Genomic DNA, 270,387 nt, shown 5'->3' with positions numbered 1-270,387 from the left:
GTCCTCCAATGACACTAACCATGTTCAAATCCCTGATTTATGAAAAAAAAAAAAAAAACCCTACTTAACTTGTTCTTGATAAAGTGGATTCATATAAAAGACACACACAATGACAAAATTTAAATTAATAAATGAAAAGAAAAAAACTCAAATATGTCATCTGTACTTTGGCATCCAACTCCTTCATACCTCACAGCAAGGAGACAAAACAAGCATATGTAGGAGAGCTCCCACAGTTTTACATATTCATAGTACCCTATGAAGCAGGTTGCCAAACAAATGTTCCTAATGTCCTATAAAACCAGCCAGTTCCCATAGATATGCTTTGCCTTATGTGTAACTCAAGGGGCCAAATGTAATTTCCACATATATGTTTTTCAATAAGCAATCTTCCTGGCAAAATTTGTCAAAAATATGAATTCTACTTTCCCAAATTCAACTCCCAGTTGCACCAACGTCTTTGTACCCAAAGAATTATTGTTGAAAAGAATCTTATATTTTTTTTATATATTCTAGTATTTGATATTATTATTATTATTATTATTACTTTTATAAATAATTTACTATCAAATTAGCTATAAGAATATTCTTAAGAATATTATAATTTTATTTTAAAAATTATTACATTTATTTCTAATAAAATTAAAATATATATTAGTTATATTTATTATAAGTATAATGTAGATAGTTGTATACTGAATTATTTAATAAATGACTTTATTATTAGAAATGAGTATTGTATTAATATTAAATTATAGAAATTTAAAGATATAATCTGTAAACTAAATTACAGGATAATTTTTTTATCACGAAAAATTAGAGTTCTTTAAATATAAAAATATTAAATAATTTTTTTATATTTTTCTCTAGATATTGATGTAAAAAAGAGTTAAAAGGGTTATTATTATTATTATTATTAAAGAAAAGAACAAACGGCATAAGATTTGATTTCTTACATGTGTTTTTTATGAACCATAAGAATTCATTAAAGCCAGCTCACAAGAGAGCTAAAGGAGTGCATTTTTGCCCCTAATATTTGTAGGTACGGCTTAGCAGGGCAGAAGCCGTATAGGACTCCTAATTATAAAGGTCTTGTTACTATAAAGACTCCATAATACATTATAATTTAGAAAAAGAAATATAATTAGATCAGTTATGGTAATGTCAATGCGATAGTACAGGCAACGATGGTGGTTGTTTTAATTTCTGCCTATTGTTATTGAAGTTGTTGAAATCCATTTCTCCTAGCTATAGTAGAAGGAGAGTAATCATTAATTGTCGTTCTTTTTATTAATGGAAAGGTTAACAGGTCATAGATTATACAATAAACGGTGGTTATTGTTTTATATTTATTATAAAGACGAAAGCTCATTTAGTATATGACAAATGACTCGAACTCGAAACTTTTCACTTTTAAAATCAAACGCTTTTACCTTTTGAGTTGAATTTCAAATATAATGACCAATTGTTATTAGATGTTAAAAAAAATTATATATTTGTATCCAAATAATGGGATCATGACGCAGAAGATGATTAGGAAGGGGATGCATTTTTTTTTTTAAATAATAAATGAGGTTAGGGTTTGAAGTTTGGAAAGAAAGAAAGAAAGAGATGTGTTGGCGAAGGTGAAAAAAAAAATTTGAATTAGAAAAGGACTTTCCTATTAAGAATTCAACTTGGGCACTAAATTGGAAAACTGACATCACTTCTGAAACAATGGCAATTCTTAAGGGGCTAAAGATTCCAGTTGAAAAATTAGCAAACAGTAAGTCTGACTCCCAAAATGGCATCAGTTGGGTTTAGTGGTGAAATAGAAAAAGTTTTATGGAAGCATTGGGACATTTTGTGCATTGGGACATTTAATTAGTAAAATTGTGCTTCCATTGATTTAGTGAGGTCATAGAAAGATGCAAATGGATTTGTTGTTTAACGAAGATGCATGTGATTGCCAGTATTTCTAACATTTTCCTTTTCATTTCTCATAAATTCATTGCACCAAACTGCCATTTTCTACTTATCAGGTGTGTCCTTTTCCACATTCAATTATTTATGGATGTCTATTAGGGAATTATTTATATTATTCTCTCAGAAGGATGTTACCTAAACTGCCTTCAATTAAACAAATATTATTAATATCATTATATCCAATAATATTATCTAATAATAATACATGAGATCCAGATTTCATATATGTATATATATTAAAATAAATGATGTTTTATAATAAGTCAAAAGATAAGACTTTTGGCCACGTACACAAAATAATATTAACATCAAAAATTCAAATTTTAAACTTTTCTATTTTCTAGACTTTAAATGTTTATCACATAATTTTTTTACTAATATAAATTTTTTAAACAGTTAAATAATAATTTAAAATTAAATTTCATATATCAATTGAAATTATAAATCAACTTGAAGCTATCCTATAGGATAATGTATGAAGATTGACAGTCTACCAAAGTCTTCAAACCAACATCAAATTCAAAAGATTGGAATTTCATTTTTTTTTTCTTTTTGATTTATAAGGTATTAGAAGGAATATTTGTCTCATTGATGGAAAGATAATTAATCTATATAAAAGCATGATCTTATCTCCACGTCGCAGTGCACATTTGACTATATTATATGACATCATAATTGAATGATACATGTAAACATGAGAACATAATTAATGTCCCACACCCTATTTTCAAATTTTCATAGATCTGAACGTTCAGTTTTGTCCATTTCTTTTTCTCTCATTACTGCACTAATTCACCCTTCTGCTCGAGTAATTTATCATCTGCAAGTGAATTAACGGGTAGTTGAAAGCTGGTGCTGCTGATAGTTGATAGTTGGTAGTCATTAATTAATACGATTTGAATTAGATATGAAGTGTTCAGCTATTTATCATATTAATTGTGAATCAATCATATAATTTAACTATTAAATAAAATGGAAATGAATAAAATTTTTAATAGATTTCTTTATAATTTTATTATAAATAAATGAATTATAAATTACATTTTATTGCATTATAATATTATCAATATATAGTAGTGAAATAACAATTGATTATATTTTATATATTATGTTATAATTAGATTTTTATTTTATTATCTATTTCATTATATTACATTTTATTTCATTATTTCAATAGGTTGAAAAAACAGTATAGTAATTTTAGTTACTTAATGACACTAGTATGGTCCATTCCGTTAAAAAATATTACCAATCTACTATCTATATATTTGGCATAAAAATCATTATCTTTATGTTTGTTCTTATAATTGACAATATTCTGGAAAATATTCTTAGTTAGTTGCATTGGTCGGCATAATTTATAGCCTTTTTTTTTTTTTTTTTTTTATGAAAGCAATAAGCCGAGGAATTTTAAAATTTATGAATTTAATTGAAATTCATAAATTTAAAATTATAAATTTTTAAAACTTTATTGTTTGGATTAAATATAAAAATGATAGGTTTTTGTATCAAATCAAGAATAATTTTGAGATAAAATAAATATTTTAGGAACAATATTAGAATAAAAAAAATATTATAACAATCCATCATTTTTTAAAAATGGTAGATTTTGGATTTTCCGACTTTTCAGGTGGAAAATTAAAACCCTTAAAAATGAGAGGTTACAGAACGATAGATTTTTCAAAATCTATAGATTTAGATCAATTTTATACTTGTCAAACGATAGATTTAAGCTAAATTCATTACAAAATCCCTCAAATAAAATTCTTCAATCCAAATGACTCCTAAATAATTAACTTTTATGTATACATAAATTTGAATTACTAAAATAAAATAAATAATTTTAACCAAAAAAATATTATTTTTGTTAAAAATTAAGATTAAATTATACCAGAAGGGAAAATTTAAATAAAAAAATTTAGACCAACTTGATAACTAATAATAAATTCAATGATTAAATTATACATAGGCCTACCCTCATGAGGCAAATAGAAATTAACCCAAAATGTGAGGATGTTATCACACTGCTGTGTGCAAAATAAAGGGTTGAACGTCATTTACTTCCATAGAAGTCTTGATCATGAAAAATGGACAACCAAATTATTATAATCCATAACATGTAGCAGACCAGTACAGTTTGAAAGACAGCAACTCACTTAAATCATATATTCTATTACATAATTGTCTAAAGTTTAACCTAAAAATAAAATAACAAAAAAGGAAAAAGCATATGCAATATGGATAGACATCACTTGCATCATTCCTCAATGGAATCTTGTCTTTAATCCCACTTTTCCCAACATGAATCTTCTTTTTAATTATGTTGTTAATGATGTCAAAATCAATCCATGTAATGCACTCCTCGTCTGAATCATTTCTAGTTTTCCAGATTAAATTATAATCAGGATCATAATATAGAAATATACAATAGCGTTTCATTCTGCAAATCAATAATAAAAAACACGCGCCAAGTGGATATAAACTATGAGACGTCTTGATAGAAAAGAAATTGCATGCGCCAAGTGGATTAGAGAGGGTAGAATTTCTCTGCAAGAATTGAAATTGATTATTGTTCATGTACGATTGGAACTATTTGTGGGGTAAAACTTGGAGATTAAAGTCAGTGCAGCAACTATCAGTATGCAGACTGTTGAGGGGCATATGTGCAGATGAAAGAGACCATTCTCAACTATTTGTAGTAAGCAAAGAGGTAAAATGTATACTGTAGAGAACATAACATCAAACCAAAGACATGATTAATAATAACTGGAAATGCAATTCAGACATTCAGAAATTTGTCATTGCAGCACTCAAGCAAGATGCTGAAAAATCATCTCAACGACAGAGACAAGGATCATCTTGAACTACAGGTGAAAAATGCAATATGTGCAGCATGATCCTACTCGATCTTCGACTTTCTCATAATAGTTTCTTCCTCATCAAGTGACAGTGATTTTGTCTACATGAGAAAATTTCTCAAACTCCTGAATCATTATACAATCTGAATTGCATATTCAGCAGCAGAACAGACAACTTTTTCAATCATGTACTGCAGAATACAGACACTAATCTACCAAGGTATTTCCTCTATTTCATATAACATGTACCTGAAGTCATTCCAACTTCAATGATTTTCTAGTTGCTTAGTCCCCACCAAATCACACAAAAACATAATACTCATTTACTTTCCAAGTCTCTTCATAGACATGATACTTGAAGCTATGACCTTCACTAGGAACATGCTCACGGTTCTATCAGGTTGAGATATGCTTTCAAGATTTAGGATAATGGGGACATCACTTCAAAGTTTAATTATTCTTCCAATCTAACTTAGCAAGCTATGTTTTGTCCCTGCAGATTCTTGCCAGTATATCAGTAGGACACATCACATGTTGGCTTGATCTCAGAGCAAAAGATTCAATTATTAACAGGAGCATAATTCACCTCAGGTTGAATTAGGATATCCTTCCAAGTTCCTCGGCTATTTGTGGCGATTCATGATTTCACAAACCAACTATTGGCTTACTGCTCTGTTCGTGTAGACCTTACAGCAAGTTTTACAACTTGCAGATGTATACATGCGTCTCTTCTAATCTATCTATCTATATACACACGTGCGCACACATGTACGCACATGTATCTGTCATGATTAGTCCTCCAAATCTAGAGAAAGGATGGGGAACACTATAAAAGGTAAGTTAAGGTACCAACCTAAAAATGTACCTAGAGTAAATCTTGATATGATGTTCTAAACTACAGCGAGAACTAGAATTCTTTTACTTTACCATAAAAGAGAGAAAAAGCCCAGAAAACCGATTTTAAATAGACTGATAAACATAAAGCAACTGGCAGAAAACTATATTCGTTTTCACTTCTGCCTGGTTCTCTCAATTATCAACCGCTACAGAACAAAACGTTTAATATTCTACATTTAGTAATGAATACTATGTCCATAAATATTACTGATGGTGGGTAACCTTGATGTCCAGGATCTATTATCACCAGGACTCATAAATGAACTTTTCAGAATCCAAAAGGAATGGCTCTGATTCATGCAGTCCACCAAATCCATTCTTCAATACAATTTCTTCAGTTTCTCACCACATAAGCATCCTACTAGTGTAACCCACAACATTATGGAGAACTAGTAATAAAAGAACTGCAATCTTTACTTCTGCTTGTGCCTCAAAAATATATTTGGTAAGGGTTAACAGCTAATAAAAGTAAAATACTGAAAGCACATTTTCAACTGTGCATAGAGAAAATTCGACAAAATTTTCGTTACCAAGAATTGTATTGAAACATTCGTCTGCCAAAAAAGACACTTGTATATAGTTTGTGTTTACAAGAGAAGCCTTGATCTACAATTTCTACATCTCCTATGTTACATTCTAGCAAAGGTATAAAGAACAATGGTTTATCCAATTAAACAACAATAATTACAGTATGCTTGAAAAACTTACTATTGATTTATTTAGACAGAATACTTTCCCAAGGTTATTCAGCAAACTCCGCCTTGCTGCTAGTCAGTAACTCTGTCTAGCTTCTTCTCAGCTAGAGAATTTTTGAAGAATAGAATGGACAACTGTGAATTCCTCATATTCTGAATCAGTTGCATAAGAGGCCCCAAATTCTGAGAGTTGAGAAGCAACTGGACATGTATATCAACTATCATGTGATGTAGGAAAGTTCATTCCATCTTTTAGATGGCCTACTGCTGTGGGACATAACCATTTAAGCATGTTTGAACCCAATACCTGATCAGAGGTTCAAAAGAAAAATCATTTGAACGGACTAAAACGAAAAACAGAAATAAGATACTATGTTAACAGAGTAAAAGTAACAGAACACAAGGCTTGCATGTAATGGCACATGTTTATGCATGATGAGAGAGAGAGAGAGAGAGAGAGAGAGAGAGAGAGAGAGAAAGAGAGAGAGAGAGACCGAGATGATATTTTTATAAACAGTAAGGTCGAATTGATGTCGATAACTCTGCCCACATTTCCTAGCCAGCCATGCAGCACGTATTCCTTCATAATACTGGAAAGCACAAAATAATTATTAATCAATAAAACAGAAAGTCATCTATGTCAGCATAATTATAATATTTTATCTTGAACTTTATACATTTTAGCAACATGGTTCTCAAACAGCAATTCCAGCAATCAATTGACTGAACAGTAATTTCTGTTGTTATTTGTACTTTATGATCAGCTAAGCTCAAGTCTGTTGCTAAACCAAAGTTAAGATGAAATTATGACATCTGCTTGTGTGCTCAAATCTTAAAAACTGTCTAATGCAAAGTTGGTGTGGCATGTAAATTCATGACTAATTGTAGTCTTAAAAAAGGAGGGTAAGTAAAATGGACCAGTTATTTTCTTGTTTGAGCAGAGAAGGTAAAACAAGAGAGGGGGGGCAAGGAATACATTCAGTTATTTCCTCAAGAACCCATTTTCTTTGAATTTGAGTTCCTACATTCCTAATTTATTTTCTTTCCTTCCATTATTTTCCCTTTGTCAAATATAGTATTAAGAAAGATTTCTTTTATTTTTTTTCCCCTAAACCCACTAATTGGAAAGTGGACGCACTGTATACATTGAAGGAGTCCTCGATGGTGGACACATGTGACATGTCAGCATATATATGAATTATCGCAGATTGAAGTATTCAACTACCTGATCATCTGAATTATCTTTCAGATATCACATTGCAAAAGTGCATCAGCTTCAGTTAAAAATCTAGATATATCCAATCTATGTTAATCAAGTTCTGAAATCCAATAACCCACCTCTATGGTTGTCAGATTATGAGCAATAAGGTAGATATGCCAAGCCAAGAAAGTCCCAAGTGTTGCGCTCAGGGCTGTCATCATTGCTCCAAAAACAATCTAAGATAATACCAGTATCAGTAAATCTTTTACAATCTAAAAAATATAAAACCGGCACGCTTGCTTGCACATACAAATAGTAGAAATTAAGTGAAAAGGTATGCTGTGAATCTAAATCAACCCATAGAGCACTTGAATATAATGTATGCATATTGCATGACCATATAACATGAAATATACAAACTAAATTAAAATATCAGCAAATATGTGCTATGGATTAAGGTTATAAGCTTTTCTTTGGTATTAGTCATTGCTAGAATAAACTCTAAACTACACCTAAAAATCTAAGCTACATCAACATGATCATTACCCCTATGTCTTTCACCAGATTTTATCACTGCTTCTGAAACAGAAAGAAGATAATAACCTTAGTTGAATTCTTTTTAAGAGTTTAGTTGCCAGGTTGAAGGAAAGTCGGTTAATCAAAAGTCACAAGGATTGTGCTATTGGACTCTATCTATTAGTGAATTTTTAACTATAAATTATGTGAAATGCCAATAACATTTTCGAGAAAAATTTAGCTTCAAATTATAGATCTTGATCTATGTTTGACACTACACAGATCAAAAGGAAGGTAAAAAGAGAAAGAAAGGATGGGAATTCATCTTTCCTTTTGTTGTGATTAACACAGAGAGGAAAGGAATTAAAAAAAAAAAAAAAGGTTGTATACCGCCCAGTATTGGGCAGCCCTCCATTGCTCTTACATAAATATATTACTTGCCACTTGCCAGAAGGAGAACAGTATAATGGCAAAAAAACATTTGATGAAACCACTTCAACAATGATCTCATGTTCATTGATTGGATATGTACTTACATAAAAAGTCTTGAGGGGAGTCCTCCCGCCAAAATCCCAGTTTCTTTGAAACACGCTGCTTATAATCATGACCTAAGCATGGCAAGCACTTATATCAAAACCATAAGCTTTGAGTAATTTTAGAAAAGGGAGGAGGAGGGTCCAGAGAAGGCCTACCATAGAATAGATACTTGCTGCAGTTGCATAGAGAAGTAATATGAGAAAAGCCTTATAATTCCAATAACCAACACAATTGTTTATCCATAAACAATGATGATCCTGCATCCAGTTTTTGGAAGACATTAATTAACAAATCTGTTCAAATTCAACATGAATCAAATAATGACAGCAACAGGAATGTAACCTAACCTACCATCTTCAGAACACACCTTCTGCAGATCCGGCAATGATGAGCCCTGGGAGGCTTGTATGTGCAACACTTTTCACATTGCTTCATTTGTGATTCCTATCGCAAGTTAAAGCATTGATTAGTCTAAAGAGGATCACAAGGAAACATAGGTTATTCTGCTATATAATAATCTCAACCTGCAGTAAGATTATCAGTAATTTGAGTTCATGGTGCTCCAGGAATAAGTCCTCATCCTTATAGAAAGATGCACCATTTGTGTCTATTGACAGTTGACACAAGGAAGAATTCTCAACCTTGTTAGTTGAGTATATTCTGGCTATGGACGTAGATGTTTACCATACTTTCTTTTTATACAATTGAACTACTTGATAAGCTCTTCTAGCAAAGAATAGCTTGCAAGGCCACATCTAACATTTAAGTTACAATTCTGAAGCATCATAAAATGGATCTCATGCAGGTTTTCTTAATCGTTAATCAATCAGATCATTAAGGAAACTCTATATTCAAACAACCAGATGACTTGGCTCCCAAAAGAAGCAGATCACTCATAACAATTGTTGAATTCTACATAGTGAACAATAATCGCCATTACTATAATGTGAGCTCACTTTCATTTCTCTCAGCATTTGAATCGATATTCTCTTATCCAGTGCTCTCCCTTTATTACAATTATATCGTCACAACTACTTCATCTTGACATATTTAATGCTTGAGTTATTAAACAAGACTCCTGGCCACAATCCATAGCCCTCTAGTCTCTACCACAGCACAGACAATCTTCATGAGCTCTGCACCAAATCAGAAGCTAACTAGTGGAGATTATTAACATTCTCCAAAATGAATTCATGACCTTGGGTTACTATCTGAAATGACTGTTTTCATGACTCAAAAGTGTGTTATATAAAACATTAATCTGTTGCAACATTCTATGGCATTGTAGGCAAGCAGAAAGGAACGAGACATAATTATGTTATACTATACTTGGACTGTAAACAAATATTAGATCTAATGCCACAATCTAAATCTCTAGATTAATATATATGTTATTCAAATACTAAGTATAAATCGATGCCAGAATCCTTTCTCGTCTTTGATACCACAGAAACATACAATTCGAGTAAGCCGAGTCCAAAAAACACTCCCTAAAGTCGTGCCAGCTTTTATGCTATTACAAATTAGAAAAGAAAATTGCAAAACAACCAAAAAAGTTTAGTCTACCTAAGTATAGCATTCTGTCAGTAAAATATAAAACTAAGCTTTAAGAAAAAGAAAAAAAGAAAGCATCCAAATCATTCTTCAAAACCACCATTTAACTGAATAATTCATGAAGAATCACTTCCTAGTAGCAATTCAGTAATTTCAATCAGAGAACCTACAACAACACATAAATCAAGGAAATTAACATCTCAACAGACATTCTTTCATTAGTTTCTAATTGAATACCAAACCCAAAAAAAAGATTCTCACAGAAACACAAGAAGAAGCATCAATAGAGGAACGTGATAGTAACTTACATTATCTTGAACATGATTCCCTTCAACATCAGGGACGTAAGAAGAAGGGACATGACCAGGGTCAGTAAGAACACAAACAGAGAAAGAGAAAACACATAAAGAAGCCATCAAAGTAAAGATCAAAGCATTTAAAGTCCCAGCTGAGCTCTGTAAACCAACCCAATTCTCTACAACAATGAAGAGTGTAACATAATAAATAAAACCCATTAAAACAAATACACTGAAGACTGGGATAGATATGAATTTTTGGCACTTCATCGTAGATTTATGGATTTATTTGATGTGTTTTTCTGTTTGCTGGAGACAAGCTCTTGAAAAGGAATAACATTAAGAACTGCTATATAGGTTGCTTAAAAATTGGGCTTAGTAAGAGTTGGGCTCATGAAAAAACTTTATAATAGGCTCTAATTAAGTTTAAACTTGGGCTTCTAAATTAGCGGAAATGGGTTCTAAAATCTCTAATTGCTGTTTGTTTGCCCTTTATTGAATGATCAACAGTCTCTCTGTCTAAAAAAATAAAATTTGCTGACTTTTATACCACCAGATATAAAAATTTATAAGAATATGCTTATAACTAAAATAATTTACTTTTGTACAATCCATAAAAAACACACCTGCTCAAAACTCCAAAACAACGGATCCAAAAAGTTAAAAAATTGCAACAACTTAATCTAACAAAATTACAACACCAAATTTCTAGAAATCAATCAGAAATCTCGATAATCATTTATGATACACAACATAAACGGGAGAACAGAAAGCTTCTTCAACATACATTCATCAAATTCGAATATAAAAACAGGTAAACCAATCTCATCCATCTATCTCTTTGATTCTTGTTGTTTTGAAAAAAATACATTAAAATTCTTCAAAACAAATACATTATATCATTTACTTAAATACTTAAATGTAGAATAAGATTATTAAAAAATTTAAGTTCTCAAATTTAAAAATAAGTAATTAAAATTATTCTGCAAAAAACCCAAAAAATTGTACATAACGAGTACATAGAGGTATACTACAAGTATATCTTTTGAAATTTTATAAAAATAGATTCAAACTTGTGTGTTATTAATATATATTCTATAAAATATTTGTATATTGACTATTATATTGACATAAATAATAAAGATAAAAAATAAATCAATAATAAATTGTAAAAGGAAGTTTAAAAAAAATATAAAACAAGTTTTAAAAGTTATAGTAAGAGTATACAATAAGTATATATTAGGAAAAAAATAATATATAGTAAAAAATATACCATAAGTATATAGAGGCATACAACAAGTATCTATTATGAAATTGTAAAAAATTAATATTTAAATCATGTCTGATTAATATATATGTTGTACAAAATTTATATATTAAGGATTAATGAGTAAAAGTAAATAAAATATATATAATAAATAATAAAATATATTTAAAAGTAAATAGTAAAAGGTATATAATGAGTATATAATTAGTATATTTCAAATATATTATACTGTGATTGTTATTAATTTTGAAATAATCTTTAATATTTTTTTTCATATACAAACATGGCAACAATATCTATTTTTCTTCACCACAACGGACATTGGAAAGAAAACATCATATACAATAGCAATAATGAAGGAGATGATTCAAAATCCTTATAGTTACTGTTTATAATACTATGCAAAAGAAATGATGCTCACTATATATTAGTCAACAGTATATCCCATTGGAAATAAAAAAAACACATGAATATATCATATGATTTCAAATAAAGAAAAGTATTTGTACTAAAAGGCAAAGTCAAATCAAATCAGGAAGACCAAAGAAAAGAAGAGCAAAGTCAATATCAAAAAATAAGAACCAAATCAAATGCGGGAGACATGGACAAGTGGAGCACAATAGAAAGACATGCATAAATTAACCATGTGTAAAAATTACAGAATAGTATAATATTTTTAGAGATTGTTAAAAAAACTTCTTTAAACATAATACAAAGACCATTTTAAAGATATTAGATTTCTTTTATTTCTTGATAGTAAATAGTATACTTTGAGTATATGAAGAGTATATAACGCGTATCAATTACTATTTCTGCATCAAATAAAATAAATATATTTGATAAACTAATATATATTAAAGTAATAAATATTTATATTTTATGACTAAAATATAATTAATAAGTGAAAAATAATTAGTATAGAAATACAACTCATATATGTATACAAAATATAGAATAAACGTATAAAGGGAATGTAACAGTAATATGTATACTGTGAGTATATTATGATTATACAACGAGTATATACTATTATTTCTCTTTTTTGAAATAATTACTTACTACTAATTCAGGAGATGTAGACAAGTGGGACACAATAGAAATACATCGAGGAATAAAAATTACATAATAGTATAATGTTTTTAGAGATTGTTAAAAATACTTCTTTAAATACTAAAGACCATTTTAAATCAATAGTCCATATATATATATATATATCAAAAAATAAAAGATTATTTTAAAAATTTGAATTGAGAAAAAACAATGAGAATCATAGTATCATACACCTGAAATAAACTCGTTATATACTTAGTATATACTTTTTACTGTATACTTAAAAAATTATTTATGTTTTTTAGAAAAATAATTTTTTTCTATGTGATATACAATTAATTTATTTTTTTTACATATCTATATCATATAATAATTAGTATATAAAAATTTTATAAGTCATATATCAAGCACATATAATATAAATATAAATTTACTAAATTTTAAAAATATATACTTATGATATACCTATATAAACTCGATATATAATACTTTTGAATTTTCTACAAAATATATCTAAGTACTTAGTTTTCTATAGATATGAATTTTAAAATTCAATATTCATCTTCTATAAATTTGAAATATTTAATAAATCATATAATGTGATAATTTTTGAAGAATTTTAATAAATTAAAATTAAACTGACATAGAATCAATTAAATGTATGTTTGAAATTGGACTTAGCTCTTACAAAATTGAAGAACGGATGAATTCATATCTTTAAGAAGTTTTTAATCCTTAGTTTTTATGTTTGATGTGTGTGTATTTGTGAATTATTAATGAGATTGTTGTTAGATTTATTGTAATTTTTAGAGTTTGGATCAATTTTTATTTTAGAAAGAAATATGTGATTTTTTTGTTGTTGTTAGATGCCTCCACTATTCATGGCAAACAATCAACCAGAGAAAAAAAAAAAAACCATATTGCACGAACAACAAAACCACTGGTTTCAAGAAATAGTAGAAAGTTTAAAAAAAATAAGAAAAAATAAAGACCGAGAAAAATCGGAATTAGAGAAATAAAGAAAGAAAATCATAATCAAATAGAAGATTTAGTGTAAAAAATCGCTATAAAGAAAAAAAAAAACTAAATAGGGTTAAAAACAAAGAAACGAAAAACATAAAAGTAAAAACAGAAAATAGAACGTATAAAAGGAAAAGGCAAACAAAATAATGTATGATGTGTAATTTCCTCTAATATGTATGCTATAGGCAAAAAAATAGTCATCTCCAATTGTCGGAAATAAGAATAAAAATAATGACTCAATTTTGCATCCATCATAAAATTTTAGTTTATTTCTTTTTCAATTATTCAATTTTAACTATATTTAATTACATATCTTTATTGCATTTAAGAAAGAGTTTTTCACAGGTGGCGAAGAGCCGACATCGAGGTGTCAAATTATTATAGTTAACTGATAGTATTTATATACCGATCACTATTATAATACACTTAATAATTAATGACACATTCGAATATTATTAGACTAACATGGAGTTGATTTAAAGAATTTTTCCTCGTGATATAAAAACAAAGTGATTATGGATAAATTATCAAAAGCATCGTTAGCGAATTAGGCATTGCATAATCTTTTTCTTGTTATTATTATTATTATTATTCTCTAAAGACCAAGTCAATGAATTTCTAGGGCAATGGCTTCTCTCCTGAATGAAGAAAAATTCGAAATCGAATACCAGAAATCAATGAAAAGTGTAGCCATTGAGAATGTTGGATAGCCTTGGGGGTAGGTGACTAAGCACAAGTGTATGCATGTAGACATAGATGTCAAATAATTGTATGGAGTATGCCTTAAAGACATGGTAGGAGTTTTATTCTGCCAGCTTTTTACACTATCCCACGGCCACTAGGGTTTCTAAGCCCTCACACGTACAAAACCCATTTGATCATTTAAAGGTATTTGCATTCACCTCCAAACTTTTGTGGGTCTTCTTCTTATTCTCTCTTCATTGCCATATACTTTTAAAAGTTGTCTTCCACCATACCCACCAAATAATTTATATATATATATATATATATATATATATATATATATATATATATATATATATATATATATATATATATATATATATATATATATGTATATGTTCTATATCATAAATGTGATATTTTCTTTTCAGGGTACAATCAAATTAACACCGTTTCCATACGTTGAGGCTACACATATATATGACATAGCCTCAGGAATATTTATAAATAATGAAAAAAAAATGAAAGAGAGATGTCTATGAAGGAGGGAGGTATTCTTGTGGACTGAAATTACACGTACAAAGTTAGATGGTTAGGGTCATTCAATTTGTATCGCCATTATCTATATGTATATATATATATATAGAGGGAGAGAGAGAGTGAGAGGTTGCAGTGGGGACTGATCACTTGTGTCCCCAACTTGTGATTTTTAGAAAATAATGGATGGTTATAAATATAGACCAGAAAAGATATATGAACAGGTTTACAACAGATCATATGAACAATCCTCCTGTACATGATAAACATACTTAAAATTCTGTGAACAATATAAGCATTAATTAATACATATAGAGGATAATAGTAAGCTGTATTAGGTACTAAAACTTCATTTCGTACACACATCATGATATTTCTTTTTATCTGTCAGATTTCTTCAATGTCGATTCTTCATATATATATATATATAACATGCAATTTTATTTTTAAAAATCTTTATCAGACAAAATGTAATACAAAAATAAACTAATTTGATATAATTCAATTAAATTACATTGTTATCGCTCATAAGGACTTCATTGTTATACTATTGATAATAGTTTACCTCTAAATTCTTAAGAATAGCATGTTTTTCTTTTAACTATTAATTTATAAATAGTAATATTGGTGAAATTCAATATTTCTTCTTGAACTCTTTGACTTTATATCTTGTTTTATTTTTAAAGTAAAACCAAGAAAATATAATAGCTAATTACACAAAGGAAAATGTAGAGTAAATAAATAAATCTACTTTCTTTGAAAGAAGGTACGTAGTTTCCATGCCCTAGTTTTGAACCTGCCGACTGATTTTGGTACGCCACTCGCATTTTGTAAATTAAACCATTAACCACTTATTGCAGGTAAAAATAACGATAATTTAGATTCTTTTAAGCTGCAGTTGAAATATGTAAGTAATCACAAACAAATTGTTTGGATTGAACTTAAATTAAATATAACCGACTTAAAAAATTACATAACTCGAGCTTATAATTAAGTAAATTAAATGGGTGGAGCTTACTTCAAATTTTTTTTATTTCATTCTTAAAATAATAAATTATCATTATGAGCTTATAAAATGTATTTTATGTACATGGCAATATTTATTTTCATTTTCATAAATACACAAAAATGAATTTTATTATATGAATCATATAAAACAAATATGAAATTGAGTCGCTACTTTTCTTTTTCTTTTTTTTTGTGTTGGAGGTTCAATGAGCTCCGAAATTTATATAACAGAAGTATTAATTCTTTTATTATTATTATATATGATGACTCATAATTATTAATTATTAATATTGATAAATCATAGATATCCCATTTTTAGTTTATAAATACAAAAATTTAATTAAGTCACTCTATAACCGACATTTGAATATTCTTTCGTCATTGTGGACATGTGATCTTTCATTCTTATAATTATTATTCATGTCTCCTATATAAATTATTGTCGCCACCCACCATAGGTACGTAAAAGGTGCAAACAATAAGCAAAGAAGCTAGTGACATGCGTACGAAATTTTTAGATAGTGGTCGGATGTTCAAAAAGTAAATTTAAATTTTTTTTATTTAATATATTAATTCTTTTTATTTTTTATAAATTATTTTTCTCGTGCATACTTTCAAAAAAATATATATTCACTTACTTTTTGTAAAAATAATTTTTAAAATTTAAAAACTCATTCAAAATAAAAATTTAATTTTGAAAAAGCACTTTTCCAAACTCAATGTCAAACTCACCCTTCATACACTTGTATGAAGTGATTATTTGTTATTGTTGTGTTTAGTTTAAAGTTTTAATAATGAGTTCATGGATTGATTTTTCTAAAATTTATCTACTTAATAATCGAATTCTATCTCAAAAATATAATTAGACTCTTCACGCTTCGTCCGCCCTATCTATCCGAGCGTCACCTCTTATTGGACAGATCATATATAAAGATCTCAACTGAAGTAAAAAAAAAAAAATTAAAAATTAAAAATACATAATCCTATTCGATTTATTTTTGAAATACTATTAAAATAATCTCATCCAGTAGGAATTTAGTGAATTGAAAAAAATAAAAAAACAATTGTAAGCATGCATGTTGAAATGTCAAAGTCTATTTACTGTCCCAACATAGTCGCATTCACATTGATAGAAGAAAGCTCATTTCGATGTTCCATACCCACCTGCTTTTATGCCTTTGAAAATTCTTGTAGCTCTTTGGCTCATCCTTGTATATATCTTATTTTGATTCAAGAAAATTCTATTAAGTTGGTTTTTTGTTTAATGTATAAATTTCTTAATTGAGGTAAAATAATTTAGATTATAAATTGGTGATACGCATATCTTATGATCATTAGTATTTCTTACATTATGTAATCTAATATAAAGAATAAAAAGCATTCTTGTTACCATTACCTTAATCCAAGAGTTGATCTTTACTTAAACAATAAAAGAAAAGCACTTCAATTACATCGATTAGGGTTTTATATGCAATTAATTAGAGGGTTTTTTTGCTAATATTTTTAATTATGAAATTTTAAGAAATTTTCGAATTTAAATTTTTTCATTAATTATCTACTAATATTGATGAAGTTTCTTATCAGCTTTTATGGTGAGAGATATATATAATGAAGTGATTGTTTCTATGAAATAACCGCGACTCACGACCATTCAGCCTCCAATAAATAAATATAAAAAAATAGGGTTTCATAACCATTAAAAATCAGCTTAAATATCAAAATTCAAACCTTTTTTTTTTCTTTTAAGCAATTAATCAATTCTCATGCAATGAGATTATGGGGGACCATTATATAGAGTCTGACAATAGCAAGATTTTGGCATAAGTGGTATGAAATTAAGATTTAAAAAGAAGTGAATGTATATATTTAAGGTGTTGAGATGCATATGTCAACATCAAAATTAGAGAAATTGTACCATACTATTGTATCCAATCAATAAATGCTACTATTTATTTATTTCCTTTCATCCGAAAAATCAATTTACATGTCAGCTTTAGGAGGATGAAGAGGAAGCTACATGGCACACTGAATTTTATTTTTATTTTCATTATATTCTTTGTGAAGAACATTCTTTGATTGGCTCAAAATTAAAATAATTCCTTTTTTTTTTTAGGTTAGTTTTATATTGAACCCCTACTTTATTTTTAGTATGAAAATCCGATTTATTGTATTATTTCTTATAAAATTCAGATTCAGTTATTATTTTATTAGTATAATCTTTACTCGAATAGAAGAATCTTAACATTATTAAAATTTAAATTTTAATCTTCACTTTTAAAATAATCTCACCTCCTTAGATTTATAGGACTGTTCTGTCAATTTAATTGTACAAAATTTATGACATCCATTGCTATTTCTGTAAAATTATTGGTACCTAAATACACACCCAAATGGAATTGTACCAGGAGCTGCATCGATGGGTCTCTTACTTACTATGCAGCAATGGTCCCATTCGCTTATTCAAGGTGCACCTGTATTTATTTGATGAAAAAGAGGATGTGTAAAATATATGGTACAGTACATACTTTAGAACGTTTTCAATTAAACAAAGAATCATTGCCCATATCACTTCCTTTACTAATTTTATTATGATAATTCTGATATATAATATACCATACTTATATTATTAATTTGCTTATAACTTTTAAATTGATAGTAAGAATGAGATACATGCAGAAATCAAAACCCTGATCCTTATGACTATACAAATGTACCGAAAATGTTTCTATCTCAATTATTCATATGGATTTTTCTTATATACAACAAATATTAATAGCCAAAATAACTCTGCATCTGTAATGTATCATATAATAAAAAAAAAAATTTATATCTATGAATATTTGTGTTTAACTTTTTTTCTTGAATTGTTATTATTTTTACTGTGGGTCTCAACTTTTTTTTTCTTTCTTTATTTGATCTCTCTCATTGTAGTTCTCTTTATTATATAAAATAAATATTTAATTTTCTTAAACTTTTATTTTTTATAAATAGTTCGGCTTTTAAGACTTTATATATATATATATATATATATATATATATATATATAGAGAGAGAGAGAGAGAGAGAGAGAGAGAGAGAGAGAGAGAGAGAGAGACTTCTAGTTTTGGACTATATTTATAATTCCACTAAGAGTTTTTATGCCAAATTATGCTTTTTTATTTGTCTTAAGTCTTTATGTAATTAAATGATTTTGTTGATGTCTGGTTGATGTTTGGTTGAATTTCAAATATATGAAAAAGTGTCTTTAATTTCTTTCCTTGAACTGTTATTTACGTGTTAAAGACAATCTAGAATATTAAAAATTAGTTTTTTTGTTGAAAAAATAGTTTTAAGTTCATCGTGTTATTTACATATTGAAGAATATCTAAGATATTAGAAATTAGTTTTTTCCTTGAAAAATTATTTTTTAGTATTTAAATTTACCTTATTTTGTGTTTGATCATATGGTTATTTCTTATTTGTTTTATTGATGCGAAAAATAATTAAAAAAATCATAAAATCAAAATCACGACTACAATTAAGAAGTGATTTGTACAGATTTTTATGCTATTAGATAAAAAAATAAAACAATAATTATAGAGAAGTTATCAATAATATAGTTAATTCTATAATTAATTGAAAAAAGAATGTCAAGAAGAAAAGTAACAAAAATATACCGATATATCAATTTTTATTTTAAGATATTTATTACTACAAGATATTTTATTTTTAGAAAAATACAAAAATCTCGAAAATAATTTGTGATAATTGTAATTATGTAATTTTTATTTAATTAAATTATGAAGGTAAATGAGTGTAAAATAATTTAAAATTAAAATGTAATAAATAATTAAATTTATAAACGAAAAAGAAATTATTAGTTATTTCACATGCTATTATATTCTTTGGAAATCCAAAACTATGCGTCATAATTGCTTCAAATATAATGTTTTAATTTAAAAAAAATATCTATTTAAAATTTTAATTTAATAAATATGTAAGTTATAGAAAGCACTCCAAAGTAACTAATAATTAAAACATGATTTTAGAGTTTCAAGATATCAAGGTACTTTTTAGTCAACTAAAAATCTCAGCTAACTAAAAAATATAATTATTGATAATATAGGTTTAGAAAAAAGTATGAGAAAAAAATGAAATTTAAAAAGATTGCCTTCTCTAGTACAATACATATGGCACTAACAAAAACATTTGAAATAGAAATGTTAGTATTGAGAAAAACACGTGAAATTGAGTTAGAAATTAAGAACGTGTTTTTTCAACAAAAAAAAAAAATCAACTTAAAAGGGAATTTTTGTAAGTATTTTCTTTATGAGGTAAAAATGTTACTAAAAAAGAGAATTTGTATAAACTATCTCTTATTCTCTAATGATGTGGAATCTCTAACACTATTTCTCAAGTGCTAGTGAGATTTGACTTTGATACTCAGTTGTCATTTAAAATTATAATTTTCTCTTTGAAACTTAAAATTAAATTGAAAGACAACAACATCGGACCGAGCCACTGGAATTGGATATCCAGATATAAAGTTGGAAATTAAAAAACCGAACTAGACCTACTAATAAATAAAAATATGCAGAGCCCAATTAATAAAATTGGATTTGAGTTTAATTAATACCAAAATGACTAGAACTAGCCACTTAGTTGGTTGGATCTTAATTTTTATAATTGCTTGTAATTTTTAATTTTTTTAGTGATTTAGGATCTCTAACACCCTTTCTTAAGTACAACTAGAATTTGATTTTGACGCCCATTTTTCTTATGAAATTTGAGATTGAATTCAAAGACAATGATAATACCGGATCATACCGTTGGAATTGGACATCTGAAGAAAAGCTGTAAAATTAAAAAACTGAGTTAGACCTACTTTGATACCATATTATGTAATTGAATTGATAATTAAAATGAGAGTTAAATCGTTAAAAAGTTATAGAGCTCAACAAATAAAATTAAATTTGAATTCAACTAATATCAAAATAACTAAAACTACCCACTTTGGTTGGATTTTAACTGTTAAAAGTTGTTTATTGGTTGCAATTTTTTTTTAATAAACCAACATTTGCTGTAAGTGTTGTTGTAATATAAAATTCTACAACTTCTTTTACGGCACTTATGTCAAACATTACGATAGTTCTACATTTTTTTTTTCCTTGATTGACAATAAACTTTGATGTTTATCTTATTAAATGAGAAGATATAGAATTTAAAAACGACTATCTGAAGCTAAAAGACTAACTCTCATGCATCCTAAAATAAACTACCAAACCTAACAATTCCATGTAAAAACACTTACAGATATATCATAGTTCGACTTATTGTGATATTTCAATGTGATATTCTTAGAAATGCTATTAATGAAAATAGTAAAAATTATAATAAATTTATATATGCTAAAGTGTGATTTAAAATAATAAAATTTTGATTTTAAAGTTGGGTTACAAGTAAAATTTGAACTCATGGCATAGTGAGAAAATTGGGAAAGAAGAGGAAAATGGGTTATAGGGCCCACAAAATTATTTATAGTGGACCACCTGCTTACCTCACCACCTCACTCTCTTCTCTTTATCTAACAAGACCTTATATAGAACCTAAAATACTATTTATATGGACGTTCTTTAACAATAAATGTATGACTTATTTTTAATTTTTTTTTTAATTTTTATCATAATATTTAATAGTAAGTTACCCTATAAATTTTTGTAAATTTTCTTTTTTATTTCATGAGATTAAATTAGTAAATTTGAATTTGAATAGGTATATTTTAAAGGTTAGAATATAACTAAAAAGAATAATTAATTTTTAGAATAAATGAGAAATCAAACATAAAGTAGTTGATGATGTGTCATTCTATCTCATCGAGGTTTAAGCCAGATTGGCAAGCCACGGCATTTATAGCATGCTTGGAATAAGTTTAATTGTCAAAAACATTTATGTATTTCATATTTATTATTAAATCTAATATATAGTCTTCAATTTTTTAATTTTAATATATTTTAATTCTAATGTAATGAAATTATCAATCATTTTTGTTAATGTGATGTGAGTTTTAATTTTAATGACAATAAGAAAAGGAAGGACTGAATCAACATTTCTATCACTAAATTTTTACTGTTTAAGCATATAAAATAATAAAATTTTACAGTTAATAAATAAAAGATAATTTTATGGGGTTAAATTATAATTTTTTTTATTAGAAAATCAATAATTTTAATATTGAATTAATTTTATTTGTTAGTCTGATAAGTTTATTGAAAGCTAAATTTAAAATTAATATTAAAATATGATATTAAATTTGAAGATGCAAAAATCATGCTAAATTAAATAATAAATATCGAATACATAATTTCTTTTAGCAATTAAGCTGCTCTGAATAAGGTCTGAATAGATTGTAAAGCAAATAGATTTATAATGAATCAAATTGATACATTTTCAAAAGCTAAATTAATTTTGAAAAAGTTGGTAAATTCTTGTAGGGTATTCTCTACAATATATACATGGACCTATAAAGAGATTTTAAGTTTGATTCAAGGTAGAGCTAGTGAAGATATAGTTGGAAAATTATTTGGAAAAAATAAATAAGATATAATAAAGAGCAATTGAAGGTTGACGTTTTAAGAACTTGAAGCTCAGAAGTGAAGGTTTGAAAATGGAAGACTCTAATGAAACAAATATTACCTTTTTTATTAAATTTTGAATCGTAGTGGAAATTGTTGAGATATGCCTCAAAGTTATGAGAAATTATTAGTGGGAATTGGAAAAAAATGGTTTCCTAAATAAGTAAAATAAATTTATGTTGTATTTGATTAATAAAATTTATAAAATTTATTTGTAAATTTAAAATTTATGTGCTTTGAATGAAGTAAAAGTTAATTTAGAAATTTACATAATTAAATTTATATAGAATTAATTATAGCTAAACTAAATTCTGACAAAATAAGTAGAACTTCTGGATAAATTCCACATTAGTAAGTTCATATATTTCATAACACTTAAATGCCTTTTTCAATTTTGTCATTTTTATTTTACTTTATCTTTCGTGTCTTTTTCTCAAATGAAATGAATTTCTTAGTAGATTTCAATCAAATTTAACATAAGAAATCTTTTCCAACTTTATCATTTTTATATTGCTTTCTCTTTCACATATTTTTTTTAATTAAAATAAAATTTTTAATAGATTTCAATCAAATTTAACATAAAAATTATTTTGTGTATTATATGTAAGTCCTTTTACAATATATTTTTTTACAGTCTAAAATCTCTTTATTATATATTGGAACTAAACCAAATTTATTACCGGAAAAGATTACAACTTATGTAGTTATAAATCTTCACTTAATTATCTTCATTGTAAGTGCTATAAAAGGGCAAATATCTATACTTTAAAATAATCAATTAACAAAACATGTTAAAATCAAAATACATACACTGAAAAAAAGTGGTTAGGAATAATTTTAAAATGTTATATTTATCTATATAGCATTAGAAATAAGAGAATAACTATTTTATTTGCTATTATTTGTATAGTAATCATATGGTTATTAATGTAGTATATAGTTTTTCCATAATAATACTCATTTTATTAATTTAATTTTTTAATGAGGGAAAAATATGATATTAGGATGTTGAACTATCCAAAGTCATTAGGCCTCCCTCATCATAATATCATGTGAGAGAACCCTTAAGCTTAGTGTAATTAATGGGTCAACGCATAAGAGTATGAACTTCATTAATATATTTAAAAATTGATAATGGGCGATCATAAATATAGCGCTAATTTGAGTATGAACTACAAAAAAATATTTTGATTATTTGCTTATTCTTCATGTGTCACAAGTACAAAGAGTTTTAGTATAATAAATTGTGTAGATAAAATGTTAAAAAAAATTTTTAGCTTAATTATTATATTGAATTTTAATATTTAAATATGTAATTGTGTTAAAATTCTTGAGATAGTGTTTTACTATCTAGAAAAGTCATTTCCAATATGCTCTAAATTAGGTAGACTAATTTTGAATATTAAATTAATTTGTTTCAATTCTAATCATTTCATACCACTATAGATTTCTATCGTATGTCTTTCCTTTATTATTTTTTTTTATTTTTTTAAAGTTGTTAGCATAACTAATTAATTAATTCTGCAATATGCAGTTTTGGGGACAACTTGAATGAAAATTGTTAAAAGAGGCAGTATTTAAAGTGTTTGTTAGTAATAATGTATAAAAGATAAACAGATGTTAAAATTAAAATCGATAGTAAATAATACAGAAGTTAACAGGACAGTGAGATAATAATACAAAGATAATATAGTAATAGAAAAAGGATATCGATATAAGAAAAATATGATGTTAGTGATTAGAGAACTCCTGAATTTAATGAGACATTAAAGCATAAGTTTCAGCACATCGTCATAACTAAATTAAGGCACCATTGAAGAAAATTAGGACAAAAAGAATCAGAAACTCGAGATTTGTAAATCATACAATATTTTTAAAATATATTCTGTTGATATTTGAAGAAAATATGACATCTATTTTTCTAATATATAATATATCAACACAGTTAATGAACACTACAACAACTAGATCAACGAATTTGAAATATGCTTAAGCTCTATTATTTGAAGACAAAGAAAAAAAAAAAGAAAAAAAACTTTTTCATCTCTCAAATGAAAGAAAAATAGTTGATATATAGAGAATGACTAATATAGAGAATGACATTTGATATTTTTAATATATAATTAATCTATGACTTTTGATATATCATATGATTAATTCATTAATCCATGATCTTCTACATATCATATGATTTTCCCATATCAACATATATCGGATATTAATTTTCTATTTATTCATAATTCATTTTCAAGGGCTCCTTAAAATGACTTATCATATGTCATATATTGCCACTTTTCCTACAGAATTCCTTTCTGAGAAATAAAAACTAGAAAATCCAGAGGGATCCACAGTAAAAGGGTTGTGGAGTACCATTTATCAGAAGGAAGAAAGCTAAATAATAGCCCAATAATATAAAACTATATCAAGAGTAATTAGTGGAATCTTATTCTCTAATCTGTTTATATCCATACGCTTAGCACCAAAGAAAATTTATAGTATAAAAGACTATAATTTAATAGAAATTTGAGTATTAAATTTTTTATTTTGACTTAATATTTAATTTGTTAGTAAGATGATAGCAACCGGAGATAAAATACGTCAATAAATTATCATATTATATGATGAAATAAAATAATAATATAATATAAAAAGACATAGCATAATATATTTTTTAAAATTATATACAAAAAATATTATATAAAAAATATTTTCTTTAAATAAAATTTAAAAAATTTATAACTTATTACAAGTTTATTTCAATTCACAATTGGCTCAAATTGTAACTGAATATTTTTATAATTACGAATATTATTTTTATATAAAATATTACTATGGAAGAATTTTACTGCAATCATCTATTTTATATCTAATAACTATCATTATATATATATTTTTTCTTCCATTACTCTCAAATGCTCCCATGCAACGTCTTTATTGTAGATTATTTCACTAATTAGAGGGGAATTCTTGCGTTAAGCCTTAATTCGTCATCAGTGAAACCTACAGTGGCGTACCTTTTGGTACTTAAAACTCTTTTCTAAAATAAAAAATTAATCAAAATTTGACCTCTTAGTCTCCACACATTCGGAAAAATCTCTCTTTTAATATGCTTCATTTGAATGAATTCCTTTCGAGAAGTTCATACAATATATATTGTACCAGTAAGTTGCTCTATAATTGAAGATTGATTTTTCTGTTACCTTCTTCTTTATTTTATGTGTGGGCAAATGTTATTCATGATCCCAAAAGGGAAAAAAAAAAAAAAAAGGAGATTTCCATAGTTATTTTCTTACTTCATTTCACTCTAAACTGTTGATATCAATCTCCCTCCATATGATTCAAAAATTTCAAATAAATTACTTGGATAATAAATTATGTATAAAATAATCAAATTTAAGAGCTATAGGGAAATATGTTAAACAATGAGCTAAGAGATAGAGAAGACTAACCATATAAACCTGAGCATAGATTTCTGTGAATATCAGTGTGATTTTTATTGATTAAAATTATAAAACCATATGTCAGACTAATGTGAGACCAAACTGAAATCATAAGATATAAATTGTGAGTTGAAAATATAAAACATTAGGTTTTCATAGTGAAGTTGGAAGCCTGACACCTAATCTTTAAAGTGGTCTTACCTTATCACTAGACTAAATCACCCGGTGTATATTAAAAGCTCGAAATGTAGAAATACTTTTGAGGATAAAAAATTTTGTTAGGAGAAGAAGAAGAAGAAGAAATTTATCTAAAGAGAAAAACAATTACCTTCAGCTATGTGGCTGTTGAATTGCCAATTGGTTATCTATGAAAAAGAAGAAGAAGAAAAGAAATTAGAACTATCTAACAGTATCCTTGTCTAGCAGGTTAGCACAACTAATTATCAGGTGATAAATTAATGAATTCCTAATAATGAGAAAAAAAAAGGAAAAATAAATCTAGTTATATATAAGAGAATGACATTCTGAAAAATATAATCGATCATAATATATAAATATAAATGCTTAATGATTTATAAATATATATCAGGAAAAGAACTAATTATTGGATAATTGTCAAAATCATAATCCAAAACAAACAAGAATGGATGTAGTTCATCATAATACTGAATCTAAGATCATTTTATGAACTTGATTCCCAGAAAAAGTAAAGTAACTAGAGTGCATTATATATAAAAACTCATTCCAGCTTAAGGTTTAAGATTTGACAAGAAATGATTGAGAAAAGAACTGAAGGTAGAAGATATAGGCATCAATCAAAAGAAGTGAAGTATCATCTCACCATACAAATCCAAAATTGCATTATTTGCATATGCAAACAAGAAAATTTTTCAAAGCAAAACTGATTTCCAAAGATTCACATGGTACACATTAAAGTTGTTTTTATTTTCCCCTTTACTCTCTATGTACTTGTGGACCTTGAGAAGAAAGAATGATTTGTTGTTCTTGCCAATTTACACCTGTCAATTTTGACATAACAGCTTTTGTCACTAATTGCATAACCCCACATCATGACTTGGCTTTTAGATTCTTCTTTGAGATCCACATCACTGGGTATAAAGAGAAAAAAAACTGTACATTGGAACATATCACTGAGTTTCTTTTAATTTCCTCTGAAGAAACTACCCAAGCTTCCAAGAAACCAGATATTAAGTAGATTTACCTACTCATATATGGCCCATAATATAAAAGGGGAAAATTGTAGTAAAAAGAGCTCATTAACATTCATGATGCAATTCCAAGATGATGATTCTCTTCAACCTATAGTTCTAAACATAAATTTAACCCTTTGACTATCCATACTATCTAATATAAGGGGTATTTAGTTTATGAGAAGATTAGGTAAAAATCAGAATACAAATGAAGGATTTCGATTATTAGTGTTTGGTTCGACAAGAAATTACTCTAAAAGGAATCATCCCTCCCTCTCCCTCTCCCTCTTAGAAAATGAATCTCTCATTCCCATTAAAATTAAATCGGATCAATCAATATTATACTTTAAAAAATTATTTTAAAATAAATAATTAAAATCTTTAATCCACTCTAATCGATTCTGATTCTTGAGCACTAATTGTTTTTTTATTATTAATTAAAATGCCTATAAAACCTATTCAATTACCCTAGTTTGCATCAAATGACTATTACTTTTGCCTGGCTTACAAGTAGTAAAAAGTTATGGAGTAGTAATATGAATATGTGGAGTGCAAACATCCCAACCCACGTATTAAGAAGTTTAAAAGTGGCATTAGCTCTTATCTGCTTTATTTACAAACTCTTCATCCAATAAATTACGCTGAGCCCATGCATAATCATGTGGTGTTGGAAAATAATCTTAGTCACATAGAATCATAATGATCTTTAATTATGCTGAGTTACAGCTAATTAAAGCTTTACATTGATATTAATATTTTAATTACAATAGTCTTATTTTTCTTTTTATAATAAGATTATTGTTTTTGCATGTGGGACATTATGCCAGAATGTAAACAATAAGAATAATAATAGAATGGTGTTGTATATATTCTTTGTTATTCTTCATGCACATTGAAACTCAACATTTTCTCATAGATTCCTTTGGAAGGACTCTAGCTAAAAGATGAAGAGGGCTCAAAATCTTTATAAGTACATTATTTAATAATTTATCATAGCCCCAATCAGAACATATGAAACATTAATGTAGATTTGGATAAGTTAAAGGAAACAACAAGAAGAGATCACATTTCACATATATATATATAATCTCAAACTCCAGTAGAGACATGCAACCACTTGATGAGAAAATTTCAAAATTGAAATGGGATTTATGATTATAATACTTTCTTCACCATATCCTAATTTTTTCTTTTAAATATGATATCAATCAATAAATTTGTTATGAATGAATTTCCTAGCATTCTTTCTCCTATAAGTACATAAGAAGCTGTATATATGGGAGCCAAAAATAATTAAAAGCAACCCAATCATGTTCTTTTAGTGTAAAATAAGTAATCTTCAATACCTTTTAAGTGTTAAATTTGTTGTTATGAAGGAAACTAAAAACCCTAGCTAGACTTGGAAAAGAGTATGTGGTATTTTATATGTATATAAAAATTCAGAAACCTGAAGAATAAAATAAGAGAAGTGAGTTTCTCTGACCTGGTCACTTTCCACCTTTATCCTATCTATCTCAATGATCTTTGTACCTGTACCCTCACTGTAGCAACTTTCATTCTTCCCTGCAAGAGTGAGCAAAACAAAGAGAGGAATCCACAAAACAATCATGTCAAGGAGAGTTAATTAGCTGGCTAGCTAGCTCTAGCACTAGATACATAAATATCCAGTGAATAATATCATTGGCACAATCTATTATAGGGATGCCTATCAAGAAGTAATCATTTTGAGTAAAACTAATTTATAAAGATTGGACAAGCTTTCAATTACCTTGGGTATAATTAGATGCAGAAAAGAAGTCTTGGATCCAGATAAAAAAGTTCTTCAGATATAGCCATATATGGCTGATGCAGCATCATCAAGATTCTCACCTTCAAAGATAAACTTGGGCAGAAGGTATTTAAAGAAAAGAAAAGAAAAGAAACCACATGCTTGTTGCTAGCTGCCCCTGCTTATATTTTGCATGTGAATCTTGGTGATGCTGCACCTGCAAACAATGGCTGGTTTTTGGAACAGTAATCCATGCATTAGACCTGAAAGAAAAGAAGTATTTATATATATGTATATGAAAGTTTTGGGTTTTAGCAACAAGAATCAGAATTTAGAGAATCGCAAGGATTAAGGCTCAAACAAGAAAGAGAGAGAGAGAGAGACAGAGAGAGAGAGAGCGGACAGAAGCACATCGTAGATCTACTGATGTTATGTGTGTTTTAGTGATTACAAGTGGCATTTAACGAATGGTTAAATATACAATAATTTTGTGTATATATATTTATACATATACCACATTGACCTATAAAGTCATTAAAAAATAACACCCAAAAATCATGAAAAAGAAAGATGAGAAGAAAGAGTCTAATTCTTTTCAGGAGAAAGAAAAGAAGTTTCAGATGAAAAAGAGAGAACACAAACACACAAAATCAACAGCTCCAACTACTAGTGGTTTTAGGCAATTCATGACTTTGGGATTTGTGGGTCAGATTTCTTTTCTCCTTTTCTTCTCTTGGTTACAGCTTCAGAGATAGAGAGAGAGAGAGAGAGATTAACACCATCAAAATGGAGCCTGCAGATTGCAGTGAAGATGTAAAGAAAAAGGAAATCAGATAAAAGAAAGACTGAGAGAACACAGAAGTTATTAAAGATTAAGCAATCAGCCCAAAAACCATAACAAACATATCCAAGATAAAGCATTTTGAAGATGAAGAAGTGATTTTAAAAAACAAAAAAGAAAAAGAAAAGAGAAATAGAGAGTTGCGGTCAAGATCTGGTAACGATAATGCTCAAGAAACAACTAAATGGGGAGAGAGAGAAGAAGAAGAAGAAGAAGAAGAGTAGTTGTGAGGATTTGTTAGAGGTTTGAGGTTCTTATATACACACGACTTCATTACCATAAATCCTTCCCTCACTCATGGGTGCACCGATTTTGTGTGTTTTTTTTCCTTTCCTTTTTTCTTTTCTTAAAATAAAAAGAAAGAAATTCTTACTAATAAAAGTAGAAGTAAGTTATTGTCCTTGAATAAAATACATGGTTTCTTCTTCTGTTTAATGAGTTTCATTGTATTTGCTCAAAACAAAAAAAGGCTTTTGTCCTTAAAATTTTTTATTTTTATTTTTTAGAAAATATAAATAATAATCTCGAGTTGCTAAAATTCTCATATTTAATTTACCTCATTCGGGTTAAATTTGAGTGTAAATAATTTAAATCTAGCTCAAATATTATATAGTTTGAGAGTTTATTCGAGTGCAATAAAAAATAATTAATAAATAAATAAATTATTATTTTATATCAAATGTGTATAAAATTAAATTTAAAATAAAATTAAGAAATTCTTATTAATTTAGTAAAATTTACAATTAATTATGTATTGATAATTGAATTTAACCGAGTCGAGTTCAGTTACTTAAATAGATTGACCTTAAAAATAAAACTAAAAATAAAGTCTTGACCAAGTCAACTGATATTTCAAGGCTTAAAGTTTTTAATTTAGTTTGATATTATTATTGATTCAAATCATTTCAATATTTTCTTATATATACAGCTTTTAACTAATATCTTAATACTAAAAAATTATATGTTATAAATTTAGAGTTTAATGTTCACTCCTAAAATATCTTACATTTATCATTAAATTAATCTATGCGTTTGTTAACTCATTGGGCATAAAATTATCATAGTTCTGAATTTTATTGTGAATTTATATATTATATATTATGAGTTTAAAGTTTAGTGTCCACTCCTATCTATTTTTTAACTGAACTTAAATTAAGCTATAAAAAGTTGTAATATATTATTATTATTATTATTATTATTATTATTATTATTATAATAGGCTCTTTTGTATATTATATCATACTTTAAATAAGCATTTAGTTTTCTCTTTTTATTCCTTTCATCTCCCTCAAATCTAAAAACTATTGGTGATTTTATACTCTATATGAAACTTACATCTGGCAAAATCTTCCTACTGAGAGAATAAACATTTATCGTTGAGTGCCTAATTATAATTGTTAAATGGGTGTTAGAAAATAATTTTAATTACATTAAAATTTCTTTATAGTGATATTTTATATAAAATAACTTCTATATAATAACAAAAATTTATTATCACAATTTGAATATGTTATAAATAAAAACAATTTTTTATTATAATAAATTACAAATTTTAAAATTTCATCTTAAAAAGATTTCTGCTATATAATAATATTTATATATATAATTTTAAAAAATATTTGTTATGCTATGTTTTGTCTTACTGTAATATTATTTTATCTCATCAATTTTATTTGTATAATATGATAAGATATTAATATATTTTATTTCTAATTTATATAATTTTACTTACAAAATTAAGTATTATATCTAAAAAAAATTTATATTTAAGGCTCTATAAAACCATAACCTTTTTATAGTCATAAATTTATTTAGTTTTAAATGTATAATTATAGAGAGATTTTATAGTAATTGTCTAATACTTTTTCTTTTGAAAAGAACTATTGAATCTAGCCAATTAATATGCACCTGAAATTCATATAAATTTCTTGTAAATTTTTCGTTAGGGATCAATTGATAGTTCTTACTCATAATTAAGAGCTGTTGATTTCGATGAGTCACATAGTCGTTGGCTGCGGGTGTAATTAGTAGTACCTTTTTTTCCTTTTCTAGTTTCCTTTTTTTTTTTTTTTTTTTGTGGTGCATATTCTTCCTTTTTTCTTCTCAGAAAAAAAGGAAAAAGAAAAGTAAATATGAAGAAAGAAATATTCAGCAATAATTGCAAGTTTATGGGCCCACTTTTCCTTTTTGCCTTCTTTTTTGCCGTCTTCGTTTTAGAAAAAAGAACTAAATACTATAAATTATATATAAATTTAAAATACCACACACAGAAACAAAAAGAAAAAGAAAAAAGAAAGTTATTCACCTACTTCCTCTCTTATACGAATCAAAAGAATGGCCTGAAATTAGGTTAACCAGGCATAAAGATATGCCCATGAAGCAAGCTCATGGAAAAACTGAAAGGGCTAATGACCAAGGACAAAGGAAGCCATATTATTGAGCTCGAAAATCTAAAGAAATGAGTTCTGTAAAAAAACCTATAAAACTATAGACTCAAAAAAAAATACTTGAGGTCCGGCTTAAGTGATAAGAGCGATTGTTTTTGGGAGGTGGAGGTCTTGAGTTTAAGCTCCCACCTCTACACTAGATGAGATTTCGCCTTTATAACGAGTGTAAGAGGATAGCTACATCTTGTCGCAAATTATAACATGGACCTCGGTCCATGCGGTGCCGTTTTAATTGTTATCACATGTATGGAGTTTTAATTGTTTGCCCCACAATTGAAGCTTTAATTCCTTGCTATTCGTATTTCTATAACATAAAATCTCTATTTGCAGCTCCCTTATTTATATTTCTTTCTTCTCTTTACAGTTTGTTGTCTTTTCTTTTTTTCTTTCTTCTCGCTTTCTTCTTGATTCGTCCTTCTCATTTTCTTCTTTTTTTCTCCTTCGTTGAAATCATCTCTTTCTTTTGGACAACTTTTTATTTGCAAATTTCTTTTTTGCTATAATTGTTTATTAAAGCTTGAAAACGTATTTCTTTATTTTTTTATTGTTAGATTGAAGAAGCTTTTAGAGAATGGAGAACAATTTACAAATGAGTAATATACAAATAATATCAATAGATGAATCACCAGTTGAAAATATTGATTCATATAGAAAGTTAGGTAAAATTATTTTGCTATTTGGCAGTTTTTTAAAGATAAATATTCATTATATGCTACGTAAATGCTTATTATTCAGGTTACAATATTCATATACTACTGTTATAATGTTCATTATTTTTGTTTGCAGTTGACTGTGAACCTAATTCTTCTGGTGATGAATTATTGGGAATTTCTGTGAAGTCTGCTGATAAAGCTTATTGTTTATATAATGATTATGCATTTAAAAATGGTTTTGGTATGAGAAAAAGTAAGCAAAGGTATAGAGCATATGGCAAATAATTAACAATGAAAAGATTTGTTTGTTCAAAGGCTGGTATAAAGAAAAAGGTAGGCAAGGAAAATAAATATTTCTCAAAACTTGATATCCATACTGGTTGTTAAGCTTTCATAGAGTTCTATATTGATGAAGGAGTTTAGACTGTAAGCAAATATCAAAAAGGGCATAATCATGATCTATGTCCTTCTAGTAAAATCCACCTTATCCGTTCTCATAGATAAATTGTAAGAAATCAGCTTGATTATCTTAATAATTAAAAAAAAAAAGTGGAGTTGGAGTGACTGATGTGATTAAATTATTGAAAAACTAATAAGAAGGATCACTATTGGTTGAATTTACAGCAAGGGATGCTTATAATCATTTGGTATTGCAAAATATGAACAAATTGGATGTAGAGATTCAAATATTTTGATTGAAATTTTTAGAAAAAAACAATCCAATGAAAAAGATTTTTTTTATTTGATTTTCAGGTTGATAGTGAAGCAAGATTATGCAGCTTCTTTTGGAGACATGGGCAAATGAAATAAGATTATGAATTTTTTGGAGATCTCTTAGTGCATGATACTAGATATCATACTAACATATATGATATGATTTGTGGTCCTTTTGTAAGTATTAACCAGTATTACTTAATTAATTTTATTTCATATTATATTTATTCTATTCTCTTATAATATTCATGACTAATATCTCTAATATTCATATATTAAATATATCTTATTGATATTTAATATTCATTTTGATTGTTGTAGTCATCATGAACATATGATATTATTATAGTAAAATATATAATATTATTTTTTTATAGCTAAGAATCATCATTATATGAATATTATATTTGGATATGGTATTTTATTGAATGAGAGAATCGAGTCTTTTATTTGGCTTTTCATGCTTTTTAAAGATCTATGGAAGAAAAATATCTACAAATAATAATGATAGACTAATCTTCTACTATGGCTACTGCAATTGCTCAAGTATTTCCTAACTCATGCCATAAGCTTTCTATATGACATATAGGAGAGAATTTAAAGAAAAATATTAAATCCCTAAGAAGTCAGAAAGAGTTTGTAGATTTGTTCAACTTTTTGTTGAAATATACTAATACGGAGGCTGAGTTTAAGTTCTATTGGACCAAATACGTAATTTTTCTTTATGTACATTCATATGCACTAAAATGTTTATTTTAAAGATATATAATGTTCATTTAATTAAATATCGTATATTAAATATTTTTTCTGCCTTAAATATTCATTATTTATAAGATTAATATTCATTTCGATAAGTTTTCATGCTAATTTTATTTATATTATTTTTCATCAGTGTTTATTTTAATATTCATTATCTAGTACTGAAATGTACATTGTTTCTATTTAATAAATTCATTAATATTTTCGCATGCAGATTGGTTACAGAATTTTGTTATCACAATAACCCTTGGATAGAAAAGTTATACAAGTTTAGAGATAAATGGTGCCCTGCTTTTAGTAAAGACTATTTTTCAGGTGGTATTTTATCATTGCAAAAGAGTGAGACAATAAATAATTTTATGTATTGAAGACTTTTTAGGACTACTGGTCTTTGTGACTTTTATAATTCATTTGTTGATGTAGTCTCAGAATGAAGAAGTAAAGAGAATGGGGAAGATCATGTTGCATAGTAGGTCAACCGGCTATGGTAATGAATCATGTGAAGCTTCTTTCACATGCTAGGGAGATATACACAATAGAAATTTATTTTTTATTTGAAGAGCAATTTATAAAAAGAGCTACATGCCATTAGTAGTGTGTGATGTTAAATGTTAGTAACATTAAATATCATGTTTGGTGGCTATATGTTGATGTGATTCGACATGAAGTTGATTGTAATCAACATGATTTGAGTATATATTGCACTTGCAAGATGATTTCAAAGGTGGGGATTCTTTGTTGCTATTGTTGCATATATAGAATGTACATTGTATTGAAGCTATCTCAGATAAATATATAATTAGGAGATGGAGTAAAGAAGTTATTGAAAGTAGAGATAGAGATGATCTTATAACTTTATGTCCGTCAAATGAATCTGGTGTAGCTGTTTCACTTAGGAGAATTCAAATGGCTAGAAAATTACAAAGATTGATTTTAATTAGTGAACATTATGTTAAAGCTCGAAAACAGTGTGAGTTAGCTTTTGATAATGCAAAAAGGAACATTGTGAGTGATGTTGGTTTTGTTCTTTTGCAAGACTATGATGAAAATTCAGTTGAGAAAATTTAAAATCCTCCTATTCGTAAAGTAAAAGGTCAACGTAATCAAAGGGTGAAAAGTCTTATAGAGAAAAAATGTAATCAAGCAAAGAGCGTAAAAAAAATGCTCAAATGGTTGTAATGCAAACAAAAATGGCAGTTAATAATTTAATTCAGGTACTTTATTTATTGAATTTTTTTAATATATATATGTTATATTTATTTTAGCTTATATATTGATTTTTTAGGAAACTCTTCATCAAATAGTTGGAGAGGGATATCTTGCACACCCAAATTGTAGAAGCTCAGAATTGGTAAACATTATACCAGATTTGAATTCAAGAAGTTATACTTCAATTGTTCATTCACTGAAGTTTTTATACCTCAAATGGTTGATAAGAATAGATTTTTTTTATAATTTTATTTACTTTATATGTGATTTCTAATATAATGAGAACATATTATGTACATTTAATATTTTACTTCATATATTTTCATGAATATTTAATACTATTACTGTGAACATTTATTTAAAGAAAAATGAATAAAACATTTTATGGAGATGTTAATAGACATTTATGGAGCTGTTAAGAACATTCAAATATTCAAACATTATAAATATAAATATCATCACAACACACAGCAAAAGATAAGCTAATGAACAATATCGTTTAAACTATTGAATATTTTAACTTTTGAGAATGAATAATATTAAAACAATGATCTTTACCAGTAAGAAAGTGACAAGTCCACAAAAGAAAGATGTTGGGTTCTTAGTCTAATCTTCTACAAAATGCACGAGGATGTTGATGGTGTAACGACACCAATTCATCTATTTTATTTTCTGTACTTTAATGAGAGAGTACAAGATCTTGAAGTTGCATTGCCTATTCTAGAACCCCTTTATCATAGAAGAGACAATGAAAACAATGAAATCTCATTTGAATTCATCTCCATAATCTCCTCTGTTTAACATTTCTTTTGGCATTTTACTTGTGACAGGACCTTCGGTTGTCACATTCCATCTTAATCTCCAATTTTCTAGCAGTTGATTGTAACTTTCATTTTTTACCCTCTTGCTTGCTTCAAAAACTGTTTTATTTCCATAAGGAAGATTCATTGTAGACACAACATCTTTTTCGTTCAATGCAGGATCACCTCTTTGTAATTTTATTGCACATCGTGATGGTTGAAATTTTTGATGAGAAATTTAGTTAATTTCGTATCACATTCTGATAGTCTCATGTCTAGCAAACTTCCAAACCCAATCTGTTGAACAGCTTTTTTGTTTGTGGACAGTGTCTTAATCAATTTTATCAAACCTGCTGGTGACATTCTCATAATAAAATTTAGTTTGGTATACTCTTTTTTCTTTCTTTTTTTTTTTTTTTGCTTTTCACCAACAACAACATCATCCATACTTCTATTTTTATTTGAAAAATTACTCTCTTGTTGTTCATGTTGTTCTTCTCTTTGTGGAGTTGTAGGATTACGTTTACTCATATATTTTGAAAGCAGTTCATTCCATGTGGCACTAGTTTCAATTGGAGCAGCTTTCTTTTACTTTTTTGCAGATGATGTACTCTCTTCTTCTTTAACTTTCCTTTTCTTTTGTTTAGGAGTATGCTTTGCTAGCATTTTTTGTCATTATCTACATTAAAATAAAAATCAATATGCTAAACTGTAATCATTTAGAATAAAAATCAAGTAGAAAAACGTTCATTCAATGTATAATAATCATTATATGCTATATTGTAATATTCATTATGCATAATATAAATGTTCATTTTACATTTTGCAGTACGATGAATGTGTATTACATAAATATACAATGTTCATACAACAATAATAATAATGTTCATTTAAAATCCATAAAGTGTCTGAAAAAATTAGTACAAACTTGTTCATTTCAAGAGTTAATAATGCAAACAACATAAATGATTACATTCATATATGAATGAACATTAGTGATACAGTAATGTTCATAATAAATAACAGTAATGTTTATTATAAATGCATAAAATGTTCAATGAAAATAATATAAATTTTTATACAGATATAGTTTTTCTCCTAATTATTTTTAAATTCATTATGAGAGACCCTAATTCAAAGTTTCATCTTTATAATACCTCATATCATTTCAGGAGATGATTACCCAAACAACATGAATGAATATAAAAATATAAAATAATCATGTAATCATTAGTTTTCTAAATCATATAATGAAGACCCAAACAATATATTCAAATAAACATAAGTGATTTAGAAGAAGTATTTTTCATTGCAACATAAAACTTTTAAAATATGAAACTTACCTCTTATCTGTTACTTAATAGACTCCTCTAAGTGTTGAATTTTGATGAACATAAGAACTCTTGATCTGAGAGAGGATTATATAGTGTTATCTGAGTTAGAAATTTGAGTCAATTATCGTTAGTAGAGAGGGAAGTGGATTTATACACCGATGAAATAGAGAATGATGTTAAAGGAGATCGTGATTTCAGTTACAAAGATATGTTCATTTATTTTTAAAAAATTTAAAGTTAAATCTTTACATTTTAGGATGATAAAAACTCATTGATATAGAACACATGAGATATGCTAGGTTTATTTGGCTAAAAGTGTGGATTTTCTATTTCAAAACGCAACATTTTGTTGCATTTTCAATTAAATGAAATGCGCATTTTTAAACTCTTTCTCCCACACGTGTTTAAGGACCCTGGATCTATAAAGCTATATGGACCAGGTCCATAAAATTACATGGACCATGGTCCATGTTATAACAATTGACCTCCTGTTGTGTAGTTCACAATCCATTGGGTCTTATATGAATATAAAAAAATTCCTATAGCTATGCTATTAAAGTGTGCCAGAATCATCAAAGTTATATAAAAATCCAGCCTTATAGGGGCTTTCTATGAAATTTATTCCTTTTTTGTTAATTCTGAAATATATATATTGAAAGGTGAAAAGAAGAAGAAGTGACTATATAAAATTCGGTAAGATGGTAAACAAATAACAGAAAAAGGAAAAGATCAAGGAGCTATAATTCTAGATATATACACATAAATTAAGACAATTGATACAATAATTAGCTGGGTAAATAAAAAGATTTTATAAAATTAAATATATAATTTATAAATATATAATTTATAAATATCAAAGTTTGTATAAGGGATAAATAACAAAGTAAAAAAGACGATTAATATTTTAATTATGATCTATTTGATTTGGCTAATCAATACAGCTAATAGCTGGTGATTGCTAGCTGATAGCTGATAAATTAAATCGTTTAGTAAAATTTTATTAGCGATTGTTGTTATTATGTTAAATGACTATTGAAGGTATAATTTACCTTTCGATATATCTTATTTTATTCTATTGTTTTCAATGATACAAATTAATAAAAATAATTTATTATAATTAAAAGTGTTTTAGTTAATTTTATTTAGCTCAATTGTATTTATTATTAGAAATATTTATGAAAGTTATTTTAAAGTAGGAATTAATATTTAAATTTCACTAATAAAAAATTATAATCTCAAATGCCATATTATAAATATTATAATTATTTAACTATTAAGTATAATTTTAGAATAATAATTATTTATTATGTAATGATATGAGATCAATTTAAAGTAAATCATTGTTAACAAGCTCTAATAAGAATGATTTTATTTAAATAAATAAAAAATCAAATCACCTATCACCTGATAAGAAAAAAATTCTAAAATAGAGCTGATACAACTAAATTAGCAAATAACTGCTAATTCTTAAATCTTTACCAAATGCTTTAATATAGTTGTTCAGTAAGACACAACTATCGGCTGCGCAAAACTTTTGAATCAAACGCCATCATACAATCCTAGATGCGTATAGCACCGATGGACCCATCAATAATCGTTGGCGTCCGATTGATAATCCATGATGATAATAAGCTTGTATCAATAAGTAAATCACATATTACATATCTGATGTCTTATTCTCTATTCAAGTCACCATCACTCAAAAAAATCCAAACAATCCTAGCCAATGAATTTTCAACGATATATGATTGTTGCAAAACTTGTTGATGGATAGTATATAAAGAGGGCAACTATTAGTATGGTTGGATGGTTCATAGCATGTTGCAGTCGGTCATAAATCCACAATAATAGAATTGTGCTTAATTTTCTCCCTTTGGTTTCTCTATGTGAACTCTACAAAAATCAGAGAGATTGATTGTTGGAAGAAGCTCAAGGCAACCAACTTTCATTTAAGGCTATAACGGAAGCCTGCCATAGCTAGAAATGCAATGAACGACAAGAGAAGGAGCTGTAGTTTCTCTCATCTTTTCCCTCCCGTTGTCTGTCGTTCATTATCACCATTGCCCATGATTTCGCCATCTTTTATTCTCCGTCTCTCCTAAATTCTCAGTCAAACTAATTATTTTCCAATTTCTCTTTTTTTTCTTCTAAGTAAATTACATTGGTAGTTACTTAATTTTACACTTTATAACATTTTGATACCTAAATTTTAATTTGTAATTGTTTGCATATTAAATTTTATTTTACAATATTGAGTTGTTTTTATGATCTAGCTAGATGATATGGAGCTCTATCATCCACGTTATTAAAAGTTAAAAGGAGTCTCAATGATATTGTTGCTTGTAATAAAAATTGAAATTCGAGTATTAAAAAAATATTTATATCAATTGAAAATATATTCAAAATTTTAGTAAACAAACAAGTTACCTCATAACTGATCTCAATAAATGTTTAACTTGGTAAGGTTCATGTAGTTTCTATTTTAAAATGAATTTTATTAGATTAGAAGCTCTAAAAGAATCTCTCACCATCTGAGCTGGGAATCGACCCAAAAATTAGAGGGGCCTTATATCCAATACTCTGGGCCACCAACCAGATATAACATATGCGTCAGAACTCTCACACACGCTTTTGTTTCATAAAATTTATATTTATTAAATTAGAACTAATTATTCATTAATTTTTATTCATTAAACATGCACTAGATGTTCATTGTTTATTAACTTTATTTTATTGAAAAGATATTTATACCACAATATAAATATTTCTAAGATAAATTTAGCTTAATGTTATTTTTGTTACTAATTATAAAGATGTTTTATATTATGTCTATTTAAATAAATTAATAGATATTGTGTTCATTAATAATGAACATCGATTAACAAATTAATAAATTTAATGCTGATAAATGGTGAATGCTTCTATCAATCATAAAAAGGTTTTAATATGTATCACAAAAACAATGAATATAACATTCGTAAAGAATCAACATCATTTTCATTTGAAAATAAATATTTTATAGTGATTTGAAGAATATATATAAAGTTATAACTACTGAATTGATAAGAAAAGATTAATGAACTTGTCGATCATAAATTATGAACATCCTTCATTAAAATAATGAGCATTTAAAAATTGACAGAATACAAAATGAACATCGTTACAATAAATAATGAATATTATCTTATGAATGATGAATATTGATGTCCATTATAACACATAAAACTTTTGGTTATGGAATTATCAATCACGCATTGATAAAAAATTTAAATTGCCAAATGTGTAAAAAATTAGTTGCATTCAATAATAATTATAAAATTATTGTTTATGAAGAGCTCCTAAAATTTATATTATATTAGTTTTAATAGATAATTTATTTTATCATTTATCAAAAATATATCAATTTTTAATTTTTCTATAGTATGACTAATTGTAAAAATAAAAAATGTGTTACTAATTATGTTAATTTTATATATATATATATATAAAGTTTTGACATATAATATTTTTGACATTTATATTTTGACACATTTTAAAAATTATACTTATTTCTAATACATAAATTTAAATTTATATATAAGAAAATAAAAAGATATTAAAATATTTAATCTATTATTAGTTTTAACAATATTAAGAATAATTATAAAATATTAAAAATTATATTTTATTTTATTTATAAACTCAATTTATATTATTATTTAAAATTAAAATAATTATAAAAATTATAGAATGCGTAGATAAAAATATTTATTTTATAATTTATTTTATTATAATTTTAAATTAAAAAAATTAAAGGAGCGAGATGACAATTATGGCCTCACTTTCGGACCACACTGTAAGATGGTCGGTTGCGGGGCGAAAGTTGCGGAGATTGGAGAGTCCAAAACCTCTTTATTCCTTCAGTGTCAAAAAGGAAATTACACGGTATATATATATATATTCATTCATTTATTTATTTATCAAATGTAATTAATGGTTTTCATTAGTAATGCCAGAGGTGAAATAAATCTAATTAAATAAGTTCGGGGCATCAATAATGCTTGGAAAAAGAATTCAATTATGGCTGAGAAGAGGAATCAAGTAGAAGTTGCAGTGACATAAAAAAAAATAGAAATTCAAAATAAAGAGAAATTAATACTTTAGAAATGAGTTTCATAAACAAAAAAAGAAAAAATCTTCTTGGTAAAATAAAATCAGTTTTTTTTTAATCAAAAAGAGGATAATATTATTACACATGCATGACAACATAATTAAGAATCTTGTAAAGAAGAAAAGAAAAAAAAATAGATAAATTGAGTTTGATATTTATGAAAATAATTATATCATTCATTATATTCTTTGCCTGTTCTAATTAAGTGGAATAAGAACGAATAAAAAGAAAGGAAAATTGATGCATCTAACATTGAAAAAGTATTACTATTGACTGTGAATTTGGGAGTGGAATACGATTCTCAGAATATCATTAACTCTACATTTTTGTTTGGTTTGCAAGAAAACTCAGCCACTCAAACATTTTACACTGCTCTTATATATGAGTAATATAAAATAAATAGCTATATGTTTCATACAATGATGGCTGAACTTTAGTTTGCAATAATTTTGAACATTAATCTAGATATTAATTTTTGAAATATAAATTTATTTTGATATGTGTATTTATATTTTAATATGTAAAATTTATTTTTGATGTGTATTTTTATTTTTATACACGGGACTTTAATTTATATGTTATTTTTTAATTTTTTTATTAATTTATTGATTAATAAGTATGTTTCTAGTTAGATATTGATTCTCATTCTAAATAACATTATTACTTATATTTTAATATTATATTAACTAATAAATTAGTTTTTAATTCGATAATAATTCTAATTCGATTCTAAGAAATAGCATATTAATTATATTTTAATATTATATTAACTAATAAATTAGTTGTTTATTATATTCACTAATAGATTAAATTTTAATTATATAATAATTTTTAATTTTAAAAATAGTAATACAAATTATATTAAATTATATAATATTAATCAATAAATATTTAAAATTATTTTTATATTATTGCACTATTAATTTTAAAATATTAGAAATTAGAAAAAGTATTTAGTTTGCTAATATTTTTAAAATATTATAAATAAAATAAAATATTAAAGATTTTATTAAGTTTATCTATAAATTTCATTTTATAAACAAGATAATCATAAACAAGTTTACAATAAATCTTAAAATCGAGAAATTTAATTGTCTTTATTTTTTAATTAATTTTAGAGTCATAATTGACCTCAAAATTCTTTGTAAAATAAAGAGTTGTATACTACTCACCCTAAATCTTCTTTTTTTTTTATTTTTAATAATAGGGGAAGGTAATTTTATTAATGAGATTAAAGGGGAAAAACTTATGATTGAGAATAGCTACCAAGGCCATTAGGCCAGCCCTGATACACTTTGAACATTCTCAACTATAAGTGAGAAAACCCTGAGGACTGGACACTACAGAAATAAAACAAATAGAAAGTTAGAGCAGAAAAGAGCATCAAATATAGAAAATGGACATTGCTGAATGAGACCAATACAGCTGAGAAGGAGAAGGTATAGATTAAAGCCAAGCGATGAGATCTTCGCTTTCTAGAGATACTAGAGTTAGCTTTGCGAAAGATATAAGCGGCTGAAAAGGATCTGGCAGCCCGCCAAATTGCCATTCACCCAGCAAACCGCATTAGATGAATCAGATTCCAACATAACGTGAGAGCTAGATACAAGATTTTTGGCTTTAGTGAGTTCAAGGGCTTTAAGGATTGGAAAACCCTAGCAGCTCCTTTCTTTCTTATTCTTTATTAAAGTTTTATTTTTTTTAATTCACCGCCGGTCACTTTTAAACGGTGGTGGTACTTTTTATCTTTTTTATATTATTAATTAATTTTAATAAATAAATATTAATATTTTTTAAAAATTTTATAGTATTTTATTGTGGCGGTATTCTGTCTATAGAAGTAAGAAGAGAAAAACGGTATTCATTCTGGCATTCATGTAATCGATTCATTAAAAGATATTTATAAGGTTGTTATAAGTTCTTTTTGCAAAATTGCAATTTACTGCTCTTGTCAACATAATTGATGATTGTCATGGATAAATTTTTTATATATATTTAAAATGTTATTTTTTAGAATTATAATTATTATTTAAAATCAAACTATTAGTTAATATAACTTTAAATCAAAATTAAAATACTATTATTTAAAATCAAAATTATTATTTAACTAGAGAAATAATGTATTAATTAATAAATTAATATAGATAAATTACAAAATTGTATATCATTTTAAAAAAATTATGTCATATATATATATATATATGCTTAAATTAGATAAATGTTTTAATTTATTTGGTGGTGGGCTGCATCGGTCGCTATTCCATTCCATCAAGGTGCTGTCTACATAGGTCTACCACATAAGCAGTGAAGGCATACACCTACATCGTGTCGGTTAAAATACTTAAAAGATAATATTATACTAGTTATTTTCAATATTTAAAAATCAAGTTTTCATCATATTCCTAGTAATGTAATTATCATTACAAATGGACAAATATTTTTATCTGTCCATTTATTCAATGCTGGAATCAGGCCTACTATTAATGTAGGTATTTCCATTTCCAGAATAAGATCTACTGCTCAAATTAAAACTACTAAATAAGTAGCTGGTAAATTAAAATTGGAATTGGCACAATTCGCAGAATTAGAAGCTTTTGTGCAATTCGCTTCGGAGTGTATAGTTTTATTAGATTTATTGGAAAATTATTATTATTCTAAGGTTTGTCAAAAATTATTAATCCAATTTTATATTTTTAAAAATATATTAGTACCTCCTTAATACTTGTTTTTGTTAACTGTTATTCCCTTTTATTTATTTTTTCTGTTAGTTAGCTGGTCGAAGGATTTAATTGATTAAAAATTTTTAATTTAGTTCTTAAACTTATTATCAAGGGCTAAACTCATCCAAAATTGAGTTATTATTATATTTTAGTGAAATATTAAAAAAACTTATTTAAAAAAATAGTATTTTTAAGTTGATATACCAGCTTAAGGTTTTCTTTAGTTACAAATTTTATCAATATATACACGTAACATTTTGAAATTCTCTGAATTTGAATAATTTAAATTCTTATCCACATCTTAATACTTTAATAGGAGTTATAATTCTCTAATTTGATTTAATACAATATAAGTTGAATTTATACATTAGACTTTATAATTGTGATGAAGAATAAAAATAAAGTATTTAATTATTTAGAAAATTTGAAAGTTGCACATTCTCTCTTATTTGTTATGCTTGTGATAAATTCAAAATTAGATTTCACTTATGATGCTTTTGTATGCTCAAATTGTCCAACTTGATTAGTACCGGTGTTTTCGAGTAATTAATTTTGAGCATAAAGGTGTCCTAAATTATTATATGTATTTACTTAATATGCTTAATTTATAAAGTTATATATGACCTATTATTATCCAAAGGTTAAATCATGTTAAAGTTTTATATTTTTATCTTTAAAAAATTTTGTTAAAAAATTAGAATTATAAATATTATACTAAAAATAAAACTGTATTATTCTCGATGAGTTTGATATAAACATTATTCTAAAAGAATTAATTTTAAATATTAATTTAATAAAAACTTAATTTTAGACGAGTTTGATATTTGACAATAACTTCAAGAACTAAATAGAACTTTGTTTTAGTCAATTAAACCCTTTGAATAATTGACTAATAGAAAAAATAGACGGAATGGCGTAATAGTTAATGGAGACAAATGTCATGGGAGTACTAATTCGCTTTTAAAGGTACAAAATTGAAATAATTCACTTTTAAAAGTACAAAATTGAACTTGTAAATTTTGGTATACCTCAGGAGGATAATAGTAATTTTTCCATAATTTTATATTAAAACTCTTTTTGTTAGAGTTCTTTTTGTTAGGCAGATGTTAAATAGGTCTAGTTCAAGTAGCACGAGTGATTGCTCTTGGGAGGTAGAGGTCTTGAGTTCAAGCCCCCACCTCAGTATTAGGTGAAATTTTATCTTTACGACAATTATAAGAGAATAACTACGTCCAGTTATGTAACTACGGCCAATTGGGCCTTCTATGAATAAAAAGAATAGATCTTTATAAATATTACTTATCATATCTTTAGTCTAATACGAAAATTACCTTTTATAATTAACTGCTATCTCCATTCGAGATTAACACAATTAAAAGAATAAATTGATAAAAATATTTTTAATTATTTTTTAACTTCTTGTTGTGGAATTCATCAAAAATTAAATTTTTATCAAATTAAAATAAAATTTTAGTATAATTTAGTTTTAGTCTCTAACAAAAGTAATATATATAACTAAAAATATTTATTTTGTTTCATAAGTTAGAATTAAAATGTTATAGTGAAATTTAAAATATTACTAATTGTAAGTACTTTTAAAATATTTAAATTTTTTAATTATACTAAAAATTAGGTTAAATAAAAAAATATTTATTAATTATTTTTTACACTAATCAAATGTCTATTAGAAATATAATTTTATTTTAATGTTTTATAAGAGATAATTTTATACGAATTTAATACTTAGTAATTAAGTTAAGGGTTAAATTAAATTCTTTATCAGTTTAGTCCTTTGAGTGCATTAACTTTAGAATAAGAAATAGATTCCTTGGTTAAAATTTAAGGAGTTAAAATACAATAAAATCCAGAAAATAAGTAGTATTTAACTTAATCAATTAATAGTTTTTAGGGATGAAAAATATATAATTATTTAATATCACAAAGTTATAAGGTTAAAGATAGATGAAAATTAAAGATTTTATATGTCTGTAAGTCTAACTCCTTATAATTGTACTATCTTTAGGGTTTTTCTAGTGTATCATTGTGGTTATGGTTATAAACGAACCAAATAAAACAAAATCTTTATAAATTTGAGCTTGGTTCATTACTATTTTGCAAGAATTCGACTCGAGCTCGATTTTAATAATTACGAACATGAGTAAAACTCAATTTTATTTTGAGTATGACTCATTAAAATTTATTTATCAATCTTAACTTAAGATTTTTAATTTTATTAATTTTTTAATAATATAATTTATTTCATCATGTTAAATGAATTAATTTTAAACATCTAATGTCTAATAGAAGTTCAATATATTGTATAATAAAAATAAAAGTATTCCGACACATTAGTTTATATATATATATATATATATATAAGATAAGATAATCAAAATAAAAAAGATTGGCATCTTTTACGAGATTAAATATAAATTCATTAATGAGTTAGTTCACGAATAGACTCATAAGTCTGTAAAGAAACTAGTTCGCGAACTAACGAGACGAGTATTAACAAGTTTGAGCTTGGTTTGTTACCAATAACGAGCCTCTATGAAAGAGCTCATACAAACTTTTACCGAGTCAAGCTCCTAGTAGCTCACAAGAGGCTTAGTTTGTTTATAATCCTAATTGTAGTATTCTACCATTATAAATCTATTTTTTTAATTATGGATAACCAATTGGTATTATTTTAAATAACTTATTAATTTTTTATGTCTTTCTACTAATTTAGTTTATCAATGAATCTATATATAACTTTTAATTATTTATAAAAAATTAAAATTACATAGGGGAATTTTATAATTTTAAAGTACTACTAATTAATTTTTTTAAAAAATATAAATTTTTAATAAATAAAAGTAATGAATTTGATTGATTAAAAAGATTTCTATCTATTTTTTAAATTTAATCAGTGGTAATTGATCATTATAAGATTCATTTAGATAATTTTTGACTTGAATAGATAATTAAAAGTTATATATGAGTTTATTAATAGTCTATATTAGTAGAAGGATGTATAAAATAAATAAATTATTTAAAATAATATTGATTAGTTGTCTATAATTAAGAAATAGACTTATGAAAGTAAGATGCCACGATGGTATTTTTGTAAGATTCTATTTTTATTTATTAAGATTAATATCTATTCTTAAAATCTAACCAGTGGTACTTGATAATTAAATAATCAAAAATTATATATCAATGCATTGACAATTTATATAATAGAAAAATGTATAAAATAAATAAATGTTTAAAATAATGGCAATTGATTGTCTATAATTAAGAAATAAACTTAAGATAGGGTTTCACAGTGATACTCTAGCAAAACTTGTATATAATTAACTAATCTAATATTTAATTCTGTCAATATATTATTAAATTTAAAATAATATCAATTTGTATAGGTTTATATGGTACCGTATCCTATAGTATGTTAGAATTACTCATAATTAGATTATTAAAGAGAAAATAATAATAATAGGGATAAATACTCCATGAATACCAAATATTTGGACTTAATATTCAACTGATACCAACACTTAGATTTTCATCTTTTTAGTACCAACATTTTTATTTTATGTTTCAATTTAAGTTACCTAACACTTTTTTTTATCTATTTTTGCTTATGTAACCCTTAAAATTGAAAATTCTTAATTGATTCACTATATTGGCAATAATAACTCACTAATAATTTATAATACTAACTATGTGGAACTCACCTTTTTATTTTTTTCTCCAAACTATGCATTTGAAGATAGGTCTCATATGCTTAATAAGATAAATTATTAATGAGTTGATATTACTAATACGAAAAATTAATTAAAAATATTTTATTAAAATGGTCACGTCAACAAAACTTAATTGAAAAACTATTAGACACCTTAAATTGAAACAGAAAATAAAAATATTTAAAAAAAATTAAAACATCGGTACTGATTATATATTAAATCTAAAAATTTGATAACAATACATCAATTTACCCAATAATTAATAGCAAAAAATATCATGGGATAAATTTCATTCTCTTTTTTTTTTTTTTTGATAAGATAGTGTTTGCTTGCTTAATCCAAATCCAAATATTTTTCTTTCTTTTGAATTTGAGTGTATGTATACCTATTTTGTCCCATTAATCCGAAGATTACCTAATTTGATCGACCATAATTTAGTTGATTTTCGTAATTGATTGACCATAATTTGGCACACAATCGTGGATAAGGTGTTTCTTACCATGAAAGTGATAAATTTTCGAACCATGTTATGGGATTTGTATAGAAATAGTAATATGTATGTCGAGTTCTGTACAATTATTATCTAGCTTAATTTCGAATGTAACTTGCTATTTATCGAATTATAATTCATTGCACCGTTAACGCAATTGATAATTATTAAAAATGAATTATTTTATATATTTTTATTTTTCAATCAAAATATATTTATGATTTTTATTAATCTGTAATAGGTTTCGTGCAGGGATATTAATATGTTAATCAATTGCATTAGCCTACGATATTTTGATGAATAGGTAGAAATATGCAGTCAAATCTAACATTAAAAAGTCATGGTTACTTATCCTACTTAACCACAATCAGTGTCAATAAAGCTATCTCTCAATAATTTAGCACTTGATAATTGTCCTAAAGATAAACTATACACCTCCAAATGTTAAATATATATATATATATATATATATATATATATATAAAGAGAAGAGAAAATCCTAATTAACAACTTTCACTTTTTTTTTTATTTAAAGAGCTTTTGAAGTGATGTAGCTCAACTGTTTGTGGGAATGATCAAGTCACTAGATAATTTTCACCTAATCTTAATTTGTTAATTATCCATTTTCCTATTCAAAATGTTACTGTATGAGATGATATCTATCATTATCAAGCACTTAGGAAGGATTAATCATTTTTTCCTTATAATTCTTTTCAAGTATTCCTATTAATTAAGTATGCTCCCCATTTCATTAATGACCTTGCTTTTCTTTGTTATGATCAAAATTAGTAGAAGTATTTGCGGGTCTGTTTAGTTCAACTCATAATTACATATCATACCTGACAGAATTAGATTGACAGTTGTATTTTGTTTAATACGGTCGATCCTCTAATAATTAATATACTTGATGGAATAAAGATTATTAAATATTAGAACTGTTAATTTATTAAATTTATAATAATCGAAAATCTAAAATAGTTATTGATCAATATACTCAAAGTATAATGTATTATATAGATTTAAAATTATTAAGTTATTATATACAAAGTAATTTTATATTCTAATTTAATATTTAATTTTTAATTTAATAAGAGATTATAAAAACTATATAAATATACTCCCTAAAAGTTTTTTTTTAATATCTCTTACATTAATAATAATAAAACTATTTTTACTTGTTTATATTTTTCTCCAATAATTAATAATAGAATTGTTAATTATGCAATATGAAATGAAGTTAATTTCTCTAAAATTTATTAATTAATAGAACTATTAATTTATTAAATATTTTATATAAGAGGATCCACTATGTATAAATAAACAATCAAGTTCATATAAATTTTGTTTACCATTTATAACATTCCAGCCCAAAAAGGATGCCTTGAATGAATATAAGAGTTTTATTTTGAATGAGAACAAGTAATTTATCTCTCTTTTAGCCTCCATTCTATTCAGTCATAAAATAATTTTTAAAAATTACATTCTTTCTTCTTATTTATATTCATATTTTATTAATAAAATATTAATTATAAAATAAAATAGAAAAAAATTAATATATATACTAAAATAAAATAAAATAAAAATTAATTATTTATAATTTAACAAAAAAGAAAAACATACTGCTGGAAATACTGTAAGAAAAGTGGCGTTGTAATCCGGAAGCAGTATGATAAATGACGTAGAAGGTAGTGTGCAACCTAATTAAAGGTGACTTTAGAAAAAGGGTTATTCTGTTGCAGAGGTTCGTGGCTCTTACGTCAAGCTGCCATAGCTAAAGGTCAAAATACGACGTCTAATTAATGACTTAAACAAAAAAAAAAAACATTATTTAATTAACATAAGATGCTTAATTAAGTGGTTGGAATCTGATAAAGAGATTCAAAGTCTAATAAAATAGTATGTTGCTACAGTGAGTGTGTGATTAGGACAATATTATAGGAATTTATTAGCAACAATTTGAATAAATAAACTATTTTGGATCATGTTCATATTTATATGTATATAATATCATTTTGAATAAGAGGAGCATTTTGCACATAAGAAATGGTTTTTTTTTTCTTTTTTTTTTTTCTAATATTTGTTTTTTCTAAGAACATAAAGAAACAGGTCAGAACTTTAATTAGAACCCTGCATCACATGAAGATTATTAGATACTTGTTTTATTGGAGGCCGATAGACAATAAAATATATAATAAGAGACTTTCATTTTTATTTATTTATTATTAAAATGATAAAATTTTTACTATTTTTAATCAATAGTGAAAAATAGATTTGGATTTGATCTCTTTTCAGTCTTAAAAATTTTTAAAAAAATCAATCGAATCACTAATAAATAAATAAAATTATCAAATTAAAAGTATCTAATGTATCACGTCCTCTATAATTTCTGTTAAAAAATTGAGATATAATTAAATTTAAAAATATATTTAATTCCATTAGATTTTATATCAATCTCAGAAAAATATGTGTTTCATATATGAGAAATAAATATATCTTTATATAAAAAATAAAAATAAATATCAAATATAAAAAAGATATATGTAAAGAAATCTACATCTAATAATTATCAATCGTATTGATGGAGTAGTAAATTACAATTTTGCAGAAAAATAGTTTAATTTTATCATACTAAATCACATATCAGCTTTGGATTGCTTGAATGTTAGATTGAATTTCTTCTTGCTCTTCATCACTTCTATAGAAAGAGAATTCAAATAATCCATAATTCAAGACCATAAAATTCTTACATTAATATTTACTTATTAAAACTAATTAATATAAACAAGAAAAAAAATAAACCATCATTGATCTAAAAGCAATCGACGGTGGATTAAAAAATAAAATCTCAATAGAAAAACAGAAAAAAAAAAAAAAGAGCCGACTAGAATTTTCACACCAATCGATTTTTATTTAAAAGGAAACAAAAAAAATAATGTGCTTTTGAACTCGAGTAACACATTTGAGTTTGGTTTTATATTATCGTGTCATTTGGTAGCATATTATAAACTCATTTAGGTAGGCAAGACTGTCTTTCTTATTATTATTATTTTTTTTAATTTTCATATTTTTAAGGAAACATGCTCATAAGCTACCTAATTTTGTCTTTAGAAAAATAAATAAATAAAAAAGGACATTTGATGTCCCAACTGCTAGCCAATATAAAGCCAAATGGACAAAGAATCTTCCCCAGAGAGTAAATAAAATGCCTATCTATAACAAAATGGATTAAAAAAAAAAAAAGGAACCAATTAAACTGAGTTTGGAAATAATTATAATGTGTAAAATTTGGAATATAGTGGCAATTAAAAAAACTATATTTGAAAATATGAAGGAGAGTGGAAGCTAAACAACCTGAATTATACAAATTAATGATAGTGGAAACCATTTGAAAGGATCAAAGTCCATTGTAATATAATTAAATAATACACATTAATAATTTTTTTTTTAAAAGAAAAACAAAACACATGTACATTAATTGTTCTTTCTTTCGGCATATCTTTCAATTCAGCACAATATATTATAATGTTTTACATTTGATATTAGCCCCACTAACCTTTAAAAATTAAATAAATAAAAAGCCAGAATTTCATGCTTTAATACAATTAATTATTTGATAATGACTCCGAGATACATGCAATTGTATACTACTACTTTCTAATCTATAGAGTATGAGAGCCAAAATATGTTGAACTATTTTTTTTTTTTTTTGTTGTTGTTCCCTACAATCATTTTATTTTATATTCACTTTTTCTTATTGGTCCATTTAATTGCAAAAGAAAATAAAATAAAAAAGTGTTTTTCTCTCTATTTTTTTAAAAAATAATTCTTAGGATTTAATTGCAACAAAAGTATCTCAGGATCAAGTATTCAATTAATTTCAAAATTAGATTATATGGCATGTGAAGACTTTTTCTTTTCTTTTCTTTAGAGACATGTGAAGACTTTTTTAGTCTATAGTAATTATGTGAAGTATCGACATTAGCCAATTTTTTTAATTTTATTAATTGGTACTCGAACCTTTTAATATTCATTTCAATTTTAGCCAACAACTTCGGACTATCAAAAGAAAAGTCAAATCTTTACATAAATATTTTTTTAGGCCAAGGTTTTTAAAATAAATTTTCATTTTCGAAAAGATTTATTTTTAAATAAATGCAATTTAAATAAGATGGATATCCAATTTTTCATTAGTAAAGGATAAAACTAAAACAAATTTGAAAATTTTAAATATTAATTAATAAAAAAATCAAGTTAAAATTGATAAATCACATAAAAATGTAGCTTTTTCGAGATTATTAGGCATTTATTTTTATCCAAATTGAAGTATAATGAAATAGAAAAGCTTCTAATTAAGTTTCTGTTCATGAAAAGAGTGATTAAGAAAAAAGAAGAGCAAGCTTTTCAAAATTTGAGCCCTTAAATTCTTCAACTCACCGATGGATTGAAGAATTTCAAATGAATGAGTAAATTTATAAAACTTATTGATTTTAGTTTAAATTTTTTGGTTTGCAAATAAAAGAAAAATTGATAAATTTATTCTCTAATATTTTAATTTCTCAAATAAAAATTGGAAAATTTTGATAGATTATTATATTTTTTTCAATTTTAAAATTACCCCTATGAATTCATGAATGTCACTATTGAATTCATTTGATGGGTCCATATATAATATATTGAAGAGGAAGAAGCAAGGTTCCCTAAAAATAAAAAATAAAAAATAAAAAAGTTGAAGAAGGAAGGGCCTAATGTTTTGTAATTGATTGCAAAGGTCCATCATAAATATGATAACGTAGGACAGCTAGATTCTGAATCGATTATGGCTTTACCAAACTGACCAAATTTGTATATTACATCCTTAACTATTTTTGGAGACCAAAAAAGAAAAAAAGAAAAACAGAGAGATCACAGCTCATCTAGCACAAATCAATTTTAGATGGCATTCATTTATAGAAGTGAATTCCTATAAATTGATTTAATAAAAAAAAATAGTATATACTTGTTTTTTCTAATAAATTTAAACTGAATTTTTTTATATAAAATTAAAATGAAATTTATTTATACTGGTTTGATTGAGATTTATTAAGAAATTTATTTTATTTATAAATGAATCTTATATATTTAGAATTAAATTATAAAATAAATTTTTGTATTAGATGTGGTAAATAGTAACTATAAATTGCACTGCAAATAATCAAATGAATATTGTACTTCAAATATACTAAGTAGGAAAATAAATTATAGAAGAAAGGATAAAATAAAATGTAAAGTTAAACAAGATATTTTAATTTTATAAAATATATTAGCTTCCTAATATAGACTAAGTTTAAAAAATTTATTTATTTTAATAGGATTTAATTTAATTTTAATAAATTTTATAAATTTAAACAGTTTCAATAAATTTTATTTATTTTAGTAAAATTTAATTTAGTTTCAATCGATCATAGTATTAAAAATTATTTATTATTATTGTTATTGTTTCTTGAAATCTTTTAAAAAAAATGATTATAACTATACAAAGCGGGATTGAGATGCAAGAGGAGATATTCTTAAAAGGAAAAAGATAAAAGAAGGAAGAAAGGAATCAAACAGAAGATAAAAAGGTTAGAGAAGAGAAAGAAGGAAAGAAGACATCAACACAATGACAATGTGAGTAGTTTGGTAAAAATAAAATTATCATTCAAATTATTTGGAATCCATTCGAATATAATTTGATTTTTAGTTATAATCACTTTCACAATATTAAATTTTTAAAGTTGTCGAATGCAATTATTCATTCCAAAAATTAAAATTAAGAATTACAGAAAGAAATTTACAATCCAAACCAGTTGTGTAAAATCCTGTTTGGAATTGACTTTTTAAACATGACTTTTCAATTTCTTTTTTTCACTACGGTCGACATTGCTTTTCATTGTCGACGATAACTAATTTTAATTTTAATTTTTTTTAATATTTTTTTAATTATAATAAAGTTATCAAATCATATTTTCATTTTATTTGTATGAATCGGTAAGAGTTTATAGATTTCAATTACAAAATCTCTTATGAGTCTTTAATAGTGAATTTGGATAATCATATGACAAATCAAATATGTATAGAAAAATATTTCAAGACTATTAAAATTTTAACATTCAGGGATAAATCAAGACTTTCTAATAATGAAAATGAACTTATTTGGTTCAAAGTTCGTTTGAGATTTTATTTTATATTTACTTTTCTTAATTTCGTTGATTAGATATTGTGAATATTTTATTTTGTTTTCTTTTATGGGAGTTTGTTTATTTTTTATTATGAGAGTTAGGACGAGTTTGATTATAATATTTAAAAGATTGGACTCGTTTAAAGACTGATTAAATGACAATAAATCCATAAAGGCACCGAATGAAATGTATTTCTATTAATGTGCCAAATGCAACCGAATTGCTCAATACATTATTCCATCGACACAATTAATGAAACTCAAAGAAAAAGCTTATTTTTATACATAATTAATATATTTTTTTTTAAACATAGCTAGAGTTACTTAATTTACAAGTTGCATTTGTTAATAATTTGTAATGAAATATTCTTTCTATTTAAAAAAAAAGTATTATTTTAAGAAAAACAAAGAAATAATCAGTTCAAAGAAATTATAAATCTATATTAGTAATACTCGGTAACAATTTAAAACAAGCCTGAAACGGTTTTGCTCCGTGCCTCCATTTTGATTTTATCAACAATATAGTAAAAACCGATCAATTAATATAACCAGCCATTAAGTCTAATAATAATAAGCTCTGTTAGAGGGCCTTGTGTTTGATTGACATGTCTGTCATTTATGGTTGCATCAATTAATATAACCGGCCAGGAATATTTAGTTGGATAAGTTTGTTGAACTTTGTTATTTAATCATTTAATCCAAGACAAAATTTTGTGGTAGACCCTGCCTATATGACACAACAGACAAATAAATAAACACCAACTTAATTTATTCATTTTACCAACGACAAATGGACCTTAATTATCCACCAAACATGCTCTATATTTTGTTTACCCATCAATTGCTTCTTACTTTTTTTAATTTTTGACAAAAAAAAATAACTTTTCTCATTTATATATTTGAGTTATCTTTAAAAACAAGAGGATAACTGAATTAATTTTAGTCAAACCAGTGACGTTCTCGAGCTTAAGAAGTTTAAAATTCAGCTTCAATCCGAACTTAATTATATTAAATTCAATAAATTTGAATGATAAATAAATACAAAGTAATAAGTAAAATGATAAAAGTTTGATTTATAATTCTTTTTTTTCTATCCAATAAAATGAAAATTAAAAAAATATTCCTTAAATATAATTTTATTAAAATGCATAAAATGTCATATAAAAGAATATATAATTTCTTAACAGGAGATAGTTTTCCCTCTTTCTCTGCAATTTCGCTGTTTCTTTCAACAAAAGTTTTAAGGACACTACAATCAAACACTGAAAAACAATTGATATTAATACTTTTCTACACAAAATTACTTTTCAAAGAAAACAAAAGGAACCCATTAAATTATATACCTATCAATTTCATATCAAAACAGCCACTAAATATTTATAAAACCATTGCCCCACAAAGGTACATTATGATGGGTAGATTACAGGGAGGAGGAGATTCCTTTTCTTTTTTCTGTAAATATATATATATATAATATTTTAAAAAAAAAAACTATGTAGGCCATAGCTACTACTTTGGACCCCACACCAGTAAATGGGTGCCACAAGTCCAGATATAATGCCAGATTTGCAGTGCCTAGTGCCTAGTGCCTAGTGCCTATGGTCTTATAAAAAAGATTTAATTTAAAAAAAAAATAAATGGCTATAATTAATGCCCCTGTTACCAAAATAAATTTTTGCTTAAAATAATAGTCCTATATGTTTTCCTCATGGCCAACAACCTAGTACTACTTTTGCCTCCACAGTCTAAATCTACTCACCTTTTTTCTTTTCATGTCTACTTTTCTTTTTCTTGCATTATGGCTGGCTAACATTGCAAACCCCTTGCATTTGTGTCTTCTTACTGCTCTTCCTTTACCTATCATCCTCCCTTCTTCCATTCTTATGAACCCATCTTGCATGTGATGCCTCACTCTTATTTTTCCATTATCAAATCATTTAGGGTTAAAATGTTTGTCATCAATTTATATTTGCGAATATGTCTTGAATCGGAATCATTTTTTTTTTTAATTTTTTTCTTTATTGATATCGTCGTCCATATCTACCGACAACCGAATCTATAAAAAATACGTTCAATCATAAAAAAGCATATGACTCACATGAATAGTCGCAATTCGTTCACGTGAGATCATTAGTTATTGTTGAGTGTGAATATGATTAGACTCAATGGAGTGGTGATTTACAGGAGCGCTGATGTTTTTTGAATAAACAATGATAAAATTAAATAAGTAAATACGATATTATGACTATAATAAAATTCTATATAACTTAATCTTGAAAAGCTAATTACGTACGTGTTAATCTTTGATTAATTAATTTATTTAATAGATCTTTTTTGAAGTTGAGGACTTGTTCCTTATCCCATGCCTTGTTAAGGTAGGCATGTCTTCAATAGAGTGTATTACTTCGAAACTGTGGGCTGTCATAAACTTCATTTGTACTTGAACATTTTTTATAATAATCACTCTTTTCTTTTCTTAAATCTACCCTTATTTTTTCTAAAAAAGAATTCTAACTTCTAATGGGAAAAGACATAGGAATGAAATGTAAACTAGTCAAGGCTACTTGTACTTGTTATATCCATTGTTGATTCTGTTGTCTAACCATTTGTAAGTCCTTGAACTTTGGACATTGTTATATTATTCTTGTGCCATCCTCTCATTGGAGAAGGGGAGCACTTGTCCAGTTATTATATATATAAATATACAAATTGTTGCTGGCACCATCTTTGTGGATTGTGAACACTAATCAATATAACTCAATGTGAAAAGGCCGAATCCTTTAAAGTTCAAAAATCTGCTTTTAAGTATGGATTCAAAACCCCCTTCTTCTTCTTCTTCTTCTTTTATTTTTTTAAATTCTAATAATTATAAATTTCAAAAATTGGATAAACTATCAATAATTATTTTTACAAATAAAATGTGTTATACATATGAATATCTTACGTTCTCTATTTTTTTAATTGTTATGAATGAGTGGACGAGAATTTAATTAAAAACTTTATTCAAATTAAGATATATAATTATCATCAAACTAAATTTATAAGTCATATAGATTCATTGCAGAGGTATATTTACAGATAATAAAAATTGATGATTTAATCTGAATTTTATAAATACATTAATATATCTAAAAGAATATATACCAAAACAAATTATTATATGCATTAGATGCTATTATATTTTAGCTACGCCTTTTAAGAGTGGGTTAAAAATTTATAGGCAACCATGAAAAATGGGTCCCATCACTTTTTAGCTTCCTTGTCATTTAGTTTCCGTATTTTTGAATAATTTCCTAGTAGTGTACATACAATACATTATTAATTAATAAATAGTTGATTACTAATTTACAACTAATTAGCTAATTAATTTTTGACTATTATTTAACTTTTTACTAGTTAATAATTAATAAAAAATTACCAAATTACTCAGCTAATTGAGAATAAAAAGTAAATAATATTGAAATGACTAAAATGATTATTTAATTAATGAAATATAATTTATATAATTTCATAATAGTATAATTGCATCGATGTTCTTATATATATATATATTTGTATATTAATTGTCACACGTCTTAAATAGATAAATTATAGTATAAAAATATTATTATGTAATATAATATTCATTAAAAATACTTAATTATTTTATAAAAGGAACTCATATGTTCTTATATACTTTAAGAATTTAATGAATAATTAGACTTAAATAAATTATATAAAATATAAAGTATTTAAATTTTTTATTTTAATTTAATAATTATCAATATTAAGTTTTATATATTTATTTTATTTAATTATATTTTATTAAAATTATTATTTGTGGAAATTACTTTATTTTAGTTTAAATATTTTTATTTTTTAAAAATAATCTAATTATTAATAGTTATTTAATAAAAATATTAAAAATAAACAAATATGAAAAATGTTCTATATTTTAATTTTAATAATTTTTTAAAACTAATAGTCATAAAAATTCAAAATTCTTTTTATTTTAGCCAAAGTTTTAAATATTATCAATTTAGCCATGAATTTGTTAAGTGAGAGCTAATTTGGCCAACTTTCAATGTTGATCAAAATTGAACTAAATGAAGGATGGCGTATAAGCCACATAGGTAATTTTAAACATATCTAAAAGGGTCTCTTTGCATTATCATTTTAACACTACCAGCCTTACTTAACATAATAACTCTTATCTACTTTACCCATTTTATTCAACCACTTTACCTTAACTAAAAAAAATAAAGAGGATCATAATTGGCTCTCGTCTGTCACCTCTTATTTCTCATTTCTTCTTTGAGATCTTTCATTTTCGCAAGCTATAAAATCAAAATAGACATAAAAGAACTCAGTTATAAATATGAGATCTTTCTATCGTTCTTCAGTTACATCTTCTAAAAATCTATTCAAGTTCTTAAATGTGGAGTCTGAATTTTAGCGACTGTGATCTTGATTCGATTACTTGGATTGTTGTTGGTGAATATGAGTTTAAATCATAGTTTTTTTTTGGATTTTTCCTGTTGGAAAGAGCTTAAGTCCATTCCTTAAGTGGGTTTTCAAGAATGAAAAAAGCAAAATAAGATTTTGTATCCATCTTTAAGAGTAATGAATGATGTATTTGATAGAAAAAAAAATAGTATGTTTTTAATTTGGGATTTGTTAGAAATAATAAATTGGTTTTGACAGCTAAAATTGGTGAGAGAGAGTTTATGTTATAGATGTCAAAGGTGATTTGTTTATTGGATTTGGGATTTTGAATTTTATGTGCTTATACATTTTTATTTTTTAAAAAATTGATAGAGAAGGATTTGTTATTTATGTAGATTAATATGACATAAATTTAAAGAGGAAAGAAAGATGTGTGACAAGAGAGACGAGAGTAAAATGGGTAAAGTGAACAAGTTAGCTAGGTTAACTAAAGTGAATTAGTTTTAAAATGATAATAATATAATTTCATTTTTCAGAAAAAAGAAAAAAAAGAATATAAAAAGATAAATTTTAAATTTTCATAATAAAAAAAGCAAGAAATTAACAAAAGAGTTATTAAATATTAAAAAGCATATATGATATTTTCTTATATGTTGCATTGGATTCATTAACAATAAAGTAATAAAGAGTTCTTTGAACTCAAAATATCTCAAAATTTTTATTTACATCATATATAGCTTAAATTTATAATAAGATGTAACAATAAAACTCATTTTCATGTATATGTATGGACACTTTGATGTATAATTAGTTTAGTATATAAAAAAATTAATCACATGAAGTACTTCACTTGTAATAATCCTACTAGTAAAGTATTATAATAAACAAACATATAAATTAAAATATCAATAAATAAAATTAAAAGTATCTTAGCTTTTTTTTTGCCGAATTTTTATTTTTATTTTACAAAAATTTATATTAAATTATTTAAATTTCATCATAGGTATGCAATATAATAATTTATCAATTTTTTATAGGATTAGAAATAAATATGAAATTATTATCTGATTAGGATTGAATTAGATTAATCACTCATTAATTTTAGTAGGCTAGTGTTAAATTATATTACTTAAATATAAAAATTAGGATAAGATTACATTAATTACTGATAAATTTTGAAAATATTTTTAGTTAGTTCAATAATTCTCTATATTTTAATCAATTCAAAATTTCTATATATATATACATAAAAAAGTTTGACACATTGAATAAAAAATTTAAGGTGTATACATAGTTTTAAAAGAAAAGCATTAGACTAATATATAATTTTTATATTTTTTGAATTAATAATATTATTTAAATTATTATAATTTTAATATTTAACATCTGATAAGTTATTTTTCTGATTAAAAACAATGTTTAATTTTAAAATGTTAATTATATATTAATAATATTTATATAAATGTAATTAATATAATAATTAATAAATTACTTTTATAGAGGTATTTTCAATTATACCTTTCATATAAAGTGTTACCATACTTATTCCCAATATGGTACTAATTAAATTTTATACATTTTAAATATTGTTTAAATTAAAAAAAGAAAGAATCTCTTTTAACCCTGCACCAAAAAAAACTTAATTTTGACCCTTGGAATAAACTCTTAACCCCATTAATCATTACTCCTTTAAATATTTTATATTCACCTCCTTAAATACTACTCTTACAATTTGTATATCATTCCTTTAACCATGCATGAAAACACAATCTAATAGGTGATCATGAATTTTTATTTTTCAATTTAGGCATGTTGTGGTCACATTCATATATGTCTTTCCTGCAAAACAGATTTTGTGGGTACGATAAAGAGTTAAATATCTTGCACCAAAAATCTAAATAAATAAATAAATACAAATAGTCTTCAGTAGGATTGGTAGTTTCTAAAGCCAATATTAACCCGGAATCATTAGGCAATCAGGCAACAATTAATGAGGATTTGCACCACAGTTTGAAATCGCTTTGATCAGGCAGCTAATTGTCCTGAAAAAACAACACCAGCACATTAATAGTGTTGGTAATTGGAGTTTTATGTGTTTAGTTTTAGAAATTTTTAGAATGTTAAATGGTTGATTTTGTGAAAACAATGAAAGACTTGATTATGCTAAAAAGAATTTAAGAAGATAATTGGTTTAGTTAAAAAAGAAAGAAAGAAGTGAATTGATCCTTATGCCATGAAATTATTATGGGATATTATTAGCTAAGGATTTGCTCAAAATATGAGAACTCGCTTAGTAGAATGGCAACCGAATGTTTTTGGCCTAATAGCCTAAATAATCCGCATTATATGCCGCGGAATTATACTATTTTGGTCAATTCTTTAAAAATTGTTATTAATTTAGCCGATTGAACACGATTTTAGCTTGTGATTGAGTTGTTTTAGGATTAAAAGAACCCTAGATTAGATTATAAATAAAATTGCTAACACATGAAGCAATATGCCAGTTAGTCCCAACCCCAGACTAAAGCAAAAACAGAAAAACTTACTCCAAAGTAGTAATAAAATTATAACACATTTCTTTCACGCATCAGTCTTTCAATCTTCTCAATGTCCTCTGGAGTGTCAACGCCATGTGCCTCATGGTCCACCTTTATTACCTGCAAAACCATAACCATTTAATGTTCAAGAACTCATTAATCTAACTATTTCAAGAACCATATACCACCACTAACCTTATTAATTTCATTCAAGCAATAATTTCAAGTTAAACAGTGCAGTAAACCCCTAAAATCCCCATCAAATTTCACATACATATAGTATCCAATTAATTGGGTTAGGAATAATATAGCACAGTCATGGTTTTGTCCTGAGAACATCAGTTTATTCCACCTTCTTTCTTTCAAAACTTACTGATTTTGCCAGAATCATAGTGATCATGAACCGACAAATTATGTTCTAGAATTTAGAGCAACCTTGCATATTCAACAAATTGTTACAATGAACCACCAAGCTCTAGCCTAGTCGCCAGGTTAAAGTCACCTAGTGGGTCTCAATTTCGAGACCCACCTCCCCCAAACTCTGGTGGATTATTCCCCAAAATTGAAAACCCTGCTAACAACTAGTAATTGCAACTCCTGCGAAAGCAAACTAACCGGAATACAAAAGAAAAATTGTCACAATGGCTTCACTTTTTTATTCTTACTAATATTAAGAGAGAAGTGTAAAACAAATAAGAATTCCTTAGGAATTTACAAATAACTTTAAGTATTAATGGGAGTTAGTATTAATTTACTCTTGTTACCAAAAATAATAAACTTCAACTTAGCGCAAACAAGAGTTTAAACTAGTTAAAACTTTGAAAGCACATAATGCAGTCAAGCATGCTAACCTCTGCTTCCCATAATATGACGAGATAAATAACTCTTGGGAGTGTCAGAATAAGACAATGACAACTAAACTTCCGAAATCTCACAGATTCTGACACCACTTGATTAAATATTGTCTGAGTTACATAATAACCACCCTTTAGGAGCTTCTTACATAATAATCACCCTTATTTCAGATAGAAGTGTGTTTTCTTGTTAAAAAAAAAGTCAGTTCAGTATTAGAATTAAAAAAGATTAAATAAAATTCAGTATTAAAATGATGTGGGTAAAAAAATGTCATCAAATAAAAGCCTACATGACAAACAAAATCTTCAGAGTCCTCGGTTCTGCTAATCTCATTGCAACTTTTTTACAACAATATCAGAAAGAGAAAAAGAACCATCAACTACCTTCAAAGTATGTTCACCTAAACAAATATCTACACCCACTAGCAGACAAAATTTCTACCTATACAAATATCTACATGCAGGACTCTTCTAAATTTTTCCCAATTTAACAGCAACAAACTAAATAAATAGAACAATAAAAACGGAAAGGAAGTTTCAGGGCGTTGCCTCTCTAAAAGTAAAAAGAAATTAGTCCATAATTATCACAGCAAGGAAAGAATTTATCCACACATTCCTAAAGTACTTATAAAAGCTTTAAGAAATCATTACAAATTTCAAAAATATAATGCAGAAGAAACAAGCAGTGTATCTGGATTTTACAATACCTTCATTTTATACCCATTCTCAAGGACTTTGAGCTGTTCTAGATCCTCTTCTAGTTGTAGTGGAGTAGGCTGAAGCTCGGAGTATATCTTTAAAAACTTCGCATCATAACTCTGGTCAAACATATGAAATGTAGTCTTACAAAATAACCAAATATTGCTGACATACTACCTTAAAACCACCCAAATGTAGAGACAACTCTTGGCAGAATTCTTCATACCTGAATTCCTAGATGAAGCAGATATGGAAACTGTGCATTGACTTTCCCTGACCTGTATCAAGTAGGCAAAATTATCCATAAAGTAGCCTAATAAACAAGAAAAGCGAAAAATATAAAGCTAAATAAGAATATGAAGTAAATTCACCCATATATTCAATATTTGACAACTCACTTGTTATAAGGAACGAGTCCCCTTGAAAAATAGATTGCATAACCTTGATTATCCACCACACATTTCACTCGGTTGGGATCAAATGCATCTTCAGGCTTTAAGGATGTCACAGCAGTGCTAAAAACTGCATTTGGTGCTGCCTGTAACAATAAATTAATTTTATCAATAACTCATTGGATTGGAAAAACAAGGCATTATAATGAGATAAAATAGCTAGAATCTCATCACAACTTCACAGCTATACAACTTATTCCTATGGCTGAGATTAAACCTGAAGTTCATAGGTAGTGCAAAAGAAGTCTATGTTGAAGCATCAAAAACTACAAAAGCCCTCATAAGATGTGATATTCTTTTGGGATATGGTATATAGATGGAGAGGTAAGCTAACTATTTTCACCTGCAGTGCTTTAACAATTCCATCTATTATCACAGGTTCAATGAGAGGCTCATCTCCTTGAATATTGACGACGACATCATATTTCTTTTCTAGTTTTCCAAGAGCTTCATTGCACCGTTCTGTACCTGTACACTAATAGGAATTTAGGTATTAGAAAATCCAATGCAAAAATTAAAATCACAGCTGAACAATAGAAGTAGCCAACCATTTCGACAAGATTCTGAAGTCATTATGACATCTGCCCCAAATCCACGACAGCATTCTGCGATCTTTTCATTATCTGTTGCCACAACTGCATCAACACGAAATACGAATGAGATTACAAAATAGGAACATGAAAGAGAGCAGTGACTAACTGACAATGCTATGAGCCTAGGACACTAGGAAATTTCAACTGTGCTCTTATTCATCATATCACTGATGTAGTAAGTGCTAGAAATGACAGTCTCAACAACTTTCATGAGCAGAATACAAAACAAAAACTGAAAGAGTGGAAGATGTCAACCAAAATTGCTAAAAACTAAAACTTGCGAAAAAGCTCCAAATAGAAAAGCATATGAGAAATTATAGATGGAAATACTTGGCTCATTCCTGCATCTTTGATCTGGCTCATTGATTCACTTGAACATGATTTTTTTAATTTTTAACACTCAAAACAGATTCGAGATTTGATCAATTAACCTTCTCATTTATTTTACCTGAAGAATAAAGATATAAAATACCTAAAAGAATATGTAACAAGTCGAGAACATTTACAATGTTATAGTTAAATTCAAATTACACTTGTTTTGCACAACATTTAGATGCATTGTGATGTAACTACATATAAAGAAGGTGAACAGCATTTTGGCGCAAATATAACTATATATAAAGAAGATGAGAAGCATTCTGGCTTTTATTGAAAAAGAAAACTTATATTTAAAAAATAATAAGAAATAATAAAAAGAAAGAGCAGTAAGGCAGTGGCATTTTTAACTGCATTCTAAAAGAAAAAATCAATTAAGACATTGTCCCTTGCAAACTTAAAAGAAGCAAGAAAATGAATGCATCATTTCCAAATAAGTATCAGAAGAAACTTAGGACTGACTTACTTATGTGATCCAAAGTAGTTGCCAGTTTCGCTCTTTCCCAAGTTCTCTGCATTGGTGACAAACTGTAACATGATAGCAGTTTTGACAGAGAACAGTTTTCATGATTGATACATTATGTTATCCATTAAAATTAATGACATAATTTTGATGTCGGATCATCATAGTAGCTCTCTTTCCAGCATATACAGTAAGCGTGGATGTAACATTCAGATCATTATTGTACATTAGTATTGCGAACAAATCTGAGCCCCTAAATCAGAAGCATTCGATTCAGTATTCTTTGTTTGAGGATAAACAGGCATATCGTTTTATTTCAGAAAAGAAAATCATGGATCCCGGATAGGAGGAATCTGATATAGGATATCAGATTATCCATGTTATTATAGTGGAACCAATATTAACCCATCAGGTAAAGGATCACAGATCCACCTAAGAAATTCTATTCACATTCAAGTTCAATCTCAAACAGGCTGTATTGGCATGATAAAAATTTAAACGATGTAATAAAAATCTGAAGATTGAACTTTTGATCCATTCTCTCTTAGATACTCCCATGCCGCTTAGTGATCTTGTATACTGAAATGCATTTTGTAATTAGCTTTCCCTTTCATGAACCAAAAAAAGGGAAAACTAGAAGTTGTAAACACTTAAATTTCTGCTCCAATGGTGCATCCCAAAAATTGATTCATGATAATTAACAAAATTCAATACAAACAATCCAAAAAAAATCCCAAATTCCAAGTCTCATTCTATATCACATCATTTAATAAGTAGAAACAAAACAAGCAAAAGAACGAGTACCTGGATCATGGGTTTCCCTAAGATATGGACAAGGGGCTTGCCCTGAAACCGAGAGGAATCGAATCGAGCAGGTATGATTCCTATAACTCGGCGTCGGAACTTTCTAAATCGACCCAAATAAGCTCCAGCACCAACACCCACAGCAATAGCAGCTCCGGCCACAATACTATGCACAATCCATGACTTGGTCGATGTTGATGAGGACCCAGATGACGACATTGGCCTTATAGTTATACAGACCAAAATAATCAGTTTGGTTGAAGTGATCTCTCTTCTGTTTTGTATTATTACAGTTAAGTTCAACAATAACAAGGAAGAAAAGAAAAGGAGCAAGGCAAGAACAAGAATGGCAGGAGCAGTGAGCCTTTAGTTAGAAACGAACAAGACCCAATTTATTGCTCAAACTGTTGAAACAGAATCCATTAGCCCTTCCTCCTCGGGTGGACTTTTAAGTCCACAGTTAGACCGAGCTGCAGAAAAACAAGACCCAATTGTTATTATTATGAAAGAGGCTTTTGTCTTCTTCTTTTTTCTTTTTCTTTTTTCTTTTCTTTTTCAGCTTGGTCGCAAATTATAAAATAGAACCATGTTCATGTAGGCTTTTAGGCTCATGAGTCTATTCGGCATCATATTTATAAAAATATTTGCATCGCGTTTGACACGTTAAAATAATTTATGTCATTAATTTTATATTAAAAATTTATTAATTTATATTTATTAAATATATATTTAATGTTTATTGTTTAAACGTAAGGTTCATTATTTATTAATTTAATTTTATTAAAAAAATACGTGTACTACGAGATAAATATTTGTAGTATAATTTTAGTTTGATTTTTTTTTATAAACTGTCTAAGGACGATTTACATTATATTTATATTATATATATTCATTTGAATGGATTAGTGGTATGATTTTCATTACTAACAAATATTTTTCTATACTAATGAATATTATACCTATAAATGAGAATGTTTATATCAATCATAAATTTTTTTCAATATGCATCACAAAAACAACAAAAGCTTTCATGAATAATTAATTTATTTGAGATTATTGATGAACAGTATATATACAAAAAATGAACATTGCAGTACCATATAATAAATATTAGTATTAGCATTGATGAATAATACATCAAATAAAACGAAAATGAACATTAACTATAATAAATATTAAGTTCACGGATAATGAATATTTCAATACAAAAAAATTAATTATTACAGAATATTACATCTAATAGATATTATACATATAGAAAATGAACATTTTAGTACATATAAATGAATAAAAAATATTAATATATATATGATAAGAAACTTCATAACTTAGAAATATTTTAATCCTAACCGTAACAAAGAAGGTCACTTTCCAGTCTACTTGCGCATGTATTTTTCTATTTTTCATGTTTCCCCAAGGACCACAAATGATTTACAATTTTTTATGGAAAATCTTTCTTTGCCCCCTTCTTTTTAATTAAAACAATAGTTGCCCCACTCATTTCCAAAATCTTCTTCCACTGTCCTTTAGATGCAAAAGATCATCATGTTACCTACACTTTTTAACAAAAACTACTTCTCATTAAAATTAAATAAAATATTTTTTTTCTCAAATAAAATCTAAGATATCTCCAATTTACATATGATTCACAAATTACTAAATACAGCTAATAAATCTGGTGTGTAAGGCCAATTCTAATTAGGTGATATCAACTAATTTTATAACTAATTAATTAATATATGTTTTACCACTTTTATAACTTTTCATTCTACCCTTCAAACCCTCCAAAAAAAAAAAAAAGAAAAGGTGAAAATAATACCCACATTCTGTTCTTTAATAATAGATTATATTTATTTCCAAAAAATAATATAATTATATATGATCTTAAGAATCCGTCTCCCACTCGAAGGATAATGCACCACACGTTTTAGAAAGAAAATGCACCATAATATAAATATTTGTAGTATAATTTTAGCTTGATTTTTTTTTGTTTACCGACTGCGTAAGGACTATTTATGTTATGTATATTTTATATATATTCATTTGAATGAATTAGTCAATGTGATTTCATCAATGACGAATATCCATTAACAAACTAATGAATATTAATATTCATAAATGATAAATGTTTATATCAATCATAAATTTTTTTCAATATGCATCACAAAAATAATAAAAGCTTTCATAAAAAATTAATATTTTTATTTAATAATATTGATGAACATTGCAGTACTAGATACTTGACATTAATATTAATACTGATGAATAATACATTAAATGAAATAAACATAAACATTAACTGTAATAAATATTAAGTTCACAGTTAATAAATATTTAAGTATAAAAAATTAATTATTATAGTATATTACATCTAATGGATTTTATACATATAGAAAATGAACATTTAAGTACATATAAATGAATAAAAAAATTAATATATATATAGTCTAATAAATACTTTTTGACATGTGTTATTATATTCTAACACATATGATTTTTAATTTTGACAAGTGTACTTATTATTGACACGTATAATTCAAGTTTATGTATAATTTATAATTTTTCTATTATTTATTTATAATTTTTATATTTTATATTAATAATATTTTAAAATATAAAAAGCTAACAAAGACGTTAAAAATATTTAATCTACTATTTTTTAAATAATTTAATTAGTTTATAGAATATTAAAAGATCTATATACTTTTACATATAAAAATTTATATTATTATTTATAATCAAAATAATCACAATAGTTGTACAACAGGCGAGTAAAGGACTAGTTTTTATAAATATATAAAAATTATTATTCAAAATATTATTTTTAATATAACATTAAGTTTGAACTTAATTTATTATAATTAAAAAAAATAAAAATCTCATATATAAAAAATAAATACAAGTGTCAAAACAAGAATCTTTAAAATAATGATAGTAAATAATTATAACAATCGTATAACACGAAATAAACGACTCATTTTTTAAATATATAAAGAATTTATTCAATATATAACTTTTAATATAATATAAATTTATTTTATTATAATTTAAAAAAATTAAAAAGATAATGGTACAATTTAAAATAAAAAGATGAAAGAAGGGAGATAAAAGTTCCTCATTTTACAATTCAAAAGGAAATAAAGTGTAGCTCCCTCTCTCACACATATTTAAGGATCCAGTTGACCAAAATCCATGTTATAAGCATTGCTTGCTCAACCCTCATTCTAAAGAGATTTCACCTAACACTACATTAAGATGAAAGATTATAACACAAAAATTTAATTAATTAGTCGCTAGTTTAATAAGTTTGTTTGGCTTATTGCTCGCTCCATTAAAGGTGCATTAGATTTTGTATTTAATTTTATTAAGATCATAAATTTTTAATTTAATTTATTTTAATTATTTAATTTTAATTTTAGTTATAATTTGATCACTTTGTTAATAAAAAATTACTATGTCATAATTTTTTTACTTATATTTTTTATTAATTTTTTTGTCACGTGTCAATATTTTATTTACAAAGTAATTAAATCAAAACAAAATTAAAATTGAATGAAACTAATTATCCATATGTTGATACTTTTAGTATATATATGACACGCCTAATTACCTAAAAATTTTATAATTTTATAAATTTTAATGTTTTTAATTCCATTTTTTCATACAGATATTCTATATATGTCAAATATTATTTTTAAAAAACGTAATTCAGCAGTGAAAAATTAAAAAGATAATCTGGTGATTATTGTCGATGCATAATTTTTGTTGTAGAAATCCAAAATACTGTTGACACATTCAACAGTCTCCGCCTCATTCTTTGATCACTGTGTTTTCAAAGAAAGTTCAAAGTTTTTGTTGACTCACAATTCTGGCTTTTTAATCCAAATCCGTCACTGCCTAACACAGATCAAAAGTAAGTTGAAATCGGGTCTATAATTCGGGTTTAGTTTTTATTTATTTATTTATTTATTTTTAATCTGAATTGTTATGAGTTTTGCTTTTGGCCTTTTAGAGTTTTCTCTTTTTCTTTTTAAGATTCATGTAATTTTTATGTTTATTATACATATACATTAAGTAAAATTTCGGCAGATATAGAATTAAGAGTTTCAAATAAATATAATAACATAATTAGAATTTAAAAAGGAGTCTTTTCTGTAATATGAATATAGTTTCGTGTCTTAATAATTTTATACATCTAAATTTCTAGATAGATGACTTTTTATTTAATTTTATCTTTACTTCCATTTTAGATATATTAGTTGACTGTTCGCGTAATGTGTAATTTTTATTATTATTTTAATTATATGTATTTTAAATTTTAAAAAGTAATGATTTATTGGCCTAATTAGTTAGATATCAACCCATATTTTAAATTTAACTATTAAACACCTTAACTCGATAAATCTTTAATTTATAAATACCGGACAGATTTAAAGATAGAAATGGATATATATACACCTCATCATAATCTTTTCAAACCTTTTAATTTTGAAAATAAAATATCACTAGTATTAGAAAAGAAGCGACAATCTTTACCTATTTTATACTTTCTATCTGATTGATCGATGACAATCTTATCATTTTTGCTAATAACTTATCCAATTACTTCCTCTCTGGTTAAATAACGGGTGCGACCTTATAGTTGCTTCCTCTTTGATTAAATCACAACGACATTAGCAAATATGGTTTGTCTGTTTGATATTTGCAGCTAAAGAGATTGCTAACATGTGCAGTATATGAGAAGTTGTAGGACCTGTTCTTGATAGTCTATTCTGAAACTTTAGCAATCCAATTTTCGTCACTTAGTATTGTTCATTGACTTCACATCCTAGTGAATGAATGGGGCTTTACACCTGTATGGAAATAATCCAGTCCTCTTGCTGCAATGCATATATTAATAGACAAGATCATCACAGTAGCCAATTAGAGCAACAAGATTTGAATTGTGAAACTTGTAAAGTAACTGAATTTCTGTCCTAATACAATATCGGCATTGTGTGATCATTTGTCATTATTTTTGTTTTGGATGAATTGTTTAGATTGAGCTGTGATATCACTTTGAAAGAAAGATAAATCCAAAGATCTCTATTAAGTAAAAAATTAAAAAAAATTAAAAAAAGAGTTACAATTATATCTTGAAAAAAAAAAATACTTCAATCGTTTAAAAAAATTTTATACAGCCAACTTTATCACATAAGCTATATAGTATTTATGTGTTAGAATTTTATCGAATTTATATATTTAACAAGTGAAAAAATATTTAAAAAATCAATCCGATTCTATGTCTGTTGGATCCGTATAATCTATTAAAGGAATTATTAAATCTATTTCTTTTTAATACCTAACAGCAATCCTGAATGCCCCCCAAAAATCAAAGTCCAGCAAGAGACGGTCGCTCATCTAACACCAAACTAGTAAGAAAATACTGACACGTGTAATTTTCTTTTTTCCTTTTTTTTTTTGTATATTAACTTATATCTACCCCTTTTGTCAGAGATTTTCAAAGGTCGTTGAGATCTTCCACACATATTGGCATGTTACCACCTATAATACCGTCCTCCAAGATTTGCTCTGTTCAAATGCAACACGTGGCAGTTGATTAAGCCATACAGCTTAAGAAATGACGTGTGAAGGACCACCTCTTAATAAGATGGCCGAAGAGGTTAGCTCATCTCTCTTATGTGGCCCAATCGTATTCTTCCATGTAATATATATGTGAGATCTCAGGGTTGACTCAGCCTACATGGATTTGCATCGCTCCCTTTATCTTTCTCAGGTTGCTCCTTGATGACTGGGCATAGATTGGGATAAGTATCTCAGAATTAATGCATGTTTAAACCAAAATGACTTTACAGAATACTTTTTTGATATATGGAAAAGATTTCAATCTTAATTAAAATTCTTTTACCATAAAATAGGATGAGCATTTGTTCGAGTTTAGAATTCAATAAATATTCGTTGTCAACTATGCAATTAAAAGTTTTAGCATAAAATATAATAGGCATATATATTTCTAACTATAATGGTGCATTTGCGGGCGGAAAAATGTTGAAAATATAAAAATATCTTTTATTATCTCATCTAATAATTTAAATTAAAGACGTATTATATTATATTTAATAAATGACTAGTTTTAATTTAGTCATATTAATTTATTAAACATATGTTTGAGAGGTAATGTTATAATCTAAATTACTATACTGGTTTCACACTGGAGATCCATTAATTCATTAATTAATTAAGTCATTTATCAGTTAGTATTAAATCTACTTCAATGCATTTAATACTCCAAATTAAGAATCATCTATATGCTAAATTAAAAAAAATAAGTAAATTCATGGGAATGTCACACCAGTGTTGAGAGAGAGAGAGAGAGCCTTCGAGGATTATGGATGAAATTTTAAAAAAAAAATTATTTAGTTTAGGTGTATGCTTTCGTTTATATATTAAACTGGTAAATAATTAATATTTATTAATTAATTTTGAATAATTGAGTATGAGCTAATTATCGCAGGTCAAAATATTAACTACTCATAAATACGTGTTATTTTTTTATTAAATACGCCATATGCAATCGGTCTAAGTAAAAATTGCCCAAATTTTCTTGAGATAGTTACTGGCTAGGCACATATTTCACACAAAGAAAATCTTACCCTACACCTTATGTGGTTCTTGCTCATGCATGAATGAATGGAGAAATTTGAAATAAATATTGCGTTAGCCAATGGTATCCATTTAGAAAGATATTATTGCTCTGCATTTTTAAATTGGTGGTGTACGAGTCAAATTATACAAGATACAGAATTGAATCTAAAGAGTTGACCAAGCATATAAGTTAATTAATAATTTAGTTGAGAATCTGTGGCCTATGAGGGCGAAGGACCAAGTTGCATAAAAGAAATTTAAAAAGAAAACCGACAAGAGGCATTCAGAAAAAGGACCAAACAAGAAAAGAAGGGTGTGAAGCTGGAAGTGTAAATATTGTGAACAGATGAAAGGATTGCCATTGTACATATTACCCAAAGACAGAAGGCAGAAGTCTCTAGTGTGGAGCAAATGAGTAATTCAAACCAAAGACTGTTTCACTCTCAACAGTACAGTTTCAGGGATGCAGGCGTCAGATGTGTCCATGCACAAAATATATTTTCATATCATTTTTAATAATATAGAGACGAATGTTGAAATATAACATGGGAAGTTTTCTTTTAATAATACGTAGTTGTGAAATTATAAGAAGAATTTTGACTTTGTGAGAGAAGAAGATCATATGTAATTGTAGGAAAATAGGAGTAATGAAGAGCACGGGCATCCTCACATTGCATAGTCATAAAGTGCTTCAATCCGATTACCCTACTACTAAGTATCAATTCCACCATTTGCTTCTGATTTTGCTTTTGCTTTTGCTTTGCTTTGCTAGCTATGAGTTGGTCATATCTACATACTTCATTTCCTTCACGAGCTCTCCCTATTTATATCTCCACCTCTCCCTTCTTCCTTCCTCACTTAACCCTTACAGAAACCTTTTGCATATATATATATATATACACATATACATAAAAATTGATTTATAATTCACATCCCCCTAACCTCTAATAAACACAAACACTATAATCAAGAACATCATTGCTCCAATGTCTAGCACCACTCTTTTCTTCATGGCCCTATTGATCTACTCTCTCATTCTTTTATCTCCCCCGGTGACATTTACTGGAGCAAACGCTACGTCTAGAGTCGCCGTTGCAGCCGCTAGGCCATTGCCGTCGAAATCTTCTAAAGAACTCGTGGCTTTCAGGCCGAAAACAACTCATGGACGAAAAGGGTTTCGCGGTAGAGATGTGGAGAATTGCTTGCCAAAAGGGTTTCACCGTACTTCTGCTCCTAGTAGATATATTAATTATGATACTCTTGGTGCAACAATGTGTTCTACAGGCAAACATGTCGATGCACCATGATGAACAAAAAAGTATATGAATATTGGGTAATGTTATGTTTGAATATGTCTGTGTATAGGTTTGAAGGGAAAGAGTCGAGATGTAAGTCTCTACCATAGAAAATTATGATTATGTTTTTCTCTCTCTTTTTTTTTTAATTTCTTTTTTTTAATTTTGCTATGAGCATGAAAGATATGAATGTCATATATTCTCTTATAATTAATAAATAAATAAAAAAAGAACTTGTAAAATCTGTGCTCCTTAGGTTGCTCATTGTACTGTTAATTACAATGTAATTATTAAATTTATTTCGTTTCAGATTTTAGATATAAAACTAAAATATTAAAGAATAATAATGATTTCATTTCATGAAATATCTCGGTTAATTTTGAGCGAGGTGAAAATTATTTAAATTTTTTAAATTTTCTGGCTTCACAGCAGAAAGACTACGAGCAATAGAACAATTGAGATGATAGAGATTTACTTTGGATTTGGGTATGAAACCTTCACTTCTTCTTCATTTCAGTAAAGAAAAATTACAATGGAAACTATAACCATGGGAACCAAGTTGCATATGGGCATAGTTTGGTCTAGTTGTTATAGTTACAGCCCTGTGAGCTTGTAATAAAATTGTAGCTTTAGTTAACCAAATCTAAAGGCCCAATGCACTAAATATTGATTTGATTAATATATTAAATGGAAGTTAGGACTCTGGACCAACAAGTACTGTGCTATTAAAATATACAATTGAATTCGAATATATACCTAGCTAGTTTATTTACTATATCTAGTTTAAATAAAAATATTATTTGCTTTTGGGTGATAGATGTTTTGAGTTCAAATTATTTTTATAGTAAATATAAAGAGATAATTATTTTCGATTTTGTAGCGTTTTACTCGTTAGGCCTTCTATAAATACAAAATTATTGCTTGGTAAACTATTATTTGGTCTTTGAATTATTTCACTTTGTGATTCAAGATCAGGTGACACCGTAGCTATAATTTCAGTCATTTTGAATTTTTTTTAAAATAAATATTCATAACAGGAAGATAATATTTTGTTCAAGAAAGACGAAATCATGTTATTTTTCAAATTTTAATCCGTATAATATCACCAAAATTCATATTATTTTTCTGAATCTTATTTTACCAATAAGTTTTTGAAGCCTTCAAATTATGTAATTACATGTTATATTAAAACTACTTCAATTCAAGGTCTCAAGTTCGTTTGATTTGTATAAGAGAAGGAAAAAAAAAAAAGAAAAGGAAATGATCAGCACTGTGCCATTGGCCAAGAGCTGTTCAGTGTGTACAAGGGGGAAGCAGTCATCTTTCCTTCAAAAAAGCTATCAGACTCTTCAATGTAAAAGTTCATGGAGAGCTACAGAATAGCTGTCCTCAGATTCAAGAAAAATCCCCAATGATTCGGAAATACAATTGCATCAAACCCAAAATGAAAATGGAATAAATTATTATTTGGGTCTGAAATAAAACTTGACCTGGCTCATTTCTTTCTACTATAAAACCCATACAATTTTACAAGCCCCAAGTCCATTAAACTAAATAATTTTTTATTATTTAATCAATAGATAGAAGATAATCGGTTCATAATTAATGGGTGATTAGAGAGGTGGAGCTAAGCAAAGAAGCTATGGAAAGTTTTTATTTTTATTAGTGGACGATTACATTTACTGTTGCAAGCTAAATGAAGAAATACGTAGAGACCTTTCAAGTTAAGTCGAGGTATACATTTGGATGTGTGTTCAACGATAATAATTACTTTTTCTTGAACATCTATAAATTACCAAAAGGAAGCACAAGCAAAGAAGGGCTAAATTTTAAGCCTAGAAGCATTTGATTCAAGCTTTCAATTTCAATGTCTTTTCGAGCATTGTTATCTTTCTTCATTTCCAACTTTCCTGTAAATTTCGATTCAATCAAATCATTAGCTTTTTCAAAATTTTCTTTACCAATTCGACTGCATTTTAAAAGTCTTAATTTTCTTATAGAATCCAAGCGGAATGTGGTAAAAGAGCTTGAAAATATATAATTAATTATGATTTTAAAGTTAAACAGACTCATTTTATTGACGTCTTTACTATTTCGAACTCGTGATATGCTTATATAATACTTTATTCTAGTATGTGCTAATCCAAAATTAATACTAAACCAATACTAATTTTGGTATGCTTGGTAGGACTAATACTATATGGCTTAGAAACTAAAAATTACTAGAAGAATCACTTTGTGATCATCTTAAAAATATAATTTAAGAGGAAAAACAGAGTTCAGAGAAGATTTATCTTAATGAAATTCTTATTAAATAATTCCACCGTATGTTGTCAATAAAAAATGGATAATTATATACAGTTCATATACGTATCTAAGTTGAAGGAAATAACAGATATTTCTAAATTAGATCCTTAAAACTAGTAATCAATAATAGAAAAAATATTAAACGTAGTAAATAACTGATGTTTTCTTTATCAAATAGACTACCATACATAAGACAAGTTGTTACTCTTTAAGAATTCTTAACACCAGCCATATTCCTTGAATAGATATTTGAACGAGCATAATCACCTTTTATTTCTCTATAAAATGTGGGATATCCCTTATTACTCCTAAAGCTCATTTATTTGAATAAGAGTTGCCAATAATTTAGACGAAACATCCAGAGGGTGAGAGCAACCCCAAAAGCTGCTACTGGAGCATCAGAAAAGAATAAAAATAAAATTTAACCTTTCATTAAACTCAATCAATATTCTACGCTATGTAACATGTCAATATAGTTGGGTATACTAATAAAAAGAAAACCTCTAAATTCTGGTGCAGGAAGGTGAGAAAGCAACGAAAAATTGTGTTCTTGAACTGGGTTTTCTTTCACGACTGCACATATATTGGAAACATCTTCCACATGCAAAACACTGTCTCTTTTTATTGATTAATGCAGAAAAAAAAAAACCATTAATTTAATTGGCATTATGTAGAAAAAGGAACCCATAAAAGTTCTGAGAAATTTTCCATTCCACTAGACTGCCCATCTTCCAAGTCAAGATTCAAACTCAACACTCTATTCAAAATATTCTTGCAAACGAAGATTCGTTTAAACAATTATAAATATGTGTACAGTTTTTAAATAAATAAATAAGAACTATATGATACTATATTAGAAGTTAATCCTGGTCGGCAGATGTAATCCTTGTATTTCTTTTTTCAGATTTTTTAATTAATACTCACATTTTTATTAAAATTTTAATATTTTAATACATATTATAAATTAAATATATCTTTGACCATACAAGTCAAAAGATATTTTCTTTTTCTAATATCGACTGTAAAAGAAAAATAAAATACAATGCATAAGATGTTATAGTATTTTTTTTTTTTTAAATTGAGTGAAAGAGTAAGGTAGAATGATCAATAGTTTTTCTGGTGAATATTTATAAAGACGAAATATTATCTTCATTTTATAGGTTATATATCTCGATTTATTGAATTTTAAATAAATAAAAAGAAATTTTAATAAAAACTCACTACAATAGTCACTATAAGTTCTTAGATATATATTATCTTTTTGTGATTGTTATATATTTTATTTATATAGTAACTAAGATATTTATTCTTTTATAAACATAAAGGACTAACATTGTGTATCTTTTTATTATTCATTAAGCATATCTAAAAAGTAATACTCTATTATTTTATTTTTTTTAAATATTGAAATCTTATTATTTCGATATCAGTTTCATATATTCAGAAATTAATTTGTCAGAATGCTCCTCGATAGGAGCGATTAGTTAACAAGAAATATGAATATCTCCTTTTGCTAATTGGATTAACTCTCGTGTAAATTATATTAAAAATCACTAAATTTTTTATAAAGGTATTAAACTTTTAATTTGTAACTAAATGGTTGCTATACTTTAATTTTAATGATACCGATGAATTTTTCCGGCATTACTTATAGGATAAATTACATGGATGATCAATAAACTTTACATGTTGTAATAAAGTGTATCAAACCTTTGATTTCTTACAAAAAAGAATCACATATGTATCTTTTAAAATTAAAATCTTACTATCTTTTTATTATAAAGTGAAAAGCTTGTGCCCGCTCATGTCATAGAAAATCTCATTGGTGTTATTAAAATTAAAATCTAGTAACCATTTAGTTATAAATTAAATGTTTGATATCTTTCTATTATAAAGCGCAAAATTTGATGACTGCCAATTGTAATTTACCCACTAACTCCCTCTCAAGTAATTTGCAAGTTTTAAAATATAAACTGAAGGAGTAAACTATCTCAAAATATTAAAAACTATGGATATCATTTTTTTTTTAAATAAGGCTTAATGAGCACATCTATCAGCAGCTTTGATAGATTTTTCAGATTTTTCTATACTAAAACGTTAAGATTTGACATATAAACTTCACGTTGTATTATATTTTTATTGAAGCTCCGAATGGCATAAGAATTTATTGATGTAACATGCTTCCATGGAAGCACACCTTTATAAAATGTTCAAAAAACGAAACTCGCCATTTTAATAAAAATGAACCCATGGTTTTGGAAAATATATAAACATAGAATTCTAAGAAGAACATATATATCTTCATTAAAAATTTAGAATCTAGGGTTCCAACTAAAATCACTCCAGGCGACGTACCTAACTGAAAGTGAGGGTTGAGATACCCAATCACTTCAACTATATTGTGAAAGTGAGAAAGATCCAATTAATTACTTCAAGCAAAATTGCTTGTTTTTACTGATACACAAGCAAAATCACTAATATAATACAAGGTGATCTTGAAAATCCAGATAACTTTAGCTCATGCACTAATTCAAATAGAGATATGCTGGTATATAGAGATTTAGTGTTACGTTTTGTTTATGGGCTTTGCTAATTTATTTTGATGGTTTTAGTGTGATAATTAACTAATTTTTGTTAGGTACTTTGAGTTTTAATTTTTAGCAGACCATCTTATCTACCATGACTATTTCTCATTTTTGCAAATATGTCCTTACCTTTTTGTTCTTGCTCAAATATATCTTAGCTTAATTAGGTGCGGACCGACCTATGTGGTATGCATATGTGGAATTATTTATATATTCCAACATGTCTAAAAAAAAAAGGGAAATACATTCTTATATTATTGTCCAAGTTTTGAAGATCACAATACATGTTTCTAAACTTTGTAAAAGGTGTTCCAAATGACTTACTTCTAGTGGAGTTGGGTACTTTTATAACTCTAATCAATTTATCAGCTTCTTATGAATGAATCTTTGACTTATGAATTGAAATTTTCTCCAGTGCAACTCGTGTTTCCATGAAAACTTTCCAAAACTTTTGACAAGGGTCATTCTTGATGTAGCCCTTCAATTTTCTGTAGCTACTTCCCCCTCTATGCCTTAATCACTCAAGTGAGAACTCAACTAGCAGTTGAGTGCCTGTTTCATGCTGCAAGAGTCGGTTTAAACCCCTGAAACTCTTTTTTCCTTTAAAAATTTCTAATTTACTAAAGAGAAAAAAAGAAAAACACATAAAGATTAATAATAAAATAATATTGTAGATGGGTCTTACATGAAGTAGGCAATCTTCGAACAACTAATAGCAAAAGCTTTGAAAAATGGCAAAAGGCAGCAAAGGAGAGAAATAGGCATAGGAAGCCAACAATAAAGCTAATTCATATGGATTCATGAGTTAAGAAGGATGGAAGCAAAATGTGTTTCTTTTCTTTTCAATAAGAGGGATATGTTAGGAAAATCCTAGGTTTTTTTTTGGAAGAAGACGCAGGCACCAACTTAAAAAAACTAATAGTATGTCTAGGGAAAGCCACACCTAAGACATCTTGCTGGAGAATCCCTTCAATCCCAACTAGAGCAGTATTAAACTTGTGAAGACCTAGAGGGAAGGAACCCGAGAACGAGTCAGGCATCAGCAGCCCGATTAGCTTCTTTGTAGACATGCGTGATAATCACCTTCCAAGGACGGTGCATAACTTGTTTTATATTGTTTATGAGCAGGTTGTACCCATAGGAATTAGTAGACATGCCCTTGATAGCCTTGATCACACTCTTATTATCCACCTTAATAATAAGTTGTTGAATCCCTATCTCCCAAGCCATAAGAATGCCATAATGAACTCCCCATAACTCGGCTCCAAACACTGAGCAACTACCAATGTAAGCAATAAACCCACTAAGCCTCTACCTTTGTTGTTCCTAATGATCCCTCTTGCATAAGAAGCGACATTACCTTTAACTGCACCATCCGTATTGAGCTTATACCAACCTTGAGGAGGAGACTTCCACCTAATCAAGACTTCACTCCTTATTCGACTCACACCGAAAATATTAAGGTTCACCATATGCACCACTTTCTCAGTTCTCCTATAAATATCTCTTACCAAAAACCAACCATCAATTTTCTTATTCCCAAGCGCCTCATTATTTCGGTATGCCCAAAGTCTCCAACAAGAAACCCCAAATAGAATTCTCTATTTTTCATCAATAACTACATTCCTTTGCCTATACAAGTTTTCTCGAAGCCATTACGAGACATGAGATGAGAATAACTCTCTAAGGTTACCTAGAGGGGCTAACTTGAGCCAAATCACCTTCACCTTTGGACAATCTCTTAAAGCGTGTAACACATCTTCGTTAGCAGCACTACATCTCGCACAACTAGTGTCATTAGTGAGATGTCTCTTATGGCATTCAACATTTGTTAGGAGCTTCTCCCAAACAACCAACCAAAGAAACATTCTAATGCCTTGGGGGCTATCCCATTTCCAAACATATCTCCACAGCCCTCCCTTAATATTTCAATTACTCATGGTAAGGAGCTTGTAAGTTGACTTACTACCACTATTAACCATTACTGGCAAGCAAGCGGCTATTCTCACCATCAAACTCAAAGGTAAGAACTGGCTAAACTCCTTCCAATTCCAAGTCCCATTATCATGCACATAATCCTTGATCATACAATTCCTATGATCCTTAGGAATAGGAGAGATGACATAGTCAATAAGGATTTCTCCATTAGCAAGCCATTTATCAATCTAGAAATGAGTAGCTTTACCGTCATAAACAGCCCAGTTAATGCCTTGGAGAGTGTGGTTCCAAGTCGGACACATCGCCTTCCATAAAGGAAAGCCATTTCTAGGAGGAAGTTGACTAGAAATATTATCATGCCTAAGCTCATACTTATGTTTCAGGACTTGAACCCACAACAAATCTAGTCAAGTAATGAGGTTCCAATTCAGCTTCATCATAAAAATATTGTTCATGAATTTCAAGTTCTTCATCCCGAGCCCTCATCTCTCTCGGGGCTAGAAAATATGATTCCATAAAGGAGGATGTTTGCATTGTGTAGAGAGGAATACTAGCAATAATTGACTATGCTAACGTAACTCTACCCACCAAATCCAAACATGAATTGGCCCAGCTAGAAAGCTTTTGCTAAACTTTATGCAGAATGTAGTTGTAAGTGTGCTTGGTGATCCTCGAATGCAAAAGAGGCACTCTAAGATATTTGCCAAAATCATCAGTAACTGCAAACTCTAATGCTCCTCCAATTCTTTGCTTTAAAGGACCCGAGACATTCTTTGAAAAGAAAACTTGAGTCTTTGCTTTGTTAATCTTTTGGCGAGACCAAGTGCAAAAATCTAATAAAACTTTGTTGATGACATTAGCTTGCTCCATGCTAGCCTTCGAAAAAAGAAACAAATCATTAGTGAAAAACAAATGCGAGATGACAGGACCATACTTACTCGAGAAGATCGGCTTCCAATCCTTATTTGATACAGCTTGAATGATTCCATGAGCCGATCTTTCAATGCACAAAATAAAAAAAGGCCGGTAATTGATCACCATAATAAGTCCCTTGCGAAGGCTTGAAAGAGTTAGAAACCTGACTATTCCACAGAATTTGCATAAAGGTAGATTTAATACATTTTAAAATCATATTCCTCTAAAAGTCAGGAATGCCAATATCCATTAAAGTGTCCTCAATGAAATGCCAACTGAGCTTATCATATGCCTTATCTAAATCAATTTTAATAGCCATAAATGCCTTCTTTCCCGTTTTGCGCTTCATCGAGTGGATTATTTCCTAGGTCACTATAATGTTATCGATAATATGCCTTCTAGGCACATACTTGGACTGCGTTGGCCCAATGATTTTAGGCATGATATCCTTGAGGCGATTAATAATAATTTTTAAACACAGCTTAAGGATAACATTACACAAGTTTATGGGATGTAATTTTTGTAATATATTTAGGGCTCTCCATTTTAGGAATCAAGACAATAAGAATTTTTTTCAGCTCCTCATCAAATCTACCATCATAAAACACATCAAAAATAAATTTATACATAGAGTTACCTACCAAATGTCAATACTTTTGGTAGAACATGGCAATGATGCCATCAACTCCAGGCGCTTTGAAGGGGTTCATCTCAAAGAGAACTTTTCTTATCTCCTTGCTAGAAATTTCAGTCTGCATGTTAGTCATATTAGTAGGACTCATGACAAAAAACTTGCCACAATGATCAATACCGAATATGAAGACCATTTGGCTTTGCATAAGATTCATAAAATAATTCACTACTAGCTCTTTTAAATCGTCTTGATCATCCGTCCAATTCATTGAATTATCTCGAAGCATCAAAACTTATTATTTCTTCTTCTTTGAATAGTGCTTCTATGGTAAAAAGTGGTATTTTTGTCTCCTTCATTTATCCACTCCACCCTTGATTTTTGGAACCAATAGAGCTCTTCTTGGCACATGATCTCGTTTAACTCTTCTTTTAAATCAACCTTCAACCTGGTAAGATTTAAGGAGGTGTGAATATCCAATGCTCTTTGAATGCCACCCAACCGTGCGAGAATCCTCTTCTTGCGATGTAGAATACTGCCAAACACATTATGGTTCCATTCTCTGCACTTAACAATGAAGTTGTTAGCTAAAGAAGAATAGTCATTACTACCTTCCAGCTATCTTTGACGAACTGATTAAAATCCTTATGCAGCGTCCAAGCAGCCATGAGCCTGAAAGGCTTATTAAAATTATGATGTAATTGGTTATGAAGCTTAACAAGTGAAGGACTATGGTCTGATTGCACTCTAGGAAGATTAAGCACCACTGCATCGTTGAATCTCCAATACCAACTTTGATTGCACAGGTCCTTGTCCAAATGTTGTCTTACATCCCCCCTAGCCCAGGTAAATCGCACCCCTTGCGCGCCAAGATCAACCAAATTACAACCCTGAACCACCTTTCTAAACTGCTTACATCCTCTTCTCTTTGCCTTCGCTCCCCCTTTTCTTTCCGAGCTAAAGAGAATGGCGCTGAAATTAACCCTGAAAATCCTAGGTTTTAAATAAATGGGAGGGAACAATTAGAGGGAAATTATAATGTTTTCATCATGTTCTTTTTTTTTGACATAAAGCTCTAAATTATGCATGTAGAGCTTAAGATGTAGGAATATGTATTGGTATGCATAAATAATGCCACATATTTGCATATGCCATATCATGGTTGAAATGCACCTAATTAAGCTAAAATATATTTGTGCGAGAACGAAAAGCTAACGGATCAAACTGAAAAGTGAGAATGTAATTGCGAAAATAAAAAAGCTCATTTATAAATGAGATGATTTTATCCAAATCTTTTTATATTATTCAAATTGATATCATAATAGGCTTATTAAACGACTAGTTTTGTTTTGAACATGTCAACAAGTGTGATACTATATAAGCATGCCACATGAGCAAAGTCATGTGCCATTTGACGATTGAATAAAATTATAATACAACGCAAAATTCATATACCAAATTGGTAAATGATAAATCACAAAAGTCAAATCAAATTAGTAGTACATGTACCCATGAAACTAAAAAATAAGGGCTAAAAGTCTTTCAGAATAAATTTTAAGGACCTAATTTTTCCATTTAATGGTGCCAATTAGTTTTTCTTTTAATAAGATAAAAGATATTTTATATTCTTAGAAACAACAAACATCTTTTTGATAGTGGTATCTCATTTTTTCTTCTTTTTTTTCTTATCCAATATATGCATTACATTATATAACATATGATCATATTCATTGAATAAAATACAAGTCACTTATTGGTATTATTATGATTATTTGGATAATTCTTTCAAGAAAAAAAAATGATTATTTGGATAATAGATCTCGTATCGCATATTCCCCACATCCTTTATGTTTTATTGGTCTGAAATGATAGCATCGGACCATCCTTACGTATAAGAAAATTCTTCAATTGACTAAAATATTTCTTTTATTATTGGTAATTAATTCCAAAGGTAATTTGTAATCTTTTGATTCTATAAATAACTGACAATCCTAATTTTATATTTATAAATAATTAACTTAATGTAATATATTAATTTCTAATTATATAATATATTTCTTTAATTCTTTAAGTAATTGATAATTATTGTCTCATACTTCATATATATACTTGTGAGAAAGTATCTATAGTTTATAGATTTTCATAACAACAAAAGGTAAGAAGGTTAAAAATATAAAAAATTAATTTTATTTTTAATTTTATTCATTGATGGTAACACATGTATTTATAATATGTAATTTTTCTTATATTGCTTCACTCTCTAAACTGATTAAATTTCATTGACAAAAGAATGTATGTGTATGTAGTTAATGGTATTATTATATTTTATTACAAAATTTAATATATATGCTATATAAATAAATATATTGAGATATCTCTTATTCTAAAAATATCATTCTTACTTTATTATATGTGATTCTCATAATTCCAAATCAACATGTCAAGCAACATAAATAAAATAACAATAATAAATAAAAAATTTCTAATACTTTCACAAAAATATTTTAAATTTCTCATAAGAATTTATGATAATATTATACATTTTAAAATATTGGATGTTGTAGGTCTTAAAATATTCAAATTCATTTAATAGTATTAATATATTGATATGACAAGTCATTAAATATCTTCATATCACAAATTTTATATTAATAATTCACAGACAACGCATGCGACATACTAAAATTAGTATATACCTATGTGGTTTTTCTATTATAAATTTTCATTTTTAACTTTTTAAAGTAGCATTTTTTTTATTAAATTATCACTGATACGTCAGTTAATAAAGTACAAAATAAAATAAAAATGAATGCGGTATCTTATAGTTTGATCTGTGACTTTTTGCTTATATAACAAATTAGTCTTTAGTATTTTTATTGTGAAGCAATTTACTCTCTCAAAAAACTGATAGGTTAAATCTCTGACTAAATTTGTCATTAAACTAACAAAAAAAAACTATTATACAGAATGATACAAATGCGATGGACGAAAACTACTATTTTTGAAAAGTAAAGACGAACTAAGAAAAGCAATGGTATAAATAGAATTACCATACTCGGCCAAAATTCATATACAAGATAATTTTACTTATTTTCTAATTAACTTTGATCGGAGTTTGAATTTAATATCTCACGGTCTTTGAAATGATTTCAATACCAATTAAACTATATTTAATTAATGGTAAAGTTATATTATCATGAAATTAATTTTTTTTATTTGTTATGCCAATTCGAAAAACTTTAAATGAACTATAATCACAATTTAAGATATATACTTTCCAATATAATTATGACATTGGACATATTTTATTTATATGGATTGTATATAACTATGATGGACTACTATAATTACTAGGCGAAATGGTGTAAACTATTCTAAACTTTAATCTAATTTTCAGTAATATTTTATGCTTTAAAACTAGACATATTAGGCCCAAAATTATTAAAGTTATATCAAATTTATCCAAACTACATTAGGCGTGTGCCAAATCCCATCAGAGTCATTAAATAAAGTCCAACCAGTATCCAGGAAACTTAAATGAGGTTTCAATGAAACCGTATTGGATTGCACTAATGAGAAATTTAATTAAATGTTGGATCCAAAATCTTAAAATTTGGGTATGAGTAAGATGCAAAAGAAGAAGCATATCATAATCCTATTTTTGAAAGATTGCAAAATTTGGATCTAACTACAGAAAGTTCATTTCTTTTGCCAAAGAAATTCATTTATTTTTTTGATAGTCTTGAAGAGAGAAGCAAATACAATATAGAAAGAAGTAAAAAAAAAAAAAAAAAGAAGAAACTGATTACAAATTGAAGAGAATACAAATAGGAGACCAATGAAACCTTTTAGTTCTAAGTTTTTATGACAATGTGATTATGTGTCTTTTTCTCAAATAAATAGAAATTGGGATCTGAAACTTAATGAAATTGCACTTGTTTTAAGAGATTTAGGGAAGATTTGATTTGGGTAATGTTAAATTTAGAGGGAGACAAAATAGTGAGTTTTAATTATTTTTTTCAAAAAATTAGGTTGGATTTTAAAGTGATGTGGCCAACTCAATTTGCCATATAGAATTGTCACGTCAAATTTACACACATCTTATGTAATTTGAATAGATATGGTATAATTTTAATCATTTTGGACCTAACTTATCTAATTTTGAAGCATAAAATATTACAAAATATTGAAGTAAAATTCATAATAGTTTAGACCATTTTGCCTTACTAATAAAGTATAACACGTCATAGTAGATGCTATAGATTATAATTTGTACTGAAAAGTTCATAACTCTATATAGCAAATGATTGGTTTCGTCAACTTCATTTGTTAAATTCAGTAAATAAAACGATTATTTAAACCTAAAAGTCACATAATTCAATGATTAAGTAGAGATGGTTACCTTAATTCATTAGATCATTGCTTTTAATACTTCAGAGTTTTTGTTTCAAAATATAGGAAAGTCATACTTTAATTCTAGATAAATATAATTTTTTTTTATGTAAAACAAATTGAAGTGAAAAGAATTCTTTAAAACCATAATTATAAAGTAATGAGTGGAGAAATTGTTTGAGGACCACCAAAATCATGATTTCTTGATCAAGTTCAAGTTCCTTCAGCAAAAAATTAATGGTTATTTTATGTGTAAATTACTTAATAATCTTATGGTTGGTGGTCAAACAAGTACAAGCACATGTGACCATGGATAAGTCCTATAAAGACTTAATTTTGTTGTTGAAATTTAACTAATTAGTTTAATCTATCTATATAACATCAATCCTTTCATAACTAATTGACAATTTATTTATTTATTTGATTTGTGTATTCAATTTTTTAATATCATTATTGGGTGCTCCTAAAACTTTAATAAAATCTAATTTGAAAAATTGTACACACTCGTGAACATGCTCAATTTCATTAATTGATAAAGGACCTATCTTCTGGTCACCTGTCAACAATGGTACCAGAAGAAATTTAAAAAGAAAAAGAAATCTTGGAGAGACCTTACCAAAATCTTAAAATGTGTTCTGATCATTCTAAGAAAATAATATATTAACAATAAAACAAAAAAGTTAACATATTAAATAATTGGAGTTAACCTAGTTATTCTCTAAAACTGCCAAAAGAATTAATTAAATAATAAAACAAAAAAGCCCATTTTAAAAAAATAAACCCATTATTTTTTAAAGAAGAAGACCCTTTAGAGTTGATGCCAGGACATCAGATTTTACTAAATTACTTTATACTCCATGCATTGAGTCATAGAAATACAACTTGGAAGGGTAAAATTGTCATTTGAACTTGAAATAGTACATACTTGACACAAGTTCACTTGATCAAAATCATACTTATATAAAGGCCAAAAGCCCTTTCTCTTTTACCATCATCAAGAATCTCTCTTTCTTTCTCTCTCTTTCTCTCCCCGTTCCCTCTTGAAACTTCTAAGTAACAAAAGCTTAGCTCTTTCTCCCTATCACCATTTTCATCTTTATATATATCTCTCTCCTTTAGCATCCTAAGAACTTAGAATCAAGAATCAAAGAATCAAGAACCAAGAACCAAGAACCAAGAACCAAGAACAAGAAGTGAAGGAGAATACAAAAACAAGAAACTTCTTCAAAAAGAAAAAAAGTACAAGAAATTGATCAGATAATGAAGCAAGAAGAGATTAATTCGACAGCAAGCAGCTTCTGTAACCGGCATGTGAAAGACCCATGTAGATCTTTCGGCCAGAGATGCAGTAGGCTAGTGAAGGAACAGAGGGCGAGATTCTACATTCTCAGAAGATGTATTGTTATGTTAGTTTGCTGGCATGAGTATGGTGACACTTAACATATATATTTACATTTTCATCAAGTAATTACTTACATATATATATATATATATATACAAGTTTTTTTAAAATTTTTTTTTTCAAATATGTGTATATATAAATCAACCAGTTTACACATGAGAGGAGGCAGTTCAGGGATTTTTTTTTTTTATTTATTTCTTGTTTCCTTTTCTTTTTCTTTTTTATAAAAATTCCTTTTTTTTGTTGGTGGAAAAGAAGAGTGTAGTTTATTATATGTTTAAACAGTTTCATGATTAATCAGATGGATCTAATTATCAAGATATCCATTTTTGTGCTCTTTCCATTTTCTTTTAATAGAAAGATTACCCACTTTTATTGATGGAAAGTGGAGACAAAAGAGAGGTAAAATGGAACTGGGGAGATAATTGTTTGTTTAATTAGTTTCTCAAGCATTAGTTTCAATCCAGTGCAAGCCAATTAGAATACAATAAGGGTTTTGTTGTATTATTTAAATATTTTGGGTTCTTTAAATTAATTACCATTTATTATAAGGTAATTAACATTTTCATTTTAAATTAAGGTGTAATTGAAGGTTTAAGAGAGGTGTGACCGAACATTTTGGAGACGTTAAAATTATATATTTCCTTTACCTGCTTAAAGATAGGATATGGTTGGCCATAGGCTTGTCCTTGTTCTGTGATTTGACATATTGTCACAGTTCAAAATTATATAAGTTCTTTCATATAAATAAATTAAAAGTTTTTTTCTTATACTTTTTTTTTTAATTTATAAAAATTTATTAGACGGTGAACTATACAAGAGCAGGCAGCTGTTTCTTTACACTATGCATGGTAATAAAAAAAAAGAAAAAAAAGTATTTTTTTGAAAAAAAGGAGTTGAAAAAATAAAAAAATATTCATCCTATCATATTTGATTACATAAAGAAAATGAATGAGAATTAATTAATTTTGAATTTCTTAATTATATTATAATAACGATAAAAAGAATAATTAATTGGATTTTAATTTCTTTTCATGAGTTTTTTTACACTCCAAATTAGAGCGTAAATAATTTCAACTTTTACAAGAGAAATAAAAGAAAATTATTCTCTTTCAATTCCCTTTTCCTAAAAATTTTTATTTTTCAAACCCGATCAAAACTAATTCTCCATCTATTAATTTCTCTTTTTCTTCGATTACCTTGTATATATTCGATATAAAGATAAAAACTAACTTAATACAAAGATGATGATATAAACTTAAAATATTTATCTCTTAAGAACAACGTATGCTCTTACTTGGGTTAGTTCTCAAGTCTCATTATTTTTTATGACAATTGATTGAAAAAATATTCCAACTTAAACTGTAACCCAAATTAAAAGTGTGGCAATTGATTGAAAGATATTTAAATTTTTTCTTTTGAAGAACTTAATCTTAAAATCTAACTGGCAAATTAAATGAATTTGAAAAATATGTTCTAGAATAAAAACAAAAGGTGGGCTCCTTATATTGGCACTATTAGATCCTGAAATTTTACAAGAAATGCAGGTGGAAGAGGTTGATTAGGGTAGTAATGTTAATTACTTCTTATATGAAAACTTTAGTACTTGGAATTGGGACACATGTTTGTCTTTTCATATTTTTCTTAAGATGGGATATAGTCATTAACAAAGTGGGGTAAGATTGAAAGTTTGTTCGGCAGCAGATGGTTGTGGTTAAGTGGGTCACTCAATTTTATTCACTTTAAGAATCTCCCATTTCTTTGAAATTGATTCACTTCATTTCAGGAAAGATTAAAAGAAAAATACCTAATCTGTTTTTTATATTTCTTTTATAATTCAAATTATATGTTTTATTTATGTTTTGGTATATCTACATGATGTTATTGCGGTATTTTATTTAAAATATAAATAGGTACTAAATTTTATATTTAGTTTCATTTTTATCATAAAATTTTAATTTATTTTATTTTGATCACTTAAAATAAATTAAATTTCACGATCAAAATAAAATTAAATAGCAGCCCAGTGCCATTGATATTATTATTCTCATTCTATTTTGGTAAAACTAGATTATAAAGATAATTAAATAATATAAAAATGCAATCTTATATATCCATAGAAAAAGAATTATCGGACTCATATGTTCTTTCCGCCAAAACCATATTGCAAGTTTTTCATATTTTTCAAATGGAGAAAATAACTTTTGGTTTGTCTTTAAGAATTGAATTTGCTTAGGCATGATTGGATCGATTAACTCTAGAATCTATCAACTTTACCAAAATTTATGAATTTTAAATTTATAAATTTAAAATTCATAAATTATAAAAATTATATTATTTTGATTATAATAGTTTTTTATCTAAAGTTTAAGATAATGTTTGTGATAATATAAATTTATCAGGAACAATATTAGAATAAAAGAAGTAATATTAATCATTCTTTTAAAATAATGAATTTTGACTTTTTCATTTAAAATTATAAAACAAAAAAATCTGAGAAAATTTCTTAAATTCATAGATTCTGATAACTTCTTATTTGTCAAATGATAAATTTAAACTAAATTTATAAATTTTATAAAACCACTCAGTTAAAAATTTTAGATTTAAACTACTGCTTAAATTATTGGTATATAAAAAAATAATAATTATATTTATTTTATATAGTAAGATATCCATATAGATTTAAATAGATCTTTATAATTTTTTCAATTTTCTTTTTCAATATGATTCATCATATGAAATCATATTTTTCAAACCTTTCCATCCACTATAAATTAACGTGTTTTAATTAAAATAAGTCACTATTTTTTAATTAAAATTAACTTAAAAATTAATTTTTTTTTTTTAACAATGACCATATTTTAGAGACATCTTCTAAGACTTGTTAAGAGCGCTAGTAAATAAAAATTCTAAAAAGGACAATTATGGAAACAAAAAAAGCTAAAGAGGAAAGTCTAATATAATAAATATAAAATTGAGTGTGAGAAATTTTTAACCGGTGATTTATTAATATTATTTAACTTAATAAGTTGATTTGTTATGTCCAAAATAATAATTTAAATTTATATTTTTTTTTATTTTTAAGAAATTTAACAGACAAGCTGTATAATATAAATTAACTATTTTTTTATATTGTAACATTCTAGAAGTAAATACTTCAATAAATTAAATTTCTACTTTTAGCCATTTTAGTATTGTTTGGACTAAAGCTAAAAGTTTGTTTATTAGACTATATTATTTCATTCAATTACCTCTTATTTAATCAAATCAATTCAAATTATAATAGAAATGTGAATGGGTTTGTCATTTGGTCGATGAAGCTCAATCTTGTGTCAATCGGTTGCTGTTTAGTGACTGTGTTGGTGTTGCCTGGCCTAGCATTGCTCATTTTAAATTTATTTATTTTTCTTCGAAAGATACTATTCTAGTCGGATTAAATCTTAAATTCATGATAAATTTTAAAAAGAAGTAATAAAGATAAAAATAAAAATTTCTAATATATAATTAACTAGTAATTTAAAATAATTTAAAATAAACATTAAAAAATTTATGTCAACATTATATTATGTTATATTATTATTATATTATATATATATATATATATATATATAATAAATATATGTACATATCAAAATTTATTTTTAGATTTATTTCTTTGACAAAAATTCTTATTTTTTATTTCAAAATATCTTTTAGTACTTTATAAACATATAGATGATTTGGAGTGTTGAAGCATAGAAAAACAAAAGAAACTGTAACAAAATAGAAATTATCAATAATACTATTATTTCATTAAAAAATTATAAATTTGGTGGTTTAATTTTTAAATTTTTTATTTTAATATTTAAAATATTTTCTATTCAATTAAATATTTGAATCTGCTAAGAATATATGATGTTTATAACCGGTTTTTAGATTAAAGTGTTTGTTTACTTATTTTGAATAGTAAGTTAATTAAAATATTTTTAAAATTAATTTTTTAGTTTTTGTTTATTTTTAGCATAAATTTTATTAATTTTTATTTATTTATTAAAAATCAAAAGTAATACTAGAATTCTTTTTCATACATATAGAAAAATTAAAAAATTAAATATTAATTTTTTTGGACTCACTTTATACAAAAAAGGAGAAGAAAACATTAAGTTTTGATAAAAGAATAATTTATAAAAATAAAAACCGATGAGTAAATATTTTTAAAAGAAATAATATAAAATAAAAATAAAAACTGGTTCAATATTTTTATCTTTTAATGCTAAAATTAATTTAATAAAAAATAAAATAAAATATAAAATATAAATAAATTATTTATATGTAAATATATTAATTTATAAAAAATATCATAATATATAATATAAATTAATAGATTTAGATATTTAATTAAAAAATTTAAATACGGAAATATAAAAATTCAGAAATTAAAATACTAAATTTATAATTATTAACAGGGTAAAAGAGAAAATGAAAACGAGAAAAAGAAAAAGAAAAAAATGGGTGGTGCAGTGCTAACGTAAGCAGACAGGGAGAATCCATAGAACAGCGTGTGATATGGCACGCAAAACTCTCACAGCTCGCTTTCAGAGTCTCACTTCTCCCGTTATAGATTGCCCCCTCGTGCGCTTCTTTTTCTTTTTCTTTCCCATTATCACCTTTTTTTCAACTCTCATAGCCCCACTTCTTCTTCTTCTTCTTCTTCCCTTTTCTTTTTTACACAGTTCCCTCTCTCTCAACTTCCTCTTATTACAAATCACACTTAGAAGCCCAACTTTCCTACAAAATTCACTTTCTTTCACAGGGATGGCTGCCCTACAGTATCCGCCCGTTTAAGATACTCGAATTTGAATTTAATTAAAATAAATATTTAAATTTATTCTAAATTTATTTAAAAATTAATTTTTTATCCGAATTCGTTCTAAATCTAAATAATCATATTCGTATATTATCCAAACTTGATAAAAATTCATTTAATATATATAGTTATTAAATAAATTTTATAGATATTTAATTAGGTAACAACTATCCTATATGTTAAATACTCATTTATATAAATATTCGAAATAATTAAACAGATATTCGTTTATGAATTCATTTATAATAATTAAATTTTAAAATATATTAATACAAATAAAAAAATTACAAAACCTAAACCATAGAGTTTTAATTAAAATTTTAAAATTTTAATTTTTTATTATTTTATTTCATACATAATATATATATGTCATTTAAACTGATACGGATATTAAAATTCAATACCAAACCCATTTTGAAATTCATTTATAATTACTCGTACTTATCCTATTAAAATTCGGTCGGATCGAGTATCCAGAAATACCTCTCTAACTACCATCCTTACTCTTTTGAGTTCTTAAAACTTCAATCTGACCTTCTTTTTATTTAAATTTAATTCAGAATGAATTATGATCCCTTTGCTTAAACATATAAATATGATTATGTATATTAGATTATTTTATGATAAAAATAAAAATACGTATTAAATTTTTTTAGTCTGTTTTAATTATAAAATCTTAATTTTTTTTAAAAATCTTATTTAAATCAATCAAGTTTATAATTATAATTCTTTCAAGAGAAATTTTTTGTTCATTAACTTCTAGCACACATCAAATCAAAAGCTTGATAAATTAATAGAATTCTTCTTTACAAAAATATTTTTAAATCTTCTTTGGCAGTGCTCCTCGACCAATTAACTTATTAGGAGGATCAACTCATAGAAAACGTGAAATAAAGAGTACAAGTCATATTGAGATGACTACATGGTCACATCACATAATTTAATGTACTAGGATAAAATTTTAAAGGAGCCAAACTTCTTTACAAATTACGGTTCTTATTGCTACACGAAGCCTTCTCAGCTATGAAAACTTTTACTTATGCTCTTGATTCAAGAATTCTTTGTTTCCCTAATTATTAGATATAAATAATAACCGTATAAAAATAATATGTTATTCATTGTTCACATATCACATGTGGACTGATGGGTCTCTCATAGTTGGTGTTATTGTGCATGCAACCAATCTTTTATGGTAAGAGAATATAATCCAACAATCCAATACAATGATCTATTGTTTTACTTTATTATTTACAATTATTTCAATATCTTCCTATTGCTTAATAGGAATAGAATTACAATTTTCTAATATTTATCAATAATCAATAATCATATCATATCATAACAAATATAAATGTCGAAAGTTAGATTCAACACCTAACATAACTAAAGTCTGATTGAACTGTGAAATGTCAAATAAATCTGCATATGCCTTCTTTATGGCAAACACTTCAGCTTCATTGGATCCCATTATATATACCAATAGAGAGCATGAAATATATGAAGAAGATGTGCATTAGAAGTACTTTTGAAGTTCTGAAGATCATTTTCTGTGGCTTCTCTCTTAATGATTCGCCCAAATTCCACTTAATGTTGGAAGGATAAGAAGAAATTTATAATGGGTGTACATAAGAAATGATGATACGGGAAGCCAATTGAATATGACATCCAACATTTTAGGTCTCATGTTTCCTAGATCAATAATTTTTATAACTCAATAATGTCGACCAAATAATTTTTTTTTTCTAAGAACCCCGTATTTAGGTTCCTGAATCTTTTTTTCTAAAAAAAAATTGTAGCATTGGATCTTTAATAATATGGTTGCATCTTATTAGATCTCGAAAAATTATTTTCATTAATATTAATGACTTTTTACAATAGCTCGAATATGCATGAATTATTAACCTAATAACTAGAGGTGGGGTTGAATCCACCCATATAATTTAAAAGTCAATCTCTAAATGTTAGTAGTAACTCATTTAGACTCTTATAAGTACATCAAACTCATAATCACTTTTCGATGTGGAACAGAGTGCTACAATCTCTCCCACTTAAAGCTCTGACGTCCTTGTCTGAGTCAGACCATAGCTTAATAGCCAGAATCATAGCTCACCAGATGAGTCATGGATTCTAAAAGTGGCTTCCACCGACATCCCACGATCTAGCACTTAGTTCTGCACAATACTTATTTTCATGCTCAAACTGATAGGTTGCTATAATACTGTTTGTAATAACCCGAGCCTGTATGAATTACGGACTTAATAATTAGAGATAGGATTGGACTTGCTCACGTGGCCCAAAAATCAACCCTTAAGAATTAATAGTAATTTATTTAGACTCTTTTCGATCAAAGTATTCCTGTTTCTGTTGTCGTATAATGAGATCATAGCTTCCAAGGAACTGATTATGGAGGACTATGACCGCAACTGACGGAGTTGGCAAAGTCACAAATTGGAGCCTGGTGTATTCAGGTTGTGATTGAAACCAATCCCTTAAACTGCCTGTGAATCTTGTTACAAACTCTGCAAGAACCTTTTTGAGTGTGGCACCATCAAAAGTCATTTGAAGATTAATCCATGCCAAAAATTTAGAAAGTTTATCTCTCCATTTTGATGGAGGCAAATCATCAAAAGTGGATCAAGGTCCTGTTCCAGTTGTGGATTTTGACCTTGGGTGTGAAGCTCTAGTAGGAACAAAATATGACTGTGCATCCTCTGTGCCATCTTCAGGCTCTACTACTTCTGGGTTGGGTTCAGCAGTTGAGGTGTTCATGAGGATTTCTGTTATATCAGCCATTTCAGAGGTATTTGAAGAAGTATCAGAATCATAAGGGCTGATTAGTGATTGATCTGGCAATTTATTTCCTTTTGAGACTAGAGGATGTAAAGTTTTCTTTTGTTGGGTTGTGGAGCCTTTTGGATAGAGGTGTGAGAAAGTACCAAAGGGTTGATAAAGAGTCCATCTTGTTCTGGCTGTGGAAGGAAAGGAAATGCAGAATAGTATAAGGGAGCAATCGCAGAAGATGTAGAGGCTGCTGATGTAAAGGAAGGGATTGTAGAACACTGATCTTTTCTAAGGTCATGTTCAATTTGATCAATCTGCCTTTTGAGCCTTGTGATTTCTTTGTGGATATGCATCAGGACAATTTTCTCCATCAAAAAGGCATTACCATTCAACATATAAAGAGATTCTAGCAGTCAAATATGGGATAAAAAAGTTTGAGTTTTTCCTGATTGGTCAACACTTCTTGGTCCGAATGGATAACTCTTCATTTCCGAAGATCCTTGAGTCCAACCAAAAGACCTTACCAGAACCTCAATTATTGAGATTAAAATCATGGTTTAGCAGGTATAATTTTGAAGTTCAACATATAAAAGGAACAAGAAATCTCATCCCAGATTTCTTATCCAGACTATCAAAGCTACAACCAAAACCTCAACCTATTGTTCTCCTCACCTCAACAATTAATCTTCTGATAATCTTCATGGCCTCTTCTTCAAAAAAAATCCTCTGCAACCTCTCTCGCCACCAGACATTCCTACAAGTCTCACAACCAAACAGGTCAACAATTTTGCTAAAAATATGATGTTTTATTATTTGGCAATCATCCAACAGACTTTCTCACTACCCATCCAACCTAATTTCTTTTATCCAGATTACCCTTGGTGCTTAATCTATCACCTTTCTCCTATCCATCCATAAATTGAAAGTAAACTATGGTACATAGTTTCTATAGTGTCTTTCCACAGTTTGTTATCATGCTATAGAAGTGTCAGTCATGGATCTCCTATACTTCTTCAATATTGATACAAATGCAGGAACATATCCATGAAAATATCTCACTTGGTTCAAAACCCCATACCAATGGAAAAAGGATCTCCTCAAAATTATTCATGAAAACAAATTGTCCATAGATAATAACTTCAAAGCTTCAGGATATCATGCCATCTATATTATTCACAGGCCTTACTTTAAGTTCTCAGAAGATTCCTGTGCCACCCAAAACATCTGTCATTATTGGAAAATAATTGAGATGCCCTTGCATCTTGCTCCTCCGCCAATAACAAGGAAATTAAAGCTCACTCTACAATTGAGAAATGATTTAGGAAGGACCAATGTTTCTACACCACTTGTCTGCACTTACAATGGACCTGATAATCAATGGATTGAATACTCCATTATTGAACGGTCCACTTTACCTATATTGCCAACTCCACTAGATGATCCAAGTCTGACCACTGAACAACAAGATGCCATTATGCAAGATTCTCAGCCCATGGATTATGATAGTGGTCCGTGGTGACTCATCTTTTTTTGCTGGCAATAAAGACAATCTCTCTCCTCCATAATTCAAGATATAAAGGTGTAAAAAGATAAGATTCCTATCTTATCTTTTTCGTCCTATTAGGTGTATTATTTTCTACATGTGATATCTCTATGTAAGTGTATTATTTTTCGTCTTTTTAGGAATGTGATAAGATTTATCTTTATGTAAGTGGGTAATCTCATCTTTTCTTCTTAAAAAGACATGTGTAAAAGATAAGATTCCCACCTTATATTTTCTGTCCTATTGTAATAAGACTCCTCTATATAAAGAGAAGTCTTGAGTATTGTAAATGAAGTTATCTTTTATCTATCAAACCCATAATTACTTTCTGACCAGGGACCGAGTGTTATACTTTTGTAACTTACTTTTGCATTATAATTTGATGAAATTGTTAAATGTTTAACTGGATATCCTACTGAGAATAGATGGAATTATATTAGATGTGCTATAGATTAAGATAAAAGTCATTAATGTTAATGAAAATAACATTTTTGAGGGACCTAATCAATAAAATGTAAAGATACTTTAAGAATTAATGTCAAAAAATGAAAAATTGAACAACCGAAGATGGGTTTTCCTTTAATTTTTCGTTTCTTGTCCCTTTGTAGATAAATTAATCACTTTCCAATTTAAGTGAGATCTTCTTGTTCATGAAATCAATCTTTGAAACTTAATATATAAGGAAATAGTTAAATTCAAAAAACTAAAAATTCTTCTTATCAATCCGTGAAGTGCATATTACTCTTAAATTTGATTGTAATACATAATGATATCTGCGGCCAAAATTGTGTTTATCTTGATTTTTAAAGCATCCCAAAATAGTTTCTATATGTTTTTCTATCAAATTATAATGGTTATGGTATTTTCTGCTTTTAGTTTTTTATTAATAAAAAATTAAGAAATATTTAATTTTTTAGGTATTATTTTTTTTTTTAAATAGAGTCTTTTCTTTAATTTTATATGAAAATGTAATGGAAAAAATAAAAAAGAGATAAAATGTGGGAAAAGAAAACTGAAAAGTTAAAATAAAAGAAATTAGTAAACATAATAGAATGAGAAGAGAAATATAAAAATAATATTTAGTGGTTTATAGAAAATAAATTTTATTTTTTAAATACAAAAATAATTTTAACAAATGTATTTTATTTTTTAGTTAAAAAACATTAAAAAAAATAATAACAAAAATATCCTAAACAATTAAGTTTTTATTTTAATTTCTTTTGAAATGCATATGCATTTAACTCTTAAAAGAATTTTAGAAAAAAAAAAAAGCAATTACTAAAATTTAAAAATTTGTTAGAAATGCTTTTATAAATTTTGTTTGAAATTATTGTTGTGTTAAAAAAATAAATTTACAATCTTATGATTAATAAACTTATTTTTAGAAAAAACATTAATTACTTACTTTTTAATATAAATTTTAAAACTAAAAGAAAAAAATAAAATAGTTTTCTAATTTACAACTCTATAGAAGTTGCTTTCACATATTAATTGAAATTGAGTATATTTACATTTAAAGTTTAGATTAAGTGACAAGAACGTTTACTTTTGAGAGTGAAAGTTTTCAATTCTTTTATATTATATGAGTTTTTTATTTTTATGGCGAATGTAATAAATATAAAAAATTTAATAGATTCTTAAAAAAAAAAAAATAAATTGAGTAGAAGGATGCAAAGATAAAAGACAAAAAAAAAAAAAAAAGAGTAATCTAAAATGCTGGTAGACCTCTCTCCTGAGATATGGCTAGCCTAGCTATGCAGGTTTAATTTGTTCAATGAAGTTTTCCCTGTAAAATTCAGCATTTAAAGGGCCCCATTTTATTATAAAACTTAATATTAAGAGTTGTCTCTTCCAAAATTGAGTTGGTCAAATCAGCAAAACCAAGTAAACCTCACAAAACAAGTCAGCATCAGAATGTTTTAGAGGGTGAATTTCCCATCTAAAAATATATACATCGAATCTCTTCAAGACATCATTGTTTGGAATATTTATAACCATACTTCAGGTGTACATATACTCCCCATACATAATAAATTAAATTTTTTCATAATTAAATATTAAATAATTGATACATACTATAGTTATTTAATGATAATTTACGGTTCGATTATGATTAGCTGGCTAGAGTATAGCTCTAAGTTGGATAGTCAAGATGGTCTTATAAAATGTTTAATAGTCATTTTGATTATTAAGTCAGTAAATAAAAAATTTTAAAATACATAACTTATATGTAAGAGCATCTCATGTCTTATACAACTTAAAAAGTGAGTGCCAAAAACTAGCTTTTATTATAAATATTTCTTTTCTAGAAATTATGACTTTTCTTATAAAATTTACAATTTTTGAAATGTTTTTATTTCATTCATCTAAATATATTTAATTCAGTATGATAGATTCAAACTTATTAAAATAGATGTACTCAAGATTTATTTGAAAGAATTGGATCACTACCATAATAAATATGTGTAAGTTATAATTACTCACAATAAACAATATTAATTAAGTTAATTTCAGCTGATATACACTATCTAATAAATTATTATTCTCATTACCATTTAAACTATTCATTTTATCTCAGTTTTATATTTTATATACTTTTTTATTTTTATCTGTGAGACCTAATAGATCGTGAATTATATAATTAGAAATAATTATCATTTTACATTGGATCACCTATACGACTTCAACAAGATGTCAAAGTCGAGCACTCACTTCCTTGTTGCTATCCCTCCAAAACTATTATCATTACCTTATTCGTCATCAACATTATTATAGCAATATTTTCATAATTTATATCATTTAAAATCTTTTATGCTTCCATAATTAGTATTATTCACCACATTATCATAACTTTGTTTCTTTACATTTATGATTACATTTGTTAAAACAGAATTTTACGTTTACAAAACAAATTTTACTCTATAAAATTAGTAATAATATTAAATAATGAAATGCAATAAAAGACTTAAACAAAAATGTCAAAAAATAAAGTCACATATGGGAGTAAATACCATCTACCGACCATCCACCCACCACCCGCGTGCCTTATTACATAATTAAATAGAGTCATAATCTTCATGCCCAAGGTTTATAAATGACAATAACATGAAAATTTGAGACAAAAAAAGAAATGGTGAGTTGTTTTATAACTGGGACCAAAATCATTGTGAATCAGGTTCTGCACGTGCCTTTCTTTCTTTCTTTCTTTCACAGGGTTGGATTCTATGCACTTAAGTTTTTGGTGGGGAATCATAATTTGGTGGTTTTCTTTTTAATTTCCTCTTTGAACACTAACGCTGCTGTTGCGAAAAAAGTAATATCTTTTTCTGTCTCGGTCAGTTTTATAGTACTTTTTTTCATATTTAAAGTTTTTAATTAGCACTATTAATTCAAATCATTTTCTTTCTAATTTATTTTTGTTAAATCTCTTATAAAATTATAATTTTGTAGTGAAAAATAAAAATTGATTATATACGATACCGTTATCAATTAATGAAAAATATTTTTGATAGTTACTAATTGTTTACTTTTAAATTTAGCACCGGCCCAAGTCAGGTATCTAGAGAAAGTTCATTTAATGTTGATTTAAATTTTAAAATAAAAAATTACACTATATATTATTTTTTTTTTAAAAATAAATCAGTTACACTGTAATTTTATTTTTTATTTATTTTTATTTTATCTCTATTTCTTTTTTACTTTATTTAATTTTTTTAATTTCATTTATATGGTATTTTCTCTCGTGGTATTAAATCTCTTTTGATACTTTTGTAATCATTTCTTCTTCTTCTTTTTCTTCTTTTTCTTATTATTGTTTTTCTTCTTCTTCATTATGGCTGTAACAATACTAAAAGAGAATATCAAAGTTTTTTTCTTCATCATCATCGTGTGTGTTGCGCGAAGCTTCAATGAGTATCAAAATCTGAAGAAATGTTTAGATCAGTATTAAGAAGAAAGATAGTTTAACAACTCCAAAGCTCAGATTAAAGCTATATAATTGTAAAGCAACAAGCATTGATGATAGAGGCATGGGTGTTTGGTTGGCAAAGGTTCTTACAATATTTATGAGTTATATCTTTTTTAACATTAAATTCTTATTATCTAATTTGGTTTGATTTGAAGAAACAATTAAGAAATAATTTGGTCTTAAAATTATTTGATCTTGATTTAATTGAATGGTTTTACTGATATTTGATTCAAATTTTATATTATGGTATTGTTGAATAAAATGTGAATATAAATATTGAAAAGCTGAAGAGTTTTTTAGATGTCTTAAAGTGAATATAACGATAACTTATGACTTCATATTCTCTTGTCTTCCAACTATTTGTTAATATGCTTAAATCATAAAATAGTTTGCTATTAACTTTCTCTTCTTTTTTTAATAGAAATATACACAAATTTTTTGAGTTTGATTTTTTTAAAGTTTTTAATTTTTGATGTGTTGTTTGTGCACATCAAAAAATATTTCTTTCTCTTTCTCTTTCTTTTTCTTTTTCTTTGCGACACTCTAATTGTTGAATTGGCTTAAAATGTATTTTACTATCCATGTTACCTATGTATGAACAAATACTGAAATGACTACTTGAGTTAGTTAATAAATTGAATTAAATGGGATTATGGTTTGCCCTTATGATATTTGATAATATGCTTGTTTTAAGAAATTGGCAAAACTTTTTGAATAGTGGTCAAGCTTACAGGTGCATAGATACCAAATATATAAGTTGAAACTAAAGACCAATTTCAAATACTATTTATATACTATATGTATACCAATATATAAGAAACATATACTAAAATCTGTAAAATTTATACCATTTACTGTAACTTTTCTTTATTTTTTTCTAAAGATATAAACATAATGAGTATATTATATATAAGGAACATATATTAAAATACATTGAATGTATTTCATTATTTTGAATAAACACTGATATTATATCTTTGCTACTAAGAAAAAATTTTGAAATAAAAACATATGTTAAATAAATTAAAATTTTGATTAAAAGTGTAATATATAGCTAACATATACATTTTATACAAACATATAATAAAATAAGTGTAATATATAGTATTTCCTAAGAGTGTACCTTTTTTTATAAATATGCAATCTATATGAATTAAAATAGTAGCAGATACAAAATATATATTTAATGTATATCATATTTTGTTGAGTATATACCATTTATTGCTTAGTATAAATATTTAAAATATACTATAAATATATAAAACATATACTAAAATAAATATAATGTATACCAATTTTTAGAGTTTACCTTTCTAGTTTTCTATATCTAAAATAAATAAATAAATAAATAAATAAATATATATATATATATATATATATTAAAATATTTCAAATATCAAATATATACTTAATGTATTTCATATTTTATCGAATGGATCTCACTTGCTTTTATCTTTTTTATTATATTATGTTATAAATATATAGAGTATTTAATAATTTCATAGAAATATAGATTTAAATTTCTAATAATCATGAGAGTTATTATATGAACTTTAACTAAATCAATCAAACAAAGCTGATATTATTGTTATTGAAAAAAAATTAAAATTAAAATTTTGATTAATATATATCTAATATAGACTTTTTACTATAAATTGTTTAAAAAAGATTCTCTTTATTACGATTTTCAAATTCTTTTTAAACAAATGTGATTTATATATAAAATAAATTATATTCTTAAATAATAGTTTTAGACATTAGTTATATATATATTCAGCTCTCTAATGGTTTGACCTGCAATCAAATTAATATTATTGAATAGATACTAAACATATGTTAAACATATACTAACATACACCAAAAATTAAATATCATAAAAATTATAAAGCATATACCAATTTGCAAATAACATATATCATTTTGTAAAAAAAGTATACCTAACATATACCACCATATTTTTTAAATAGTTTTTCAATTTATAGTATTTTTGAAAGAAGAAAATTTTAACAATAAAAATGATATTTTTAGCATATTTTTGGATATTTCTAAAAGAATTCCATTATAAACCCATAGATTTTAGCTCATATTCGGATTGCTGAGCCATGAATAAGTCATTGGCCTACTGGCCAAGAGTTGGTTTAATAATCCTTAAAAATTATTGACATTTAAAACATGAGAAAGCATGAAAGTTGAAAGTCAGTTATAAATTCTTCTAAAAACTTAAAGTACGTTCTTGTTAAGTGGGGAAAAAAATATAAATATTAACCACGAGGAAAATGGTGTGAAAGTAAAGGATATCCCAGGATGAAAAAGTACATTTATAATGTATTAACAAGGAAGTTGAGCAAAGGCGGGAAGTGAAGTGAAATGTGGATTGGAAGTTGAAAAGAATAGGGAAGTAAGCAAAGAAGTTACAACATGTGCAAATATGAAAAGCATCAGTACACACTCTTAAAGTGATTAGTAATTAAAGACCAAACCAATAATAAAAAATATATCAGAGTATCTCTTAAGTCATGAAAGTCTATAAATAGGGAAAGACCCTTTAACGAGCAAAGTCCACCAACCAATCAAACAAAAAGAACCTAGAGTTTATAGAATTTATCTTTATATTTATCCTTAAATAGAAAGCTATTCTTAGATTAGAACAGCAATCCTAAGATTAGAAAAATTATTCTTAGTATAGTCAAGCAATTTTCAGTTTTAGATTACAATTCGTTCAAAGCTCTCAAGTGTTCCTTAGCATTCAGTTACATCTGTAAGTCGATTACTTGATGTGATCAAATTCCTAAAGCTTTCCAATTACTGTTTCAGCATTATATTTACTGCATATTGTTCCTTAGCTTATATTTTATATCATCGCTTTTTGTTGAGATTTTGAGTTGTTAGGGTTGTTAGGATATGATAAGTATTTATCTTTTAAATTTAGGATATGATAAGTATTTATCTTTTAAATTTAGAGTCTAGCTATTAAGAGTTTGTTATTTAGTTTCTATCAAAGTCTTACATATAAGTATAAATATAAGACTGATGTATCTCTTTTTGATATTAAAATACAATAATGAAAACCTAATTCTTAGGTTATTTCTTTCAAGTTGGTATTAGAGCCTACAAAAAAAAAAGGCTTTAAAACACTTAAAACAATATGAGTGGTAGAGATGGTGAACCATCTGGATCGAAACCTATTATCATTCAATCTGAAGGAGCATTCAATGCAGAAATTACGCTTACAGAATCAAATTATGATGTATGGTCTCAACTAATGGAAATGCATATTGCTGAAAGAGAAGAGCTTTCCTATATTCGGGGAAAAATAAAACCATCTGCTGAATCAGAGGATGGGTATGAAAAGTGGTATGCTGAAAACCAAAAGGTGAAAAGATGGCTGCTAATGCCTATGAGTCCAGAGATTATGAAGCGATATTTACGCTTATCCACTGCCCATGAAATCTGGACTTCTTTATCAAAAGCTTTCTATGATGACAGTGATGAGTTGCAGCTCTTCGCCTTAAACCAGAAAGTATTTGCAGCCAAACAGAATAGAAGATCTCTCTCTGAATATTATGGAAAACTAACTGCAATTTTTCAGAAATTGGATCACAGAGACAAAGTGGTCATGAAGGATCCTGATGATGTGGTTGCGTACAAAAAATCTATTGAACGACTACGGGTGCATATATTTTTAGCTGGACTGGATGATCACTTTGAGTAGGTTCATGGAGAAATCCTACATAAGGAGTCTACTTCAGGCCTAGAAGAAAGCTATGCCCTGATTCGACGAGAGGAGAACCGCCGTGTAACATTAAAAGGAGACTATGGAGACTCCGATGCTGCTGCTATGGTGATTCGCAACAAGTCAAAGACATCTATTGGTATTAGAAAGTCCACACAAAAATGTACTCATTATAACAAGTCAGGCCACATCAAAGATTGTTGCTTTGAGCTTGTAGGCTATCCAGATTGGTGGGATCAGAATCGAGGATCACAAAGAAGGAAAGCTAAGAATTCCCTGATTTCCGCTGTTGCTGAAACCAAAACAAGTGAGGACAATGTTGAATCAACTTCAACATTAGTAGCAACCACAAGCAAGGAAGGTAAGGTGTTTAATATTTCTACATCTGTTTGTGATAATACATGGATAATTGATTCTGGTGCTTCAAATCATATGACCTTTGATTCTAGACAGGTTAAGAAACTTAGACCATCCTTACAAAAATCTGTTTTGATAGCAAATGGTAATGAGGTTCCAATTATTGGAGAGGGATCTATTACTGCCACTAATTCTTTAAATTTAGACTCAGTTTTAATTGTTCCATCATTAAATTACAACCTTTTATCTGTTTCCCAAATAACATCAGCTTTGTGTTGTATTGTTATTTTTTGGCCCAATTTCTATTGTTTTAAGGATATCCAAACGAAGCAGACGATTGGCTGTGGTATTAGGCGAGGGAATTTGTACTACTTGGACATGCAATCGAATACTTCTTCCAAGTTGCATCATGCGTTTGCAATGGATGGTCCAAAGAAGGAAAAAAATGAAGCAGAAATCTGGTTACAACATAGACGACTAGGGCATGCTTCTTTTGCCTACCTAAAAAAGTTATTTCCTGGTTTGTTTAACAACATTGATGTTTCTATTTTTCGTTGTGATGTTTGTGAACTTGCCAAGAGTCATCGAAGCTCTTTTTCATCAAGTTTTAATAGAGGTCATTTACCTTTTATGATTGTTCATTCTGATGTTTGGGGTCCATCTAAAATTTCAACTTTAGGGGGATCTCGTTGGTTTGTTACTTTTATCGATGATTGCACAAGGATGACTTGGGTGTGCTTAATGAAATCTAAGAGTGATGTGAGTGCATTATTTCAAAAATTTCATACACCTGTTAAGACTCAATATAATGCACATATTCAAGTGCTTCGCGGCGATAATGGTGGTGAATACCATAACTCTGAATTGAAGCATTATTTGGAAGAAAATGGAATTGTCAATCAAAGTACATGTGTTTATACACCCCAACAAAATGGGGTAGCTGAAAGGAAGAATAGGCATTTACTAGAAGTTGTTCGTGCCTCATTGCTTCATGCAAAAATGCCATTATCATATTAGGGAGAAGCTCTTACTTCTGCTGCATATTTAATTAACCGAAGTCCTTCACGGACTCTTGATTTTCAGACACCTTTTCAGGTTCTTAATGATACTATAACTGCTCCATCAACATCAAACTTACCTCCTCGTGTCTTCGGCTGTGTAGTATTTGTACATATTCATAAACATCACCGCCATAAGCTTGCTCCTCGAGCAATAAGATGTGTGTTTCTTGGATATGCAACAAATAAAAAGGGGTACAGGTGTTATCATCCTCTAACTCGACGTATGTTCATATCCATAGATGTAGTCTTTCATGAAGATGTGATGTATTTTGAGTCTGAATTTCCAGAGGAGAGACATAAAGAAATTCAGACATTAGATTATCAATTTCAGGAGGAGTATGAAGTGGTTGATAATGGTGTTAGTGATCACTCAGAAAATCATGGGATACGTATTGAGCAAGAAGATCTAACTCCATCGATTGAAGAAGAGTCCTCAAGTGAAGAAGACCCTGAATCCCAAGCTGAAATACCAAGCCAATCACCTGCTGAAGATATTCCTATTCTTGAACCCGATCCACCGAGAAAACGATTACCAGAATGATCCACCAGAGGTATTCCTAAACTTAGTTATGAGCCTGAAATTTCTAGTAAAGTTAAATACCCAATTAGTCATTATGTGTCGAATCATAACCTGTCAAAATCAAATAAGTCACTGTCAAATCAATTATCTACTGTATCTATTCCTAACAGTGTGCAGGAAGCTTTATCTGATCCAAAGTGGAAAGCCGCAATGAACGATGAAATGAAAGCCTTGCAAAAGAATGAAACATGGGAGCTTGTTGATTGTCCAGCAGGAAAGAAACCAGTAGGGTGTCGTTGGGTCTACACCATAAAGTATAAAGCAGATAGCACAATCGAGCGATTCAAAGCAAGATTGGTAGTAAAAGGATACACTAAAATCTATGGAATTGATTACACTGAAACCTTCTCTCCTGTAGCTAAAATCAGTACTGTGAGAGTGTTATTATCCTTGGCTGCAAATTTGGGTTGGTCATTACAGCAGTTTGATGTTAAGAATGCTTTTTTACATGGTGAATTATCCGAAGAAATCTATATGGAGCTTCCACCTGGATGTATGTCAACAATGCAGAATAGGAAAGTTTGCAAGTTGAAGAAATCATTGTATGGACTGAAACAATCTCCACGGGCATGGTTTGGGAGATTTTCAAAGTCTATGAAAGCTTTTGGATATCATCAGAGTAATGGAGACCATACCTTATTCATAAAGAAGGCAAATGGGAAGATCACAGCTCTCATTATCTATGTGGATGACATGGTAGTTACAGGAAATGATCCAGAAGAGAGGAAGGCATTACAAGAATACTTGTCCAAAGAGTTTGAAATGAAAGACCTGGGTTGCTTGAAATATTTTCTTGGGATTGAAGTTTCAAAAGGAATTTTTCTGTCCCAAAGGAAGTATGCATTGGATTTATTGCATGAAACTGGAATGTCAGCATGTCAACCAGTTGACAAACCAGTTGAGGAAGGCCTGAAGTTGTGCATTGAGGTAGACCAAGTACCCGTTGATAAAGGAAAATATCAGAGACTTATAGAAAGATTAATGTATTTAGCTCACACAAGACCTGATCTTGCGTATGCTTTGAGTATTGTTAGCCAATTCATGCATAATCCTAGAGAAAGACATATGAATGCTGTCATAAGAATCTTACGGTATTTGAAGTCTGCACCTGGAAAAGGAATTTTGTTCACTCAACATATGGATTGGCAAAACATAGAGGTTTACACTGATGCTGATTGGGCTAGATCAATCGATGATAGACGATCAACTGCAGGATATTTTTCGTTTGTGGGTGGAAATCTTGTGACATGGAGAAGCAAGAAGCAAAATGTTGTTGCCTCAGTCACGGTGAGTTCGGAGGAATGGTACATTGGTGTGTGTGAAGCCTTATGGTTAAAACAAATTTTGGAAGATTTAGGTTACGTGACCGAGGCAGTTAGATTGTATTGTGACAATAAAGCGTACGTGATATAGCTTATAATCCAGTACAGCATGATCGGACAAAGCATGTAGAGGTTGACAGATTTTTTATCAAAGAGAAGTTGGTTGAGAATATCATAGAATTGCCTAAAGTATGTTCTGAAGATCAGTTGGCCGATATCCTTACCAAAGCAGTCTCGAGTCACATGTTCTTTAAGTGTCTAGGCAAGTTGAGCATGTATGATATTTATGCACCAACTTGAGGAGGAGTGTTGAGATTTTGAGTTGTTAGGGTTGTTAGGATATGATAAGTATTTATCTTTTAAATTTAGGATATAATAAGTATTTATCTTTTAAATTTAGAGTCTAGCTATTAAAAGTTTGTTATTTAGTTTCTATCAAAGTCTTACATATAAGTATAAATATAAGGCTGATGTATCTCTTTTTGATATCAGAATACAATAATGAAAACCTAATTCTTAGGTTATTTCTTTCAAGTCTTTTAGCTTACAGTCATTTAGCACTTAGTTTTATTTCTTAAGCTCATTTTTACATTTTCAGCTTATTGATCACATATTCATAGCTCAATTTTATATTTTTAACTCATTATTAGCTTAGCTTTTAGCTTATTAATTAGCTATGTGTGTTGATTTGGCGATACTGCGTCAGCTATAGCTAAGAATTCAAGGTAGTTTAGGTCCCCTTATTACTTACACAATCATCTAGATTAGAAGTCAAATGGTAACGCATTTTATATTTATTGCATCCATAACAATTATTTGAAGTAATCGGGTCTCTAGTATGCTCAACAATCAATCACACGTGAAAATGCTGAGATACTCACCAAACATTAGAGATACTTACCAAACATTAATTAATAATTAAAAAAGATGAATTATATTTTTGGATAGACAAAAAAAAGAGTATCAATTTGGAAGAAATAATGATAATAATTGGTATTTTGTTAAAGCCAAAATTAGTGATTTCTTTGAACAGCGAGCATTAGTGAAATCTATAGTCTCTCTTAATCTGTTATAAAAAAATTCCTTTAAGAGACATAAGTAATAAAAGAATCATATTTGCTCTCTAAAAGGAAAAGAAAAAGAAAAGACAGACGGTCAAGCTATAGCATAATCCACTAGAAACCCATTTACACTAAATTTAGTGGCAATTATTGCCATTATCCCTACGCATAATTGATTTATTCCGACTGCAGAAATTGAAGCAATAATTAGTAGGGCTGAGAAAAAAATCCAGTAAATAGAACCAATCAAAACGGATCTAAAAAATAGATTAACTGAACCGGTCGAACCAATATATTAAATTAATAATCTCGTTAAATATATAAGTTAAATAAATTTATTATTTTATATATTTAGCGAAGTTATTAATTTAATAATTTTAATGGTTGGATGGGTCGAGAAGATGAACTTGTATTATTTTTCTTGATTTACATTTCTAATTTCATAAACTGAGCATTTATAATTTCATAAACTGAGCGCTAGCTTCGATCGATATTACCTACCAAATAAAAGACATGTTCAAGAAGAATTGTTCATTCTCTAAAGCCCAACAAGCATATCTTGAGTTTTAATATAATATTATTTAATTAAAATAATATATAATATATTCACATAGGCTATATTTTAAAATAAAAAAATTAATAATTAAATAGTTTTTTTAATTCTTTAAATATAATATATTAGATAATTAAATAATAAATTGAATTATAAAATTCATAGTATTGTCCAAGTGAAAGGAAAATAATTACAGGTAGAAATATGAATACAAATATGGGTAAGGTATTATATTATTTATACTCTGTCTATATTTAATATAGTTTGTTCAAATATATATATACTCATATTTATTATCCAGTCAATTCAAATATCATCCAATTTGATATAATAGAATTTAAGTGGATATCCTCGAATAAATTATAAATTATCATCCTATCTGGATTTATTGTTTTGAGATTGGCTTTGTTTCCTTTTTATAGAAATATTATTAAAAAAAAAAAAAAACTCTCTGATACTGTTAAGACTAAACATTTAAAATGACTCCACTGTTAGCAAATATTTTCAAGTAACAGTACAAAAAATTAAAATTAAAATTAAAATTAGCCTAATAATATCAAAAAACTTAAACATTTTCGAGTAGATTTAATTCTGGCCTATTCTTTTATTCTTAGTAAAATATAGTACAATTTGACCGTAATTTGATTAATTTATCAATTTAGTTAAATTAAATTAATATAGCATTTATATAAACTTTAAAAATCATAAATTTAAATTGATATGACATTCATTTCTTAATTTAAGTATAGAATGAATTCATTCCACATAAATTTGATTAATATAGAATTATAAATTAATTTTTATTTCATTCAAAGGACGTAAACTTTAAATTTACAAATGAATCCTATAAATTTTATTGATTTCAAGTAAACACAATGTTGAACTATAATAGCAAATTCTTTTTCACTCGCTATGTTTATATATACATAATAAATGAAATATCAAAAAGAAGATATTTTTTTACCCCATTAAAATTAGGTTAAATGGGAAATCAACATTTAAGCATTTGATGGAATTCAAATTTCCAAGGTTGTCATAATCTAGACATACCTCTGTTGGTGTTAGGAATTAGAGAGGAATGTATCAGATATTTGTACCAAGCAGAAATGCCAAATAAGTTTGAAGGTTATTACTTATGGATAGGATATGATTACATGTTATTATGTTAAAAATGATCACATAGATAAGGTTACCAACAACTATTACCCCTCCCCTAAATAATTAATTTCTGCATCTACTATCTGTTAAAACATCACTTAAAACCAATATCAGTTAAAACATGACCTAAGGGTCTAACAGGGTAAAGAAGAAATAATAATAATAATAACAATAATAATAATCAAATGAATAGTTTATGTAAAGAGTTTGTTGGGGTTCACGCCAACTACAGTAAGAAGATTGGGTTTTGAAAAGATTGAGATGTTATCAAACTAAAGAGAGACTAAAGCAACTAGTTTCAAATTGCTTAAGCATTTAGTAACTATTGCCAAAAATGGACCTCAATTATTTTCTAATCTTCAGGTGGGTTTGTCCCCTAGGAGGTTGGTTAGTCCCATCAATACCTTCAAAATCCTATGCTCAAACATTTTAATAATTTTTATTTTATTTTATTATTTTGACCAATGCAATTCGAAAAAAAAATTCACTGATAAATATTATTAGCATGTTAGTATATTAATATATTAAAAGAAGGTGTGAATTTTTAAAAAAAATTAAAAAATAAACTGCTATATTTAAAGAAAGAGTGTTTCAAACTCGAAACTTCAGCTCCCAGTATTAAGTGTTTCGCGAACGGAGTGAAAGCCAATATTATTTCAAGAATTCAACACTATGTGCACTTGCTAAAAGAGCAAAGAACTAACAAGCTTAATGGGTTGTGACTCACCATTTCTTGTGGCGTAGTCTTTGCTTGATTCTGCCCTTTTTTTACAAGCATCTAGCCATTAAAACACACCATACAGACGGGTTTACTCTCCGTTTTGTTGTTTCAATTCAATATTTGTAATTAATACTATGTAATAATTAATAATCCCTAAATTCATAAGCTAAATATGGTTTAAATTTATTTAATTATACTCAATCGAGAAATTAATTAATTGATATGAGTGTAAAATATATCCTCGTCCTGCTTGAATTTCTTCTTTTTTTAAATTAAAAAAAAAAAAAGACAAAAGAAAAAAGAAATACTGACTGCAGGTTTATTTGGTACCTTGTATTGCTACCTGCCTTTTTGCAATTATTAATTGAAACAAATGCCAATGTGAGTTAGTATAGAGTGATGGGAGTAGTTGATTTTAATTATGGATGATTAGTGGTAATAAATAACTCAATTAATGTAAATACTATACCTACTAAATGATACCACAAATAAATATGTAATTGATTTTGCCTATGAATGATATGGCAGACTATTTAAGAATTTCTATATGAGGTATCAACTAATCAATGTGTATCTCAAAAAGAAATCTGAACTTCTAAAGCTGAAACTTGTATAAGTACTTGTAAAATTTGGTGTAATTAACTTGTTTTTACAGAAATGGCGACCATTAGTTGTTACTAAAGGAAAAAGCTCCACAAGTTCGAACTTTAAAATGCTCAGCCACCATTCCATGTCCTGGAGGTTTACTTGTAAAGTTCTATCCTGAATTTTGGAATAAAACATTCCAACACCATTTTTATTGCTCTGAACCTAAATCCTTGAACCAATATGTAATAGCATTAATCAAGGAGGTTTCTTTATTTTTCTTTTCTTTTCTTTTCTTTTCTTCAACTAGAGCCCACATGATCAAATGCAATCTTACAATGCGACTTTGTGAGAAATTTGAGATTGAGCCATCTGCCTAATATTTTAAGAGAATGATTTAAACACGACAAGATTGACTGTCATGGAAAATTTATATAATGACAGAATTTAGAAAGTGAAATGTTTGAATTTTATAAGCAACAAAAATTATGCAATGAGATGGGATGAATGTAGCTTTTTAGGGTCAGATTTTTTTATGTACATTAACAAGGCTCTTATTATCTCTTCATGTGCAAATGTAAAAACTGAAAATGATGTTGCTACTTCAGTACTCATATCAGTCTAGTCTAGCTGTTAATGTGATATTTAAAGATCACATTCACAGGTGTGTTATTTGAAAATAGTCTTTTTTTACATATAAAAGCGTGTAGATAAGATGATAATGGTCTTTACTAATTTAACTAAAGTCTTGAGTTTAAACTTTAGACATATAACTGTCTTATAACTTTTAAAATAGTATTTTATCATTCGTAAAAATTATTATCCGACATACTTTAAATTAACTATATATATAGTCTTTCTCTCTAAATGAAAAAAAGAAGGGCACTTTACTAAATGACATGATACATCATTGTCCATATAATAATTTTTCGTATTTATGATAAAAACCTTCCACCCAATTAACACAAAACAAGGAGCCTCGTGTATCTGTGGTGTAGCTATTGATGTTAATAAGTCAAGATTAAAGGTCAAAATAATGGTGAAACTGCATTAATATACTTGACAAAGAAAGATTCATCAGACAAAATAATATGTTAGGAAGGGTCGCGCAAATTCTGAGAACATGGAAGACAAACAAGCAGGCAAGAACATTTGTCCAGTAAGGCAATAGCAAACACCATGAAACAATTGAATCAAGATGCTGACAAGATATTGTCTCATTTTAGTACTAGAAAAGAGGTCCGGTAAAAAAGGGTAACAATGTTAATTGAAAGGGAATGTAAAATTTTCTGCAAAATACAAGAGGTAACTGATAAGTAACTTTAAGCATGTAGATATTCACATTGACATTAAGGTCCCCACCTTACCAAAGGAGGGTAAGATAAAAAATAAAAAATAAATAAAAAAAAAAAAAGAGAGACTGGCTGAGAAAGCAAAAGAAAGATGTGATAGCATATCCTAATCCAAGTATTATTGAGTTTCTTGTTGCAGTAATGAAAGGTTTCCTATTTGTCTATATTCCTTGAAAAGTTTTTCTTCTTTTTTTCCTTTTTCCTTTTTCTTTTTCTTTTCTATGTTCGTAAATCATGCTACAAGAGTTGTTGCATAAGCACAGGCCAGGTTATTTCTCTTCATGTACATGCATAGTGAGCACGTATGCACTTGATCATTATCATTTTATGCATTAGGGTTTTTTCTCCTTATACTGTTCGAACGTCAGGCAATATATAGACTAGAACATAGGTGGACAGTCCGAAAATGCTGACTGAAACACGTTCATATGGTCCTTGACAAGTATTTGTGGGAAATTTGTCCATTACATGACAACATATATATGATATATCCCTATCCAACCCACTTCAGAACTCTCCACACTGGCCCCAACAGGCACATTTGTTGTTCAACAATTCCACAGAAAACAGGGTCGGATAAGGAGGAAAGGGACATGGCCCCATAATCACCTTGTTGAGGTTTTTCTCTGAGTCATGAGCTTGAATTTGAATGTCAATAATAATGCACTATTTCCTTATTAGATTTGTAGAATTGTTGGCCCCCCGCTCCTTTTAGACATCAATCCTCAATCCACACCTGCCGATTCTACAACTTAGTTTTCACCGATCCATTCCTTACAAAACTTATCTCCTTAGCTAAAACAGTACCTTAAAAGTGTTCATTAACTACTCCATTAAGTCTCACATCTTGATTTGTCTGGATATAGTAAAAACAATCACCTAACTCCACTTACTTCTATCATGTACCCCCCCACTCCATGAAAACTATCAGTCTTTCAGTATCAGTAGACAAATCCTATCTGAGGCTTAAACCTAGATGTTACTTGACGATGCACCGGCACTGATTGTGCCTATCAAGAACAATGCAGTTACACAGATACTGCAGGGATGAAGGGTTGTCTGCCTTTTGCAAACAGTATACGTATAGGAGTTCTTTTTTTTTTTCTTCTAATAGTGCTTCCACAGTAATGAAAGTGAAGTATTCTGTTGAGCAACGTCTAATAAATGTTAGCCTAATTAGGTCTCAAGGCCAAGCATTAAATGGCATCATTGAACTGTCACAGTACTTGTTGAAAAATGGAACAAGAAAATGACATTAGATAACCTAGTTTATCGTATATGTCCTTATTTATACATCAAATTGATAATTGATAAATGATTGACATAATATTCATTAGTTTTAATTAATCGAATATGTTGTCAACCATCCAATACCAAAATATAATCATCATATATATATATGTCATTCTCTTATTCATTGGAGTGTTTACACCTAATATACTTAAGAAACTCTTAGATAAGCTGTCTGTCATCGGAACATTTTGGAGGTGGCAGGCATGCAGCGCCAAGGGAATCCAACCTAACAGGATGACGAACTAAATTCTTGACTATCTAATTTGCTATGTCCGCGTGCACTCATGATATATATAGTTGGGTTGTCTTCTCAACATTACAAAAATGCATGAAATGCTCGACAGATACAAGAATAAGGAAAAAAAAAAAAAGACATAGAATCCCCTTGCTTTTGGGTATCATTTCTCAGGTCAGAACAATGAGAGTTTGCGTTATTTTTAACAAAGAACCGAGGACTAGAGACCAAGACGTTGCAAACACTGAATAAAAAGAAAACTTGGCAAGTAGATACATGTATTGCCAAGGAAGGTATTCTTTAACTTTATCTTGAAGGTATTGTTTAATTATGCTCTGTGTTACCCACTTCATTACCAACTGTTCCTCTGCTTTTGTCCAAGGAAATACATATGAAAATGTTTTACTTACTATCTGGGCTTCTTTTATCAATTTTTTTTGGACACTTTTCAAAAATATTTTAAAATTAATAAAAAATATCGTTTTTACTTTTTTTTTTTTAAAGTATTGTTTTCTAACCTTTTTCTTTCAAATTAATGGTGTGGTTAATTTTTTATTATTTTTCAGTTATTTTGCAGTTGTTTTATCCAAAAACAATAGAAGAAAAACTAAAAAAAGATAAAAACTGTAATTTAAAAAAAAATAAAAAAAAAATATCATTGTTTTATATTTTTCATTTTTCTTTTCCTCAAGAGTCTTTATTGTTAAAGTTTTTTTTAATCTATTGTATAACCATTATCCAATTAACTGACTCATTGAGTAATTTTTTGAACTGTCTAAAATACCCTTAAAATTAATCAAATAATTACTAATCTTATTCTAATTAATTTGATTTTCTAATACTAATAAAATTAATTAGTGATTAATTTAATTCAATCCTAATTACATTATAATTATATATCGATGGAATATTAAGTACAACCATTCTCTTTCAATACTTTATATTAAATAATTATTAAAATATATTATTTTAAGAAAATAAAAAATAATAATTATTCAATTAAAATAATAATTTTTGATAAATAATAATTTTAATAAGAAATATAATTGGATAATATAAACATGTAAAGTTTAGTATTGATATTAAGTCATTAAATCAAAGCAAAGAAAAAATTTAAATGTTTTATGATATATAAATTTATTTGAAGTCTAACTATGCATTAAATTTATAAAATATATAATATTACATGAATTCCTACTATACGGCAAGAAAAATATTCAAAAATAGTTAAATGTGTTTACTAAGTATTAAATTATATATTAATTTATTAAATATTTTTATTTTATAATTTTTATAATAGTAATCTACGCATGTATATAAAATATGTGAACTCAATTTAAGTATTTTATCTATTTTTAAATTTAATTAGCTATCGGTTTTCTAAAATTAAAAATTTTAACGAATCCACTTGTTTTTCCGGTTCAGTTTGAGACCAATTATTGGTGTCGTCAGTTTTCTCCTCAACGTTGACCACCACAGTCCAGGGCCAAGCATGGTTGTTGTGTCCAGGAGCATTGCTTAGATAGATTCTGATGCTTATTTTTCTTGGAAACCTCAGCATTAAACCATGGCTTGACAATTATCAGGTCAGAGCTTCTCCTGTGGGATTCTAAGCAATGCACTAGCAGCTGGGTGCCTTGCCATTGTGCTATGAAATCAATGACAGGAAGTAGAACTACAAATGAGCCGAATCACTCACAAGTTACTCGAAATTCAATACAATAAAAATTTGTTCAAGTTCGTTTGTCAAGATAAACGAACTGAGCTCGAGTTTCATTTTTGAACTCGTTTAATAAACGAGCCGAGCTCGAGTTTAGTAACGTTCAACTCGTTTAAATTTGCGAGCTGGCTCGTTAATGAGCTTGCAGTCTAGCTCATTTATAAGCTCACGAGCCGAATTCATATTTTATATCAAAAATTTGATCTAATTATTTAACTTTTAGAAATTAAATAAATATTTTACTTTATGTATAATTTATTTAAAATTATAAAATTTACGATTGCATATTTGATAAACTTGAATTTACTTAACAAGTTTTATTTTGAGCTTGAGTTCGAGTTTAAATACGAGTTTGTATACCAGTCCAATTCAAGTTTACCTTGTTTCTATAAAATATCGAGCTAATAGCCAAGCTTAAATTTAGCTCGTTATATAATATGCTGAGCTCGCGAGCTTATTAAATTTGAGCTTGAGCCGAGCTTCAGCTCTAAAATTAAAAAAAAATCATCGAGCTCAAGCTCGATTAGTTTTATGCAAGCCGAATCTGAATTTTGAAAAGCTCGGCTCGGCTCGCGCCTAACAGGTATTATAACCATAATCAGCATTTGAAATTTTACATCCTACTAATACCATTTGGATTAAAAGGAGGATAAGGATGCATTTTTATGTGAAGGCATGGCATGCATTATCAATAGTGTGTGATTGCTAACTAAGGCAAATTAAAGCTGTTGGCAAACTAGTATCAACTCCATTATCAGAAATGCATCCTGAGGATGCAGGTCAGATCCTTATCGCTGCTTGAGTGCCTTAGTCGAAAGCCGACACTCTGCACTGTGTAAGAAATCCGAGTAAAATGGTGCTTTCAAACAGTAACCTCTTAGATAATCTAGTATTCATATCATGATATTCTTTTAAATAGCTTTCTTCCCTTGATTGTAAATGCAAACATATTATATGCGATGTTTTATCAACAAAGTACCGTGTAATTTATAATATTATCGCGGAAACAACAATATCAGACTCCAAATCATAAAATAGAGCAAAGATTACAGATACCACCATATACACAAATGTCATACAGTCAGGTAGGTTCCCACAATAATAGGAGCCATCTAAATGTATCAGTTACATGGTTCAGGAATCATGATGGAGACGGACGGGGGAGTCGCTTAGCAATTTCCTGCCAAATTAGAGACACTGTCAGCCCTCAGCTCTAAACTGGAAATTCAATCTACAATACAATATGAGGATACATTCTATGAATAGCTTCCTAATACTGAAAACCAACCTAGGTGCTGGCCTCGCTAATTGCACTAGGCCTTCAGCAGATACTACACATACTTGCTGTCAATTACAATTTCTGAAACCCTCTATAGTTGTAACAAAATCCATATGCATTACTTACTTACAAGTTACAATCCACATGATTGATTATAAGAGAAGCTCACAGAAAATCCTTTAATAAGAATTCTAAAGCCAGTGAGGTTCACCTATATAAATGGCAAAGTTCTAGTATTGTCTATACAAGAGATAGGATGAGGCCATCTATACTCCTCTTTATCAGTTAGGCTCAAAAAGAAGCTTCCATCTCATTCTTTTTCATTCCTCTCAAATTTATGAAGATCAACATCCTTGGTTTATCCTCCATTACGAAGACCGCTAAATAATCTTAAACTGTTGCATCAAAATTCAGTTCACTAATGGTTCAGAAGTGAAGAGAAGTCAAGGATAAACCTTCTCCAACTTGCAATATCCCCACAAGTTGTTTTCCGTTACCACTATCCGAGCAAGGGCCTCCCTATACAGAAGATAAATGTGGACATACCGCATAAGACCGTGGGCTCGAATATCATCCAAGTCAAGTCAACATCCAAATAATCAACAAGCTCTGATTTCCCACATATAGAGATTGTACAAGTTTCCGATAGGGAAATCCACTTGTACATCTTCCGATCAGTTCAACATCCACTGAGGCCTATTTACCTCCATTTTAATCATAACTCACATATCCATGAGGCCAAAAACCTATTATGTACATTTTAAACCTTGATCTACATTAGCCGGTTAAACACAATGTATTTAGCCTATTTGATACCAGAGATACCTACTAATGCACAAATACTTTATCAACTGTCACTGAAACTGACCCAAAATCTAATTACCTGACCAAAGCCTGGCTACAGAATCAAGTTTCATCAAAGTTTACCCATTATACTTGCCCAACCACCCTTTCTACTCATTGAAAGGAAAGAAAAAGGTAATCCAACACAGCCAAGCAAGTATACTGTCAATTATTACCAGAGCTTGTAAATCAAATAACCCCATTACAGATTGATAAGTTAACAATACTTATTAAACCATCTAGCAGACAAATACTATGAAGTGATGACACAGTCGTCTGTTTTACAGGGCAGCAAGTACTGAATGGACCCTCTGTTTGTTAAGAGGGGCTAAAAAGAAGGAGCTAAGGGTGATACAAACTCCCTCTACATCCAACCTTCTTTTCCCTTTTCTTGAGGGATTTCTTTAATTCAATAACCTATCAGGGCTTGAGCCACATAATTGCACATCTAGTAGGCGAATGTCACTGGTTTTGCACCTAGGGAATAGAGGAGAAATAATATTTTTACCCCATTCTTCTTTTTTACTTTTCATGTTTCTTTTTCTGGAGACGCATGACGGGTACGGGAGGGGAAAAAAGTAAAAAAGGGTGATTAACAAAAGCCTGATATGAAATTCACAATTCATTGCAGTAATACTAGTTGCATGTGGAACTAATGCTATAAAAGAATAATGTACCAAAAGCATTGAAGGTACCTCAAACAGCTGATTTATATTATCAGCAGTCTTTGCAGATGTCTCAATAAAGAACATCCCATTCTTCTCCGCATACTCTTTCCCATCCTTCAAGAATGAAACAAGAATGTTAAACTATAATAATATAGCACTTTATACTGATTATTTTTCATGGAGCATTGTACTCACTTGAACAGGTACTTCTCGGTTGTCATGAAGATCAGCTTTGTTCCCAACTAAAGCCATGACTATATCAGGGCTCCCATGTTTCTGTAGCTCCTGTGACACAACACAACCAAATTAATTTTTCACTTACAAAGTTAACCACAAGAAACCATAGAGCAAGCATCATTAGATAATTATAACTGCATTTGTAACTCCTGCAAAGCTTCCAGGCATAACTCGGAAAGACTGATCAAAATATATAAGAAAATTAGTTCTAATCTCCTAATAAAATCAAACTAGAGAACATACTACATGCTATATTTGAAAAGTGCTAATCTGAAAGCAAGCACTTTTAATCAGATGATTCATGAATGAAAACAAGGATCGTACAGGTTCAGGAGAACTTAAATAAGGAAAATTCAATTTATGCTTTTTATGTAGATATTCAAATTTACAAAATAAGGATTTCAACTTATTTTTTACCTAAATGAATTCATGAATCCAATTAAGTAAAGATCTGTGAATCATCAAATTTAAAATCTCGCAATTTGGTCAATTTAAAGATGATGTCATGACAATTGGCATACCCGTCAAACCATTAATTTGAGTATATGACCAATTTGTCTTTTCAAGCAATGCTTGTGAACCGAAAGATTAATAGCAATATCACATATTTACTGCAGCAAAATCTGCAGGGCACAAACAACTCAACCATAGCCTTCCCAATTCAAAGTAGATTGTGGCACATGGGAAACCTGAATCCAATCATGTTGCATGAACTATGATACTAAACCACTAATCACCTGACCTATTGGTCTCAATGTCATAGTTTAATAAATGCAAACCTGGCTTTATTTTCTGAAATTAATCTTGTAATTCTAGCTAATTGTTAAAGGTAAATGGAAAATGTTCACAATTTGAAGCATAGATATTTTGTTATAGCTTCTGATTCCAACTTCAGACTAAGACTGTTAAATCCTTGTTATACAGCTTAGCCAATATAATCATTTAGTTACTTCAGCAAAATGGCATAAGCAGGGGAGAGAGAGACAAAAACAAGTACTATCACGATCCATAGAAATTACCTTAACCCAATACTGTGCTTTGTTAAAGGAATCTGGGCTTGTTATATCATACACAATAACAGCAACTGCAGCACCTCTGTAGTAAAGTGGAGCCAATGCAGCATACCTAAATTAAGAAACAGGAAGAAATTAGAGTTTTGCAGCAAATTAAAGGGGAGAACAGGAGTGAAGAAGGCAGACAATCCCACCATAAGAAACAAATATCATAAGATTAATTTTCCTGTGAAATTTCAAAGGTGCACTTATTTGCTTGTACGTGAGTGTATGCATGTTGAAATCACTTTGCCAGCAATACCTTTCTTGTCCTGCAGTGTCCCATATTTCAAATTTAACTGTTGTAGAATCTTGCAAAGCTATTGTCTGAGATAAAAATGACGCTCCGATTGTAACCTGATTAACAAAAATGAATAAATGCTAAATCTGTAAAGAATAATTTTAAGACTTTAAAGAGAGTAAATGCATGCTTTTAAATTTCTATGCACAACCAGAATTTCACTTAAAGATACAAAAGATGAGATGGGTTGGAGTAGAATGGGGCAACTACAATTTCCTCACCTTGGACGTTGGATCAAATTGACCACGAACAAAGCGAAGAACAATACAGCTTTTACCAACACCAGAATCACCTAATAATACCAGCTGTTCAAAGCAACAGAATAAAATTTCAGATGCACTAATAAAGAAAGATTACTAATTTCAGACCATAACATCTAAAAATATGAAAAATCTGGTATTATTACTTGCATTGCTTATAATTGACAGTTTTCTATCAAATTCAGAGACTTCTTCCTGAGAAACTGATGCTGCTACACACAAATTTTATACTTAATTTCAAAGCTGGTCGACAAGATAAGAGCTAAGGAAAGAAGCAAGAACTTACGCATTTTAATTGACAGAATTCAAATTCTAAAACATCCACATTACACTTCTTACAGCTTTCAGTTAACCTCTAATAATATACAAAGCCGACCAGTACTGCACAAGTTTTACAAAGTTTCCCCAAAATAGAGACAGCAACAACCATATTTCAGTATTATCTTGGAGCTATGAATTCATTCTAGAGCACCAAATTTGCACATAAGGCATCTCAAATTTATGGTAACAGCTAACAAGGTAGTATGCCAAATTTCTTGGGGTTGTTAAACAACAGAACCTATAAAAATGCAAAGGTCAAAACATATAACCATGCTAAAGAGACATTTTCTAATACCACAAACTTATCACAAGAATCTAACTGGAACTCAAATATACTACATCACTAACAAGTACAACCAAATTATGCACTAGTGACCACTTGATTTCTTGAGTTTCCCATGCCAAGAATGACTTCCAAGAAGTGAAGGCACATAAAAACAAAAGCACCTAGAAGAATCAGGCTAAAGCATCCTTGGAAGTTCTTTGAAACTTCACAAAACCAACAGTAACAAAATAGATTAAAAGGAGATGGCTCAAACTCCCACTACAATTGAATTAAGTATTTGCACACTCAGCTGTAATAAGCATCTTGCTAATAAGCTTCCTTCTTCCTTGCATAGTCCGGTAACTATCCTACCAATTGTACCCTAAAATGCTCCATATGCACAATGTTATTCTACCAATTGTCTTCCCAAATAAGGTGAACATACTTTAGCACTAGCATTCGCATATATAAAAGTTTTTATAACATCACTAATAGGTCAGCTCCCAGTTGAACATGATATTTCCTTTTAACACTCTCTCTCCTAACCCACATTCAAATTTAGATTTTCCACATTATAAACAAGAAAAACGATGAAAGAAAATCCAAAAACTTAAAGTTAACATCTAAACTCTCATTTAAAAAAAAAAATAAAGGGAATAACATATAAAGACGTAAAATTTACCTTAACACGTAGGTTTTTTGCATCAGACACTCCATTGTTATCAGAATTGTTGAGACCACCTAACCTCCCAGAATTCCTATCTATAAACAAACATTAACCCCAAAAAAGCACCAAAAAATAACAGAATTAGCAGGACTTCTCAGATGGGTCACCCATTAAAGAGCTCTAATCAACAAATGGTCTAGACTTTAGCAACAATTATCAAATGAATCACTAAATCCAACCCTTTTCAATCAAACACTAAAAAGTCCAATTTTTTCCAGCTCAGAGAGATTAGTTAAACAGAAAGTTAAGAAATTTACCAAATCAAAGAAATTAGGTAACCATAAAAAAGATTGAATTACAATTAGATCAACATAATTTAGACCAACAGTAAGAACCACCCAAACCCTAGGGAATTAGAATTAGAAATTGGAAAATACCTGGAAGAGAAGAGGCACAGCCCATGAGTTTGTGAGATATTGTAGAATAATATTACTAAAAGTACAATATAGTATATATAAACTTCAATTTAGTATAATTAAATTAGGGTTTAGAGAGAGAAGGGTATCTGTGTGTTCAATTTCAATGAGTTTAATGTGCAAAGAAATGTCATATTGATGATTTTTGGCATTTAGCTGCTTCTTGGTCGTTTACTGGTTATGTACACGCTGACGTCCTGTGCTGCAAAGTTAATTTTATTGTTTCTTTTCTTTCTAATAAATACTTTATTTATTTTATATTTAAGATTTTTTATGTTATATTTATATAATTTAATTTATAATAATATTAGTATAAAAGCTTAATTATCAAAAAAAATTATATATTGTATTTATTATCAAATCTAGTATTTATTGTTTAAATTTTCAATTTTATCATCAAATTTTAATATTAATTTTAATTTTAACATCCGATAAAATTATCAATAAAATTTGTTAACGTTGCGTAAACTTCAACAACAACAATAAAAAAGAGAAATCGAGTCAACACTTTCACTATTAAAATATTACCATTTAAACACATAAAACTAATGAAACTTTAAAGTTAAAAAATAAAAACAAAGTATTTTATATACTTAAAAAATAATATTTTAATAATAGAATGAATCAATAACTCTAATGGTGATTGTTACCAGAGTTTACATCTAGATAACAAATTTAACAAATAAATCTATTAAATTCTAGAATTGAAGTTGATATTAAAATATAATATTGAAACTAAAAATTTAAAATTTATGTGCTATATTTAATAACAAGTGTAAAATTCAGAATTTCTTTTACAATTAAGCCTAGTATAAAATATAAATTTTACTTTTATTTTTATAATATTTCTATTTATATTAATATTAATCATTTATAAAAATTATATAATATAGTCTTGTAGAATTCTATATTTATCATATGTTAAAAAATAAACATAAAAAATATATATATTTATGAGTCTTAATTTTATATTTATTTTATTGTGCTAATAAGTTACTACTTGTCCATATAATACTTACTTTTTAAAAATCATTATTAGAATTCTTGCTATTCCTATAATAATTACTTTTACAAAATTTTATTATTAAAGTTCTTGCTATTTAATTATTATGATTATTATTATTTAATATTATATATTATATAGATCATTTTCTAATTATTATATTCTTATGATTCAAATTTAAAAATTTTATTTTTTATAATTTTATTATTTTTTATTTATATATGAATATAAATATATATTTTATTAGAAAGATAATATATTTATTATTAGTATGTAGTAGCTATAAATACTTATTATACTTATTATAATTACTTTTAAGAATATAATAGTTTTATATTTAAATAAGTCATAAATTTTTATCATATACTCATTTAGTATTTAAGATCACATATATTTTTTATAAATATTTTATATGTCATTTTTTTATTGAAAAATAACATGATATAACTTTATAAAATTCTATTATTTTAAATTTTATGGAAATATTTTACCTACTTAATATATATTATAGATTAAATTATTATATTGGTATTATAGTGATCTGCCTTGGTCCGTTCAAATTAATTATTGATTTTATAAATATTATATGCTATAAAATAAAAATCTTATAATTATATTTAGCTAAAGGTTGTTACCATTTATTATATTCTTTTCTTTTTTATGCTTAAAATATAAATTATGTCCATAAGTGATTTTATTTTAAGAGTACATTTTAAATTTTCTCTTCAACATTTTTCTTCATTTGGTAATTGAGATAAATTACTAAATCTCTTTTTCTCTAAACAATGCATATTTATAAAAAATATTAATTATAAAAAACTCTTAATTTTTTTTTCTCCTTTATGGAGTTGTTGGTAGCCATTTTTAGCCGGCATCAACACTCTCTCCTTTTTATTCTTAATTAATCTCAAACATTGAAAACTAAAAGTATTTTCTCTTAGCTTCTTGTCTCAGACACGATTTTTATAATTTTTAAAAATATTAATAAGATGTTGAAACAAAAATAAGAACTAAAAATTAGTTATTATTATATATTTTAATTGTATTAAATTTAGATTAATTACGTATGTAAGAAAAAAATGTAACAAAAATAAAAAATTTAGAGCTTTGAGGGATATTTTTTAATTTAAAAAGCATCATTTAAAAAATATTGTAAGAAAAATTCAAATATAAAGAGTAAAAATTTTATTTAAGCATAATAGACTTTCTATATTTAATTTTTTTTATAAATATTAATGCTTTGAGTTCTTTTTTATTTTCTTTTCCTTCTAACTTTTAGTAAATATTTATTAAAATCATATAATAAATAGTAAGAGTTTGACTTTTTAAACATGAAATGTCAAACTAACTAACCTTTTACTTTATACTTAAAAAATAAATATTTGAATCTTATTTTGTAAAATAACTCTCTATAATAAATAATTTTACATACCCAAGTGAAAAATAGGCTTCTCAAATTTTAAAAACATATAAACTTATAAACCTTTTGATCCCAAAGTTTTAAATATTATCAAACTAATGGATGAAATAATATTGAATATTGTTTAATTATAATGTCAAACAAATTACACTATTCAGTTCATGCATTTTTAAATTCAATTAAAAGCCTTTTATTTTAATTATATCTACTAATACACTAATTTAACTTTTCTGTTAAAAGAACATAAAGGGAAATAGCTTAATCATATATGAATTTAAATATTTTATTTTTAAAATAAAATTTGTATTTTCTAGGTTCAAATGTGCCTGATTTGCACAAGCAAATAAAATTAAATAATTAAATGAATTATTTTTACAAATATTATTATTGAACGTATATGTTCGTCCCAGAAATTCTAGCTGCCCCCTTCTTGTTTTTCCTCTTCCCGGCAGCCGCCACAAACCCTAATTCCATAGTCAATTCTTATTAATTGCACCATTTTACACCTTCAAGCCACAATTAAAAAGTAATGCAAAGGTGCATCCGGTTTAACTTAGTGGTATCTGGCGTCTATCCAACTTTAAAATTTTAAATTTGGATATGTAATTTTTATTTTAAGTCGGTATAAATTAATATTTGAAAATTTTAATTAATTTATTTTACACTGGAAATATTGGTTGTTTTTACCCATTTAATAAGCTGATATGTCTAGAAAAAATTACAAATAAAAATCTATATATTTTTATAAATAGATAAAATTTGATTTAATTTAATTTTTAAATTTATATAAATAGACAGACTAAACTCATGTTAAAATTAAAAAATTTAAATCCGATTAAGTTTGATTTGAAGCCAACTCGACTCGAGTCCTATTTAATAAGCTGATCCGTCTGGAAAAAATTACAAATAAAAATCTATATATTTTTATAAATAGATCAAATTTGATTTAATTTTTAAATCGTATAAATAGATAGACTAAATTTATATTAAATTTAAAAAATTGAAATCCGATCAGGCTCGATTTGAAGCCAACTCAACTCGAGTTTTAAACATATCTATTTAATTATTAAAATAAATTTCAATTTTTTAAATCTTTTGACTCTAATTTTTATATATATATATATATATATATATATATATATATATAGTAAAGTTAGAACGTATAAAAAGAGTTAAAACTATAATTTAAACCCATGTAAGAAAAATAATGTAAAAAGGTAAGTCCCAGACAAAAAGAAAAAGAGTAACAAAAAACAAAGAGATAGCAATGGAGGTCTTTGTCATTATTGTTTAGACATTTCTTGACTTGGTTAGGTTGTTGAGGAAAGCCTGTGGGCTTTAGCTTCTCTATATTGTTTGTTGTTGTTGTTGTTTTTCTTTTTCTTAGAAACAAATTATAAACCAATGTGTCCATGAAACCTGACTCAGACAAATGGATGAAAGATTTGTGGTTATGATGTATGCATATGTTCTGTGCCATCAAAATTGGCTTTGACAAATCAATACCCCTCCATTGACAAATTCTGGAAGCTCAAACAATTAGGATGGCAGGGCTTTTGGGGTTGTAGAAACAAATTTCTTTCATTTCCCCACATAAATTGGTTTTCTCTTATGGGTACCTATGATGCCCCCTCTAAGCATTAATTTGGTATATAAACTTAATATTAATTCCACATTAAATTTAAATTTTAGAGTTTGGTTTGCCTTTTTCTTTTTTAAAATAATTTTTTTTGTTATTTATTTTTGCTTCATTATATTTTTCTTATTAGAGCCTGACTGAAATAGACAATATGTATTTCTATTTCATTCATATTAATAATAATCCCTTATTTACAAGAAGATAAAAGAAGAAAATCCCTTAATTAATTAAAAAGAACTTGTTTTTTTTTATTTGCAATAATATTACTAAAAATATATGATAGCTATGTATAGCATTTTTTTTCAAATAAAATATAGAGTTATTCAATTTTTTTTTAATTGTCTTTAAATCTATTTAAAAAATTTCTTAAAATCATACTAATTAAAAATATTAAAAATAAAATTGATAGGATAATACTTCAAAGTTTAGCATTCTCTTACCTCAACCTAATTTATTTTTAAATAGATTTTATTAAGATTTCAAACTTAATTCCTTTTTATCATCAAATTTTTATATTTACATTAAATTAATTTAATCGAAATTTCAAAAAAAGACAACATTTAATTTTTTAAAAATGTCAAAGCAAAGTGAAAAAAGCACTCTCTTGATTTAGTCTTGGTTAGAAATTTGTATTGCACATTCCGACTAAGTCCATGTCATAATATATTTCTCAACATAAATAAAAAAAGAATTATCTTTTGAACAAAAGAAAATTAAACACTTTTATAAAATATAATAATAATAAAAAAAAGGAAATAAAAGACAAAAGAAAAAGTCCAAAAATTAAAGTACAAAATAGTCAAAAGAAAAAAAAAAAACAAACTAATTTGGTAAGAAATGATGTCATCTTCTTCATATCATCTCCCTCCCTTTCCTAACAGAAGATTCACACGGACACCGTTCTTTACTGTTATTAAGCATTAATCCCATTGTTTTCCACTTCTTAATCCTCACCAATTTCTAACGTTCTTTGTCCGTTTTCGTAATCTGTTAAACCCTTCATCCTCTTTCTGTCTCTCTTTCTCTCTCCACCAAGGATAAAAAAAGAAGCAAAAATCTCCCTCTCAATCTGCCGAAGTTAACAATCTCAATTGTTTTCTGTATAGATTGTAAACATTTGTTCATTAGTTGGATTTGAATCTTTCTTGGTGGTTTCTAATATTAATTTCATGAGTTGCCCATGGGTTTGTTTGATGTGTAAATGAGATAAAACCCAAGAAAGGATTTTTCTTTTTCTTTTTGTGTTTTTATTGCTGAAAATTGGATTTCTTTTTAGAAATGAGAAGAACCCAGATGATCTAGAAGAAGATCATTGTTGGATCAGGTGTATTTGGATGAAAAGAAAGTGAATTTAATAAAATTTTAGCTGTATTTATTTATTAGTTTTGTCAATCTTTTTCCAAGGGCTTTGTTTATAGCTAAATTAGGCTTTTTACTATATGGCATTAATGGAGGAGGATACAAAATCTGAATTGATGGGTGAGTTAATTGACTCAGTGAAGGAGGTTTGTTTGTTACCTGAATGTAAAAATGTATGCAAGAAGATGCATGGCAATTTGGTACGTAGAATTAAGCTTTTGAGTCCTTTGTTTGAGGAGTTGAAAGATAGTGATGAAGCGATAGGACAAGCAGGGATCAGAGGTTTTGAGTTGTTCAGGTCTGCTTTAGATTCAGCCTTTCAGCTTCTCAAATCGACCTGTCAAGGAAGTAAGGTCTATCAGGTAATCTTTGCTATTGTTACAATTGTTATTATCTTTCCGTTTGATTGCCGGGAAAGTGAAGTAAAACGAAAGCTTGAGTTTTGTTCATATGCATCTTTGGTTGCAAATGAATTGTATGCTTAACTATATGCTCCAAGTTTGGACTTTGAAGATTAATTTTGCCTATGAGTGCTCCATATGAAGATTTTTTTTCTGTTGGCTGATTTGTCTTTTTTTCTTTTGTGGAGAAAACGGATGGAGAGTTTGTGGGTTTGGTCCTTATGTTGCCTTTTAAAGATGGAAAAATAAAGGTCACGTAGTTCAAAGTTGTTTCTTTAGGAGTATTCTAGTTACATTTTAGGTGTTGCTATTTGTTAAATCAAGAAATTAGCTCCCAATTTCCCATTAGTTCAGGGGCATTGTGGGGTAGCTATCAAGTCGTTTACTGCTGTTGCTGTTGTTAGTATTACTATCTAAATTCTTAGTTTGTCACAGTTTTGGTGGGATAGCTGTTATAGGTGTTGGAAGTTATCTTATATATAGGAGGAAGAAACTCCCTTTTGTTACATTCATGGAAGTTTTATCGATAAAATCCTATCTTAGTTCTGTCTTCACCATCTTATTTTCCTTTCTTCTTCTTCATCCTTCCTGTTTCTGTCAAATTCTCAGGTTCTTTACCATACATTTTAGAGGTGTCAAATAATTATTTAAAACATGCATTGTTCTTTCACACAATCATCACAATAAAGCTAAATGTATATCATTGCCTCAGGCCTTGAGAAGAAACGAGATAGCACAAGAATTTTGCCTGATTACAGAAAAAATCGAAGCAGCATTAAATGAGATTTCATATGCCAAGATTGATTTGTCGGAGGAAGTCAGAGAGCAGGTATTCCTTGTGCCCAAATGATTTTGTTATATTTTCTGAATATTCAAAGTAAATTTGTTAGGAAGGTTTTACTTCCCTTTTCCTTTTCAATTGTAACTTTCGGCAAGTTATATTGCGGATTTAGCATTTGAGCTATGGATTTCTGAACCTGTAATATTGACAATTGACATGATGTTGCTATTATTTCTCCAGATTGAGCTCGTGCATTCTCAACTTAGAAGGGCTAAAGCAAGACCAGACTACCTTGATTTACAACTAGACCTTGATTTAGCCATAGCACAGAGAGAAAAAGACCTTGATCCTGCAGTATTGAAGAGACTTTCCGAAAAGCTGGAATTGAAGACTATCAATGATCTAAAGAAAGAGTCTCTTGCATTCCATGAGTTGGTTATCTCTAGTGGTGGCGATCCAGGAGACTCATTGGAGAAGATGTCATCCATTCTGAAGAAGCTAAAGGACTATGTTCAAATGGAAAACTCTGAAGCAGATAATTCTGAATCTGATAAGGTTTTTTCTAAGCACAGATCTCCTGTGATACCAGATGATTTCCGGTGCCCGATTTCTCTAGAATTGATGAAAGATCCTGTGATTGTCTCCACTGGACAGGTATAACTATAAGTTGCTATTATGTGTTATCACTTTGTGGCTTTGGTGGTAGATGTTGTTCATATATTGTCTTGCTTTAATTTGCAGACCTATGAAAGATCATGCATCCAAAAATGGCTTGATGCAGGACATAAGACATGTCCAAAAACACAGCAGACGCTGCTGCATACTGCACTAACACCTAACTATGTTTTGAAGAGTTTGATTTCTTTGTGGTGCGAAAACAATGGAGTTCAGCTGCCTAAACAACAAGGGGCTTCTAGAAGCAAAAGAATTGGAAGCAGTGTTTCAGACTGTGATCGAGGTGCTATTATTTCCCTATTAGAGAAATTGTTAATTGGGAATCCAGAACAACAAAGAGCAGCTGCTGGAGAGCTTCGTTTACTGGCAAAGAGGAATGCAGATAACAGAGTATGTATTGCTGAAGCGGGAGCGATTCCACTCCTTGTAGAGCTGTTATCCTCCACAGATCCTCGTACCCAAGAGCATGCTGTTACAGCCCTATTAAATCTTTCCATAAATGATAGTAACAAGGGAATGATAGTTAATGCAGGAGCTATACCTGATATAGTAGATGTTTTAAGAAATGGAAGTATGGAGGCAAGGGAAAATGCAGCTGCCACCCTTTTCAGTTTATCTGTTATAGATGAGAATAAGGTGGCAATAGGAGCAGCTGGGGCCATGCCAGCACTTATAGATTTGCTCCGAGAGGGGACTCCAAGAGGTAAAAAGGATGCTGCCACTGCTATCTTTAATCTTTCAATTTATCAGGGAAACAAGGCAAGAGCTGTCAAAGCTGGCATTGTTCCATCTTTGATGCAGTTACTTAAAGATCCTGGAGGTGGAATGGTGGATGAAGCATTGGCAATTCTTGCAATTCTTGCAAGCCATCAAGAAGGGAAAGTAGCAATTGGCCAGGCCAAGCCAATTCCTGTTTTGGTGGAGGTAATCAGGACTGGTTCACCACGCAACAGGGAGAATGCTGCAGCTGTCCTGTGGTCACTATGCGCTGGTGATTTGCAGCAGCTGAAGTTAGCAAAGGAAAGTGGTGCAGAAGAAGCATTAAAGGAACTATCAGAGAGTGGCACCGACAGGGCCAAGAGAAAAGCTGGAAGTTTATTAGAGCTCATTCAACGAGTTGAGGTTGTTGTTAATCAAAGCTTGCTCTGAATTCCGCCATTATGTCAGGTGAGGAGCAAAATCATTTCTGTTATCAGTGAACTCATGCCTTTAGTTTCATATTTGAATAAGTCGATGTACAAAGGGGGTATATGACGAAAGCGGGTGTATTGGCAGCAGAGATGTATGAGTATGCTCATGCATACCGATCAGTTAAGATAAGGTGTGGACTATCAGAGAGTCTCCATAATTATGAGATAAGCAAAATTTGCAATTATTCTTACTTTTCAATGGGGTCGGACGGACAAACGGCAGTGGTGCGACTTAGTCACTGTGGTGAGTGCATTACATCAATGACCTCACCAAAATGGATACGCATACTACAAAAGTTGAAAGATCCCATATGGAGGAGGTAAGCAATTCTTGATGATTATCTGGTGTAATCCTGAACTGAAAATAGTCTTGAAGTTGCACCTATATTTATAACTAGAGTTACATATATATAGAGTTAATTTTTTTAATATGAAATGCAAGCTGGACATCTTAGTTACGTGCCTCTCTTGTGCTTGGAGAAAGATTATTTAATCAAAGATTTGCTTCATCATTTCTTTTAAGAATTGCTTTTAATTTCCATATTGCTTGTGCTGTGCTGGTGTATGAAAGGCATTATTATTATTTGCAGTTGCCATTTGATCCCTTTGCTTTCTTCACTCCAGACTGTTTACAATTATATTTTTGGAAAAATGCAAGGCTAGTAGATTTTATACCACTTATATATATATATTAAGGAGTAATTACCATTTTCCCCCTATATTATACTAGTTATCCTTAATATTTAAAAATTATATTTTTTCACTATTATATTTTGTAATTTTATACTAAAAATCTCTTCTGTCAGAATTTCTGTTAAACAATTATTAATTAGGTTTGGTTTTATACTATTTGCTCCCTGATTTTTGGTGTAATATACAAATTGTTATTTGTATTACACTAGAAATTCTGTCTAATTTCTATAAATAAATAATTTTACTGTTTGGATAAAAATAATTAATTGTTATTCTTTAATTTCTCTAATTTATGGGATAACCAAATTCTAGTAAAATTAAAATATTTTAAAAGTATTTATATAATTTAATTATTAAAATAAAATGGATATTATTTTTATTATTTATTTTGTTATTGTAGAATTTTAATTTTGATAAGAAATTTGAAGATTAAATTATATTATTTTATCAATTTAGTCCTTTAATTGCATTATTTTCAAAATGCAATGAGATTTTAGTATAATAAATAAAATATAGAAGGCAATTTGTATATTACACACAAAAATTAAAAACATATATTATAAAATCAAATTTAATTAACATTGTTTAAAGAAATTTTAACGAAATGGATTTTTAGTATAGAATTATAGAATCAAAAAATTAAAAAAGATATAACTTTTAAATATTAAAAAGTAGGTAATATAATAAAGAAAAATACATGGATAATAATTACCTATTTTAATAATTTATTTCATTGGTTAAACTATTTTATTAAATATTGACTTTAAAATATAATTAATTAAATATTTATACCCATAACTTAATACAATAATAATTCGCCCTCTAAACATAGACTGGGCGCTCCACTAATTTATCAACCATACATGCGTCATCCCTAGAAAACCGGAATCCACGTCTCTTCTCATTTCTATAACCACTACCAGACATGCATATAACGGCTGAAGTGGCAACTTGTCCCTTGAATTTGTAACTGAAGTCCAATTAACTCCAAATTAATTTTATTGGTCAATTTACCCCCAATTTGAGCAAGTGTGTTACACCCAATTTGCAGGCGTGTGAGCTACATTAAAAAATACTAAAAAACTATTTGTGATTCTTTTCTGTTCTTTTTTATTTTTTTTCTTTCTTTCTCTCTCTAGATTGAACAAGAAGCATCTCTTCTTTTTTTCTTTTCTTTGGCCATTAATTTCCATTAAACCAATTCTTTTGGAAGCTTTTAAAGGCTTACATAGTAGCATTCTTTTCCCAGAATCTCCTTTTAGTGCACCTGAAAATAAAATTGGGAAGTTGAAATTGTATTACCATCACCTATTTCACCTTCTTCGTTGTCTATGTAATCAAATAGAAATTCAAGCAATTTATATTTGGATTTGGCTGTAAGTCTTGGTCCAAGAGCAGAGTGTTGTTTGCCCACTCTTGAGATGTATCTGAAACTCATAGTTGGAGCATATACATGCATTTGTTTAAACATCTCAGAGTTTTTTTTTTTTTTTTCTTTCTTTTGTATGTTAATCTTTCATTCAAAGATTCCCTTAGATAGAATCTCAAACTCTTATAATAAAATATATGATTTAAACATTGAAAATCCTCAAACCCATCATTTTACTGCCCTTGTTCTTCAAATCCAGCAAACAGATAACCACATACGAATTCAAAAATAGATTCTTCTTCACCAGCAACCCATTTTCTGGCAATGGTAAGTTCGTCTTGCAACCCATTGGAGTGATCTCTTTATTTGTATTAATGCATCAAGAAATGAATAGGAAAATAAGCAATACCAAAGAATTCACAAAAATTTCGCAGAAAAATATCAAAAACCATTGATTGATTTCTGTTATAGGAGTGTGTGTTTCTGTTGATCGAGTGATTCGATAACCTGCACATTACATGGACGTCGTCTGGGTAGTGCTAGTTGTGAGGCCAACGATGATGGTGGTATACTGTTGGTAGAGAATGAATGTTAAAGTGTAAAGAAGATGGTGAGAATATGAGATTTGGGGTTTAAGTTTTGTCTTTTGGATTTTGAGAGAGAAGAAGACATTGGAGAGAAAGAGAAATTAGAAAATAATTCATTTTAATTTTCTTTATTTTAATGGTTAAAGTTTGTTTATTTAATTTTTTTAATTATTTGATTAAGGCATCTGTTTCGCGCAATTACCTAATGGCTGAATCTGGAGCAAATTGACTAATTTTGTAAATATCTTGGGTAAATTGGGCAAGAAAGTCAATTTGGAGTTAATTGGACCTCAATTGCAAGTTTAGGGGGCAAATTGCCACTTTAGCTTGCATATAACCAATAAACACCTATAAATACCCTTTTAGACATCCATAACAGACTAATGCTTTTACAGCCCTTTCAACCTCTACTAAAAACTAAAACTATTGTTACCTCTCACTTATGGTGAGATCAGTACCAGAAAAAAAATTAATATAAGTAATTTTGTGGCTTCTTAAATTTAGAGTGTTGTATAGAATTTCTAACATTTAAAACTTATTTTTTAAATATTTTTCTTGATTTTCTTAAACATCATATGCTTTTATTAGTGAATAATAAAAAAAGTATATTAAAAATATTTATTAATTAATTTTAGTACTATCAACATGATTGATATTACTATATTTTAGAATTAAAAATTACTAAATATTTAAAAAATAATTTATTAGTGAATATAATATTTAAAATATTATTTTCTAAAATTATGTATTTAATTAGAAAAATAATTTATTAGTTAATATGATATTAAAATATAATTAATATGTTATTCCTTAAGATAGAGTTACAATTATTGTCTAATTATTAAATTTATTAGTTAATATAATGTTGAAATATGTTTAAAATTTTATTTTTAAAATTAGAGTTAGTGTTTAATTATAAATATAATTTATTAATTAATAAATTAATAAAATAAATTATAAAATTATGCATAAATTTAAATATTATACATCAAATATAAATACACATATTAAAAAAAAAAAAAATTAAAGAGATGTTTGAAACTCCAAAATCACTGTGACCACTGCTGCTTGTATTGCAACAAACTTAAAACAATATAATAAATAATAGAATAATTTTTTTTCCTGTTTTCATTATAATGAAAAATACAATAATCAATCTTTTTAGAATATTCTCGTATCATCTTTTTTTTTTGTAGTGACGTTTAATATTTGTACTCCGATATAAGTTTGGGAGTATATAAGAGCTAAATTATTTCTAACATGTGTTCTTTTCTTTTGATAAATAGAAATTTTATTTTAGTATAATTTTTATTTTAATACGTGTATTTATTTTTTATATAATTTAAATTTTATGTATAATTTTATGATTTCTTTTTATAAATTTATTGATTAATAAGAACATTCCTAATTAAAATATTGATACTAATCTAAGTAATAATATATTAATAATAAATAAATTTTTAAGATAATAATTATCCTAAAAATTAAGATATTAATTATATTTAATATTATATTAACTAATAAATTAGTTTGTAATGAGACAATGATTATAAAATAATATCTTAGATATTATATTTACTAATTAATTAATTTTAAATTATATAATAATTTTTAATTCTAAAAAATAGTAATATCAATTATATTTGATAATATTAATTTATATAACATTAAAATTAATTAGTAAATAGTTTTAGAATACTTTTTATATTAGTATACTAATAAAATCTTAAAATACTAAAAAGTTCAAAAGAAAAAATTAAAATATCTAATTTGCTGTAAAAAATTTAAAATATGATAAATAAATATTGAATATTAAAATTAGACATTTTATTAAATGTTATTTATAAATTTAATTTTATAATCATATAATTATAATAGTCGTACAATGTACGGGTAAACGACTAATTTGATTAAATTTAAAAATTACATAATATTTTGTTGTGAATTAATTTAAAAGATTATTAATATTTATAAATATCTATATAAATTGAAATGACCCTCAAGATTGAGTTTTTATTACACTTAGTCAAAACTTTAAGAAAAATAAAAGCTCAATCAAGATTGAATTTATCAAAATAAAAATAGAAGTATTGGAATGACTAAACTAAAATTGGGAAGAACAAGATTTTTTATTTCCATTTCTTTCTTAGCTATGATTTATTTTTTAAGATTAAATTATCTCTATTAAATTATTATTTACAAAATTATCATATATGATGACTTATTAATAATATAAAAATTTCAAACAATAAAACTTATTCATACAAAAATTCTAAATTTCAACTCTAAATCTTACCTTTTATTATCTTGTAAGTTTAAGTTAATATACCAAATTGCTGAATTTTTTATTTTTTCAGCATTAATATGAGCTAAAATTTAATTCTATATATAATGCGATTTTACAAGTTTATAAGTTCATGCTAATTTAAGTTGTTTTTGAAAAAAGAACTTCGAAACTAATTACAGTCTTAATAAAGCAATTGAATTTTTAAAAAATAAATAACATCATAATTTATATTATAGAAATTATAGTTTTTTTATTTTATTTTATAATTTTATGATTTAATTAGAGTTAGACATTCTCTTATTTGACCGGTTCAATTTAAGATCTAAATTTCATTAAAAAACTTTCATATTTCTTTTTAGAAAATTAAGTACTAAAAAATGTAGTATACGGCAATTAAAAATTATATAATTCAATCTCTAAAAGTCATAGCGGCTTCTCTATTTTCTTCTTTTTCTATTATTTTTTATCAAAATTTTTTTTGTCACACCTACCTTTTTTTTAAATCATCTGCTATCATTTTTTATTTTTTTTATTTTTTTATTTTAATTAATAAAATTTTAAAAAAAAAACTTATCGTCTTAAAAGATTGATATAAATTTATTAAAAGTAATCAAATTTACTAATTTGTTTTCTTTAGCAAACAGATGGTGAATTAGTTAGAGGGAAAGATATAAAATTTGTTTTGAAGCCAAGCAACTTGTAGAGATCGGTTACCCACCAATTGCTGATCAAACAAAATAATTATAGCTAACTCATGAGCTAAAACATTTACTTCCCTATGGACATAAAGGAACAATGGCTCTTACTCATCTCCGGCGATGTCTTCAATAACAGCAGCTGCAGATGCCTGGAGTAAGGACTGACCTCTAATGGCTTCGATAACACCTTCTGCATCCCCTTCAAACATAACCCTATTCCAACCCTTATCGACAAACCCACATAATAGCCTTTTTCATAGTAAACGGATCAGAAAAAAAATGGAATTCTGATAGCAAGAACATCCTTTATAAAAGCCCGTTATGATCTCTAGCAATCTCACCAGCTCTCTTGAGTAGGACATCCGCTATAGGAAGAATTTAAGCTCATTTGAATCTTTTATAATTCAAAATCTTTTTCCATGTCCTACCATTTCTTTCAACGACTTATCTATCACAAATTGTCCTTATTATTAATGAAGGACTCGTGTTATTTCAAAAATATAATTGTTAATTTAATTAGTCCAAAAGAAATGGATAAAATGAATTTATGTTTAGAGATCAAATGGATTCAATTTAAATTCTTTTAGCAAATAGTTATCTGAACTTATATCTAAGAGTCAAATAAATTTAATTTAAACTTTTTTACCAAACAGCCTCCTGAATTTGTATTTAATAATCAAATACATTCAATTTAATTTTTAATTAAATTATAAAAATTAAAAATAATATTTATTTCATTAATTTACTGATAAAATATCTGGTAACACGTTATATAAGAGCGTATTTGAAAAATTTTAAATTTTGAATTTAATTGACCCAAAAATGACAAGTATTCAATAAGTCAAATTTTAACTTTCTAAGAATTAAATAAGTCAAATTTCAACTTTCTTAATAAATAAACATATAACTTATCATTTTCTAGTTAATTAAATTTAAATTTTAAATTTTATCAAACTCGCTCTTATATAGTACGTCATTATATATTATATTAGTAAATTAATGAAATAAATATTATTTTTAATTTTATAATATAATTAATATTTAAAAATTTAATATTATTTTATTTTAAAAAATTAAATTGGATGTATTTGATCATTGAACATAAAATTAATGAGCTATTTGTTAAAAATATTTAAATTAAATTTATTTAATTATTAGATATAATATTAAAAAATTATTTATTAAAAAATTTAAATTGAATTTATTTGATTACGGTCAAATTAACTCTTTATCCCTAAAGAAATTGTTGGTGATTTAATTGTAATATTAGGCATAAAACAATTTTTACAGATTGATTTCCCCCTCTCTCTCTCTCTCTTATCAATAAATTTTCAGAAAAGATTAGGAAAATAACAAAGCGTTTCAATTGACAGATTTTAAAATATTTCGCCCATACGGCGGTTCTCATCTAATTACAAGAGCAATTTAATAGGTGACGTTTGGTACGGAAGTTTCCATTTTGACTTTCGATCCGGTCTCATTTCTTTTTCTTGAAATAGAAAGAGAGAGAGTGTCAGTGAGTCACCGCAAGCAGCATTATTATTGCCAGTTGCCCCGGCCCGGAGCGTAAAGACTTGCAGAGGAGCTTCTCTTCATTCAATGGCAACGAAACGGTGCGTCACGATTCACGAGCCCTGTCCACTTTCTCCTGATTTACACTTGGACACTGCCCCCATCCCTTTTTCTCTTTATTCGGAAACTTTACCTATATGCCCCTACTCCTACTAACTTGGTATTTACTTTCCTCATAGATCTTTTCTTTCCTTTTACATTTGTTTTCTTTTTTGCTACTTCTAATTACACATTTTTACATGACAGGATAATGTGTCTTTTAAGTAATATATATCAAATATTATTTGAAAAATACATAATATTTTAATTTTATTAATTTTATTTTTTATTTACAATCTAATTTTTTTACCCAAAATTATTAAGTGCATAATATTTTTTAAACTTACTGTTACGAGTTTTTTATAAAAATTAAATCTTAAATAATAATTAGACAATTCTTTAGTCTATCTATAGTCTATCTGAAAAATTGAATATTTTTTTTACCTATTTATTTTATTTTAAATCCTTGATGGTTTAATTCAAATCTGTATCTAAAAAAGGGGGTTTTTCTCTTCTCTTATAATGAGAAGATACTAAAAATTAGAATATTTCATTCTAAAATTAAATAATTCTAAAATGAATATAAAAGAATTAATCCATCATTTACATTTACATTTTTTACATTTCATTTTTAATTCAAAAAATAGGTAATTCCTAAAATTATCTTGCATATTCTTTTTTTTATGAACAAAAAATATGAAAGAAAAAAGAAAAAAATTGGAATGGAATAGAAAAGCGTCCATTGTCTAATGGATAGGACAGATTAATTTATAACACTGGTTAAATTTATAATTTTTAAATTAAAAGATTCTCATAAATTAATTTTTAATTTTTAAATAATTTTAATTTTAAAATATTACTAAAATTTTAAATCATTAAATTTTATAAAAACCTTATATATCGCTTGCTCTCTCACTAGTTAATATAAAAAGGATTCTCATAATTTTAAATAATTTTAATTTTAAAACATTACTAAAATTTTAAATCATCAAAATTTTATAAATATCTTATATTTTTCTTGCTCTCTCACTATCATAATACAATTACATAACAAAAATATAATAAAAATTATATCTCTACATAAAAACAACATTAAATATTTTATTTTAATTTATATAATACTTTTATAAATATTTTTATTAACTGAATAAACAATTTCAAAATACTTAATATAATTTTATAAATACAGTGTCACAAAATAATCACCTAATGCATGAATTGGGGAGAGCTACGTTGACCTTTCTATATCCGACCACCATACAAATTTAGCAAATTCATTATTGTAATCAAAAGGGCATTTTAGTAAGGTCGCAAACAGCAAAAGACCGATTCCCAAGGCAACCTTTCGCGGCATCCCCATGACAGTAAAATAATCCAAAATAATCACTTTCCACTCCTATGCTTACTTCTGTCACCTCATTTCCATAACCGTCGCTATTATGTCCTCCTCCTCCTCCGCCATTCGCTTCCGTCGTCTAGGCACAGCGGCGATCATCTCCGCCGTATCTGGAGGGGCCATCCTTCTCTCTCCTAATATATCCTCCAGCGACCGAGGCGGTGGACCTGCTCTCGACGCCGTAAGGCAGAGGATCAATGATTTTAATGCGGTTGTTCCGTCGCGAGCGGCTCAAGAATCGGCTTTGATCGCCGCTGGTGCGAACAATCCTCTTGATGTTTTGGTGATTGGTGGTGGCGCCACCGGTTCTGGAGCGGCGCTTGATGCTGTGACACGTGGACTTCGCGTTGGTCTTGTTGAAAGAGAGGATTTTTCTTCTGGTACCTCTTCTAGGTCAACAAAGTTAATTCATGGAGGCAAGTTTCTTTCTAATATTTAATTATTGTGTATATATTCATTTCTTTAAGCTACGTTCGGTTCACTAACTTAACCAAACATGGCATAAAGTGATGAATTTTATCAAATGCCAGTAATAAGGAGACTTGTGATTCTTATTTATTAGTCTGACCTGTGAAGACTTCTATTACTCATACGAATGTTAAAGCATGATACTGACCTAAGCTATATGTCTAAAAAAACATTAAGTTAATTTTCGGATTTATTGGGCCTGCAAAGAAGTGCACTCTACTGTGAATGTGAGCCTTTTTTTTTTTCTTGATGAGTTGACTGAGAAATGAAATGGATTTGGGTTATGGATTAGTCTATTACAGTAAATGGATGTGGCAATTTAGCCACTGTAAATATTATAATTTGGATATCTCAATCATGATTTCCCTTTTCATATTTATAACACTTTTTATATGATATTTGATGTGTTTAAATATTCCATGTGCTGATTATTCATTAGAACATGATTGAAGTGGTCTCTATTTTCTTGGGACTATTCACATTCCTAACAGTACAGACAATACCTAAAGAAACCTCCATGGTGGTGTGTTTCCATGAATATGATTAGCATTTTAGTTTTTTTTATTTTAATTTATCTTTATGGCCAGTTGATTAATTAATTGTTTCCCTTGCAGGAGTTCGCTACCTGGAGAAAGCTGTCTTTAATCTTGACTATGGGCAACTAAAGCTAGTTTTCCATGCACTTGAGGAGCGTAAACAGGTGATTGATAATGCACCACACATGTGCCATGCTTTGCCTTGCATGACACCCTGTTTTAGCTGGTTTGAGACGCTATATTATTGGATGGGCTTGAAAATGTACGATTTGGTCGCAGGACCACGCTTGTTACATTTGTCTAGATATTATTCTGCTAGGGAGTCCCTTGAACTCTTCCCCACTCTTGCTAAAAAGGGTAAGGATAGAAGCTTATGGGGCACAGTGGTGTATTACGATGGGCAGATGAATGACTCACGTGTTAATGTCAGTTTGGCCTGTACTGCTGCTTTAGCAGGTGCAGCTGTACTCAACCATGCTGAGGTGTTATCTTTGCTAAAAGATGAGGCTCATGGGCATATAATTGGTGCACGGATCCGGGACAATCTATCTGGTATGATATTTATCCTGTAACAATGAGCACTGATTTACTTTTTATCTCAGCTAATTTTTATAATGCTTCCTATTAGGTATTCCTTGTTGAATTTTTAACTTAATTTTAACAAACTGTTTATGATTATAACATTGCTTCCTGCTCGTTTGCTTGATAAGCCCCTTGTAGTGTTTCAGAGGAGTCAGACCTCCTTTGATTTGTCTCAAATCAGGAACATGTAAGGAGATATTATGCCTCTCCATTTATTTTAAGCCCATGGCAAAGCAGTTAAACACTATTATACTGTATGGCTACTCTTTGATGAAGAGAAAAGAAAAAGTTATAAGTTGGAAATATTCAAGTGTGGTTGGTACGTGGTATGCTTTTTGTTTTTGGTTTTTCTTTTCATTCTTAACGACTGAAAACCTTTTGGAGTTCTTATTGTTTGTTTTCTCTAGGCAGTTTTCTCATTTATTTATTGTTTGTTTGTTTTCTCAAATCATTTTCCAATTTGAAGGAAAAAGAAAATCATTGTTTTTCATTGCTTTGAACTATACAATAGAAGTATGCAGTGAAAATGTGTGATAATGTTAATGCATATTGAAATTAGATTAAAAAAAATCTTCTGTAAATGGAAATATAAAATCAAATCAAATGAAGGATGTATGCCTTGAATGTAAATTGAAAGACAACTCAATCATTTCTTATTCAACTGTTACCAAGAATTATACATTTGGGATACTTGCAAATATGGACTCTTTAACCTTTTTCATTCTTTAGATGTCATAGGTATTATAAAGAACAATAAGTCGTGAAGATATCATTACATTAACCCAGTTTTTGATTTTGCTTAACCCTGAATAAAATGCGAATCCACTTTAATCTCTCACGGTCTTCTTCCGTCCTCTTACCTCAACAAGTTGCTACCAACTTGCACCACAGATTGTGAGATATAAGATTGTTTGATGGAATTTTGAATAATAAGCTTTTGAACTGATAAATTTTTGTAAATCTTGTCGTAGTAGTTTTTTTTTGTTCATTTAAGTTTTTTTAATTACTTGTATAAAAACCAACTCAATTAGCTATTCCTTTTATATTGTAGATATATTTCCTGGCAAAGAGAAAATGCCGAAGCATACTAAGTTTTCTATTTTAGTGTACATGGTATTCCTGTGCTGTATGTAACTGCTACATTGAAGCCTATAATCTTTTGTTTAAATGAAATAAGAGTACAACAGATAGTTCCTAAGCCTGCACCTAATGACTAATTTTGGTGCATTTAGTGAATAGATGTTGTTAGAAATTTTGGTAGTGATGATGGTGGTATTCGTGCTTCCTCTAATGTTGGCGATGCACATACTTCTAAACTTGGAAGCGCTTGCAAAAACTGTGTACTCCTGTGAAGAGAAGTATAGAAAACAAGTTACAATTATTTTCCGATATTTATATATAATATATTTGGTAAACTCTTACATTTGAACACAAATCTCTAAAATTGCCCTTATTAATATTTTATGAGAACAGCATATATATTACAGGTAAAAGTGTAAAACCGCATCTAAACTAGTTATGTGCAATATTTAATGTAAAAGCAATTAAGTTTAAGTACACTGTTTCCTTATTTGCTAAAGTTCGTTATTTTCATTAATTCTAATGAATTGTTTGTGGTGTTGCTATTTTAGATGTGAACATGAATGTGCCTGCAAACATATTTCGTTAGTGCTTGCACTTATGTGTCTTTGTATGAGTAGACTGCTTATATGTGATTATTGACATTGTACCAGGCAAAGAGTTTGACACCTATGCAAAAGTTGTAGTGAATGCGGCTGGGCCATTTTGTGACTCTGTAAGGAAAATGGTTAACAAAGATGTACAACCTATGATTGCTCCTAGCAGCGGTGTACATATTGTTCTCCCTGATTATTATTCCCCAGAGGGAATGGGCTTGATTGTTCCCAAAACAAAAGATGGGCGTGTTGTTTTCATGTTGCCATGGTTGGGAAGAACAGTTGCTGGGACTACAGATTCTAACACTGTCATAACTGCGCTTCCGGAACCTCACGAGGATGAGATTCAGTTTATACTTGATGCTATTTCGGATTACCTTAGTGTTAAGGTATGCAGTGTTTTGCATCTATAAGCAATTCCTATCGTTGTTGTATAACTTGGTGATCCATTTGGTTGCCAATAGGAGTTTTATATGACTAGAAGCATGAAAACTTTCTGTTTGTATGTTATTCATTTTGTATATGTGTCTAGATTTTGCTTGTTTGCTGTATTTGGAGGGGTTTCTGAAAGATAGTTATCATAAAGTCAAAATCATTAGATGGTGTAATTGGGAATACCAAAATGGTGATATTGCATGCCTATGTAAATTTATAATTATCAGACAATAGGATTCTAGAGAATTGCTTTAATCTCCAACTCTTTCTTGTTTGGTTTGGATATGGATATTGAAGTAACAGTATATAATTTAGGTTCGTCGCACAGATGTTCTTTCCGCCTGGAGTGGTATTCGCCCATTAGCTGTGGATCCATCAGCAAAGAACACTGAGAGCATCTCTAGAGATCATGTGGTATGTGAAGATTATCCTGGTTTGGTCACAATCACTGGTGGAAAATGGACTACTTACCGCAGGTAATTTTTTGGTTTTCTGTAGCTTTTTTATAATTGTACATTACATGTGCTATGGCTGGTGAGTTAGAATAAGCAATGAAGAGAATTTTCTATTTACTTTATCACAATTTACAAGTTTCACCAATTTGCTCAGTTGAACTAAGGCTTACTCCCAAATTGGTTGGGGTCTGTAACGGACCTATCCTTCATTTCATCTTGTTTAGAGCTATGTCTCGAAAGGTCTAGGGTTTGCAAGTATTTCAGACTATTTACTGCCAAGTTATTCTTGGTTTGGCTCTTACTGTTGCATTTGCTGGTCTAAACTGCTCATGTTTTTACCACCTCAATATCTCTTCTAACGAATTTTTCCTCCATGGCGCTTCTTCCACTTTCCTGCCAATGTGTCCAAATTAAAATGTCCAGCTTAACATTTCTCCACGCCAATTTTTACGTTCTTATTTCTGCCATAGTCTTTTGTATAGCTTGACCATAGTTTTGCTGGTTACCTTTTTTTTCTTCTCGTTTCTGCAAATCCTCCACCCCTGCCTGCCTTCTTTCTCCTCAATTTAGCTTTTAATTATTTCGCTCTTCTTAGTGGTACCAAGTATTATGCTTACTGGAAATGGTTTCAGCATGGCAGAAGATGCTGTTGATGCAGCAATAAAGTCTGGGAAGCTGAGTCCATCAAATGGATGTGTAACTCAAAACCTGAGCCTTGTTGGTGGAGATGGATGGGAGCCTTCATCATTCACAGTTCTTGCTCAACAATATAAGCGCATGAAGAAGACATATGGTGGGAAAGTTGTCCCTGGAGCAATGGATACTGCCGCTGCTAAGCACTTATCGCATGCATATGGTACAATGGCCGAACGAGTAGCTGCCATTGCTCAGGTTGGTTTGGCCTTTCTCCATCCATGTGCTCCATCACTTGTCATCTTGCCCCCCCTTCCCTAAGTAGTAACAGGAGTTTAGCTTGACTTTTTCGTTTCTAATCTGTCCTTGGTGTTCTGATATTGTGGTGAAACTGGTTGGTTTCACAGTCTTCTTGTACTATCCATCATGCCCTTGAGGCTTGACACAATTATGGGCCTTCTTTTCTTGTTTTATTGCTAAAATTTGAAAGAGAGCCTTATAAATTATGGGACAAGCTTAGTTTTTATTGTCAGGCAACAGTGATAAGGTAATGATGATATGAGATTCTGATACAAACAACTTCTAAATTGGATTTATGATCATTCATGCGGGTAAAACAGCAATCAGTATCTGCCTTTTTTTCCAATCTGTTGCTTCTACCTACACACATCTTCGCCATATTAAATTGAGTTTAAAATTTTAATTGCTTGCTAGACTTGTTTGAATAAGTATGTATTCTTCTTATGAAGGATGGCAGTGTTTTTTCTGTTCAATAATCAGGGGGAAGATGCATTTTGCTTTTGGCATTAACATTGTGGTTTGCAGTTTTTTGAAATTGCAAAGGTCTCATCAATCTTTTGGACCAATTGGAAAATCCATTTTGCATCTTTTTCTTTCAGTTTTGAGCTGTTTCTTTAGAGCTCTTTGGCCTAAATTTGGCCCATCTAAATTTGATAAACATTTTGCATTCTGGATTAACATGGGATTTTCATCTAACCGTTGCTATATAATGCTTTTGCAAGATTTAAGTGGTCTGGATGCTGTAAAACATATCTTATGATGTATTGGTGATTGACATCATAAGTCCTGCCTTATTTTCAGAATGAAGGTCTAGGGAAGCGACTTGCCCATGGCTACCCTTTTCTTGAGGCAGAGGTCGCGTACTGTGCCCGACAGGAGTATTGCGAATCTGCTGTTGATTTCATTGCTAGAAGATCAAGGCTTGCTTTTCTAGATACTGATGCAGCAGGCCGGGCACTGCCGCGCGTCATTGAGATACTGGCTACTGAGCACAACTGGGATAAAGGAAGACAGAAGGAAGAGTTAGAAAAAGCCAAAAGATTCTTGGAGACTTTCAAGTCGTCGAAAAATGCTCAGTTTCATGATGGGAAGCATTGATAGTAAGTGTAAATTATCCTTAATCATAAAAGAACATCTCTCTAATTTGTATTATTATCTCTCACTTGTCATTGTCTTTTAGGTTCTTGAACTAGTGAGCTGGGTTTTTAAGGAGCTCCATTTCTCTGCTACCTGTAGTTTGCCCCAATTTTCTTAGCCAATGTTGATACAAGGAGTTATTGACTGCTTTGATCAGCAGATTGCTATAACACAGTGGTTTGATCCTACACATCATAATTATCTCTTAAAATAATGTTTTATCAATCAGGATTGATTCCATAGGTTCCTGTGTTTTACAGAAAGTACATTAAATTTGGCAATAAGTTGCCTGTTATGCTGACAGTTTCTTCACATGAAATTTCACAATCTTTAATTTTATTCTGATGTTCTCCAAGTTTTTCACTGTTGCCTCTGTAATGAACAATAGTTGCTTCCCTTTTTCTTTTTCTTTTCTTTTCTTCATATGCTGTTGTATGGTTATCATTTGAACCGTACGTAAATCATCTTGGACTACTTAGATGTTAACTGTCTAGTCCGATAAGCCGGTCACCACCTAACAGATTTCAGCTTTCTGTTAAACTGTGAGGCGGATAGGTTAGTTGAAATCCTCCAGCATCTGCCTCATCAGTTGAGTACGTGAAATTCTTGGCTCCATTAGTAGAAGCATAAGATCAGATATGATTTAAACATCACAGATAGGCTTCAATAACATTTTTTTCTTTTTCTAAATTCAATCTTTTAGTTTACATCTTTCCATATCTCTATCCCTCATGGTAGAAAATAAGCAGCCTATATCATGAACCTTAATATTGGTAACTTAAAGACTGCAAGCCCCTGACAAGGGGATGTTGGGCTGACTATTTATTCAAAAGGCAAATGCATTCTTTATATGTATATATATATATATATATATATATATATAATATTGGTTTCTTTACAGAGATACGTTTTTCTATAACAACAATTATATCTTTACCTAAAGAAATTTACGAAAATATATATATTTTTAAAAATTATTTATAAAAATATGCTCAAGTTAAATATTCTAAAAGTTAACAATATTAAAAAAATTTAAAAGTGATCACACTAAACTAAAAATTTTAGTCTAAAATCAACTAATTACAAAAAATATTAGATAAATAAAAGTTAACAAATAAAATTTAAATCTATAAGATCAGATTATACAATTAATAAAAAACCTAATCAAATATCAACAAAATATAAATCATATCCTTCTTAATATTAATTAAATGTCAATCATTAACAAAAAAATCATTCAACTAGTAAAATATTTTGAAAATTAGCTTTTTAATGATAATTTTTCAGGTGAATTTTAATAATTTATTTGTTATATATATTTTAATCCCTAAACATCTTTGATCAGTTAATTATTTTAATATATGTGTTATTTTATTTTTTATAAATTTAATATATTATAATTATTTTATAACAACTGTAAATTTTTACTATTATTTTAATTAATGCTATTTTATTTTTTGTAAATTATTTAAGTTAATAGTTTTCAGTTTCATAATTAATCTCACTGATGTATGCATTATATGCTTTTAAATGTTATAAAATTAGTCAAAATTGTCAAATTATTGATCACAAATAAGAATTTTTTTTAAATGAAGAATATGTCTAGAGCGACCAAACCGCAGTTTATCTTAATCATTTTGCTACCTACATAAATATATATAATTCCATGTCAATAATATTTGAATATGATCAATCTTCCATTTTTGGGCTGCACAGTTGTCCCTTACATAACAAGAATCTAATATGTTGCTAACAGGAAACAGACACAAAGTGACACCCTTGCAAAACAAATATGGTGTGATTCCTATTATTATGTATCTTTCACTTGGAGGCAGTGACAAGGGTTGGAGTGGAACAGGTCTTTCCCCCTCCATCTGTCCATGAGCTGTGTAGGGACTTAGCTTCACATGCTCTCAAACACATGAATTTATCCTTTTTGTTTCATTGCCTGAATGAATTCTCAACACATGTGATACGCATCTCAAATGGTTAAATACATCAAATTTAAATTTTGGATGCAAATAGCATTCTAAACTTATATCTAATGATCAAATACATCTAATTTAAAAAAATTTAAAAAGTAAAATAACCTTAGATTTTTAAGTTATAATTGAATTATAAAAATTAAAATGATATTTTATTTCATTGATTTACTGATACAATATCTAGTGACGCGATATACAAGAACATATTTCACATAATTTAAAATTTAAATTTAATTGATAAAAAATAACATATGTTAAATAAGTTAAATTTAAACTTTTTAAATATTAAATAAATCAAAATTTTTAACTTTCTTAACAAATAGGCTCGTAATTTGTCATTTTGGATCAATTAAATATAAATTTTACATTTTGTAAAATATACTTTCATATAGCGCGTCACATGATACTGTACCAGTAAATTAATGAAATAAATATTATTAAAACCTAAAATTTTAATATTATCTCACTTTTAAAAAAAAAATTAAATTTGATGTATTTGACCATTGGATACAAATTTAGAGAATTATTTGCTAAAAAAAATTAAATTTGATATATTTGATTATTGAATATAAATTTAGAGAGCTATTTACTAAAATATTTAAATTAATTGTATTTGATTCTTAAATATAAATTCAAGAGACAGATTGATCCTTTTATCTATTTTAATTATGCCTTCTTCTTCTTCTTCTTCTTCTTCTTCTTTAAATAAATGCAGCAACATATTCTAGGGAGTGTAACCCTGAACAACAGTCAAATCGAGTGAAGTTGGAAATCAATCTTTTACTAGTTTGAATTTGATTCGGTTATTATTAAGCTAAATCTAAATTGAATTCACCAAATTTATAAGCTTAATTAAACTTAACAAATGTAACGGAATCTATGAGCTTAAATAAATACAAATTGTAAAAATTAGATTATTCATCAATTTATTATAAAAATAACATACTTGTTAATGAAAATTATAATATATTGACAAAGATTTATGGTTTTATTCTACAAAAATTAGGTTATATAGATATTTATTAAAAGTAAAACTATAAAAATTATAAATAAAATATTAAAAGCCAAAAGTATTTATTTATATCTTTGAATTCATATCAATTAATCAATTTAATATTTTTAACTTATAATTTAATTAAAAAAATACAAAAAGATATATATGTAGTTTCGCACTTTTTGAGTTTTAAATGTATTTTTTATTTTAATAAATAATAATATATATTTCAAATCATTAATAATTCGATAAAAATTGGTTTCATTTACCTCGCTACAATCTAGACTTATTATCTTATAAAAGAATTTCAAATAAAAGGAGATATGAGCCAAACTAGAGGAGCTTGGCACGATCTGACAACACTGTAGATTTCATGTTCTGCTAGCTTTCTTAACAAATTTGATTTCCCAACAATTGAATGTGGATTTAAATTTTTATGGCCAAAGTTGCTAACAACGTTAGTGTATATACTGAGAATGCTAACAATTTGAAATACTTATTGTTATTTGTTTAAGAAAAGACAAGTATTTAAAATTGAAAGATCCAAAACTACATGCATGTGCTTTATATGTTTTTTTTTTTAATTTAAACACTTTGAATTTTTTTTGTATAATTTGATATATATCTCAACTTTATTTCTTTTGATATTGAGGCATCTATTCATAATATACGTGATGCGTTAAATGTAATTACATGTTAAAAACTATTAAAATATCACTAAAAAAGTTTAACTACATATTAAGTTATATGAAGAAATTAAAATGTTAAACTGACTAAATATTAGAAGTTTAAAAGTATAGAAGGATTATTAATATTTTCTTACGAAAATTTGGTTATTGGTTTAGCCATATCCTTTATATGTTTTTAGTGATTCATAGAGCATCATCAAATGATATAAGCTTTGGATAAGAATCTACAACGCACTTGAATGCTCTTATCGATGATTTTTATTCTGAGAGCATCTAGAGTCCCTTGAAAAATATGATATCTCACATTGAGTAAATTCTTAACTCTTTTCTCTCTTACTAAGATTGTAGAATGTTCTTATAAATTATGGTCAATATAGGTATATAAGTAGTGATTTCAAATCTATAGGTTAATCGTACTCTGGCAACTTTACACAAAGTAGAAATTTATTTTTTAGGAATGATAGTGGAAAAGTTGACAGATAAGTGACTCTTACTGTCACTCTACAAAACCTTAGATGAGATTTTCACCTCATACGAATCCTCGCTCAATTCTTCCAAACCAGCCATTTTTGAATTTAGTATGGATAAATGATCATTCTATAAGATACTATTCAATTCTCGATGATAATCGATTTGACAACTCAAACATTGTTATTTATGATATTGATAGGACTCGATATCATCGAGATGGAATTCATCCCATCAAATTTAGAGGCGAAAGATTCATTATCTCTATGAGATTAAATCCCAAGTTATTACGAAGTAAATAAAAAGAAACTATTGAACTAGCTTATCATGGTATTAATGACCTAAAATTTACTTAGTTTAGACTTGACTTATTTATTAAATGAACCTTACTAAAGGATTTCGATTCAGCTTTCATCAAGTTGAACTCGAATAGCTGATAAAACGGATTTATATACAATTCTATGTAGATTTTACTTATACGGGCTCTATTAGTTATTTAAAACATTCAAAGATTATTGAAAAAGAAAAGAAGAAAAATAAAGTGTTCTTGAAGCAAATTTGACTTGTTATTTTATAAAAACTTGGACATTGGCCAAATTAATCACAAACAGTATAAAATCTTATCACTAAACTTGGTTATCTTAAGCTTGTCTAAAATTATTTTTTTACAAGTATCAATTCAATTATTATTTAAGAAAAATACTCCCTCTATTCTATACTAACCGTCATTTTTTAGTAGTTCAATTGGATTAAAATACGTGTGTATACCGATAATGCTTTCTAATTTACTCCCTAATTAATTTTTATTGATAAAGTTTAGAAAAAAAAAAAGAAATGAGTAAGCAGAGAATGTTACTCTTAAAAAAAAAAAGGAAAAAAATAAGAAAAAAAATAATAAAATATACTTAAAAGTCACCTTTTTTTTTACCTAATTTTATAAATATCTCAATAATAGAAAAGAACATTATTTAATTACTTGTTGGAATGCTCTTAGCTAACCTCAAAAGTTAGAATTTTTGTGCGGTGCATATCGTTTATAGATAAGTATGATGTTTTTAACCATTAGAACATCTTCAATGCACTCTTTATATACGTCAGACTCTTTATTTTAAATAATTATATTTATATATAAAAAAATTAAATATAAAAGTCAGTGACCATTTATATCATTATATTAAATTATATTAAATTTATAAAGTAATACTAAACTAATCCTAAATCATTTTCGGACTAAGAAGAGAAAAATAACTGTTTTCATCTAAACAAAACTGTGTCACTTGTGTTGGGGATAAATTCAAAAAAAAAACCAACAGCATTTTGCTCAGAATTTAATAACAAAAAGTATGGAGATTCTGTGCTTGTAATTGCATGCATGTTTGTATAAAGATTAATTGAAGATTTGATGAATCTCATAAAGTAGAAAAGAAATTTGGAAAAGGTGCTATCTATTTTTCCATAAGAAAAACACAACTTTTTCTGAAAATTGCTGGCCAAGTGAATAAAACAAATGAGACAGGAAATCAAGTACTAGAATTTTCAACTCCTCACATCTTCATTGCCAACTCATCATTTCTTTCTAATTGTTTTTTCACCACTCATTTTCCAATCTTGTATATGAATATATATAAGTTACATTGATGTGTGAAATAATTAACTTTCGAATTCAGATTCAAAGGAAAAAAATACGTATAAAAGTATAAATTTTTCTAAATCGACCGAACAAATACCTAAATTTCATATAAATATGTCTACCCGTATTATTACGAGTTAATTTTGTATTGTGCTAACATAAACTTTTTCATTCTAATTAAAAATAAATTATTCATGCATGGTCAAAGAAGAAATTTAATCTAAGAGTTGAAATATGATTAATAAAGTGAAGATCAACTAAGCCAACATTAATTTCAAGTCACCGAACTTAGAAGATATAATCATTCATGACCGTCTAAAATATTTTCAACAAAGATGTAAATTAGGAAGGATTGGTCGATTAAATATGGACCGTCTGAGTTTTTAAAAAGAAAAAAAAAGAAAAAGAAAAAGAAAAAAAAGAAGCAATAGCCAAATTAATAATAATTCGCACTTCTTTATCCTTTTCAAAAGTGGTCAAAAGAAGAAAACAAGATTTCATAATACGAAAAGTGAACAATCCAACGAGATACACATGCATATGTGGCCAGAAGAAAATTGTAAAGAAGAAGAAGAAGAAGAAGAAGAAATTAACAGTTGGAGAATTTCAGAGGTCTTGATGTGCAAAAATGATAATTTATATGGGTTTTGTCTTTATATAGTTGGCTAGCCTTTTAAAGTACAAATGTAAATGGCAATATCACATGCAACATTAAAACATTAGGATAGCGTTTTTATTATTATAAAAGAATGTTTTTATACCAAAAGAAATATTACTTAATTTAGTTGTATATTTTCCTTTTTCGAAGTTGATAGATGGATGACATACATTTTATTAATTTTATTAATTGAATAGATAGCGATCATTTAATGCTATAAAAATATTAATTAATTATATTTTTTTATTTACATTAACGAATTCACACGATTAATTTTAGAAGATAAAAAAAAAATTGTTGAAATTAAATTCCTCGTTCCTATACTGTTCAATATTTAGGATTTGTCTGATTTGGCTGATAAATGCAGTTAGTAGCTGGTAGCTGATAAATTAAACCGTTTGGTAAAATTTTATTAGCGGTTGTTGTTAGAATACTAAATAATTGTTGATGGTATAATTTATCTTTAAATATATTTTATTCTATTGTATTGTTTTCAATGATACAAATTGATAAAAATAACTTATAAATAATTAATAAAATATTATAGTTAATCTTATTTAGCTTAATTGTATTTATTATAAACAATATTTGTGAAAGTTACTTTAAAAGTAGGAATTAATATTTAAAATTCCACTAATAAAAATTTATAATTTTAAATGTCATAATTATAAAATCATAATTACTTAACTATTAAGTATAATTTTAAAATAATAATTATTTATTATAAATTATAAAAAAATTAATTATATAATATCAATTTAAAGTAAATTATAATTAATATGTTCTAATAAAAAAATATTATCTAATAAATAAATAACAAGTCAAATCAGTTAAAAACTAATAAAAAAAAGCTCTAAAATATAGTTAATACAATGAATAGCTGATCGAGACTAAATCAACTATCAACCGCACAAAATCTCTTAGCCAAACACCTTTATAAAAATCGACCAGTTCTGAAGATTTACAAGAAAACGATTGATTTTAAATTTTATGAAATTACTTAATTATTTGAAAACCATATATAGGTTGTTCTAATAAAATTAATTTGGTGGGCAAGAGGTCTAACTGGAATATTACATTACATTCGAACACAATGCAGGCTTGTCTTGAGTTTTTTAGGAAAGACTGGTCAGTAGAGGCTTCTGGAGTTTCACAGAGGTTACTATCTCCTGTTGAAGGCTCCTCTCTCTATGTCCCAGCTGCTTTTGAAGACACAAATTATATTCTGAAACTTGGAATGATCAATTAATCATGTGTTGATACATCGAGTGAGCAAAACCGAATTTCGGTTCAGTTATTCTTAAATTTCGGCTTGGTTCGATTTAATAAAAGACAAATTAAATAATGTTTCAGTTCGGTGCGATTATTTTTATTTTTTGTATTAATTTTTGTTCAAGTATGATATAATATATAATATTTTTATAAAATTAATTTTTTAATTTAAAATATCAAAGACAGTTTTATAAAAATATTATATGTCACATTAAATAGATAATAATTAATATAAATTAAAATAAAATATACAATATTACTCAAATAATTAAAGTTGGAAAAAAACAACCTATGACAAACATTTTAAACAAAATTTTAATTTAAGAAGCAGTCTCTAATTTATGAGATTTATTGAAATTTTGAATTTGAATATTTTATTATTATCTACTAATATTAATAATAATTTAATATATTTATAATAAATATAAAAAAATAATTATCTCTGCTAATATTACAATCAACGAATTTCGCTGGATAGAAAAAGAAACTTTTAATCCTTAATTCCAACAATACACATAAGATCAAACGAAAGAAACAAACACGGCTTAGTCAATTATTGTTATTAATGAACTTTCTAACGTTCTGCTGTCTATTTGGTCAGGTAAGAAAGGTACCATGATAAAGAAAGGTACATCCCCCACACCTGATTACAGAATAGGGACCTGAAAAATAATAATTGAAATTCTTAAAAAATGCAATGGCATGTAATTTATACTCTGAAAAATAGGGACCTTCAACAAATATCTGAAGAAATTGTTCCATTTCTTCAATATCCTTACAAAATTTCAGAACCAACACAATCAGGCTATTATATATAAATTGAAACTATACATTTTAATTATAATTTGCTGATATTGTGCTATTTTTTATATATTTATAATGAAGTATTAGTATTTAAATGCGGGCTCAGAATATTTAAAATAACCGATCTCAATCTTATATTTATTTTATAATTAATTATAATTTTAAGTTTTTTTTTCTTTTGTATCTGGTCTCATTCCAAACAAGAATTGAATTTTTAAGTTACTTGCATTGTATTCTATAGCAAATAAAAAAGATTGACAGTGTAATAAATAATTAAATTATTATAAGCTGCTTGATATTTTGATTATATGCCTTTATAGATCAGGATTATTTTATTTTTAAAAGAGATTCTTATTTGTTATCATAGGTATTAAATATTTAAATATGCAATTTGTAATTTTTTTTCTTCGGAAAGAGATTTTGGAGCTAATGACATTGAAATGGTTAACTTTGGTACTTAGTTTGAGATTGAGATAGTGAAATGTTTTCCATAATCTAATGAAATTGAAGGGATAAACTTTTGAAATTTAGTTTGAAACTGAGATAGCGAAATGTAATTTGTAAAAAAAATAATTAATCATATAATAATGTGTAATATTATTTATTAGATGAATAATTAATAGTAACAAATAATTTAATTAATATAATTATAATACTTAATAAATAATATCACATATAATTATATTTTTAATTTTATATTTCATTTAAAAGTTATAGAATTATAAATTCTTTTTTGTTGTCGTCACATTACATTGTTAATTAGTTTTTGTTACAAACTCAATTGTTGTGTGCCCCACTTTTTCTTTTTCTCCTTTTTTTTTTTTTTCTGAAATGTTGGATGAATTACAATTGGTAGATTCTCATTCTCTCAGCAATTTTTAATGTGAAAAATAAGAGAACATTAATAGGACAATGATTGTACATCAGCCTAGTTTTCTGTATGAGGTTATAACATTTCATTGTAAAGATTCACACGTGTGATTTAAACCTATTTATCCAATAACATCCCATTGTTTGATTTGGTATCACTAATATGGTGCAAGAAAATGGTGGTATACTGAAAATATAACAATGGAACATTTAGTAAAGCCTCTTTTTTCTTAGGAGATTTTTTTTATATCGAGTAGTAATTAAATCAATATTTCTATTTGATGAAAATCTCAATAATTTTTAAATTTTTGGACTTTTATTTATTTATTTAGAGTCTGATATATAATTTAAAATATTATTTTCTACAATTAAATTATTATTTAATTAAAAATAATTTATTAATTAATATAATATTTAAATATAATTAATATATTATTTATTTGGATAGAATTAGTATCATTATCCGGTTAGAAAACTATTTGTTAGTTAATAAAATATTAAAATATAATTATATATTATTTTTATAATTAGAGTTTGTATTTAATTAGCAATGTATTTTATTAATAAAAAATAATAAATTATATATAAACTTGAATTCTATATTTAAAAATAAATATATATATCAAAATAAAAATTTTATATTTTAAAAATTAAAAACACAGATATCGAAAAATTTTAAATTTAAGAAATTAATATATATATATATATATATATATATATATATACTAAAAGCGACCATAACAATTTTTATAAAAAAGTGATATTATTATTATTTTTAATTATGAAAAATCTAAAGAGACTATTATTAATATTCAACAAAAGCAACAAAACTTTTGAAATTTGAAATAAGCAAGAAAGAAAAGAAAAGAAAAGAGAGAGAGAAAACAGAAGCACTCTATCTTTGCCTCTTTTTCTCTCTCAATCAACAGCAGAACAGTAGCCGATTAAACAAATAAGCCGTCCAAAACGTTACTCACTGACACGCGACAACTGCACCACCACCAAACCATTTCATCACACAACGCGGGAACCATTTCCTTCTCTTCTCTTCTCTCTCTCTCTCTCTCTCTCTCATCGTGCCCTCCTCTCTCTCTCTCTCTTTTAATATTTTGTTTCAAGTTCCAAATCTCTGCCCCACAATACCGCCTTCAATGTCGTTTCTTTTTCCCTTTTATCTCTCACTCAAAATAGCCATAACACAATATTATCAATGAAATGAAACAACAAATGGCTTCTTCCAATTCTTCTACTCTCAGAACGTCGTCTTCGTCGTCCTTGTCTAGTTCGAGAAACGTGAATGAAGTTAGTAACTATGCACATCGCTCATCTTATATCAAGGCAGCTGCAGCTGCAGCTGCTCCTTCTTCACGCCGTTCTGTTACTCCTACTTCCCGTTCTCACTCTTCTCTTCGTCAAAACGACGATAACGGTCTCTCTCTCTCTCTCTCGACACGCACAACACAGTTTGTTTCAATTAGTTTTGCAAATGTAAAATATAATAAATAAAAAAATAATAAAGCACGTTAAATATTGGCGTTAAAATAATACAAGAAAATTATTTACATTTTTTAAATATTAAAAAAGATTAGTTTTTCAGGTTTTTATGTTTCTAATTTCATAAGAATTTTTAAATTTTCTTTTGTTTTATTTTTCTGTAATGTGGAAGAAATTTTGAATTTTGGAGCTTGTGCTGCTAACTACATTAGCAAAATCCTAGAAAATAGACAAATGCTGCTTTTCTTTTTCTTCTTTTTTTGCTTAATTCTCTGTGATTTTATAGTCTGTTGAATTATATGGTAAAGTAGGTTTTAAAAGTTTTGATTTAAATGGAAGACTTTCTCGAGTTGTTGAATGAAAGAGCTGAAATTGTACTGCTGCATATTATGATTGCAACCTATTAAAGCTTTGTTGAAAACAGACGATGTTAATGGCCTGATTTTTGTTATTATTCATTTTTTTTATTAATTTCCTTTGTTGTGGCCACAGATTCTGGAAGAGTGAGAGTTGCGGTGAGATTACGACCAAGAAATGCTGAAGATCTCATTTCAGATGCTGATTCTTTTGACTGCGTTGAGTTGCAGCCAGAGGTTGTTTCCTTTTCGTAGTTGCATTATGAAGTTTAAATCTGCATTGTTTTTCTTCCCATGTTGATGATGAATCATAATTAAGCATATTCTGGTTTATATTGTACATTTTCTTTGTATACGTATAATTGTATTTAAATGGCATCCAGAGGACCCTCTGGGTTAAATAAACAAAGGTAATCCTTACTTTCTTGCAGATGAGAAGGTTGAAATTAAGAAAAAACAACTGGAGTTCTGAATCTTATAGATTCGATGATATTTTTACTGAATCTGCCTCTCAAAAACGTGTTTATGAAGCAGTAGCAAAGCCTGTTGTTGAGGTAAGTGATCAAGGAGAGCCACTCAAAACTTTGGCATTTTCTTTTATTTTTTTAGATTTTAAGCAAGTCATATGCATATGAAGATTTTTAAGTGCATGATCCATGTGTATTATCTTGATTATGTTCTTTGTCTTTGATTGTCATAATTAAATCTGTACAAGCTCAGATGACATGTTAATCCTGCACTTCCAATTTTGACTTTGCAGAGTGTGTTGAATGGATATAATGGGACAGTAATGGCTTATGGTCAAACAGGCACTGGAAAGACTTATACAGTTGGAAGATTGGGCAAAAATGATGCATCTGAGCGTGGTATTGTGGTTAGAGCTCTAGAGGACGTTATTGCTAATACCAGTCCTGATACTGATGTTGTTGAAATGTCCTACTTGCAGGTACTTGAGCCCTAAAGGACATTAATTAAGGCATGCATGACTTTGATATAATCCCTAATAAAGAAATCGTTAGGTTCTAAAGGCTATAATAATTCTTTTGTTTTCTTCGTTGTGATATCATCAATCATGGTCTGGTTTGGATAAGATATATAGTTATTGCAAGTGCTAGCTGTCAGAAATATGCTCTGTTATTCACTTTTATGTTCCAGACATATCATTGATCATCTATCATGATTTCACCCATTTCATTGATTCTTGTAATTAAATAGGAAGTAGAATGCAAACTCTAGAATTTACTTTATGACCAAGTTAGCAATATGTAGGATAGCTAACCATACTACTTTTCTTTTTTAAATGGATAATCAATCTGCCATATTCACTTCTGCTATTGCTCCAGTTGTATATGGAATCTATCCAAGATTTACTTGCTCCAGAAAAGATTAATATCCCAATTAATGAGGATCCAAGGACTGGAGAAGTGTCGTTACCTGGTGCTACAATAGTCAGAGTTCGAGATCTTGATAATCTTTTTGAACTACTGCAAATAGGTGAGATGAACCGTCATGCAGCTAACACAAAGCAGAACACAGAATCTTCACGTAGTCATGCAATTTTAATGGTGGGGTTCTTCTACAATTTCTACTTTCCTTAGAAAAAATTTACTCTTTTGGAGAATTTTTCATAAGGCTTTTCATTAAGAATGATAATCTAAACTTAAGTATCTTAGTCTATTTGGTTTAGGTTTATGTTCGACGATCCATCCATCAAAAATTAGAAGATGAAACAACTTCTCAAGACTCCAAATCTGATTTACCTAGTAGCAACGGCATTCCAAGAGTTAGAAAAGGCAAGTTGCTGATTGTGGATCTTGCTGGGTCTGAAAGATTAGATAAATCTGGTATGTTGTTTTTCTTGAATTGATTTTAGTATATTGATGATTCATTTAACTGCCTAATGTTTTTATCTCATTACTGAATTTTCATCGCCTTATTGCGATATTTTTAAAATCTTGGTTTAAGTACTGTTTTGGGATATAACATGTTACATATAATAAAACCAACATTATGGATGACTTACTTGTACAAAATGTTCCTTAAAAAAATGTTATTTTCTTGTAGCGCAGGCAGTGAAGGTCACTTGCTTGAAGAGGCTAAGTTTATTAATCTTTCTCTCACTTCCCTTGGCAAATGTATAAATGCATTGGCTGAGAACAGTCCACATATACCCACAAGGGATTCTAAGCTTACTAGATTGCTGCGTGATTCATTTGGAGGTCAATATCTTTATTCCTTTCATTGTGCTATCTCTTGTTTATTTATTTTGTTTTCACATCATAAATGACTTGATGGAATTTCAGGAATTTCATAAGCTCTCTCCAACTTAGCGTTGCTGAAGCAGCCCCATATTATAACACTTATTTATTTCTCATTTTCCATGATATGTGTACATTAACATTCTTTATTTTAGTAGCTTATCACTTTGTAGCACGCTTTGACTTAATTTCTTTAGTCATTTGATATCTTGATATTTAATTAGAATTCTTCTTTGCTGCAATATGTAATGACATTGTTCCAAGTTATTTTGATACTTGAGTAAATTTTTCTTAATTAATATAATGGTACTGATATGTGGCAAGTACTCTAAATTGTTGTTATTCTTGATTTTCTTACCTAAGTCTTTTCATAGAAATCACACTTATTTCTCACTAAATAGGCTCCGCGAGGACTTCACTTATAATAACAATTGGGCCATCGTCACGGCATCATGCAGAGACAACTAGTACAATTATGTTCGGACAACGGGTGAGTCATTAAGAGTTTACAATAAACTTTCAGGTGTTTGCCTGCAATAGTAGTATTAATTTCATGTTATTTATATCATTGAAATCTTGTCCTTACTTTCTCTCTCAATTTAATTGCTTTGGTATTTGGTCCTTAAAAAATTGTGGGTACATGGTTTTGGATGTTCTAATGTTACAAGGATGTGACAGGCACTTAACATTCTTTTATAGAACATCCTTCTTAAAGTTTTAACGAATAGTAGGTGATTAAGGCATAATTAAGTTACATACATGTCATTTGTACAATTGTGCTCTGGTGATGTAGGAAAGTTAACATGAAATGCTGAAATCATTAGTAAGCTTGTTTGTTTTACTTTTTCTTTAAAAGAATTTTAATGCGGTGTTTCATTTATTTGTACTAACACTATTTAGATGGTGTTGAAGAGATCCTACTGTGTGTTTTTATTCATCTAGGATTTTATTGAAGGGGATGCTTTTTAGTTCAAGTGGAATGGAGAGGTGAATGTAATATAGGTGTACAAAAGTTGGCCCATGACATTACCTTGCCAGAATGCCAAATAAAAGTCAAAAAGAAAAAAGAAACTGACTTGGAGAGGCCTGTAGCATTTCCTAAGCAGAGTTTTGCATATTTATATCAGATAGAGCTAAACTGGTAATTGCTCAAGGATGGACTTCAATAGGATATAGAATGAACTTAAACTTGAGTGGCCTGTATTCTGGAGCAGGCTTTACTCTCTTCTTTACGATAGCTCATTAGCTAGGGTGTTCTAGGGTTGAATGGAAAAAAAACTGGTTTTTGTAATTGTAAATTTTTTCTAATGCTCCTCTACTTTTTAAAATGGGATGCTATCAAATTGGGGCTTAATTTGAATAATGGTGTTTTTTTGTTAATTTTTCAATTTGGTTGGTTTGGATGAGAACTTGACATATTATTAGATTCTATTAATTTAAAACAGATCTTACCAATAAGCCTAATATTGAATTCTTTTGCAGGCAATGAAAATTGTAAACATGGTAAAACTTAAAGAAGAATTTGACTATGAAAGTCTTAGTCGGAAGCTTGGGACTCAACTGGATCATCTTACTGCAGAAATAGAAAGGGAACTGAAATTGAGAGATATTGAAAAACGTCACTTGGAAAAGCAGCTCAATGAATGTCAAGACTCTTTTGCCCAAACGAAAAAGCATCTAGTTGCAAGGTCTGAGGTAGTTGTCTACCTCATTGCATATAGCATTACTTTTATATTTTTGCGTTACCGATGGCTTGTATATGTTTTCCGTTTCCAGTAATGAATTAATAGTGGTTCATGGACTCTGTTACTTTCTTTCATTATAATTAACCATCTCATTTTAGTTGCATACATAATGCTCGATGCTTTTCCTAATGTTCATTTTACTACTTCTGCCATTTTGTAATATATTATTCCACTTGCTTGCAGTTTCTAGAGCAGGAAAATGCTCGGCTAGAGTTGGAGATGAAAGAAATGTTAAATGAATTGGACCATCGGACAGGTGAAAATGGCTTGATGCATGATAAAGTTCAACTGCTAGAACTGAGGTTGAAAGAAAGCCAGGTATTTCCAGCTTCATGATAGAGATGGAGTTTATTTTTTTCGTTATTGATTGTTCTGAATAACTGCTGTTCTTTTCCCCTTTATGTTATCTGCAAAATTCTGACTTGATACCATACTTGTGCATTTATCTTTGCCGATACCTCCCATTATAAATTTGAAAATCTATTTTGTATTTGCTATCAAGATTATAGGTAAATGCTGTGTCTAGTAGCTTTGGTATAGGAATGAGTTTAGAGGATTATGTGGCCTCAACTAGTAATTGTACAATGAAACTTCTGCGTATCTTTTATATTGCACTACGCAACAACTTACAGTGGACTACAGAAAAGTCGTACATACTAATGGTACATAATTACTTTAAGTGGATTGCCAGAAGGTCATGCATACTAATTTTTGAAGGCATGTTGGTAACTATAAAGTGTAAAAGTAGACCAGTTACAACTTGTTAATGTTACCACCTATCTTTTAGGTATCGGATACTTAATAAAAGAACAATGTATTTAGTACATATTTGCCTCTGAATGTTTGAAGAACAAATGAAGCTCATTTTTTGACCATTGAAAACATGGAAGGGCTTGTTGCAGTGACTCAATGACTTAAGTCAATGGCCTTTTGTTTCTAAACTTGGCTATTGACTTAGGTAGACAGCCTGCAATGCTGCAAATGCTGTCACAACCTGCAATGCTGAAGACAGGATGATTTGCTGCCAATTTATTCTTAAAAATCTTCTTTCTCTGCCATGCCATTGTCTTCAATGCAGGAGCAAAAAGAATCATATTCATAAATTACTGAAAAGGTGTCCAAGCCGTAAATATTTCTAGTATCATTACATACTCTTTGATATAGTCAAAGTTAGTTCGACACCTAACTATTAACCACTCTATTTCATTGCAAAAACTCACTTGAACATGGGTACTAATGCTGTTCTTTGATTGTTAGTAGCAACACCAGCTGGAAAATTCTACCTATCAGAAAGTGCTTGCTGATACCACTCAGATGTATGAAAGAAAAATAGCAGAGATAAATAAAAAGTTTGAAGATGAACATGCTTGTTATGTACGAACTGATGAAGAATTATATGTGATGAAACAACTGCTGAGTGACTGTCAAAAATCAAATAAGGTTAGTAATATGTACATTGTCTCTACTCCATTTCTAATTTGAGTTTCAATCTTCTATATTTGTAGTTATAGGATCTTTCAGTTTTGAGATTGAATGTGGTTTTGCTAGTCTTCTTGCAACTTCATGCAAAAGTATAAAGAAACAGACTTTACATGTATCCTTTGAGATTTCATCTTCCTGGCATATAGAAACCATTTTTAAGTTTTGTGTAGAATTTTATAGAGAAAGGAAAAAAGAGAAATATTCTCTCATCTTTTTCATATATCAAACATAGAAAAAACACAACTTATATAGACTAGCTAAAGGATAGAAAAAATCTTAGATAGGAACTAATTTATCTTATCCCTAAACCTTAGAATGTCTATCCATATCTCTAACAAACAAAAACTAATTAGTTATTCTAACTTATCAACACGCCCCCTCAAGTTGGAGCAAATATATCTGTCATGCCCAACTTGCTAACTTGAAATTCAAATTGCTGTCTAAACAACCCTTTAGTTAAAATATCTGCCACCTGCTGTGTAGTTGGTACAAATGGAGTACAGATAATTCCTTCTTCAAGTTTTTCTTTTATGAAGTGCCTGTCAATTTCAACATGCTTTGTCCTGTCATGTAAAACAGGATTATGAGCAATACTGATAGCTGCCTTGTTGTCACAATACAGCTTCATAGATAAACTCACACATCTTTTAAGCTCTTGTAGAACCATTTTCAGCCAAAGAATCTCACACACTCTCTATGCCATTGATCTGAATTCTGCCTCAGCACTACTTCTAGCAACTACATTCTGCTTTTTACTTCTCCATGTGACTAAATTATCCCAAACAAATGTGCAGTATCCAGAAGTTGACCTTTTATCAGTATTGAACCTGCTCAATCAGCATCCGTGTACACCTCAACTCCTCTTTTTTTTTTTTATTTTTCTTGGTGTACTTTTCAAATAACGAAGAATTCGATATACAACTTCAAGATGTTCTTCATATGGAGAATGCATAAATTGACTTACCAAGCTTACAGCGAAAGCAATGTCCGGACGAGTATGTGATAAGTAAATCAGTTTTCCAATCAACCTCTGATATCTTCCTATGTCTACTAGAACACCATTCTTTACCTCCCCAAGTCTAGAATTAGCTTCAATTGGAGTTTTAGAAGGTTTAGAACCACTCATTCCAGTTTCTTTCAAGAGATCTAGAATATACTTCCGTTGTGAGACAACATTGCCTTTTTTTGACCTTGCCACTTCCATTCCAAGAAAGTATCTTAGCTGGCTTAAATCTTTCATTTCAAACTCCTTGGCTAGGTTTTGTTTCAATCTTCTTATTTCCATTATATTATCTCCGGTCAAAATTATATCATCTACATAGACAATTAAAACAAAAATTTTGTCTTCAATAGAACTCTTTATGAAAAGAGTATGATCAGATTGACTTTGATTATAACCTTGACCTTTAACAAATTTTGTGAACCTCTCGAACCATGCTCTAGGAGATTGTTTAAGGCCATATAAAGATCGCTTTAGCTTACATACCTTGGTTCCAAATTTCTGAGCAAAACCAGGTGGAGGTTCCATGTATACTTCCTCCTCTAAGTCACCATTCAAAAAGGCATTCTTCACATCTAGATGATTCAAAGACCAATCTAGATTAGCTGCAATAGACAAGAGCACTCGAATAGTATTGAGTTTCGCCACAGGAGAAAAAGTTTCATAGTAGTCCACTCCATATGTTTGGGTAAATCCTTTGGCTACTAGACGAGCTTTATATCTTTCCAAGGATCCATCTGAATTGTACTTCACAGTAAACACCCATTTACATCCGATAACTGTCTTTCCATCTGGCAGATCCACTTCTTCCTAAGTAGCATTTTTCTCCAAGAATCTCCTCCAAAATAGCTTCTTTCCACTCAGGAACATTTAGAGCCTCCTGAACACTATTTGGAATAATCATACTAGACATTTGTGAGATAAAAGCACAATATGGTGATGAAATATTTTTTGTAAGATATAAAATTTGACAAAGGATGTTTAGTACAAGACCTGACACCTTTCCTAAGAGCATTGGGAAGATCAAGTTGACTAGATGAATTATTTGTAGGAAGTTTTAGAGACTTACCATAAATTTCATGATCCAACCTCTGATTAGATTCTTGATGGTGCTGTGGGATAGTGGCTTTTTTTTGTGCTTGATGTTCCTTTGAATATACAAGACCTTTAAACTTTTTTGCATAGATATCAGTTGTTTCAATATTTTGATTTTGAGATGACCTTATCACAGGCTGTTCAGTATTTTCAATATTTAAATCATTTGTTTCCACACCTTCTTTATTTTTCGACCCATTTTCGTTCGAAACATGACCAGACCCCCAAGAAATACCATTATTTGAAAAAAACTCAAAAGTTAAATCATAATTAGAATTTAAATCAGAACTAGAATCAGTTGAAACATCTTCACTATGTTCTCCCCCTGAAGATGAAATTTGTCAAAGTATGATTGTCTTTCAAAAAAAAGTGACATCTGTAGAAATAAACATTTTTTTCAAAACTGGATCAAAACATTTATTACCTTTTTTATTTGCAGGATAGCCTACAAAAATACATTTATGTGCTTTTGGATCAAGTTTTGAATGTTTGGGATCATGATTATGGACAAAAGCCACACTTCCAAAATTTTTTAAAGGAATGTTGCTAGTTAGCCGAGTTATGGGAAAACATTCACTAAAACTTTAATTGGTGTTTTAAAGTTCAAAATTCTTGTAGGCAATCTATTAATCAAATAAGTGGCTATTAAAACTGCTTCTCTCTAAAGATACTTTGGAATTTTAGTTGTAAAACTAAGAGCTCTAACAACCTCTAGGATATGTTTATTTTTTCTCTCAGACACCCCGTTTTGCTGAGGCGTGTTACTACAAGAACTTTGGTGAATAATCCCTTTTTCAGCAAAAAATTGTCCCAACACATTGTTAAAGAACTCCTTTCCATTATCACTTCGAAAAATTTTAATTTGAGTCTGAAATTGTGTTTGAACCATATTATAAAAATTTTTGAACACACTTTCAGCATCAGATTTCTTTTTTAAAAGAAAGACCCAAGTAACTCTAGTATGATCATCAATAAAAAGGATAAACCAGCGTTTTCCAGAAAATGTTGGTGCTCTAGAAGGACCCCAAACATCACTGTGAATCATGGTAAATGGCTTGGACTGTTTATAAGATTGCGATTGGTAAACAATTCGGTGATGTTGAGCTAATTCACAAAATTCACATCGGAAAAACAAAGGATTTTTATTAATGAATAACTTTGGGAACAAATACTTTAAATATTGAAAATTTGGATGTCCTAGCCGATAATGCCATAACATAATCTTAGTGTCACTTGAAACAGAAATAGAATTGAAACAAGTTTGCAGGTCTTGCCTTCCAAAGGTTGACTCATCATTGAAGAAGTAGAGTCCACCATCCAATTTAGCATCCCCAATCATCTTCCCTGAGGTTAAATCCTGAAATTTACAATAGGAAGACTTAAAAAACTTGAAAATGATGAATGAAGGGAATAATTATTTCATTGATCAAAAGGAATATATACAACAGGTTTCAGCCTATATTTGGAAACTATACACAATTATATCCTTAATCCTAGGAATAAGATTTTACACCAAATTAGTACCACTACAGCTAATACACAGTTATATAGAATTTCTCTCCACTAATCTCTCCTAATTTACATGGTTTTATTACTCAATATTCTACTTCCCAAAAATATAGATTTTCCCACACTTCCCCTCAAGCTGGTTTGAAGATATCTTTCATCACTAGCTTGCTTACTAACAAGTCAAACTGTTTTTTGGGAAGACTCTTTGTAAGCAGATCTGCCACTTGGTCTCTAGTTGGCACATAGGTCATGCAGACTACACCTCCTTCTATTTTTTCTTTGATGAAGTGCTTATCTACTTCAACATGTTTCGTTCGGTCATGAAGAACTGGATTATGAACAATTGAAATAGCCGCTTTATTGTCACAATACAATTTCATAGGAAGTACTTCTGAAACCTTCAACTCTTGTAATATTCTTCTAATCCATATCACTTCACAAATACCTTGAGCAACAGCCCGGAACTCTGCTTCTGCACTGCTCCTTGCCACAACATTCTGATTCTTACTTCTCAAAATCACCAAATTACCTCCCACATACGTACAATATCTGGAAGTTGATCTTCTATCTGTTATGCTTCCAGCCCAATCCGCATCGGTATAGGCTTCAACTTGAAGATGTCCTCGTGCCTTAAAGAAAATACCTTTGCCAGGTGTTCCCTTTAGGTACCTTAGGATTCTATGAACTGCTTCAAAGTGCTCTTGGCCTGGTGAATGCATGAACTGACTAACAATACTTACTGGAAATGCTATGTCAGGCCGAGTGTGTGATAAATAAATAAGTCTTCCAACTAGACTTTGAAACTTTTCTCTGTCTCTTACTTTGTCTGCACTAGCTGGTTGAAGTTTCAAATTTGGCTCCATGGGAGTTTCAGCCGGCCTGCATCCCATCATACCCGCTCTCTTTCGAGCAAATCCAGCACATACTTCTTTTGACTTACAACAATTCCCTTCTTGGATCGTGCAAACTCCATCCCGAGAAAATATTTTAAGTTTCCCAAGTCCTTGATTTCGAACTCATTGGCCAGAAACTTCTTCAACTTCTCTAATCCTCCACAATCATCCCCTGTTAAAATAATGTCATTAACGTATACAATTAAAATTGCAACTTTACTTTCTTTTGAATGCCTATAGAATAGAGTATGGTCAGCCTGACTTTGTAAGAAACCAAATTTTTTAACAGCTTTGCCGAAGCGTTCAAACCAAGCTCTTGGTGATTGTTTAAGTCCATAAAGAGATTTTCAGTTTGCAAACTTTTCCAACACCATATTTGTCTTCAAAACCTGGAGGAAGACTCATAAACACCTCCTCTTCTAGGTCTCCATTAAGAAAGGTATTTTTCACATCAAGTTGGTACAATGGCCAATTTGCATTAGTAGCAAGAGATAAAAGGACCCGAATAGAATTTAGCTTGGCAACAGGGGCAAATGTTTCTTGATAATCTATTCCATGGGTTTGTGTAAAACCCTTTGCAACTAATCTGGCCTTGTACCTTTCTACAGTACCATCTGCTTTGCTTTTAACTGTAAACACCCATTTGCACCCAACAATCTTTTTCTCTCTAGGCAACTCCACCACATCCCACGTATCATTCTTCCTTAATGCTTCCATCTCTTCAAACACTGCAGATTTCCAATTCTGATCATCCAACACTTCTTTAATGTTTCTAGGAATCACAAGTTTTGAAATTTCAGTGGTAAAGGCTCTATATTTAGGAGAAAGGTTATCATAGGACACATATTTGGAAATTGGATGTCTAGTACAAGTACAGGTTCCTTTCCTAATGGCGATGGGAAGATCAAGATCAGATTCTTGAGTAGAAAGAATAGGGTTTAAAACTGGGTCAAATTCTGGAACAGTAGAAGAAAAAAAAGGTGAAGTATTACCTGATGTATTTGGACAGACTTCACTCGAGGACTTCTCATGAACAGGAGCTGGACTAATCAATGGACCTTCACCTTTTTTAGAAATTTTTTTCCTAGTGTAGACCACAGGCTCAAGACTGGAACGATTTTTCTCGTCGTAATATTTCCATCTCTGATAAACCAATATCAATTTCTACACTATCAAATTGAGTGATCTTCGTTTCCTTATCCGTTTCAAAAATTTCCTTATCTGTTTCAAAAATTATATTTGGTAAAGCTTCAATTTCCCAAAAATTTGATTCACTAGAATTCTCCCCCTGAATCAAAGGTTTGTTAAAAGAAGAAGACCTTCCAAAAAAGTTGCATCCATAGTGACAAAGACTTTTCGTGTGAGAGGATTAAAGAATTTGTACCCTTTTTGATTTGGAGCATAACCAACAGAGACACATTTTTGGGCCCTAGGATCCAATTTGTACCGAGATTTCTTTGGAATATGCACATAAGCAGTGCATCCAAATATTTTTAAAGGCAAATCTGAATTAACTCTAGATTCAGGAAATTTTTTTTTTAAAGCACTCTAAAGGAGTACTATATTGCAAGACCTTAGAAGGCATCCTATTAATTAGGTATGATGCTGTTAAAACAGCATCCCCCCAAAAATATTTTGGTAAGCTCATATAAAACATCATGGCACGAGCGACTTCCAACAGATGTTTGTTTTTACGCTCGGCAATTCCATTTTGTTCGGGAGTATCAGTGCAAGAAGACTGATGCAAGATCCCTTTTTCTTTAAAAAATGGTCCAAGGATACTATTATAATACTCTATCCCATTATCAGACCGCAAAATACTTTTGTTTGAAATTGATTTTCTATCATGTTATAGAAATTTTGAAAAATGGTTGCTACTTCTGACTTCTTATGCACTAAGTATACCCAACATAGACGAGTATGGTCGTCTATGAACGTTACAAACCACCTTTTCTCCGAAATAGTAGTGACCCTAGAGGGTCCCCAAACATCACTGTGAAGCAAATAAAATGGTTTTGATGGTAAATAAGGCCTAGGGACATAAGATTTTCGTTGACTTTTAGCAAGCAAACAACTTTCACAATTTAGTTTCAGGGGAGTCACATTCTTAAAAAGCAAAGGAAACAAATGTTTTAGATAAATAAAACTAGGATGGCCCAATCTGTAATGCCAAACCATTATTTGTTCATAAGCATATATGGAAATATTACGACTAGACTCTTGAGCAATTTTAGCACTAGGTGAATTATCCTCAAGACAGTAAAGGCCATTGATCATTCTACCCCTGCCAGTCGTCATCCTCAAATTCTTGTCCTGAAAAACACAATGAGATTCATCGAAAATAACCAAACAATTAGAATGTTTTGTTAGTTTACTAACTGATAAAAGATTGCAGGCTAATTTTAGAACATGAAGAACAGATTTCAGGTTGATATTTTTTGAGATCTGTATTGAACCTTTTCCAGCAACAGGAGAGAAACCTCCATCTGCAACCTTGATCTTTTTATTTCCAGAACATGGTGTATATGATTGGAAGAGTTTAAATGAATTTGTCATATGGTCTGAGGCTCCAGAATCTATGATCTATGGAGCAGAAAAGGTTGAGGAATTAGACAAAAAAGAATTGAATAGAGCCTTAGATCCAATACCTGGATGAGCCATAGAAGCATTAGGAAAGTCAGATGAGGTAGAACTGGATTTCAGCAACATAAGAAGATGCTCCATTTGTTCTTTGGTGAAAGGGCCAGCATCAGCTTCATTAGCAGTAGGAACTCCTCGTCCAGACTTCTCGCCTCTGTTTTTCCAATTTGGACATTTTCCATGCAGTTTCCAACATGTTTCACGAGTGTGACGAGGCTTATTACAATAGTCACACCATATCTGTGGTTTTTCACTGGATTGTTCTCCTGTTCTATGCTGATAAGTTGATGTTTTGAAAGACGAGGCAACCTCTAAAGCTGATCCTTCAATAGCAACTCCAGGACCCTTCTTTCCTAGCATTACATTTCTTCTGCTTTCCTCCCTTCTAACCTCTGAGAACACCTCACCAATTGAAGGAAGAGGCTGTCTCCCAATAATTCTCCCTCTAACTTCATCAAATTCAATGTTTAGCCCTGCCAAAAATTTAAAGATTTGGTTGTCTTCAATAGTTTTCTTATGATGCTGAAAATCCTCTGCTGATTTCCACTCATAGCTGTTGAAGAGGTCCAAATCCTGCCATATTCGCTTAAGCGAATTGAAATATTTTGTGACAGTGTCTTCCCCTTGACGTAGATCTCCAATTTGGAGAGTCAACTCGAAAATTCGGGACTGATTTCCCAAATCAGAGTACATCTGATTGATATTTTCCCATAACTCTTGTGCTGTTGAATAGCACATGTAGTTAGAACTGATATCTTCTTCCATTGAGTTTACAAGCCATGTCATTACCATGGAGTTTTCTGCATCCCATGCTGAGTAAGCAGGATCTGTGCTTACTGGAGCCTTTGTTTCACCAGTTAAATAGCCCATCTTGCCACGACCTCTGATATACATTCGGACTGCTTATGACCATCGGAGAAAATTATCTCCATTCAGCCGAATGGTAGTAATCTGAATTGAGTGAGAATCAACCCCAGTTTTCAAGAATTCGTTTCTGTTTTTGGATGAAGAGGCAGTAGTTTGAGGATTAATGGTAGAGTCTAATGATGTGTCAGACATGATGAAGGGACAGGGTAAAACAAGAGGAAAAATGAAACAAAAAAAATCAGGCGAAAAAGCTCTGATACCAACTTGAAAATGATGAATGAGGGGAATAATTATTTCATTGATCAAAAGGAATATATACAACAGGTTTCAGCCTATATTTGGAAATTATACACAATTATATCCTTAATCCTAGGAATAAGATTTTACACCAAATTAGCACCACTACAGCTAATACACAGTTATATAGAATTTCTCTCCACTAATCTCTCCTAATTTACATGGTTTTATTATTCAATATTCTACTTCCCAAAAATACAGATTTTCCCACAAAAAATCACTTGACAATTATGATCAGAGGTTAACTTACTGACAGATAAAAGATTATATGACAAATGTGGAACATGTAAGACATTCTTAAGAACTAGAGAAGACGAAATAGGAATTGTTCCTTTCCCAGCAATAGTGGCTAAGGAACCATCTGTAATTTTAACCTTTTGATTTCCTGCACAAGGTATATAAGAGGAAAAAATTTGCGAATTGCCAGACATGTGATCAGTAGCACCTGAATCTAAAATCCAAGTGCTATGGGATTTGGAACAAGCTATGGCTGCAATGAAAGAATTACCTGATTGTGCAAAAGAACAAGACAGGTTAGATTTTTCTAAAGTTTGGGACTTAAACATTTTATACAGGTGCTCTATCTGTTCCTTGGTAAAAGGAGGAGGTTCAAAAGAAGACTGCTGCCCCGGATTAGTATTGCTAGCTTGAAAAGCGCGTACATCTCCCCTTAACTTGGTGTTATCACTGCCTGTTTTCTTCTTCGGTTTCCCATGCAATTTCCAGCAAGTATCTCGAGTATGCCATGGTTTTTGACAATGATCACACCAGGGTTTCTGCTTTCCCCCAGAGTCTGTACCTCGAGTTACAAGAGCAGATCCGTCAGCATCTATTTTTGGTTCATCATTTTTCAGCATCACTTTTCGTCGTGCTTCTTCTCTACGCACTTTTGAAAAAACTTCTCTAATAGTTGGTAAAGGATTTTTTCCTAATATACGTCCACGAACCTCATCAAGATCTTTGTTTAAACCAGCCAAGAAAACAAATACTCGTCCTCTTTCAATTTTCTTTTTGTACCGAGCACTGTCATTAGGATTTTCCCATTGTTCATCTTCAAACATGTCCAATTCCTGCCAAACAGCCATCATATCATTATAGTAAGCTGTTACCTCTCGATTACCTTGTTGCATTTTCCACATGTGGGTGTTTAATTCAATTAACTGCGAATGGTTGTCCAAATCTGAATAGGTTTCTCAAACTGCTTCCCAAACATCCCGAGCAGTCTGCAAAAACATGAATGGTTTTCCAATAATCGGATCCATTGAGTTAATCAACCAGACAGTAACCATTGAATTTTCTGAGCGCCACTGCCTGTATTTCGAATCATCGGTTGCTGGTGGTTTTATCTCACCATTCAAGTATCCAAGTTTCCCTTTTCTATCAATCACCAACCTCATGGACTGAGACCATTCAAGATAATTCTTGCCATTCAGCTTGTGAATGGTGATTTGAAGAGAATTTTCAGGAGGAACAGGTGGAAGTAACTGAGAAAATCCCCCTAATGGTGTCACGCCACTGCTAGCTTCTGAAGTGGCTGACCTAGAGCCAACCATGGCAGCCTTAAAATTCATGATCAAGCCCTAAGCTCTGATACTATGTATAATTTTATAGAGAAAGGAAAAAAGAGAAATATTCTCTTATTCTTTTCATATATCAAACATAGGAAAAACACAACTTATATAGACTAGAATGTTTATCCATATCTCTAACAAACAAAAACTAATTTAGTTATTCTAACTTATCAACATTTTGAAAAATAATTTATTTTGTCTCAAGCTCTTTCACCCAAAATGAATGTGAACTAATAATGTCTCTTTGTGCTGGTAGCAACATGAGATGGAAAATTCTGCATATCAGAAAGCACTCACAAACACCACTGAGATGTATGAGAAGAACATAGCAGAGTTAAATAAGCAGCTACAAGATGAGCACGCTCTCAATGAAAGAGTTGAGGAACGATTAGATATGACAAAAAAGCTCCTAATGGAGTGTCAAAACTCGATCAAGGTTAAAAATTTATGTTTTCTTTTCCAGCTCCTGTTTATTTGATTATCTGTGGTTTGTTATTGGTGGGACATTTGCTTTTATTTATATCCTAAATACTACTTAACCTAACGAAAATTAGTAAATAATATTTTGATATTCTTGGTCTTATTTTCTTCATCTACATTCCATGTATGTATAGCATTACGAATCAATTTTGAGATGATTGATTTTGTGACAGTTTTCAGTTATGAAAGAACCCTAATGCCATTTTAACTTCCTAACAGCAACTTGAGGTGGAAAACTCTATGTATCTGAAAGTGCTTGAAGAAACTAGGCAACTGTATGAGAAGAAAACAGCAGAACTGAGTAAGCAATTAGAGGATGAGCATGCTCGTTTTGAAGGTTTAGAAGAACAACTGGATCAGGCAAATAAGCTTTTAAGCGATGGACAAGACTCAATTGAGGTTTACTTCATTAAGATTTACAAGATGCATGAGTCGATTTTTCAGGTCGTTATATAATTTGTTTTTGTTACATGATATAGGATCTGGAAGAGATCGAAGAACTAAAAGGGAAGTTACAAGAAATGTATCAGCTACATGATAATACTATAAATGAACTCCAATCCCTGAAGTCGGACAAAAAAGATCTGTTACAAGAAAAGGTATGGTAGGGATTATATATGGTTTTTTAAAGTTTTTGCTGCATTTTTCTATAACATTAAACGTGTTGTATTGGAGTCACAATTCCAAATATCGTATGCCTTATATTCTATTACTCCCTTGAATACGTACTAACATTTGAAATATACAAACTTGATGTGAAGACAACACTAATTGAAGAACTCTGTGACCTTAAGCGTCGTCTTTTAGTCGAAGAGAAGCAGAGGAAAAGTTTAGAACATGAGCTGGCCAAACTAAAGAAGAGCGCACCTGAAAGTGATAGTGCCTTTGAGGTTAGTTATACTATTATAGTGCCTTTGAGGTTAATTATACTATGTATTTGTTATCCTCATACTTATTTCTCATATTTATTCTGACATTATAGTGCATTCAGGACAAGCAATCATACACAAAGGAAAACATCAGTAAATCATACAAGTCAAATCCATCAAGGGAGACTCTATCTAGTCAGAGGGTTACAATTGCCAAGATTTGTGAAGAAGGTAAAATTTATGTAATAAATAGCTAAAAGATACAATAAGTTTGTTCCTTCAGAATTGGCTTCTTGAGAAACCTTGACTTACAAGTTGCTGGCTTCACAAATTCAGTTGGATTACAAAAGATACTACAACTATTAGCATCTGAAGATTCTGACGTCCAAATCCATGCAGTAAAAGTGATTGCCAATCTTGCTGCTGAAGGTATGCTATTTTTGCTTATTAAACACCATATGAGTGTGCGCAGGTCAACTTTCATATTCTCCATGACAATCAACTCTTCGGTTTGGTTCATTTTATTATTATTTTTTCACAAAGTATTGCACAACTTTTGTTGTTAAATCTTTTTTCTCCTCTTCTTGCATTTTTATTATTCAGCTGTTACTTCTTTACTTGCCTTTGTTTGCCATGGTTATATTCTTTTTATCATTGCGTTGCACAGTATAAGGACTTATGTATACTACTTTATGCAATTCCTTAAATACATGAGGAGACTCATCATTCTAATCACTTTGTGTAAAAGCAAATAATATGCTTGGATTTTTATCAAAAAACAAGGGGCAAAGAAAGGAGGCAAAGCTAACTTATGGTCATTATTGATTTTGTTTATCTAATTGTTCTACTTCTAAGTTACATAGAGATTTGTGTTTAAGACAATCAACCAAGATTGTTGGCTTGGAAGTCCAACTCAGTCTACAATTTGGTTATCTTCCATCAGTAACCATTACCTTGTTATTTGCTATGGGTTATATTGGATGTCTTTATTTAGCAATTATCAGATTGCTAATTGTAGATGCATCTAAAATTTAATGTTAAGACTACCCTAAACAAGAAAGTAAAGATCCTGAACTAAGGAGCTAGTTGCATTGTTCATGAATTAATCACCAAGTCATTGGGATGATCAGAATTAAATAGCTTTTGTCTTAAAGGACATAGGTTGTGGCTTATTAAGGGGAAATATTCTGGGCTTTTGTTAATAGACTTGATGCAATGCATCCTATTTATTGTTGTAGAGATTTGGACCCTACTGCCTTGAAGTATAGAATTCTCTAATTCAAGATCATAGCTTTGCTGCATGTGACATGTCACCGATGGCTCTTATGTAAGCACATTCTTCTAAAATTATTATTATTATTTTTTTAAAAAAATTTACTTGTAGGAGTCTTAGAAGTTCTTTTAGCAAACAAACACAAAATTTGTTAAAAGTTAGAAACACAATAGAAGATTATAAGAACTAGATAATGGAATGGTTTCTATCACAAAGGATCCTAAATAATGCTAATACAATTCTTATAACCAAAATGTGAACAAGGATAAGGCACAAACAAAGATGTAACCATGAAAAGATCTCTGTATAGGAGATAACAAGAATGCTAAAATTTGGCAACACAGACTAAAATCCACCTCAAAACCTCAATAAGGTTACAAACTAATGGAAGCGGATTTTTTTTTCCGGGTAGGCTGGGCCAATGCTTAAATTGCATCTGCAATCTAGTGGCCGCAAAGTTTTGGTCCTTAGGCCAGGCCAAGAATGTATAATATCTTTATAGTAAACCCATTCTTCAAGCAGCAAAATTCCACTTAAAGGGGACTATATCTTGTAGAGAAGTATACTTCTTGACGAGCATGACCCCTTTCATCACCATCTCATCTAACAAGCTAAAGCCTCTCCATAAAAGGAAACTCCAAAATGGATTGTAGAAACTAATAGATCTAGAGATAAAGCCAGATTTATTTTAACCTCATTTGCCTATAAACTGCTATTTCCATTCAATTATCCATCTCTACTTTCCAACTCTGTGTACCTTTGTCACTCACTCATTCCATATCCCTTCCATGTGAAAAAGACCCATTAATTTTATTTCTCCATCCTTTCCTTGTTTCATCCTTGCTTTTTCTAGAATCATATTGTATATTGCTAGTATTTCTTTCCTTCGCTCAAAGAACCCACAGCTCTACTTATTTTATGAAGGAATTTAGGAAGCTAATCTAAAATACTAACCATATTTGTTATATTCTTAGGATTTTCTATTTTGTTAAGCTATCATTGGTTGGATTAGCAAAATATTTTAGATAATCAACATCTCTCTCTGTATATTTGATTTCTATTCACTTGATCTATATCATTTAGAACTATTGGTTTAAGATGCTTTATTTGTATCAAGTAAAACTCTTAGTAAATCTTTTTCTGCAAAGTTGCTTGCATGCACGTTGAAGCATTAAAAACTTAAGGTTACTAAATGCATATTAATTTAGTATTTTTATATCTATTTTCAGAAATTAACCAAGAGAAGATTGTAGAGGAAGGAGGCTTAGATGCATTGCTTATGTTGTTGAAATCTTCTCAAAATGCAACCATACTTAGAGTTGCTTCTGGTGCTATTGCTAATTTAGCGATGAATGGTAAATCTTGAATTGTTTCTCCTTTCTTTTTTCCATTTCTTTTAATGCTTTTTGCTTATGTTTTCTTCTTTTGCTGTAGCATTATGTATTTTCTTTCTTCTGTTTGGAAGTGCCCAGGCTATTTTAGGTTTTTATTGAGAACTGCAAGTCTAATTATTCTGCATGTGCAAAATGTAATTGTCTTTTATTTTTTCTCTCAAGAACTCAGGATTAAGATTTTTCACAGGGGATTGTGACCAAAGTTATGCGCTTACCCATTTTGTGATATTACAATAATTCTCATGGCCTTCCTTTCTATCCTTGCATTATAGCAAATTAAATGGGAACTTCTGTTTTGGAGTATAATTCCAAAATTTTGATCCAATCACATATTGGCAAGTATTATTTAGACAATCTTAGTTTCATAGGTAATGCTTGCATATATGTCAGGTTAAAAACATAATAAAGATTATGTTGCAAGGAAAAGAAATAGAAAAAAAAAAAGAAAGGTGACACCTGGGGTTAGCCATGGCATGGACTGCTATAGAGTCAGGGAAACAAGTTAGATGTCTACGGCTTATGTTGAATTGTATCATTGTTTCCAGAGCAACAATCATGCTGTTAAGTATTTATTTACTTTATTATTAGGTATACAGCTTTATTTCTCATTTCTCCTTATTTATACAACTGAAATATTTTACAACCTGAGCTTCTTGCCTATCTTTTTGCTAGTTGATGGTGCTTTCTTAGTAGACAAAAAATAATGTAATAGTATCTATATTACTTTTACTATTTTATAATCAATCTAAAATCTTTGCAGAAATGAATCAAGGGTTAATAATGAGCAAAGGTGGGGCACAACTGCTAGCAAAGACGGCATCAAAAACAGATGACCCACAAACTCTTAGAATGGTAGCTGGTGCACTCGCTAATTTATGTGGAAATGGTAAGTTGAAAGTGGTATTTTTATTTAATGCGCATGTTCCTTAGACATCTGAGTTTTTCTGTTTGATAAACCTGACCATACATTTAAATAAATCTTGGGTGTAAACTGCTAGTGTGAAACAGGGTCACACACTTCCTTCTTCATTGTTGATCAATCAAATTCAGATCAATAGTGAAGCCAAATGACATCGAATATTATAATGTTGCCATATCATGGCCAAAGGAACAATTTGCTTAATTCGAAAGCAAGATGATTTTAGATTTTCTCTTCAGAAAGAAAACTTGAAATGTTTTAATTTTTTGTGAAGCACAATCATATTAGATTTTTGAAATCCTAGGAGATCAAAGTGTTGTTGCCATTAAATGATAAAGAACTATGAAATTGTGCAAATCATTTTTCTTTCCTTTGTTATGTTTCCTCTGCTTATGTGGGGTTAAGAAGGAGCCGTTATATAACTAAAAAAGGGCATTTAAGGTGCTTTTCTGGTGCTGCTTTGGCTATAATGCCACATAATGCCTGTTATTACCCTCTCACTGCAAGTTGTAACTTTTGCTTGGCATTGATCAGATAGTTATGGATTAGAGCTTTCCTGTATTTCTTGAATGATGATGAACAACTATAGATTTTCTAAAGTGTTTCCTTAGAAGTAAAGCTCATATATTAATGTAGATATTTTCATCATGCAATAGTAAGCTTACATATGATGCTGAAAGAAGATGGAGCTATAAAGGCGCTCTTGGAAATGGCAAAATCCAAGAGTATCGATGTCATTGCACAAGTTGCAAGAGGAATGGCTAATTTTGCAAAATGTGAATCCCGAGGCACTCTTCAAGGTTTGTGTTTCAGTAATGAATGTGTTCATTTGATTGTCATGTTTATTTATCATGATTATGGAAAAAAAAAAATTTCTGCAGGACAAAGAAAAGGACGTTCACTTTTGATAGAAGATGACGCACTTGAATGGTTGATTGCCAACTCTAACTCCACTTCATCTTCAACCAGACGTCACGTTGAGCTTGCTCTTTGTCATTTGGCCCAAAATGGTAAACTGCTCATTTGACGTTCAGGAATAAGGATTTTGAAATTAATGGATAGTTGGCATGTGCATGTAGCATGTTAGAACTCAAAATAGTGTTGATAAGAATTAAGTAGTTCGAATCTTGCCAAAAACAAACAGGGAGAAGCGTATTCCTGAGTTATAGGTTTGATAACTTTTGAAAATGGAAAATCAAACATGTCAGTGCTTTTAATTTGATAATAATTTATTAAAACATCAAGATTGGTCAAACCTGATAGCATAGAAGACTGTAACTCGAGCATGCATTATGATCTTATTTCATAGTTTTATATTTTGAATCAGTAACTCTACTATGCGACAGTTCATGTATGCCTTTCTTTATCTAGTTTATTTTGTGACAGCAAAATTCCACAACTAGTTTTAACACAATTGAATCTGCCCCCTGCAGAGGACAATGTCAAGGATTTCATTTCTTCAGGAGGCACTAAAGAACTTGTACGTATATCAGTCGAATCCAGTCGAGAAGACATCCGCAACCTTGCGAAGAAGACGCTGAAATTGAGCCCATCATTTGAAACTGAGGTACATCCATACTGACAGTACTTAAACTATATGTAATAGTATATTGTCAATTGATGTAGCAGGCTGGTAATGTTGTCAGGCAAAAGAGCTTATTATACTGGAGAGATGTAGTTCGTGATCTCCCTATGAGAGTACAATTTGTGAGGTACAAGATTAATAGTAATAGTTAAGTAAATATTATGCAAAGGATATTTCTTGGACATTTCATCTAATGAACCTGTAAGTATAAATTTTCCTATCACGTAATTTTTAAACATTTGGTATCTATTCGCATTTGATCAAAATTTTAATGAACAAAAAGAGAGATTATTGATAACAAAAAACCATTACTTACAGCTCAGAGCAAGAACCTCTGAAACAAATCACAACCAAAAGGGGACACAGCATTGTCGCCCTGCTATCCAAATTTTGTTTTAAAAGAATAGCATTTTGGACTTTCCTACATACTCCATTTATACAAGCAATCTTTCTGACTATTAAAAGCAGCTTTGTTCCTTTCCTGCCACACAAAAAGGTATATTATAGCAGTAAAAGCAATTTTTCTGATACTACATAGAAGATTCTTTCCATGCAAAACCAAGACTTTTCTGGTCCATCTGTCTGCACTTTTCTAATAGTTTTACAGGCTGCCAATATCCTTCTCCAAACTGCTTTAACCAGAAAAACAACTGAGAAAAGAGGTGCTCCATGGGATCATCATCAATCCTAACACAGAACACTTAGCTACGGAAACCCTTTCCCCCATTTAAGGAGTTTATCTTTTGACATCAGTCCTTTGTGCATAACCATCCAAGTAATGAAGGTTAACTTTAGGAATTTATGGAGATCCCGCGAGAACTTACACCAAGGAACAGGTCTATTTTCAGCACTAAAGTCGTTCCAAGCATGATTTCACAGTGAATATCCCGGAACTATTTAGCTTTCCAAAGAATACAATTCTCACTCTCAACAGAAGATAAAGAGCAGAATTCCCAGGCCTGCATGGTGGTGTCATCCATGGGGTCAGGAAGGACCCACTGACCATTCCTCCAAACCTGGGCAACCTTTATGTCAGGGTCAGAAATGTTGATGCTTGGGAACAAAAGGAGAGAAGCTATGTGTGTTTTTCCATTTTCAACTTTATCCTCAAAAAGAGTTTCCAAAAATCACTTTGCATCTTCACTAAATGGCTCCATGACGCATTCCCCAATGGCTGAGCTTCTTGAGTATGTTTTCTGAAACCCACGTAGTTTCTGTCAATTAGTAAGAACGAAAACCTGCTTTGCAACAGCTGCCAAACCTCCCATCATCTGCTTGCCTTTTACCAAGCAACTAATCTGTGCTTCCTGGTCTCAGAAGAGCCAAGTCCGCAGATTTTTTCTGATAGCCAAAAATAATATTACAGCTTTAGGCACGACGAAGAATTGACTCCTCTCTTGTGCGTGTGGGATGACTATCTATGTTAACTGCAGCGCCAAATACTCTCGAAGGGTTGTTGATTATTAGAGAGCTTCCTGACACAATAGCCTATTATCAACAATAGACAAGATGAATTTACAATGGGGCAATGGGGGCACTTGCCCCACAATTTACACAAAAGTTTTCCCTTCATATCTAATAAAAATCATTGTTGCCTCGGGGTATAATCAATTAAGTTAAATTAATTGAGTTTCAATGTCTATTATCGAGCCGAGTTCTTTAAATTTTTAATGTTTTATGAATTAATTCAATCTAAATAATACTATTTGACTATAAGTTAAAAATTTAATTATTTATCTAATTTTATTTTAAAATAAAATAAAATAATCAATTCGCTAGTTTAAACGACTCGAACATTATTAAACTCAAATTTAATTTATCTATTAAATGAGTTCAAATATAAATTTTGAGCTCGATTCATTTATTGAATTTAAAAAAGACAATGAGCTTTTTTATGAGCTAAATTTGGAGTACCTTCCACTTGGTTCGGTTCATTGGCATGCCTATTCACAGCACAGGAAGTACATAAATGAAAATTTCCATAAAATACAAGGAGAATTAGTAATTTATGAAAAGAAACAAAACAGAGCGCCTGGCATCCAAATCCTATAAATACTTTCTCATCCACTTCTTGCTTCAATAACTCGAGAGAATCAAGACATCAGAAGAATAAGCGCTTCATTTTTTCCCTATAAAATTTCAATCACTCTGTATATAGAAATAAGATTAATCAAATCCATAATTAAAGAAAAGGAAAGCCCTGCAGCCAAACAGGTAGTGTGTTTTTTTGTTTTTTTTTTGGTGAATTAAATGTTTTTTCTTTCTAAAAAAAATGACTTTTGTTGATTGATTTCGTGAAGGTAAAATGTCAGTGGATCTTCAGTTGAAATCATCGTGTAGTGAGTGTGGATCGACAACAGATTTGTATGGAAGCAATTGCAAGCACATGACACTCTGCTTGAATTGTGGCAAAACCATGGCTGAGAATCGTCGCAAATGCTTCGACTGTGGCGTCACTATTACTCGTTTGATTCGAGTTTCGATTTCTTTTTTTCTTTCAATTTTATTTCTTAAGATTTTGTATGACCCTTTTGTCTCTCTGTTTTTCTTTCTCTTTTCTTTTTTTGATTTTTTCTATTGCTTTTGTTTGCTTTTACTCTTAATAACAACATATGTAGTCATTAGTTTTCCCGAATCTTTTTAATGTTTCATTTACGAAGGACCTCACCGATTTGGGTTTGAAATAAAGAAAGGCTACTAGGACTTGGGTCTCTTTCTTGGGCAGGGCATCAAGTACATGTCTCTTTACCAATTAACCAGTTTCTAAACGCTGGAGTGGATCCTAAAGAAATCTCACTTCCTCATGAATTTATCTTGAATTGGGATACAAAAGTAACAATATCATATGTTTTTTTTAATGTGAATTTGGTGCAATAAGTCATTTTAAGGTCTTAGTATCAGTGGAGTGAAGAAATTTATGTCAACTGATGTTAAATTATATTCTTTTAAGGCTTCATTAGGGGATTTATGCACTGAATTTTCATAATTTGAAGTGGATTTATTTTGTTAGTATTATTTCAATGATCAGTCCATGCCGAATTTTTATTTTATTTCATGATCTAATTCATTTTATAGTTTTTTTTTTACATACGCAGAAAGAATAAGAAGAAAATCTAATCTATTTTGCACGAAGATTTTGGTGTTTATATTTGTACAAATATGGTTTTAGTGTGAAGACATTTATGTTAACGGCGATATATACCATTATTATGCTATTAGCTTCTTTAGTGATCGATTGATGGATCTATTATGTATATTTATAATTTTCTTGAGACCAAACTTACCTGGTTTTTGATTTTGTTTTTCTTTCTCCAGGAATATAATGTTCGAGCAAGTCCTAGCAGTGACAAGAACTATTTTATTGGTAGATTTGTGACAGGACTTCCAATTTTTTCAAAGAAGAAAAATGCTGAGAATAAATGGTCTATCCATAAAGAAGGACTTCAAGGACGTCAACTTACTGATGCTTTGCGGGTATTGAATCTTTGTTTGCTGTTGCTTTTTTTTTTGCTACTCCTTTACATGTAGCTGTTTGGAATTGTTAAGCATAACCCTGAGCTTTTCAGCAATTAATTTTGAGATTTTGATATCACTTCTGTTCTTTTTTTTTTTTTTTTGATGTGGTGCAGATAAAAGTATAGCACCTTTATGACCAACTATTCTATTTCTGTTTAACAGGGGTTTTTACTTTAATGGAAAAATAAATGTTGAATAGTTAAGATTGAACATATTTATGTAGAAACATATGTTACCAGGTACCTTGTTATGCTTTCTTATGTATGATAATCACACTTTCCCAGAACTTCTTAATGTAACTCATGAGCTCAATATAGAAGGGAAAAGAAACAAGTGAAATTTAGAGAGAGAGAGAGGGAAATGAAATAATTTATATTTAGATTGCAAGTTCATTAAATCTGAATGTGCAGATAACTTCTTTAGCTCGTTAAATTGATTCTTTTATGTGGGCTAATTTGTCTTCTGATTGTAACATAGAGAAAACTGTTGCTTTATCTATTTTTTCCTGTGCATGCACACTCTAAATAGTTCATTGATCACATTGTACTAGTTGGGGTTTAAAATTTTATTTTGCAGGAGAAGTTTAAGAATAAACCTTGGCTGTTGGAGGATGAAACCGGCCAATATCAGTACCATGGTCATCTTGAAGGTTCTCAGTCAGCAACATACTACCTATTGATATTGCAGGGGAAAGAGTTTGTTGCTATTCCTGCTGCTTCATGGTACGCATGGTATTTATGCATATATTGGCAGTTCATATTGCTTTACTTGTGAGGACTATAAAATGGTCCTCTATGTTAAATATATTCATAATGGAAATGATTTTGATACAAATATATTACCATTTTTCCTTTGGAGTTAATTTGCTTATATATTTGCAAAATGTGGTAATACTAATCTTTTTCTGTTAGGAAGGAGGGTCATAATGTATGCTTGACATGTCTGACAGGTATAACTTTAACAAGGTGGCACAGTATAAGATGCTTACTTTAGAGGAAGCAGAAGAGAAGATGAAGAACAGGAGAAAGACAGCAGATGGATATGAAAGATGGATGATGAAAGCTGCTAATAATGGGCCTGCTGCATTTGGTGAGATGGAGAAGCCTGATGATAAGGATGTTCGCACAACCAGTGGAAGGGGACGTAGAAAAACTGCTGGTGATGATGACGACGAAGGCAAAATATCTGACAAGGGAGAGGAAGATGAAGAAGAGGAGATGTCAAGGAAGAATAGACTTGGACTTAATAGACAAGGTGGTGGTGATGATGATGAAGGTCCAAGGGGAGGCGATCATGATATGGACGATGATGATGTTGAGAAGGGTCAGTATTCTTCTTAACATGGGTATTTCAGATGTCAATCTCTTGCTAGAAGTAGTGAATTTTTCATTTTACTATAAAAAGCAAATTGGTTACCACTTTTTTATGCATTCTTCTATTTGAATTGGTAACACTGTTTCTTTTATAATGTAAACAACAGCTTTTTTGGTGATTTTTCATTCTGGTTTCAGTGAACTTGACAAATGCTGAACCTCATGGAAAGGTTTATGTTTCCTTAGTCATAAATGAAGTGCACTCTTCAATTCTACTTTTCCAATAGTACCCACTTTAGGAATTCGTTTGTTTTAGGTGATGATTGGGAGCACGAAGAAATATTCACTGATGATGATGAAGCAGTTGGTAATGATCCTGAGGAACGACAAGATTTGGGCCCTGAGCTTCCTGCTCCTCCAGAAATCAAACAGGTATATATTTGCTCTATAAGTTCCAAATGTGGGTTATTAGAGTCATGGGCATATCAGTCTGTCTCATTTCATGCATTACTTCTTTTAGGAAGCCTATCAGCTTAATAGCACAATGTCTTTTCAGTTGCTTCTGAAATCACTTTTACTGCAATGTACATTTAACATATCCAAGAAGCATCCTTGTCTTTTTAATTAGGTTTCTGGACATATGTTTTAGTAGATTGAATGATTACATGCATGGTCAAAGTAATCAAACAATTTGACATTTCACATTTCTTAATGAATGTCTTGATAATTCTCATTAGGATGAAGACGACGAAGACGAAGAAAATGAGGAGGGTGGATTGAGTAAGTCTGGGAAAGAGTTGAAGGCACTCCTTGGAAGATCAGGTGGACTAGATGATACAGATGCAGAAGATGATGATGATGATGATGTAAGTTTTGTTATAACTGTCTTACTGTTACTATATTCTGTTGACAACCAAAGAGCATGTTTGACACAACTGTGATTGGTTATTTCATCTATCTTTTTTCCTTTATATGGCTTCTTCTGGGCTTGTGCAGATGGATGAAGATACTGGTCTATCTCCTGTGCTGGCTCAGAAGCAGAAGGATGCGCCTATCAAGGAGGAACCTGGTGACAACAGTCCCGCTAAGCCAATGCATTCTAGTTCTGCTAAGGGAGCTTTATCTGCTTCCAAGTCGGCAAAGGGAAAAAGAAAAACTAACGGTGATGATGGAAAAACATCTAATGTTTCACCTCAAAAGAAGGTCAAGACGGAAAATGTATGATGTTGCTTCTGATGAACCTGCTTTATTTAAATCTCCAGTAGTGTTATGGGTCGAGTACCCAACCTTTTAAAATGTGGACGTCTCTTTTTAAAAAAATATTATTGTTCTTGTGGATCAGGAATCAAAACATATTGTGAAAGAAGAGAATGTTCCTACTAGTAAAAGTAAAAGTAGTGCAAATCCTAAAGGTGCAGCAGCATCTTTAAGAACAGAGTCAACATCATCAACTGGATTTGTCACTGATGAGGAGATCAAGGCTGTTTTATTGCAGAATGGGCCAGTAACTACCCAGGATCTTGTTGCTAAGTTTAAATCACGATTGAAAACTCGGGAGGTATGCTACTTCTTGTTTAGTAGTCTGTGTACAGCTATATAGGTTCTTCATTTGTGATTCTCACCAAACTTATTTGTGGCTATGTTACAATTTTTGGCATCAAATGCTGTTCATTTAGTACCTTCTGAAGGTTGAAGCTCTAATTCACCTTAACTAGAAATGTTTAATCTCATTATGTCAGCATTGCTATCTAGTGCTTCTAATTGTTAATTCAATGAGAGAATCCCTGTTTGAAAAACAAAAGATCATGTGGTGCTGGAAACTTGGCTAATTGCACTAGCCTACTAGGATGTATGTCTAGGTCTTGCATATCACTAAATAGGAATTAAGCAGAAATAGATGGAGTGAAATGCCTTTTGATTCCATTTGTGGCGTTAATAAATATGATCCTTTGCTTCCACATTTAGAAAACTTTAAACTAACGTTGATCAGAGATGCTGGAAGGTTTCTGTTATATGTCTTTTTCTCCTAAGCGCACAAAACTCATTGGTGCAGGACAAGGAAGCTTTCACGCATACTCTCAAAAGAATTTCCAGGATTCAGAAGACTAGCGGAGGCAGCTATGTTGTGTTGAGAGACAAATAAGTACCTGTGTTGTGACCTGCAGACATCGATGGGCACATTTTACCTATATAAAATTGTAAACGAGTGCATTTTGCTATAGCAATTTGACAAGGGAAATCTACTGATTTGAATAAAATTAGGAAGTCTTTGTGGTTTGCAAAACTTCTGGAATGCCCTTGTGGTTAAGGGCCTCTGCACTGCCGGAAATTTATTCATTGAGGCCTGATTCTGCACGTATATTCTGGTTGATTATTATTCATTGGCATTGCTTTCATAAGTAACCAAAATAGAGTTTCCAGCAATTGACTTTGGATTTTACTTTGTCAATCTTGTCACAGTTTAATTATTTGTGATCATCCTCCTAGGCCATCTATTTATCATTGCTTATTGCCTTTATAAGCAATTGTCTCCTTGTAATTCTGGCTTGCTTAATACTCATGTGCCGCGGCCAGCGGGTTTCATCATATAAAATGGGGGTCTTTTCATAAATCCAGTCAAAGCAAGAAAATTCCTGCCTTGCTAACTGGCCAAATTCTGAAATGCTTACTCTGGGAGCAAGTTTAGCCTCCCAAAACTATGCATGGCCAAAAGTAAGAACTTGGGAAATGGATATGGTTCTTTTTAAGGGAAGGACGACTAAAATATGGTAAAACTAATTATTTAATAACTATTTAATTTGTCTTTTAAAAGCATGTGCCCTGGAACAAACTGAGCAATCGCAGGACAAAATCTTATATGAAAGAAACAAATCTACTTCAAGTAATCCTTTCATTGATCGGGAGTTGAACAGTATGTTAAAGTGCAAACTGGTGGCATTATTTTTTGGGAAAATTGCAATAAAGTATTTTATGGTTTAACGTATTTTTATTTTAGAGTTCGTAATTTGTTTTTTATCATTTTAATACCATGTAAATATGACCGTACGATCAAATTGTATAACATCGCTAGTGAGTGTTGATGTATTAGTTGAAAGAACATTAGTTATTGTATGTCATATTAAAATCGATGTTATACAATTTGATTATTATTTACTAACGATTATATTTACAAGTACTAAAGTGATAAAAAATAAATCACAAATTCTTAATTAAGATACATTAAATTAAACCATGAAATAGTTTCATACATCCTTATTTTATTTTTTTCCTGTTAACGACAAGACGCAAAAAGAGAAAAGAAATTAAAAGAATAGAAAAGCTGCTACCATTTGGTGGCAGAAAAGACCCAATAACGTCCACTCTCTATAAACTTGTACCTATATTCATTTGAGAAATGTCTTTGCCATTCCATTGATTCCTTAATATGGTGAATAAAAAATGATTATGTCAGCCTCTTCAGGCAACTTAAAGCTTACCCTCTTCTTCGTTTCATTACTTTTGCTCCTTTTAATTGCAGAGGAAACATCCATTGAAGAAAAATTGATACAATCTAGATCAGCCTCTCTGTCAAGGATAACCAATCTTTCTAGGGAAAAGCTCTCTCCTGCTTTGGAGAGTACAACTTTATGAGCTTCTATAGAAGATGATGGATGTACCCTTTTGGAGAATTGTTTGGAAACATGAAGTTCACCTACAGTTATGCAATCCGGCTTCATGCTAGGAGAGGCTAAGAGCCAGTCCTCTAATGTTCTTTTCCTATTAGTCTTTGTCTTCTTTGCTTTGAAGCATCCTGGCTTGAGTAATTCAATTATGGATGATCCTTCTTTTGGTTTCTCATCCATGGAGTAGATAATTTCTGGGTTTTGCCTAGAATCCAAGTTCTTGCTAACTTTAGCTCCCATTCAATTCCATCAATAGAGATATGGAGATGGTTTATATTATAATGTTGTGAGTGGGCAATGAAAGTATATATATAGCAAGACGGATAGACCTAGAGAAAAGTTGTTCCTCTCTACAATGTTAGCTTAGTAATCATCATTTTCTGATCATTAGTTGTTTAAGTTTTATGAGTCGAAGCAGTGATTCCGTAATAAAAAAAAAAAGCCCAATAAATGGCGGATGAAAGCTTGAGGTGTAAGGTTTGTGTTCCACTGCCTCCCATCCTTCTAATCTAATACATTAACATATTAATACCTGTTAACTGTTAACATATTAAATGTGTATGTAACCTATAATATTTACATTTGCATTTGTCGATATATTAGTTTTGACATCACGTGCTTTCTTGGTTCATTCTTCATTTGGCAAAAGATAGAGATAAAATCAAAGATGGAGTTTGAAGAAATATATATACTGAGGACAAATATCGAATCAAAGTGATCAATTGTTTTGATATACAAGTGAATCATCTGTCATCTTCTCACAAGCTTTTTTGCATGAAAAAATCCGCTAAATCAAGAATGACATTCTCCACTAAACTGTCAGGCTTTAATATAGTGGTCAGATACAAATAATTAGTACGGAAATTGAAATATCCTGTTTGAGATCTCTCCTTTTTAAATTTATTTGTTTATTCCTTTTAATATATTTACATAATAATCATATCTATTACTAAAAAAGAAAAAGAAAATTCATTGGCAAAGTGCCTAGTTTTTAATATGCTTAAGCGACAAAATTTGGGAGGTGTACTACTTGAAATGTTAAGCAACTTAAAATTTTTAGACAAATATTATTGAGAGATGCCGTTTGGTAAAAAGAAAAACATGATTCGTGAAAGCATTCCATCTGAGATTGGAAACCTTATGGCTTTAAGATATGAGCAAATACACTGAGTACCAAGTTCTTTTGGTTGAACAAGTTGTCTTGATGAAAACAACAATTTCAGGAAGTATCCAATCTTCTCTCAGAAATATCTTAATGCACTGGACTCAATTTGTTTGTTAATTGTGTCTTTCTCATTCCTTTTTGTTTTTTGTTCTAAATGAAGGGTAGAATGGATGATAGTGCTGATTCAATAGGAAAGAGAAATAAGTACAGTGATTGTGTTATTCTTTTTAGGGACTTTGATTTGGTGTTTTGTGGGGTTTGAGAGAATTTGTGAGATAGGAGGTGAAAGTGGATGGTCATGACATGGGTAAAAGATAGAGTGGCACAAGGAAGAAAATAAAAAAGCACAATGAATGACCATTTACCATATTGATTTTCAGACTAATATAACAGAACAGCTAAATTTTTATTTTTATAATTTCTTAAATATTTTTTAAAATTTTATATTAACTTATCAAGCATCTGAATTCCATTTAATCATAACATTAAAAAATCTACATATAATAATATATGGACATATTAAAAAATTTAAATATTTATCAAATTAGATTAAAAAATAAAATATTAAAATTACTATAAAATTTAAGTATCTAAAAGGCCCTTAGCCAGAAATATTTTTTTAATAGTGATGTAGTAGTGACATGGAATTAGGAAGTATATAAATAATCATGAATTAAGCCGACTTCATATGTCATTTGATTTTGATTAATCTCAAAAATTAGTCAAAATTTTACTCAATGAGGCTGCTTTTGTCAAAAGAATTAAGAATTGCCCAGATTTGCACTACCTCGTATAGATTTAGATTTTTTGAGTTATTAAGTCTTTATAAAAGGGTCAATATAGCACCATTTTAAATAGTATAGAATCATATTTGCCTCAAACCGATTTGACTTGGACAAACATGAGAATACATATTTGCACTTTAAAAGACTGCAGAAAGGAAGAAGAAGAATTCATAGGGAGACCAAGTCTGTATAAAGAATTTTCTTTTCTATAAAAGCCTGAATTAAAAGCCCAAAAAGCTTATTCTAACATTTCTGCTATAGCAAAAACATTCTCTGTTTCACATTGGTGCCAACCAGCCAAGAAGCAAGTTTCATTATTCAAATCTAAACCTGAAAACTAACTGAATCAAGGCAAGCTACCAACTTTTCTTCTTCTTTCTTTCTTTCTTTTCTTGACTAGTTATATATAGTTTCTTGTTACATTTGCTGAGAATAAAGAACTTAATTCTTTTGTTTCAACACAAAAATTTTAACTTGAGCTAATCAAATAGAACCCTGATACCCAAAAATCTCTATGGAGAGTGTCATAACTGAGATTTATATTTTTGTTTGCAGGCAGAGAGCTAAAAACATCCTCAAATACTTGGTTAATAGCTGAAAGTTGAAGCCTAAAATGAAGCTGTCAGGAATTAGTATATTCATATTATTGTGGGTACTTTTCTTGAAAATGATTCAACTCTCCTGTTCCTCCTTATCAGGTAGAGGAAATGAAACTGATAGACTCTCCCTGCTGGCCTTTAAGGCTCACATCACAGATGATCCCCTCCATATTCTAAGCTCATGGAATGAATCCTTGCACTTCTGCAAATGGTCTGGCATAACATGTGGAAGCCGCCATCAAAGAGTCATTGAGATTGACCTGGAATCTAGCAGACTAAGTGGCAGCCTAACTGCCTTCATTGGAAACTTGAGTTTCCTCAGGGTACTGAACCTGCAAAACAATAGCTTATCCCACTACATTCCTCAAGAAATAGGCCGTTTGTTCAGGCTGCGAACGTTAATCCTGCGAAGGAACAGTTTCTCTGGTGAAATTCCTGTCAACATTTCGTATTGTTCTAACCTCTTGACTCTTCGTTTAGGTCGCAACAACTTGACAGGCAAACTTCCTGCTGAACTTAAATCTTTGTCGAAGCTGCAAATGTTTGAATTTGAAATAAACTATCTAACTGGTGAGATCTCCCCTTCTTTTAGTAATCTTTCGTCTCTTGAAATTATATATGGAACACGAAATAATTTTCACGGAGAGATTCCAAACAGTATCGGACAATTGAAAAGTCTACAAACTTTTTCCCTTGGAGGAAGTAACTTCAGTGGGGTGATTCCTCCCTCCATTTTCAATCTTTCGAGTCTTACAATTCTATCTGTGCCGATTAACCAACTTCATGGAAATCTTCCTCCGGACTTAGGACAAAGTCTTCCGAAGCTCGAAGTTCTTAGACTCTATGCAAACAAATTCAGCGGATCAATTCCACCAACAATTTCCAATGCCTCAAATCTTGTTGCTCTTGATGTATCACAAAACAATTTCACTGGCAAAGTTCCTAGTCTAGCGCGCTTGCATAATCTGTCGTATATAGGCATTCATAAGAACAATCTTGGAAATGGAGAAGATGATGACCTGAGTTTTCTCTACACCTTAGCCAATAATACAAACTTGGAAATTTTAGCTATTACTGAAAACAATTTGGGAGGAGTACTGCCTGAAATGTTAAGCAACTTTTCGACAAAGCTTGTGCACATGGCATTTGGAAGAAACAAGATTCGTGGACGTATTCCATCTGAGATTGATAATCTTATCCGTTTAGAGGCTTTAGGATTTGAGAGAAATGAATTGACTGGCAGCATACCAAGTTCTTTAGGTAAACTGAAAAATTTGATCAAGTTGTATCTGAATGATAACAACATTTCAGGAAGTATCCCATCTTCTCTTGGAAATATTACTTCACTGAGCACAATTTCTTTAAAAGTAAATAACTTAGAAGGAAGCATTCCGTCAAGCCTTGGAAACTGCCAGCAGATGTTGTTGATGGATCTTTCTCGGAACAATTTGAGTGGTACAATACCGAAAGAATTGATTAGTATTCCATCTTTATCAATATCTTTGGATCTATCTGAAAATCAGTTTACAGGATCCCTTCCTATGGAAGTGGGTGGTTTAGTGAATCTTGGATATCTTGATGTTTCAAAAAACAAGTTATCAGGTGAAATTCCTAAAAGTTTGGGAAGTTGCACGAGGTTGGAAACTTTGTACTTGCAAGGGAATGCTTTTCAAGGGACAATTCCTGTGTCTTTGAGTTCTTTGAGAGGGATCAACGATTTAAATCTCTCTCACAACAACTTGACTGGCCAAATTCCGAATTTTTTTGCAGAATTCAAGTCTTTAGAAAAATTGGATCTATCATATAATGACTTTGAAGGAGAAGTGCCAGCCGAGGGAGTCTTCAAGAACGCAAGTGCATTTTCAATTTCAGGAAACAAGAATCTTTGTGGAGGCATACCTGAAATCAACCTGCCAAGGTGCACCTTGAACAAGTCGATGAAACCGAAGACTTCTCACAAGCTGAGGTTGATAATTGTAGTTGCCTGCTGTGGGGTCGTTGGAGTATTATTGCTAACGTCGGCTTTACTATTTTGTTGTTTGAAAATGAGGAAAAACAAAGAAGCTTCAGGATCTTCATTGGATATATTTTTTCAAAAGGTATCCTATCAAAATCTCCTTAAAGCAACTGATGGGTTTTCTTCTGCAAATTTAATTGGTGCAGGTAGTTTTGGCTCTGTCTACAAAGGCATTCTTGCACCAGATGAAACAATCATCGCAGTAAAAGTACTCAACCTCCAGCACAAAGGAGCTTCAAGAAGTTTCATGACAGAATGCCAAGCACTGGCAAACGTCAGGCATCGAAATCTTGTGAAAGTATTAACCGCATGTTCAAGTAGTGATTTCGAAGAAAATGATTTTAAAGCCCTTGTGTATGAGTACATGGTAAATGGCAGCCTGGAAGAATGGTTGCATCCAACTCAGAATCCCGACCAGGATCAGCCGCCAAGAATTCTGAGTCTGATTGAAAGATTGAGTATTTCGATTGATGTGGCTAGTGCACTTGACTATTTGCACAACCAATGCCAAGTTCCTGTCGTTCACTGCGATCTGAAGCCAAGCAATATCCTTTTAGATAGTGACATGACAGCTCATGTCGGAGATTTTGGATTAGCCAGGTTCCTCATAGCAGCTCCCCATCATTCAAGTCCATCCAGCTCCATTGGCATTAGAGGGACAGTTGGCTATGCAGCCCCAGGTAACCCTGAAAGAACTGACTATCGCTTTCTACTTGTAAATTCATTTTCAAAAATCATTTTGTGAAAAACATTTTGTGTATACTGACTGCAGAATATGGTATGGGAAGTGACGTGTCAACTTATGGGGATGTCTACACCTATGGAATACTATTGCTGGAGTTATTTACAGGCAAGAAACCAACAGATGCAATGTTCAAAGATGGCCTGAACCTACACATCTTAGCTAAAATGGCAATGCCTGATAGATTGGCATTAGCAGCAGATCCATTTCTTCTTATTACAGAAGATGAAGGAACAAGCGCCAGTGCTACTAGTGCCTCTCACAGGATTACTTGTATCGCAAGGGACAAAGTTCTGGGATGTCTGAACTCTATTCTCAAGATTGGAGTTGATTGCTCGGCAGAGTCACCAAGAGATCGCATGGACATTAGTGATGTTGCTAATGAGTTGGTCCGGATTAGGAACATTCTTCTTGAAACTGGAAAGCATAGGTAGCTTGAAATATGTATGTATGCTGTTCACATCTGGTACTGTATTCAGTAATGCATTTTTCCAAGCAACATTAAATTCTGAAATGCAATGCAGCTCATTTTGTTAAAATGAATCAAAATTAAGCATGTTAGTGATTTAAATTTGTTCTAATTATTTATTGCTAAGAAATGATAAATTATCTGTATAAGGTATTCTTGATTTCATGCAGTTGCCATATTAAACTACTATTAATGATATGAAATAAATATAGATTACACTAATATTACATATCTCGTAATTTCCTTATCTTAGTTCCTTTATTACTAATTCCAATAGAATCAATTAGTAATTAATCTCTTAATTTTAATAGAATTAATTAGTATTAATCATTTAATCTTAATAAAATTAATTCGTGATTAGTCTATTTCAGTCATAATATCATTAAAATGTTATATCTATTCCTGATAAAAATTATATTTTTATTAATTATAATATTATTAATATTAAAAGTATTATATTATAAAATTAAAATATTGAATTATATCATATTTCTTTTTTATGAACATGGAGGTTTTATTTTAAATATATTAATATATTAATCTTTAATAATAGTTTACACGCTTAACGCGCGCATGACTAAAAATACTAAAATTAAAACTAAGACTCAGTAAAATTAACGATAACTTTTTTTCAATCCAACTTAGTTTATTTTGATTAAATTAAACCACTCCTTTTTGTTATAATTGATATTTACTAAGACTAAGACTAATAGTGTTCTAAAGAAAAGGAATAAAACTAATAGTGCAGTAAAATTAACGATGAATTTTAATAATATAAAAAATATTAACTTTAGTTAATATGATCACTAATTGTGTTAACGATTATAAGAATATAATAGGAGTATAAAGAAAAAGATTATACTTTATTCACAATATAATCTCATTAAATTGATTAAAATAATACTTTTTAGTAGGTAATTCGAAAATAGAAAAGTATTATTTTAATCAATGTAATGAGAATATATTGTGAATAAAATATAATCTTTTTCTTTGTGTTTTTATCATATTCTTAGAATTGTTAACACAAATCATATCAACTAAAATTAATAATGTTTATATTATTATTTTATTAGAAATTTATTAATGAGCAACTAATAACAAAACAAGTTAAATAGTCAAGTTAAAATAGAAACTAAACGTATAATATTTACATCTAATATCTTAATAGTTATATGAAGATGCTGTTTCTACAGTTTTATATGTTACTAACACTTTGCTCGTGCTATTGCATGATTTCTTTTATTTATTTCATATTTAAAATTTTATTTTAAATATATAATATAATTTTATTTTATAATTATATTAGTATAAAGATAAGTTCTATTCTTATTTTATAATATTTATATTTTATTTATATTAATTTTTCATAAAAATCATGTAAATTCTTATGAATTTTTTGTATTTTATAAGCTAAGATAAATAATATAAAAAGTATATATATTTATCAATTTTATTATATTAATAAAATTTCATATCTCCAAATAATAATTATTTTTAATAAATAAGAATATTAAAAAATTCTATTATTTATTTATTATTATTATTATTATTATTTGATATCACATATATATATAGATTGAAACTTTTTTATTTATTATATTGGACTAATAAGTTTTCTAACATGTCACAAATTTTTTTAATTATTTTTATAATTCAAATTTGAAGTTTTTATTTTTCTTACCATTTTATTAATTTTTTATTTATATATATAAATATAAATATATATTTTATAGAAAGATAATAAAATTTATTATTAGTTTGTGATTGCTATAATAATTATTATACAATAGAATAATTTTATATTTAAATACATCATAAATACCATATTCATTATTAGCATTTAAGATCACATTTAATTCTTTTATAAAAGCTTATAGTTAATATTTTTATGAATGTATTATATGTCATTTTCTCATTGAAAAATAATATGACATGACTTCATAGAATTTTACCACATAAAATTTCATGAGAAATCTTCTCCTTCTTTATATATATATTAGCAATTTGCTCATGCTATGTATAATTATTTTATTTATATATTATATATAATTTAGTTATAATTATATTGACATAAAAATAAGTTTTATTTTTATTCTTATAATATTATTATTTACTCTATATTAATATTATATAAATCATATAAAACTCTTTTATAAGGTTTATGTATTTATCATATATTAAGATAAATATACATTTATCAATTTTAATTTTTTTATCTGTTCTATTGTATTGTACTAATAAGTTCTCATACATTCATATAATAACTACTTTTAGTAAATTAGATTGTTAGAGTTTTTAATATTTATTTATTTTATTATTATTTTTTAATATCACACATATATATAGGCTTTTTTCCATTCATTATATTATACCAATAAAATTTTTAATATGTCAAAAATTTCTTTTAAGTGTTTCTATCTTCCAAATTTAATTGCTTTTGTATTTTTACTATTTTATTATTATTTTTACTTTTACATATATGAATATAAATATATATTTTATTATTAATATGTAGCAGCTATAATAATTATTATACTTATTATAATATCTTTTAATAATAAAATAATCTTATATTTAAATAAGTTATAATTTTTTATTATATTCATAATTAGTATTTAAGATCATATTTAATTTTTTTATAAATATTTATAATTAATATTATTATAAATATAGCACATGTCATTTTTCATTGAAAAACAATATGACATGATTTTATAAAATTCTACCACGTGAAATCTCATTGAAAAACTTGACATTCTTTATATATATATATATATATATATTAGCAATTTGCTTATACTAATGCATAATTATTGATAATATTTTAATTTAAATTTTTAGTTAAAATATTTTATCGTGATTATAAATATATTATATTATAAAAAAATAATTTTATTTTAGTAAGCGCTTAAAATCGTTATTTTACTTTAATAACTTTAAAATCTAATGATTATAAAAAGTAATAAAAAGATATAATAGATATATAGTAAATTAGTAGCATTATATAATCTCACATTTTTTTTATATTTAGCTATTATTTTATTTTAATACATATTTAAAAATATCATTTTATTCAATTATGATGCATTTATTGTTATCATTTTATTTTATTAGTATTTAATATTATATTAAATTATTATATTACCACATTAAAATTATTTTTTTTATTGAAACTCTACATGATGTGGCTTTACCAAATATTGCCAAGTAGAGTCTCGTAGGAAAATTTGGTGTACTTTATATAATATCAATTAAGTATCTTATAAATATACTTTTAACATTTATTTCAGACGGAATTTTGAAAAGAGAATTTTATAATAATATAAATTAAAATAATAATTTTTGGTATTTTTTAAGTAGTATTCTTTTCTAACAAAATTCTAAAAAATAAAAACTAAATTTATAATAATATAAATTAAAAATAATATCCTTTTAAGTATCTTTTAGGTATATTTTTTGTATATTTTTTAGACGAAATTATGAAAAGAAAATTTATATAAGAAAATATTAAATAAAAATTAATTTTATAATAATATAAATTAAAATATTATTCTATCATATTATCTTTTAAATATACCGATTTTTTTTCTGACAAAATATCAAAAAATTAGAAAAACATAAAAAAATTTAGTACAAATAAAAAATTTTCCACAAAAGATAATACCCATGAATTTTTTTCAGAAAATTAATATCACCTTACATAAATTTTTATGAATACTTAAAATTAAAATTTGTTAAAAAAAAATTTATTTAAAAAAAAATATAAAATAAATAATTAAGATATTTTAGTGTTATAGAATTTATTGACTTATTGATGTGGAATTTATTTAGAAATTTTATATATTTTATTAGAATTTAGTTTAATTATAATGAATTCCATAAAAATTTATTTATGTAGAATAGTAAATTAAATTTCACTTCATAAGCATATAAATGAATTCTATAAATTTTATAAATCTCAATCTAATACTATATAAAAATTACTTTAAAATTTTTAATTAAATTTGTATGGAATTGATTATAGTTAAACTAAATTCTAATAAAATAGGTAGAATTCTTAAATAAATTTTATATTAATTTGTCAATATTTTGTATAACATCAAAATATTTCTTTTAATATTATAATTTCTATTTTATTTTATTTTATATATTTTTTAAATAAAATAAATTTAATTTTATTAAACATAGCTTTGAGGTTCAATCTTTTTAAAGCTGGAGAAGCGTTCGGTATTATGCTGGAAGATCAACGGGTTCCGTTATCTGTAATGTAACCTCTATATTCAAACTTGTTTGTTTTGCATGAGAAAACTAAAAAATGGATCCAATAATTTTAATATTTTTTTTAAAAAAGATGATTCTATCTATCTCGATTAATAAGTTTATTTAAGAGATTCATCAACCGTAAATATGATTAACTTATTAGTATATTTAAGTTAGAAAAAAATATAAAATTCTTTTTATAAAATGAAAAATAAATTTTCAAATTTGATATATTTAATATTTAATTATTGAATTAAAGTCCAGTGGTTTGAATGATTGTTTAGAATTGTTAAAAAAGAATATTTGAAAGGGACTCATTATTCATCATTCAAACAGTAAATACCGCAAGAAGGGAATAACCATATGTATCTTTAAGAATGTAAGATGATATCCTACCTTTAAAGCTCATTTTTTCCATTTTCTTTTTGTATTAGGATTGTTATAGTAATTGCATTGACCTTTTGTGAAAAAGGGTTAACTTAACTGTAAATGTCATATTATTTGAGGGGGAATTTTGTAATTTACCTTGAACTGAACTGGAGCAAAAAATTTCGATTTCTAAGGGCAAAATCTGTCCATAAAAAATTTAGAAACATCAAACGCCTTCTATTTGTCTCAAATCATCTGTTAGCTGATGAGGTAACATAATGAAGACTGGCAAGTACCAGAAACACAAAGATAAGATTCTTTTCAAGTGTTTCCTATATATGCTAATGATATACAACTTGCTAAGCTTGAATCTTTGCGTCTGCCTATCTTGAAGAAGCAATTAAACCGATAAAAAACATAACATGATTGCTGGTTTCTCTTTCTCCTTTTAGGGCTTCCTGTAAGTATTTTTCTTGTTCTTTTTTTTTTTCTGGGTGAATAGTCACTGAATTTGTTGAATAATAGCAATAATTTCGACATTATCAGAACTGGGTTTTATTTATTTCGTGATTTTCTTATGTGGGTAGGATTCATCTTTGGTTTAGTCATTAACCCACTATTGATTATATCTTATGATCCTAAAAAATTACTGTATTTGTCTCGATCAATATGAACTTTCTTCGAAGAGTTCGATGGAAATTGCTTCGTATCTTTATGGTTGTTCAATTGAATGTGCTGTAATATGACTGGAATTGCTTATATGATATATGCCAAGTATAATATAAGTGCCAATTGACAATAAATTAGCTAGCTGCATTTGAGTATCTGGGATTCAAAAGACTTGGAATAATTTTTGAGAGAGATCAAGATGGTTGATATGAGAATAATGAGAAGATTGGTCCTTTGAGAAGATAAAGCAAAGGCAAGTTATTTGCTCTTCGTTCATTCATAACAATCATAAAGGTGGGAATAGATATTTGACAAGAACATATGACATGCTGGTGTCCTTGATACAGCAAGGAAGGTTATGCTTAGGATTTAATCCTTAAACATGAAATTCAGAATTTTCTTGTAAGTACTTCTAAGAAAGTCTAAGGTAATATAATTTATGAATATTTATAGTTAGGGATATTCAAATTGAAATTGAAATTTCATATTTGTCTAGATTTCCTATTTCACCAAGTATGGTGTTTGAATCCTGAATATAGGTTTTTGAGTCCTATATATAAAGGTTGTAGCCTCCAAGGCATAGTTAGTTTTGGAGATTAATAAAATTATTTTTGGGTGTGTGAACTTGTGTTCTACATCAGCAGTACTTTCCCAATTTTGTGGCAAATAGAAAGGAAATGACTGGGGATTATTCCTGTGCAAAGTTTGAGTTTATACTATATAGTCTATACTTCCAGCAAGAGCAATTGACAAGTGTGCTAAAGAAAATTTTTAAGCAAGGTGGATGCCTCTGTGCCATTAACAACTTGTAATATCTTTTATCACTCCATTTTTTGGAACGCTATAGAGTACTTTGTTTGATCTAATTTGGTGTTGTTACTGAGACACTAAAGTCTCATGTAAAATTCTTGAGGTAGGCTGTAGGCACGAGTCCCTCTTGTGTTAAATTTGGTGAAGAAAACTTTATTGAAGATGATAACCCCATCTCACAGGGTTCATTAGGAACCCAGTCGTGAAAATTTGAAAGTCATCAATTGGGTAAGAAATGAGTAATTTTCTTATCAGAAATGGTCGATGAGTTAGTTTATGGTATGGTTGTAATACTGGGGCACTTTCTCTGTGTGATTCTTTTATGATGTGCTTTCATCAATTCTTCATAAGGACTGAGTCATTTTTCACATAATAGGTGCATTACTATATTATATTTGAATGTAGAAAAGATAGGAATTGCTTATTGTGCAGACATTTTTAATTGAAAAACTACTGGCAGTGTGATTGACCCTGTTGCTAAGCGTGACGCATATGGCACCTGATTAATATTACAAAGTGAAGAAATGATGCTTCTAGAAAATTTAGAAACCTAACTTTTAGATTTTAAATGCTAAGATAATTGTTTTCTCTATTTATTGGTGATACTGCGGCAAAATGCTGAATCAATAATATCTGCTTATAGATTCTTTTCGTCTTGCTTGACTTTCCATTTCTTCATATGTTGAAAAGCACTGGCATTTGGAATTTTGGCAAACCAGTGATGAACTGTCATTTGCCTTCAACAAGATGCATGAGTTCTCCACTGCTGATGGTTTTGTGGAGATAACTGAAAGTCTGGCGGAGATGATCAAGTACGTGGCAAATGAACCTTCTGTAGGCCTTTTCTATGTTCAGCAGCACATTCAAAATGCAGTTCCCAATGTAGTTAGCCTCAAGGATAATGTTACCGAGAAGTCGCATGAAACAGTTTTGCACACTGAAGACACAGAAGATTCTATCACCATGGTGAGATCAATGAAAAATTGTGGTTTATCCATTGCTGATGAGATGATAAAAGACATCAGGAAATCTCTAGCACAGATATCAGAAAAACAACCAAGAAGGGGACTAATTCGTAGCTCAACTTCAGGCTTTCGAATAGGAAGAACTAGTTCGTGGGGACCAACCACTTGGGGTCATAATGGAGTCCAGCAGGAAACCAAAAGAAACAGTAATTATTTTTCATCCGTATTTAAGACTGCAAAAGAAAGGGCTAGCAATTTCAAGTGGCCTCAGCTTGATCTTAAAGAATCAACACCAACCTTGGGTGAGAAGCTACTTTCTCGTCCTACTCCACTGCAATTGGTTGCATCTACTAGCACTAGTTCATCCATGCCTGATTTTGAATTTGATGAACTCCCTCTGTCAAGTCTTGCTGCTGATGAGCCACTAGAAGATGATGAACAAGTTGAGATGAACTTGCCATCTCATACTTTATTGTCACAATCAGGAAACTTTGATGAGTTCAAGGCTGATAAAGAAGCAAAACTAGAGCAGTGGTTAGAAGAAACTAATAAAACTGACAGCCGGGGTAAACTGCAAGAGGGAGAGTGATACCAAAGTGTGTTTTTTTTATTCCTGCTTTTTCATTTTTTCGGTCTTTTAGCAACTTTTTAGATGCTAAGAAGACTTCTACTTGTACAACCTGTTGTTTGTAATATACTTGTTCCTTGATAATATATATTTGATTATTTCAATAAAAATCTGCAACTAGAACCCTTCTGGTGGTTCTATAGAGTTCTGGTATCTCATGTTCTCTTATGTAACTTTGAATGTTTTTTCTTTCCTTATATTTAGAGGGAAAGAACATTATAATTCTTCTGTAATGTTATTGTATTGTAAAGGGCAGATGGAAGAATAATGCATGATATAATTATCCCTTGAAGTGTTAAGAGTCTGATAGCTAATTATTTCAAATAGCCAATGAAGCCCTTTTGGTAAAAGAGAGAAATATCAACCCCTGGTAGCTGGTATATGTCCAATCACCAGTTCTCCAAGAGAAGCCTTTTGCTATTCCCTGAGAAGTTTTCTACTAGTAAGACATTATTCTAAGTTTACAAAACAATCAAACAAACAAACCAAGTGGTAATTAAAATATGTTACAATCAAATAAACAAACAAAGTGGTCATTAAAATATGTTAATATTATTATTTCTTACATCTTGCCTTAGCGGAATATCAGTTTGCAAAGACAATACAGAGTCTTTTTTTAATGGAGCAATTAAAAATATAGTGTGTAAACTTATTAAGATTTGATAATCAAATATTTAAACTTTTAGAAATTACAATTTAGTGTTTAAAACTGAAAATTATTAGCATTTAAGTATAGGGAACCGATAATATTATTATTCCTTACATCTTGCTTTAATGGTATATCAGTTTGCAGAGACAATACAAGAGTCTTTTTTCTAATGGAATAATTAAAAATATAGTGTGTAAATTTATTAAAATTTGACAATCAAATATTTAGATTTTTAAAAGTTACAATTTAGTGTTTGAAACTGGAAATTATTAACATTTAAGTATAGGGAACCGATAAGTTATATAAAAGAAGCTAGATAATTACAAAAATAGTATTTGAACTTATTAAAATTTGACAATCAAGTATTTAAACTCTTGAAAGTTATAATTTGATATGTGAACTTAATAAATATTTATAATTGAGTGTATTTAGCAGGTCAATAACAATGACAGATTTGTAATCTTAAAATACATATTATCAGTTTAAATATATTAAAAAAGAATATGACGAGAAAATCTTTCAAAGGTACCTATTCTTAATAGATTAATAGATCGCTCTCATTATCACCATCATCACACTATTATATTTTTATCAATTTTTCTAAAGAAATCTCTATCTAACTTGAAGCAACACATTGTCTTTTTCAACCCATCGCTACAAACATCTAAAACAAAATTGGTTATTGTTGAGGATGATAATCTTGACTATAATGTTAAGTATTAATACATCTCTTTATGAAATGTATAGTATTCATTTATTTACTTTTATTTATCTTTGTAATTTTTATTGTTTACATTAAAAAGAAAATTTATCCTTCATATAAATATTATCTTTCATTATGAAAATATAATAGTTTAATTTGTCTACTTTAGATTTTTCTTTATTATGTAATGACTAGTTTTAGATACTGAAATATTAATAATATATAATTTAACATACTAAATTGTTATTTTTAAAAATTTAAACACTTTGATTATTAAATTTAATAAGTTGGTACACCATTTTGTAAGAATTTGATATGGATAACCTGTAACTTGCTATATACGCTCAATTATAAATATTTACTAAGTTCATATACTAAACTGTAAAATTGTCAAATTTTAATAATTTCAAACTCCATTTTTATTATTTTTTTTAATTACATGGAGAATATTCAATCATTTTTCCTTTTTCTGTTTCATTAGAGACCAAGTTCATTGGCATATATTAAATTTTATTTAAACTTTATCTAAGGACAACAACCACCCAAGGTAAAACTACTATTAGTTATTGAGAATAAGTATAGTTATTTGTGTATATTTAATATCTTTTTATTAATAAAAAATAATATCATAGGCCATATTACGGTATCTTTTTATTATTTTTACATATTAACAAAAGCAATTACATATAATTGCCACCGATAATAACTATGGGCTATATATCCAATAACTTTACCAAATAAACTTTAAAAGCTGACTATATTTTTATAATTTTATTTTATTAAATATTTATAAATCAGCATTTAAATTTAATAATTTTTTGAAACAGAACTTAAAAACTTGCAATAAAATATTTGTTTAGTAAATTCTGTAAGAAGATGCGCGCCAAAGCTTTAGCCAAAAACTCCCATTTAGCAGTTAGAACCAATAGTCTGGAGCTTTCAATGTCGGAAAAGGGTCTTGAGACATTGGAGCAGCAAGTAAAAAGGAATTATCAACAGAATGGCTGAGAGACACCAGGTGGGACTCTGGCGAACACAATTCAGAGATGCCACTTTGATGTTAGTAGAAAATAACAGGCTTCAAGAGTGGAATTTTGGCACTTGAAGAAGTCCGAGAGCGCTATAATGAGATCGATTGTTGTATCTCAAGTAAAAGTTCTATTTTATTATTCTTTTGATTCACACCAGAGAAAATGCCTGATACTTTGCATTGGAATCTAACCCTTGTTGTAATAATCCAAAGTTTTTTTTTTTTTCACATGCTACACTGTTTTTTCTGTACAATTTACTTACACTCTGAGAAAGATGTACAAATGCCTTGCGGATATCCAGGAAAGAGTCAACAGTGTTTAAGAATTTACAGATGCGATTGTAATCAAGCACATGCCTTTTTCTTCATCTCCTTTTTTCACTTCCAAGGTATCACACTATTGAATCTTCATTGATAAACAAAGCTGACGATCCAGCAGTCTTCCACCTCCAAAACAGTTGCTAACATCAACAATGGCGAACTTGTTCGCTATATCAATCTGACCATAAGCCTTCACCAACAACCAAATGCAGCAGGCAGCAGTCATCACATCTGAGAATTCCAACCTTCTGCCTTAGAATAAAATGAAAATAGATCAAGGTACATAATCAATTTACTTGAATTCACAGTATAACCACCTCCAAGTACCCATCTCCGCACACCAGTCTGCTTGGTAACAAACTTAATAATGAGCAGGTAATTCAGGACCTTGCCCTCTGCATCTCACGTGGGATTCACAAAAAACGTGCAATGCCTCTGCAGGACCCAGGGTAACTGAAGGCTCTGGACTGTGATACAACAACGACATAAGCTAAACCGCTCCTTAGTCCTCCATAGAGGGTGTCCATGGGATATAAATAAATGAGAGGAGAATACAAATCATGCAAGGTTGTATTTTTCCTTGTTGAGCTTTAAAGTACTTATTGCAACTGTAACTGTGGTCACAGAAATAAGAAACTTCTCTTTGACGTGTCCTTGATCTGGTATGGGTAACTAAAGTTCTCCAACTGGCCCTCCTTGCCAGATTCAGAACGAGGAACAAACTCTGGAACACAAATGAGCAAAAGGAATATATAGAGATGTTATCTTCCCTGGACAGAGAAATATAAAACCCAGGCCTAAATTTTCATCAGATGCGAGATTAATTTAAACAGCTCAGCAAATGATATAACCATGTAAAAGAAATCAGAAGACTAACCGCCAGTCTAACCAGAGAGAGCCAGTATCAAGACTTCAGTAAACAGTAGCAAACAAAATCAATCCTAGAGTCAACAGCAGTTGCAAATTCAGCAGGAAGGTGCTAACTGCTCATTCTTTAAACTGTCAACTTGACTTTGTCCTAACAACATTCAAGTATTAGTGTCAAATATTATAGCAGACAACATAAATTACCATAATAAACAAAAGGAGTAGAAGTGTACAAATATGGAAAAATGCTGAATATATAAGAAAATGCATTCATTAGACCAAATTTGCAGACCAATTATTCATTCATTTAATGATTTCTTTTCAAGACTAGAACAATAAAATCTCTCCTTTAAAGGCAGGATTAACTTGACTCCAAGGAAGCATGAAAGAGAAGAAAAGGCACTACCACACAGAACAGCGAGATGTTTGGCACCATAAGCTATATAAATTTATGCTCATTCAAATGCATTCAAGAGGAAAAAAAAGAAGAAGAGCATCTCTTCTCCAGCCTCTTATATGTATTATATATGCATAGTAACAATATAAAAAGACCCTATACCAGTATTCTCACAAGTTCAATTAGAAAATAAAAGCACCTTAGCTATAAAAGACATAGTAGAAACTTAGAATCAAGTGCGTGTAAGGTTGTGTATGGTAAGCTGGCTAAAAAAATAAGCAGACAGAGACTTAATAATACACACTGTGACAATATAGAAGAACAACTAATCCAACTCAAAAATGAGCCAAAACTGATAGATATAAATGTACCTGCAACTGGAGATTCAGAGGGTGCCTGATTTGGTGCGCGAATCTCCATTGGCATTTGATTTTTTAGCATATTTGAATTGGGAGGAGGTACCAACCTATTGCTATTGCTCACTACTTTTGCTCTCCTAGAAGAATTATTCAAAATCAAAAGCACATTGTTAATCAATTGGCCAAAGGAAAATTTAAAACATACATGAAAAGACTAATATAAGGATTTAGAACATGCCTGATCAATTTCTGCTTCAAAGTGCCTGCTTTTAGCTTAGATGTACCCTTTAAAGTGCCCACTTTGAGAGCCAATGAATTTGAAGTGGCCTTGCGACTGCCCCTCTCAGCTTTAATAGCAGCAATAAGAAAATCAGCTGCAGGCCCCAAACCCTTTCTCCCCACCATCTTCACTCCTAGCTTTTCACAGAGGTAGTTCAACCTCATTTCATCACCCCCTCTTACCTCTCTTAGCTCAAAAGCCTGTTGTTTCGATAACAAAGTGTAAACATGAAGCTGTTGCTGCTGGTTAAAATGTGATTGAAGCTGCTGAAAAAGCAATTTATTTGAATGTTGTTGCTCTGGTCCGCAACCTTCCTGACTTTTCTTTCGAGGTTCATTAAATGTCACTCTCAAAATTGCTGGGGACTTTGGATCAGCATCCTTTCGACTGAAAATGACACAAAAACTCCCAAATTCTAAGTCAGGCTCCCTAAAGAAATCTGTAAGAAGAGAAGCATAGTTGTATACATTCTTTGAAGGACTTCGACTAATTTTCATCCTCAAGGTTCGAGCACTAGCATAGTGAGCTATGTTAGCAGCTTCCCTTAACCCACTAAGAAAAGCTCCATGCATAGTCGCAGGATATCGCCTAGTAGTGGCCTCCCCCGCAAAGAAAAGTCTTCCGTCCCCAACACTTTCTGCTAATATATCATAGTCATCTCCAGAAGCCCCAACTGCAACATTAGAGTAAGAACCAAGGGTAAAGGGATCACTACCCCATCGTGTACATACAGTTTGGATTGGCTCTGGGACAGTGATTCCTTTTGGTTCATAAATACCTGCAAGTAAGCAGTGCCATATGAACTTGCGTTTCATCTAAACAATCATATGAGTTAATGACAAGACAGAAAAACTCCTCAAAAGAAAAGTTGTTCTCTATTCAAATAAGCACATGCAGAAAAATGTTGATGATCATTAGACACGGTTGCCTAACTACTCAAAGGAAGATCACTAAAATGGTTGCTCTTAATATTGACTTATCCATGTGAAAAAATATTAAATCAATTGAACAATAAAATAAATATGATAGTATTACCCTTAAGAATCTGAAGAACTTGTGTCACAGCATCTGTGGGGGGCATACTCTCAAACTTATGCGCAGCTTCTCCTGCTACAAGAGCAATCAATAATGGATCACTGGAAACTGCTGAATAGCTATAAAATAGAAAGAACTCCCCTCGCGTGCTTGAATCCTCAGTCAAATGCCCAAATGTATCAAGATCAGTTTCCCAAAACACATAAGGAAAAAGCATTGCGACCTTATTCAACAGTCCATACCCCAACCTTTTTATCCCATCAAGCTTCTTCTGCGGCAACTCAGGAATAAATTTTATGGACCCACTTTTCAATACACCAAGTGGAACTGTACACAATACCATATCCCCCTCAAAAACCTGACTTCCAGAAATAACCTGCACCCCATCACTCCCATACCTAATAGTATGCACAGTCCTCTCATACAAAATCGGTACATTCTCTGCTAAAGCCTGAACCAACCTCCCATTCCCACCAGGCATGAAACAATGATCCCCACCCATATCATAGGGATCATCTTGATCCCAAAATGCCAATGAAAGCTTTGACAACAAACCTGCATTTGCATATTCCAAATTTGCACAATGCCAATTAAACAAGTTCATTTCCTCATCATTCACCTCATCCCCATAAACCTGTCTAAAAGTCTCCACAGCTGCCCCTAATGACACATCCATTGAAACATCCCCCATCAACTGCCTAAGCTTACTAGCCTTATCCAATAAATGATTAAACGCAGTCTCAACCTTCATATCCATATCCAAATCAACTGGTTTCCCATCAAACCTATAAAGCGGACACTTATCTCTCACCTTGTGCAACGAGCATCCTAGCTGCCTAGCCAAAATCCCTAACGGATTACCCAAAGTCCCAGTCAACACACTCCCACCTAAATCCGCCGATGCAGAAACCCTATTCCCACTTCCACTCTCCATTTTCTTTGTATAAACTCTCCCACCGGCACGTTTTCTCCCCTCAAGAACAGTAACTTTAAACCCAAACCTCATCAACTGTCTAGCAGCGGCCAATCCAGCTAAACCAGCACCAATTATTATCACATTACACTTATTCAACTCCCCAGGTATTCTATCCTTAATCGACTGCGAAACTCCAAAATTAATAAATCCGCGCGAAACTAAATATTCATAAGCAGAATCTAACAGACCATGACAATGTTTTGGAACCGAGTTTAAAAACATATCCTTAGTAATCCAAGTGTTAAAATTTTCGCGCCATTTTGTAATGATATGATTTCTAATTAGAATATAATTAACCTGTTCAATTCCACCAATGACCGAAACGACACCTGCTTCAATCTCTTCTTCCGTTAAAGAATCAGCGGGAAAACCGGAAGAAAGTGCAATTAATGCTTCGCTGGTGGACTCCTTATTGATTACAATAATCTCCTCGGAAATGTCGGGGATTGGTTGTTGCTGTGTTAGTGTTAAAGAATTAGAGTTAGAATTTTGGGGTGTGTTAAAGCTGGATTTGGGTGGAAAAGGTGGGATTGGAGGGAGGTGAAACGACGTCGTTGGTATTGTGGTGGTGCGTTGGGAACGGCCGCGACGTCGTTTTTTGGGGATGGAGAAGGAGAGGAAGTGAGGGGTTGTGGGGTTAGGGTTAGGGTTCAGGGTGGGAGTTGGGTTAGAGATTGGAGGGAAAGAAATGAATTCCAGCGGGAGAGAAGAGAATTCATCTGGATTTGGATTCGGATTTGGAGAAGGTGGATTCATTTTTTTTTCTTTTTTTTTCAGTTTTTGATTTGTAGACACTGAGAAAACAGAGAAAAATGGTGACTGGGAAGAAAAGGTCTGTTGCAAGTAGTTTTCTGTTTCTGTTTTCTTCTTCTTCTTCTTCTTCTTCTTCTTCTTCTCCTTCTGCCCTTCTGGGTTGGTGAGCTCTGTTAGGTTAAAACCAAAAAAGAATAAATTAACTCAACTGATCTGATATAATTTCAAAATTCAGTTAACCCTTATAATTTTGGTTCTCTATATAGTTTTAAATTTGATAATTTACAATTTAATAATTCAGTTAATTTTTATAATTTTCCTTTTTCGCCAAAAGTTAATTTTATAATTTTGGTTCGGTATATAATCTTGGATTTGGTAATTTTAATTAGTTTGGTTTGATATAACTTTAATCAAAAAAATAATTAAATAAACCAAATTGATTGATAAATTTATAATTTTTATTTCATTAAAATTTATTATAAATAAATTTCATGATAATATAAATTTATTATTGAATAATGAATTATATTTCTCTTTCAATACCCAAGGAAAGAGATCAAGACATATTGAAACATTAGAGATCCTTCCAGCCTAAGCCTCCTTCACCATTCCCTTTACAGCTCTAATTAGTTATGAAAAATATTCTATAGTTTGCAATTTTTCTGCTCTAGTAAAATCTATTTAATAAAATTAAATATTATTCTGATTAAATAAAAAATTATATTATTTTATTAAAACAAATTAACTTCTTACAAAATTTTAAAATATTATAATTTAAAATACTGTGCTTATTTTTAATATTTTATATATTTATTTAATAAAAATCCATAATATTTAAATAAATTTACAAGAAAATTTAATAAATAATTTTTATGTAAAATTTTAGAAATTTTATATATTAAAATTATTTATATTTAATCTAAAAATTTTATAAAATGTTATTTGTTAATACACAAAAGCATAAAAGAATTAAGTTATTGGGACTCCAAAATTCACTAATTTTTTAATTTAAAAAGAGCAAAAAGTCATCCTTATAATTTATACAAAACTAATAATAATAAAAAAGATTATTTAAGAACAACAAGCGTGTCACTGTCCGTAATTACTTCCTCTTGAGTTTCATCAATTAAAAACAAAAAAGAAGAAATAATGGTGAAGAATAAACGCAATAGGGACGACGACGACGACGATACGTTCTATTACCGCTATTCCTCCACCTCCACTTCCACCTTATCGTCATTAAACCAAAAGAACCCTAAATCCAAATCCAACGGTTCAGGAGGCCTAGCACCATCAAAATCAACGGTTTACGTATCAAACCTAGATTACTCCCTCACAAACTCCGACCTCCACACTCTCTTCTCTACTTTCGGGAAGATTGCCAGAGTCACCGTCCTTAAAGACAAGCAATCGCGACAGTCAAAAGGCGTCGCCTTTATTCAATTCGTTTCTAGGGACGATGCCGTATCAGCAGCAAAACAGATGGACAAAAAAATCCTCAACGGACGTACACTCTCTGCTTCAATCGCCTCCGACAACGGCAGGGCGGCGGAGTTTATAAAGAAAAGGGTTTATAAAGATAAGAGTAGGTGTTATGAGTGTGGAGAGATTGGGCATTTGTCTTATGAGTGTCCCAAAAATCAATTGGGACCCAGAGAAAGGCCAGTGGCGGTCGAGAAGCGAGGCCGGAGAGGTGGCTGTGGTCGTGGTACTGGTGGTGGTGGTGGTCTTCGTCGTGGTGCTGGTGGTGATGATGGGGAGGAGGAGGAGGAGGAGGAGGAGAATGGGTTTGAGGAGGAGGAGAATTGGGCGTCAGTGGTGGATGGAGGGGCGGACGAGAGGTTGTTGAAGAGGGAAGGGGAGAGTAATGTAGTGGACAGGAAGAGAGTGAAGAAAGCTAGTTACTTCAGTGATGAGAGTGATGAGGAGGAGTGATTTTAAGGTATGGTGTTCCTTTTCTTTTGTTTTGTTTGGTTTTCTTAATTGGGTTTCTGTTGATTTGTTTAAATGTTTTCACTTATGTTTGGTAATGATATTAGATAAGTTCTTAGGTTGGAGATTTCTGGTTGATGGTGTATTAGAACAATGAATTGAAAACCCAATCCATTAGGCATCATTAGGAATGGCACTCGTGGATTTTGCACAGTCTAAGTCTTCTAGCAGTACTAGAAACTTTCATTTTGTAACTATCACATGTCTAGCGTTTGGAGGAGCTTTGGTTATCCAGACTTAGGTACATAAAAAATTATTTAGAAAGTAGTTCAGGATCAGGAATGAGGAACTCGGTGAGTTGGCATTTCAGTTGATTGATAAAAATTTACAATACTTAACGCAGTTTTATGTGTTTGTAAATATATGTTTGCAATTGTCTTTTAGGTTCTGAAATCCATATCCTGTGTGTAAAGAATATGTCATGTGGTACTTGACAGTTTTATATTGAGCATGTTATTGGCAACTGCAGTTGCTTGTGGAAGTTTGTCATGCATACAAGTGAATCTTAATTTGAGGCTGCTGGTACTCGAAGATGATGTCTTGAAGAAATGTATTCTGCCTTAGAATCTTCAGTAACATGCTTATAAACAAGGAACAGGCACCTGCTTCTGATTTTTATGGTGAGCATGTTGCAACGGCTGTAGAAGGTCGATCTGATCCTCTGACCTATGTAAACCAATGCTTAGGCAGGATGCAATTCTTTAGCATGAGCAGATGAACAATGTGCTAATAACGCAACCATTTTAAATTAATGTTCTGCGAGAATGTACGATAATTAGTCAGGTGCAGTGGCAATTTGGATAAAGGAAAAATATTTGGAATAAATCTTGTGAGATAGAGTAGAATTTATTTAAATTCTCGTGGAACAGTGTCACTCGACTCATGATCTTATTTCTTTCAAGTTATATTTTCTTAACTTGCAAGGATCGAGTTCTAGCAACTTTGAAAATGCCCTTTCTTTAAAGCTGAAAGAATTGAATTCTAGCAACTATGATCTTTTCAAACTTGATGAACAACTGAATGGGGTTCAATTAATTGAAATCTTACATTTTTAGACTTTACAAATACACTCATTACATCTTTGCAATGTACTGAAGCACAAAAATCTGGCAATGGACTGAAGCACAAACAGAAATGGGAACTTAATGGGTGTATTAACAAAAGGTGCTTTAAATAAATTGACTTTTGATGTTATGAGACTTCCTAGCTCTAACACTTAGAAGTCTGCTAGAATCCAGTATGTCTGCCTAGAATTAGAATGAAAAAGAGAGCTGCAACAGTATGTCAGATAGAATCCAGAAGTCACTAGCAGCAAAGTTCCGACAACATCAACATGTTCTTTTTGACCCAAGTAAAGAATCTCTTAGCTTATTTCTGTGCCTATTCTCGATGATGCAAAAGAAAAATATTGTTCTAAATGTGTATAATACTGCTTTAAGTCCAGCATAAACTATATAGAGATAGACTCATATTATACTGAGAAAGAAATCTCAAGCCTCTAAATTCCAATCTGCCTTTGCCTATGTTTAGCCGAGCTGTTTTCCAGTCTGCAGAAAGTTAAATGTTTCAATAATGTGAGAAAGTTGATGTTTGTTTAGAAACTTACTGAACTTAACAAGGTCAGGTTACCAGCATTTCATGGTCCCCCATGATTTCATCTATTAATTCCTGCAGTGGTTTATTAGCACTGTTGGGAACAAGAGCTGCAAACACAGCTGGTTCTAGGCCTGCATATGAACCCAAAAACTCAGTGAGTGCAACTAATTAATATTAGTTCAAAGAAGAAAAACAACTAGCTAGAAACTATGGCATCCCATCATTGGCAGGTGTATTGATAAAGATAGTTGTAAGTTGTAACCAGCCGATGCTTTTATATATATTTGCCACGACTGGCCAGATGTATGCTCCTTTTTCCTTTTTCTGTATATAAATAATGCTGACACAAGCCAGATTTCTATTAATTTCATGAATCCTGAAGCGACAAATTCAGAGAAAAATGAAGATTTGCAGTTCCGCATAGTTCCTGGTCAATTTAATTCCATGCGCTTGAATGAAAAATCTTCAGACATCTTTTGATTTTAGATAAGAATTCAAACTAGAGTTGACTTGTTTTTATTACAGTTATAAATAAGAAAATATCAGAATACCAGTTTCCGGAAAAGCATCAATAAACATCATCATCTCCTCCCCGCTAAGGCCAGACAAGAAGCATATCCGTGGCAATGATTTTGCTATCTGCAGAATAGACACCAAAAGGTTCAGGCATTTTTTTTCAGTTTAAACTAGAAACACCATAACAGTCTTCCTTCAAATTACTGAAATCATTTGATCAACTTAAGAATGTATAAAATTAACTATAACAAGGATATGGAGTAGAATGCTTATGAAAACTCAAACAATAATAAACCATGACATCGGTGCGTGTCTTTTCTGGATTTGTAACAAAAAGGAATTGAAAGAGGACATCAACTATTGAAAAGTTTGAGAAAACATTACATTGAAGGTTCAAAAGAAACAAAGCCAACCGTTTTAATAGTATTAGCAACATGATATTCTTATTCTGTAGGTTTCAGAAACACTAGAAGTAATTGCTTTTGCTGAGAAGAACTCACACACATTGTATATATGAAGCCCTAAGTGCATAACGACCTTTACAGGATGTGGATAAACATGTTTAACTATGAAGAATAAAAGCGTAGTTAAAGATTTAACCTGCACTGTTCCCAGATTTGCTTGCTTTGTATGCATTGCTTCCCAAAGTGACAGGGGAATCATGTCTTCAGTACAAAATATAACCTACATGAAATAACTGGGTAAAAGTAGATCCATTGTATGTCAAGCATCTAATATCAAAGTATCGAGACGCGTATTTGTGTCTAAGCTTTGAGTCTAACATATCAGCATCTTTCTAGGATCAATATCTTTATAGGATCATTAATAGCATTGATATAGACGACCGAATTGTCGATTTTTGTTTTCAAGCATCACCACTAAATTTAATCGGACTGGAGGATGGTTTGGGTCTACGCCAGCCAGATGATTATCTGTTATTCCTCAGTGTCAATAGAACAGTAAACCATAGCAAGAAAATGGTATCTCATTCTGGGATCTTAGCAGAGTTACTATTTAATATTTTTATGCAAGTAGGTTTGATGAAAGACATTACCTGTAAAAATTCACCGTCCAACTCTTCCAATAGCTGCTTGATCTGTGTCAAAGATTCGTATAGGTTGTAGAGAGCATCAAAACCAAGTTATGGTGTATCAATCTAGTAATTACTCTAACAAGAGAACAACACAATACGAAGGCCTGCAAGCAAAAGTTCTACAAAACATATGTTTTACTTCCTCAGAAATTGGACAAGTTTATAGTCAAATACTATGAATATTGAAGTCAACAATTGTTTGAGTTAGCTGTTTAGGATTCACTAGCTTCATTAAGCTACTGCATAGTTTGGACTGAAAGAATTTGGTATGCAAGTTGAAGTATTGCCGGATAAGAGTCCTTCTTAAAGGCAGTCGAGCATAATTCAATACCGCCAAGCATGCAGGAATGACAAGTTGGGTTTGCAAGCAATAAGAACTCTCTGACCATTGCCATGCAGGTAAAAAGACACTTGACAACATGTCTGAAATTACCACTCAAATTATCATTACAAAGGACAATAAAATGGAAATGAGAATGACCTTCAATTCCTCCTCCACTTCAAAACCTAGCAACAGTAAAGCCTGCAAAAATAAGAATTTTAATCTTTAAACTTGATTGTAATTAAATGAAACAAGAATTCAGACTTCCTTTCCAAGTAATACACTTGAATCTTCGCCTATACCCCCTGTCCAGAGGTGCCAAAGAAATAACAGAATTGGGAGCATTAAGACATTAAAGGAGGTAAGTAATGTCAGTTGTAGACAAATAGACAGGAAAAGCATATTGAAATTGGTATAGAACTGACCACAACTTACAGGTGGACCAAATACAGGTTCATCAGCATTTAGAGGAACAAACTTGGATTCTTCAGTCAGCTCACTAGGATTTCCTGCAAGATGCAAGTGAAAATTCTCATCCAAAGAAAAGGCAGATATAGAAAATATTAAAACCAAACTGAAAAGAGAACTAAAGTAGGGAAATGCCTTCAACTTCTTAACAAGAATTACAATGAGCAAATCTGTTATTTCACATATAGAAAAGAGAAGGGAATCCATCAAACTTGATCAACCATTAACGAGTAATCCTAATGTGGGTGATCGACCGAATGGACCGGTAAAGGAAAGGACCAGGCCGAAAGGTCTTTCTAAATTATTCCTGTGGAATATGGGTAAGTTGGCCTTTTTTTTTTTTTTTTTTTTCTGTTAAAATGGTTGGCAAACAATTGGACTTTCAGATGGACACCATTAGCATTGCCGAGAATTAAATTTACGGCGACACCATTCTCTTTCAAATTAAAAGGAATTGGTAACTGAATATCCATTTTTTCAATCTTAAGGATCATAAGGTGTTGACATTCAACTTGAAACATACAAATAAAATCATTTGATAATGCAATTCTATCCCACCAAAACTGGGTCTGCTCAACTTCCCATCTTCAAGCACTTAAACAATCATCATGAACACAATGTGTGACAAGAATCAAAAACCAAGAGAAAAGAATCACTATAGAATGAACAATCCAATAAATGAAACTAATCAAAATCACCATAGCACAATCAAAGACAGATATATGTATGAGATGTCAATTACAAGATGAAATCAACCTCCAAAAGAATTAAACATAAGGATGAGAAAATGAGGAGGGAATGCAAGCACACACCTTCAGCAGATGCTTTTAATGGATGACTGAGCTTCACTTGATGAGCAGCATCCTTAGTTGGTGAAGGAGAAGAAGCAAAAATTGCAGATATATGTGAAACTACAAAAGGGTTTGATGAAACGAAAGGAACCCAAGATTTTAAACTGTGATTAGTTGAGATTCCAATAGCAAAGGCCATGACTTTTGTTCTTTTTTCTCTCTTATCTTATTTGCACTCCACAGTTCCCATATATATACAGTTCAGTCAGCTATTCCAAGCTCTAGACACTAAAAAGGTAGCTTATCTTTCTCCGTTGTACGGTATTCTTCAATCACCAAATGATTACTTGACATGTGGAAAAAGAAAAGAAAAAAAAGTTATTTCCTTTCCCACTAGGCAAAAGAAATATTATGTGCAAATTTCAACCAAGTCCCTGAAGTTAGATACTTACATTCTGATATTTTAAGAAATGCCACCTTTCTTCTCTAACATTTGTAGATGGTTTGACACTTCAATCCTTGTTTATCAATCTTTTAACTTATCATTAAGTCCAAGCTCTTTTTATAAGTCAAAGCTTGAGGTTTCCCTCTAAACATAGGTACATTGATTGAATTTCCTTTTACATTATATTTAGTTGAAATTTATAAAATTTATACAAATTTACTTTAAATGAAATAAAAATTAGTTTAAAATTTCATATAATCAAATTTGTATGAAATTAATTACAGCTAAGTTAAATTCTAACAAAATTGATAAAATTTTCAAATGAATTCTATGTTTTTAAGTTAATATAACATAAAAATATTTTTAAATTTTATCATTTTCATTTTATTTTCTCTCTTATGTATTTTTCTTCAATAAAATGAATTATTTAATGAATTTCAGTCAAACATAGTATTAGTGATTTTATTTTGACAAAAAAGAATAACTTAGTGATTTATCTCTTATTGGAAATTGACTCAATTATAATTTGAGTGAGAGATTTAAAATTATAGTTTTGAAAACATAAAGACCAAAAAGTTAAGTATGCTAAACTTTAAGGACTTGATTACGATATCCCCAAAAGTTTTACTCTCTGGGACCTTTTATCTTTCCTTTTTCTCAATTTAAATTCCTATAAGCGGTTGCTTCTAAATTCTTGAAAATTTTACTAATTTAACATTGTAATTAGAATCTTAATCTTGGAAAGGATAAATTTAAGATAAAAACGATAAATCAACTATATTTTATTAATTTCATATTAATATAAGTTAAATTAATACCATTTTCACTATCTTATAAGTATATTTTAAATTTTCTTTTCGGATAAAATTTTTTAGAAAAATTTATAATAATACAAATTAAAATAATAAATTTTTAGCATTTTTTGAATATATTTTTCTGATAAAATTTTAAAAAATAAAAAGAATATAAAACAAAAATTAATAAATTAAAAATAATATATTTTCAGTATCTTTTAATATTTTTAATATTCTTAATAAAATTTAATAAAACATTATGAATAAAAGATTTTGAAAAGAAATATCGTAAGAAAAGCTTTTTGAAACTACAATCGTAAAAATGATTTTTGTTTTTTTTTTTGAAAAAAATAGTAACCCATTAAATTTCTTCTATTTTCAACTTCATTACACATAAAACTATGAACAAACTTGCTGAACTTGGCAAGCATGAATAAATACGTCACCAGTTTAAAATGCCAAATCAACATAAATCAATAATGTATACTAACAATCACTAGCCATTTGAAACACATACCATTATTTATTAAAAGAAATATACGTAAAGCATATACATTTTCTTTTGTACTTTTTCCTAACGAGATAGATGTAATATCTACTTTTATTAGTTTTATAGACCAGAAATTTGTATACTAATTTATTTTTTTAAAATTTTAAGTTCTATATACTTCATTTTGAATCATAAACAAAACATTAAAATTCTATGTTAAACTCGCCCAACCCACAAGCTTATCACTTGATACTAGTTATATAAACAGAACATCACATGAGCATAAACATTCTCTATCAATCGAGCATTTAGTAAGATCTTAGATTCCACCAACACACTACTTTATCTAACACCACCCTGTTTGAGCCAACAACAAATATTTACACCCACATTTGAAAACATCCATGAAAGCCACATAAAATTTTATATCTTTTTGTCTTTTTGTGTCTTTTTCTCTTTGCTGGAAGCTCTTACAGCCAAATGATAGCTGACTACATCTCAGCAACCAATTTTCCAGGTTGCGTCAGGGCCTCGGACAGTTTGCCTTGAGTCCACCTCTTCAGCATCTCTAATGCAGCCTTAGGCTGGTCCATGGGAACCATGTGCCCTGCATCGTGGACCTGTTGATCGATGGATCATGCTATATCAGTATCGATCAAGAAAAGATTGCTGTCATTCCAAGGAAATGATAGAGGGCTAAAGGAAGAGAAATACCTTGAGGAAAGCAAGAGGCCCATAACTTCTTAATACTCCAGCTTCTGAGTTGTCAACAGTGAAAGGAACTTCAGGAGATGCCCCGAAGGCTTTCTGACCTGACCATTCCATAGCATGAACCCATCTTGAATTTCCTGCACATACAAGATGTACCTCCAAGTAAATATTGTACAGAACTTGCTATTGATGGTAAATGTTGGAATCTAGTCCATTTCCTAAAACAGGAAATGAGCCTAATAACTTACCAAGCCAGTTGCAGATAAGATCATATTCTCCTGCATAGACAAGCAACTGGATTCCATCCTCAAGGAGAGCAGGAATGCCTGCTTCAAGATTCCTCATCCAGTCCATCAGCATAGCCTGATACACTGTCGGGCTACAGGACACGAAGTCTATATCTCCAACACCAAGCGCATCCCTAACTGATTTCTGATTCAGAAATTTCTCCATGTTTGAGAAGTCATAGCAGAGGCTCCCCACGCATTTCTTTCTGATATCATAGTGCTGCAAGGAGAATAAATTTATGCTCGTGTCAACTGTAGAATCTGGTCAAGTTAATTTGATCTTCACAAATTTGCCAGGAATTTTGCTGATGATCTAAAGGCATAAGTTTAAGTATATCGAGTCCTAGGTTCAAACCCAAGCAAAGGTTCTAAGGGGTTCAAGGAAGGAGATCTGCGATATCCCCATTCTAGCAAATGAACCAAAATTGAAAAGATAAAAGTTCAAGCATGGAAAACCGCATGCACAGGGAGAAGGAGAAGAACAAAAGAAAAAGATAGAAAGGTGGTATTTGTAGGAAGAGTAAGATTAAAAGATGCACATCATTTTCATATCTTTTAAAGCACTAATCATATAAAAACTCCTTATGAATAATATCAATAATTAAAATCAACAGGCGACAATGCCGTTAGCCCAAAGGAGGACCTAAGTGAGGATTTCGGCCTCCACTGAGATTTTAAATTTCTTTTTTTAAGAAAAATAGGAAGATAAGTAATTTAGTTTTTTGTTACCATTTACATTAAGGAAAAAAAAAAAAAAAAGTGGTAGAGTATGTTAGGAAGAAAGAAGTAAATGGAGAAGTATATTAATTCTCTAATTTTGTTCTTGCTAATGAAATATGGCACTTGTTGGACTTGATGAGTGAAATGTCACAGCAATATTAATTGGACTAGTCTTGTATCTTCACTATCTTGTGCTATATATAAGAGAGAAAAAAAAAAAAAAAGAACCTCGGTTGCTAATAGTCCAAAAAATAAAAGAAAATCAAAGGAAATAAATTATGTTGTATCATTAGTTCTTTATCAATTATTTTATTAAATATCATTCCAAGCTATTAATATCACAAATATATTAGTGAGCTCTCTAATCTATCAGTACATTTGCCAGTGAAATAAACATATGTTTATTTATCGGTATTGAATTGAATTGAAAATGAAAATATCATTTCTAAGTATCAAAATATGGTATTTCAAAAAGGGCTATTGTAATATAAAATAGAAAAACTCTACGTAAGTTTTTGTCATTTGCTTTAGGCCACATATGTCAGCCTCCTTGCAACAAATTGGTCATTTTATTTCCGGGGAATTTATGCTTTTCTTTTCTAATTTTTTTCAGGTCTTGTATGAAAAGGAATTTAAAATGTTTTGGGCAGAATAGATGCTCGGTGGGGGAATAACAGCAAACTGCAATGACATAGGGTTTTCTGATCAATGTGCAGATTGCAAAAAGTTGTATCTAAATGTACCCAACGATGGATGGAGAATTATGAGGTCTTACATTAATATCACCAGCACGTGCCATGATGCTAGAGAATATAGTGTTGCAAACAAAATATGATGCCATGCAGGAGAGCGTACCATCAGTACCTGAAAAATGAAAAGAAAGAGTTCCCACATATGCTTAAGCAAAGAAATGAAATTGCAGCCAATAACATATTTCTTAGTTCATGAATGGCAAGAATATCAATCTGAAAATGATTTTTAACAGCAAAATATCAAAGATTAAAAACGATGACACAATCAAGTACACACAGATATCTCCAAAAGAAAATAAGAGAGTCTGTGACATTACCACATAGTTTTATTGCCATTTCACACACTGGAATCACCTTGCCAATACGAGCATAATCAGTTTTTGTAATTAAACCCATATCCAATGCGTAATCTGTGTAAGCTTTGTACTGGATTGCAGGATCAGTAAGCCCATTTCCAATGGCAAACCCCTGTTAAACATTTTGACTTGGATTTAATAGAAGTTGAGCAGACTCATTACAAATCAGAATGTGATAAAGGTAAAAGTGAGTGGCATGCCTTGAGGTTTATATGAATGCCTTCTTTAGCTTTGTTTCCACTGTGAACTCGAGCAGCAAAAGCAGGAATATAGTGGCCAGCATATGATTCTCCAGTTATGTAGAAGTCATTCTTTACAAGTTCAGGATGCTCCACAAAGAAGGCCTGACATCAGATAAAGAACCTACTTTAGTCCTAGCTATATGGTTGCGTTCATAGGCTATAAGTCAAATATCTCCTCTTTGAGCCATCATATAAAATTTCCCACACAAGGAATGACAATAAATCAATTATTGATTTATCAAATGTAGAAATTTTTCCTGATAGTATTTGAATATAACATATGATGAGTTCTCTAAATGTCAGATATTATACTTGTTTTAACAAAGAGAAATCTAAAAAAAAACCAACCTGTAAGAAATCATAAAGGTCATTACTAACTCCCTCCTCATTGTGACGAATGTCGCGTCTATCAGAACTATAACTGAACCCAGTCCCAATAGGTTGATCAACATACAGAAGATTTGATGCCTGCAACATAGTCATGGCAATTCATTAACTGTTCAAGGAAAGAAGCACAAGTCCATAGTCGTCAAAACATTGCTAGGTTAGAAGTATACTACTACCATTGCAACTTTCAAAGAAAAGAAATGATATTCAGCTAATTAATCAAGCAACATAAAACCCACTACGCAAGCACCCAACTAAAGCAAACAATCCACTAAAAGAAATTAATCAATTCATAAGAAATATTGCTAAAAGTAGTAAGCACTAAACTATTAAGCTTAACTAAGTTAAATTGGGGAAGTAAAGATTATTATACCTTGTCCCAACCATAGGGATTCCAAACAAGAGACATATTGTCAGCAATAGCAAAAGGGCCATTCTCATAAAACATTGCCAATTCACTACTACAACCTGGGCCACCTGTCAACCATATCACCACTGGATCTTCCTTCTTCTTGTTTCTTGATTCGAAAAATAAATAAAACATTCTACCCAAAAAAGAAAAGCAAAGAAACAGCTTCGATTAGAACACACAAACATCTTTAAAAAAAAAAAAAAAAGTTAGACAATTAAAGCAAAAAATAATTTTAAAATGAAAAGAAAACCTGGCGGAGTGAGAGTTAGCGATTTTATAATAACCAGCATGATGCCCTAAATCCTCAACAGAAACTGCTCCATAATCACCTTCAACATTCGGAAACTTAATTCGCTTCTCTACAATTCTTCCCCCTCCGTCAACACCATCATAAACGCCGTCATCTCTGCGGTCGATAACGTTAACGTCTTTCTCCGGTAGCAAATTCAGTTCTCTAATTAGCTTCTCTGCCTGTAACGAGGGGAAACTTGATTTCCCCAGACGGAGGTGATCGCTACCGTGAGATAATGCTAGAAGTGAGAGAAAGAGGATAAAAAGAAAATTGGTAAGCTTTTGTTCCATTTTAAATTAAGTTGTTGCAAAAATGGTGAGGGTGCAGATCGGTCTTTTATAGGTGCGCGCAACTAACCGTCTTGTTCGACGTTAAATTTTTGACGACGACTGTTAGTTGCGATATTTTAATATGGAATAACGGAGATTGAACGGGAAGGATGGGAACACTGTACTCATACGCATAATATCTATTTATTATTTAAAGTATCTATTAAGGTGGTAAACCAACCGGACCGAGCTGCTTCCTTTATTATTATTTGGCACAAACTCCAACTGAGTTGGAGTTGAATAATAACAAATTCGAATTTATTTTAAATTAAATTTATTTAAATATAATTAAAATTTATTTATCAAATTTAAATTTGATTCTTTCAATTTTATTAATTTTTTTAACAATGTAATTTATTTTATTATATTAAATCGATAAAAAATTAAATATTTAATGTTTAATACAAATTAATTATAATTTATATAAATAAAATTACTCTTAGACGTATATATATATATATATATATATATATATATATATATATATATATATATATATATATATATATATATATATATATATAAAATAAGTATATTTATAATTTTTTCACGAATTTAAAAATAAATTTATTAATAAGTTAGCTCACGAATAGTCTCATAAGTCTATAAACAAGCTACCTCACAAGCTAAAGAGTCAATAATTAATAAGTTTGAGCTTGGTTTGTTAATATTAGTGAGACTTTATTTACAAATTCCAGCGATTTGTTTCGGATAATTTACGAGAAATTTGGTTTATTTACTATAAATGTCAATATTTATAAATTTAATATATCTCAACTTCAATAGAATTTTAAAGAAGAATTTTTCTTTACATTTCTTTCTAATAATAGATATATATATTAATATAGTTATTTTTAGATAAATAATTATTATTTAATTACATAAATTAATACATTCTTTAAATTAATTAAAAATAAGTCATTTATTAAAAATAACTTTCTAATAAATTATTATTATTTAATTTTTATAGTATTTTAGAATAAAATATAATTATTCAATCCTTCAAACCACTCTTAAATGTGACCGCATAGCTCAACAAACTATTCATTTATTTATTTATTTGTAATATTCCGATTGAGCAAAATAAAGAATAAAAGAAGAAATTATTTTTAATAATAATATAGCTTAATTATAAATTAAATTTTATATTTTATATTTCTCAACAATTTTATCTAATTGTTTCAAAATTTCAAAATAAATATTTTTTAATTTTTAAAAAATATTTATTGATAATAACTTTTAAATTTTAAAATAAAAAAGATGATGTAGGAAATCAATTATTCTTACTAAAAGAATAATGATTAAGAAACAGTAAAAATAATTTATTATAGACTTACTAATATAACCATTAAATATTTTTTATTAACTTACTAATTTTTATATTAGTAAACAGAATTGACTTGTCATGTCATTTTTTTTAATGTAAAATTTTAGAAATTAATATTAAAATATATTTTTAAAAATAAATTAAAAGTATATGTATTTATTTTAAAATCTTGACAATTGAATAAAATTATTAACAAGTATAAAATTCAGGATTTAATTAGTAATTAGGCCTAATAATATTATTTATTCATATAATAATTAAATTTGTGTAAATTAGTACTATATATGTGATATTAATATGCAAATATTTTAGGATAGAAAATTTTTTTTAACTAAGAAATAAGTTAGATATTATTTTAGTGGTAAATTAATAATAATTGAAATTTAGATCATTTAAATCAATTTTTTAAAAATATTTAGGGTAAAACTAATTTTCCTTTTGAGCTCTTGCCCTAGTAGCTCTGTCACTTTTGTTAATAGGAGATGCAATTTGGTTGTGGATTGGGTTTAGCAAAAGCAATTTTAGACAAAGGATTAAATTTCCCCTGGACTTGTAACTAAGGTCAAATAAGTTTAATTTTAACTGTTTTAATAAATAGACTCGCAACTTCTATTTAAATATTAAATATATTTAAATTTTGATTAAAAATAATGAACTTGATAATAACAGTGTTAATTATAGTTTGATAAAGTTGACGATAATAGTAAAATAGAGACAATAATTGTTAATTTTGATTTTCTTGATAAAATATAAAAAAAAAATTAATTTATTAAAATTTAAAAATTTAAATTTAATTTTTTCTAATATTAAAAATTAATATTATTTAATTTTTTTATTTAACTAATTTAAATAATAAGTATGATAAATGTGTTCATAATTTTTTAAAATCTGAATCTATTTAATTTTTAATATAAGTATAAACATTTTTATTAAAAAAATAAAATTAGATTTATATAATCATGAAATACAAGTCCAAAGGGTATTTGACCATTTATCTAAAATACTTTTGAATCCCAAGATTCCTAGTTGGTTACCTTCCTTTCCATTTGTATTTCCTTGTTTTGGCTTATTAAATGAAGTTCATGTTTAATTAATAAAATAGAAAAATCTAATAAAGAATAAAATATAAATATTTAAATTTTTTATAAGTAAGACAAGTAAATATGATACAGTAATATTAAAATTAAAATATTGATGATAAAAATTTAAATCTAAATATGGAAAATTATAGAAGGATTTTTTATATCTTGACTCGACTTATTCGATATTAAAAAACTATCAGGCTTTTTTTTCTATAAAAACTAATATAGATATTAAAATTATACATTGTTAATTTCACCTTTCTCTCGTGTGATTTTTTCAGTTCCATAAGAGAAAAAAGAATTAAATGGTACTGCAACAGCAAATACGCTGAAAATGAGGGACTGCCGGTGAAATTTAGTAGATAATGTGGGGATTGCGTGCGTGTGATGAGAGTACGCTATAACAAGTGTGTAAGCAACCTTTTGTCAATTTCTAGGATTCATTTTGTTATCCTGGGACCCACTTTGTGAGGCATCGTTCAAAGCCTCGTCCAACTCTACAACGCAGAATTGTTTTATATGTATATTGCCAATTTATTCGTCCCTAATAATTATTTTATATTCAAAAATTATATTTTAATATTATCTAATTTATAATTATATTAGTATAAAAATAAATTTTATTTTTATAGTAATTTTATTTATAAGAGTTATATAATACTTTTTATGAAATTTTTATTTTATTATGTGATAAGATAAATAAATATATATATGTGTGTGTCAATTTAATTATTTATTTATTTTATTATTACTAATAAACTATTGTATATCTATTTAATAATTATTTTTAAGAAATTAGTTATTAAAAATTTTACTGTTTATTTTTTATTATTACATTTTAATATTACATATATTATAGATTATATAATTTTTCTATTTATTATATTAGATCTATAAATTCTTCGGTATTCTTATGATAAAAAAATTAAAATCTCTATTCTTTTACTAATTTTATTATTTTTTTATTTATATTAATATAAATATATATTTTTATTAAAAAATAATAAAATTTATTATTAATTTATAATAGCTGTAATTATTATATATTTATTATAACTAATTTTAATAGCATAAATTTTTACTTTATTCAAATCAAGCTTGAGTCGAAAATAAATATTGTCCAAATATATTAGTCTTTAACTCTAACTTGTCTGTTAAAAAGGAATAACGATTTAGTTAGATCAACCTCCAAAACCATAATATATATAAAAATATATGTTTAATCAATCTTATTCAAATGACCAAACATACTTAGAGTAATTTATACAGAAAAAATTGTAGTAATATACATGATATATAAGCTTTATGAATGTTATACAAATACAGTCTTAAAATTTGTTAGTTTCGGCTAATCAATAATGCAACTGACAGCTGTTGGCTAGTGGCTGATAAATTAAATTTTTTAATAAAATTTATTTAGATGTTGATGTTAGTATGTTAAATGATTATTGATTGTAGAATTTATTTTTATATATATTTTATTTTATAATATATGTTAAATGACTATCATTATATTATATCTTTATAATTAGTTTTACTAACTCAAAAGTATTTATTATTAAAAATATTTATAAAAATAATTTTAAATTTAAATATTAAAATTTAAATTTTACTAATTTTTAGTATCATAATTATAATAATAAATTTATTTAAATTTTTAAGCAAGATTTTAAAATAATAATTATTTATCATAAATTTAGAAAGTAATTATATGAGATTAATTTAGTTTAAATTATGAATAGTAGTTTTAATAAGATTAACATTATCTATATAAAAAATTAACTTAAGTTAGTTATCGATTCATAAAAAAATACTATAAACTTATAGAAAATGTAATCTTTAGTCCAGATTTGCCTTTTTTATTCTTGGAAGGCAATGCCAAACGAGTACTGAACATGTTTAATAGTATTGTTGAGTAAGAAACAGTCACAGAACTGTTAAATCAAACACTCTCTTCCTCCTCTTGATGCAGTTTTGATCAGAACTCCTACAAGATTGCAGTAGCCGGGAGTTTCCCGCAATGGGCCAAGTCTGATCGGAGATTTCAATCATTAAACAGGATAGATGTGACGGTTGCATCGGGTAAGGATTATAGTGCGTAGGGAATAGGGATAGAACAAAAGAAAAGGGAGAGGAACTGGGAAAAGCTGCTGATGCTTGTGCCTAACAGAAAGGTGATGCTTTCTATAAAGCGTTAGCACATTACAGCACCAATTTCATGCATTGCTTTCTTCTTCTTTTCTTTTTTACTTTTATCTTTGGCAATCTTTCCATGCATCACATTATATGTACAACAAACACACACACACACACACACTATGAATTAACCTTTAATTGCACAATATTTTACTGGATCGGTTCAACTACGGTCGATATATGTCGTCGATCTAATAAAAATTGATTATATTATAAAATAATAAATATAATAACCTATTAGTAATTTATTAAATTTTAGTGGTCCAGAATAAATTAAATTACGGACGAAAACAAATCTACTTAAATTTAAGTTCTACAATCTAAATAATTAAATAACAATTTGAAGTATATGAAATATATAAATTGCAAGAAAATAATATTATAAAAGTATTTTTTTCTAAATACAAGTTAGTAAGACAAACACAATACATTCAATCTTTAATATTGCATTTTATTCTTTTTTTTAATATATATAATCCTTTTCTTACATATAAAAATAAGCCGGCTGGTTGGGTCAGTTCTTTCGGGTTTAGTTAGTTCAAACTGATTCAATCCGAAATTATAAACAATTGGATCAAATTAACCACTTTTATATTGGAAAAATTACAAAAATACTCTCTTTTTTTACCTTTTGTTTATAAAAAATGCTGTGTAAACCTTTTTTCATTTTACTGTATAAAAATATTAAAAATACAGTTTTTTTAATTTTTTTTCAAAAATACAGTATTGGTTGTTTTTGGTTTTTCTTTAGTGTTTTAGAAAAATCAAAAAATAACCGCACTGTATTTAAAAAAAATTAAAAATAATATTTTTTAAAAAAATTTATAAAATAAAAATAATATTTTTTTATTGATTTTAGGATAATTTTAAAAAATTCCCTTTTATATCGTTAAAAATATGTGGAAATCATAATTATTCCCGATCGAATCGTCCGATCCAGCATGGGAAACACTGTGTAACACACACAAATACACTAACACTCACATATCCACACACTGGGAATTAGCCTTTAGTCATCTCCTGAATGGAGTGAAAGCAAATTTATTCAAATTTTTCATTGCTATTACTTGAGGTATTTTAGCTTATTTTGACTTAATCTTTTAGGATTTAATAATTATTTATAATTATATCTTTAAATAATTTGAAAGCGAAAAACGAATAAATCTGCTTTAAACTAAGTCTAAAATAAACCATAAAAAATGAACAAAAACAGCCTAACTTGCTCAACCCGAACTGTACCAAACCGGAACTAAACTGCACATATACAGTTTGATTTGGTTGAGCTTTTCTCAAACTGCATTTATCGGTTTGGTTTAAATATACTCTTCAAACGGAACCATGTAATCTCCTATAAGGCAACTAACCACAATCCCCTTCAGGGGTTCAAAATAAAGTGAATAGATTATCTTTTTGCTACAAATGACCGTCGCGCTGTTCAAACTTTAAATGACTATCACAGCTTTAATTATAGTTCCTATAGGAGACAAGGTGAAAGAATTGACTGCTAACTAGTCCAGAAGGTATCAACTTCAAATATTAATGAAGTTTTCTTAACTGCATATTTGAAGTTGGAAGAATTAGTTACAAGAGACCGGACTTCATTTCTGGTCAACGGTTTGTATTCTTTACCTTCTATCAGTCTCTGGTCAGACTAAGACACTGCCTATGATGTAGCCATAGATAAATTTAATCAAAGAGGCCTTCATCTTGCCAGATATCAATTAAAAAATCTACCATCTCCTGCCAAATTCGAAAATCAATCGAACTGGGATCAACAGTGGACAAAATAATAAACAAAATCAATCAGCAAGGTCTAAATAATTTTTCAGCATAGCAGAGTCCGAAATCATAAGCGTAATTCCATTTAGGTGGACATCTGGTTAAGCTGCCCTGTGCAAATTTAATTGCTTCATTTTGTTTTTCATGTCATTTTCAATACAAAATGCATAATGTAGATAGAATCATCCTTCCCTCTTCTCCTCCCCTACCATTCCCACCCCAACCAAAAATTAAGAAAGGAAAAAGGAAAAACTAAGGAACTAAACTCTTTTTTTTAAAAGGGAAAAAAAGCTTCAGATTGTGATCAGTGATCATATGCATGCAACAAATAAATTTATTTTAGATGAAAGTATCATTTCAAATGCCATATGGATATGTAATGCTGGTAATAGTCAGTACCAATAGACATAAAAGGCCTCATTTACTTGCATACACCTAGTGCTGACAGACATCAAAGGCCTCGATTAGTTACATAACTATCTTCCAACTTTATAATCAGTCCCCTAGAGATCCATTTTCAACCCTCTCTCTCATGTGCAAGCGCTTGCATGCATGCAGCTTACCCTACTGGTCAGGATCTACAATAATATAATTCTTAAACAGTAATAGAATAATCCAACAACTCTTTTTTTTTTTTTTTTCTTAAGTTAGAAGATGCTTACAGGTAAAGGTATAGGCTCAGAGAAGGGTTCATTAGTTGAAAGCAGATCTTCATACGTCGTTGACCAGCTGCAAAGGAAATTCTATCATTATTCTCCACATATTAGCATAAGTAGCTGTCAAAAAAAATAGTATCAAGGATATAATATCACACAGTATTAGCACAGGAAGACAATGATATCTTCTAGATGAAATTAGCATATTGCTGTTATTCCTAATCCCGTACCCAGTCATAACTAAGTGAATTTCAGAAAATGCATTTAAGGTTCTTTTGTTATGACAAATTACATATAAAGTTCTTTAGGTTATGATAGCCCACATGAATTTGTTCATCCTTAGATAATTGCAGCGACTAGTAATATGCTTGTTCCATCATTTAGTTTCTCACACTAGTTAGATCTTTCAAGTTGCCTGAAAGAGATATTAGTAGTATTAAAAGGTTCCGAGGTTTGATTCTTTTTCTTTTCCTTACCTTTTCCTTTATTCCTTTCACATGGAGATATGCTCAAGGTAAAACTGAACACAAATTCATTGGTATATCACAACACATGCCACTAATTGCTATTGCAATAATTTCAAAGTAAATATTTCTCGAATTCAAAACTTGAAAACTACCTCAAGTTAAAAAATTTGAACCATATAATTCAGAAAATTTTAAAGCATATTTACGGCATATGAAAGTAAAATATCAACAGAATTTAAATTTCAAACTTTCCATACTATGTGAAGAACAAGGTCCATTGATGGCATGGTTCATTTCTCGTAATTCAGTATTTGACTCTTATCAGTTATCCAGCATGACAACTGCAGATAAATGGCATTATGCAGTGTAACTGCAACTATCTAACTGCAAAATTCTATCCAAATTTTACCCTGCAGGTAGAATGCCACTTGTTTTTCTTCTTCCAACTAATGGATGCAACTTAGAAGACAATGGAAACAGAAATTCTACAGCTATTAAAGGTGTGTATCTAAAATATAAGCTACAAATTTTAAATTACAACAAAAATAATAAATCAGAAATCATTGCACTAAAGAAGCAAATGTGCAAGATGCTACCTTATGATTGGATCTTTAGTCATTGTTTTTGATTGTTGGGATTGCTCTCCTATCCACTTTCGTCTACTCTCATGCCAAGCATTTGCAGCTACAATAATACATTTGGCCACATTAAGGAGATATGAAATAAACAAAATGGAAAAGGAAAAAAATGAATCAACAAGCATGTGATGTGGATTACATCAAAGGAAAGCAGAGATGACTCAATACAACAAATAAAGATATAACTTCTGAAAATCTAAATCTTTTCTGAACATCGAGAAGCTTACACATATATAGTAATTGTATTAATTCCATCCATCTCTATTCACACAAAGGGAGAGATGCCAATATGTATTATTGTTTCAGATATAGAATTGGTAGGATAATTGCAAAAAATTTCATTTCCTCCTGAATATGCAAGAAAGTTTCATTCTGTGTATTCGGTCCTGAATAACAAACAGCAGGTGACATCATAGATGCATGTTACAAAATGGTGAAGTCATGTAACTGACTTCTCATTTTAAACACACCATCATTTTCCTCTCCTAAAAAGTGGCTTACCTTTTCCCTTGCCAGTAAACGATTTCATTGACTAATTTTCCTAAGCACTCCAAAAACCATGAAAAATGCAGAAAAATAGAAAAAAAAAAAAAAAAAAAGCTTCTATGAAAAGACTAAGTTATGTATCTCAATGAAATCATTAACCAATCTGAAAAAAGAAAGTCATGGACATTCCGATGAGTCCATCCATGCATCAAACGAGCTACTTTTCTTCCTCTCTAAAATACTAATCTTTAATGACACTACTTGAGGATTATAGAGTAGCACAAAAAATAGCAGTAATAAAAGTTCACACACAAGAATATTTACATAAGTTCAGCTAAATTACCATCAAAGAGGAGGAAATGCAGTAAATAACAATTCAAGCAGGTATAATCAAGAAGAGACTTACCATGATTGACAAACACAGAAGTGCTCACACTCCCTTCTTTTTCTGGAGGCTTATTTCCTGCATTGGTAGATGTTGGGCACTCTAGATATTGCTTCTCATTGGAAAGTGAACCCCTACTATTGACCTCCATCTCCAAACTGAATGACCATTCCCTTGCACAGTTACAATGAAGCTGTTGGCAAGTAGTCCTTTTCACAAGTTCCCTCAAGGCTTTACAAAAGAAATGGCAGCTTGGATTGTAACAAAGTTTCCAGAAGAACAGCTCGGCATAAAATAAATCTTCTATCCACTAACAGATTGAACAAGAAAAGGAACACAAAATTGGAAAATTTAAGTAAGAAATTCATTTTAAAACAAAAACTCATGCTTGCAAAAGAAACCATAATCTTTTGTATTTGCCATCAGATCACCAAGAAAATAAACCCACAAAATCAAGAAGTCTGCATTTTCTTCTTCTGCATTTCTTCCAAGAAAATAACTGCAGCACAACAAAGAGGAAAAATTCTTCCTTCCTATAACAGAAATAAAAAACTTGAGAACTCAGAAAACCAAGAAAAGATCACTCACATTCTTCCTCCTACAATACATCACATATAAACTCCTTATCACGTTATATAAAACAGAGAACTTTTTTTAATAAAAACCGAGTCCAGGAAATAGATGAGTCAGATCCCTATCTTAAGCCTGAACAAAAACCAGAATGCCAATTCCCTTTTCCCATCTCAAGAACATTATATTCTCTTCCTCTTCTTTTCTTATACACATCATCCTCAAAATCATCAATTTGCGTATAAAGTATACCAAAGAAACACCAATCACAAGAACCCATACATAATTAGTTCTTAACTTAACAATGCATTTAACCCAAAAGTTTCAAACTTTAACAAATAGTTACTAGATATCATACAAAAGGCAAGCACAGAAAGAGAAATTAAAAACCCAGAAAGACAAAAGAGAAATATGAGTGGCCATACCTTATTCAAGAATCTTTATGGTTGCATTTGGCCTAAAAACTGAATCTAAGAAAGATCTTTCCTTTGACGGGGGTCTCAAAGAGAAAAAGAGAAAAGAAAAAAAGAAAGACAGAGAAAGGGTGTTATATTAATATATAAATTTTTAATAATTATATGATTATGGAATGAAAATCACAAAATTTAGTGTACATCTTATAAAAGTTTTAGCGTTTAAATATTAATTTTTTTTAAAAAAAAGAGTGTAGTTGTTGGTTTTGTTTTCAGTTTTCTACATTTTTCTTTTAAATTTTGTTTTCCTCCATGTGTGAGTTTCTTTTATAGCTGACGTGGATTATAAATGTGATTTTTGAGCTTTAAGTAGATAAACTAGATTGTCTTTATAGGGAAACTACTTGAATGCCCTTCACCTACCTGTTGATATTGTGTATTGTAAGAGTATTTTGGTAATTTTCGTAACTATTGAGTATCTCTCTACATCACATGGTCACCTTAGCAAGGCTAAACCCATTATTTGGTCCATGTACTTTTCATATTTGTTTTAGTTAGTCCCTTGCAATCTATTGTGTTCCAAGAGGTCCCTAGACTTCTATTTGAACTCAGTCAATCCTTAATTGACAGAATTAACAAAATAAAAAATTGCACAGTTAAATAATTTCTACATATTATTCTATGAAAAAACTATTTTCTTTGTTAGCATCAAGTTAGCTAAATGAGGTGGACATATTAGGGTTGGATTTCAATATAAAAGGGTAATATTTGGGTTTTGTGGTAAAAATCTCTTATTTATTAAACCTTAGAACTACTAAAGCACATACTTCTCTTTCAAAATGGTGAATGTTGAGAAGAAAGTAATGTGATGATCAAGACAGAGTCGTTTGAAGGTGTTCATAACGTTGATCGAGTTGAGTGTTAGCATGGAATGAGAGCAAAGATGTGGATTTTATGGTATGAAAAAAAAAAAAAAAACCTAGCAGAAGGCCGCTGAAGTGCGCAAGTGGGAGCTACAACTTCTTTAGCTGGCACGATAAAAAACTTAGTGAAGACATTTATAATTTACTTTTGACGTTGAAAAGATGTGAGATATTCTCAGTGGAGAGTGATTTTTGGTTTGATTTTTTTTTGAAAACAAACAAAATGTGAGTTTAAATATGTTGAAGAAAAAAGTGAAGTTGAATGAAACTAAACAGAAAAATAATAAAGAAAATTAAAGAGTGAACTTTTAAGTTATTAAATTAAAAAACGATATAGATTCACTCTATAAATAAAGTTATTTAATAAAAATAAAAACTATATCATTTATATTATTTATAAATACATTTCTTAACTAGCATCCATATCAGTAATATGTTAGACACTCATGCTTTTCAGGGGAAGTGCATACATACGTTTAATATTCTATCAATTAAAAATAAATTAAATTTAAAATAAAATTTTTAAAGAATACTTAAAAATGAAATAAATTATAAAAGACTAACTAAAACAAACACAAAAAGCAAAATGACCAATTATGGGCTTATCCCTTTAGCAATTAAGGATACATATTTAATTCCTCTATTTTTCCTTCCATAAATACAAAATCCATTATCAGTCCTTGAGCTTTTGATCTTTGTTATTAAGATCCTTGTTGCATTAAGCTTATATTTTTATTCATACATTTGTGAAAAACTTATGTCTTTCTTCTAACAAATTTGAATAACATTATTAATAAGAAGGTTAACAAAAATCTTTTTCTTTTTTTCCACTTCTGAAATCTCACTTCTCATTTTTTTTAAACTTTAATTAATTTTATTTATTAAACTCTTACAATTTTGTTATTCCAATTTCTTACATCAATTAAATCTTATTAAATGTATATACAAAAATTTGATGCTAACACAATTGATTTCAAAGCATGATAAAGCAACCCTCAAAAATTAAAGGCTCAAAAGTTTCACCATTTCCTTTTTCTTCTATAATTCTACTTAAAATCTTAATTGAATATTTTTATAATTTATGGAAGTGTTTATTAAATAATGGTCTTTTAATTTACTAGTTATTTGAATAAGAAATTTCTATAATTATTTTATTATTAAATGGTTTACATTTTTCTTTTCTATTAGTTCAGGTCTTATATTTATTAGTTATAATGTCTTAATTAATGGCAACAAATCTAATCTAACAAATTAATATTCTAATCTAAACAAATTAAGATATTATCAATTTAAGTAAAATAATACTTTCTTATTTAAATATATAATATAATTTAAATCTAAATTTTAATAATTTTTATTATTTTTGTGAGTTAATGTAACATCTCATTCCACATTAAAAAATTATTATTAAATTTAGTATAATAGCATTCAGTTATTGCATGACTGTATGCTTATTGTATTTAGAGTAATTCGAAATGTATCACATAACACCAATGTTTATTTTAAAATAAAAAATTATAAATATAAAAATATTAAAAAGAATATTAAAAAAATAATATAAAAAGTAACTTTATGTATTATTTCTCTTAAGATTATGATAAATTTATAGTTACCTTTCTATATGCTCTATATTCATTGAAATTATTCCAGAGTTTTTCATTCTTTTTTTTTTATAGAAATACACTGTATTCTATTGTTTTGTAAAGATCTCAAAAATAATAAGTTTAATACTATTTTAAATTATTTAAATAAATAATAGAAGAAAATCATATGATGGTCCATAAAAGAAAATCAGTTGATTCCTCTATAGGCCACGGAAAATTCCTAATTTTTCTGGCATATCAATCACTTAGAAAGGTCCATTATTCACATATTGCTATCATATTACATATTATTTATTTGGGGAAACCCAAGAGAGGGAAAATAAAAACAGGATAATAATGTTAAAACAAATTATAGTATATATGTAAATAAGTAAATAAATTTTATTTTTATTTATTAGCCAGGTAATCACAAACCGACCTTAGCTCAGTTGGTAGAGCGGAGGACTGTAGTAGTAGCTGTAATCCTTAGGTCGCTGGTTCGAATCCGGCAGGTCGGAATTTCTTTTTTTTTTTTTTTCCTCTTAAACCTTTTCCTTTTCTTCGAGGAAACATAATAACCTCTTATTTACAATAAATAAAATTAATTTTTTTTTGTATTTGTACTGTCCACTAAATATTTTGATAATCCAATAGGAATTGTTATTCCAATTCCATAGCATTTTCATTTGTTATTTTCTCAAGTAAGACCAATGTGTTATGATTTTTTACTTTTATGTATCTATTGCGACGATAAAAAATTCTTTTTTAGAAAAATTAATTTCTGAGGAATATATATCGACATAAATAATAGTTCCTAATTACTTAAAAGTACTAAATTTTTAACCATTTCGATTTTAGCTAATATCTTTAGAATTTAAAAACTATATTCTTTTTCAAAATCACGTTTGGATAATAATTTCACACTAAAATGCTGATGTGGCAAGAGAAATTAATAAAAATAAAAAATTTGATGATGCAATTGATTTTTCAAAGTATCCTCTTACTAAAAGAATTTTTTTTTTCTCCAAAACCCGTTGTAAGTTAAAAAAAAAACTTATTTTCTTCTTCACAATGAGATTTGTTTCTCTTCAAGGATTGCTTATTAACTACTTTTGTAGTAGATAAACAACTTCTACTTAAAAACAAACAAATTCTCTTTCTCCATATTTACTTTTTTTTTTATTTCTGTTCTTATTGGTTTGATTGCATTAATAAGTTCTTATAAATTAATATAATATTTACTTTTAATAAATAAGATTGTTAGTACTTTTACTATTTATTTATTTATTATTATTATTATTATTATTATTTTGATATCACATATATATATATATTATATATATATATATATAAATTAATTTCTTTATTTATTATATTGGACTAATAAATTCTTCAATATGTTATAAATTTCTTTTTAACTATTTTTGTGTTCCAATGTAAATTTCTATTCTTTTACTATTTTATTAATTTTTTTGCTTATATATATATATATATATATATATATATATATACCTTTACTAAATATTATACTTATTATAATCATTTTAAGAATATAATAATTTTATATTTAAATAAATTAAAAATACCATATTTATTATTAACATTATTTAAAATCACATTAATTCTTTTATAAATACTTAAAAGTTAATATCTTTATAAATATGCCATCCGTTATTTTCTCATTAGAAAACAATATGACGTGGTCTTATAAAATTTTACCACATAAAAATTCATGGAAACAACTTAAAATTTTTATATATATCTTATAGATTTTATTTTCTTAACTCTTATTCTCCTATTTCTAAAGAAAAATAAAAATTCTTAATTTTTATATTTTATTTATTAAGTTCTCTTTTTACCATTTATTTTATCTTATTTTATTCATAAGCTACCGCCATTTTTTTTCAACTCAATTTCTTCATTATTCTTATGTTTGTCAATTTTTTTTCTATAAGCATATAACTTTATCTTTATCTTTTTTTTTTTTACTTTTTCTATACTAGGTTAATTAAATTTAAATCAATAGTTTTTCTGGATAAAAAAAGCATTTTAAAAAATGTACTATTGGAAAAATGAGAAACAGTTTGTTGAAAATGAAAATGGAGGCTTAAAGATTTGAAATGTTTTGTTACTATTGGGCCAGAACAAAGAAGAAGAAGAAGAAGAAGAAAATGGGAGAGAAGTGCCATTCCCCAAGTAAAGTATTTATCATGACAAGAAAACTCAGGCATGCAATGCAAAGTTCTCTCCTATATGACCCAGTTGGTAGGAAGAAGTGTAGTCAGATAAAATGTTGGAATCGTTCTGTTGAAATGTACTTGTACCTTCATTTTGTGCTTATCTTGCCTGTATTCAGAAAAAGTATCTTCAAATTTACCCAGTTTATGTAAAGTTAAACATTATTGTCAATGATTGCCAGGAAAGGCAAGTCCTGATACTTTTGTGAGATTGCTTCTCTGTCAGGGAAACTGCTCTTTTGTTTCTCTACGAAAGGCAAAAAACCAAAAAAAAAAGAAGATACTTGTTCTTTATGATTAATTCTCGGAATAATTTATATTTGCTGTTTTTACTTTTATATGATTAATTTTCAGAATAACTCTTATTTGCCGTCTTCTACTTTTATTTTATGATATTGAGTCTTTATATTTTTGCTTTTATAAAACTTAAGTCCTTGTTTGATGGAACGTATAAATGGTTATTTTTATTTTTATAAAATTTAAATTTTCTTTGATAGAAGGAATAAATAATGTTAACTTTTAATTAATTAAGTTCTTAATTATTTTTAAGAAGATGTTTTACTTAACACATTAAGATTATTTAAAAATTAATAATTCGTTCAATAATTTAAAATTTTGACTAAATTATGTATTTTATCAAAATAAAAAATAAAATTTCCCATTTGAGTTATATAATAATAAGAGATTAAAAATTTTAATTTTATAATGAATATTCAAATTCTATGACATATATATGAATTAATAAATTTTTTATTTGGTTATTATTGGGCATATATTTAATTAATAGATGTGTGAATTGACTAATCGTCATAATTGAATATTTCTATAATTAATAAGTTCTTATTAATTTATACATATATATATATATATATATATATATATATATATATATATATATATATATATATCTTTCTTAATTTTTATTATTTGTTAAAATTAGAAACTTCTTTTATAATTATCTCTTTGTAAAAACTTATGTCTCCTTTTCTATTATTCCATCTCTTATTATTCTTAATTAAATATTATATATTTTAATTAATATAACTAACTTACTCTAATAAATTAGAATTTTAATTAAAATAGATTAATATTAAGTGGTATCATTTTAATTGAATTAATAACTTATTATTAAAATATAAAAATGTAATTTAAATATAAATTATAATAACTTTCTATTATTCTTACAAGTTAAATTTAAATAATAATTTGTAGGGGTTAATGTCACCAAAATAAAAGTATATGGATTTAATGTTATGAAAATAAAAGTATAGGGCTTAATCTCAAAAAATAAAAGTACAAAATTTTAATACAAAAAATTTAAAAATTATTTCTACACGACCCTAGGAGCACATGTAGTACACGCTCTTAGCTACCGTTAGAAAATGATTTAAATCTTATAAAAATATACACACGCTTAGCTGCTGTTAGAAAATAACTTTAAATTTCATAGAAATAAAAGTATAAAGATCCAATGTCACCAAACCCACAAACAATAAAAGTACACGGGACCAAATAGAGGTTATTCCTTAATTCTCTTCAGACCTTCATAAAGGTGTCTATTATGCACACCCTTCATCATCTTGAACTCATACAAGATGTATAAGAAGTGACCTATTTGTAAATATAAAACGGCAAATTCACAATAACAGTAATTTTGATTCTGTACTTGTATAAACTCAGAAAAAAATTTACCAGCAATGTCCAGTGCTTTTGATTCCAAAGATATGATCATTAAATATTTCTATATACAACCATGCAGAAAGGTGCAACCTAATCACTTTAGAGAGAAGTTATATACACAAATGGACTGTCATCTAAATTTAAATAACTAAATCTCATGTTTATCCAAAAAGAGTTTCAGGCTCAACAAGGAACATGCACATCCAATATGTCAAAGGAACTTTTGAAGCTGAGCTACCTGAGGATTATGGTAAACAATTTTGTCAACAATGTAATCTTCAATAACGAAACACCAGAATTATAATGGATAAAGGGATGATGTAGAGGGTGGTGTGATAAGCATACCTTCCTATAGAATTTTTAGAGAAAAGAGTTGCAGCTTATCTTCACTCACACAGCCAAGAACACCAGTCCCCCTGGTATGTGCACACTTCACATCCAGTATAGGGTGGTGATGCGGTTTGAGATTCTGGCTCACAGTCAAACTTGGCAATTCTCTCAACCTCAATCCATGGGTAACTCCATCTGCATAAGCTAATAATGGGAAGCAATTTTCCATGTTTATTATGGCAGAATTTTCCATGTGAGCATCATTAAGATATGCCGGTGTAGACCCCAAGTTATGATAAAAGCCACCAGCTACTCTCTTGACAAGAACCTGAGTTCCTAGTATTCCTTGTCCAGGAACAGTAGATGACTCTTGATATGAGCGCTCTGTTTCACTGGATGGAAAGAATTTAGGACGATAAGAAGCAACAATATCATCACTTGAGGGACCATAAGCTAGTGATGTACAAATGCCTTGATTGTCCAATCCAGGAACAAGAAACGGCCTTCAACAAAAGCAAAAGAATATTTTAACACCAGGAATGCAACTTAACTACAATGATTGAGTTTCCAGGCATCAATACTGTTGTCGCAGAAGCCAAAAGCTGCACATTTGTATAAAACATGGCAACAGAATTTTTTAAAAACAGAAGGTGAAGTATCACCAAAAAAGTTGAAGATCAAGAGCATAAACGATGACGGTTTTGCTTTCTAATTTTCACATGGTCTGTGCAGCACCCAAAGAGCACATTAAGGATTTTGTAAGATGTTATCCTGCTGTTAACTGTATTCTGTAATATGAATAGTAATGATTGTTGCAGGAGGTTGATCAGATCAATAAGGAATGAAACTAAACATTAGGTCATCAATCTGAACATCACGTGATCCATATAAAACAAAGAATAGAGAAACAATTTATAAAACAGAAAGCAGATGGACTCTCCTTAGAGTACATCCTTGTCGTATGGGCTTTTGAAAGATATAGGGTCCAAGTCCCGTTCCTTACAGCATGCACAGCTTCCAGAATATAGTTATCACAAGTTCATATTTACCAACCTTTCTCCAGCACTAACATCCCACACGCATGGGCCCAAGGAGGAAGCTGTCAGCAATTTTTGAGCATTTTGACCAAGCGCCGGGTTATGCACCAAGGAGTGTATAGTATGAATAGGCCGGGGTGTTAGTCCAATCATAGATTGCAGAGGGTTTACTGTATGACGCATATCAAAAACCAAAATCATACCATTCTGTAAAACCGAAAAAAAAAATAAATGTTGAGGATTTTGAAATACAAGAAAAACGAAACAGGTAAAGAGAAGAGCAAGGGAGGTTTTGACTTTGATCTAGTGCAAATCTGGATACAGGATATTTTTTTAAAATGTATCGCCACCTGCATTTGTAGAATATATTCAATAATACAGACAGTCAAGGATCAAACCTGCAAGCCAGCATACATATAATGGGGGCTGTTAAGATCCCATGAACATGACCAAGCTGGGACCTGAAAAGCAAAATGTTCTCAGACAAAATCAGGGAAAATTAAATTTAAGGAATTATGAATATGCACAAAATTTTAAACCAGTAACACCAAGTTAATCGTGTCTGAGAGTGTGTGTGTGCACAACCAAACAAATGAATCACATAAAAGTTGGCTGAGCCCTCCAAGTCATCTTCTCTTCATCCTTCCACAAGATAGCAACAGAAAAGGGGTAAAAGGACAGAAAAAGAAAATGTCAATGGCCCAGAGAATAAGTGAATGCTTTAAAAGTCGGAGTATTGGTTCTGGATAGTTGGCAGTGACAAATCAGTCCCAGATATGAGTATATATTAAAATAAAGAGGTGATCACCACAAAGATAAGAGATACTTTCAACAAAGCATTAAACTATAACCCTTCAAGATCATGCACTATCCTCAACCTGGTCAAGTAGTCATCTATCATTTTGGGCTTGTGACACTTCCACCGAGTATTTTCTTATAGTAAAGTTCTCCTTTCAATTAATCAAGAAAAAAGTTAAGATTCCTAGCAAAGAACCATAAATTTTGGAAATCATCAATTGATACCTTGAATGAATGGGGCATCTAAGTTAAGTTTATCTGATTTTATTGACATTCAAAGTGCAGATGCATGATAAAGTGTGACAATTAATATGGCAATATCTTCATGTCTTTACAAAATAGGCCATTATTTGGCTTAAAACTTCTGTCAGAGGCATAAGTATCCTTCTGTGATTTGAAAGGATTGCATATCACGAGAAGGAATTAAATGAAACGCACATGTCTAGGATCACAATTCAGCAGTCTTATATGAGACTAAATACTTTCAGAAATATATCACTCAGTTGCCTGCTCTGGCACTGTACATTGTCATATTAGATATGTGTTATTTAGATGTACTGAAGCCCCAATGAAACCACAACTCAATAAATTCTAACACAATAAATGAAAGACTGAACATAAGACTCTACCTAGAAGATGAATACAAAAAAAGCTCCAGCTATGAACTAAACAGTGGAAAGATTTCGGGAAAGTGTAAACCTGGTCTTTTGCAGACCATCATTTTTCTTCAGAGAGAGAGAAAAAAGTTGTACCCTTAAGTTATAGGTGGTGACAATGCTGTTGCTTTCCATGCTAAAACAAAGAAGCACTCAAAAGTTATATCAGTGGCAAAAAATTTCTATAAAGCAGGAACCAGGATGAAGAAGGCATATAATAGATATACCTAAGTATAGATAACTTCTTCCCAAGTGAAGCCAAAAGAGTGAGCCTACCACATGGGGAAATTTGTAAATCTTTAACAGTTTTTGTGCTTGTAGGAAGCTGAATATCCTCATTTTCATGAGGATTAATCAAGTTAATCTGCAGAGGCATAAAGCTTAAACCAATCATTAGGTGTCAAAAAGTGAAAACTGAGATGCACGTAAATGTGATAGCATCAGGTTTGATTTTTCTGTTAAAATAAAGACATACTTTGTTAAGCATATGTATCCCACCCATCCCAGAAATTCTTCGTGCAAGAATTAGGTTTTGATAAGTGATGTCTATAGCAAAAAGTCTTGCACCTTCTACGGCCAACTCATGCTATTAAAATCAAACACATTAGACAAGAACAGTGGAAATCATTTAGCAACCTGAAACAAACAATGGTAAGAGACAGATAAATCAATATAAATGAATAATTAAAGAGAGAGTGAATTCTGTATATATTTAGAACATCAGATCCTCTAGCTATACTTCTTTGGCTACATGTGGAATTGAGATTTGGCCTCACTTAGGTATAGATCCCTTTCAATGTAAGCCTGTGTTCTTTTGCAGTTTGGATTCTGCTCTTCAAACCGTTACTAAGCATCTAGATTGGCAGAAGAAACTGGCAAGATCATGTGGTTTAAATAGTCATTTTTTTTAAGCCATTTTATCTACTAACAGTCATATTTATTCAAGCCATTTTATCTACTACCCTGTTTCAATCTTCACTAGAATTCTTGTGATAAAACAAGAAACTGAAAAGATCATGAGGATTATAATTCTGAAACGGATATGTATAAAGAATGATGCTGGATAGTTGAAAACTCACAAAATGTAGTCTGAAGATGGGCAGTTTGAAAATATTTTAAAAATAAACTATTTTTCCTTTTAATTTTAATTTTTTTAATGTAGATAAACTTAATTATTATCATGAAGGAGATCAACATCTTGAGTAGCTCAGTGAGAGGAAACTCAGTTCATATAGTTCCTTACACCTGAAGCTTGTCATCGTGGTTATATTAAAATGTAACTTCAAAGCAATGCAAATAGGCACACACCTCCAATATAACATTGCAGCGAAGTAGTGTCCGCCTATTGTGCCTTGAGCTGAAGAGGGTTTCTGCATTATCAAGTAGCAGCAATAAAAATCAAATTGCAATTCCACAAAGTTCTCACATATGGTATGTTTTGATTAGATCAAATTTCACAAAGAAATCTAACAAGGCAACTATTCACTTGGCCTTAGTTCATAATTGGTGGGTTCTTTAAAATAGAGGGATATTTTCATAATCCAAAAGGTTCAAAACCAGAAATCATGGTATATGAAGCATAAGCTGGCGTGCATGTAAAAAAAGAAACTAAACACATACTTTTCATGGTAACAGAGCTAACACGTTGGATACTAATTCATATAAGAACATATACCAGGAGTCCAAGTATGCCAAAAATGATCTTACATTCATATTAAGTTTGTGAGAATGTGTGTTAAATGTGCCAAGCATATGAATAGTATAAACAAAGCTCTACTTTCCACTCTTTTACAACTAGTCCATATATTAGAAATTCGTTATTTGATTATGTTTCATGCCCACAACTAGAATACATCTGCTTACATTTCCTAATCTATCATAACATCAAAATAAAGATACAAAGTTAAGAGTTATGCATCTCAGTTCAAACAGTTAGCGTGCATATAGCTTTATTATTTCCTTTTATTTAGGAATTAATGTATTAGCTATAGTATTTCTGTATAGTTGACTTTCCTTAAATAGGTTTATGTATCTTGCCTAAATACCTTTGAGATATATGAAAGAAATTAATTCAGCCATTTATCAATTCATACAATTAAAAGCTAGAGAGAATATCAATGGGGGGAAAAGAATCAGAATTAAATTCATCTATTTAATCAAGTAAAAAGATTACCAAATTGTCCATTCCGTGCCTCATTAAAATTAGTGAATCCAAAAGTTTTACTTCCCATCTGCACAAATGGCATGTTCTCCACAGAAGCTCGGTTCTACAAGCTCGATAAGAAAAAGAAAAGAAAAAGAAAAGAAAAAGAAAAATCCAGGCCCCAAGTTAGCGTGGACAAAAAGGGGGTCAGAGGGCAAGAAAAGATTTTATATAGGTAAGCTACTTATCAAAATAAAAAACAAAAATCTACACAAGCTATTGATTATTGAAAATAATGGTACTCTTCAATAATTTGAAAGAAAATTGACATCCAAAATATACAATAACAGTTTATATCATACTTCCTTGAGGTTGTGCAATTCCTTGAGCAAATTATCTTGAATTTTGATCAACTTATCTTGTATATCAAGCAAATCCAGTCTCTGCACAAGAAATGAGAGAAAATATTGAACTATTTGTTGCTGCCCCTGGACTAGCCAAACTGAAAAAAAAAATAGAAAAACACCTTATGATGTTCAGTGACATAGTCATCCTAATCTCTCACCTGTTTCTTAAGTGAGCCAATTTCAGCCTCAAGAGATTGAACTTTCTGCAGGAAGATAGAGGATTTGCTTTACTTTAAAATCTAAATGTTACATTTTAAAAGACATTTTCCCAAAAAATATGGCTTGATTGCAACCTTGTGCTGGTCTCCATTGACAGCTGCTACTGGTGAAGCGTAGAGCTTTCTAACATTTTGCACCGTGCACTTTGCATTGCATTGAGGACACTACAATGAGGACATGCATAGATGAATAAGGATAATAAGCGAAGTTCTAGAAAGACATGAATAGGTAACAGTGATAGGAAATATACCTTCCCAGAATTCAAACGAACTTGAAGCCATCTACTAATGCAAGAAAAACCATACACATGTCCACAAGGAAGACAGCTGCCAGTGTCAACCATTCAAATTAGGATGTTGAATTGAATGGGAGACACACAAGAAAGAAAAATAGAAAGAAGAAAGTGAGCTGATAAAGTATTATTTAATATCAATATATGCATTAATTTTCATACTCCAAAACTGTAATTAATTTAAAGTTAAAACGCATAACAATACTCCTGCTTTTCCAAATACATGATAACTAGAAAGTGTCCTAGGTTTCTTTCTCGAATTTCCTGAAGGTCATCCCCATAACAATCTCCACTAAAGCAAGAATCTCTGAGCAAAATCATGATGCAACTCCAACAAACAAAATAGTGTATCATAATAGGACGTAGTAGTTAGCCAGATTCAACTTGAAATCTGTCAATGAGACATCTTACTAACTAATATAAACCTCACTGAAGAGCGGGATATCATAGCATAGTTGTTTGAGATACCAGAAAGTTGGAACTTCAATTAAAGTTCCATATTCCTAGTTTGCTTATCTCACTAAATCCAGATTATGAATTAACCAAAAATCAAATGTATATAACTTGAGGATTATTGAGAAATTGCCAAAAATCAAAAGAAACAAATTGTCACCAATTGCTATCACTCCACTTCTAACATCTTTACTGAGAGGAAAAAAGTTCTAACTGAAAATTCATCAGCAATCAACTTAAAAACAGAACGAAAGAAATTCCGACAGAAAAAAAAAAAACAGCAAATTTGCAATAAGCAAATAAACAAGGATCTTTCATCTAGCATAGTGGTTTTAGGCAACAGATTTGGAACTTTAATTAAAGTTCCACCAACCCAACTGCTTACTTCACCAAATTTGAATCATCAATCTACTCTGGCATAGGATTTATAAACATCCAAAGAGAGAGAAAAAAAAAAACTTAAACAGAAAATCATAACTTGTGCATTCAAATGAACAATCAAATTATCACCAATTGCTATCACTACTAACATGGTTATAAATGAAAATTATCAACGACCAATCCGGAAAAGAACTAATTTTTAGAAAAGAGGAAAAAAAGAAAAAAAAAGAAAAAAAAAAGGGTATCTCTAACCTGACTTGATGATCACCTTGAGAATTCCAAGGCTCCAAACAGATAGAACAGCACAAGCCATCAGAATTGGGTTCAGTGGTTTCTCTCTTCTCTTTAACCTGATCACTAGAATCCACCTTCTTCTCTTGTCTCTGCTCCTCTGCTGCTGCTGCTGTCGTTATTCTTACAGTCTCTTGTTCTTCATCTTGGTTATCGATCACCATCGGAGTGGCACTATCAGATGATGATGATTGAGGGACAGATATAAATACATGGTCTTGGACTTGTGAGAGTGAAACATTAACGGAGAAATGGAAGTTGCTACTACCCATGGAAGACAGCAGTGACACTGACAATTGAGAAAGAAGCCAAGAAAGTATATATATATATATATATAGAGAGAGAGAGAGAGAGAGAGTAGTGTTTGTTTGGGGCGCGCTATTTCCACTTCCCTCCCGTTCCTCCTGCTCTCCTTTTGGGTCCACAATCAAACTATGCGTCACTTTATATTATTTTATCAAAATTTAAACACAAATGGATAAAAATTTGGAAGAGAAATTGTATTTATACAACAGCAAAAGACCAACACTCTCTCACTAATTATCCTCGAGTCCTTGATACAATTGCTGGCAAATCAGCAATAAAGCCAACCGGTATTGTTCTAGAGGTTGGACCTGGTACTGGTAATCTCACTCTCAGGCTTCTCCAATCCTCTATAAGGACCCGTTTGGATTTACAGCGGTGGAGACGCCAGAAAGCTCTTTCTTTGCAAGTGAAATCCATGCTTAAGAGATGCCTTCTCTTTGTTAGTGTTTCAAAATTTACCTGCAAAATTGCTCTTGTTATGCCACCATTTCTTGTATCCGGTTGATGAAATTCCAAACGCAAAATTGAAGTTAAACTGAGGTGAGATTTGGCTGCTTTAATGTTTTTTTTTTTTGCATTTGTATCAGATTTTTTTTGCAAAGAATATTTTAGCTTCGCATAAAGGACGCATTGTGACTTTGTTTTAGGCCTTCGTTCTATTTTTGATTTCATTTTTATCTGCTTAACTGTGGAATTTGTATAATCAATAAACAAATTCAGTGCCAGTTTTGAGTAACGCGAATAAAAGCAGTTATTTTTTTGACAAAGGAATAAAAGCAGTTAAAAAGAGAAAAGAAATAAAGAGGACGACATGGCAATATTCAATTGCTTAATTTATGTTTTGAGTGAAGCGCAGTGTTTTGATGAAAGAGGAGCTCTACATTGGGGTTTAAGCTCCCAGAGAAGGGTAGATGATCAGTTGCTAGATTAGACTAATTCCATATGATCTCAAAAAAGTTCAGACTTTGACATTTTTCTTTTTATTTATTTCTTCTCTTGGGTCTTTTATATCTCTTTGTTTAGGACTCTTCTCACTCTTTTCTTATTAAGTTCTTTTATCTTTAGATTTATATACAGTTCCTTTTTTCTTTTCTCTTGTTTAGAAAAGTTAGTTAATTTGTGTTAATGATTTTGATATTGGTGTCTCTCTGCTACCAATCAAAGAAGCAAGGTTACAGCTGAAGGATGCAACTCTTTGATATCTTCTATTGAAAATAGATTGGCTTTTTGGCGTAAGCTTAAACATCTTTCACATAAATTCGAGCAATCCTATGCTCGACCCCCTTATCCTTCTTTGCTTAATTACACTACTAAAACTTCAAAGTCATGTAGATTAGAGAACCCAATTTTGGAATTTTCTAGAAAAATCACTTGCAAGATACCCGTTGTTTTTTGCAACAATGTCAGGTATTTTGCTACTGCATTTCAGGTTCAACTTAATCTTTATCTATGTTTCAAGCTGGGTGTGACAGCTCATCTGTTACTGCATAATGGCTCTTAGTGATTTATGGGTTTAAATTGTATGTTAAAGTGTATGTATATGTATATGTATATAGATTGCGTCATAAGTAGTACTTTAAGTTATAGTTTAGGGGTACTCACTCATAATGATATACATTGGATTTAGGCCAAGACAAAGGACAATGGGCTGCGTTTAAATGGCCAAATCACAGCTTATACTTTTTTGTTTTCACACCGGAGGGCTCTTAACATAGGTTACTCGTTTATTGACTGATGAATGTAAATTTATTGTTGATAAGAACATTTGTGTTGTAAAATCGACTAGAAATCTTGTGTTATAAAGTTGGCTGCTGATTGTGCTTTTATAGTTTTGTTAAGTGTTCTAAAACCATGCAAAAGTTTGATAAATCTGAAAGAGACTGCAGTTTTTCTCATCTGTGAAGTATGAAAGTAGATGGTTGGTTAAGGTAGTATCATAAATATATTGAGATATTAGCATTTTCCTATTTAAGAATTCTATCATCTATTGTTATTAGGAATATTTACAAAGTATTTTCTTCCTATTGCATGTGGTATTGGTTTAGGATATTCCTGATTAATATTGGTTTCTTAGTTTGACTTCCTAATAGGGTTAATTTTTAGTTTATTAATACCCATGTAAGTTTAGAAGTTCTGATTTTGAATTATCCAAAGTTAAATCAAGTTTACAGCTTTTTGGTTTGTTTTTCATGTTTGTTTGTCCTTGTGTTACTTATCAGTTCCAATTGATTTGCTGTGCTCTACTGAACTTCATACCATTGGACAAAATTTGATAGATGCCACAGGTCTTATAGTTACCGTTTTAGTTGTAAGAGAGTTCTGCTACATTTATACATGAACGCATTCATCAGATATTGATTCATTGATAGAAACAAAGCTTTTATAAGTGAATGGAGATGGACATACAAAATTCTAACCTCTCAAATTAGTATATATTAAGAAGATAATTTGTCAGATGATCAATGGGCTTATTTCTGCTCTACAAAATCCTGGATATATTGCTCAGAGCTATATTAAAATTGTTGTTCTTTTATGGTTGTGGATCAGTCTGTAGCCTTAGGTTCACCAAAAAAGGGCTGGCGGAGCCTTGAAAAAGCATGATGAAGATCTAACTGAAGAGGAAATAACTGAGAGGATAAAACAAGAAGAAGAAGAAAAGGAGGAATCAAGAGCAACACTTTCTTGTATGATTGCTTTGGTATTAATTTTCTTTCAACTTTCTCATGTTTCTATTGCCTGAGCTGTTATCAACTTTTTTTCCCCATTTTTTTTCCTTTTGATTCATGAGTTGCTAGCTGTTAATATCAATGTCTTCCAACTTCAGTTTTATAAATAACTTTCTGCGGATGGGTGATAAATTTAGCAACATACAAGAAAGGGATACATTGAGAATGTCTTTCAACTTCATAATTTTTTCGGTTCGGGTAGAAGCAGTCATGGTTTCAAGCACGTCCGTGTAGACACTGCTTTGCTTTCTGATTCTTCTTTCTTTGTGCAAGATGGGCATAAGCACATCCATATGTAGTCATGACATAGCTTTTTTTGATCATTTAGTATTTCTTTTTAATCTTTTCTACAAAAAGGATAAAAATTTATTAAAATTAAATATAAATTCTTAAATAAACAAAAAAATAAATAGAATACTAGAATAAATGTACAACTTAAATAAACTCCTAATTAAATCTAAATTTTTCATAATTAATACTAAATATTCATTCAAAATTTATTAAAACTTAACTCAAAGACATATAAAATTACATACAACAATGGTTAGACAATTTTGAAAGTTGATTAATAATTCAAACAACTAAGGTCATGTTTGGTTCACAGAATAGAATAAGCTAGGAATAAAATAGTTATTCAAACATAATAGAATAGATTAGGAATAGAATAACTATTCCTATTCCAAAATTTAGTTAATACTTGGAATAAGCAAATATAAATATCAATGACCTTAATAACCTTGTAAATTAATTTGATTATTATTATTAAGATTAAATTATGATATAATTTCATAATTTTAACTTAAAAATAAACTTATAATATTATTAAAAATGTTCAAAATATTAAATACATAAATTTAACCACTTATAAACTATATTTTTAAATAAAATAAAAAAGTGATGATCTTAGCATACCACATCTAGCATCTAATATGATATATAATTAATCTACTTCCATTAGGATGTATAATGTTATAAAATTGAATAGAAATACTTCAAAAATCATTAATAGTTCATTACACTTGTCTAAAATCTCAAAATAATATGTCATATTCAAATTTATATCTAAAACCAAAGCTAAAATAACCATTACAAGTTAAAGAAATAACTATTAGTAGTCAATTCAACCATATCCAACATTCTGTGAATAAGAGTCACCTAGGAAAAATGATCTTAACAATTCATAAATTTTTTTTTCACCTACCGAAGTTTATTCTCAACTCGAAGATTGAAGAACACCAAGATTTGAATAGGATGTTTTGAAATTTTTCTCAAGGCAGTGAAATTCTCATTCATTGTCAATCCTTCAATCTCATCTAATACTCAAAATAATTCTTAAACCTTCTGTTGGATTGTCAACTCAACTCCTATACTTTTGCTTATCTTTTTGCTAATCTCTTTTTATGTCTCTACCCAACATTATAGTTGCATTCATAATTGACAATAATGAATAAATCCATTGAGCTACTCTTGAGTTTCTATTTCTTGGATGAAGCATCATCTGTCCTACAATTACCTTTATGAGTTCTTATATCAGATGTATCACCATGTGCCTTACTAATTTTATGTGTAATAACTAACTAAAATATAGGTTGAGCATAAAGAGTAAGCCGAGCATGAAGAATATGTTGACCATGAAAGAATAGGCCGAGTATGAAGAATAGGACGACCATAGAAGAACATGCTGAACATGAAAGGCTAGGACAAGCATGAAAAAAGGCCGACCATGAAAGAATAGACAGGCCATGAAAGAATAGGCTGAGTATGAAAGAGTAGGCCGAGCATGAAAGAGTAGGCTGATCATGAAAAAATAGGTCGAGTAGACAAGTGTAGGCCAAACATAGAAGAATAGGCCGAATATATAGGAGTAGACCAAACATCTAATGATAACTAAGCGTTGTATGCCAAGTTTTCATAACCAAGAAACACGGGGTTGACTAAGTCCAAATTTAAGTATAACAAGAAGTCTTAAAGACCAAGTCATAGTCGGACACTAATTGAGAAATCTGATCTGACTTAGGGTTCTGTTGCATAACTAAGAAGACTAATCCTAATAGGATTAATATACTTTACATTCACAAAGTCCTACTCCATGTAGGACTAGGAGACCTTCAGTCTCTATATAAAGGACCGTAACACAACATGTCAAGTACATTCGTTATTCTATAATTACTACATCTTTTATAACTTAAAATAAATACTGACTTAGCCATTAGAGTGAATGGCCGAACAACCCTGTCTGGCGCTTCTAACCATTATTTCAAGTACTCTGGAGCTCAGATCAGGCTTGAAGACCTTGTTGATAGCTTACCTTTCTTGACCAAGTTATCAATGTGTAATCCAAAACAACGCTCAATAACATTATGAGCAGTTGCATGTTTCATATTAAAAAATTATTGATCGGTTCTTGGATAATGACCTTTACGCCACTCACTTAAGCGATATCTTTGTTCCCCGAATGGTGTAAGGAATTCCTCACTGTTTGCTAACCAACATCAACTAGATAGTAACAACCTATATCCAAAAATTCTGAGTTAATCATATGATGCTTATAAACTATATAATATATCTAATTACTATTTTTGATTTTATAAAAATCTTACCATATGGTACTTTAAGCTCGTGAATTCTACTAATTTCATCTCGAAGTACTCTTCCATTAACTGTTGATCCTTCATAACCAGGAAGAACAATAAATTGTATGTCTGATGTATATACGCATAACAAATTTGTGGCAATGTCTCCTTTACGAGCTCGATATCTATTTCTATCTACTGCTGGCACCTTAGTTTTTTTATATATCTAAAAATGAAGAAAAACATGTAGCATAAAATTCCCATTTATGTTCAAACTAAAAAAAAGAAAGAATTTTAAATGAATAAACTACCTATCTCGAACCATTTTCATCGCTCATCTGTGCAATTTACAAAGACAGGTGTAAGCACCTGTTTTCTAAATTTAGATATCGAAGAAATTATAGAAAATCCGAAAAGTTGTTGTTCCTCACGAGTCTCACGGAGTTGAGGAAATTCAAAATACTTGTTAGGGCTATGAGTAATTGAGCTAAATTTTACTTTTCGAAACCAAATTGAACTAAATTGATAAAAAAATTAAGTTTTGGGATCGAAATTAGACAAATCATTAAGTACAAGGACTAAATCGCAAAAAATTCTAAAAATTAACCTACCTAGAGCCAATCGACTTTATGTACGGCCGATCAACTATACAGAGAACCGACCGACTCTACAGAGTGTCGATCGACCCAAAGCTTAGATTTTCACATTATGTTTTGGTATTTTACTACTTTGAATGTTGATAATTATTAATTTGTGCTTTCTAGAAGATTTTTATTGATAATTATCTAGCTTTTAATTATCCTTTATAATTAAATAAATTTTTATTGATATCAAATATTTTAAAATACATATTTATCGATAAAAAAAGGATTATAATAATCCCTTTAATTTTTAATAATTTTTTGGAATATTAAAAGGATGATTTGCCTAACCTCTAGAGTTTCTTCCACTTTTTCTATAAATAGAAAATGAAATCCTAGGCCTGGGGATTAGAAAATCTTAGCAGATAGAATAATCAGTAAGTTTTTGGCAAGGCACTGAGATTTTAGAAAATAAACACAAACCCTAAAATACTCTGGATCTCTACTCTATTTTTGGATCGACCTCATAATCTACTCTTGAGACTCAAGGATTTGCAAAATATAGTGACAACCCGAGGGTTCTTAAAAACTGAATCATCTCATCTATTCTTTTATGTTTTTATGATTCTTTTTTGTGTTTTTAGTGGCATGCTTAGGACTTATTAATCTGATTCTAATATTAGAGTAGATATAATGTTTATATGAATTTGGCAACTTTTAGTAGATTTGCATGCTATGGTTTTGAATCTGTTAACTTAAATTTGCACGTTTAGATTTAGGCTTGCCATGTTAATTCATCAAATTCATATGATTCTCTACTTGCATGATAAGGGTTTAAATCTTTAATTTTCATAAGAATTAATTAGATTGACATGTTTAGAATTTTTAATTGGATTTTACCATGATTAAGATCTATTAATATTCTTATATGTTTTTTTGATGAAACTGTCATTCTATTATGTTTTAGGATAATTTTTTTATTTGCATTCGCCATCTAATAAATTTGCCTATTTTAGCTAATCTATTCTTTTAATTATCAATATGTTTAAGATCTATTAGTTTTCTTATTATTATTATGAGTATTAATTGATTTGATATGATCATTGGTTATACTTCATTTTTGTTTCAATTTGGCTAAAAATTATAGTCTATTTGCCTTGTTATTGTATGTTCTCACATGTTAAGATTTAATCCTTATATTTTGATTGTTTCTTGCTCTATTTTATTTGATTATAACATTGTGCTAACTATCTTTTCTTATATTTTGTATGCATATTTATGGTTTTGGATGTTTTTAGAACTTAAAAACATTAAAAATTGGGAAAGTGTTGAAATTTATTGCCTGGAATGTCATACACCCGACCAGCTAAGCTCTACAGCCGATCAGCTGTTGTACAGCTGATCAACTCTACGTACAACAAATCGACGGCTGTTTAGCCCCTGGATCGCCTATTTTCGCCCTTTTTCACCCGTTTTTCCTGATTTTCATTTATTTTAAGTCAAGTAGTTGTAAGAGGGATGTAATTTTTTTTATTTTCTCGCTTTTTGCTTTTCTTTTATTTTATTTTTGTACTCTGTAACAATTAGTGGGCAAATATCTTATTGATGATGTGATTGCTAATTAGAAACAACTCATAAAGTCTTAGGCCTAAAATTAGACTTTAGCATGAAACTTGTAGTCCATTAGGTTAATAAGATGGTAATTAGCCTAATTACAAAATTCAACTAGACTTAGATGACTTTGCCATGTATAATTAATAAGCTGACCCATTTATACTTAAGACATTAAAACAAGCTTTTGACATTAAGATATGGCTTATTTAGGGTTAAAGGCTTGTAATCTTGGACTTAATAAACTGGGCTAGACTAAGTGAGCCTTTTGCATATAATTGCGCAGCTAATTAGGCTAATCAATAAAGAGAGGATTGGCCTACGCTTAAGAAAACGGGCTGGAATTAGATAGACTTATAATCTGTTGTATTAATTGTGTAAATATATTTTTATCGCATTTATAAGGAATGGATTATTTACTAATAAAATTAAAGGTAGAAATACACAATTAAGGAAGTTGATTTTTGGATCCATCTCTGGATGTGATGATGCTTCCTTAAGGAATCTAGTTATACTACGTAAGAAGTAAAAGTGTCTTGGTGATTTACCCAGAAGACGATTCCTTTTCTCTTCACCAGTTTTTTTATGTCTAGTTAGCGTGTTCCTGATTAGGTTGAAAAATCTTATAGTGCCGTAGTCGCTAAGAACACTTGGGTGCATGTCTGAAACTGCCGCCCACAGTAGGATTCATTTTTTAAATAGTGACTTTGCAAACGTATAGTCGCATTCAATACTTTATGGAAGTATCGACTTACAGTCTCTCTTGACCTTTGAAAGTATGTGAGTATAGTTTTGTTCTTTTGACGATGAGAAAAGATATGTAAAAATTTACTTGCTCATCCGCAAGCATATTTCTTGTTGGTTTTAAACTTTCAATTTTTTCTAGCATCTCATATAACCTATAAATTCTCGTATATCCATTCTTAATTCATTAGTTCAAATGGTATCCATACTATGAACAAACTTCCTAATATATTTTATTTTTATATAAAAATTTAATTTATAAATAATTTTAAACCTATTTTTAGAAATAGATGAGAGTTAAAAATTAATTTACGAAAATCATATACCTTTACAATCATACTGTCAAAACAACTGTTATAAAACACTCAAACACATAAATCAGACAGATTTTAAATAAATTGTATTACAACTGAAAGAAAGCTTTAGCTGAAAACAATCAACAAAAAGTGCCATAAGGAAAAAAAAAAAAAAAAAAAAGAAGCCAAATGAACCAAATCCACCAAATTGTCCCATTTTAACAGTACCCTTTTTTTTTTTTCCTTGAACAATTACTATAGCTATTGCAGGTTATCTACAACAATCAATTATTGCACATTTCAACTCAGATGAAAATTACTTGAATGCTAATCTTTTTTGTGTGCATATAAACATGTGATTTTTTTCATTTGAAATATTACTCTAAAAACAACAACTACATAATTGACTATTGTTAATAATAAATTTCTTTGAAATATTTTGCATCATATAAATAGATATATTCAGCTTTAATAAACTCATATATATATTAAGAAAAATAATTTTGTTTTTTATTATATGATCATCTCGTCCTTTTTTTTTTACTTAAACCTTTCTAAAAAGAATCAATTTACAAAATTTATTATAAGTAATTTGTTTCTCATTGCATCTATTAATGAGAAGGGGTTCTTCCTCCTATATATACTTGGCATAAGTTTGATCAATGATGGGGGCACATCTCTTATTTCCTACGAAGTCTAGTATTATAGAAATGGAAGTTCACATAGTTTCAAGAGAGATGATGAAGCCATCTTCACCAGCCATTAAACATCAAAAGCCCTACAAACTCTGCCTTCTCGACCAGCTTACTCCTACAACTTATGGTCCAATTATATACTTCTACCCTGTCAACAATTTGTTTTCTAAATCAACCCTAGCCCACCTAAAGGAATCTCTTATTAAAACCCTCAATTTGTACTACCCTTTTTCTGGAAGAGCCAAAGACAATCTCTATATTGATCGTTTCGAAGAAGGAGTTCCATTCTTTGAAGCAAAAGTAAATTGTTCAATGTCTTATTTCCTGAAACACTATGAAACTGAGTCATTATTAAACCTTTTCCTCCCAAGCCACCCATTTAGCAAGGAAATAGACATGAGTATAGCACTTGTAGCAGTTCAAGTGAGCATGTTTACTTGTGGAGGAATAGCAGTAGGTCTGTGTTTGTCACACAAGTTAATTGATGCAGCTACAGCTTCAAGTTTCGTAACTACTTGGGCATCTTTTTGCCGTGGAGATCCTAAGAATGTGATACAACCTGATTTCGAGCAACCATCAACATTTTTTCCATCAAGCACTTCATTACCTCAAAATTATTTATCTCTAATGGAAAGAATATGGTTCGTTAAAGCTAACTACATTACAAAGAGATTTGTGTTCGATGCAAAAGCAATAGCTGCACTAAGGGCTAAGGCAAAAGCCAAACTTGAAGCAGAACCAACTCGCATTGCAACATTATCATGCTTCATTTGGAAATGCTCTATGGCAGCATCAAGGGCAATATCAGGTGCACCAAAGCCATCGATTTTAGTGGAAGCAGTAAATCTCAGGCAAAAAACAAAGCCACCCATGAAAGATAGCTCTACTGGGAATCTGTTCTGGTGGGCAGTAGCACTTGCTAGCCCTACAGACACAAACAGTACAGAATTGAATGAGCTGGAAAGCATGCTAAGTGAAGCAATTGCAGTGTATAAAAGCGATTATACGCATAGTTTACAGGGTGAAAACGGGTTGAAAATAATGTCCGAGTACTGTGAGCAACTAGAAGGGATGTTTTCCTTGGAAGAACCTGACATTTTTGGATTTACAAGTTGGTCTAAAACGCCTTTCACTAGACCAAACTTTGGATGGGGAGAACCATTTTGGGTTGGTCTAATGGCAAAACCTGGACCTGAATTTAGAAACCTTACTGTATTTATTGACACAAAGGATGGTAAAGGAATTGAAGCGTGGATTACTTTGGATGAAGCAAGAATGTCTATTCTGCAAAGAGATCCTGAGTTCTTAGCATTTGCTTCTCCAAATCCAAGGATTTCTAGTCTCTAGATATTATTTGTTTTTTCAAACATGATCTATGTGTAAGTGTGCCTATTAATTAAGTTTGGTGTGTTTAAATTCTTTTGTGATGATTGCATAAATTCCTGCATCTTTCTCTTTTCTCTCTCTCATGGTTCCTAAACTAGTTTGAATTTTTTATAATTATGAACTATTTTTCAAATGGTATTATTTATTTATATTTTAACAGGATAGTTCTGATATGTAAGTTTTAGAAACATCACTAATATTTAATATATTGTGGTTTTCTTTTTAAAGGTGGTAGATAAGCACTTTTAAATATGGAGTTGGAATATGCACAAGTTTGTAATAGATATTGCATCTTATTCGGTTTTTATTATTTAGAATATTATTTTAAATTTTATTGAATTTATGCTTAAGTTATATTAATATATTAAACATTTAATAATAGATATTTACATTTGATTAGTTTATATTTTATATTTTTATTAATTTTTACTCATGTATTTTATAATTAAATTATTATAAACAATTTTGATAAAAGAGTACCATTTAGTTACTTGAATGTTTATATAAATGGTATTAATAGGTATATGGTAGCGGCTACTTATTTAAATATTTATATGATAATATTTATTAACTATTTAATGTAAATATATTTTAATCAAGTTTAAATATATGTGAGTATTTCTATTTGAATTTGGTATGAGTTTTGAATAACAGAGAAAATAATTTAAATAATTTTAGGACAAATTTGAATACAAATCTTTTAATCCAACTTGAATTTAGATATTTTTAAATATACGGATGCTTTATCTATTGACATTTCTAATTAAATGTGTCAATATTAATGTCCAAGTTATTCATTGGGACCGCCTTGTCCACGTTACAATGAGGAAAATCTTACCTATTTGGTTAACGTAATTTTTTTATTGTTTACAATACTTGGATTTAATAAAGATATCCTAGATAAAGAGAATTTCTTATTTAGATTTAATATTACATATTATAAAAATTTAAAATTAATATATATTATAAATATTTAATATTTTAGTATTAAATGATTAACACATATTTTATTATTTAAAATTAATAAATATGTTAATTATTTATAATTTGATATATAAATAAAAAATATGTTAAATAAAAATTAAAAACAATAAATTTTGTCCTCTCTCTCCGTCATCTAGGCCCTTTTAATTTGCAACCACTTGTTGTCGCGTACTTCATGTGATAGGCACACGTAGAAAACTGAAGAAGATGAGTTATTTCGCAAAAGATGGATGTAGTATTTGTCTTTCATGGTCTTAAATGTCCTTGGCAAATTAGGTGCAACTGCTTGTTTAATTATGTGTTCAAATTAATATATATCTTTTATATAAAAATATAAAAATAATATTTAATTGTATTAAAATTCTTAAAATAGTATTTAATTATTTATAAAAATTAAAACTTTATGAATTTATATTTAAAAATTAAATATATTTAATTTAAATTTTTAGTAAATAGATTTCTGAACTTATATTTAAGATTTAAATACATTCAGTTTAAACTTTTAAAAAATATAAAAACATTAGATTTCTAGATTTTAATGAATTATAAAATTTAAAAAATAATATTTATTTTATTAATTTACTGATAGAATATCTAATGACGTGCTATAAAAAAAAGTATTTGAAAAAAATTCAAATTTAGATTTAATTGATTCTATAATAGTAAAAAGTCAAATTTTATTTTTCTTTAAATCAAATTTTAATTTTTTTAACAAATAAGCCTATAATTTATCATTGTTGAATCAATTAAATTCAAAATTTAAATTTTGCTAAACATATTTTTATATAACGCGTTACTAAATATTGTATCAGTCAAATTAATAAAATACATGTTACTTTTAAATTTGGAACATAAGGAGATATTCGAATTTAATACTATGTTTACTTAAAATTTATTTGAAAAATTTATTTTATATAAAAAAATAAATATAATATATGCATATGAAATTTCTGATTTTCTTGTATTAGTTTATCAAGTAATGAATTATTTTTTTAATTAAATAATGATGTAATCGTAATAAATAATATCTTAATTATCAAATTAAATAATAAATTATTTTTTTAATTATATAACTATTTTTAATCGTAAGAGTAATATATTAATTATATATAACTAATTAATAAATTTAGAGATAAAATATATATATATATATATATATATATATATTATGCTCATGTATAATCTTTAAAGGGTAAGATTGAAGTGATTATTATGTGGTTTGAAACCTTTTCATTTGAGGGACGGATATATTTTTTATATTAGTACTACATGTTTTATTTTCTTAACATTTTTTAGATATATATTTATGTTCTTATTATTTTTTTTACATAGATTCTTATGCATTTAACATGAAACCATTATGAAAGTATGATTTTATAAATAATTTGGTATCTAACCATGTGTCATAAAATTTATAAATATATTAAAATTTTATTTAAAATTATTTTTTAAATTTAGTTTAATTTAAATAAATATATTTTAACAATTTGTTATGATCATAAAATATATAATTAGATGTTAAATTATTTAAAAATACTTATTTTATAGAATATCTATATTTCTATTAATATTTATAATCTAAAAAATGAAAAAAATATTAAATATGTTTAAAAAATGCTATAAAATAAAATAAATATTACTCCTTTGATACAAAAATACAGATGCTGCAGTATCAAATCACAGGATAGTATTTTAAACATTACCCATATTTAAATCTATCAAATTATTATTATTTTAATTAAATATTAAATATTAATTCTAAAAAATAACTTTTAATTAATACTTTTAATATTGTAATAAATGTTAAGTAAGTTTTCTTATTATACAATTTAGAAACCTTACTGTATTTATTGACACGAAGGATGATAAAAAGATTGAAGTATGACTATTCTGCAAAGAGATCCTGAGTTCTTAGCATTTGCTTCTCCAAATTCAAGGATTTCTAGTCTCTAGATATTATTTCTTTGTTCATACATATTCAGTGTGCTTATTTATTAGTCTGTGTCAGTGTGCCTATTTATTAGTCTGTCAGTGTGCCTATTTATTAGTCGGTGCCAGTGTGCCTATTAATTAAGTTTGGTATGCATAAATTTCTTTTGTGATGATTGTTTAATTTTTCTCCAATTCAAGGATTCCTTGCCTCTAGTTATTATTTCTTTTTTCAAACATGATCTGTGTCACTGTGCCTATTCATTAAGTTTTAGGGTTGATAGGCTATAAGTTTGGAAGTTCTTAAAAAAGTCTTTTAGAGATTAAAAAGTGTCTCGGGACAAGATTTGGAGGAGGCATTCAAAATTAATATTAAAAAAATTCTATAAAGATTCAAGAGTCTGTTTTCCCTTCTTGTTTTATTTTTTTTGTTCTTTTATTTATTAAATTCAATTACTTTTGTTATTTTTATTTACATTATGAATAGTTAAAATTTATTTTATAGGGTTGGATGGAAACTTATTAACTTGATTTATGATTTGATTTAATATTTATTTTTTTAATTTTCGGTTCAATTATCTTGACTTATTATTTTGTATTTCATATTATTATGAATGTTAAGATCTAATATTTGCAATATATTTAAGTATTAAATGAAGTAATGAAAGTTGAAGTTTAATATTAGTTTAAAAAATATTAAGCAATGGCTATTAAGATTTAGACATAAAACTTAGATTCTTAAGATTTATTTTCAATTTGCCATAATAATTTTAGATTAAAACTTCTAATTAGGACAGTAGGTAAGAATTTAATATGAATATGGTAGGTATATGACTCGAAAGGGTATATTTGCTAGAATATGATAAATTATCTTCAAAATTTATTGAGCTAGATTAAAGTAATAATTTATTAAATTATAGACGGAATAGTATGGTGGAAACTTAATTTTAAAATTTTTATTAATTTTATTTGATTATTACAATTATTTATTTTTAATTTTAATTATTTTCAAACTCATATTCAGTTGTTTTAATCTAATTAATATAAAATTATAATATATTTTGATGTTAAGTTCTACAAATCTTTGTGGGACTGCTATTCGTATATTCCTATTGTAGTAACTGTATACTTATATAAAATATTACAACACAATACTAGTGGTAAAAAATTAAAATAAGAAATCCACATCATTTATAGACCCTCTTTTCTTATAAATCTAAAATAGAAGAAAAAAAGCAAATAGAAACAAAACTATTTTTTCAAAATATTAAAAATCAACAATCAAAAGGCAACATAAACATAACCCATCTATTTAAAAGAGTTGGATTTGTATAAACATCATATATGAAGTTCTAACAAAAAAAGCTAAATTTTCTAAAAAAAATAAAAGAAAAAAGCTAATTAAAAAGAAAAAGAATTATTTGGGTTCACCTAACCTTTATGTCTTGCATGGATTAACTTTTTAAGAATCATCAGTTTATGAGTTATTTGTCTTGCATATATTAACCTTCATCTTGTCTTGCATATATTAACCTTTTAGTCAGCAATCACAATAGCAATCTAGTTTTTGTATACTACATTACAGATTACAAAAATAAAAAATTGAAAGAAAAAAATAAGAAACATAAAAATTACATCTCTCCTATAACTACTTGGCTTAAAATTAAAATACAAAATAGTAAAACAGGTAAGATATGGCAAAATTCGACGAAAAGAACTACAATAAATGGACGAGAGGAGAACGATCAACCAATAGGGTCTAGGCTTGGTCTAAGGCCGATCTTACATCCTTTGCTCGATTTTAGGCAATTTCAAACTCCAAGACCCCCAAAATTTGATCCACATGCACAAAATAACATAAAAATTGATTAATATATGACAAGTAAGGCAAAATGAGTAAACAAATTAATCTTTAGGATAAAAAACATAGTGGCAGGTTTTACTTACATAAACAAAAGCAATTGGCAAAAAAAAAACATATTTAATCAGATGATAGGTTAAATATGGCAACTTAAACAAAAACCTAAACGAATGACATTTTTAAATCCTATAATCATATAATTTTAATAAGAATCATATTAATTTAATAAAATAACATGGCAAACTAGATCTAAACATGCAAGTCTATAAGAAAATAATCATATTTAAAACCCTAACATGTAGATATATTAAAATCAAGATTTATGTAAACATCAGATTTAGATCAAAAATGCCAAAATCATATGAATATATCCTAAACATGCCAGTAAAACATAATAGAAATCATAAAAGAAGATGATGAGATGATTGAGTTTTTAGGAACCCTCAAATTTTTACTGTATTGTGCAGATTCTCGAGTTTTAGGAGTAGAGGAGGAGGTTGATCCAAAGATTGTAGGAATTCAGAGTGTTTGAGTGTTAATGTTTGTTTCTTAAAATCTCAGTATTTTCGCTGAAATTTACTTAGTCATTCTTTACCAAGAATTGCCACCCCCTCGATTGGGATTTCCTTTTTTATTAATAGCGAAGATGGGAAAACACTAGAGGCCAAGACAATCATCTCTTTTAGTTATCGATAATTTTCAAGAATTATTGATAATTAAAGGGATTTATCAAAATACTTTCAATCGATAAATATAGAAAACTAAAATAATTTAGGTAATTATTGGTAGATATCCATTTAATTAGAATAATAATCACAAAGCTAAATAATTATCAATAAAATCCTTCTGGAAAGCCGATTAACAATTATGGGCGTTTAAAATCAGAAAATATAAAAATGATGCAAAAAATAGAGTTTTGACCAACTAGTACTGTGCAGAGCTAATTGGCAGACTTGCAAAATTTTTTAATTTAGCCCCGAAGCTGGGTAGTTGGCTGATTCTACCCAAACTAACTATTCTAGTCAATTTAGTCCAATTTCAATTTCGGAAAACAAAATTATGGTTCAATTATTTGTAACCCTAATTGGGACCTCGACTTTCCTTTGCTCTGTGAGACTCGAGAAGAACAATAATTTTTATTATTAGATCTCCTATAATTCCTTCGATATCTAGATCCGGAAAACATGTGCTTACAGTATGCTCCCGGTTTGTCAAGATTTATAGACATATTCATGGTTAGACAAATTGAGATAAATCGTAAATATCAAAGATACGCTAAAATGGATATAAGAGAGTTGTAAAAGCTTCGTTTCGTAGGCATGTAGCATATTGAAGACCTCTCTTTAAGGATAAATGTGAATTATAGAAGATTCACTTCATAGGCTCGAGTTGGTGCAAATTTTTTATATGGTTTTGATTTAAGAACTTTGCCCATTACACCTTGAAGATCTCCCTTCAAGGTAAGCGTGAGTTGTGTGAGTTGTAAAAGCTTCACTTCATAGGGCCGAGCTGGTATAAATTTTCTATGTGGCTTTGATTTAGGGACTTTGCCCATTACATCTTAAAGACCTCCCTTCAAGATAAATGTGAGTTGTGAGAGTTGTGGAAGCTTCGCTTCGTAGACTCGAGCTAGTGAAGAGTTTCTATATGGTTTTAATTTAGGGACTTTGCCCGTTACACCTTAAAGACCTCCCTTTAAGATAAAATGGGAGTTGTTTTAGCTGTAGAAGCTTCTTTTTGTAGGCTTGATCTGGTGCAGATTTTCTATCTGACTTTGATTTATGGACTTCACCTATTTTTTTTAGAATTCTATATGTTAAGGACCTCCACCGTTGTCTAAAGTTTTCTAGTTGTTTTTAGCTTCGGGATCTTCTACTTCAAGAATTAATTTCGGTAATTTGTCCTTCGGGATGAGACTTGGTCAATTCCCCACTTTCGGGTGCCAAATTTGTGATTGCTTTCTTTTTCTGGATAAGTTCTGCTTTGTAATGAAGAATAATGATTTTTCCACTCTCGGACCAAACTGCCAATTTGTCAGCCAGGGGCCAAAATGGTAGTTTGACGGTCAGGGACGAAAGTGGTAATTTGCCAATTTTAAGACATATATTTTCTCTCCTTTCCTTCTTTTTCACATTCTAACATCTTCTCTACTTTTCATCTTTCTTTCTTTGATTTCTCTCTCGTTTCTTAACCAAATTCACTCAAATTTGTCTTAAATGTCTGATTCTTCGTCTAGATTATCAAGTCGCACTCCACTCACCCTAAATTAGGAGTATTCATGGCCGATTTCATGCTAGAACGAATTGGCTTTGGTGAAATTCCTCTTTTATAAATTGAGCGCACACAAGGCCTTTTTCTGCCATCAGTGAGGTAGTTTTTTCGGCAATTCTTGCTTACCTATCACTTTTTACATTGATTTATAAATGAAATATTAAAATTTTTTAGATTAAATATTGTAATTGAGTCAGACTATTGTAATTGGATAAGTAACAAAATAACTAGAAATTCATTGATGGGTTTGTCTAAAAACACATATAACAATTGTGGTAAGTTTGAATTAAACTCTCAATACTTGCTCTAACTTTATTAACTGGTTTTATAATTTTGAAGTTATAGAAAAAAAGTGTCACGACCCTATCTGTGGGCCCGTGACTGGCACTAGGAAAGGGCTAGGCCTAAGGCCGCTAAGACCCATAATAAGCCTGACTAATCGACAATTCAAATATGCATATATAAACATACTATTAAACAAGCCCAACATGTCATTTACAAGTCTCTAACTAGATGCTAACAAACATTCCACAAGTTGTTACAGACCAAATCAAATATAATATATCAGGTATACTACTCTGAAGAGTCTAGAATTTTAAATAATTCAAAATATAAAAGTAGAAATTAATTACAATAGGCCTGAAGGAGAAGGAAGTCAGGCTGTCAATGAAAGACAGGCGGAGAATCTAACTGTCACCTGAAAAATTAAAATTGAGACTATCAGCCTCGAGAGTGAGTTAAAATCATATAATCCTATAACAATTACAGTCTCCTCAGTAAAATATTTATTAATCAGAATAATAGATCATATTATATTAAACACATATCATATACTATAATTTAGAAAAATACAATTTAAATACTTATGGGACGAGTGCCTCAGCAGAACCCTAACCCCAATATTAGTAGTCTTTCGGCTCTTTTATTCCAATAGGTCTAAAATCCAAAGAGTGAAGCTCAACCAGGGTTCTTAAATCCACCCTGGACACTTGATTCCTAAATAAGCTGGCGCCTAGAGAGTAACGCTCGACCAAGGATCTTCCTCCGGTAGTCAAACTTTCACAGCCTAAAGAGTTATATTCGACCATGGCAAAATCGAAAATAACCTTTTACTACCTGTCTCTGATTAATATCGGTGTGCATGCGGTCCTGATGCAACCCATCAGGTGGCATGTTTTACTGCCGCCTCATCCCGTTGTTACAATCATAGCATCAATAATAATTATAAATAGTATAATCATAAACAAACATAATTTATTCAATAACATATTAAGAATTAAATTTAATAGCCTCGATTATAGCAAATATGAAAATCATATGTAATTATGATAATAATATTAAAATAACAGTAAATGTGATAGCAAGAATAATAGTAATAATATTAATAATGGTATCAAAAAATAACGAAAATAAAATTTATAATAATATTGATAAGAGTAATAATAATTATTATTAATCAATTAACAACGCATTATATTTAGACATGACACAAAAGTAGTTGATTATATGACTTTAACTCATAGTTATGCCGCGCTCTGCAGTTTGCTCCTACGCCTCGGGTGGACCTGACTAGATGGACAAATTATCTATTCACGAAAATACTCAGTTAATAAGATATTCTTAAATTTTCCTACACCTAGACTCCTAGATTAGACTGCCTAAGAAAATTCAGACTTGAAAATTCTATCAAAAATTCGGCAGAACCTCCTCTAAAATATGGGCGCTTACCCCCGTATAACGGATCTAGAACCTGTTAGAAACATAACTAATGGGAATCGAGCCACCAAAACTGTGTTATTTTTCCAACTTCGCAACACACCATATATTACAATTTATTTACAAATGGTCCGACATAATATTTATTTTGACAACCAACCCACATAAAATTTTCTGGTATTTAAACTAATTCAATACAACCACATCTACCACGAAACAGAACAATAACTAATCATACCAATTAATTTGTAATATTTATATCTAAGTCATAATTAATTAAATCTAATTAAATTAAATTATCAATAATTGATAATTAATAGCAACAATATTTTCTAATATCCAGATAAAATTATAGCATGCTGAAAATCCGAAATCTTGAGCGTCCGGAAAACACCGGGGTCCGAAAGTCGGTACTGTTAATGATGTCGGAATTCAAATCTAGAGGCGCCTACGAGAGGCATGAGTTGCGGGGAGTCCAAAAATAAAAAAGCTTTGGTCGTAAAATCGCTGAAAGCCACTAGATCGAGGCCGGAAAGGCGTTGCTCCAGTGAGGCTTCACCGAGGCTGATGGTGACAAAAAAAGCTAGGAAAGCTCGGCTCGAGAGTTTTTGATGGCGAGAAGCTTATTTCCGGTGTCGGCTTGGTGAAAGGACGGCGGCAAGTGGCTGGTTCGGCGGCGGCAGCTCCTTCTTCCCGCGTTGACGTTGGCGGCGATGGGGGAAAGGGAAGAAGGTGAGCGGCGCGACGAGGGAGGCGAGGAAGAAGGCGACGTTCGACAGCTGGAGGGCGCAGGCGGCGGAAGGAGGCGACGAGGAAGGGAAAGGAAAGAGGAAGGAAGGAGGAGAAAAAGAAGGGGGGGGGGGATGAAGAGAAAAAATTCTTTTTATTTTTTAATTACCTCATTTGTTTCAATCTTGAGGTAAGCCTTGTTTCTTTTAAAATTCGAGGACAAATTTTTTTCTTAAGGAGGTAGAATGCAATACTCTAATAATAATAAATAAATAAATACTAATGAATAAATAAATAATAATAATATTAAAAAATTCCTTTTTCTTCCTCCCATCTTCTTCTTCTTCTTCTTCTTCTTCTTCTTCTTCCTTCCTTCCTTCCTTCCTTCCCTCGTCGCCTCCTTCCGCCGCCTGCGCCCTCCAGCCACCGACATCGCCTCCTTCCTTCCCTTCCCTTGCCGTACCCCTCACCTTCCTCCCTTCCCCCCTCGCTGGCGATGTCGATGTGGAAGATAGGGAGCTACCGCCGCCGAACCAGCCACTTACCGCCGTCCTTTCTCCAAGCCGGCACCGGACATGAGCTTCCCCCGTCGTTTTTTATCGCCAGCAGCCTCGATCAAGCTTCACCGGAGCAACGCCTTTTCAACCTCGATCTGGTAGCTTTCGGCGAGTTTCCGGCCAAAGCTTTTGCATTTTCGGACTCCCCATAACTCAAGTTTCGCGTAGGCGCTTCTATATTCGAATTCCGACACCGTTGGTAGTATCGGCCTTCGGACCCCGGTGTTTTCTAGACACATAAAATTTTAGATTTTCGACTCGGTAATCCGTCTGTCTAGCCAGCTCCACCCGAGGCGTAGGAGCATACTACAGAGTGCGGCAAAACTATGAGTTAAAGTCATATAATCAATTGCCTTCGTGTGATGTCTAAAGTAAATGCACTATTAATTGATTAATGATAATTATTATTATTACTATCATTATTAGTATGAATGTTATTTTTATTATTATCGATATCATTATAAATATTATTATAAATATTGTTGCTATCATATTTTTCTATTATTTTAATATTATTATTATAATTACATATGATTTTCATGTTTGCTATACTTGAGACTATTAATTTTTAATTCTTAATATGTTATTGAATAAATTATGTTTACTTATGATTATACTATTTATAATTATTATTGATACTATGATTATGACATCGGGATGAGGCGATAGTAGAACATGCCACCTGATGGGTTGCATCAGGACCGCGTGCACCGGTATTAATCAGAGATAGGTAGTAAAATGTTACTTTTAGATTTTATCCTGGTCGAGTATAACTCTCTGGGCTGTAAGAATTTGACTACTGGAGGTCTCTGGTCGAATGTTGCTCTCTGGGCGCCAGCTTATTTGGAAATCAAATGTCCAAGCTAGATTTAAGAACCCTGGTTGAGCTTCACTCTTTGGACTTCAGACCCATTGGAATAAGAGAGCCGAAAGGCTACTAGTAATGGGGTTAGAATTCTGGTGAAGCACTCGTCCCATAAATATTTAAATTGTATTTTTATGAATTATGGCATTGACATGTGTTTTAATATAACATGATATGTTATTATGATTTAATAAATATTTTATCGATGAGACTGTAATTGTTATAGGATTATATGATTTTAATTCACTCTCGAGGCTGACAATCTCAATTTTAATTTTTTAGGTGACAGTTAGATTCTCCGCCATCTTTCGTTTGACAACTTAACTTTCTTCTCCATCGAGCCTATTGTAATTAATTTCTACTTTTGTATTTTGAATTATTTAAAATTCTATACTCTGTGCAGTAGTATACCTTATATATTATGTTTGATTTGGTCTGTAATAAATTGTGGAATGTTTCGTTAGCGTCAAGTTAGGGATTTGTGAATGACATATTGAGCTGGTGTAATAGTACGTTTATATATGCATATTTAAATTGTCTATTAATCAGACTTAATACAGGTTTTGGTGGCCTTAAGCCTATCCATACCCTAGTTCCGGTCACTGACCCACAGATCATATCGTGACAGTTTTTTTTATATAGCCAACTATCAATTTTATTGGCTTAAAAATAAAAACGGGACAGAAAAAATAATATAGATGATATATCTTAAATTGACGTATTAGAACTATGCTGTTAAAAAATAAATAAATAAAATAAATTTATAAAATAATTTATAATTTATGAATAATTCAAATACTCAGAATCATTTGAGAGAAAGGAAAAATAGGCAGGCGGGAAAATTAAACAACTCATCACAAACGAATTTAAGGACACCAAACTTAATTAATAGGCACTGACACATAGATTATGTTTGAAAAAAGAACTATTATCTAGAGGCTAGAAAACCTTGGATTTGGAGAAGCAAATGCTAAGAACTCAGGATCTCTTTGCAGAATAGCCATTCTTGCTTCATCCAAAGTAATCCATACTTCAATCCCTTTACCATCCTTTGTGTCAATAAATACAGTAAGGTTTCTAAATTCAGGTCCAGGTTTTGCCATTAGACCAACCCAAAATGGTTCTCCCCATCCAAAGTTTGGTCTAGTGAAAGGCATTTTAGACCAACTTGTAAATCCAAAAATGTCAGGTTCTTCCAAGGAAAACATCCCTTCTAGTTGCCCACAGTACTCGGACATTATTTTGAACCCGTTTTCACCCGTAAACTATGCGTACAATCGCTTTTATATACTGCAATTGCTTCACTTAGCATGCTTACCAGCTCATTCAATTCTGTACTGTTTGTCTGTAGGGCTAGCAAATGCTACTGCCCACCAGAACATATTCCCAGTAGAGCTATCTTTCATGGGTGGCTTTGTTTTTTGCCTGAGATTTACTGCTTCCACTAAAATCGATGGCTTTGGTGCACCTGATATTGCCCTTGATGCTGCCATAGAGCATTTCCAAATGAAGCATGATAATGTTGCAATGCGAATTGGTTCTACTTCAAGTTTGGCTTTTGCCTTAGCCCTTAATGCAGCTATTGCTTTTGCATCGAACACAAATCTCTTTGTAATGTAGTTAGCTTTAACGAACCATAAGCTTTCCATTAGAGATAAATAATTTTGAGGTAATGAAGTGCTTGATGGAAGAAATGTTGATGGTTGCTCGAAATCAGGTTGTATCACATTCTTAGGATCTCCACGGCAAAAAGATGCTCAAGTAGTTACGAAACTTGAAGCTGTAGTTGCATCAATTAACTTGTGTGACAAACACAGACCTACTGCTATTCCTCTACAAGTAAACATGCTCACTTGAACTGCTACAGGTGCTATACTCATGTCTATTTCCTTGCTTAATGGGTGGCTTGGGAGGAAAAGGTTTAATAATGACTCAGTTTCATAGTGTTTCAGGAAATAAGACATTGAACAATTTACTTTTGCTTCAAAGAATGGATCTCCTTCTTCGAAACGATCAATATAGAGATTGTCTTTGGCTCTTCCAGAAAAAGGGTAGTACAAATTGAGGGTTTTAATAAGAGATTCCTTTAGGTGGGCTAGGGTTGATTTAGAAAACAAATTGTTGACAGGGTAGAAGTATATAATTGGACCATAAGTTGTAGGAGTAAGCTGGTCGAGAAGGCAGAGTTTGTAGGGCTTTTGATGTTTAATGGCTGGTGAAGATGGCTTCATTATCTCTCTTGAAACTATGTGAACTTCCATTTCTGTACTAGACTTGGCAGAAAACGGGACAAGTGCCCAATCATTCAAGAAACTCATGCTAAGTATATATATATATATATATTTTGTTTTTTTTCTTATACAACAGCATTCTAGGTGGAAAGTGCCTATCATGTCCTGTTGAAATTTTAATATGCATCTACCACTATTGATATTATTTATATTATAAATAATAATTCTTACAATAAACAGATTTAATGAATAAATTTTTTACTGTATTTTAAAAAATAATAATAGTTTAAAATAGATTGATAAAACAAATTAAATTTAATAGCTTTATAGTATTTTAGAAGAAATTTAAAATAGATTAATAAAACATTTAATATTTAGGATCTTTTGTCGTATTTTAATATTCTAATAAGATTTGTAATATTATTAC

General features: G+C 29.2%; 17 protein-coding genes, 1 non-coding gene and 1 pseudogene across 28 annotated transcripts; 9 read left to right on the top strand and 10 right to left on the bottom strand.

The window, feature by feature from the left end:
- Window positions 1-6,230: 6,230 nt before the first annotated feature.
- LOC8268570 (probable protein S-acyltransferase 15) lies at window positions 6,231-10,873 on the bottom strand. The gene is made up of 7 exons (XM_002530897.4): window positions 10,532-10,873; window positions 9,021-9,113; window positions 8,825-8,926; window positions 8,669-8,740; window positions 7,754-7,852; window positions 6,910-7,005; window positions 6,231-6,722 (listed from the first exon to the last, which is right to left on the bottom strand). The coding sequence occupies exons 1-7, from the start codon at window positions 10,787-10,789 to the stop codon at window positions 6,630-6,632; spliced, it is 813 nt and encodes a 270-aa protein (XP_002530943.2). The 5' UTR covers window positions 10,790-10,873; the 3' UTR covers window positions 6,231-6,629.
- A 50,482-nt stretch (window positions 10,874-61,355) lies between these two features.
- On the bottom strand, window positions 61,356-66,975 carry LOC8261763 (3-deoxy-manno-octulosonate cytidylyltransferase, mitochondrial). 2 transcript variants are annotated; one of them, XM_015728397.3, is made up of 9 exons: window positions 66,362-66,975; window positions 65,561-65,606; window positions 64,675-64,761; window positions 64,470-64,594; window positions 64,073-64,212; window positions 63,901-63,952; window positions 63,683-63,793; window positions 62,131-62,241; window positions 61,356-61,626 (listed from the first exon to the last, which is right to left on the bottom strand). In XM_015728397.3, exons 1-8 carry the CDS (start codon window positions 66,578-66,580, stop codon window positions 62,149-62,151), a joined length of 873 nt encoding a protein of 290 aa, XP_015583883.1. In that variant the 5' UTR covers window positions 66,581-66,975; the 3' UTR covers window positions 61,356-61,626; window positions 62,131-62,148. The 2 variants fall into 2 exon arrangements, with proteins under 2 accessions (XP_015583883.1, XP_002534236.1); XM_002534190.4 differs by lacking the exon at window positions 61,356-61,626 and having other exon boundaries at window positions 62,007-62,241; window positions 66,362-66,973.
- A 51,270-nt stretch (window positions 66,976-118,245) lies between these two features.
- LOC8260139 (ras-related protein RABF1) lies at window positions 118,246-123,861 on the bottom strand. The gene is made up of 8 exons (XM_015725630.2): window positions 123,670-123,861; window positions 123,248-123,327; window positions 121,941-122,024; window positions 121,681-121,775; window positions 121,386-121,491; window positions 120,325-120,414; window positions 120,157-120,243; window positions 118,246-118,519 (listed from the first exon to the last, which is right to left on the bottom strand). Exons 1-8 carry the CDS (start codon window positions 123,692-123,694, stop codon window positions 118,481-118,483), a joined length of 606 nt encoding a protein of 201 aa, XP_015581116.1. The 5' UTR covers window positions 123,695-123,861; the 3' UTR covers window positions 118,246-118,480.
- A 4,536-nt stretch (window positions 123,862-128,397) lies between these two features.
- On the top strand, window positions 128,398-132,715 carry LOC8260138 (U-box domain-containing protein 14). 2 transcript variants are annotated; one of them, XM_048375909.1, is made up of 5 exons: window positions 128,398-129,491; window positions 130,243-130,359; window positions 130,552-130,965; window positions 131,053-132,153; window positions 132,265-132,715. In XM_048375909.1, the coding sequence occupies exons 1-4, from the start codon at window positions 129,210-129,212 to the stop codon at window positions 132,133-132,135; spliced, it is 1,896 nt and encodes a 631-aa protein (XP_048231866.1). In that variant the 5' UTR covers window positions 128,398-129,209; the 3' UTR covers window positions 132,136-132,153; window positions 132,265-132,715. The 2 variants fall into 2 exon arrangements, with proteins under 2 accessions (XP_048231866.1, XP_048231865.1); XM_048375908.1 differs by having other exon boundaries at window positions 128,401-129,491; window positions 131,053-132,715.
- An 8,008-nt stretch (window positions 132,716-140,723) lies between these two features.
- Window positions 140,724-147,378, top strand: LOC8260136 (glycerol-3-phosphate dehydrogenase SDP6, mitochondrial). The gene is made up of 7 exons (XM_002529556.4): window positions 140,724-141,233; window positions 141,900-142,373; window positions 144,137-144,468; window positions 144,830-144,990; window positions 145,602-145,860; window positions 146,704-147,002; window positions 147,083-147,378. The coding sequence occupies exons 1-6, from the start codon at window positions 140,861-140,863 to the stop codon at window positions 146,998-147,000; spliced, it is 1,896 nt and encodes a 631-aa protein (XP_002529602.1). The 5' UTR covers window positions 140,724-140,860; the 3' UTR covers window positions 147,001-147,002; window positions 147,083-147,378.
- A 9,891-nt stretch (window positions 147,379-157,269) lies between these two features.
- On the top strand, window positions 157,270-180,318 carry LOC8260135 (kinesin-like protein KIN-UC). 5 transcript variants are annotated; one of them, XM_015725642.3, is made up of 23 exons: window positions 157,271-157,838; window positions 158,396-158,496; window positions 158,691-158,813; window positions 159,020-159,205; window positions 159,603-159,824; window positions 159,947-160,103; window positions 160,329-160,478; window positions 160,919-161,007; window positions 162,000-162,212; window positions 162,446-162,580; window positions 163,523-163,702; window positions 173,873-174,052; window positions 174,316-174,495; window positions 174,576-174,695; window positions 174,858-174,986; window positions 175,079-175,196; window positions 175,302-175,394; window positions 177,468-177,593; window positions 178,393-178,518; window positions 179,208-179,351; window positions 179,433-179,561; window positions 179,985-180,118; window positions 180,198-180,318. In XM_015725642.3, the coding sequence occupies exons 1-23, from the start codon at window positions 157,625-157,627 to the stop codon at window positions 180,234-180,236; spliced, it is 3,288 nt and encodes a 1,095-aa protein (XP_015581128.1). In that variant the 5' UTR covers window positions 157,271-157,624; the 3' UTR covers window positions 180,237-180,318. The 5 variants fall into 5 exon arrangements, with proteins under 5 accessions (XP_015581130.1, XP_015581128.1, XP_015581131.1 ...); XM_025159188.2 differs by having other exon boundaries at window positions 157,272-157,838; window positions 175,088-175,196; XM_015725644.3 differs by lacking the exon at window positions 173,873-174,052 and having other exon boundaries at window positions 157,270-157,838.
- A 1,813-nt stretch (window positions 180,319-182,131) lies between these two features.
- On the top strand, window positions 182,132-187,405 carry LOC8260134 (transcription initiation factor IIF subunit alpha). Its single transcript, XM_015725646.3, has 10 exons — window positions 182,132-182,350; window positions 182,437-182,612; window positions 183,452-183,610; window positions 184,229-184,374; window positions 184,602-184,975; window positions 185,282-185,397; window positions 185,703-185,831; window positions 185,962-186,183; window positions 186,308-186,523; window positions 187,019-187,405. Exons 2-10 carry the CDS (start codon window positions 182,442-182,444, stop codon window positions 187,106-187,108), a joined length of 1,623 nt encoding a protein of 540 aa, XP_015581132.1. The 5' UTR covers window positions 182,132-182,350; window positions 182,437-182,441; the 3' UTR covers window positions 187,109-187,405.
- A 775-nt stretch (window positions 187,406-188,180) lies between these two features.
- LOC125370476 lies at window positions 188,181-188,882 on the bottom strand. The gene has a single exon (XM_048376118.1). It carries the CDS (start codon window positions 188,865-188,867, stop codon window positions 188,385-188,387), a length of 483 nt encoding a protein of 160 aa, XP_048232075.1. The 5' UTR covers window positions 188,868-188,882; the 3' UTR covers window positions 188,181-188,384.
- Window positions 188,883-191,113: 2,231 nt separating this feature from the next.
- On the top strand, window positions 191,114-194,473 carry LOC8260132 (probable LRR receptor-like serine/threonine-protein kinase At3g47570). Its single transcript, XM_002529552.2, has 2 exons — window positions 191,114-193,873; window positions 193,966-194,473. Exons 1-2 carry the CDS (start codon window positions 191,191-191,193, stop codon window positions 194,367-194,369), a joined length of 3,087 nt encoding a protein of 1,028 aa, XP_002529598.1. The 5' UTR covers window positions 191,114-191,190; the 3' UTR covers window positions 194,370-194,473.
- A 4,781-nt stretch (window positions 194,474-199,254) lies between these two features.
- LOC8260131 lies at window positions 199,255-202,258 on the top strand. Its single transcript, XM_048375894.1, has 2 exons — window positions 199,255-199,493; window positions 201,203-202,258. Exon 2 carries the CDS (start codon window positions 201,260-201,262, stop codon window positions 202,064-202,066), a length of 807 nt encoding a protein of 268 aa, XP_048231851.1. The 5' UTR covers window positions 199,255-199,493; window positions 201,203-201,259; the 3' UTR covers window positions 202,067-202,258.
- Window positions 202,259-204,595: 2,337 nt separating this feature from the next.
- LOC8260130 (protein FLOWERING LOCUS D) lies at window positions 204,596-209,702 on the bottom strand. Of its 2 annotated transcripts, XM_015725638.3 has the most exons (6): window positions 207,747-209,702; window positions 206,670-207,489; window positions 206,444-206,568; window positions 205,686-205,826; window positions 205,126-205,532; window positions 204,596-205,039 (listed from the first exon to the last, which is right to left on the bottom strand). In XM_015725638.3, exons 1-4 carry the CDS (start codon window positions 209,476-209,478, stop codon window positions 205,774-205,776), a joined length of 2,730 nt encoding a protein of 909 aa, XP_015581124.2. In that variant the 5' UTR covers window positions 209,479-209,702; the 3' UTR covers window positions 204,596-205,039; window positions 205,126-205,532; window positions 205,686-205,773. The 2 variants fall into 2 exon arrangements, with proteins under 2 accessions (XP_015581124.2, XP_015581123.2); XM_015725637.3 differs by having other exon boundaries at window positions 204,596-205,532.
- An 857-nt stretch (window positions 209,703-210,559) lies between these two features.
- On the top strand, window positions 210,560-212,322 carry LOC8260129 (U11/U12 small nuclear ribonucleoprotein 31 kDa protein). Of its 2 annotated transcripts, none has more exons than XM_048375457.1 (2): window positions 210,560-211,417; window positions 211,905-212,322. In XM_048375457.1, exon 1 carries the CDS (start codon window positions 210,625-210,627, stop codon window positions 211,408-211,410), a length of 786 nt encoding a protein of 261 aa, XP_048231414.1. In that variant the 5' UTR covers window positions 210,560-210,624; the 3' UTR covers window positions 211,411-211,417; window positions 211,905-212,322. The 2 variants fall into 2 exon arrangements, with proteins under 2 accessions (XP_048231414.1, XP_002529595.3); XM_002529549.4 differs by having other exon boundaries at window positions 210,561-211,417; window positions 211,937-212,322.
- Window positions 212,323-212,621: 299 nt separating this feature from the next.
- Window positions 212,622-216,515, bottom strand: LOC8260128. The gene is made up of 8 exons (XM_002529548.4): window positions 216,275-216,515; window positions 215,430-215,503; window positions 215,154-215,195; window positions 214,634-214,675; window positions 214,180-214,263; window positions 213,615-213,702; window positions 213,097-213,194; window positions 212,622-213,014 (listed from the first exon to the last, which is right to left on the bottom strand). The coding sequence occupies exons 1-8, from the start codon at window positions 216,450-216,452 to the stop codon at window positions 212,994-212,996; spliced, it is 627 nt and encodes a 208-aa protein (XP_002529594.1). The 5' UTR covers window positions 216,453-216,515; the 3' UTR covers window positions 212,622-212,993.
- A 1,683-nt stretch (window positions 216,516-218,198) lies between these two features.
- LOC8260127 (serine carboxypeptidase-like) lies at window positions 218,199-222,500 on the bottom strand. The gene is made up of 9 exons (XM_002529547.4): window positions 222,100-222,500; window positions 221,811-221,982; window positions 221,399-221,518; window positions 221,009-221,152; window positions 220,770-220,920; window positions 220,476-220,564; window positions 218,942-219,200; window positions 218,697-218,830; window positions 218,199-218,602 (listed from the first exon to the last, which is right to left on the bottom strand). The coding sequence occupies exons 1-9, from the start codon at window positions 222,429-222,431 to the stop codon at window positions 218,474-218,476; spliced, it is 1,530 nt and encodes a 509-aa protein (XP_002529593.1). The 5' UTR covers window positions 222,432-222,500; the 3' UTR covers window positions 218,199-218,473.
- A 5,935-nt stretch (window positions 222,501-228,435) lies between these two features.
- On the bottom strand, window positions 228,436-232,694 carry LOC8260140. The gene is given in 7 exon segments (XM_015725633.3): window positions 228,436-228,815; window positions 229,517-229,583; window positions 230,574-230,661; window positions 231,508-231,715; window positions 231,718-231,796; window positions 231,935-232,019; window positions 232,482-232,694. Coding segments are annotated over 5 exon segments (477 nt in total). The 5' UTR covers window positions 231,778-231,796; window positions 231,935-232,019; window positions 232,482-232,694; the 3' UTR covers window positions 228,436-228,761.
- A 2,715-nt stretch (window positions 232,695-235,409) lies between these two features.
- On the top strand, window positions 235,410-235,493 carry TRNAY-GUA. The gene is given in 2 exon segments: window positions 235,410-235,446; window positions 235,458-235,493. It is a non-coding gene; the product is annotated as a tRNA-Tyr (tRNA).
- Window positions 235,494-238,848: 3,355 nt separating this feature from the next.
- Window positions 238,849-246,223, bottom strand: LOC8260124 (E3 ubiquitin-protein ligase RFWD3). 3 transcript variants are annotated; one of them, XM_015725640.3, is made up of 14 exons: window positions 245,861-246,223; window positions 244,733-244,808; window positions 244,557-244,646; window positions 244,422-244,466; window positions 244,219-244,299; window positions 243,887-243,980; window positions 243,022-243,083; window positions 242,189-242,299; window positions 241,941-242,077; window positions 241,810-241,849; window positions 240,658-240,720; window positions 240,276-240,466; window positions 239,238-239,725; window positions 238,849-239,130 (listed from the first exon to the last, which is right to left on the bottom strand). In XM_015725640.3, exons 1-13 carry the CDS (start codon window positions 246,169-246,171, stop codon window positions 239,242-239,244), a joined length of 1,785 nt encoding a protein of 594 aa, XP_015581126.1. In that variant the 5' UTR covers window positions 246,172-246,223; the 3' UTR covers window positions 238,849-239,130; window positions 239,238-239,241. The 3 variants fall into 3 exon arrangements, with proteins under 3 accessions (XP_015581126.1, XP_015581127.1, XP_025014955.1); XM_015725641.3 differs by having other exon boundaries at window positions 239,238-239,614; XM_025159187.2 differs by lacking the exon at window positions 238,849-239,130 and having other exon boundaries at window positions 239,692-239,824.
- A 9,148-nt stretch (window positions 246,224-255,371) lies between these two features.
- Window positions 255,372-256,878, top strand: LOC8260126 (vinorine synthase). The gene has a single exon (XM_002529541.4). It carries the CDS (start codon window positions 255,399-255,401, stop codon window positions 256,776-256,778), a length of 1,380 nt encoding a protein of 459 aa, XP_002529587.2. The 5' UTR covers window positions 255,372-255,398; the 3' UTR covers window positions 256,779-256,878.
- Window positions 256,879-268,480: 11,602 nt separating this feature from the next.
- On the bottom strand, window positions 268,481-270,085 carry LOC107262083 (annotated as a pseudogene).
- Between the last annotated feature and the right edge of the window lie 302 nt (window positions 270,086-270,387).

The sequence above is a fragment of the Ricinus communis genome, chromosome 6 (assembly GCF_019578655.1).
Source record: "Ricinus communis isolate WT05 ecotype wild-type chromosome 6, ASM1957865v1, whole genome shotgun sequence".
NCBI classification, from domain to species: domain Eukaryota; kingdom Viridiplantae; phylum Streptophyta; class Magnoliopsida; order Malpighiales; family Euphorbiaceae; genus Ricinus; species Ricinus communis.
Note: the sequence above shows the minus strand (reverse complement) of the source record. Positions and strands in the feature narration are given on the sequence as shown.

Coding starts and splice junctions, on each gene's coding strand:
- LOC8268570 (XM_002530897.4), bottom strand. CDS start 10,789: ATGAAGTGCCAAAAATTCATATCTATCCCAGTCTTCAGTGTATTTGTT. Junction 8,927..9,020: donor GAAGGTGTGTTCTGAAGATG/GTAGGTTAGGTT, acceptor AACTGGATGCAG/GATCATCATTGTTTATGGAT. Junction 7,853..8,668: donor CTCCCCTCAAGACTTTTTAT/GTAAGTACATAT, acceptor GTATTATCTTAG/ATTGTTTTTGGAGCAATGAT.
- LOC8260134 (XM_015725646.3), top strand. CDS start 182,442: ATGTCAGTGGATCTTCAGTTGAAATCATCGTGTAGTGAGTGTGGATCG. Junction 182,613..183,451: donor CTATTACTCGTTTGATTCGA/GTTTCGATTTCT, acceptor TTCTTTCTCCAG/GAATATAATGTTCGAGCAAG. Junction 183,611..184,228: donor AACTTACTGATGCTTTGCGG/GTATTGAATCTT, acceptor TTTATTTTGCAG/GAGAAGTTTAAGAATAAACC.
- LOC8260127 (XM_002529547.4), bottom strand. CDS start 222,431: ATGGAACAAAAGCTTACCAATTTTCTTTTTATCCTCTTTCTCTCACTT. Junction 221,519..221,810: donor ATCCCTATGGTTGGGACAAG/GTATAATAATCT, acceptor ACTATGTTGCAG/GCATCAAATCTTCTGTATGT. Junction 218,603..218,696: donor GGCCTCTTGCTTTCCTCAAG/GTATTTCTCTTC, acceptor ATCGATCAACAG/GTCCACGATGCAGGGCACAT.
- LOC125370476 (XM_048376118.1), bottom strand. CDS start 188,867: ATGGGAGCTAAAGTTAGCAAGAACTTGGATTCTAGGCAAAACCCAGAA.
- LOC8260136 (XM_002529556.4), top strand. CDS start 140,861: ATGTCCTCCTCCTCCTCCGCCATTCGCTTCCGTCGTCTAGGCACAGCG. Junction 141,234..141,899: donor AACAAAGTTAATTCATGGAG/GCAAGTTTCTTT, acceptor TTTCCCTTGCAG/GAGTTCGCTACCTGGAGAAA. Junction 145,861..146,703: donor GAGTAGCTGCCATTGCTCAG/GTTGGTTTGGCC, acceptor CCTTATTTTCAG/AATGAAGGTCTAGGGAAGCG.
- LOC8260126 (XM_002529541.4), top strand. CDS start 255,399: ATGATGGGGGCACATCTCTTATTTCCTACGAAGTCTAGTATTATAGAA.
- LOC8260129 (XM_048375457.1), top strand. CDS start 210,625: ATGGTGAAGAATAAACGCAATAGGGACGACGACGACGACGATACGTTC.
- LOC8260139 (XM_015725630.2), bottom strand. CDS start 123,694: ATGGGCTGTGCCTCTTCTCTTCCAG. Junction 123,328..123,669: donor CTGTGCCTCTTCTCTTCCAG/GTATTTTCCAAT, acceptor GTTTGTTTATAG/ATAGGAATTCTGGGAGGTTA. Junction 120,415..121,385: donor AAGCACAGTATTGGGTTAAG/GTAATTTCTATG, acceptor GTTGTGTCACAG/GAGCTACAGAAACATGGGAG.
- LOC8260135 (XM_015725642.3), top strand. CDS start 157,625: ATGAAACAACAAATGGCTTCTTCCAATTCTTCTACTCTCAGAACGTCG. Junction 174,696..174,857: donor AAGATCTGTTACAAGAAAAG/GTATGGTAGGGA, acceptor CTTGATGTGAAG/ACAACACTAATTGAAGAACT. Junction 179,562..179,984: donor TTGTCATTTGGCCCAAAATG/GTAAACTGCTCA, acceptor TGCCCCCTGCAG/AGGACAATGTCAAGGATTTC.
- LOC8261763 (XM_015728397.3), bottom strand. CDS start 66,580: ATGTCGTCATCTGGGTCCTCATCAACATCGACCAAGTCATGGATTGTG. Junction 65,607..66,361: donor TAGGGAAACCCATGATCCAG/GTACTCGTTCTT, acceptor TCACCAATGCAG/AGAACTTGGGAAAGAGCGAA. Junction 64,762..65,560: donor AACTACTTTGGATCACATAA/GTAAGTCAGTCC, acceptor GTGTTGATGCAG/TTGTGGCAACAGATAATGAA.
- LOC8260138 (XM_048375909.1), top strand. CDS start 129,210: ATGGCATTAATGGAGGAGGATACAAAATCTGAATTGATGGGTGAGTTA. Junction 129,492..130,242: donor AAGGAAGTAAGGTCTATCAG/GTAATCTTTGCT, acceptor TCATTGCCTCAG/GCCTTGAGAAGAAACGAGAT. Junction 130,360..130,551: donor CGGAGGAAGTCAGAGAGCAG/GTATTCCTTGTG, acceptor TTATTTCTCCAG/ATTGAGCTCGTGCATTCTCA.
- LOC8260130 (XM_015725637.3), bottom strand. CDS start 209,478: ATGAATCCACCTTCTCCAAATCCGAATCCAAATCCAGATGAATTCTCT. Junction 207,490..207,746: donor AGTTCTTCAGATTCTTAAGG/GTAATACTATCA, acceptor GCTTACTTGCAG/GTATTTATGAACCAAAAGGA. Junction 205,827..206,443: donor CTCTGAATCTCCAGTTGCAG/GTACATTTATAT, acceptor GAATGTTGTTAG/GACAAAGTCAAGTTGACAGT.
- LOC8260132 (XM_002529552.2), top strand. CDS start 191,191: ATGAAGCTGTCAGGAATTAGTATATTCATATTATTGTGGGTACTTTTC. Junction 193,874..193,965: donor AGTTGGCTATGCAGCCCCAG/GTAACCCTGAAA, acceptor TACTGACTGCAG/AATATGGTATGGGAAGTGAC.
- LOC8260128 (XM_002529548.4), bottom strand. CDS start 216,452: ATGGCCTTTGCTATTGGAATCTCAACTAATCACAGTTTAAAATCTTGG. Junction 215,196..215,429: donor AACCTGTATTTGGTCCACCT/GTAAGTTGTGGT, acceptor TTATTTTTGCAG/GCTTTACTGTTGCTAGGTTT. Junction 213,015..213,096: donor TGGGGGACCATGAAATGCTG/GTAACCTGACCT, acceptor AACTTTCTGCAG/ACTGGAAAACAGCTCGGCTA.
- LOC8260124 (XM_015725640.3), bottom strand. CDS start 246,171: ATGGGTAGTAGCAACTTCCATTTCTCCGTTAATGTTTCACTCTCACAA. Junction 241,850..241,940: donor AAGAAGTTATCTATACTTAG/GTATATCTATTA, acceptor TCTTTGTTTTAG/CATGGAAAGCAACAGCATTG. Junction 240,467..240,657: donor ATATGTATGCTGGCTTGCAG/GTTTGATCCTTG, acceptor TCGGTTTTACAG/AATGGTATGATTTTGGTTTT.
- LOC8260131 (XM_048375894.1), top strand. CDS start 201,260: ATGCATGAGTTCTCCACTGCTGATGGTTTTGTGGAGATAACTGAAAGT.